Raw genomic sequence first — 219,691 nt, 5'->3', positions numbered from 1 at the left:
AAAAAAATATTATTTTCGATTAAATTTCGAAAATTGTGTGTTAAATTTTACAAAATAACTCAATTTTAAGGCCAAAAAGTTTAACAAATTTAAAGTGCATTTATTATACAAAATGCAAAAATTAAAAGTGGCAATTATGAACGTTTATTATAAATTTGTTTATCTTAAAAATGTGCTTAAACGCTCAAAAACTGCAAAGTCGCTCAACATTTGTTAAATTTTACACAATAACTCAATTTTTAAATAAAAAACGGAAATAAACGCTTAAAAAATGCTAAAATAGGGTAATTTTCGACAAAATTTGGCGATTTCTTAAAAAAAAAGTTTCAGTAAACTTTTTCAAAATTGTGGCTAACATGATCATTTGAGTGGGAGGTTCGAATCCCGGTCTTGCCAAAAAAGTTTTTGCTTTTTTTTTTCGTAAAATTTAATAACAAAACACAAATTGAAATAGAAGAATAACGTAATGAATCAAGAAGTTAATTCACCTCTGCTGTTTTGTCAATATATTAAAATTTACGCTAATTTTTGTAATTCTAGTTTAGCGGTTTTCAAAATTTGGAACAATTCTAAATTTTTTGAAGCAAATCGTAAATTTTGGTTTTATTTTGGAAAAACTTCGCAAAAATTGCTTACTTTTGCCTCACTTAATGTAATAAAATATTTCGAAAATGTTAACTTAATTTTAAAGCAAAACTTAAATAAAAGCATAGTGCATTAAAAATGTGCTTAAACACTCGAACACTGCAAAAACTGCTCAAAAAATATAAAATTTTATTAAAATAACTCAATTTTTTGAATCAAAACGCCAAAATAAGGTAATTTCCGACAAAATGCAACGATTTTTGAATAAAAAGTTTCAATGAAACGTAAAAGTGGCAATTATTTTATTATATGAATTCAAATTAGTAAATTTATTTAACTTAAAAATGTGCTTAAATGCTTAAAAACAATCTAAAAATAAACTAAAATGTTCGAAAAACACAAAATAATATTTAGCAATTTCAATTCCGAAAAAAATATGTTAGTATTTGATAAATTCTCTTCAAACTGAAAATATTTTTGTTTTTATATTAAGAAATTACTTCTATCTGAATATTTTACAGCCTTATTTGGTGAAAGCAGCAAGTCAGAATCTATACTAAACTCTAACAAATAATAAATATTGGACGTTAGTTACTTTACTTACAGTAAATATTTGCGAAAAACCTTAATTACTCTTCGAACAGTTTCCAAAATGTGAAAAACATTATCAAACTCTCTTCCATTTTCGATCTTTGCTTCGTGTAATTTTACAATGTTTTCACTGCTAATAGTAGCTATATTAACCGTAATAAATCCGAGCCGAACATCAAAACAAAATAAATACAGCAATAACCTCCGATCTAAAAATACCATCTCCACCTCCAGCCTCCCCTGGATCAAACCCCTTGATCCCAGCGTCCAAATCCATAAATCACGCGAAATAAAGCCATCAGCAAGGGCTCGTGCCCCCTCCTGAAGCCCCTGTTTCAGCTGCTGTCACAACTTGGTCCCCTACTCCTGAAAAGTTGCCTTGCTTCAGCAAGCTTCAGTCTCGTGTCGACTTAAGTCCGAGCAGTGCGCGAGTGTCAAGTGCTGAGCTTTTCGTGGTAGGTGTCAAATATTTTGATAAATCGCGTCGATTTGTAGCGAATAAACAAATAGCACGACTTAGTCACAAGCCTGAAAATAGCAACTAGCACGTGGTAAAAAATCGGCTCCGATTTCTGGAATTTGATTCATGAAATCGCTTCAATGGAGTGTCTTTTCGGGCTAAAATTAGCTTTGGCACTGGTCATTCTGGGTCGTTTTCGGCTTGTTGACAGTCGTTAGAGGCAGTTAGACGCGAGGTATAATTAGATAATGGAGGCTTTTATTTGGATATCTCTATTATCAAGTAAAAGAGCGAATTACAGTTGAGTCATTGTTGGGTTCAGCAGGATTGTCAATGGTTGTACTCTTGTTTCAGATTTACAAGCTTTAAATAAATGCGTTCCTAAAGTAGATGCAGCCACAAATGAAGTTTCCGCTCACGTCCTCGATGGTCCAACTTGAGGCACCTGAATATTAGACGATTGGATTTAGCTGGAACAATGGATCTTGGTGCGTGTGAATTAGCTATTTAAATTTTATTCCGGGATTTTATTGGGACTTTTGATGGGTACTAAGAAGCTTTGTTGGGAGTGATGTGGCAATCGGACACAAGCCAAACTGTGGCTAACCCTCGTTTAATACAAGCCACACAAAAATTACGAAAGACTTACTTTCTTATCGTCACCAGAAACATTTTTAAGATTAATTACTTAATTAGTTGAGTATGTAGATTAGGAAGTATTTCATATAAACGTTAAATTTCAATATATGTCACGTACTACATTCTTTTAATTTTTCTGTGAAGTTCAAACAATCACGAATACAAGAAGGCAAAAATTAGGTATGGTTTATTTTTTTTTGAATAATCAGTTATGTTTGAGTTAATGGTTTTTGGAAAATTTGGAAATAAATTAATAATGAATGTCTCTTTGATACGAGAAACAAGCAAATCGATTGAGCAAAATTTATGTAAATCAAAAATGCATAGTTTTCCCAAAAAATTGTTCAAGAATTAAAGTCCCAAATTTTGAGAACCTCTGAACTAGAATTATAAAAATTAGGGAAAATTTTAATATTATCGTCAAAACAGCAGAGGTAAATTAACTTCTTGGTCCATTACATTATTCTTATTAAATCTTACAAAAAAAAACATTTTTTTTCTCTGCCAAGACCGGGATTCGAACCTCCTACACAAATGAACTGCTAATAAACTACCATAAGCCACACAGTGGTTCTCAACAGCTGGGTTAATACAAATTTCAGAAGAAGGTACGCACTTTTTGGAAAAATAATATGACCTAATTATGACAAATTCATGCGAAGTATTTCTAAGCTATTTCCTAACACTCTGTAGGTATTATGAAATTTAATTAACACATAAGTGTTTTTTCTGGAAAAATCACGAAAATTTTAATTCGAAAACAAAAAATAGTAAAGAGTACATAACAAAATGTTTAAAAAAAAACAAAAATAGTTATTAAAGTTTCAAGAAGTTATTCTGGGTTCATTATTTTTTGCAATTAAGGCTGTTTTCAACAAAAATCATAAAAATTGTACGGATTCATGTAAAAATGAAGCTGTGAAAAAATATATATTTTGAGAATATCTACCAAAAAAATTATTGAAATCCAAAAAAGTGATTGACGGTTTAATATTTTTTTCTCACTAAAGCCCTTTCTATTGTTTTCTATTTGAGAAAAAATCAAAAAAATTACGTAAGCCCCAAGAAGTGTCACATTACTATATTAATTATTCTTGCAGTCCAAGTTCTTTTTTTTTACTTTACTTATAAAATATTTTGAGAACCAAAAAGTTCGAAAATAAAAAATAACTCAGCTGAAATAGAGTAAATAACAAAATGTCTAAAAAAAAACAAAAACAGTTATTAAATTTTAAGATGTTATTCTGGGTTTATTATTTTTTGCAATTAAGGCTCTTTTCAACAAAAATCATAAAAATTGTACGGATTCATGTAAAAACGAAGCAGTGACAAAACATATATTTTGAGAATATCTACCAAAAAAAGTATTGAAATCCAAAAAACTAATTGTCGGTTTAATTTTTTTTTTCTAACTAGAGCTCTTTCTATTGTTTTTTACAAAAAATAATATTTCTAAAAACGAGCAAATGACAAAATTTCTTTAGAAAAACAAAACATTTAGTAAATTCCTAAGAGGTTGAGGTTCGTAAGCACTTTCGATTAGCTTTGCTTTTTGCAAAAATCAGAAAACTTGGTCGTATAATTCGCTAAAAATACTTCGTCTAAAAACGACCTAATGATAAAATATTTAAGAAAATATTAAAAAAATTACGTAAGCCCCAAGAAGTGTCACATTACTATATTAATTATTCTTGCAGTTCAAGTTCTTTTTTCTTTCTTTACTTACAAAATATTTTGGGAACCAAAAAATGTTTGTAAGCCCTAACAAGTGTTTTTTGAAAATTTATTATTTTTACAATTGAAAACTCTTTTGATAAGCTTTTCTGCAGGAATCAGAAAAATCTGAAAGAAGATTCACCAAAAATAAGACAAAATAAAAAAATATGAGAAAACAAAAAAAATATTAATATGTCAGTTGGTGTTTTCCTATTCTTTGCAGTCGAAGGCCTTTTTGAAAAGCTTTGTTTTCTGCAAAAATCAGAAAAATCTTATTGATGATTTGCTAATATAATTATTTAAATCAGTGTCTCAGATTTATTAGTGGATTATTAAATTAAAATTAAAAATGAAATCAATTAAAAGAAGTTGCCGGCTTAAGGAAATATTAATAAAATAGAATTTTATAAATATGTAGCATTTTTATTTCTCTAGATGCTCATACTCGTATAAACGTTTTTTTTATTTATAGATTTAATAATTTAATATCTTCTTACGTTAAAAATTCTTATTTTTTAAATTAAGTAGTAGTTCAGACCAGAATAAAATATTTTCAACATTTTATGATTATCGTATTGCATTAGGTATTACCTAATTTCTTTTTACTTTAATTAGGCAGTTGTTGGTGAATTAAATTTAAATTATTTGAAAATATTCAAAAAAGTCATGACACAGTTATTAAAAGTTCATTGATAACAAAGAAAACTAGAAAAAAGGGCGAAAGTTTACTTTTAGTTTACCACAGATTTGCAAAAAGTGGTTAAAGTAGCGATACTTTTTATTTATAATTAGTGAATTTATAATATTTATAATATTATAATTTATAATTACATAAGAAGCATATTTTTGACGTGCGGAAAAAATATTTTCGATAGTTTTTGGATATCTTTTTCAGTGTTTTCAAAATTTTAACTTAAAATTTATCTTTATTTTTGTTGTTCTTTTCGTTATTTAAAGCACGTCTTGTGTCACCAGATTTGCTCGAAAGCACATTCTTCCCGATTTCCACAAAATCGGATGTTTCAGCGTCCCCCACACAAATCCCAAATTATTAAATCCCCCCACATTTCTGACATTCCACAACACGTGTAAATACATGTGCATGTGATACAGACATTTTGCGGTTTCGTACAACTGCTGACGCCACCGCAATTAAAAGAAAGCTCTATACATTATTCATAAATTATGTTAAACTCGGAAAACTAAACTTTCAAAGTAACGTAATACCTGAATAGGAAAATAACAGCAAACAGAAATTTTTGGACGAAATAATTGACCTGACCTGACCATTTTTTGAACGCCCAACATTTTAAAACCGAACTTTCCCGATAAAAATGGAAAGCGAGTGACGAGTTTATCTGATGAAAGTGCTGGAAAAGCGCCAACAGCCGCGATAAAATTTCACAAAATTGGGCCAATGAAAATTTTGTCAAAGCTTATAAATATTTGTTTCCGAGTGCATTGCCCATCCTCCCATCGAGAATCCATCCATCCATCCATCCATCCCATCGTGCCGCGTATACAAACGATCACCATCGCAGCATAAATAATTACCAAGAAACTCATCTCAAAAGTAAACACAATCGCTTAAAATGCGCCACCTCTCACATCCTGTCGGATCTTTGACTTCCTCCACCACTCGGAATTAGTATTCACGGCCGGCTTTACCTGCAGACAACCCTTCGTACTTCTCCGTGGCGGCAGAAGCGCCCAAAAGGGCCCAGAAGATGGACGACAAGAACAAGCGCTCCTTGCGCTCCTTCCTCAGATCCGTCAGCTCCAACTCGGCCGACTCCAACCAGGAGCTCCTCATCATGGGCGAGCCCAGGCTCTCAGACATCGACCCCGACCTGGCCTTCAAGCACCAAGCCTCCAGGTCCAACTCCCTGCGCACGAGGGAGCACCAGGACCTGCTCTACAACCTTTTGCCCACCTCGGAGGAGGCAGAACTCTCTGGCGATGAGGTCAGTAATAACCCAGTTAAATAAACCTAAATATACAGGGTGTCTTTGTTTAACTTTAAAAATGTATTAACTATTGTTTTAGTAGTCGAAGAGTGAAATTTTTAGCAAATAATAATTTCTATGTTATTTTTAATTTTTTTTCTTAATTGTTTTACGTTCCAAGTTGCAATGAGCTAAACATATAGTACAGTATACTCTTTACTGTGGTAAAATCTCAATTTTTCTAGGATTCTTAGTTTTTATGTAATAAATTTTAAAAAAAACTTGGTTTTGTCAAGAAAATCTCTACAGAATTGTTAGTACAAGGTTAACTCAAAATCTACGTTCAAAAATGTAATGAAATTTAGGTTGAAAAACCCTGTACTTTTAAAGTAATTTTAGGTGATGTCTCGCTGGAACACCTGTAAGTTACTGTAAAGATCTAAAAAATATTTAGTTATTAAAAATTTGTTTTAACTTTTAAGAAGGGCTTGAAAGAAAAAAATAAAGAAAAAAAATAATATAAAAAATAGAGTGTTTTTTGAAAATTATTCTAAATCGGTTAGAGCCATAAAAAATAAATATTGCATAAATGCTTAAAATTTAACAAAAATATGTAATTTCAATTTTTTTTTGTTTAATGTTGTAAGATTTGTAGTTTTCGCTAAATAAATTTAAAAAAAGTGCCAAAACTCAAAATAAAAATCTAACTATATCTTGTTAAAAAAGGATCAAAGAATTTTTTGTCTTAAGAATTTTAACTCAGTTTGATGTCTTTATCACTACAAATTTTTTTCTTAAACTTGAAATTCTACTTTAGAAAAAAAATTATGTGTTATTAGATCAAGATTGTTTATCTACTCGTAAAATAAGTTCAACTATGACTTTTGCACTTAACCTTTTAACTCGTAGAACAGTGTCTTTATCGTCTTGTATAATAAAAATATTATAAAATAATAAAACTTATATAAAACTATTAACCAATTTTCGAGAATTGACAAAAATTACTTCTATTTTACGGTGATTTATACAGGGTGCTCAAAAATCGGAGAGAAATGTCTATACACACAAAAGTAAAAATAGTAAAAAAATATGTGAAAAGTTACTGATAAAAAACCAATTTTTTTCTTTAGAATTTTTTTGTTTAATGGTGTAAGAATTGTCGTTTTCACCAAATAAATTTTAAAAAAAGTGCCAAAACTCAATAAAAATCTAACTTGGAAGTGCTAATCTTGTTAAAAAAGATCAATTTTTTGTCATAAGAGTTTTAACTCAGTTTGATATCTTTATCACTACAAAAACTTTTTTTCGTAATTTTGAATTCTTACTTTAGAAAAAAATTCTGTATTATTAGATACACCTCGATCAAGATTGTTTATCTACTCGTAAAATAAATTCACTTATGACTTCGACAATCTTGCACTTAACATTTTAACTCGTAGAACAGTGTTTTTATCGTCTTGTATAATAAAACTATTATAAAAAAATATAACTTAAAAAAACTAGTAACCACTTTTCGAGAATTGACAAAAATTACTTCTATTTTACGGTAATTTATACAGGGAGCTCAAAAATCGGAGAGAAATGCCTATACACACAAAAGTAAAAATAGTAAAAAAATATGTAATAAAGTTACTGATAAAGAACAAATTTTGAATAAAAATGAATTGTTTTTGAAACGGTTTTCTAGACAATGACACCTAGTATTGGCACATCTAGAAATTTTGAGTTTTTGCAAAATTTTAGTTTGTATTATTTTATAAAAAAAGCAGCTAGGAAATGATCATGGTGTTAGGGAACGATAAGTTAGTGTGAAACATAAAAACAATAAACAATAATGAAAACTGAAGAAGTTAACAAGATGAGTGTGTAGCAGCAGATTTTTTAAAATATGACTTTAGAAATTGTTCAGAATTTCTCCCGTAATCTACACATGATTCTGACTTTGAACGCCCTGTATAAAAATTCAAGTTTATCTTAGGCACTAAATTTTGATTCAATTTTAACTCACTAAAATTGTTAACCATTTTTTTAAACCTCGAAAAATTTGCAAAAAGAAATTAGCTCCAAATTTCTCTCAACTTGAATATTTTGCTACATAAATATGCCACCTGTAATTTTTTGTTTGTTTTTATCAAAACTTAGTCCAGAAATTTGGAGAATCTTTCAAAAAAAAAAGAAATTTCTTTTATCTAGAAGAAAGATACGACGACGTAAATGCAAAATTTGTCCAATTTTATGTTTTTGTAAATTTTTCATTGAAACGTGTTTTCCATATTGGCAATTTTACATCAAAAAAGACCTTCGTATTCGAACCCAGCAGAAAATTTTACGTAATAATCAAGTGTTTATGACGATGTTTTTTAATTGTACATTTCATCTCTACATTTTTAACTACGCTCAACTTTTTTAATTTAAATAATATAAAAAAAATCAAGAGAACAGTTTTATGTAAAATTTACAATTTACAGTTTTTTTTTCTAGCATTTGAATAATTTTTAAAAAACGTTTTATGATTAGGGGTTGAAATAAAGAATTCTTTGACTAAACCTTTGTAATAACAAAATTTCAAGTATAAAATGGAATCAAAATTGTGAAAAAAATATTTTTTTAGGTGTTTTTGGGGGAGGAAACGGCGACTTATTACAACTGCTCTCCCAGCAAACGTCGCCACTCCATCGGGACGTTCATCTCCCGTGAAAGGAGCACAAGTGTGGCGTCTTCGTCTCGAAGCTTCAAGGACGACTTTCCCCTGGCCATAGTTCACGCGACGTCCGCCGGGGACTCCCCCATTTTCGACGATCACGCACTAAGACACGCGTCTTATCCCAGGAAGCGGTGTCCTCGTTGTACGAGAGGTAAGTCGCAATTTATCAATGTAGTGTGATTTGATAATGGAGACAATGATGTCGTTGTATAATTTAAGACGACGAACTCTTGTTATAATGCTTGTTTGTGATTGTAATGGTTGGAAAAACAATGCGTTTGTTGTGGGGTGGGAGTGTAAACAGAGTCGTGTGGGGTTTGGAGTTTATAACAGACGATTGAGTTGGAGTTTATGTTTGTGGAAAATTTTAACGGCGATGGATTAAAAATAAGGAGATAACGAGATGAATGGAGCGCTTAGAGATGAGGAGGAGAAATAAAAAACACTTTGTTTCGAGTTCTTTTCACAGGAACTAAGCCATAGTTTGATTAATTTAGTACCAAAATAACCATTACAACTAAATTGACCTTTAAATATTCAAGTTCAAAATCCTATTTGCTTACTCAACTTTGCAAAGACCTGCAAAGTCGTTTGAGCGGACTTTGAAGTTGCAATATTCAAAATTGCAATCGTTCATAAGTGTTTGGTCCATTTCTGCAAAATCAAACACTATTGAGGGGTTTATAAGTTTATGAAGTTTTACCTAAAAATTGGGCAGCGCAAGAAGAATTTACTTTACTTTTCTTTTTACTTGTCCTGGTATTTTTTAGAAATGAAGTTTCAAATATCTACAGGATTTTTTTTAATTCGTAGTTCGGATCAAATCGCTTTTAATTGAACAGCGTATGACACTCAGGTTTTATCTTTTAATAAAATATTGCAAACTAGCTTTTTGAAATAGTAGTATATCTTCAATTTTGTCTTTGGTTTGTCTAATTTTTTTTACTTTTTTATTTACGGAGTATTGAAAATAAAGATACGATTTTGCGGATTGAAAAATATGGAACTGTAAAAGTTTTAATTTTTTTAGCATACTTATAATTTTTGATATTTTGCAGTATTTTTCTCTCTTACTAATGATAATTTAATGTTCTATGAGCCTGTAATTTTTTTTATCTTGTACTTACTCTTATTTAAATACAGATATTTTTTATTTTACTGCTCTAAAAACTGTACATCTTAACAGTTAAACATTACCCTTATTTAACCTCGTTTTACCTAACTAACAAATTTAACAATAAGTTAAAACTGACAACATTGGAAACAAAAAGTAACTATTAAGACGGTTGCTAAGAAAAAAATCATTAAAAATTATTAAAAATCAACTTGCTTAGGTAAAACACCGGAATTTGTTTTATTTTTTTTTGTTTTACTGAACGTCTTTTCGATAGTTGATCCGATACTTAAAAATTAAATTAAAAATATTTCGTAAACAAAATACGGAAACAAGACAACTAACTAATGGATAAAAACTGTTTACTACCAGGTGAGGCAAAAATAATGTCATAATAACACCCCTGATGAACGCGATGAACGACATTACTTTTGCCCCAGCCTGTATAAGGATGATGTCTCGATTTATAAAAGGTGTTTTAGAAATAAATTGTGCAATTTCATATCCTTTAAATTTTTTATGCATATTCACACGTTTGTTACTCAATTTTTAAACGTATTTAATTTTTCATCAGTTTTCCCTCTCTTTTAATATCGTTTGCCAGAAAAATGAATTTTTCATTGGAATATTGAAATGCGTTAGGGCATAATCTCCATATATTATTTTTACATTAATTTAATACGTACATAAATTAAATATATTAAATTTATAAATTAATAATAAACGAAATTCGGTGAATCAGGTTCTACAGGGTGTTCCGTTTAAACCTCACATTAGAAGCATTAAAAGTTCTAATAGAGATATTTATTTGAAACTTGGTACTCAGCCATAATTCGTTGAGTTCTGTTCAATGAAAATATTTTCAAGATGGTGGCATTTCCGGGTATACCGGAAGTCGCTATTAACTTTCTTATTGTAAATGGAAAGCTATGTTTTTCACATCGTTTTTGGATTAGTTGAGTTAATTTAAGGTCGTTTTTATCAGCTTTCCCTATACCTAAGTTTAACCGTTGTTGAGATATTTTGGATTTTTTGAAAATTTTTGGATTCGCACCTGTTACTTAAAAAATCGATAATTCGCTTAGTTTTAGAGACTTTGAACTCATATTTGGAGAATTAAAGAAGAAGGCCTATATCTGTTCTTCAGTGTGTTCAAAATTGAAAATTAAGTTAATAAACCCAAAAATTTTAAGGTTAAGTTTGGTCAACTTCAAGTACCCTTAACTTAATTTTTTCAAATGGGATGTCCTAATTTTTATTTTACTAGATGGAGGAGAATTTTTTTCTGCATCGATCTGTATTAGCATTCCCTATACCTATCTGTGATAATTTTTAAGTTATATTGCTTTTTTTGTCATTGTAGGAGATTTCTTACTAACCTGAGCTATTTTTGGAGTCATAAAAATATTTCTGATTAAACTTCTGATAAACTCTGTTCAAAATTGTGTTATCCAACCCCTAAAAACAAAACACATTCATTGAATGTTGGTTTAAAAAACTTTAATTTCTCACATTTTTTCATTCGTTTTTATGACAAAGTATGAGAATAAACCTGGGTTAATGAATTTCTCAATTCCAAAAAAAAGTTATTGAAAACTATTAAACACAATATAGGGAATGTTAATACAGATCGATGCAGAATTAAATTCTCTACCATTTAGTGAAATAAAACTTTCGGCATTTCATTTGAAAAAAATGAGTTATGGGTGCTTAAAGTTCTGTAAACTTAACTTTAAAAATTTGGAGTTTGTTATTCCTTTTTTGAAATTTGAAAACACCAACGAAAAGATCTAAGCTTCCTCTTTCAAATGAGCTAAAAAATATTTCTAAAATTTTAAAAATGGCAGACTTTTGAACTGGAAGGTGCAAATCCAAAAAATTAAAAACCCAAAATATTTCGTAAACGGCTAAATTTAGGTATAGGTAGAGCTTATGAAAACTACCTTAAAATAACTCTAGTAATCCAAAAACGCATTAAAAAACGTAGCTTTCTATTTAAAATAAGGAAGTTGATAGCGACTTCCGGTATAACCGGAAGTGTCACCATCTTGAAAATATTTTCATTGAGCTGGACTTAAGAGATTATGGCCGTACACACATTTTCAGATGACTATCTTTATGTGGGGTTTAGACGGAACAGCCTGTATAAATCATACATAGGTCACAATGTTTTACATGAAATCATTGAATGAAAAAAATCGCTTCAAAAAACATTTTTTTGTCAAACGTGGTCAAAATTCTATTAAAAAAATACAAACTACACTTTCGGATTCATCGAAGTTTATTTCCTTCTGCGGCGCTCCTTCGGTTCATTTACCTCATCTTCCAATTGGCATTCATCGAAAAATCAGTCTTCGCGGAAATGCAAGACTCCCTTGTTATTGTCCGCAGGAAACCGATTAATTATCCGTAAAAAGTAACGTACTCATCACTTCCGGCCAATATACTCAATTGCCTAGTCAATTACATAACCGCATATGCGCCCCGACTCCTTAAGCCCGCAAGAAGACCCAGAGGATATCCGTATTCATCAATCCTCCACTCACGTCCATCGGCCATTTTCGCCCCCACCAAATTAAACGTGGATTGATTGTCAGATTCGATTTTTGCAGTGTTGAAAAGGTGGCCACAGGTGCGCGTTTTGACTGTGATGTGCTGTTGATGTAAGTTTTCAAGGGGTTTTAACGCTTTTCGGTAATTAGGGATGAAGGGCGGCCATCTTGGATCGTGACATCCTGCGCACGTGTGTCTTATTTCCATGAAAGGATGCGACGGAAGTCCTGCATCTGCATATAAAAAGTCATATTTGGAGATAATCGCCACCAATCAATTTGCAAATCGGCTGAAATAACTTTGATAAATCGGAGCTTTAAGCTCGCAGCTTTAAGCCGGAATTTCCTCTGGCAAATGAAATCCAGTCAGTCGAGGGTCAAAAATAAGTCTCAAGGATGGATGAATTGGTGTGATTGTCTCCCTAAACGTGACTGAAATTATTTGAATGGTCCCTTATGAATTCGAATTGTGATTGTCATAAATGTCCAATCTCAGACGAGGATAATGGGGTATGTGAAGGTGACGCGATTTATGAGCTAGAGGGAAAAAAACTGTCAACCTTACCTTGATTACTAATAGAGGATTTCCAAAGAATTAAACAATGGTAGACTTCATACTAATTTTTTTTGTTGGAAAACTCTTAACAATTACCTTTGGTTTAACCTATCGATTTTTTAACATAGAAACTCTGACTTAGAAATATTTATTTTCACGATTTAAACACGATATTTAGTAAAGATAATTTTTTATTTTATTTAGTTAACTGATAAATCATTCTTTAGTAAGTTACAGTTCATTTTTTCTCTAATTTTATGTTTTAACAAATTCTCAAAATTAATTTAGTTGTGATACGATTTTAAATACTAGGATGCGATACGACGTGTCTCCGTTCTTGCTAGTTCCATTACTATCGCTAGATAGCGCTGTAGTTTTTAGTCGTATAAGTTTTAAAAAGAATAAAATTTAAAAAATCCAAATATTTAAAAAAATTGTTAAAGAAAAATTAATCGATGCTTATAAAACTTAAAAAAATTGTTTATTTGTTTTGTAAATAATGCAAATTATTAGTTTCTATTATAAATTATTACATTTCAAAGGTGATAGATAAAGCTTCACTTCAAAAAAGCAATTCTTTAATATGGTATAATAATTAACTTACACAATCAGAGTCTTTTGGTAAATCTCAAAGAAATGTTGAGTGATTTGTTCTGAAATCATGTTACTGTTTTGAAAAAAAAAACTTTATTAATATTTACCTTCGTCACTCTTGAACGTAACCTTTTCAATTCGTAAATAAACAATCTCTTTATCGTCTTGTATAATAAATAATAACTATTATAAAATTCTGTTACTATTGCTTCAGAATTTTCTATTATTTTGTTGGACAAATAGAATTTAGTATTATTTTTATCTTTTAAATTTCTACTCCTGAATTAAAGATTTTCCAAGTGGTTTTAGTTTTATTATTTTTACTTAGTTTTTATTTTTTTTATTTGAAATGCAATTCATCCTTTCCAGTGGTTCAACAAATACTTGTAATTTTTTTGGTGAATATTGTTTTGTATAGTGCAAATAATTTATCGAAAAATATTTTTGTATGTGCCTGTTATTGCAAAAAAAAAAACAAATTTTTACCAACTTAACCCATATTTTTCAAATAAGATGGCTGAGTATCTAAAAAAATTTAAATTTTCTTTATATATCTCTGTTTTCAAGTGTTTAGGTTTAACTCAATTACAGTAATAAAGGAATTAAAAAAAAATATTTCTTTAAAATGCTAAAAGATAAAGAAAAATAATGTTTCTCTATCAGAAAAGAATATTTTTACTTACAAATTGGGATTTTAAAATTTATAAAAGTTTTAGGAACAGTGCTCAATTTAAGAAAGTAATGCCATATTGTTATGAGTTATGACATATGACCGTCCCCTAAGCTTTTATAAATTTTAAATTTCTAATTTGTAAGCAAAATATTCTCTCCTGATAGAGAGATTTATTTTTTTTTTCTTTTCAGTGCATCTTTTAAATAAAAGCTTTTTCTAAAAAAACATTTTTTTATTTTTTTATTTATTGCTTTTTAGTCTTTACTTATTCTAAACGTCTTTTTCCCTGAGATTTAGTTTCGCCGTATTATTCTAGCACCATTATTTTGCTGATATGTGCAAACTTGTTTAGTGGTATGTGATAGAAAACAGCTGTTAGCATTGAAAACACATACTAACCTCTGTTCTATGTCTATACTCTATCGTCCAAAATAAATAAGTAAAAAAAATAACGACATTTGTTTGTAACGAAACGTAATGAAAATGATTAGGTGTTAATATATTTCCCAAAGACCAACGTACCGTTAATGTTGGTATAAGTTACGGTATGTACACATCGAAAACCTATTTGTGAACATAATCTAAAACTTAAAAACCCTTTAACTACATAGGATTGCATTGTCACGCTGATTACGTAAGTATGCAAAATTTCAGTTCATTGGGACAACTGGAACCCTTTCGATTTTGGCTCCAAAAATATGAAACAGACAGACAGACAACAAAGCAAGTTAAATAAAAAATAAGACGAATCTTTCTCTAACTTTAGCAGCTTTGAATCTGTTTATTGTTTGAACTGTTAAACATAAAATTATGGACGCTGGACCTCTTTGTATGAAATTTAAATATTTACAACTTTTTTTTCTTACATTTATCCTTTTATCGTAGGTATTCGCAGCCCAAATTTTGAATTTTCAGTACGTTTCTGTCATTTTTGTAATCAATCAGTAAGTTATTGAAACTGAAATTTACATTTTTGGGTGGGTACGGAAAAAAAATTATGTAAAATTGAAAAAATTAAGAATTAAAATAAATGTTTCAGAAATATTTGAAACGTTTCAAACACAAATAATAATAAATCCCGTTTTACCCAACAGTAGCAATGTTATTGACATTTCAAGTAAATCCACACAGCTTTTGAACATCTAAGAAATAACATTCGAGTGCATTCCCTTTGTTGAAACAAATGTCATTTCAACTTCACTATCAGCCTGAAAATAAAGTCAAGTTCAAGTTGACTTTCTAATAAATAAGACGTCTTTAAACTTATTTTATTCCCGTCGCTTTCAGGCCACTAAAACCAAAAATCCATAAATGCAATTTTCCCCCGATCTCGCTGATTGAAATTCAAAGTGTAATCGCATCCACTTCCCCGATTTCTAAGAACATAAAACGATCACATATCCAGGATGTTTACATTTGCAATTGCTCAAATTTCCGTAAATAGTCGTAAAAAATAGGCAAATGAATGAATAAAAAAAAACTTTCTGGCTTGGTGGTTTATTTCGGTCGGTGATCCGGCTCAAGTAGGTAATCTACGTTTTAAATTTACTTCAAGTGTCCAAAGCCTGTGTAATATCAAAAGTGGCGTCATGTCGGGCTTCGGCCCTGTTTTTGTCCCCGGCAGTACCTACATCTGGCCAGAGACTCCTAAACAACGCAGGTCAAACGGATAGTTGAACATCTGGGACGCATCTTTCCCAAATCATTATTACGATTCCTCTCGGAATTTGGTGACACAAAATCAATAAACTTTTTCATTCGTTCATCGGACCCAAAGCAGCAACCGATTCTTTTGGCGCGAAAGCGCCGCTTTTTGCCAGCTTCGCAGAAGTAACTTTACACCGAAACCGAATATTTTTAATGACGGTGGATTATTAGAAACGTGTTCGGGGCATGTCGACGAGGATGAAACAATGTTTGACAAGTTAAATTTGAGATTTTGGGCTCAAGTCTGGCAGCGGGATCCGTCCGAAAAAATTGCCATGCAGAAAGTGTCTTGGAATTTCAGCGATGAGTAATTTGTTGTTGGTAAATAATCTAGGCGCTGGATCTAATACCAACATTTTTACTCGAACACATTAGTCGATACAGGAAGCTGCTTATTTTTAGACGCGTATTTACATTTAGAAAATAAACATAAAAATTAGACCGCAGTGATTATAACTCCATCTTATTTATTTTCATCGCAGCAAATAATTGGAAATAAGCAAAATTCTGCACCCTGTCACAACAACAACCGTTATCATGACTAGCTGCAATTTTAGATGGGATATTTTATGCTGTTTATAAATTATTACCAGTGTCGGTTTTTTGCTATCACACACTTGTGCTCATGCACTTCATAATCGCATATTTTGTTTGTCGGAAATGATTCAGGGTAAACAAGTGTTTTTAATAAAACATGGAATTCCAGGATTATTGGAAATTGAATGAAAAAGCTGCTTGCAAGCGCTCTAATCTAATATGAAGCTCTAATTTTATTTTGCAGGGGAAATCTAGTTTTATATTTTTGAATTCATTAAATTACGCGTGAAAATTAATAATGTTTGTGAGTTTCTTGGCTTTAAATGTGAAGCTCTTGGTCTCAGAATAGTTCATCTCGTTTTTATTTTAGAACGCTACAGTTGGTTACCGAGGAGATACATTTTGTTATTTGATAATAAATTTCTTCAAATTTTTATTCGACTCTTCTGTACGTTTTTGTGTGTTAAAATTTAAATTTTAACAGAACAAAAAAAAGATAAAATCTTTGACTTTTTTGAAACACAGTTTTGGAAAAAATATGGTTCTGTTTTTAGTTAGCTTGCGCTTCCTTGCTTTATATTTTCTTTCTCTTTTTGACTTTGTCTTTTATTTTTTTGCTTTTTTTATTTTCTTTTCACAGATTTTGGTTCTACTTTTTATTACTACTCTTCTTTCGTTTCTTCTTGCATTTTCTGTCGTACTATTTATTCTATATTTGTTCTTCTCTCTATTTTATTTTTTTTTACTCGTCTTCTCATTTCTCCTTCTAACTTTTCCAAATTTTATATGTTTTAACTTTTTTAATTTGTTTTGTCATTTCATAGTACCATTCATTTTTTTTGTAATCGTTATTCAACTTATGAAGTAGAACTTTTGCAATTTTTTTTTGCTTTTTGATTTATCTAATTTTTTTAAGTTTTCATTAATTTCATACTTCTTTTTAAAAACGGTTGCAATATTTTTTCATGTGATTACTCTGAAATTATTTTTCCATTAGATATTTGATAACTGAATGTGCATTTATTTTTTTTTAATTTTTATTTTACATATTGTGGTTCTACTTTTTATTATTACTCTTTTTTCTTTTCTTCTTACATTTTTTGTTGCACTATTTATTTTTCTTTTCACTCGTTTTCTCATTTCTCCTTCTTACTTTTCCAAATTTTATATATTTTTACTTTTTTAATTTGTTTTGTCATTTCATAGTACCATTTATTTTTTTTGTAATCGTTATTCAACTTATGAAGTAGAACTTTTGCAATCTTGTTTGCTCTTTGGTTTATCTAATTTTTTTAAGTTTTCATTTATTTCATATTTTTGTTAACAACGATGGCAATATTTTTTTTATGGATTACTCTGAAATTATTTTTCCATTAGATATTTGATAACTGAATATGTATTTATTTTTTATGGTTAAAATTATGGACTACTCTTAATTTTGTTGTAATTTTTTTCTAGTTTCGCTGGTATTGCTTCAGGACTTTTTATTATTTTGTTGGACCACTAAATTTTTTTTGTAAATTTTGTATGAATTAATGATTTTCTAACTGGTTTTAGTTTTCTTATAACATTTTTTGCTTTGTCTATAATAATATACAGCGTGTTAGGGAATGGTTTATCAAAAATTTAAAGGTAGATAGAAAATGGCAAGACAAATCGATTAAGCATAATGCATAGTTTTCCTAAAAAATCATTTTGAAATTTAAGTCCCAGATTTTGAGAACCGCTGAACTAGAATTATAAAAATTAGCGTAAATTTTAATATTATTGACAAAACAGCAGAGGTAAATTAATTCTTGGTCCACTATTTATTCTTCTATTTTAATTTATGTTTTGTTATTAAATTTTACAAAAAAAAAACAAAAAAAATTTGCCAGGACTGAGATGTTAGTCACAATTTTGAAAAATTCTCAAAACGCCCATGCGCCACAATCATTATTTTGTTTAATGAAAAAATTAACTGCCAATAAACTACCATAAGCCACACAGTGGCTCTCAACAGGTGGATTACTAAAAATTTCTGAACAAAGTACGCAATTTCTGGAAAATGAAACGGGTTTTTAACTCTAAGCTATGCTAAGCCATTCCCTAACACCCTGTATTTGCTAAGAATGTTACTGTCCTTTTCAGTACCTACATAAAACTCTCCATATTTTCAGCCTTTATCAAAATTATTATCGTCATTTTTATCGGAAAACATTTATTGCCAAAAGCTTCACTAATTAAACTAATGAATATACTGTATTTATTTTCAAACATTAATTTTTGTGTGTGTAAATATTATTACAATTAAGCCATCCCACTGTAATTAAAAAAATAGTTGTATTTTTTATTGAAACTTTGGTGCGGAATATGTTCATATTTTCGATAATTATCAAAAAACAAAAAAATTTTTATTTTTTTCAAATTTGATTAGAGAAACTATTGTTTCTGAAAATGTCGGAAAGATTCTTTTTATTTAGGCGTTGTCCTTAGTACTGGCGTTCCACTGTAATAAAATAAACAGCCGTCATTTCCGGCGCTCCCAAGATGGTCTCAAAACCGTGTAATGTAAATGAAACGGTAATTATTTAATGACTTTCCACCTGTGGCAATGTTGGTGTTTTTCCGTCTCGGAAAATTTTCCGTCCCGTTGTGGCAGTGGTCAAATATTTGCACCCATCGCCAGTCCCAGCATTACCATCGTCTCATGTCAAGCCGGAAGCTTGCCACGTGTGCAACACTTGCCACCGACTCATTGTCCTGATCTCAGATTCACTTATCACAACCGTAGAGAAATCATTAAGTTGTCACAACGCCTTTTATCTAATCTCATCGTTAGTTTTTTTTACATCTCAGTGAATAAAGATGAAGGCAGCATCCCTTTGCTTCAAAGAGGCCGAAATTTGTTATTCAAAATAAATTACGAAACGAGGTAATTTGTGGGGATGGAGTTTTTTCGGAGGTTTTTTATCGGTCGATGTAGTTTTAGGTGATTTTCGACGGGAAGGAGAGCGTCGAGACGCCGGTTTCCGGCGTCTCGGGTTAACAAATGACTTACACTAGGCTATTATAATACGGATTTTGTTTGTTCCGAACGGAACTCGCTTTATATTTAATTAGCTGTTGTAAATTTATTTATGGGGAAAAGTTTTGGGGGAGGGACTGACATGTGAAATTGCATCGGACGCAAAGACAACTTTATGGCAACGAGAAGCTTTTCACTTGACGCTTCGTAATAAGCTTTATTTATGGCCGAATTGATTATTTTTAACTCAAGAAAACAAATCGTTGTTGATTAATTTTTATCATATTTATTGAAACGAAATTCAAATACAAAAACATTTTTTATTGTCTGATTATAAAATTTTCATGTTAAAATGTATGTGCATTAACTGCTTTGCAATATTTATTCATAAGCAATGTCGGAAATTTTTAGTTAGGTTCGTGTGAATTCACTTAATTATTAATCTTTGGAATAATAAAAAAACTCTAAACTTTTTGAGAAAATATTCGTACAATTGACTCAACGCTTTGTTGCCGAGAAGCAGAAATGTAAATTGATTTAATAAAACTTCTCTTTGAAAGCTTTGTATAGCATTTGAGGTTACAGTATATTTAAATTATGATTTTTTTTAACTTTTTTTATAAAAAATAACAAGAGGCGAGTCTGTTAAAGTATTTTTTACTTATAACCAAGCTAATAATTAATATTCAAACTAGGTTCTAGTTTCATAGTTTTTTAATTATCACTCTTTCAGTCACTTAGATCTACAAAATTTTAATATCACTTTTTTTTGGTATTTCAATTTTTAAATTTTGTAACTTTTCAGTCTCTTATTGTATCGTTTTTTTATTCAAATTATAATATAATCTAATATTTGTTGTGTGAAATTTTTACTTTTCTGGGATTCTTAGTTTTTATGTATAAATTAAAATAATAATAATATATATAAATATATAAATAAAATTTATAAATATACAAATAAATAAAAAAAATGTTTTTGTGGAAAAAATTAAATTATCTTATTAAATTATTAAACAGAATCGACTATTTTATTGGCATCTAAGGCGAAATTTTGTTCTGCGAGAAAGTCCGGCTCTAAAACCGGTTCACTGGTGTCTCATTTGTCCCAGGACTGAGTAATTGACCAATAAAAATATAAAAATCACCTACTTGTGTATCTGGTATACAAAAAATTGCAAGACGGTTGCAGAGCATGTCATTGGATATCGGGGAGGGGGGGGGTAGATTGCATGGACCAATCATAAGCAAATTAAAACTGGAAAAAAATTCAGAATACCAAATTAGGTCAATTTTTTTTATATCTTTTTAGTTACTATCTAGGGCATTTGAAATTTATGAGTTAAGTTTTTATTTAAAGAATTTAATGATCTTTGAGAAGTAAAAACCAAAAATTTGTTGTTCCATTTAACTTTTTCAAGTTATCCAACTTTTAACAAACTTCTTATTTTTTATGTCTTCAGGCTTCCAGTCCTTCAATCTCTTAGTTTTTTAGTATTTCAATCACATAGTTTTTAAGTTTATTCTTAGTATTTTAGCTTTTTAGTTTCTTAATTTCCTATATTTGTTGCACTATCTTATAATTTTAGTTTTTAAATTTCTTAATGTTTTTACTTTACAGTTCTATAGTTTTTTATTTATCACTTTTTCAGTCTCTTATAGATCTACAGAAAGTAGATAAAGTAAACTTACTGTTTTTTTTTGTATACGTTTTTAATTTTTTTAGCTTTTCAGTCTTCTAGTGTATTTGTTTTCTTATTCTGAATGTAATGTTTCATTTAAATAAATACAATAAAGTGTCAATTTTTGTAAAATGTACTTCAGGAGTTGTAGAAAAAATATTAGTGACAAACTATACAAAAAATTCTGAAAATAAAAATCTACTGAAATTAAAAATGTCAATTGAATAAAAAAATATTGATAATGCAGAGGTGATTTTAGTACTATCGTGTATTTCATGTTGAGATGAAGTTTTACGGAAAAATAAATAAATTTTACAACAGCAAATAGTATAAAAGTTGTATTAAAAATTACATTTTGGCATTGAAGACCCAACATTTGATCAGAGAGAGAAAATAACAGATTAATTGGATTGTGTTACAAAAAATGTTAATTAATTTTGCCTTGAAACTCAAAGCTCAGGACAGAAATGATTATTGTTCAGTATTCAAAAGTTCAGCGCCTGAAAAACCTGAAAATTGAAGGAAGCGTTGCTCGCTTGTGAAAACAAACAAATCTGCGGAAGCATTCGTGAAAATAATCAAATGCAGTTCTTGTTAATCCTGCCCCACCCTGTATATATTCGCGAAAGCTCCCCAGCCACGTATCGATCGATCGTTTGGCCGAGTTCTAGTTTCCGCAAACCGATCCTGTTTCCTTTCCAACCCTTTGAACGTGTTAAATGTCCTTATCACATTCCTCTTCTTCAGCCACATGCGCAATCATGTTAAAAAATCCAAAGTAAACTCCACATCCGGTATGCATCTGAAGCTTCCTTCATCCGTTTATTTGAACTTTCATTCCGGAATATTGAACCATGTGCCTTGTCATAATGTTTAATTTGTGACATTATAGTCACGTGCCACCGGCGTTGTTAACATTATAAATATGAAAAGCGAGGTTAAAAATAGAAGAGGGCAACATACGGAGCGCTGCGGATAATAAGCAGGTGCGAGATTTCTCCGGGATATCGCCGAAAAATGTTTGTACGTGAGCTTTGAGTAAACAGGAGCGCACCTGTCCGCAAATATGGGGAGTTGGGAGTTGCTTTTTTGGGGTAATTGGGAGAGTAAACAGATTTATAAGGGGAGATGAACGATACGTTTGTCTTTCAAGCGAAGAGATATATCATGAGGGGTGAAGAATGGCGCGAACTGTCGCCTGAGTTTAATTGAGTAACGAAGTGACAAATAATGCGAGGTGATGAGAAATAAGCGAGAATTGGCGGAAAAAAGCACGGGTCAAAAAATCCAGAATTATTTTCAGGCAAATGATAAATATGCAAACTTTAACAAATGTGCATGAAAAGGAAATTGTACTCTTGTTAGGTCAAATAGTATACAAGTTTTTCTATTTTGAAAAAGAATAAGCAGGAAACAAACAAACAAATACTAAGAAAATTATAAAATAAAATACGTAAAGTGAATAAAACATTATTAAGGGAATGCGTAGATCATTGCAAGGATAAAACTAAAGAAAAAAGGCAAATACCTACTTAGAACAAAAATGACAAAACGCAAAGCTAAGAAAAAAAATGGAATTTGCCGTTAAAAAAATAACATGGTGAGTTAAAAGAAAATAAATGACAGCAGTGGAACGAATAAAAAGAAAGGAAGAAGAAGAAGAAGAAACTAAAAAGGAAGAATGTAAAGTCATTTTATTGAGAAGATAATAAAAGCCAAAGACAATAAAAGTAAAAAAAAATAAATATTAAAAGCATTCAGTTTTAGTTTTTAAAATTACACCAAGGGCCGATTCAGAAAACATTTTAATTGCAATTAAATTTTAATTTAACGATTGAACGGCTATCAAAAGTAAATATAGATAAGTTTATTTAATTCGAGTTATGTTTTTAAATCTGGTAGTAATAACCGATAAGTAATCAACTGGATTTTGATCAGTATGTATTCAATTAAATTAAAAAAAAAAACTAAAAGTAATCGGTGTAATAAGTATAATATTTTACACAATATAAAATTTAAATGATAAGTAAAGCACGCACAGTATTTTATTAAATTTGTTCAGTATAAAGTGTCTATTAAACAAGTTATATATAATATATAATATATAATATATAATATATAATATATAATATATAATATATAATATATAATATATAATATATAATATATAATATATAATATATAATATATAATATATAATATATAATATATAATATATAATATACCGGGTGCTCACAAACCGGCGCCCCAACTCAATGGAGTGTGGTGGTGAATTGCCTACATATAAAGGTAAAAATAATAAAAAATTCTGTGTATTAAAGTTATTAATAAATAACGAATTTAAAAAAAATGATATGTGGCGAAGTTGTCTAAAAGTCGTGATCGCAGTAGAACTTGATCAACAATAAAAATAAATTATTTTTGAAACGTTTCCTAGGAAATAATTCCCAGTGTTGGCACATCTACAAACAGTGATTTTTTTGATGAATTTCAATTTTTTTTAAATTAAAAAAACTGCTAAAGTTTGTTAGTAAATTTAAAAATAATTATTCATCGTTTAGTTAAGGAACGATTACTTAGTGCGAAGCATAATATTCATAAAAAATAATGAAAACTGAAGAAGTTACCAAAATAAATTAGCAGCTCCAGATTTTTTTAAATATGGCTGTACACATGCTTCTCAACAACGTACCACTGAGTTGGTGCGCTAGTTTTTGAGCACCCTGTATAATGTATAATATATAATGTATAATATATAATATATAATATATAATATATAATATATAATATATAATATATAATATATAATATATAATATATAATATATAATATATAATATATAATATATAATATATAATATATAATATATAATATATAATATATGATATAATAATAATAATCGCATTTTTCAAGTACTCTACAACTCGCCCTGTATTTTGTTTGCATAGTTATGATATGGTTTCAAATTCATTTTTTATTTACTTTCAAACAACCTCTCCAAGTTAACAAATCAAATCAGGCCTACCCAAACAATCCCTTTGTACACATGATAAGATAATGGCATTTTTATTAGAAGAATTTTGTTGGAAACATGTGTATTTATACGCTCCGAGTCGAACAAGCAGCAACGATACATTTTTAATAGTCCCACCATAAACAACGGAATATTTCCGCTCCAACTCCGCTAAATATTTAGCAAATTTTTTCCGCCTTCCCAAACTGACCATTTCAGTCAAGCTATAAAAAACCGCTTTTGGTGAACGCCCCGATTGGCAAAATCCTCACATAAATATTTAATACTGGCGTAAACATCGATTTTAACGAGTTGGGACATGGTGATTGGACTTATCTAATTTTCTGATAAAAATGGGGAAGTCCCGGCCCACGAGTGCAACCGCTGCGTACCTTGAAAGTCGCTTCACTAAAAATAGCACACCCCCGATTCAAGGCACGCGTTTTTTACCCGAAAATGGCATCTATTTATGTCAGGGGGAAAACCGCATGAATTTTTATGACGCACTTCCATTGTGTGCCTCAGCCATTAACATACAGAGTTTTCAAAGTGCAGCATTTATCGTTAATACGGCTTTGACTTATCGTTATCTCTTAGGTCGGTACTTCCTTGTAACAAACTAGTCGCATTCAAGCTGCGTTGAGTATTGTGTGTCTGGCTGTAGAGGGGTTGTAGAGGGTGCTAGGAGTGGCTGAACAATGCAGCAAGAGCTAGACTCCGACTATGAGTCGGAATACTATTATTGTGTGTGAGTCAGAGCGAATTAAAACACTCGACTAAAAAGGTAAAATGTTACAGCCCCTGTCAAAAAGCCGGCTAACATGGACGACATCCTCATAGTGTCCTTCAAAGGCAGCGAAGCTGCGGATCTCTGGGCCGAGTATTTCACCAACTACTTTCAACAGTTGAGCAAAGCGAACAAAAAACCCTTCAAGTGAGTCAAAATTCCCCCAAAAAAAAATTTTTCCCTAACTAAATTTCACAGGATTCAGCATATGCTACTAGAAGACTGTATTTCCGAGCCGAAGGAAGACCCGAAAATCATCGCCGAACGCGCGACCAACGTCAAGTTACAACTAGTTATACTTTGTCCGAATTTTCTGGATTTTGTGGCCGAATATCCCGACAAGTGCTCCGAGTTAGGGAAGTTGCTCCTCGCCGATCGGACTCTAGCCCTACTCTTGGGAGTCTCCGACAGCGACTTGACCGAAGTCCACAAGAAAAGTATGTTTTTTGATCGTAAACTGTGACTATCATAATGATACTAGGTGATTCACACGGAAATCAAAATCATAATCTACATTTTTCACCGGTTTATTAAAAAAAATGAGAAGGAACTTAATAGGCATATCAAAATACCAGTACTGCATTTTTGATAGTGTCTCACAAAATAGTAAAAAAAATTTGGTCACACTGATTGGATTTTATCAATCACCCTGTACTATCACGCTCAAAAAGAATGACACTCTTAAAACCGCACCCACAAATCATTTCGATATTTTGTAAGGTAACTGAAGAGTGTGTAAACGTCCGGTTTGTTGAAATTTGGATCCAAAAAAACTCTATAGGTTTTTACTATCAGGCCCGGTTGGTAGGTGTGTCATTCTTTTTGATTGTGACTGTACCTATGTTTGCCATTGGATATTTTCCATAATTTTTCAAAGAACATTATTCATGTTTTTTTGAGCATAAAACATAAAATAAAAAAGATTTGGTAAGAAAATGTTATACAGTGGAACCTCGATTATCTGTTTCAAGTCATTCTAACATGATTTTAACAATTTCAAAAAAACTAGAAATCATCGTCGAAAATCATAGTGAAAGAAAATCTGTAACCAAATTAACTAGTTACTATAAAACTAAAAAAAACTGCTTTAAAAAAAATTTAAAAATAAAACCTTCAACTTTCGTAGCAACAAATAATTGTTATTTATGCTACAAGTGTGTTTTTGTTTCTAAATTAAATTATTCCCTCCCAGTTTATCTTATTTTAGGTATTTCTGAGCTTAGAAGGTTGAGAAAAATATTGTTTTAATATTTTATGAAAAGATTTAACGTTCAACGTCATACAAAAAAAAATAATAAAATTAGAACATAAATGAAAAAAAATTGTGTGTTCTGTTTTTTTAAAAAGGTCAGAACTGGAAATTTATCATTTTATTTACACCTAAATGATTCACAATATTTGTTAGTCATATACTTATAGGGTTATTCATTGATGACTCCCTAACCAGATAAAACACAAAAACTATTTTACAAAGCATATGTTTTTATTTTATGTTTAAAATTTAGAAAAAGTACATTAATTTGTTATACGATTTTTTCTACATAGAAAAAATAAACAGATGTAAGTAGTTTTAATTTCTGGAGAATGCCAAAAAATTTCGGCGTAGCAGTGAAGTTATGAAATGAACGTTATTCTCATTATTTGAGTGAAATTTTGACTTTTACGGTTTACGAACTGATATTTTAAAGGCAATCTAAGTTTCTTTTAAAAGCGACAAAAAAATAAGAATCCACTTAACTTTGTGAAATGTATTGCTCTTTTTACCAAGTCAGACGAGAAGTCTTAAGTTAATAACCCTGTATAAAAGTTTTCTATAAAACTGAAAAAAATTGCTTTCAAAAAAAATATATAAGAAATAAAACTTTCAACTTTCGTAGCAATAAATAATTGTTATTTATGCTACAAGTGTGTTTTTGTTTCTAAATTAAATTATTTCCTCCCAGTTTATCTTAATTTAAGTATTTCTGAGCTTCAGAAGGTTGAGAAGAATATTGTTTTAATTTTTTATGAAAACATTTAACGTTCAAGGCCATGCAAAAAAATAGTAAAATTGGGACGTCTACAGTATGTCATACGTAAATTTAAAAAAACTGTGTGTTCTGTTTCTTTAATAAAACAATAAAAAGGTCACAACTAGAAATTATCATTTTATTTATACCTAACGATACACAATATATTTAAATTCATATACATACAGGGTTATTCATTCATGACTCCCTAACCAGATAAAACGCTAAAACCATTTTACGAAGCATACGTTTTTATTTTATGTTTAAACTTAAATTTAGAAAAAGTTCAATAATTTGTTATACGGTTTTTTCTACATAGAAAAAATAAACAGATGTAAGTAGTTTTAATTTCTGGAGAATGCCGAAAAATTTCGGCGTAGCAGCAAAGTTATGAAATAAACGTTATTCTCATTATTTAAGTGAAGTTTTGACTTTTACGGTTTACAAACTGATATTTTAAAGGCAATCTAAATTTCTTTTAAAAGCGACAAAAAAATTTGAATCCATTTAGTTTTGTCATTTATCAAGTCAGACGAGGAGTCTTGAGTAAATAACCCTGTAAAAAAGTTTTCTATAAAATGAAAAAAATTGCTTTCAAAAAAAATATATAAGAAATAAAACCTTCAACTTTCGTAGCAACAAATAATTGTTATTTATGCTACAAGTGTGTTTTTGTTTCTGAATTTAATTATTCCTTCCCAGTTTATCTTATTTTAAGTATTTCTGAGCTTTAGAAGGTTGAGAAAAATATTGGTTTATTTTTTTTATGAAAACATTTAACATTCAAGGTCATGCAAAAACATAGTAAAATTGGGACGTCTACAGTACGTCATACATAGATTAAAAAAAACTATGTGTTCAGTTTTTTTAATAAAACAATAAATAGGTCAGAACTAGAAATTTATCATTTTATTTATACCTAAACGATACACAATATTTTTAAATGCATATACATACAGGGTTATTCATTCATGACTCCCTAACCAAATAGAACACAAAAACTATTTTACAAAGCATATGTTTTTATTTTATGTTTAAAATTTAGAAAAAGTACATTAATTTGTTATACGATTTCTTCTACATAGAAAAAAGAAACAGATGTAAGTAGTTTTATTTTTTGGAGAATGTCGAAAAATTTCGGCGTAGCAGCGAAGTTATGAAATGAACGTTATTCTCATTATTTGAGTGAAATTTTAACTTTTACGGTTTACAAACTGATATTTTAAAGGCAATCTAAGTTTCTTCTAAAAGCGACAAAAAAATAAGAATCCAAATAACCCTGTATAAAAGATTAACAAAAAATTAAACCTCTTTTAACGAAACAAAGCCTTTTTACCACGAGTCAGTTGTGTTCAGCTTAACAAAATCAGTATTAAAAGATGATTAAAAAAATGTAGGGTGTTTTGGCAAAATACTCATGAGTTTGCATTGCAACGATTTTCGAAACGCACTGTATACATAAAAATGTTTTGTGTAAGGCGCAGTTGGAATATTTTTTTCAAGCGATTTAAATGTAAAGTTTCTTAATAAAAAATAAAATTATTGAATTTTTTAACCTGTTACGAATTGGGCTATAAAAGTTGTAGAACTGTCCTACGAGATAATGAAGCCACTATTTTGCTTATTTATTTTTTTAAATAATTTTTTTATTGTAAAATGCGACTTTTTGCCGCAGCTTTCCCGACCTACTTCCAGTGGCAAAGACTGGGCGTGGGCCAGGACCAAGACGAGAACTTCACCAAGGAGTTCCTCGGCCACGCCATGTCCATCCTATCCCGAATCTGGAAACAGCAAACTTCGGTAACCCAGGAGAAGTCGTATTTTTCCGTCTCTCCGAAAAAAATCCGCCAAGGCCAGAACAGCGTGTTCATCCTCCTGACCTACCCCTTGCAAAAGGAGGACATTTTGAAGGTTTCCATCGAACGCAACAACGAAATCTTCGAAGTGAAGACCGTAAAACGGCGCAACCCCTACACAATCAAAATCTCCGTTCCCAACAACTTGACCGAAGTCACAGCCATAGTGAACATCCTTGTTGAAAAAAACGGCAGCATCGTGGGCAGTCGTCCAATCAAGTGCGAGAGCAGACTCAGAGAGCTTGAACAAATTTTGCGCCTCACTAATAATCCGATCGAGTTTATGTGTCAGGTAAAGCTTTGAAGTGCTTTTAAAGCTTTAAACAAAGGGAAATCAGGCAGAAGTTACAACTCCCACATTTCTAATGTTACAGACGTTGGGCTTTAACCCGTCCAGTCGCGAGCAGTTGGATAATTGGCTGCTCCAGGCCTTCCAGAGGAACCTGCCAGCGCATTTCAACCTCTTGGCCAATCACGACACGCCATTTGGCGCCTCCGTACAGCTCCACAAGCACAGTCACGAGGAGCACCCCACTCTGCTCCATTTCGCCGCCAAATTCGGATTCGAAAAACTCGCCCTGCAACTGCTGGACTGTCCGGGGGCTGATGTCGCGTTCGATATCAAAAATATACACGATATGACGCCTTCTGAGATTGCTGAGACCAATGGACACCCGGAACTTGCGGCCACACTGCGTGGGTACATGAATATGAACGAGTTCACGCACATGTACTCCAAATTGAAGGAAATGAGCTTGAATTCGGCTAAAATAGGTATGGTTTACCCTGTATATTAACATAAGGATAAATAAAAATGGAATATTTAATTAAAAATACATCAAAAAGTCAAATATTTTGATCCAAATATTAAAAAAAAACTTATTACACAAAATTTCGTCAAAAACAAGCCAAAAATTTTCAAATTAGGTCACAAATTTTGTAATTTTTGTCTTTTTCAAACCAAAAATATACCCTTTTTTCTTCTATTGGTTGAATAATAATCATTTTATACAAAAACATACTTGAAAATCAATTGAGTTGAGTGTTTTGTTGAATTTATGCTATAAATTGTAAAAATTGACGTTTTTTTTAGTAAAAATTTTATTTGTTTTGTTATTATTATCCGATATATTTTTACAAAAAAAATATATACAGTGTGGAATTTTTAACTGGAATGAAATTCATAACTTGAACATGGGCATTTTTTGTAAAAATTTCAAAAACATGTCGCCTTTTGTTTTTTCTTGGCCATCATTTGGCGGATATGGTTTTTGTTTATCTGCTGTCAAAACTGCACAGCCACCTTTAACTTTTTTTTTCAAATGTAACGGTATGTCGTTGACACCTCATGTGAAAGCCCTTTTCGCAATCATTACAACGCATTATTTGTTTTTTGAATTTTTTCAAAGCCTACGTGATAAAAAAATTAAAGCAGTGTGGAATTATTAACTAAAATAAAATTCGTAACTTGGATATAAGCAGTTTTTGTAAAAAATCCTGAAACAGGTCGATGTTTTATTTTCTTTGCGCATCATTTGGTACATGCGTTTTTTGTTTATCTGTTTTTAAAAATGCGCTACCACCTCTAACTTTTTTTTTTCAAATGTTATGGTATGTCATGTGTCACCTCATGTGAAAGAGCACTTTGCAAGGAATACAACGCACTCTTTGTTTTCTGTATATTTTCAAAGCCTACGCGATAAAAAATGAAAACCAATTTTTATAAGTCGAAATTAGGCAAATCACACTAGAAATGTTGCAAAATGTTTGAAATTCTTGCTACTGTCGTTATATTATTTCTCAAAAGAAGAACAGTGCCCATTTTGAACAACAGTTGCATTAAATAATGTTCAACTTATAAAATTGGTTTTAATTTTTCTATCCTGTAGGTTTTGGAAAAATTCAAAAAACAAATAGTGCGTTATAATGCCTACGAAAAGGGCTTTCATACGAGGTGTCACTTGACATAACATTTGAAAATTTAGAGGTGGCTGTGCATTTCTGACAACAGATAAACAAAAACCATATGCACCAAATAGTAGGCAAGGAAAAATAAAAATTGACCTGTTTCGGGAATTTTCACCAAAACCGCCTTAATCAAAGTTATGAATTTTATTCCATAAGGCGCGAAGAAATTACGAAAATAACCAAATTTTTTACAGACGAGGACAGTTATATCACCCCGAAAGAGATCGAAGAACTGTACAAAATATGCCCCGCCCCTAGACCCGTCTTCTTCGGCGACTCTTTAAACTCACCGAGCAGTGAGTGTGGCTACATGTCCATGACTCCGCCCGGTAAGCACAAGCCCCACCCTCCAACTCCAATTCATCTCTAGTTTCCAGTCAAAATAATCATCGAACACTCCGAACCAGCCAAAAGCCCCACCCCTTCAATCAAGACTGACGCCCCTTCTTCACTCCCACCCAACGAAATAACTGAAGACAAAGTCCAAAAGGAGCTCCTCGAAATCATCAACGATTTCAAAAACAACGTCCACTCAATTTCCCAAGTTGAAAAACTAGTCGAGGAGTGGAAAAACCGCAACGATGTACAAAAATCCTTCAAAGAGAAGCAAGAACAGTTGAAGGAAATGCGGTTAAAGTACGAGAAAATACAGCAAGAGATGAAAGCTTCAATGAAAAAGCCCACTCCCTTCGAAAGGGTGAGAAAGTTGTTCGGGAGAAGCAAATCAAAGGAAGAAAAACACGAAATTTCATCACCGGTGTTGGCGTCGCCCAGTATTGTGGCCATTCAGACCCAAAGACCCATCAGCAGTCTGAGTACCTCAAGTTCTGGTTCCTCGGGCCGGATGAGTACCATCAGTGGGTGCAGTTTGGGCGACAGTGGCACCCATTCCGACAACGAGGAACGAAAAGTAAGTTTTACGATTAATTTTATCTTTTTGTAATTATCATTGTTTAGAATATGCTGGGGAGTCACAATGAAGAAGATTTCCGAAATGTGTTCAATAAGGCTGCCTTAGAGTTAAATTACACGCCAGTTCCGGCCCCTAAACCGGTCAAAACCGGGATTTTCTCCAATCGGAATCAGTTATTTGAAACCATTGAGGTTAGTCACGCCCTGCTTTGTTTCTGGTGATTCTATTGGTGCGTTTTAGGAGAAGCCAATCGCAAGGCCCGACTCACTTCCGGTAGGGGAGGAGTATTACATACAGTTTCCGCGATCGGGCTTACCAGTGGCAGGTTAGTAACTTTTATTAAAAAATTCCGGATTTTAAGTTGCACAAATTTTTTTTTAATAACATATTTTGATGATTTTGATGTTTAGCGGTGTGTAGCATTAAATTCTGATAAATGTAAAGTTTTACTCTAGACGTACAGTCACGATCAAAAAGAATGTCACCCCGAACAATAAAACTGATCTTTTCGTAAATATTTCTGTTGTAAAAATTAATTTGTTTGTACACAGGAGTTGAGGAGAAAGCCGGCCAAGAGTACATGAACGTGGGGGCTGCCAAAGACGAAGAGACCCACGAATACATGAACTTCAAAGTAATGACCAAGAGATAGACTAAGACTTGATGTAATTTTTTATGTCAGTAATTTTTAGTAACATAATATTTATGTGAACCTTTTTCTCAAATATTTATTTATTCATTTTTCTGTTATATTTTATGCTCCACGATTTGTATGTTGTTAAATTTATATTTTGTACATTTTTATAATAAACGCAACGCATTTTTGGAACATTCGAACTTTATTTCCCGAAAATATTAATCACAATTTGGCTTAAATCAAGGCTATGTGCTGATGCGGGCCCCCAGAGCCCGGTTCATTTTCTCCTGTCTTTTCTGCTGCTGTTCCCACAGCCGCTTCTCCCTGTCCTGTCTCCTCTTCTCCCGTAAGGCTTGCTGAGCGTCCCAGTCTAACGTCTCGCCCTCCCAGCCTGAGTTCTCCTCCCACTCTTGCAGCTCCCCGGACACCTACAAGACAAGCAATTGAACGAAAGCCCCCTTAACTGGGAGAAAAACGTACAACAGGCACAGCATCGATTAGATTCAAGCGGGAGGGCGCCTCCGGCGCCCCCCGATCAGTATTAATGAAAACTTTCGTCTGTTTTGTGATTTTTGGGGCCATGTCTTCGAAAAAGTCAAGGCGCTCCTCTGGCGGCACTTCGGCCTGCTGTTGAGCTTCAACTTTGCGTTTTCTGTACAGTTCAATGTGGTCTTGGACCGTCTTTGGCTCGGAATAGTCAGGTTTCTCGTCCCAAGCCCAGTTCTCTTCAATGTCTTTGGGGTTCGAAACAACGTGAGTCAACGGAACGGAATCGACGCTCACGCGACGCCGCCGCCGAAAACAACACAAAGCGCGCCGAAACACACTCACAAAGAACAAAACCAAGTGTTTTATCTTATTAACTAGCAGCGAAACTACCATTTTGACACTCTCACAATAACCACATTTTTGACTTGGAATGAATTAAAAGTGGCTTGTTTCACAGCAGTCGAGTCGTAGAAACGACCCAAAGCATTTTTTAGTCACGTTTTCGATTTATTTTGGCGATAAAACACAAAAAATTGCAAGTGTCAAATGTGACAAGTGAGGTTATCTCACTCCCATTAGCCCGAAAAAGCAAAATGCCAAATAAAAAACACAGTTAAAAATTAATATAAATGTTTATTTATAACGCAATTTGTTACAAAAGCTACACTGTAGTGTTATTATTACGCCCCAAAACTTGTGGCGCGAAATTCAAACTTGGGAAATTTCCATTCAGCCTCTGACACATTTCTCTCTCTTTGTGGTCCTATCAAGCTCGCATTTTTCGCTGGGGGCGCACTTGGTGTTGCCGCAGTATGCCCCGGTCGCCCCCTCTGTGCAATAAACTCAATTTACGTTTTTAAATTCAGTTAAAACTTACTCGAATTCGAGGAGTATTTTGAGTTTGATCCCTTGTTTTTGTCTTGGTATTGGTAAATGTCGGTGCATGATTTGGTGCCACAGATGTTGGTGCAGCAGACCTGGGCCCCGTGGCAGTTACTGTTGTCTTTGCATTTGGGGCTGCAGCTATCTATACGACTAGCCGTGGGGCAGTTGCTACCTGTTGTTTTTTTTAGTTTTTTTTTTTTTTAGTAGTAAAGAATGAAACTTACTGCCCAATGACCAAGTGGATCTGATTGCTACTAAAGCAATGAAGCACAAAAGCAATAACTTGGCATCTAAAATTGTATGTAAAAATTTGTGTAATTGTAATGGTAAAATACTTACTCATTTTATCTGCCTGGAATTATTGCGACTGAGACTAAAATTTCTCTTGACCGTCTATTTATGATTGCATTTATTATCCTCGCCTCTGGCATTTTAATTCTGCATTAATTTTCCTTCACGTGGCATCATTTAATTGACTCCACACTAATTATTTTATGATTAACGAAATAAGTACTCTATTGTTTCCAATTTTACATACTGAAATTTTAAGGTGAGATAAAAAGCGTAAAACTCATTATTTTTATTCAAAGAAGTGAATAATTAAGTTTCTAGAAATTTAGTTTTTATTAATTTATGTACAAGAACGTGTTTTGCACACTTTTTTAGTAATAGCCTGAGCACTTTTATTTCGTAATCAACATAAATTCTCTGAAGAGTAATTAAAATATCATCAGAAACCAGTTTGGAAGTAGGTAAAAGTAAAACAAGTTTCGTTGCAAAAATTGTAGGTAATTCAAAATGAAAAAATACAATCAAACAGATTCAAGTTTCGCGCTTTTTTGCATTATAGTCCCATCTTTTGATTGTTTCTGTTTATTTCTCTAGTCTTTTAACTGCAGTGTGTTTGAAGACCAGGTTTTGGCAAATAAGGCAATAAATATGTTTTAAACAATTTATTTGTAATTTGGTGTTTATCAGAACGGACGTGATTAAATGTTTGTAAATTGTAGATTGTGATAACAGTGATTCATGCCTTTTTATTGTTTTGCGTATTTTAGTGTGTTATTTTAGTTGCCAATAAATTTCTTAATTATGTTGTTTTTTTTATTATAATATCTACAATTTTTATACTCGTTTCACTTTTATTAATATGCACTAGACAGACTAACGTTGGTATAAAAAGTTACAGTAAAAAAATCAAGTATGTGTTTAAGACATAACAACCTATATAAAAGTAAAAAAAAAACAAATCTGGGGGAAACAGAAATTGTCTTAATTGTTCTAAATATAAACTAAAATATGTTTTTTTTAATATTGTTTTTTATAATTATTTTGTGTATGAATAAACACACCAAAGTACCTACCTTCCATTTGTTTTTGTACCTACTTATCTTTAAACTTAAATAACTTGTGTAATAACTAATCGCAATTAATAATTATTAAGGGCCAGTTTATAGAAAGTTTATTAAATTTAAATTGGTTGTTACAAGTTAACAATGCGAATAAACCAATCAAATTCGTTCAATTTGGTCACGTGACTAGTTAATCACGCATTTAATTGCGGATTAAATTTATAAACCGGTCCTTAGAGTACGCAATGAAAATTTGGAGCGTAGATTTTAAAACACTCTGTGTAATCAAAAAGAATTAAATTTCTGTAGGTATGTACATATAATGACAACTACAACACAAATTCTAAAAATTTTTATTGAACGATTAGATCCAAAAAAATAAATACAAAATTACTGTAATTTACTCCGATTTCTGAAAAAAAAAATCGTTAACTTAACATTGCGGCAATAAACCGATTTTTACCTCATCTGGGGTTGGAATCGGCGGTTTAACGGGAAACACTGGCAAGCAAATCGCTCCGCCACAATCATTTTTACAACACTTCATTGGCCCAAAACAGCCTTCATCGGTTTCGCAAAGTTTCAACGAAGAAATGATACAAGCTGGTGGCGGCAAAGACGGAGGACAATCTCCAGGTTTTTCTGAAGAAATGACTCCAACAAAGACCGACAAAACTACCAAAAACTTGAACATTTTTGACAAGAAACTAAACCCAAGAACAGCAAAACTCCCTTTTGTATGGAATTTTCAAATGCACTTTTGCGAAATAGTCACGGAAAAGTAATAACAGTTATCAGCACAAATAATTAAGAGATTATTTAGGTCACAGTAGTGTTTTAACTAAATTAAAACAATTAAGTTAGTTTTATGCTAAGTTTTATTTGTTTTATGCTTCTTTTTTTTGAACTTATTTAAATTAATCTCAGAACTCGGAAAAATAAAGTAAAATTTTCATTTTGAGAAACGATACCATATCTTGTCATACTTATTTTTTTTTATGGAAGGGAAACTGGGCTCCACTTTTGCATTCTATCAGATATCCGTTAAATTATGAAAAATTAAATGCAGCTTAATCTCGTGTAATTTAAATATTTTAAATAACGTACCAATTATTGTGTTTATCCATTGATAAAACATTACGACCGGTTTTTCACCTAAAGTATAAATTTCTGATAGGTATGGAACGTTGCCAGTTTACATTATCTCGAATAATGAAAGTATTTTTGTTATTTTTGGTTGTTTTCGCTTTAGGGTGGGCACAAAAAGAGGGTATTTGTCCTGAACCTCTTGGTGCTGGAATTTGTATCTCGACATGTAAATCGGATTTTGACTGTGATGGCAATTTAAAATGTTGCCAAAATGGATGTGGAGGATCGAACTGTATTCACCCTGAAGGTTTCGTTTAGACAATGATTATTTAGGTAAATTTTATTGTTTGTTTTTCGTGTTTGACTTCTAACAATTTTAGAAGAAAGAAGACTTGAACAACTTGATGTATTGACTTTCGTTTTCTTAATTAAATTTTTATAGACATAAAATAGTGTTTCATTTAAGCCTGGAATTTTTAATTGGAATAAAATTCATAACTTTGATTTAGGCGACTTTGGTAAAAATTTCCGAAACAAGTCAATTTTTACATTTTCATGCCTACTATTTGGTGCATATAGTTTTTGTTTATCTGTTGTCAGAAATGCACAGCCACCTCTAACTTTTTTTTTTTCAAATGTCATGTTATGTCAGTGACACCTCGTATGAACACCTTTTTCGCAAGCATTACAACGCAGTTTTTGTTTTTTGAATTTTTTCAAAGCCTACGTTATAAAAAAATAAAAACCAATTGTTTAAGTTGAACATTATTTAATGCAACAATTGTTCAAAATGGGCACCGTTTCTCGCATGGGAAATAATATAACAATAGTAGCATGAATTTCTAACATTTTGCAACATTTCTAGTGTGATTTGTCTAATTTCAACTAACAAAAATTTGGTTTACATTTTTTTATCGCGTAGGCTTTGAAAATATTTAGAAAACAAAGAGTGCGCTGTATTCCTTGCAAAGTGCTCTTTCACATGAGGTGACACTTGACACACCGTTACCTTTGAAAAAAAAAGTCAGAGGTGGCTGGGCATTTTTGAAAACAGATAAACAAAAACCGCATGTACTAAATAATGTGCAAAAAAATTAGAAAATCGATCTGTTTCAATTTTTTTTACAAAAATCGCTTATATCCATGTTACAAATTTTATTAAAAAAAAAAAGTTGGGAGGTGGCTGTGCAGTTTTGACAGCAGATAAACAAAAACTATATCCACCAAATAATGAGCAAAACAAAAACAAAAAACAACCTGTTTCTGGAATTTTTACAGAGATTGCTTATGTCCAAGACATGAATTTCATTCCAGTTAAAAATTCCACACTGTATATATTTTTTTTGTAAAAATATATTGAATAATAATAATAATACAATACAAATTGATGATTGAAAACTGTTTTTTTTGCCCCGAATTTTGTTCTTCTTTATGGTTAAAAATTTTGAGTAGCTAGAAGAAGCAGTAAAAAAATGGTTAGGTCTAGTTTCTGGTAAAATAATAACGGAGGTTTAACTGAGGTTTAATAGTACGAGAAACGGGGCTTTAAACGCACAATTATAGTAACTGTTGTCTTTGATTTTTGATTAGCTGTTTGCAATACTAGTTTCCTTCCAAAAGTTCGAGGTTGAGTTGCTTTCTGAGTCAAGGAACGATTAAAGTGGATCAAAGAATAAAAAACAATTTTAAGAAATGGCGTTAAAAAGAAAAAGAAAAAAATATGCATTTAAATTTTTTTTATCTAAATAATATAGTAATAAAAACAATTTTTTTCGGTCGTTTTATAATTTATAATCATACCTTGCATTTTTTATACAGCGTTGGCGGAAGTATAGAACCAAGCGTTTTCAAAAATTGTTTTTTTCGAAATTTTTGTTTGTTATTGATTACGTGTATAATACACGTATTAATAAATTTTTTGAAAAATTCAAATAAGAAAAAATTTACCAATCGACCATTTTATTATATTGAGTAAGATAAAAAAATAACTAAATCAAATATAAATATAAATATAAATAAATATAAGAGATTTTTTAAATGTTTCTTTTTAAATAAAAATTGACCTGTCTCAAAAATTTTATTTTTTTTGTTTTTTTTTACTAAGATATTTAAGGTGGCTTGTTTTTAAACTAAATGTGAATTTTGTTGTTATACTTTTGGTTCAATCTGTTTACAGTCTTAAACGTGAAACTGTATAACGATTGAAATAGTGTGACTTCTCTGATAAAACTTTACTCACAGCAGACGCTTTTCTGACTGAAAACGCGATGAAACGCTCAAAAAACTAAAATTTTTGACCTAATTTTGTTTAGCAGCAGGAATTGAAGAAAAAAACAGTAGTAAATTAATACAAGTATAATAAAAATGGGTAATTTTTAATACATTTTTTCTATTTTTGTAGATTTCAACCAATTACTAAATTGCGCAAACCGCAGTGGAACCCCACATCCGCCCTAAATCCGCACACTTAATCAAAATTTCAATTTGTCGTTTTGTGGTTTCCGTTTCTTCGACTCTTGCACCTACACAACATCCAATTCCATTCATCTTAAAGCCCTACAAGTGTTAACAATGCAGGCAAAACTTTTCTTAATCCTTTCCCTTCTAACTGTTTTTGTGTACGGCCAAAGGCCTCGAACAAAATCGGGAGACTGCCCCCCGTACCCCAACGTGGGGATCTGTGAAGTGGCCTGTTTCGAAGACAACCACTGTGCCGGCCATTTCAAATGCTGCCGGACGGCTTGTGGCGGCACTTTTTGTACGGCCCCTGTAACAACGAGGCGAATTCAAAGAGGAGGTGAAATGGATACAATTTTTTTTAAAGAAAATTAATTTGTGTTTTAGAGAAACAAGGGTCTTGTCCAGTTGCACCGTCAGGCCCTTGGGTGTGCTCCAGCAGGTGTGCCCTAGACTCGGACTGCAGGGGGGCTAAAAAGTGCTGCAGGAATCGGTGCGGGGCCATGGCTTGCACCAAACCCGAATTTTAATCAGTTACAATTGTAGTATCGTTGTATGAATAAAAATTAGCAAATCGACGCATTTTGTGTTTTATTTATTTCCTTAAAATTTGAAATGGTTTGAGCAAATGTCAATTCTAGCTTATGGGAATGACGTAAAGTGACTTCAGTTTGACAGTTTTTTTTAAAGGTTATGTTATTGTAAAAAAATTGATTTTTTACGAAATGATGGATGTGGCAAAACACAGACGCAGTCGGTCCCGTTCCCCGGACCACCGGAGACACAAAACTGATAGATCGTTTAAAAATGATCGTAATAGGAGACACAGGTCCAGGTCTCATTCCAGGTCAAGAGACCGCCATTCCAGCAGACGCAGGTCTAGATCCAGAGGCACCACAACAAACGGTTTTGAACGAAACGACAAATATGAAGTCACAAAGAAAAAACACCTTGAGGACGAGTTCATGGAGTCCCGACGCCAGGAGCGTGAGATCCTCGGAATGAGGGATTACCCCAGCATTTGGGGCCAATCCCCCGAACCCGAAGACTCCGACAGTGACGTCGAAGACGTCACCAAGAACGCCCCCAAGCTAAAAAAACGGAAGAAGGAAAAGAAAAAATCCCACAAGAAGCATAAAAAGAAGAAGAAAAAGAAGAAGTCTTCAAGTGAGAGCAGTTCAGGGGAGGAAGAGTGGGTCGAGAAGACCACAACCACCAACAAACCCCAAACCAATGCGGAAGAGACCGAAGAGGTGATCGTCGGCCCCATTTTGAAGCCCCATGCCGCCCTGACTCACAAGGAAATGGGCAAGGCTTTGCTCCCTGGTGAGGGGGCTGCCATGGCTGCGTACGTCGCCGAAGGAAAACGGATACCAAGAAGAGGTGAAATTGGACTCACGTCTGAAGAAATTGAAAGTTTTGAAGCCGTGGGTTATGTCATGTCCGGCTCAAGACACAGGAGAATGGAGGCTGTGAGGATACGGAAAGAAAACCAGATTTATTCAGCTGATGAGAAGCGGGCTTTGGCCATGTTCAGCAAAGAAGAACGGCAGAAGAGGGAGAACAGGATTTTGGGACAGTTCAGGGAAATGGTCAACTCCAAACTGGCCGAAAAGAAAAATTAATTTCGTAGAATTGAGTGTTTATTACGTATAAATAAAGTTTTTTTATTACTTAATTTGTTTTACATTGTTGTACCCAACCGGTCCATCCCCCAGGGAAATGTTTGGCGCTGAAAATTGAACTTAAATTTCGGGTCAAAGTGGCCTATGATTTCGAATTAAGTTGGCAACATCTAGTTGCCAACTAAATTTAAAAATCACAGGCGACTTTAATTAAAGACGGAACAAAACGAATGTTTTACTTTACGTATCCCAGATTTTTGGCTAAATCTAGCGCAGCTCGGCTCCGCCGCCCCGACTGACAACTGAAAACTAAAGGCGTGGTGTTTGTAGGCTTTTCTCTTCGGAAAACTTGACGAAATTGTTCATCACTTGTGTTCTGCAGCGTTTCTTCTAAAGTGGCCACTTGAAATGAAGTACTTTGCAGTTAATTCATAAGTTAATTAGGGTATTTACAAGGTATATTGATGCTTCCAGGAATTGTTCCAGTTTGCGCTAATTCCGACGGGTTCCTCACATCAATTAGAAGAACCTGTCTGTTGTCTTTTAGGCTTCTAACGTAGTCAAAAGTTACTTCGTCTGACATTCTGTGGCTTATATTTAACGTTTGTGAGAATTGGGATAGAGGGCGCTCGAGTGACTGGCAATTTTTTATCGGATTGAAATGAATTCTATGCACAAGTGAATGAGCCCTTATGTGCTGTTTCAATCCAATAAAAAAGCCCAGTTGCTACAAAACGTCGTGATTGTTCAAATATGTGAGAAATTTGAAGCTGAGAATATTGATTTGAAGTCAATTTTACTTTTTACGGTTGGTAGAAGCTGTCGTTATTTTATAATTTAAATCAATGACTCACCACATTATAAATAATTCAATCGTATTGTAATAGTATTGATTGTATGGAAATAAATAAGATTAATTAATTTTTAAGAGATGATTACGGAGAACCATAAGTTAGGAGATGAAACGAGATACAAAATCGCAGGATTTCTTGAACCGAAAAATGTAAAAGTAAAAATGTTTTTTTTATTTTGCTTTTTAATAATGATTTTGAGTTAAAAATTAATTTTTAGTCACGACTTTAATGAAGGAAGAAGCCATGTAATTTTTTCAAACGTTAAGGTACATCTTTTTGTTAGACACACTTTTTTTATTAAAAATTTGCTGATTATATTATATTATATATATTATATATATTATATTCAAAGTGATGCTCGAAAAATCATCTATTTAGGTCAAAAATGACGTTATTTTTGCATTTTTTCGAATATCTAAATACATTTTTTACTTAAAAAACTCATTTTTTTGTGCCAAAATTTAGTTAAAAAAAGTTATTTTTGTTTTTATTGTTCAAGGTTTGGCCACGTTATTCAGCAATGTTTTCTGACAAAAATACTCAAATTTTTTTTTTTTTATTTTGTTCAAACTGGTAGTTTGATGGAAGAAAAACTACGTTACTTTTGCATTTTTTGAGCGGTTAAGTACAGTTCTGATTTAAAAGACTCTGTTTTTGCAAAATTTTGTTAAAACTATCTCAAAAATTTATAAGTGGACAGTGACTGTGTCAGTGAATGAGCACTGCCAACCAGTACACTTAAAAAAACTAGCTTTGACACCAGCCTAATAATTTATCACTTGCTTCTGATAAAAAAACTGAAATGATTTTAAATAAGGTAACTGGGGGCGCCCAAAGTGGCCCTCCAATGGAATGAATTTCCATAGGCGTGCGTGCTAGCCCCGTTAAATTGACGTTCCCTCTCCAGTTGTCGTACCAACCTAGCGACCAAAAAGTGTGACAAAATGTCATCAAATTGAGGAAAATCGCGGTTTTTTCGTTAAAAATCCGCCGAACCGGTTTCTGTAATCGATCAATCACGTTATTCCCTCCCAGGAATTGTGATTCCCCCGTAAAATCAGCGAACTCCAGTCAATATATCCCGAAATCTCGCGGAGAAATCCCTGATGACTCGCCACATTACGTCATCACAAAAATGAAATGGTGGTTGTATCGGTCGGGCGTTGTAAATTAAATCCAAAGGAAACGTAAAAAGTCGTTCGAAAAACTCATTAATTCCACGTAAATTAAGTGCAATTTGTCGTCTCGTGTAATTTGTACATTCATAGGTAAGTGTTGTTGGCACTTGCCACAAAAGGGGCTGTCCAAGTACGGCGAATCCGTTTATCCACTCCCATCGCCAAGAACGCGACCTAAACCTTCTTGACCTTTCATCTCGGGGGTTTTTCGATCGCGAGCCGGCGATTTGGCGCTGTGACAGTCCGTTTTTTCCAGGATTTAAGCCATGTCGGACCGCAAAGCCGAACTGGAGAGGAAGAAGGCCCGGCTCCAGGCGCTGAGGGAGGAGAAGGACCGCCGGCGCCGGGAGAAGGAACTCAAGGATGTGGAGGAGGCGGCCAACAGGGTGATTTTGGGGACGGAAGGAGACAGGAAGGAGTTGGATGAAATGCTCAGCTCGTTGGGGGTTGCCCCCGTTTCGGATATTTTGTCGAGTATTTCGAGCGCGAACTCGCTCACGCCCGACCACAGCCACAATCACACCCCGGACACGTCCCTCCTGCCCCACAGTTCACCCAACAAGTAGGTTTTACAAAAAAAAAAAAAAAAAACTTTCGAACGAAAGATACCAGAAAAAAGATAAACAAAGCAGGACCGTATAATATTTTTTTTTATTTATTAGTATTTAATCTGAGACGTGGTAAAGAACTTTCATGCGCTCAATAAATTAACTTTCTGATTAAGGTGGCCTGTGACTTTTAAATTAAGTTGGCAACTCTAAATAAAAAATTCTTGACCGAAACAATTGTTTATGATATAAGTATATGACACAAAAATATTGTAAATGCTGATTTGTTTCAGATAAGTCAATGTCTTTACCTTAAATTTGATTTCATTTCACCCAACTATTTTCATAAAAATAAAAAAATCATAAAAATTGCAGCACCAGGAAGGAATTAGAATTAGCGAGTAATAAATTTGAACGATTTTAATCAAGTGGTAAGGGAGTTTTTAATATTGAAGTTCTTTTACCAGCAAGTGTTATTCTTAGAATTTTATGCTTTTCTGACGATTTTTTTTGTGTTTTTTTTTAAATTCGTTTAGGTTTAAGTGTTCTAAAAGCGCAAGTAGGCCTGGAGACGACAAAACCAAAATTACTAACAATTTAAGCAGTTTTGAAGGAGGCATGATTTTTGGACTTCAAATAGGGGTTTTTCAATTAGAGAAATTGCTAGTCTTTTGGATAGAAATCGAAGTATCATTAAGCAGTGTTATCAGTCATAGACTGTAGAAAGCCCAGGACAGCGCAAAAGAGAAAGCAACCTTAAAAAAAACAAATGAAGTCCAAAATGGTCATGGCTATAATTTAATTACAAGACAAAATTTTGCCCAATGGGTGGGTTTAAAGGTCGTTTTTTATCACTTTGGACTGTTTACCATCGAAATGGGTCATTTGGACTGTTTCCTGTTGGATTTACTTGGTATGGGAGGAATGGGCAAAAACCTATATCTAAGCCTGACTCATGAAACTTTTATTTCGAAACACAACGCGTTTTGACCATAATGCGGTCAATGCATATAGTGTATATTTTCACCTGAGGATGACCACTTTGTGGTTGAAACACGTTGTCTTTCCAAAAAAAAGTTTTGGTGTGTCTGGTTTAAGCTGATTTTGCTCATTCCTCCCATACTTAGAAAATCCAACAAAAAGTAGTCCAAATGACCTAATTCGATGGTAAACACTCAGAAGTGAAGTACAACGACCTTCAAACTCAACCATTGGTCAGAAATTTTTCTTGTACTTGAATTATTGCCATAATCCGAAGATGACCACTTTGGACTTCATTTGTTTTTTTAAGTCTGTTTTCTCTTTTGCTTTGTCCTGAACCTTCTCTAATCAATGACTGATAACATCGCATAATGATTCTTGGATTACTCTTCAAACAAATAGCGATTTCTCTAAATAAAAAAACACCTATTCGTTTCCCAAAAATTGTGCTTTTTAAAGTTTGTCTATTTGTTGTTAATTTTTTTTTGACGAATTCTAGGCATATTTTCGTTTTCATAACACTTAAAACTAAACGAATTTAAAAAAAATCACTACAAAAATGGTCAGAAAAGCAAAAAATTGAAAGAACAACACTTGCTGGTAAAAGAGTTTAAGTCTTAAAAACTCTTTTACCACTTGATTAAAAACGTTCAAATTTTAATCATTTAATACCTGCTAATAGTCTAACATTTGTGCCAAGTTTCATCAAAAAATTCCTATTCCTTCTTGGTGTTGCAATTTTTATGATACTGACTATATATATGCGTAATTCTAAACTTTTTTTGGTGTCGTAGTGTTTCATCATTTTTAGTACAAAATTAAAATATTTCGAGTCTGAATTTAGTGTGTAATTTTTATAATTTTTTCCAGTCTTAGTCATGCAAAAAAACGCGCTCCGAATTTGAGCGTAGTCCAGGTACAGTCCACCAACATACCACCGAAAGAAACCGTACTTTACACAAAACAAACACAAACAACGGCAACAGGACACGAACGGGACGGTAAGTTGATTTTGTGTTTATCGTAATCACGAGTACGCACGTGCCACATTTTATATTTTTTTCACGGTTAAGTTTATGGAAACAGAAAAAAAAAGAATAAAATAAATGGGATCATCATTGATTTGCATGAATTTATCTAACAGCAGCAGCCTTTATTAAATGTTTTCTTCCGTTATGGGAAGGAAACTAATTTTTTTTAATCGAGTCAGTTGTCTTAATTTGGCTGCACGCCTTTTTAGTTCGAAATTAGTTACTAATCCGGCTTTGGTGCTTTGTATACTTGATTTTTCTCTCGCTGTCGGCCTGAATCAAAGTGAACGTAAAAACATTGTTGCTTCCAGATTTTTTTGGATTTTCTTCATGGAAGAAGTGTGAGTAATTAGAACGTTGTTTTGATTTTCATTTTCGTTCAGGCGTCTTTTTGTTTCCCTCCTGATAGAATTTCATTCCTTTTTATTTTATTCTGGTCGGGCAAAATTGTGTTATTTATTTTGGTTATGTATCTTCTTGGTACGGAAACCCTTTAAAGTTGTATCGGTGGTTTCCATCAACGAAGATTATTTAATTTAGACATGTGACATATTGTTATATGCGTTGCTAACAAGGATCTTCTTCATCTTCTTCCCCACTTAAAGGCTACATGGAGGACTGGTGGAGGCCACGAAAAGGTATGGTGCACGTAAATGTTGACCTCTTTAATGTACTCACGAATAACAGCACTGTACATTTATTATTGGTATGCACAAACTAAAAAAAATTGAATAAATTGTACAGGAGAAAATTGAAAAACATGTGCACCTACCCTGTCTTCACGCTTCTTTCTCCTAAGGTTGTGGAAATTTCTCATAGAATACAATGGACTAGCGTTTTAAATACAAATTAGTTGTCGAGATAGTAAATCACATGATTGTACGACGTTTCCTTCGGTTTTTAATTTATTATTATTATGCGTGTTTTTTGTAATTTCATTGTTTAGTTAAAGTCAGTTTCAATATATAATAATTTTTCTTCCTTTCCTTCCCAGCTCATGCAACCGATTACTACGGTAAGTTTATGATTTTATTTTCAATATTTGCTTATAGCGTTTCCATTATTTACGATACCCGTCCTTGTCCTTTTTGTTCATCTCGGAAGTACACAGAAGGCACTTTTTCGTTCATTTTTCTCTCGAGATTTTTTACACATGTTTTGTTCAAAGGGCACATGTTGGATTTTCTGGACTAACACCAAAGCTTGTATATTTGCACGGTGCGGGCGAAACTTTGACCATTTTTTATATCAAATTAAAAAAAACATTTTGTAATACAGGGTGGGTCATTGATATGGGCGTGCTCGATTGCTCTTACAGTGTCAAAGATATCGAAATGAATCAAATGGCACTGCAAATGGGAAGTCAAAGTGTACGTTTTAAAATTATTTTGCCCTATACAGGGTGTTTCATTTTTACAGTGCAGCCTTTAACATAGTTTTTTTAAATGGTACCCCCTGTATATTTGTACATACTTAAATTTGCACTTTTTAGGTTTTATAAATCAGTTTAGTTTTTGCAATTTACTTTAACCGTTCAGAAGTTATTTAATTTTTTCTACAATTTAGTGCGTCTGCAGGCACATTATTAAAAAATCGCAGTGGCCTTGGTTTTTGGGATATCAAGTTGGGACTTTGTCCGTAGGTAAACAAATGTCTGAGGTATCTTTTGGTGACAAAACCATACATTTGCATTGTAGCTTCATCTTGCTGTGACACATTCAATTTGGTAAACTTTGAAGGACCATAACTTGATTTTTTTAAATACTACCTCCTGTATTTTATTACTAATTATTATTCAGCGTCTCATTTTACATCTTTTTTACCTCTTTAGTTTTTTTCCAAAAGTTGATAATTAAGGAGATAATTCGGTTTTTCTGAAAAATGCACACAAAATCTCTTGGATACTAATGTAGCGTGCTATGAAAAACAATACATTTTGACATACTAATGTCAAAATGGCATTTATACTACGTCACGTTTTGATTTTATTGTGAAAATAATTTTTTGCGTAAAATGCATACCTAGACATCTTATCTAGATATAAATTTTAATAAAATTTTGACAAGAAATTATTAAATAAAAATGACAGAAATTTACAATGAAGAAATAAGGAAATAAAAAAACTTCTATAATTCTTTCTTGCATATTTTCTTTAGTAGTGCCTTCATTTTTTTTCATTTTTATTTAATGATTTCTTATCAAAATTAAAGTTTATATTTCGATGAGATTTGTATGCATTTTACATGAAAAATTTATTTTCACAACAAAATCAAAACGTCACGTACAAAAAACGCCAGTCTGATGTTGTTATGTCAGAATGTATTGTTTTACATGGCACACTACGTTGGTATCTATCTCTAAGAGATTTTATGTATTATTTAAGAAAAACAGAGTTATCTCCGAAACTATCAACTTTTGAAAAAAAAATTAAGAAGTGAAAAAGACGTAAAATAAAATTCTGAATAATACTCAGTAATAAAATACAGAGGGTGCTATTTGAAAAAATCAAGTTATAGTCCTTCAAAGTTTACCAAAATGAATGTGTCACAGCGTAGTAATGCTACAATGTAAATGAGCAGTCTTGTTACCGAAAGATACCCCCGACAGTTGTTTACACACAGACAAAATCCCAACTCAATATCTTGAAAACCAAGCACACTGTGATTTTTTAATTATGTGCCCGTAGGCACACAAAATTGTAGAAAAAATTAAATAACTTCTGAACGGTTAAAGCAAATTGCAAAAACTAAACTGATTTATAAAGCCCAAAAAGTGCACATTTAAACATGTACAAATATACAGGGAGTTCCTTTTAAGAAAACTATTTTGAAGGCTGCACTGTAAAAATGAAACACCCTGTATAGGGCAAAATAATTTTAGAACTTGCACTTTGTCTTCCCATTTGCAGTGCCATTTGACTCTTTTCTTAATTTTTTAATTCAATTTTTCGTTGAGCAAATTGTGCAATTTGGTTGGTTTTTTGCGTGGGCGTTGACGACTAATCATTTTTTAATTATTGATTAAGTAACTCGGACGTAATAAAGTTTCGCCCGTCCGTCGCCAGCTTGATTAAACTGTAATCTAGTAACAGTACTCACAACTAACTAACCGCATGTTATAACTGCCTATATTGAGTTTAATAATGTAACAGTTGAGAGGTAACCGAAAATTTAGTTTTCGGTTAATGATTGTAAAACGGTTGCAGTTAAAGTTTTGTTGTTAGTGCAGCCAAGTCATAGACAACCTTAATGTAATTCTAATAATTCTATTCCTACTGATACATGTTTCTTTCCTCTTAAGACGAATACAATCTAAATCCGGGTTTAGAATGGGAGGACGAGTTCACAGGTAGGTGGCTTTTCCGACTCCCATCAAGATTTTAATCAATATAATAGTGCACTAACGTTATTTTTATCCATCATGTTTTCATACGATTAGGATGTAGAATGCTTGGTTTATCGAGGGCGCTTTTTGGTTGCTTCGTTATCGATTCGTAGTGCTAGATACTCACCCACTAAATGATTGAGTGTAACGTAATAATCAAGCATGTCTTTTTTCGTTTATTTATTTTTCTGTATTAACCGGAGTGGAATGAAATTCTTGGATTTTTTGTTCTCGTTCCTCCTTTTTTCTTCTTCCTCACCGTCCTAGCATTGCGCCTCAGAAAAAAAATCAACATGTAATCGATTTAAGTGATCGTGGATTACATATTGATTTTGGATAAAATCGGCCGTTTAGTTAGTTTGTCGTGAATGTGGGCTTATGCGTGTGGGATGAAAGGGCGATAGAGCGTTTCCGTTATTCACCACAGTTTTGACGTATGACGATGGACAAGGTGAAGACGAAGAAGGTAGTCTTCCACATTTGGGCGGATTCGGCAGCAAACTACCACCGGGGATTCTACCACATGGGCTCCCGCAGGTCAAGGAGGTGCAGCCGGCCGTTACGGCCCTGGAGCAGGAACAGGCCAAACAGGAGGTCAAGGAAGGTAAGGATTAGAAAATAATCAAATAAATAAAAAAAATAAACAAACAAAATAAATCATCTACATCATAAAAGTTATTTAGATAAGAGATTTTTGTTGCTAAATCTTTGAAACTATTCGGATTTTTTCGTGAAAGTGAACATGTGTTGAGACGGTACTACGGACACTTTTATTGTATTAAACAAAAAATTGAGCTAAATTTGGGTTTGACGAAAAAAAAAGCCATAATCTGCGTTCATTATTATTGATATTGTCAATTCGATTAAGTTGGAAAGTTAGCCGTTCCCCATGTTTATAAAAAGAAAATTCTTTGCCTGATGAAGACACAGTAAAAGTATCGAAACGTCGCGACGAAATTAATGTTTTTTTTTCTTTCCCCTGTCCTATTTACTATCTTCGAGGAAATCAGACAAATATATTTTCAAGGACAAATAACACAAAATGAAGTATTAATACTATAAACTTTAGAACTAAAGGAATGCCGGAAAAAAATTATAATTGTTATAGTAACAATGTTGTCCAAGAGAGTTCGGCAAAATTTTGCAAAATCCTAAATAATTGCGTTTTTGAATGAATAACGTACTAATTTAACTCAAAAATGCTGAAGGCAAATAATTTTCGATCCGATTTATTGATTTTTCAACCCGATTCAGCGAAATTTTGCAAAAAAACATCGAAAAATTCAAAAATTGCTTTTGAATAATTATTATAAAATTTATCGGTTTTACACACAATTTAGGGTTTTTTTCCTTTTTTTTTTGGGCTGATTTTTGAGAAATTTTGCGAAAACGAAGCAAAATACTTAAGATGGCAAAATGTTTTGTAAAATCCCGTGAAAGTTTTTCTACCTTTTCAAGTCGAAATATATTTTCAAGGACAAATAACACAAAATGAAGTATTAATACTCTAAACTTTAGAACCAAAGGAATGCAGGAAAAAAATTATAATTGTTATAGTAACAATGTTGTGCAAGAGAGTTCGGCAAAATTTTGCTAAATCCTAAATAATTGCGTTTTTGAACGAAAATCTTATTAATTTAACTCAAAAATGCTGAAGTCAAATAATTTTCGATCCGATTTATTGATTTTTCAACCCGATTTAGTGAAATTTTGTAAAAAAACATCGAAAAATTCAAAAATTGCTTTTGAATAATTATTATAAAATTTATCGGTTTTACACACAATTTAGAGTTTTTTTCTTTTTTTTGTGGCTGATTTTTGAGAAATTTTGCGAAAACGAAGCAAAATACTTAAGATGGCAAAATGTTTTGTAAAACTCCGTAAAAATTTTTCTACCTTTTCAAGTAGAAATATATTTTTAAGGACAAATAACACAAAATGAAGTATTAATACTATAAACTTTAGAACCAAAGGAATGCAGGAAAAAAATTATAATTGTTATAGTAATAATGTTGTCCAAGATAGTTCGGCAAAATTTTGCTAAATCCTAAATAATTGAGTTTTTGAACGAAAATCTTATTAATTTAACTCAAAAATGCTGAAATCAAATAATTTTCGATCCGATTTATTGATTTTTCAACCCGATTCAGCGAAATTTTGCAAAAAACATCGAAAAATTCAAAAATTGCTTCTGAATAATTATTATAAAATTTATCGGTTTTTCATACAATTTGAGTTTTTCTTTTTTTTTGGCTGATTTTTGAGAAATTCTGCGAAAACGAAGCAAAATACTTAAGATGGCAAAATGTTTTGTAAAATCCCGTGAAAGTTTTTCTACCTATTCAAGTCGAAATATATTTTCAAGGACAAATAACACAAAATGAAGTATTAATACTATAAACTTTAGAACCAAAGGAATGCAGGAAAAAAATTATAATTGTTATAGTAATAATGTTGTCCAAGATAGTTCGGCAAAATTTTGCTAAATCCTAAATAATTGAGTTTTTGAACGAAAATCTTATTAATTCAACTCAAAAATGCTGAAATCAAATAATTTTCGATCCGATTTATTGATTTTTCAACCCGATTCAGCGAAATTTTGCAAAAAACATCGAAAAATTCAAAAATTGATTCTGAATAATTATTATAAAATTTATTGGTTTTTCATACAATTTAGAGTTTTTCTTTTTTTTTGGCTGATTTTTGAGAAATTCTGCGAAAACGAAGCAAAATACTTAAGATGGCAAAATGTTTTGTAAAATTCCGTAAAAATTTTTCTACCTTTTCAAGTAGAAATATATTTTCAAGGACAAATAACACAAAATGAAGTATTAATACTATAAACTTTAGAACTAAAGGAATGCAGGAAAAAAAATATAATTATTATAGTAATAATGTTGTGCAAGAGAGTTCGGCAAAATTTTGCTAAATCCTAAATAATTGAGTTTTTGAACGAAAATCTTATTAATTTAACTCAAAAATGCTGAAATCAAATAATTTTCGATCCGATTTATTGATTTTTCAACCCGATTCAGCGAAATTTTGCAAAAAACATCGAAAAATTCAAAAATTGCTTCTGAATAATTATTATAAAATTTATCGGTTTTTCATACAATTTAGAGTTTTTCTTTTTTTTTGGCTGATTTTTGAGAAATTCTGCGAAAACGAAGCAAAATACTTAAGATGGCAAAATGTTTTGTAAAATTCCGTAAAAATTTTTCTACCTTTTCAAGTAGAAATATATTTTCAAGGACAAATAACACAAAATGAAGTATTAATACTATAAACTTTAGAACTAAAGGAATGCAGGAAAAAAAATATAATTATTATAGTAATAATGTTGTGCAAGAGAGTTCGGCAAAATTTTGCTAAATCCTAAATAATTGCGTTTTTGAACGAAAATCTTATTAATTTAACTCAAAAATGCTGAAGTCAAATAATTTTCGATCCGATTTATTGATTTTTCAACCCGATTTAGTGAAATTTTGTAAAAAAACATCGAAAAATTCAAAAATTGCTTTTGAATAATTATTATAAAATTTATCGGTTTTACACACAATTTAGAGTTTTTTTCTTTTTTTTTTTTGGCTGATTTTTGAGAAATTTTGCGAAAACGAAGCAAAATACTTAAGATGGCAAAATGTTTTGTAAAACTCCGTAAAAATTTTTCTACCTTTTCAAGTAGAAATATATTTTTAAGGACAAATAACACAAAATGAAGTATTAATACTATAAACTTTAGAACCAAAGGAATGCAGGAAAAAAATTATAATTGTTATAGTAATAATGTTGTCCAAGATAGTTCGGCAAAATTTTGCTAAATCCTAAATAATTGAGTTTTTGAACGAAAATCTTATTAATTTAACTCAAAAATGCTGAAATCAAATAATTTTCGATCCGATTTATTGATTTTTCAACCCGATTCAGCGAAATTTTGCAAAAAACATCGAAAAATTCAAAAATTGCTTCTGAATAATTATTATAACATTTATCGGTTTTTCATACAATTTAGAGTTTTTCTTTTTTTTTGGCTGATTTTTGAGAAATTCTGCGAAAACGAAGCAAAATACTTAAGATGGCAAAATGTTTTGTAAAATCCCGTGAAAGTTTTTCTACCTATTCAAGTCGAAATATATTTTCAAGGACAAATAACACAAAATGAAGTATTAATACTATAAACTTTAGAACCAAAGGAATGCAGGAAAAAAATTATAATTGTTATAGTAATAATGTTGTCCAAGATAGTTCGGCAAAATTTTGCTAAATCCTAAATAATTGAGTTTTTGAACGAAAATCTTATTAATTCAACTCAAAAATGCTGAAATCAAATAATTTTCGATCCGATTTATTGATTTTTCAACCCGATTCAGCGAAATTTTGCAAAAAACATCGAAAAATTCAAAAATTGATTCTGAATAATTATTATAAAATTTATTGGTTTTTCATACAATTTAGAGTTTTTCTTTTTTTTTGGCTGATTTTTGAGAAATTCTGCGAAAACGAAGCAAAATACTTAAGATGGCAAAATGTTTTGTAAAATTCCGTAAAAATTTTTCTACCTTTTCAAGTAGAAATATATTTTCAAGGACAAATAACACAAAATGAAGTATTAATACTATAAACTTTAGAACCAAAGGAATGCAGGAAAAAAATTATAATTGTTATAGTAATAATGTTGTCCAAGATAGTTCGGCAAAATTTTGCTAAATCCTAAATAATTGAGTTTTTGAACGAAAATCTTATTAATTCAACTCAAAAATGCTGAAATCAAATAATTTTCGATCCGATTTATTGATTTTTCAACCCGATTCAGCGAAATTTTGCAAAAAACATCGAAAAATTCAAAAATTGCTTCTGAATAATTATTATAAAATTTATTGGTTTTTCATACAATTTAGAGTTTTTCTTTTTTTTTGGCTGATTTTTGAGAAATTCTGCGAAAACGAAGCAAAATACTTAAGATGGCAAAATGTTTTGTAAAATTCCGTAAAAATTTTTCTACCTTTTCAAGTAGAAATATATTTTCAAGGACAAATAACACAAAATGAAGTATTAATACTATAAACTTTAGAACTAAAGGAATGCAGGAAAAAAAATATAATTATTATAGTAATAATGTTGTGCAAGAGAGTTCGGCAAAATTTTGCTAAATCCTAAATAATTGCGTTTTTGAATGAAAATCGTACTAATTTAACTCAAAAATGCTGAAGTCAAATAATTTTCGATCCGATTTATTGATTTTTCAACCCGATTCAGCGAAATTTTGCAAAAAACATCGAAAAATTCAAAAATTGCTTTTGAATAATTATTATAAAATTTATCGGTTTTTCATACAATTTAGAGTTTTTCTTTTTTTTTTTTGGTTGATTTTTGAGAAATTTTACGAAAACGAAGCAAAATACTTAAGATGGCAAAATGTTTTGTAAAATTCCGTAAAAATTTTTCTACCTTTTCAAGTAGAAATATATTTTCAAGGACAAATAACACAAAATGAAGTATTAATACTATAAACTTTAGAACTAAAGGAATGCAGGAAAAAAAATATAATTATTATAGTAATAATGTTGTGCAAGAGAGTTCGGCAAAATTTTGCTAAATCCTAAATAATTGAGTTTTTGAACGAAAATCTTATTAATTTAACTCAAAAATGCTGAAATCAAATAATTTTCGATCCGATTTATTGATTTTTCAACCCGATTCAGCGAAATTTTGCAAAAAACATCGAAAAATTCAAAAATTGCTTCTGAATAATTATTATAAAATTTATCGGTTTTTCATACAATTTAGAGTTTTTCTTTTTTTTTGGCTGATTTTTGAGAAATTCTGCGAAAACGAAGCAAAATACTTAAGATGGCAAAATGTTTTGTAAAATCCCGTGAAAGTTTTTCTACCTATTCAAGTCGAAATATATTTTCAAGGACAAATAACACAAAATGAAGTATTAATACTATAAACTTGAGAACCAAAGGAATGCAGGAAAAAAATTATAATTGTTATAGTAATAATGTTGTCCAAGATAGTTCGGCAAAATTTTGCTAAATCCTAAATAATTGAGTTTTTGAACGAAAATCTTATTAATTCAACTCAAAAATGCTGAAATCAAATAATTTTCGATCCGATTTATTGATTTTTCAACCCGATTCAGCGAAATTTTGCAAAAAACATCGAAAAATTCAAAAATTGCTTTTAAATAGATATTATAAAATTTATCGGTTTTACATACAATTTAGAGTTTTTCTTTTTTTTTTGGCTGATTTTTGAGAAATTGTGCGAAAACGAAGCAAAATACTTAAGATGGCAAAATGTTTTGTAAAATTCCGTAAAAATTTTTCTACCTTTTCAAGTAGAAATATATTTTCAAGGACAAATAACACAAAATGAAGTATTAATACTATAAACTTTAGAACCAAAGGAATGCAGGAAAAAAATTAGAATTGTTATAGTAATAATGTTGTCCAAGATAGTTCGGCAAAATTTTGCTAAATCCTAAATAATTGAGTTTTTGAACGAAAATCTTATTAATTTAACTCAAAAATGCTGAAGTCAAATAATTTTCGATCCGATTTATTGATTTTTCAACCCGATTTAGTGAAATTTTGCAAAAAAACATCGAAATTCAAAAATTGCTTTTGAATAATTATTATAAAATTTATCGGTTTTTCATACAATTTAGAGTTTTTCTTTTTTTTGGGCTGATTTTTGAGAAATTTTACGAAAACGAAGCAAAATACTTAAGATGGTAAAATGTTTTGTAAAATTCCGTGAAAATTTTTCTACCTTTTCAAACAGAAAAAGTTGTATTTTTTCACACTCAAATATTGGAAACTTGAAATTTCTCACCGAATTTTGGAAAATTTTGTTTACAACTCGCCAGGAAAATTAATTTTTTCCATTCACGACGTGATTTTTATCTCGACTTCATTATTCATTCATTCATTCATTATTCTTATTTTGTTGCGCAAATTATTATTGACTTTTCAGCTTATTTTTGGCGAAATTCTTAAAAATAATCGCGTTTCTCGTTAAACAACGGTTGAAAAAGGAAAAAATATTGTAATTTTTTAACTCATACTTTAGTAACTTTTCGTTATGTTTTAACAGAATCTTGCTTAAGCGGCGTAATTTTTGTTAAATTTGGCGAAATAATTGCGTTTTTGATTTTTGGCTGAACAACAGGAAAAATAACAGAATTTTTAGTTATTTAAATTAATTATTCCTAAAAAATTTTACAAAAAAACAGCGTTTTGAGGTGTTTCAATATGAAACAATATGGATTAATAAATAATATAAATAATTTGCATTTTAATAAATTTGCATTTAAAACAGCTTAGTTTTTTTTTATCAAAGTTTTAAATCGAAATATACAACGGATACCGATGGGGAATTTTTAATTGTCCGTTGTGAAGAGGTGTCCGCTAGTGGGAGGTGGAAATTTTAATATAGGTTTTGTTACGTTTCTGTGAATGTCCGTTGTGAGGGGTGTCCGTTATTCAGAGGTGTCCATTAAGGGACATTTTACTCTAGAAAATTGAATCGAAATTTTTCAATAATTTTACAGAAAATGAGATTGATTTAATGTACGTTACAGTTTTAATTTTATCGACATTTCACTGAATATTTGTTCACAAAATATAGCTATACAACAAAGTATGATAGAAAAAAAAGTGACACAGTCGTCTGTATTAAGTAATAATAATTGTGCAGAAGTTATACAGGGTGAACAAAAAGTATGAAACGAATTTTTAAAACTGAACGGTAGATAACGCTCAGTAAGTTAAAAATTTTTGTGAACGTGTTTGAAAAATGTACTTTTATTAGTATTTTTCCCGCACATTTCTTAGTCCGGGAACTGAGCGAGGAGGAGAAGCAGATGATCATCCTCTCTGAGGACTTCCAGCACTTTGTAGATAGGGCGGGACGAGTGATGGAACGGGTCTTGTGTGAAAATGTGGATTATTACACTGATTACAGCGGAGGAGCGGGAGAAGAAGGATTGTAAGTTACTTACAATCAAACAAAAACACATTTATTTTTATTTTATTCATTAAAGAGATGAGAAATCGCATCAGCGCATCTCTCTCAATCGCTACTTCTTCGACGAGCGATGGTCGCGTAATCGCTGCGTTACGTCGATGGATTGGTCGCCACAGTTTCCCGAATTACTGTTGGCTTCCTACAACAACAACGAAGACTCGCCGAACGATCCCGATGGCGTGGTTTTGATTTGGAATACCAAATTTAAGAAGGCAACGCCTGAATATATTTTTCATTGTCAAAGTGCTGTGTTGTCGGCGAAATTTGCACGATTTCATCCGAATCTCATCTTGGGTGGTACTTATTCGGGACAGATCGTCCTGTGGGATAACCGGGTGCAGAAGCGGACGCCCATCCAGAGGACGCCCTTGTCGGCCTCGGCACACACGGTAATTATTCAATTTCCAATTTTTTGGAACTAATACCATTAATAGTCTAATGGTGCTTTTAATTTTTTTCTAATCGCAAAAATAAAAAAGTTATGAGACCTCAAAGTTCGATTCTTGAGGGGCTGTATCTGGTTAAAATTAACATGTTTCCAAAATTATTTCGCTGTTCCTCATTTTTTTCCATTTAGCTATCGTACTCCTATATCTTTTATAACTGTTTAATGAACTATTAGCCCTAAATAAAATGAATAAAATTCAGAAATCTCACTTTATAAAATCCTTTGGTATCAAATGAGAACATTACAACTTTAAAAAACAAGAAAATCGTAATTTCATATATTTAAAAACTCTAGGTTTATAATTATAAACCACATCTACTTATTCATTGAACGAATCTTCAAAAGCATTGACAAATAAAGAAATTGTATTTTTGTTTATGCAAGAGTCGATGTCTTTAATAAGAAGTCGTTTGTAGAACACTTATTTTTTTCCATATTTTTTGTTCAAAACATTTTGGAAGCATCGCTTGTTCCAGAAATCATAAAAATTTCCATTAGTTAATATTTTTAATTTTTTTAAATAAAATAATATTTTATTAATATAAATATTTCTCTTTAATTAATATTTATTAATTATAAGAAATTTTAGAACAAATCTGAAAAAATTCGAAGGCATACAGAAAGAAATAAAGCAAAAAAAAAATTGCAAACGCTGATTTTTGTGTCCTATATACTATCTTCGACGAAATCAAACAAATATATTTTGAAGGGCCAATAACACAAAATGAAGTATTAATACTAAAAACTTTAGAAATAAAGGAAATGCCGGAAAAACATTATAATTACTAAAGTAACAATGTTGTGCAAGAGAGTTCGGCAAAATTTTGCTAAATTCTCAATAATTGCGTTTTTGAACGAAAATCTTATTAATTTAACTCAAAAATGCTGAAGTCAAATAATTTTCGATCCGATTTATTGATTTTTCAACCCGATTCAGTGAAATTTTGCAAAAAAACATCGAAAAATTTAAAAATTGCTTTTGAATAATTGTTATAAAATTTATCGGTTTTACATATAATTTAGAGTTTTTCTTTTTTTTTAGGCTGATTTTTGAGAAATTTTGCGAAAACGAAGCAAAATACTTAAGATGGCAAAATGTTTTGTAAAATTCCGTGAAAATTTTTCTACCTTTTCAAGTAGAAAAAGTTGTACTTTTTCGCACTCAGATATTGGAAACTTGAAATTTCTCACCGAATTTTGAAAAATTTTGTGTTCAACTCGCCAGGAAAATCGATTTTTTCCATTCACGATGGGATTTTTGAAGAAAATCGTAATTTCATATCTTTGAAAACTCCAGGTTTATAATTATAAACCACATCTACTTATTCATTGAACGAATCTTCAAAAGCATTGACAAATAAAGAAATTGTATTTTTGTTTATGCAAGAGTCGATGTCTTTAATAAGAAGTCGTTTGTAGAACAATTATTTTTTTACATATTTTTTGTACAAAACATTTTGCAAGCATCGCTTGTTCCAGAAATCATAAAAATTTCCATTAGTTAATATTTTTAATTTTTTCAAATAAAATAATATTTTATTAATATAAATATTTCTCCTTAATTAATATTTATTAATTATAAGAAATTTTAGAACAAATCTGAAAAAAATCTAAGGCATACAGAAAGAAATAAAGCAAAAAAAAATTGCAAACGCTGATTTTTGTATCCTATATACTATCTTCGACGAAATCAAACAAATATATTTTGAAGGGCCAATAACACAAAATGAAGTATTAATACTAAAAACTTTAGAACTAAAGGAAATGCCGGAAAACATTATAATTACTAAAGTAACAATGTTGTGCAAGAGAGTTCGGCAAAATTTTGCTAAATTCTCAATAATTGCGTTTTTGAACGAAAATCTTATTAATTTAACTCAAAAATGCTGAAGTCAAATAATTTTCGCTCCGATTTATTGATTTTTCAACCCGATTCAGTGAAATTTTGCAAAAAAACATCGAAAAATTTAAAAATTGTTTTTGAATAATTATTATAAAATTTATCGGTTTTACATATGATTTAGAGTTTTTCTTTTTTTTAGCTGATTTTTGAGAAATTTTGCGAAAACGAAGCAAAATACTTAAGATGGCAAAATGTTTTGTAAAATTCCGTGAAAATTTTTCTACTTCTTCAAGTAGAAAAAGTTGTACTTTTTCGCACTCAAATATTGGAAACTTGAAATTTCTCACCGAATTTTGAAAATTTTTTGTTCAACTCGCCAGGAAAATTGATTTTTTCCATTCACGACGGGATTTTTGAAGAAAATCCTAATTTCATATCTTTGAAAACTCCAGGTTTATAATTATAAACCACATCTACTTATCCATTGAACGAATCTTCAAAAGCATTGACAAATAAAGAAATTGTATTTTTGTTTATGCAAGAGTCGATGTCTTTAATAAGAAGTCGTTTGTAGAACACTTATTTTTTTACATATTTTTTGTACAAAACATTTTGCAAGCATCGCTTGTTCCAGAAATCATAAAAATTTCCATTAGTTAATATTTTTAATTTTTTTAAATAAAATAATATTTTATTAATATAAATATTTCTCCTTAATTAATATTTATTAATTATAAGAAATTTTAGAACAAATCTGAAAAAATTGGAAGGCATACAGAAACAAATAAAGCAAAAAAAAATCGCAAAAGCTGATTTTTGTGTAATTATTAAAATGGATTATTATTCGTTATTAGTGATTTATTACAGTATCTACTTAAACAAATTACTTCAATCATCACAAATAACACTTTCATTCAATATTTATTTTTTTTAAGTTAATAGAATTATCCAGAGATCTCAATACAATGCCAATAAATCGCAGCTACCTTGTGAACAGTTTATGTCGCGTGACGTCATTAGCGGGCCCACTGTCCAACCGACAGACAAAAAGCTTATATTTTTATTATTTTTAAAGCTATCGAATTAATTTTTTTCCATTCAATTTCTTGACTTGAGTACTATTATGTTGAAAATCAATAATAACATTTTGAAAAATTGGAAACTTCCTCATTGTTTTCCAAAAATGTTATTTTTTGGCCTCGACGCGTTTACACATTTTTGCCACGAAAATTTCGAAATTAATTTTTTTGGTACAAAATGTGCAAAGTAAAAAAAAAGTTTATAAGTCATTTTGTCGCACTTACTCTATTATGGCACTCCTCGCTGCGCTCGTCGTGCTCTAAATTCGTGGGTGCGACAAAATCTTCACGCTGTAAAAATTCCCCTACCGCACGTAATAAATAATAAGTAATAAATAAATAAAAAATAAATAAATAATGAATAAATAAAAAAAATAATAAATAAGTAATAAATTATTTTTGGTATTTGCCAGCACCCTGTCTACTGCTTGAGCGTGGTGGGCACCCAGAACGCACACAACCTGATAAGTATCTCGACTGACGGTCGTCTCTGCTCCTGGTCGTTGGACATGTTAGGCCAGCCTCAAGAGACCCTTGACTTGCACCGAATGCAATCGAAACCCGTGGCTGTGACATGTTTAGATTTTCCACATTCCGACGTTAATAACTTTGTGGTAGGCAGCGAAGAGGGGGCTGCATATTCGGCGTGTCGTCACGGCGCCAAGGCCGGAATTACCGACACTTACGACGGCCACCAGGGCCCCATCACTGGCATTAGCGTGAATTCGGTCCAAGGTGGGATTGATTTCTCACACATGTTCTTGACGTCGTCCATCGATTGGACCATCAAGTTGTGGAGTTTGAAGGTAAAAAAACAAAGTACAAATACCAATAGCAAGTTTTTTTCCGCTATAACTATGAATAAACTAAAATAAAATAAATGTTAAAAAAACACCTTTTATCTAATTTACTATTTTTGGATTTGGTTTAGCAAAATCTCGATAAAAATATTTGTTTCAACTCAGAAATTGTTTTGTTCGAGAAATTTTGTGAAATAATTGAGAAAAAAATGTGTTAAAATATTCGAAAAAAGGCAAATTAATTAATTCGACGTTCGTTTTCGAATAAGTCTAGTGATTTTTCGGCTCAGCTTAACAAAATCTTGCTAGAAAACCGAGTTTTAAGCTCAAAAACGTACCTACGTAAGCAATCGAATAATGCAAAAGTTTCTAAATTTTGGTTCTAGTTTTAGTATATTTGGCCACATTTATGTCAAAATAGAAATAGTAATTGTGTTTCGGCTTAAAAGCGGTCCTAAAACTCTCGGAAAAGACAAAAACTTATGTCATTGTCGAATTATCGACTAACTTAGTGGTAAGTATAAGTTTTTACCTCAAAAAAATGCAAAAATAATGCATTTTTTTAAACTAATTTTGTGACTTAACGGCTTAGTTATGTCCAATTTTTGCAAGATAATTTTTGACTTAAAAATGCACATTAGGAAAAAATCGTTGTTTGACTTTGGATCAGTTTACAGAAAGCGAAATTAAAATGTATTTCAGAATTAAGTTGCCAAGTTAAACGTGAATTAAAATTTTATTATTTAAGTCTGATAGGAAATTAAAAAATAATTATTTATAGTTTAGTTATGGAACGATTACTTAGTGCGAAACAGAAAAACATTAAAAAATAATGAAAACTGAAGAAGTTAACAAAATAAGTTTGAAGCTCCAAATTTTTTAAAATATGATTTTGGGCATTTTTTCCAAGATTTTTCTCGCAACGTACTGCCGAGTTGGTGCGCCTTTTTTTGAGCACCCTGTAGACTAAATTTTAAAAATATTTAATTATCTCGTTTTTTGTCAGTTGCTTAAAAAGAATAGTTTCTGAACCTTCCACAATATGTGTGTTAAAATAAAATGACAGTCAATATTTTTTTACTGTTTTTGATACCTACTTACATTCCACTGTCTTTCTGGTAATTATAGAAAATAAGATAACAAAAATATCGATAAATACACATAAAGAACTATATCTTTCTATTCTTGCTTTATTTCATAAGGAATTATTTTTTTAATAACTAACATGACATTTATATCGGTTTGACTTTGAAAGGTTATTTCTTTGATACAATCTTTTAGTCACTCGGTGTTAACAGAACTAACTGCAGAAGTTGTTGAAAACGATTAAAACTAACGTCATAATTATTGGCAAAATGTAGCCTTCACAAGAAAATCCGTAATACATGAATTTTGTGCGTTATTTTAAACTCGCCCGTATTTTTTTAAAGATTAAGTCATAAGTTCTTTAAATATTCAGAAAAACTCACTTTTTAGGGAAGTTTTGTTAGACCCAACCAAATAATTACTAAATTAGGTCGGATTGTTTTTTAACCAGAAACAATTATTACACGAAATTTCTCAATAAAAATCATTACGATTAAGGCCCTTTGGCACTAACTTTGGCCAAATTTAGTCAAAAACTATCGTTAATTTGATTTAAAATTATTATAAACTACGAACGTATCACTGGCCTTTCAGATCATTTTAAAAATAATTTGACTTGATAAAAAGGAATTTGTAATTAATTCGAATAAGAGCAAGGATAAGCACCTTTGTCGGCAACAGTTAATTTTATCAATAAAAATAATTATAGTTTTTCAAAAATATTGCACTACAGTACATGATGGACTCGCTCCTTAGTTCGCGATAATTTTGTAATTTTTTGGTTTTCAATTCAAAAAACGCAAGTAACCTACAGCCCCCTTTATTACACTTTGTCCAGGACTCGAAACCGATCTACTCATTCGAGGACAACGGCGACTACGTTTTGGACGTGAAGTGGTCTCCGGCCCATCCGGCCCTTTTCGCGGCCGTGGACGGGAGCGGGCGGCTAGATTTGTGGAACCTGAACCAGGACACGGAAGTCCCTGCTGCCAGCGTGACGGTCGAGGGAAACCCGGCCCTGAACCGGATCTCCTGGACTCCGTCGGGCCTCCACGTGACTGTCGGCGACAACCAGGGGAAGATTTGGGTGTACGATGTGGCGGAAAACTTCGCACATCCGAGACACGACGAATGGAACAAGTTCTTGTATACGACGCAAGAGTTGCGCAACAATCAAGTCGATGAAGAATTAGAAAAATTAAATTATTCAGTCTCCAATACTCCTTTGTCTAGTATGGGCTCCATTACAACCACTCCTCTGCGATAAATAGCCAATTTAATCGACTAGCTCTAATTTATTATCAAGTGTTATAAACGGTTTTGATTTTTGCAGATGCGGTCTGGGAATCGGAAGAGTATTGGTAACGAAACGTACTAAAAAACAGAACGGCGGATTTATTTTTTTGGCCATTGTATCATTGCTTGGATCAGTGTAATTCAGCTGTAGTTAAGTACCATTATTCTGAATACTTACTTAAATAATTTCGCTTGTAAATAGCTAACTTATTTTGTTTTTTTTTTATATTAACAAGTAACTTTTTTACATTGTTATTTTGTACCATACGTGCCGTTGTAAACATATTTATTTGATTAAATTGCATTTATCATTGGTATTTTGAAATTCGTCAAACGAGACTTTAAACCGAGGTGTAATAAATTGTTTACTGCAACTTGCTTTTATTTTACCCATCGCCAAACAGCGACGTGACGTAATACTCAACATACATCTGTCTCTCGTCCGAATTTATCACAAGCTGCAGTCCTAGAAGTCCAGTCTCCCCGGAAAAAACCGCCACTTTGTTCGCATAATTCATCACTTTTAAAATCTGGCGAATGTGGTGGAAGGCGTATTTCCAGGAGGATTTTTTCTGGCATTGGAAAATTGTAATGGAATCGGACTGGCGCGGAATGTTGACTTTGGATTCGCCCTACAAGCCCGGATTACCGGATTTCCCCGGAAATAAACAACTTACGGCAATTCCGGTTGTGCTTAAGGTAAAGTGGGGCGGGTCGGGGTTTAGGGAAATGGTGATGTCGTCAGCCCCATTATCCAGCCTTTGCAACACTTCGGTAAGCATGTTTGCGTTAAAAACTACTTTGTTCAAGTTGCATTCTTCAGCAAGGCTGAAGTCGGGCGAGTCGTCGGCGTTTAATGTCTTAATTTCGCAATCAACAGTTATGTTCTCTTCACTATGTTTGACGCTAAAACGGTATTTTTTGTAAAACTACGGAGGTCTATGAATTAGGAGACGAAACGAAATACAACTTTCTGTACCCAAAAAAATGTAGTACGGTCTATTTTTAATAGGCTGACAAAAACAGACGACTTAAATTTTCACGAGAAACGTAAGAAAAAAATTATCTGAGTTTCGTCCCATATTTTTCAAAACGCTATGAATACGGTTAAAATGTTAGGAAGAAAGTAGAGAATGACATATTCTTTAAGTTTATTCGTTTAGACCCCAAAAACACCAAGCGATGGATTTGTTTATTTTTATCAGTAATTAATTAATTATACAGGGTGAGTCATTGATACGGGCGTTCTCGATTGCTCCTGCACTGTCAAAGATATCGAAACAAATTAAATGGCACTGCAAATGGGAAGTTAAAGTGTACGTCCTAAAATTATTTTGCCCTATACAGGGTGTTTCATTTTTACAGTGCAGCCTTTAACATAGTTTTTTTAAACGGCACCCCTTGTATATTTATACATATTTAAATCTGCACTTTTTAGGCTTTATAAATCAGTTTAGTTTTTACAATTTACTTTAACCGTTCAGAAGTTATTTAATTTTTTCTACAATTTTGTGCGTCTGCAGGCACATTATTAAAAAATCGCAGTGGCCTTGGTTTTTGGGATATCAAGTTGGGACTTTGTCCGTAGGTCTGAGGCATTTTTTGGTAACAAGACCATATATTTGCATTGTAGCATCACCTTGCTGTGACACATTCATTTTGGTAAATTTTGGAGCACCATATCTTGATTTTTTTAAATAGCACCCTATGATTTTTATTACTAATTATTATTTGGCGTCTTAGTGAAGAAGTGCCGTCGTTTTTTCACTTTTATTTAATGATTTTTTATCAAAATTATATATTAATATTATATTTTGATATTTTTTGATATAAGTATATCGAAAAATTAATTTATACTTAAACCTTTTAAGATAGAAGTATGGTCACGCTGACTTTTTCTAGGAAATTTAATTGTTTACATACAACTTTGTTCTTTACACTTTTATCTTCAACAGTATTCGCAGCATTTTGATAAGTTAATATGTTAATTGCTAATTTTTTTGTATATTATTTTCGATAAAGTGATTATAGACTATTTTTATTTCGGAGTATGTATTAAATTTTTAATTTAAAAATTTTACGTTCAAGTTCTTATAGATTATCAATGTGAAAATTTAAAGATTATTTATGGGTCTGTATTTTTTTGTTTACCTTATCCTCACAGTTACAATTTTTATGTCGTTTCGTATCCTAATCTATAGTAACCCGTCGATAAAATCAAACTTTGGTAATAATTACATCAGACACAAGGGCGCCCCTTCGTTTTTGTACGACAACTTTATGCTGGGATTCCCCTCGTCTCCAAAAATATTCAAACACTCAGTGAACACTTTCATACTGATTTTAAAGGAGACGTCCGCATTGTCGGCTATTCTGTAGTAACTAAACATATTACGCGGCACGTATGCCGAAATTTCCACACTTTTCATCTCTTCTAGCGTGAATTTGAGCCCCTCTTCAGTGGGACGCAAAATTGCGTACTGGCAATAAAATCATTGAATTGGCACAAAAATCGGGCAGAAACTTACGTCTTTGAACGAAATGGCACGCAGGACGTTGTGCACCGTCCGAAAATCACTTATTTCAGCTGAGAATAACATTTCAACAAATTTAAATTATTGAGGTTAGGTTTAGGAGTGACAGGACCGTCACAAACCAAAACTGGAAAAACCCTAAATAATTTTAAAATAATTAAAACAGTAATTTTTGATATTAAATTTATTGGAAAAGTTAATCAAATAATAAAATTATTTAACACTGCACCCCACAGCCTCCGAAACGTTTTTAAACCCATCATCGGCCAACAACTCCACTAGCTCCCGTTTAATTTTGGCAACAACCGGGGGCCCCTCATACACCAGACTTGTGTACAATTGTACAACACTAGCCCCAGCTTTGATTTTTTCGTAGGCGTCTCGGCCGGTAAAAACACCGCCAACACCTATAATTTATTTAATGTAAAAATTTAAATTAATAAAAACACCAAACCTATAATCGGTATTTCCCCCCGTGTCAGTTTGTACATTTCTGCGATTAACTTAGTGGAGGCCTCTCTCAAAGGCTTGCCACTCAGCCCCCCTGTCTCCCCTTTCCTGTCATTATGCAGAAATTGTGGCCTTTCAACTGTCGTATTGCAAATTATAAGCCCATCAATTTTCGTGTCTTTTTGCCTCACCACATTTGCAATGTCTTTGAGCTCACTGTAGGACAAGTCGGGCGCTAGTTTAAGTAATAGTGGGGGTCTGGCCCCCTCAGGGAGGCTATCACGTGCCTCTTTGGCACTTTTTAATAGATTTTTTAGTACGTTTTTGTCTTGCATTGTCCTTAAGCCGGGCGTGTTAGGACTGCTAACATTGATAACAAGGTAGTCAGCAACTGGCCCTAATTTTTTAATACCAATGACGTAGTCATTGATAGCGTCGTCTGAAGTCTTGTTTTTTCCTAAATTGACCCCTAGTATAGTATCACATTTTTTGGTTTGTCTCAAATTAATAAGTCGGTGTAAAACGGTCTCGTGGCCGTCGCTGTTGAACCCGTATCTGTTTATAACAGCAAGGTCTTCAGACAGGCGGAAAACTCGCGGTTTGTTATTGCCTGGCTGAGGCTGGGGTGTCACTGAACCTATTTCAATGAAACCAAAACCAATGTCTTTCAAACCCATTACCGCTTCGGCGTGTTTGTCAAAACCGGCAGCGATGCCAATTGGGTTTGGGAAAACTTTATTGAAAAGAGTAATTTTCTGTAATTGAGGGCCTAGTGACGACTTACAGTTAAAAAATGACTTACCAAAGACTCGGGGTCTTTGTAATTAGTTGAGGGGACAAGGCGGTATTTACTGACTATAACCCCGAGCCGGTGGGCTTGCTCAGGCTCCAGCAAATGTACTAAAGGCATTACAACGTTTCTGTAAAACTTTTCATTGTTTTTATACAGACTTATAGCCACATATGCCCCTAATCCGCTCGCAGTAACAATATACAATGATCGTAGTTTCCTCTGCAAAATTCTAATAACTAACCCATTCGAGAACGTAACTATTACCTTTAAACTCAAATTCCTCATTTTATTACAAAAATCAGGCGAATTTTCAAAAATAAACAAACCCTAACCTCACTTTAGAAACGTCAAGTTGACAACGTCAAATTGAAGTGGCGGGTTTCCAGAATGGAGCCCCAAAAATCGTGTGGTGACAAAGCCATGAATAATCTCATGGAAAAACTGAGACAACTGCAAAAGAGGGCATCTCCGACTGAACCAAAGAAGGCCGCTTCGACTCGTAAACGAAAGCCAGCCTGCGACAAAAGCCCCAAAATTACTTCGTGGTTGAATAAGGAGAATAAAGGTGAGTCGAAACGGGCGCAGAAGAAGCAGCCAGAACAGCTTGATGTTACCGTGAAGAAGAAGAAGAGTTTGCAAAGGAGTTTTTCGTTTGAAAAGTACGGCGTGTCAGTTCCCTCGTTTGAGAAAATCGTAACAGATCAGAAGAACTTTGATCAATATAGACGCAGTGTTGAACAGCTTGATGTTTTCGATGAAGATATTCTCCAGAAAAATCTGGGCATTGATAGTCTAAAAGAAGATAACTTCATGGAGGAGCTTCTTGATTGTAAACACCTGACTTCCAAGGACTTGAAGAAAGCGTTTGAGAGACACAAAGACACTTTGGACGCAATTATGGAAGGACGCAAATATTCAGATCGCCATCGGGCGTTTCACCAAAGTGGCAACAACATTTCTTCAGCCAAGAGCTTGTTTTGTAGCAACAGTGTTATCGTGTTTAGTGAACAACAGAAGGAAGTACTCCTTGATTTAATGAAATCTGAGTTTGACCAAGAGGATAAAATGGACAGTTACTTCTTCAAAGTGTTGCTGCCGGAATTATGTTTAATAATATTCATGGAAGAACACAAAATGTCCAAAAGAAGCGCAAATGAATATTTAAACAAAAGGCCCTTGGATATTTAGAAGTGCTGTTAATTGTGAATTGTGACTGTTACCTAACCTACGTATTTAATTAAATTTGTTACTTTTGTATTAAAACGTATTTTCTTGAATTGCGCGCCTTTCCTTGTGTCACGTGACACCATTAATCCAGTTCAGACGATGCGCTTTTGCGTAATTTGAAGCGCGCCCGGTTCCCATGAGGAGTTTTTGCGGAAAAGGAAGGGGATAATAACAAGCAATCAGCCTTAATGATTTATTGTCTACAAAAATTTACAACCGTAAAAGTGGCCACATAAGAAAAAATTGGCTTAAAAAATGCAATGTACACTTGATCCAATTAAAACTAGACTATTATTTACAACAGTTTGTACAAGTAAAAATTATAAACTTACCCTTTGATTAATTCAGCCGGACGAGAAATAAATAAATAAATTATAATAACTGTACGTTGGCAATACAGACGACGCTTCAATTTCAAACAAAGGAACATTACTCGAGATTTTACTTAACCTTCAGTAGTTTTTTCGTCATTTCGACTACGTCTTTAGGCACCGGAAGCGCGGCCATTTCTAGACTTTTGGTATATGGCATGGGCGTGTCAACGCCTGTCAGTCTGATCGCTGGTTGGTCTAAGTGGAAAAAGGCCTCGCTTTCCATAATTCTGGCCAAAATCTCGGCCCCGATCCCTGCCGAAGGCCACCCTTGCTCCACCGTAATCAAGTGATTCGTTTTAGCAACGGACGCAGTTATCGTATTGATGTCCAGAGGGCGCAACGATCGCAAATTGATCACTTCTGCTTCAATTCCTTTCGAGGAAAGTTCATTCGCTGCTTGAAGTGACGTTTCAACCGCCCGGGAGTGCGCCACAATCGTTATGTGTTTTCCTAAAAAAAAAAAAATATCGTGAAAACTTAAAATGTTAATGCTATGGCATGAAATTACAAATGGGCGTTACTTTTGGTTCAGTCTGTATAATGTCATTACACCAGATGTCAGTTAAAATTAACTAGACGCCCTCTGGTGACGACATACTGTACTTGCCGAAAACAGTAACGAAATTACTGTTAATTTCTTAAGATTCTGAGAGGGACAGTTTAATACACATTACTTTTAAATTTAATCAATTATTTAATTTTAAATCGAATTGGGGGAAAAAACCTGGGGGCTCTAAGATTTTACCTGGTCGCTCGATTTTCGCTTTGCCTATCGGTAGGACAAAATCGTTGGAAAGGGCCTGATCTGACATGGGGTACTGCACCCCGTACAAAATTTCGTTTTCGAGGAAAACCACGGGGTCAGGGTCCCGAATGGCGGCCTTGAGGAGCCCCTTGCAGTCTTCGGAATTGTAGGGGGAGATGACCTTGAGGCCTGGACAGTGTGCGTACCACGCGCCGTAGCACTGGGAATGTTGGGCGCCAACGCCGGCGGCAGCCCCATTGGGCCCCCGGAAGACAATGGGGACGTTGACGCGGCCCGCGGACATGTAGAAGGTCTTTCCCGCCGAGTTGATGATCTGGTCGATGGCTTGCATGGCGAAGTTGAACGTCATGTACTCGCAGACGGGGCGCAGGCCGGCCATGGCAGCCCCCACGGCGATTCCTGGGGGGCCAAAAATTAGTCCTTTAAACGAATCACTTTTAAGCAACAACCTGTGAACCCCATTTCTGTGATTGGCGTGTCGATGACTCGCTTATCGCCGTATTTCTTCCACAGCCCCCTTGTGACCTTGTAGGCGCCGTCGTACTGCGCCACCTCTTCGCCGATGATGAAAACCCGCTCATCGCGGGTCATTTCCTCGTCTAGGGCTGAATTTAGGGCGTCTCTGACTGTCATTTGTTTGGCAGATGCGATTTTTGACACTGAGAATTGTCTCCGGTGGAGGGCTTTTCCGGCCAAGTTCAAAAGACTAGTGGCTTTGATCGGTGCCATTTTTCTAAGGGTTGATTTTCTTAGTTGAGGGTGAAAATTTCTGATTATTTGACTTACCTGATTTGACAGTCAAGGTGATTAAGGTCGTGAAGGAGAATGAGAGGACCGAATAAACGTCGGTGTTGATTGTTAGGTTATTATCTCTTGAGCATTCGTTATACGTAATCGCACATGTGACGCTATCTTGGAGACATGCTCCTAGCGAGAGATCAAATCTGAGATTTTTGATAAAATTCGGATTTTTGAAGGTTAAGTTTGACAGGTTTCTCAATTTTTTGTAATTGAGGTTGTGGGCACTAGGGAGCAGAACATAACGTTGCAGGCAAACAATTATACACCGGAGGACAGTAAAAATAACCGTACTTTGTATGGCGCCAACATAAAATATTTTTTAAAGAATCTATTCATTCATATTCAATTTATTTTTGAATAAAATTCAAATTTTTCCATTTTTTTAAACAAAAATTAATTAAAAACACACATAATAATAATAATAATAATAATAATAATAATAATAATAATAATTTTTGTAGAAGCTTGAAAAATAATATCATATGTGTTTTCTATGAAGCTTTATATTTTAGTTTAGAGTTGTACCAGAAGCTAATATTTCTAACTTTTTTCAAGCAGTTTATTTTTTGACTCAATATTTTAATATTAAAATACTATTAGTATCCAGTTTGGCATGTTTATAACTATTATTAATAATAATTATTAAAGTAATAAATTACATTGGATAATTACTCCTAGGTCCTAAAAGTTTACAATGGTCTTCACTAATTCTGATTTGATTTTACAGGGTGTTTTACACAATTTTACAAAGTTTGCGTAAAATGACACCAAAAATATTATCCGTTCAGGATTGTTTTAAATTCTCAGAAGGCGTAGATATGTTTTTGTTAGGTTGGCTTCAGGTCCTGTCCTGTACTGTCTTTATGACGTTGTCTTGTCAAAAATTCGCTGTGTTGTCAGTTCTACTGCTTATTAATTTAAAATGTCGCTAATAATTTCTGTTGATAAGAAAGTATGTATCAAAGGATGCTTTGAAGGATGCAAGAAAGACAAACCCGACTTTTTTAACTAATGATAATGAGTAGAATAACAATAAAAACGTATTCAATTATTTATTTAAAAATAAATAAATATTTGTATCTAGTGTTTTGTGACTTGTATATTTGGTTACGTCCATTAAGCGCAGGCCTTGTAAAGTTACGTGAGACACCCTGTATATTAATCAGAGCCAAAAATTAAGTCTTTTGTTTGTCACTGAGCTACAAAAAAAATGTTTATAGATGGTAATTTTTAAAGTTTTTGAATCTGAAGCGATTTTTTAATTGAGTAATTTTTAGTAAAGGAAAAGAGAGCAGGATTTGCTATATTAATACTATAATTCATAATAAAATTTTAGCAAAACTGTGCTAAGACAACGTACAAAACAATCCAATAGTTTTATTTGTTGCATCTTAGGAAACTTCAAAATTATTATTATTATTATTATTATTATTATTATTATTATGATTATTATTATCATTATTATTATTATTATTATTATTATTGAGTTATTCTAAAAAAATATTTTTACTGCGACGATGTTAAATTATTTGTTGAAAAAATTAGGTGGATGGAAATTTTGCAAATTTTTTGAAAATTATTTTTTATTTATTACATTTTTTCAAACTTGCTGTGTACTCCAGTAATTACTCTTTAAAATTTAACTTCGGTATTGCCAACAAAAAGTTATTCTGGCACACTTTTTACTTGGTAATTTCGGTTTAATAAAATCCAAAGCGTCTTCGTTAGTTAAGTATTTTTTTAATTCTTACATTGTTATTAAAAATCGAAGTTATTAATTTTACTGACTAGTTTTAATTTTCGCATTGAATAAAAATTTTGAATGAATCCAAAAAATTAAAAACGACTGGTTCCTCACAATTATTATAATGGCCGACTTTTATGCAATCATATAGAAAAGTATAATTTTTGAATAAATCAAAATGTCTCAAGTGATTGTTTTTTCCCGTAATTATAATGACCGACCACCAACGGCCCAATCAAATTGCTTACAATTATTACAACAAATCATACGTGCTTTACGACAATTCATAAACGTTGAGTGTGTTCTTGTCACTTTGGTCACTTAGTTTTCATTGAACGGCAAAATTGGGACAATTAGAGGAAATAAATAAGGAATATTAAAATAAAGAACTTTTATTATAATTGAAAACGAATGTTCGAAATAAAAAAATTAAAAAATTTTTTTTTTTTGAAAAAACTTTTATTTAAAAGATGCACTAAAAAATAAAAATAATGCTTTTTTCGCTTGGAAATGAAGTAAGTATGCAAAATTTTAATTCATTGGGACAACGGGAACCCTTTCAGATTTGGCTCAAAAAATTTGAAACAGACATACAGACAACAAAGCAAGTTAAATAACAAATAATAATAATAAGTAGGTAAGTTTTTAAAAAATCTAAAATCTTGTACGATTGGAAAAAGGGGCGAAAACCGCTCGCTTCTGCCTATTGTCAAAAACATTATTTTTGATTCGACAAAATGAATTTGCATTTAAATCTGTTTATGTAATTACGACCGTTCACGTAAACAACTACAATGTCACATCGCTCTAAAATCCTCCGACATTGTTTTCGTTGTAAATCGCCAAAATCAATTAAGTATCAACTTTCACACATCATTTCGGAATATTATGCAAATGTAGCGCGACATTGACACGCTTGCGATACTCAAGTATCAATAACCCATTTGCGGGATGGATCTGTAATGGATTGGCACCCTTTTTGCGCGTTTTTCGACGACGCGCGATAACCATAAACTCCCCCACACAAACACACCCTGGTTCTAGAGCGTTTATTTAAAATTATATCCTTACATTTCATAGAAATCTAAACCTCCGTAAAACATGTTGGGGCTAACCGATGTACTTTCATTTCTGCCATCGTTGCGCGAGCTAAAACACCAAAAATTCCGAACAGAATGTCCAAAGAACCTAAACTAAACACGACCATGCATGTGACAGTGAATTAGTCTAAACACGAATAGCAAGTCAGGTCACCTACTGGACACTTTACAGGACAATATCAAAATATGCCGGCTCTGTCAATATAAACGATATTATATTATCACTGATATCACAATGCTCCCTTGACTTTACTAGAGTACGGTTCTGGAGCCAGCGACGAGGCAAGGTATTGCAAAATCTTGTCACTTTGGCAAAGTTATTGTCCGTTTAGACGATTGATTGTCCCGGCGCTGGCTCCTTGCAACATTAAGTCTAAGATATTACATTTTTAAAATCTGTTAAAATCATTGTGAACATCGACAAATTTCTGGAAACGTCAACATGATCCTTACATTTAACATTAAAATATCTTTGACTATTGTACTTAGGTATAAACTGATATTGTTCTAACGGGGCAGTTTAGATCTATACAGTATTAATAAGCGTTTCTTGGGTCAACTCTACACAAATGCTGTGTGTTTAGCGTCGTTATAGTCGGCAGCAGTGACACCCTATTTACACGATTATTTGTCAAACAATGAGCCTAATCTAAACACCAAACCAACGAAACCTCGCCTACAGTTTTGGAAAAATAGATCGTGTGTCTCTAGGTAAGCGTACGAAATCGAACGAAATAAGACACGCTGTAGGTGATGCTTACAATTAGATAAACCAAGTGTTTCCTAATCAGGTGCCTCCAAATCTATCAATTAAAGCTCATAGTTACCATAAGCTGTTTGAATAATTTCTGCCTTATTGTTCCACGAGTTACAAAATATTGATAAAATACGAATTTCTGTCGTGATCCTTCTATTCTTAATATTAACACCAAATTCGTCACAATTACAAGACTCAGTCCTTAAAAATTCTCAATTTGGTTGAGACAAAGACTTTCGTCGATTGAAACTTGAACCAGACCACCAGGTGGTGTCCATTTCCAGGACTTAAACACCTGTATTGTTGTAAATGTAGGAAACTGCGTTATCCTGCAGGGGTAATTTCCTAGTCGAGGAGTTGTTGTTGTAGAAATGCGACGATTTCCTCATGCTTGTTGAAGACGACATCATGGCCACCGTCTCGTAGTATCTGTTAAAGAAAAAAGGACATTTTTAGTTTTTTTTTAAACTTGAAATAAATTTGTTTTGCTAAAAATGGAAATATTTGACACTCTTTCTTAAATGAGTTTTAAACATCCTACAGTTGTGCTTAACCTTCCTAATTTAAGGTTGGACTATACTGAGAACGCAAAATTTGTAGTTGGATTTTTAAAACAACAATTGGATGTTGTTTCTAAACTAAGTCGTTACCTGAAAGGTCAGTTTGTACCTTATTTTAAGTATTTGTGACCGAGGTTAAACGAGTTTGTAAAATCGATTTAATTTATTTTTCTATTAAAAAAATTACGTCAAAATTGCATAAAAAAATAATAATATGGTAACTTTCTAAGGATTTTAGCAACAACATACATCAATAAAAAAAGTTAGTTTTACTTAATTAAAAATGAAATAAAAAAAACTAATTTTTTAGTCATTTTATTTTTTATTAAAATATGGTAGCTATTTTTTTATGGGCTATGTATATGACTTACTTGTAATACCGTATTTTTTCATACCATTTGAACTTCAAGTTTTCCACAAAAATTTAAATATCTAAATACAGATAAGAACTTGTCTGTAAGTTAATAAGTTTACTTAGGAACGACATACAATTGTAAAAAAAACATTTTGGTTATTATTTTTCTTGAAAATTGAGTTTCAATTTCCGCGTGAACGGTGAGCCCATCAGTATAGCTCCACTTTGAAATGAGATTTTTTTCAATTTTTTTATTAGTATTTAGTTTAAAATTATTAGGAACATGAAAATTTTCAATTTCTTAGTTATTTTATTTTATATATCTAGAGATTTTTTTTCTAAGGCTTCTGCTAATTAGTTACTTAATTTTCCCACAGTATTTCATATTATTCATTTTCTCAATTTTTTAGTTTTACTATTTTTTAATTTGTTTGTATTTCAGTTTTTAAGTTCTTTAGCTTTTCAGTTTCTTGTTTTTTTTATTTAGAATCTAATGTTGTAAGTGTTTTTTTCTGGTTCTATATTTTTTTCAGTTTCTCAGTTTTTCAGTAATTTTTAGTTTTTTGTGTTTTTATTTTGTCAGCGTTATAGTTTCTTTGTCGGTGTATGAACTGTTATTTTTGAAAATATGTATGAATACTTTAATTCTATATTCAATTATTTTTTAATTTTAAACAATTTTTGTATCATAAACTTTTTGTATCACCCTTGATTTTGGAATATTTATCTTTGGAATAAAAAAAATATTTTCGTAGAAGTGTCAAAGTTGCCGTGTTCGCAATTATTGTTAATTTTGATTTAAAAAATTTATTTATTCTAATGATTATAATTGTAATTAGTAATTTTTCCAAACCGATCCTTAGGTTTAGTGTAATAAGTTAAAAAAATGGTTTTCGTAAAAAATGACGTTCTGTGAGAAAGATGGGCTTTATAGCCAGTGTATTGGTGTTTCATTTGTTTTAGGAATGAGTAATTGACCAATAAAAATACGAAAATTATTTCGTACTTGTTTATCTGGCGCGCAAAAAATTTCAAGACGATTGAAGCGTTTGTCATTGGATATCGGGTGGGAGATTGCACTCCCAACTGTAAAACAGACCAATCACAAGGCGTTCACAACTGAGCAAAAAACTGTTGTTTGATTATTTTGCAAATGTCGGCCAAACCATCTGGAAATTCGGTGTTTTCTACGAAAATTACAAGTATTCTATTACACGTGGGTTCAAAAATCAATCGTGAATAAATTGTAGATCGATTTGTTTTTGATAAAGATTGATTCTCACAATTATTTCGTGTTTAACCTCAAACACTTTGCAAATTTTTCAGCAAAAACTCAATTGTTTCGCAAGATTCTCTCACAAAACCCAAAAATTTTCCAAATTAGGTCAATTGTTTTTATATTTTTTTAGTTATCAACTAAAATTTGCAATTTATGAGTAACTTTTTTGTTTAGGCAATTTAATGATTTTTGAGCAACAAAAACAAAAAATTGTGTGTTCCATTTAACTTTTTCAAGTTATTTAAGAAACTTTTTATTTTTTTATGTTTTTATTTGCGTTTTTGACAGTTTTAAAATTAAAACCGTTTAGTTTAAAATACTGTGATGTTTGTGCCGATATCGACTGCATCTTTTTACATTTTACTGTTTTAAAACTGGACCGGTACATTAAAATGAGTGGGCTTTCAAATTCTAGTAATACCAAAGTAATACCACAACTTCACAAGCATACAATTTGTACTATTAAATGATTATCTATAACAACTGTATACCAAATTTTAGAAAAATTGATTTAGTTTTAAAGATAAAAAATATAATCTGAATTTTTGAGGTATATACCTAACCTTTGGAGGCCAATAATTCTATAATTAAACGATTTTAGAAAAAAATAAAAAAAACATGGGTCAATTTATTTTAATCTTTTCTACATAGATAAACTGTTTGGCCACGGGAAAAACATTTCGAGGTTTCCAGATTTATTTTTGTACTGGTCGTCTTTAAGGCGGCCCTCGAGAACTGTCAAAATCAAACTGTCGTATCAAAAAAACATGTGTTAATATACTTTTTTATACTTTTATACATATCTTAAAATCAACAACAATTTTTAACCGGAAATCATTGTGGCGGCTCCAACTAGCAATAATTTCAAAAAAAATCTGGTGTTTAAAGAAAATTTTCTAAAGGTTATTTTTTCCTTGCTATTGCTAGTATCAGGTTCAATTTTCGCATGCATATTTACAATGATGTTGTTCATAAATGGTGTATTTTTTTCCGATCTGTGCAGTATCTTGCGTTTAGAATCCAAGTCTCAGATCAGCAGACCAAGAAAACGGATTCAATACTAAATAAAAAATGTGTAGTTTTGTGGGGAACTGATTTCTAATCATTTAATGTTTATTTTAAAAATTTATTGATTTTAATTACATATTATAATTGTAATTATTATTTTTATTATTTTTTATTTAATTGTGTGAAAGTCTTACTTTTGTAGGATTCTTAGTTTTTGTGTAATAAATAACAAAAAAACTGTGTTTTCATCAGAAGAAATCAAACTATTTACAAAAATTAAGCAGAATCCACTATTTTATTTGCACCTAAGACGAAATCCTGTTTTGTAAAAAAGACCGGTCCTTAAACCAGTTTGCTAGTGTTTTATTTGTTCCTAGAGTGAATAAAAATAAAAAAATTACTTCTTACTTATTTAACACACAAAAAACTGCGTTTGTCATTGGATATCGGAGGAATACTGCACTCCCAACTGTAAAAAGACCAATAATAACGCGTTCAATACTGAACAAAAATTTTGAATTTCGTTGTTTTTCAAGAAAATTAATGATTACTTATAACAATGACTGTGTGAAAATATTTTGTTATAATTTGTATATTTAGGGTAACTTTGGGAGGCCAGTACCCGTAATTCCATAATAAAACGTTTTTATATACAGGGTGCTCAAAAACTGGAGCACTAACTCAGTGGTACGTTATTAAGAAGCAAGTGCAGATTACGGGAAAAATGTTGAAAAAATTCCTAAACTCATATGTAAAAAAATCTGGAGCTACAAACTTATTGTGTTAACTTCTTTAGTTTTCATTATTTTTTTATGTTTTTATATTTCATACCAGGTAATCGTCCCGTAACAAAACGATGAATAATTATTTATAAATCTACTATCAGATTTTAGCAGTTTTTTTAATTTAAAAAAATTAAAATTCATCCACAAAATCACAATGTGTAGATGTGCCAACACTGGGAATTATTTCCTAGGAAACCGTTTCAAAAATAAATTATTTTTATTCGGAAATAAAATTAACTAGACGCCCTCTGGTAATGACTTTTGAACTATGTCGAAAACAGTAAAAAAATTTTCGTAATGCCACATTTAACTGACATTTAATGAATTGTTCAACAATTTTGCGTGTATAGTGCTAATTACTTACAATAGAAAGAATTACTTTAAAAGTACGTGGTGGTAAATACTAGCGTTGACTTTGGTTCTGTAGTTTTTCGTGGTATAAAGTGTTTATTGTTGGAACTTGAAAGTGGATAAAAAGTGAAAAATATTTAAATTTTAATTACAGTCTTATCAAACAGTTGCCTAATTAAAGATTATAAGTAATGGATCACAGCGAACACAAAGTTTGGCTCAAGAAACCAATAAATTAGTGAAGTGTTATGAATTTTAGGTTAGAATTTTCCACTGAAAAAATCATGAAATGCTGCGGTAAATCTACAAAACTACAATAAAGATTAACAACTGCTGATATATTAAAACGTAAATTATGCCAAAAGGTAGGCTTTTCAATGTCTTTGTGATAATTTTCCAATAAAGAAAGTGAACCAAACAGTCATTCGTTATTCGTGTTTTTCTCGTCATCTCTCATTTGTCAACATAAGTTTCTTGCATCAAAGATGCAATAATCATTCCGCATAGGCAATGTAATAATTGTGAAGCACCAAAATTCGCACAACGCTCAAAATATCCGAATAAACATTTTCCCGCCATTTATGGTTACTGTTTTCGACCTAGCTCAGTGGCGCCCCCAACGGTAATTTTACTTCCGAATTGTCGCTCAAATTCTATTGCGATCATGACTGTTAGACAACGTTGCCACATATTATTTATCTAAAATACGTTATTTATCAATAACTTTAATACAAATGATTTTTTTACTATTTTTACCTTTATATGTAACCAGTTCTCTACCACACACCATTGAGTTGGTGCGCCAGTTTTTGAGCACACTGTATATAAAAAAAATTAAAAATATGAGTCAATTTATTTTTTTAATGTTTAATCTGTGGTTAGGACACTCTGTATAGATTAATTGTTGGGTAACCGACATGTCTTGAAAAACACTATAATTCGTATTTTTTAATTTTTGCTTAAGTTTGTTCAAACAATAATAAATTATTATTATCACCGACTTCTATCTTTGTTTTTAACCCGTATACCCACCTCAACCTGCCGCAGCACCTCCTGCTCTTGATGATGGCAACAAAGCCCCTTCTGAACTTCTTGTTGAAGAAGGCGTACAAGATGGGGTTAATGCACGAGTTGGAGGCCCCCAGCCACTGCGCGATGGGGGTGGCGATGGGGAGGATCTCCTCCTCCCAGGCCTCGATGTGCCCCCCGAACTTGATCCTGGCGAAAATGACGTACAAGGGCAGCCAGGACAAGATGAAGAGGATGACGACGGCGACGAGCATTTTGACCACTTTCACTTTGGATTTCTGCTGCATGCGCTCCATCTGCGCGTCCTTGGTGTCGGTGGGAATGTGGCGGCGCCAGACCTTGATCCAGATGAGGACGTAGCACATGGTGATGAGGATCATGGGCAGGATGTAGCAGAAGACCATGTTGGCGATGAGGAAGTAGAGGGCGCCGTCCATGTTCGCAGGCCACACTTCGATGCACAGTTGGACGTCGGGGGCGTCGTTGAAGACGGCCACCAAGTCGAAGAAGATTGCCCAAGGGATGGTCGTTGTCAGAGCGATGAACCAGATGATGACGATCATGAGGCGGGCACGCTTTTTCGTTATTTGGCATTTGAGAGGCCACCAGATTGCCAGAAATCTGCAACAAATCAATTGCGGGAATTAATATTTGTTACAAAACCAAATATGTTCCTAATCAAGCTAATAAAGTAGCGGTGTGTTATGTTTATAATTAAAACAATGCAATTTCGAATTTGCATAGGTATTTGCACTAACGAGGCTTGGATGGAATTTCTAAATTCTGAATTATTTGTGCGATGTTTTTACTAGAGAATTTTTAATTTACATACCATGCAAAATAATCCGGGGAATCGATTGGCATTAAGAAAATTACCAAATTCTCAACAGTTTTTAAGTTATGAATTTTTTATAATTTTACCAATTTTTGCTTTTATTTGCAGTTTGCTCGAAACCTATTAGTCGGAGAACAATAATCTTTTTTGAAAAAAATAGATTATGAAAAGAGCTTTCTAACGATAATACACTTCATGGGGTTATTTCTAATAGTTTCGGAGTTATTGCTTGATACCCAGAATCAACCAAAATTGCGACAAAAATTGCAAAAATTAAAACTCTAAAAATCGAAGCCATTAATTTTTTTTACTTTTAACAACTCTAGGGGGTTGTTAAGGCATATATTAGTCCAAAAAACTATGATAGAACGAGTTTAAAAAAAATAATTTTTTCACTTTCTTGAAGGTAAGTGTATTACTTAGGAAATTTTAGCAAAAAAAATCAAATATTTAAATTCCGTGAAAAGTTGGTATAATACTGAAAATGAGCCGCTGAATTCAATGGAACAAACCGCATTGCTCTATGACTTCTAGTTTTTGAGTTATGAATTTTTTTGTTGAATAAAACTTTTCACCATAAATAATGGCTACGCTAAATTTTGGACAAAAAATTTTAAATTTTTTATTTTTGTGAAAAATTGGTATAATATGTAAAATGAGCCGTAGAATTTAATAGAACAAACCGCATTGCTCTACGACTTTTAGTTTTTGAATTATAAATTTTTTTAGTGAAAAACTTTGATCGCCTCTGTAGCCGGAACCGTTGCCCGGAGCGGCTCCGGGTTTGGTCGAAAAAATAGATAAAAATAAGCGCTATGAGATGGATTTTTGTTTGTTGCTCTAAGTTTTACAGTTTCCGAGAAAAACGCAAAAAAAGGTTTCCATTTTCACTTTTTTTCAATTTTCAACCACCAATTACGGCGAAACTATTAGAGTTATCGAGAAACGGAAAAATGGAGGACAACCGGAATAAAAAACTCTACAAAATAGCATAGGACTCAAGGCGATATCTCGCAAAAAAATTTCAAATTTTAAACGCCCATTACGGCCAAACTAAAAGAGCTAGGAGAAAACGCTTTTTTCTATCGGAAAGAGCACATCAAAATCTATAAAATAGAATCGGTTTTATTTGATTTTGAGACACTTTAAAAATTGACCGATTTCTAACGGGGGGGTGTCAACTTTTTTTTAATTATTTTTATTTTCTCATTTACGGCTAAACTATTTTAAAAAGTGGAACTATTTTGATCTATACCTATGCAAAATGATCCGGGGAATCGATTGGAATCAAGAAAAGCGCCAAATTCCCAATAGTTTTTTAGTTATGAATTTTTGAGTATATGATCTAATTTTTGCTTTTATTTGCATTTTCTCGAAAACTATAAGTCGGACAACAATATTTTTTTTGCAAATGATAGATCATTAAAAGGGCTTTCCAACGATAATACACTTTATGGGGTTATCTCTAATAGTTCCGGAGCTATTGCTCGAGAAATGTTCCGGGTACCCAAAATCGACAAAAACTGCGATAAAAATTGAAAAAATCAAACATCAGAAAATCAAATATATAGACTTTTTGTAGACTTTTAACAACTTTTGTGGGTTGTTAAGACATGTAGAAGTCCATAAAAATTTACTGGAGTGAGTTTAAAAAAAATATTTTTTTTCACATCTTTGAAGGTAAGTGTATTTATTATTCGGGAAATTTTAGCAAAAAAATTAAAAATTTTAAATCTCGTGAAAAGTTGGTATAGTACAGAAAATGAGCCGCTGCATTCATTGGAACAAACCGCATTGCTCTACGACTTTTAGTTTTTGAGTTATGAATTGTTTTGTTGAATAAAATTGTCCACCATAATCTCTCTCTCTGAGCAATTACAATTTAATTTTCTTAAATTTAAAATTATACCCAAGTAAATGTAGAATGTTTTTGCTGTTGCATTTTTATTCTTGTAAATCTGATATTACGTTAATCAGTTGGTATTACATTTCTATGTAAAATAACTTTTAAAAATTTTATAATCGGGCACAGTTGCAATAATTTTGATTCTTTTGATTTATTAACTACGAAATTTTCTGGGTGATCTTGAAATGTCAGGAATTTTTTGTCTCAGAACAACTAGATTTTATTTATATTTTTGTAGGGAGATTTATATTTTAATCAGCTTTCGGTTCAATGTTCCAGTTAAAAATTACCCGGAACATCGATTAGTTCACATTGTTTTAGTATCTGACAAAACAATAAATGTCAGCAACTGGTTTAGAGTTACAAGAGATCAAATTAAAAACGAATTTTATTTACACGAGTTTACAAAAATGCAGTGACAATGGACAGAAACAATGAAATAATTTAATCGTTAATACAATTTTTTTCTGATTTTTATAAAATTATAAAACTTCTGCCTATTTGGAGTTGTAGATTAAATTAATTAATTAATTAAATAAACACCAATCGGTCCATTTTTCGAAAGTTTTTTCTTCCGGACTGCCGCTCCGGTGACACATTGACCGTGGCGGAGCCTCCGAACCGCAATTAATGCTGATCGAGTTTCCATAACCGGCGCTTAAAAAGAGATTTGTTAAAATCGAAGACAGATGGAATCTCTCCTGATCGAGTGTTCCGTCCGAGGAACTAAATTCAATTTGGCAAACCGTTTTGCGATAAAAATCGCTCCGGTTGTAAATTAAGTTTACATCCTCTTATTGTGGAGGATCTTGGAAGGCTGTCAAGTGCGTAGGCGTTGTGAATTAACTGTTGTTTAGTTTTAACCTATTTTAGTAGATTAGGCCGGGATTCGAGCGATTTTACTAATCTTAAAGGGAATAATTCCGGTCGCCATGTGCACGTAATGCCAGCCCGGCAGATTCCTGAAAGGATTAATTCGTTAAGGTTTATCCTGATTGGATCGAAATTGAACTTGAACTTAACTGACCTCTGCGAATTTTTACTGTAGGTTCGGGAATAATCCCTTGATTGTTGTACATGTTCCCGAATCCCGCACACGCTCTATTAGAAAATTAATGCAAATTTATTCCAACCGGAGAATCAATCCGTCATTAGCATTAAAATATTTAAATCTCCGGGAATAATTTATAAACTGATAATTGGACGAAGCGATCAATTCCTGAGGACAAGGACGAGTAGTGATAGTAACCTTCCGGTTATTTTTCCCGCCCGCCAAAATTCCGGGCCCTTTCCGGGCAAATCCCCAATCGCACTTAAGACGAGACTGGACCTAATTTCGCTGACCTTGGCTATTCAGACTGACCGTGAAAATCTCTCTTCATTCGCTTCATTTCCGACAATCTTTTAATCCCTTTTGCTCGGCCGACTTTGTTGTTTATGCTAACCCTTCGTACGGTTTTCTTTCACTCCAATAATCGTAAATAATTTCGACTTAGGCACGTCGGAGACGAAATTTGTGACGTGATATTGTTGAAGGGGTACGTGGTCGTTAAGAGGAAAAAAAAACGAAAAACTTTTTTTCAACTTTTGGGCGATATCTCGCAAAAATTTTTGAATTTTCAAACGCCGATTACGGACAAACTAAAAGAGCTAGGAGAAAGCGCTTTTTTCCATCGGAAAGAACACATCAAAATCTATAAGATAGAATCGGTTTTATTTGATTTTGAAACACTTTAAAAATTGGCCGATTTTAAGGGGGGGGGTGTTAACTTTTTTGAATTTTTTTTATTTTCTTATTTACGGGTAAACTATTCTAAAAAGTGGAACTATTTTGATTCATACCTATGCAAAATGATCGAGGAAATTGATTGGCATCAAGAAAATTGCCAAATTCCCAATAGTTTTTTAGTTATGAATTTTTTAAAATTTTACAAAATTTTGCACTTATCTGCAATTTGCTCAAAAACTATTAGTCGGAGAACAATAATTTTTTTTGAAAAAAATAGATAATTAAAAGAGCTTTCCAACGATAATACACTTTATGGGGTTATCTCTAATAGTTCCGGAGCTATTGCTTGAGAAATGTTCAGGGTACCCAAAATCGACAAAAATTGAAAAAATCAAACATTAAAAAATCGAACATATGGACTTTTTGTGGGCTTTTAACAAATTTTGTGGGTTTTTAAGACATGTAGAAGTCCATAAAAATTTACTGGAGTGAAAATCTCTCCTCATTCGCTTCATTTCCGACAATCTTTTAATCCCTTTTGCTCGGCCGACTTTGTTGTTTATGCTAACCCTTCGTACGTTTTTGTTTCACTCTAATAATCGTAAATAATTTCGACTTAGGCACGTCGGAGACGAAATTTGTGACGTGATATTGTTGAAGGAGTACGTGGTCGTTAAGCGGAAAAAAAAAACGAAAAAAGGAAAGTGTCAAATAATGAAATAATAAATTGGCGGTGCTGAAAAGGGGCTCCGAAATTGAATCCGAGATGGTGGAAGGTTTTAAATAAAAGGGATAGAGGCAGTGTTTCGGGCTAAGCAAAGTTATGTGTTTTGGGTTGTGAGCGAAATGGACAGGTGATGGCGTGAATTACTAAGCAGTTTATTTTAATAAAATAAATGTCAAAGATTTTTTATACTTCTAGCAATCTATTTTTTTAAAGTTAAAATACAGAAATCTGGTGTCAATACGTTTAACTATTTATGTTTTCCCTTAATTACTTCTAAACTCCGTACGTACATAATCTGTTATTGTCCTCACGGGACTGTTTAAATCTACCTACTTGTACATGAGTGTATGAAATATGAATAAATGTCTCTGGGGTCAGTTCTAAAACACAAATGTTATCTGTTTGTGCTTCTCATTACATTATAAATATAGTTTGGCAGAAATGACCTTTCCTTCATACCTTTTATCTATTTGTAGCACAAACGGTTTCAGTGAAGTTTAATAAGGTTAAGCAGTATTTATCTTCTTCAAACTTAGAAGTTTGAATAAAAAAGAAAGTATTTTTAAAGTCTTGTTTAAGGTAAAGACTACATTTACTTTTTATAGCTATAAAAGCCATTTCCGTGTTTATTTTAAATTTATTTTGAAATTAAAACCATGGGTATATATATATACCATATATATATATATATATATATATATATATATATATATATATATATATATATATATATATATATATATATATATATATATCTCATAAAGAATCTTTTGCTAAAAAATTTAAAAAAATGGTTATTTTTTTCTATACATTTGCTTGTGGTTTGGCTTTATATCAAAACAACGGCGATTTTTCTTTTTAATCTGGAATTTAAATTAAGAAGCAAAGAATCGCTTCAACTGATTTGTTGTATTTCTTTTTTTTGTTAATTCATTGCGCGCTAATATTTTTTTGTTCTGTCACTATTTTATTATATTTTTGAGTTTTAATTTTCAGATTTTTTTTACAAAATTTGACTTGTTTACAGAAATTTTTTACAAACTGGCTTAAAACGATCTGAAAAAGGACCATTTATTTAATTTAAGGTTACATTTGCCTTACAAATAAGTTTTTTATTTTATTTTTTGAACTTTTTTATACCTAGATACTAAAAAGATTAAGGAGAGTAGATTGCTTTTAAAATAATTAAAATTGGCGTCATATTTTAAAAAACAGTTACGTTATAAATTTTGAAATATATTTCAAAGTGTAGTATTTATGAAAATAAAATCGGTCAATTCGAAAATTTTTTAAGTATTGACAGTGGTAAATTTTATGCATTATATTAAACTCACTCTGTACAAAAAACGTTAAAGCAAAAGTAAGTTTTAACGATCTTGTAAATAAAACATTATTTTTTAAGCCAAGGAAAACATTCCACCTTGCTTTGAGTGCAAAAGTGTACCAATTATGGTGAAAAAAATTACTCGTGTATGATTGCAGACAAATGGTAATTATAAATAAATATAAAAAAAAATAAAAAAATAAAACAATAAGTATAAAATAACAAATTTTGAGAAAAATTTTACATGAACACTCTAGATACGAGGTGACCCACGTAAGTATTTTTATTTTTAACATTTATTTTATGCATAAATGCGAAAAACAGTATACATGGTGTTCCGTCTAAACCCTACATTAGAAGTATTAAAAGTTTTAATAAAGATATTTATCTGAAAGTAGGTACTCAGTCAAGTTCTGCTCAATGAAAATATTTTCAAGATGGCATATTTTCTGGTTATACTGGAAGTCGCTTTTAACTTTTTTATTTTAAATGGAAAGCTATTTTTTTACTGCGTTTTTGGATTAGTTGAATTATTTTAGGAGAGTTTTTATCAGCTTTTCCTATACCTAAGTTTAACCGTTTTTGAGATAATTAGGTTTTTTTGAAAATTTTTGGATGTGCACCTGTCACTTAAAAAATCGGTAACTCGCTTAGTTTTAAAGATTTCGAAATCATATTTAGAGAATTAAAAAAGAAGGCTTATATCTGTTCTTCAGTGTGTTCAAAATTGAAAATTAAGTTAATAAACCCAAAAATTTTAAGGTTAAGTTTGGACAACTTCAAGTACCCATAACTTGATTTTTTTAAATAGGATGTCCCAATTTTTATTTTACTAGATGGGGAGAATTTTTTTCTGCATCGATCTGTATTAGTATTCCCTATATCTATCTTTAATTATTATCAAATTTTGTTGTTTTTTTGTCATTGTAGGAAATTTCTTACTAACCTTAGCTATTTTTGCATAGTTTGTCATAAAAATATTTCTGATTAAACTTAACCGATAAACTCTGTTTAAAATTTTGTTATCTAACCCCTAAAAACAAAATAAATTTATTGTATGTTGGTTTAAAACACTTTAAATTTTTCACATTTTTTTATTCGTTTTTATAGCAAAGTATGAGAATAGACCTATGGCTAATAAATTTCTCAATCCTAACAAAAAGTTATTGTAACTTGAAAACTATTAAACATAAGTATAGATGTTAACACAGATCGATGCAGAATTAAATTCTCTATCATTTAGTGAAATAAAAGTTGTAACATTTTATTTGAAAAAAAATGAGTTATGAGTGCTTAAAGTTCCGCAAACTTAACTTAAAAAAATTTGAATTTGTTATACTTTTTTGAAATTTGAAAACACCAAAGGAAAGAACTAGGCTTCCTCTTTCAAATAAGCTGAAAAATATTTCCAAATTTTTAAAAATGGTTAAGTTATCGATTTTTGAACTGGAAGATGCAAAACCAAAAAAAAAATTAAAAACCATAAATACTTCGTAAACGGCTATAAAAACTACCTTAGAATAACTCAACTAATCCAAAAACGCAGTGAAAAACATAACTTTTTGTTTAAAATAAGGAAGTTGATAGCGACTTCCGGTATAACCGGAAGTGTCACCATCTTGAAAATATTTTCGTTGAGCAAGCCCTCAAAAATTATGGTTGTACACAAATTTTCAGGCTATCATTATTAAAACTTCCAAAACTTCTAATGTGGTGTTTAGGCGGCACACCCTGTATACTGTGAAACTTTGGTTTTAAACAACCGTTTCAGCCCCATTTGCAAGGACTCGCCGCAAAACACACTTTGAAACAGTTATTTGTCACTGCCAACTCTGTTCAAAACCGATTAGGAATTATGACCACATGATAACCTACATATAAATTCACTCTTTAGATGAATGTCTGACGTATCAATAAATCAGGTAAACGATAATCTATCTGGCGGCTTTATACTCCCATAACGCTCTAAATAGCCGATAAATTTAAAAATACCAGCGGTGTAAAGTTGCATTCAAATCCCATAAATTATTTCATCAAAAAGGGTCGGACGCAGTGAATAAAATTATCCGGGAAAATAATTCCAAATGCGGTCGTGCACTTGAAGAGGGGATTCCCTGAAGGTTAAATTTCACAAATTTCTGCTCGAGACAATTGGGTCACCAAATCGCAATTAATTTAAAATTATAATTTTCTAAGTTATGTAACGCGCCCGCCCTAGCAAGATTTTTCGAAAATTTCTAGCCGCGTCCTTGAGCGCAAAGCAGGTCAGATAAACACATTTTTATACCGAGTGTTCGCAATTAAACGCTCCACGCCTTCGAGTGGCTACAATAAAATATTAATCATCTCGTCCCATCAAGTTCAGATTGTGGGTCAGTGGTATTGTGTTGGGCACAATGCTGTGGCATTGAGTCTCTTCAACTAAGGCCAAGTGTCAAACTATTTCTAATAAACGATCTTTGTTGTGGGTAATTGAAAGGTTCGAAGTGATTTATCCGAGATAATTGCATTATCAAGTACAAAAATGCAAATCGATCCTTTCTCGTTCCAGGATCAGGCTTCAAATGCCAGTTTTTCGTTTTGCTTCAATGATTATCAAGCAGTTTTTGGCAGGTTCCGACTGTTTCTCAAGGAAATTTAAATGTCAGTGATGGAAAAATGAAAAATTTTGTTTTAATTATGGGCTCGGGGTTTGTCCTCAGGCTAAGATAAATTAAACTGTTTACAAATTTTTCAACACTTCCTCCTCGTATAAAAAATATTACTTAAATTTTTTCTTTAAATCATTTGTCTTGATGATGAAAACATGATCTGACGCTTGTTTTAACTATAACCTTTCAAATTGTTAGGTTTCTTAATCTCTGGATGGCCAAATATAGACGAAAATTATATTGTACAAATGTCAATGACTTGAACTTGTCGAATATTAAGCAATTGTGTGTAGAAAACTGTGGGTGTTTATAAATTATAGGTACAAATTACCTGTTAACAGTTTATTATGTTGTTTATTTGCTATAAAAATAAATCATAATTTGCAAGAGAAGGAAATGAGTATTTAATGTATTTGATTGTACACGTAATGGTAAAAATTAATTGTTTTATTTTAAACAATTTTTTTTCAATAAAATAATTATAATAATTATAATAATATTATAATTATTATATTATTTATGTCGTAGTCAAACATAATTCGAAAAAAATAAAAAAATTAGAAGTCTACAAGGTGAGTCTGCTTAAACTATTTTCCATTGTATTCAAGAAATAATATTATAGAAATTGCAATTAAAATTTACTGCGTTCTTAAAATATAATCTGCCATCAGTTCGCGAATGAAGGCATTTTATTGATTTAATTTGGTCACATGATCAGATCATCAAGCAATTTATTGTGGATTAAAATAGTGATGGCTCTATAATTTTTTTAAATATTTTTTAAATAATAATTAACTAAAATAGTAAATGATTTATTGTCTTATTCTAAAACAAAAGATGCATATAAATTATATTTTGTACTAAAAATATGTAAAAAATTTTCGCTACGTTTTTTTTGTTTGTTTAAGTATGACATGAAAACTATTAATTTGTGGATCGACTTAACAGGTACTAAATTAAAAATTAAAAAAATTGAAAAAAATTACTTGTTAGAAAAAATATAATGACCCAATTAATAAAAATCGCTAATTTCTATCAGTTTTTGAAATATAGCGACTACATTTTTAAAGTATATACTTTATTACTCATCGATATACAGCGTGTTAGAGAATGGCAAGTCAAATTGATTAAGCAAAATTTATGTAAACAAAAAATGCATAGTTTTTCTAAAAAAATCGAAAAACTTTTGGGAACCGCTGAACTATAGTTATAAAAATTTAATTTTAATATTATTGACAAAACAGCAAAAGTAAATTAACTTCATGATCCACTACGTTATTCTTCTATTTCAATTTGTGATTTATTATTAAATTTTTCGAAAAAAAAACAAAATTTTTTTTGCCAGGTCTGGGATTTGAACCTCTCACACAAATGCACATGTTAACTACAATTTGGAAAAATTTTTAAAACACCTATGCACCACTACCTCCATTTTGTTTAATAAAAGAACTAACTTCTAATAAATCACTAAAAGCCACACAGTGGCTCTCAACAGGTCGGTTAATAAAAATTTTTGAAGAAAGTAGGCACTTTTCGGAAAAATAATATTACAGTTTTTAATTTGTTTGATAATGACAAATTCACATACGAAATATTGGTAAACCATTTCCTAACACTCTGTATTTTTTCAGAAAGTGAATAGTTTAAGCAAAAAATGATTGGTTACTTGCTTTTTACTCACCTGTACTGTAATTGTATTAAAAGGCATTTTGTAAATAGTTTTATTCTATCTAAATTTTTAAAAGCTATGAGTACAAAAAGTAAAAAAAAATCCTCATGAAAACGTAGTAATTATAATGGTATAAAGTATATGCACTTTAGTATATATAATTTTTGGCGACTTTTTATTATGGATTATTATTGCTTTAGTATGATTTATTTATTATAGTTGGTTGATATTATGTTATTATATGTTATATTATATATTATATATTATATATTATATATTATATATTATATATTATATATTATATATTATATATATGTCAATAATTCAAAAACAATACAAATAAATAATAAAACAGAAAAAACAGTATAATGCATTTATTTCAGAAGGTCCTTCAGCCAGTAGAATAGCGAGATAAAAACTACTGCAGAATATTTACTTGTCTAATATTATTCTCACTCAAATCAAATCAATATAAGACAAGGCATAATTTAATTGTATACTCTTTATTTACAATTTCGATTTTTACTTCCCGAAGGCAGAAGACTTTGATTTCTATAAAGAGGATAAAATAAATAAATTTCAATTTATTAAAAAATCCTAACAATTTAGTGGCTTTGGCATGAACTTGATTTTATTTACATTTGAACCGAACATTATTAGGATGTGAAACCTTAACACGTCCGATCAATAATTAATTACTTTAATACCATCCTTCAATTTTTCACATTTTTACCGAAATTTGTAATTTTACCTCAAGAAATTAGAGGTAAACCAGATTTTTGTAATAAAAGAAACCCTTCAAATTTGCTTATATAAACCCCAAGTCCTAAAATAATTATTATCAGTCATCTTAAAGATGTACAAATTGGTGAGTTAAATCAAAAATAAAAAAAAATGTAAGTGTAAGAATTTTTTTTAGTTGTGCTTTGCCGCCCTTTTGGCTTGTGCCTCTGCCGGTTTTATCGGGGCTCCGCTTGTGGCCCACTTGCCCTTAGTGCGCGCCGCCCCCGTCGTCCACACCCACGTGGTGCATGCCGCCCCCTTGGTCTACGCTCTCCACCACCACCACCATGGCTTTTACTTCCGTCGTTGATTTAGTTTTGACCAAATTTGCAATAAAAATATTGTAGTTGATTCGTTGGCTTTTATTTGTTTGCAAGAACTCGCGATTTTTCTAATTGGTTTTTTGAGCACTTCCCGAATCTAATTAAATATGAAAGCCCTCGAGTCGCGAATTTCAAAGCAATTGAACTTTCAGCAAGTTCGTGGGGAAGCGATGAACCTGAACAAATTCCAAATAATTTCAATAACTCCCGATATTTAATGAAGGAAACTCCGGAAGTTTTCACTTTGGGGATAAGTTATTTCCTGTTTGTTTCTTCCGGACGTTGTCCTCAGATTTTCCGAGAATTGTTTGCGTGAGTGTGTCTGTGATTATTTTATTCGGTTAACGTAAATAGATTGATGAAGCGTGAAGCTTGAACGGATTTCCGGGCTTTTGGCATCCTTGACATTGGATTTGTTTTTGTACAAATTGGAAATTAAATGCGTTTTTATTTCTCTATTAGAAGATTGCCAGTTTCGTGCCAAACGACTTTTGAGACAATTAAGATAAAAGCAAAAGTGAATTTTTATTACAATTTGTTATTGGAAAAGGAGATTTTTGCGCTGTAAATCATACGCCAGCGCCATTTAAATGTCCTCAGGGGTGGAATAAGAAGTGAAATACTGGCTAAGAGCAGGAGATTTCCAGTTTAGCTTTTTTTAAGTGTGCAAAAAATATTGCGTTTTTAATTAAATTTTAAGTCACTGTCTCTTGCTTTAACACAATTTCAACGATTTGCTGCAATTTTTCTAGTCTAAGGTTAAAACTTTCCCTTCGGCTCGTTTTTCACAACCGAAAACTATTTTAATGGAAGTTTATACAATTTGAATTAATTATCCTGAAGAGGTTAGAGATTTGCTACAAGGCTACCGAAAAAAGTGGGGAATCACCGAATCCGATCAATATAAATTCGACCAAATTTCCATCACAACACAAGCTTCAGCACCACTAAAGCACAAACAACCCATCAAAATGTACAAACTGGTAAGAGAAAGCAAATTTTGCTCGTAAATGTTTTAACACTTGTTGTTCGTTCAATAAGGTCGCCTTCTTCGCCCTTTTGGCTTGCGCTTACGCCGCCCCCGGGTTCGTAGCCACCCCCGTTGTTGCCCATTCCGTCTCCAGCCACCACGCCGTTGTCGCCCACCCAGCCCCGGTGGTGGCAGTTAAGGCCGCCGTCCCCGTTGTGCACGCCGCCCCCGTTGTCCACGCCGCTCCCATCGTGCACGCCGCCCCCATTGTCAAACACGTGCCAGTTGTTCACGCCGCCCCTGTTGTTCACTCCGTCCACGCCGTCCATGGAGTCCATTACCATTAGGGATTACCGCAAATGGCTGTGATTCGCACGTTGTAAAAATATTTATTTATGTCTAAGGCCTTTAAATACAAATTTATAAAACATCACAAGTTTTGTTTTATTTCCAATATCTTAAGAGTTTTCTCGCTAAAAAAATCAAAACTAACATAAGAATTATGAATATTTTTTTTCAAAAATGTCAATTGAACTGTCGAAAAAAACAAAAAAACACTAGCTTCAATCTTCTGGAGTAATTTTGCAAAATAATTGGGTGCCTGGTTGAGAAATGAGAAATTTTTTAGCTCAAAAACGTTCATAATATTACTTCAAAATCCAAAAATAAATACATTTTTTTTTTGGTTTTTAAAATTATTTCAGCAAAGTTTTGCAAACTAATTGTGTTTCTCCTGTCTCTTTAAACAACATGCTGAAACTACAAATTAATTACATTTTCGGGTCAAGTTCGTGAATTATCGTCTCAACTTTTGAGTTTTTACCACAAAAAATGCCTAATTGATCGTTAAAGTAGCAAAAATTTTGTTGTTTTCTGTTTGATTTATGAAACTTTTAGCAATTCCTATTAAATTCTCAGGCAAAGATAGTTTTTAAAACAAAAAAGTTTTTAAATTTTTAAAAAGTTAAGAATAACACTGTTGCGAATTTTTGGTTTTTTGTTTTTAGCAAAATTATGCAAAATAATTGTTAATAACAAAAAAGACAGCTTACTACATATTTCTGTAAAAGAAACAAATCAAAGCTACACACCATTAATCTAGCAATAGGCAAAATCGATAATACAGAAAATATACATAGATGACAATAAGAAGAAGAAATAAAAAAAATATTTTTTTGTACAAAATTATATTAGCATAATATTTATTTCTAACAGATTTTTGGTGTTTTTTTCGGTATATTTTTTCACAAAAATTTGCTAAACATTTTGCAACTGTCACATAAGAACAAAAGTACAATAATTTTCGAAAAAGACAAAACCAAAATCTCAAGAGATTTTTTAGGTCGAAAACATGCTTATATTTTCAAATAGACAAAAAAAAGTCGTTTTTTGCGAGTTTTGGTAGATTGCTTTTTTCTGTAGATTGCTAAGAAATTTTCTAGAGTAGTTATTGCTTTTTTGGTTAAGAAATAAATGGTTAACTTACTGATGTTTGTCCGTTTAGTAAAAATTTGTGAAAAAAATTTGTTTTTTGATAATGCAAAAACATGCTTTGATTCTCAAAGCAGCGTGTTTAAACGTAGTTTTTGATAAAAAAATTTGTGAAAAAATTTATTGTTTGGTTGAAGAATTGGCTGAAACACTTGAAAGAAATTAAAATATTGTATACAGGGTGTTAGGAAATGGCATAGCAATAATTCGTATGTGAATTTTTTATGATAAAACGAATTAAAAACCGTTATATCATTTTTCCAAAAAGTTTCTACTTTTTTCAAAAATTTTAATTAACCTATTTGTTGAGAACCACTGTGAGGCTTATGGTAATTAATTAGCAGTTAATTTTTTCATTAAACAAATTAGAGATGGTGGCGCGTGAGCGTTTTGAAAATTTTTTAAAATTATGGCTAACTTATTTTTGTGTGGGAGGTTCAAAAAAATTTTTGTTTTTTTTTTCAAAAATTTAGTAACAAAAGACAAATTGAAATAGAAGAATAACGTAGTGGAAAAAAGTTAATTTATCTCTGCTGTCTTGTTAATAATATTAAAATTTACGCTAATTTTTATAATTCTAGTTCAGCGGTTCTTAAAATTTGGGGGCTTTAATTTCAGTACGATTTTTTGAAAAAACTATAAATTTTTGACTTACATAAGTTTTACATAATAGATTTGTCGTACCATTCTCTACCTTTAAACTTTTGCTAAACCATTTCTTAACACGTTGTATATTATTTTAGACTCAGTTGTAGTATAAGAATATTTGCATAATCGTTAAAAAAGTGTGAAATATATGCTATTTTTGACCTGTTTATTATTTATTTAATTTGCTGAATGATTTGTTTGTGGCTGTAAATAAATGAAAAACATTTAAAAATTTAGTCATTTTTGGCCTAATTTATTCTGTCTGTGGCACAGTTTTCGCATAACAAACAAACAAATTTGGCAAATTTTTGGTTTATGTTTATCAAAATTTTACAAAACAATTATTGTTTTTGGTTGAAATACGTAAAAAATAATCAAAAAATGCTAAAAAAATTATTATTTTTTAATTAATAGTAATTAAGAGTATTGCTAAAACGTTTTGCAGAAACTTGCTAAAGCGACTGAATTAGTCTAGACATAAATGATTTAGTAAAATCTTGCAAAAAAACTTTCTTTTTTTACTTCAAAAATTTGCTAAAATCCCCAAAAATTTAATCCATCAAAGAACACACAAAGAAAACACCACTTTCACCAGAAGTGTCAGTTTTATTGCCTAAATTTTGTAAAATAATTGTGCTTCTGGTTGAAAAATGTGCAAAAACTCTAGACAATATAATGTAATATTTTCGAACAAATTTTGTGATTTTTTGGCTTAATTAAAAGTTTTGTAAAGTAAAGAGTTTGGGAAAATGCTATCTGTAGGGGTTTTGTTCTTTATACGACTATGTGTATTTCTTTTGGAAAAAAAGTTTTTTGTCAGCCAAATTTCTCTACCTTCCCCTAGCTCTTGTTATTCCAACCCGCGCATCAAAATCTGATGAATCATTCCGGTGTGCAATTCCAGCTCAAAAGCCATTCAAAAGTTCTAAGTAGTGCGAAACCTGGCAAAGCAGACAATATTTAAAACCTGATAACAAGTTCGAAAGAACTAAAAGTAACTTCTATAAGTCTCGAGGTGATTTATATAAATTACTGCTGACAGCTACATTGCGTTGTAAATTCTTTCTCTGCTTCTCTTCACGGTTAATTGGAATTGTAGCAAAGTAAGCCGATTACATGTTATACATTTTAATACCCTCTCTCTCACAGAAGTAAAAATAATTAAGGCAAAAGTCTGTTTTGTTCATACAGCGGTACTGTTCCCACTAATTAGCATATTTGTAACGACGCCAATAATTAATCAAATTTTTTCCGCTCGGATTTTATTAATGGTGCTGATTTGATTGCAAGTGCCAGTTTTATTGCACAATTTTTCACGCTAATGAACAGGTAAAGTGGCAATAAATCGAACTGATTTTGCCCGAGGTTGTGCAATTATTATCATCGTAGACCCGAGTTCCCCTACTTGGTAAAATCCCAAATCGCATCAAATTCACGCTTAAATTTGTTATTGTCGCCGCAAACAACAATCGTCAAGGTGACAATTTGCCGGTGAGAATCGTCTTTTGTGTCGTAGTGTATAAAAGAAACTACCGGATTTGAATTTTACAGAGTGCAGAATGGTCCATTTGGTGAGTTAAGTCGACCATCCTCTCAATAATTCAGTCGAATTGGTGTGTTTCAGTTCATATTTGTTGCTTTAGTGGTGGCGGGTGGAACGGCACCTGCTGCCCGACATTACACGGCTATTTTAGCCCATGAAGCTCCAGTAATTCCGGTGGTTAAAGCTGTTCCGGTTGTGTATGCCACACCTGTGCTGTACGCTGCTCCGGTCGTTCATGCTCCGATGGCACACTCTGTATATGACGAGTATCGATGAAAACTGAGATTATTAGAGAACTGTGGTGGACAGTAATGGCGAAAATTTAATATTAAGGTAGTTCTCACAATGCTTTTAAGGAACTGAAATTGTACAAGATATTTTTCATCATTTTTGTAATAAATGCTTTGTCAAAAAATTATTTGTATTATTACCGGCTTATTAAAAGCGATAAAAGTACTTAAATTTCAATTTATTTTAATCGTATAAAAGTTTCGAAAAATTATTGAATTATACAATGTGTTCCAAAATGATCGTTCAAGTCATCTATGAAATATGAACGTAATGTGCCGCTTAATTTAAATAGTGAATGCCATCAAAGTTACAGATCTGTCAAAATAAAGCAGAAAAACTGCGAAACCAAAAACGAAGAATACACAACTACAAAAAACATATAAAATAAATAAAATATTAAATACAAATCAATACAAACTCTACCCTTGAAAAAACTTTGCCAAAAAATGCAAAAAATGAGTATAAAGCTAGTTTGACAAAGCAACTACAATAGTGATTTGGACGAAGCGGCACATTGAATTTAAATTCTATTGTCAACTTGATGAACAACCATTTTTAAACACATTGTATCTTAAAAATAGTTAAAAGTCTCTACCTTAAAACGCTTGCGTTAAGCACATCTTTCAAATAAAGAAAATAGTTTTTTTGGTATTTTTTAAACTAGATCAAGAAATTTATAAATTTGGCCGGAAATACGATTATTTTGTGGTTTTAAATATTTGCGTATTTTAGCAATGTTCGCTTAGTGTTTCTCGAAAAAGTTGAAAAATTATAATTTACGTCAAATTGTAGCAAATTTTTGACTTTTACAAGTGTTGTTGAAAAAAAAAACAGTAAAAATATTTGTTTTCTGTTTTCAAACGTTTAAGAGTTTTTTGCAAAATATTGATAAATAATGTCAAAAAATTTCAAAAATCACTTGGAGTTTACATTATTTTCTCGTTTTCGGGTATATCTACATTTTTTCTTTAGTGGCGAAAGCAAAAATTTTTCAAAAATAAGCCGAAAGTCACTAATTTATGTAAAGCAAGCGATTATTTTAGATTATTTATTTCTACATATTTTTTTTTAATATTTTAAATTTATTTTCACACTTTTGTAATATTAATTAGGTACGTAGTAAGATGTTAGTGAAAAAATTATTAAGACAAAACGCCACCTATTATTTTGTAAAATTTTATCAAAAAGTTGCTTAGATATTTCAAAAATGGTATAGTTTTTACAGTTTCTAGAATTTGAAACACTTTCGTATGTTTCTAAGGTAAAAATTCTCAGTTTTTTAAATGAAAATTTTGCAAAACTAGACTGAAAAAATTACTCTCATAGATTGGGCTTAAAATAAAATTATATTTGTCTGACCGTCTTAACAGCAAAAGCAATTATTTTGTGAAATTGTAGCGAAAATATGATAAGAAAACTTAAAATTACCTTCAAAAAAGTAAAAAATATATGTTTTTGAAAACTCGTTCTAGCATAGTTTTTTGGACTTTTATATGCTTTTACAACCCTCTCGAGTTGTTAAAAGTCCAAAAAAGTTTATTTGTTCGATTTTTTATGTTTGATTTTCCCAGTTTTTGTCGCGATTTTGGTCGATTCCGGGTACCCGGAACATTTATCGAGCAATAACTCCGGAATTATTAGAGATAACTCTGTGAAGTTTACTATCGTTGAAAAGCTCTTTTAATTATCTATCATTTGCGAAAAAGATTATTGTTATCCGTGTTATAGTTTTCGAGAAAATTGCAATTAAATGCACAAATTTATACCTTTTTTTGTATTTTTTAAAGCGATGTAGCTCGTATTTCATGATAATAACTTTTCTTTTGTAAAAATTTGGAACAAAACTTACTAAAACAAATCGGAAACAACATTGTTTTGCCGTTTTCGTAAGGTTTAGCACAATTTTGTTTCAGTATAACTTAAACAAATTTTTTGCAAAATTTTTCCAATAATCAAAAAGTTACTAAATTGTGACAAAAGAGACTCAAATAATGATTTGGAAAAATGTAGCCAAAACAATCCACGACTTAACTCGAGTTTTTCGAGTGCTTAATTAATCAGGTTTTTGAACTAAAAATCCCAGTTAGTTTTCAAAATTTCCATAAATCACAACAAAAATTACTTAATTGTATTAAAATTGCTGTTACTTAGAAACTTTGCTAAACCAGGTTAAAAGATTACTAAACTAATTGGGTCATTTTCAAGATTTTAGACTTTTATCATGTGCTTCAATCATTAATTCGCAAAATTTTGTCAAAAATAATCTGAAAACTGGTTCAAATTTAGCTAAACCATGATGAAAAATTACTAAGTGAAAAAAAATTACATTATCGTTTTTTTTTTCAGCGTTTTCTTCAATTTTTTAATTATGAAAGGTAATGGTAAATTTTTTTTTCAACAAATTTGCTTAGTTTTAAAAATAATTTGATAGTACCTACAAATTTTCAAAAATACAAGCTACTTGAAACAGTTTTTTTGTTGTATTTTTTTTATAAATAATTTTTTTACCAAATTTTTAGAATTAACAGTTAAAACTCCCTGTGTTGTTAAATAAAAATCTCGCATGTTTCTACATCCAATAAAAATGGAGTAAGAAGTGAACATTCTTGTAAACTTTTTCAATTTGTGTGCATCTCTTTGACTTCCTACTCGTCTCAATTGAATAAAAAACTTACGATTATTACGATTGTAACACTCATCCATGTAAAATTTGGAATATCTCGCACCGAATGCTGCAGTGTCGAAACAAAGAATCGATAATGGCACTCCTCCAAGAATGTGTCTGAATTTTCGGTTTATGAACGAAACTGTACCGATTATTCTCACAGAATTTAATAAAAATTCTATTAATACACTTGAGCATTTCTCAATTAAGTGTCAAAGGGTCCGGATCGTTCCGAATCAATTAGATTCCAAAGCTAATTAGTGCTTGAGAACCATTTACTCGTATCTGCTCGAGCGCACAAGACCGGTGGCCAATAGATTCTATTCTTAGATCAACATGCAACTAATTGAAATTGATTTGAATGAAACTTATCTGGTTTTTCCCCGATCGCAAATTTCGGAACGAATTGCACCATTGTTTACCTCCAGAATTGCCAATATTTGGATTGGAATTTGTATTTGTCAATATTTTGAGTTGGAACCGTTCCAAGTCTGCCTTTTTAGTGTTTGGCGACATTACACTCTTAATAACTGCAGCATTTTGACAAATATCCGTGCTTTATTCCACATTCGATGATTTTTAAACCCAAAAGCAATCAAAAACACGACTCGAGTATTGTTATTTATTATGCGAGCTGTTTGTTTAACCGAGTATCAGTTTATTTTTTAATTTTTAGAATTTTTTTAAATTCGAAAACTTATAAACTTTTGAATGCTAATCTGTAAGCAACAATATTCTTCTATAATAGAAATACATAATTTTTTACTTTTGTGCATCTTTTAAATAAAACTTTTTTGTGTGATTTTTTGGTTTTTTATTTTTTGCTTACTTGTATGTAATTTTCTTCATTGTTTTTTATTTATTTGGTTTTTTGTTTTATTTACTATATTATGTAAAGGTAAAGATATATATTTGTGCCGATAAATAATTTATGTAGATAGGCTGTGCCGATTCAGATTCACTTCGTCTGCGCATGCGCCATTTCAAAAAATTCCTTGTCTAAAATGTGGGAATTACCTGATTATTATTATTATTATTATTAATTATTATTATTACTATTATTATTATTATTATTATTATTATTATTATTATTATTATTATTATTATTATTATTATCATTATTATTATTATTATTATTATTATTATTATTATTATTATTATTATTATTACTATTATTATTATTGGAAAATGGTTTATCTTGGACAAGACACTTTTTAACAAGTGGCTGGAAACGAATTACTTTAGTCGGAATCATCGATCTAAAGAGTAAACGATTTTTCTTTAGAAACCAGAAAATTCTCATACAACAAATGGGAAAATTTTTATTCTAGCTCAAAAGAACGATTTATGCACCGGTTTAGAAAAAATTTAGAGAATTTTTGGCTTAAAAACAAAAATTTTTTTTGAGAAGTATGCAAAAACGGCTAACATCTGAAATGTGAAAATATTATTATTGTTATAGTTACTATTATTATTATTATTATTATTATTATTATTATTATTATAATTATTATTATTATTATTGTTATTATTATTATAATTATTATTATTATTATTATCATTATTATTATTGTTATTATTAATACTTTATTTAACCTTCTTAGGAGGTAATTAACTAAATAGAATTGCATTGTCAGGTATATTACGTGAGTACGTAAAATTCCAGTTCATTCGGACAACTGAAACTGTCTGAAATTTGATACGGAAAATATGAAACAGACAGACAGACAACAAAGCAAGTTAAACAAAAGCTTTTGAAAATAAACAATTTTTTGTGTGAAAAAATTATTTATGATGCTTTTTTTGTTACGCAACACATTACTTTAAGGTAATTTTGGGTAATAGGGTTTAAATTTATAACTTCAATAGGTTGTTTAGACACAAAAGACAAAATCGAATAAAAAAATTTATTAGCAAAAAATAAATAGAGCAGACTTAAAAATCAGTGGTGGACAACCACAGCGGGGGCGGCGTGCACGACGGCGGCGGTTTTGACCACGGGTACAGTTTTGACGACCGGTACAACGGGGGCGTGGTGGACGGCGACGACGGGGGCGGCTTTGACCACGGGCACCACGGGGGCGGCTTTGACTACCGGCACCACGGGGGCGGCGTGTACGGCGACCACGGGGGCGGGGTGGGCCTGCACAGTGCTGTGATGGGACACACTGTGGGCCACCACGGGGGCGGCGACCAGGCCGGGGGCGGCGGCGGCGTAAGCGAAGACAGCGGCGAGTACCAACTGGGAAAATCGTAGAGGAAAAGAGACCGGTTTTACCAACTTACCAATTTGAACATTTTGTCGGGGTTTGAATGAATGAATGGTCGGATGGGTGCTGGGCTTTTATAGCGTTTTAAAGCGAACCCAGCTGGTTTGCCTCAACCTTGGCAGCCTTGGAACCAATGTTAAGTCCAACTGGGTTGTGGGATTGTCTTAAGGTGAAGCGATAAATCGTGTGGGAATCACTGACCCATTTTCGAGAGCAATTTAATGAACTAATTAACATTCCGGGGATTGACGGACGATTTGGGGCGTTTAGAGTTGGTTTCAATCTAGCGGGGGCGATTTTGCAGCGACGATTTTACGTTTCTTTCCAGTGAAAATTAACCCTTGTTTTACATCACCGTTTAGACTCGTGCATTGTAATTTTCACTTTACGACTGGGAGATATTGTTCAAATTTGCAACTGTAAAGACCCACACAAAGATCAATACTGCACCTATCAATGTCAAGGTCCCAAAAGAGATTTGGAGCTTGTTCTTGAAACATTTTGCAATGAAGCAATAGAGTAGCCACGAAATTGATTAATGATGTTGCGATTACGAGACATATTTGGCATTTTGCTTTTTATTAGAATATAGACGCGGATTTAATTAATCGCTTGGTTATGGTTTTTAATCAAGATTTTATATTTTTTTTATAGAACACATCGAAGTTTATGATGTGCGCTTGAGTGCATAATCCAATTTATCACATTTCTGGGAAAATGCAGTAGGGTAATAATTCACATTCGTAACTAACACTCATTTGTCTGCATTTTCCCCGCTTGACCGTTTTTAATGTAAACATACGCTGAAATTTTGTTCTTTTGTGATTTTGTAACGCTAAAATTATTAAAAAACGCCGGTTACCAAAACGACTGACAAAACAAGTATACATGGTGTTCGCATTGTCATTTGTAAATTTTCATTACTTAAAAAAACAAATTTGGTTTTACTAATCACAAAAAAAAATTCTAATTTATAAGCAAAAATAAATTCTTTTGAAAGAGAAACATTCTTTTTACTGTTTGGTGCATCTTTTAAATAAAAGCTTTTTTCTAAAAAAACCTATTTTTTTATTTTTTTATTTATTGCTTTTTAGTATTTACTCATTTTAAACGTTTTTTGTTTTTTATTATTGTAACACCATTATTTTGCTAATTTATGCATACTTGATTAGTGGTATGTGGTAGAAAACAGCTGTTAGCATTAAAAAAACATCCTAACCTCTGTTCTGTGTGCATACTTTATTGTTCAAGATAAATAAATTAAAAAAAATTGCGACATTTGTTCGCAATAAACGTAATGAAAATCATTTGGTATTAATATATTTCCCAATGACCAACATACCGTTAATGTTGGTATAAGTTATGGTATGTACACATTTTAACTATACAGACTTGCATTTTCATGCAGATTACGTAAGTATGCAAAATTTCAATTCATTGGGACAACGGAGACCCTTCCAAACTTGGTTCCAAAAATATAAAACAGACAGACAGACAACAAAGCAAGTTAAATATTTTTTTTAAATAAGAGAAATACGGATTGGTCTATGTATGATACACAAAATTTTATCTAAAAAACCGAAAAACATGCCTAATTTAACAATTCGTGTGTTGCAAAAAAGTAAAAAAATTAGAATTTTAGTTTACTATTTGCTAAATAAAATTTGTTTTTTATTAATTTTTTTAGTACTATTAATACTATTATTACTAAAATTAAAAAAATGTATAAGCTACAAGTTACTGCCATTAATAATTTTTGTTTTGTAAAATAAAGAATGGTTCAAAAATGTTAGATACAGCTTTAAATGACCAATATATGTCAAATTTTCTTCTGTTACCAGTGAGAATTTTTACTTTTTGTTTTTAAAATAAGTAATAGAAAGAAAAACAGATAGACAAAGTGACAAGCAAAAAAAAATGAACAAAGCAAAATAAAACTAAAAAGTGGAAAAAAGATACTGTTTATGCAAAATCTTTTGTTTTGTTTGACGATAATAAAAAAAGCGGTGTATCGTAGATTAATATTCTAAAATTAACTTTGTTTTTGTCTTTAGGTAATAAACTATAAAATCAAACTATTTTTATTCAATTCTATTCAATTAAATTTCAATTTGTATTTATATTTTTACAACTCTCTAATAAATGTTGTAATATTGTTTTAATTTGTAAACAGAAATAGTTGTTACTAAAGCTCTAAGTGTTAATTGTATTGTCTTCTAGCAAAGATTATTATTAAGTAACACGTAAGAAAATAATAAAAACTAATTTCTATTTTGAAAATTTCGATTTGTTTTATTTTTTTTTGTTTTTGTTTTGGGTTAATACTCCAATCATATTAAATTTACGCATTTTTAATTTTTAACAAAAATTTATAGTTTCGCGTATGTAAAAGTATGTCAGAATATGAAAGATATTACGCTAAATATAAAAAAAGATATTAATAAACCCAATTTAATAATTTTTGTCTTACAGGTGCAGTTTATTAGGTACAATATACCATTTTTTCGGTGAGAGAAATCAAATTTCTCTCACGTGAGAGATAAAGCTAAATCTGACAATAAATTAGACAGCTTTATCTCTTTTGTGAGAGAAGTTTGATTTCTCTCACTGAAAAAAATAGTATATGTATGTACAATGGTATAAGATAAACTAAGATAAGATAAAATAAAATGTCGTAAATCACTCGTGATCGAAACGCCATTATAAAGCTCGTGAGAAGTCTCTCACTCGTGCGCAAGCGCACTCGTGGATCAAAATTCTCACTGGCATATAATGATGCATTTCTATCACTTATAATATAATATACGATTAATAATGATAGATACAATACTTCTTTGTACTTTTTAATTTGCATTTAAATCATTCCAACGTTGCACTTAGAATTATTATAATAAACTGCTCAAAATAAATATTGTAATTGTTTTATTGTGATTTAGTCAATAATTACATTAATAAATAAATGCAATTTGCAACATTTTTAACGCTTTATTATTCAGAAGAAAAAGTGGTAAAGCACATTACCAACAAATACCAACTCCAAAATTTTAGCAATTTTTTTCTAGTTATAAACGCCCAGTATAAGTCAGTGTGTCACGCAACTACAAATTAAGTTGTCTTGCAAAAAGGACAAGGCCATATAATAACACATCCTTGTAGGATGTACAAAAATTTTCCACAGTTGTTTTCAATGGAATAACTCTTTTAAAGAATTACTCCATAGAAAAAAAATATTTAAAAACTTTAAATTTCGATTTGTTTACATATAATTCTTATATTTTATACTATATTATTTTATAATATTTTATATATAATATAAAAAACCGTCTAAAAACACAAGACTGCTCATAACATTTTTTAAAATTTTATCAGAATAACAAAAAAAACTTATTAAAAATTTCATTGAGAACAGATGCTCCAAGCAAGTCATTAAATAATTTTGCATTGAAATATTGAATTTCTTTGTGCTTCCGAAACAGCCATTATACAGTACATAGTGTTGGAAGTTTCTATTAAAAGCTAGTCTGATCTATGGCTTGTAATACCCACGTCTTGAATCTCCAGCTCCGTCACTGTGTAAATTACGACGTCATTTCGTCGCAATTTGTTTTCGCCAATCGAAAAGTTGAAAAAATAATCATTATCTTAAACACCCACAAAAACTCGGAACTAGGCCACATCTCACAGTCCACTTCCATTAACCCATTTCTTGCGAAAACACAAGAAGTGGCATCGCTGTCAATAAACATTATTAATTGGGACTCGTACATTGTGTGTTTAAAATTTTATAGGTTTTAAAGTGGAGGAAGCGGAGACTGCATTTTTCGGAAGACCTAGTTGGGCCGTCAAGCTTGGCTTCAATAACAGAGAAAAATCTTATCGAGTGAAAGCTTCAAGTGTCAGTATTGACGGAAATGTATCGGCAAACGAAAAAATTCGCCCAGAAATTGTGATTTCATTTAGAACAATGGACGAGTACTTTGTGCAAAGAGTTTGGATTTATTGAAGTCAGGAGTGAGCACTGGTTCCAACTTGCTGGCAAACTTTCTGCTCGGGATACATGTAATTAGGGTTACAATGTCTAAAGACAAACTGCTGCACTAGACAGAAGTTAAAATTATTAGAGAAACATTTGAGGCGGGTCGCACTGAGATAAGGCCCCATTGTGTTATTGAAAATGCATTTTGATGAATTTATTGTTGACTGGAGTTATGTTTTAATTAAATATCAATTAGTTCTAATGTAGCTAATCGGGGATCATAAATCAGCCCATAAAAGAAAATAATCTGATAAGAAAATAAAAGCAGCCGCGTATAAATCATAACCGTTTTAATAAAATAAATAAAATTCGATAGTGCAGCGCTGACAGTGACAAATTTATTATTTCTCGTCACCGAGATTTTAATTTAATGGCTAGAGGAGGTTGATATTTTATCGCATATTAACAGGCATATTGCGTTGTAGAAAATTAACTAATCTGTCGCCGACTTGATACGTTTACGTTTCAATTAGAAAATTAAGATTTTTTGTTGTTTTGTTTATAATCTACATATTCTACAATTAGCAATTTTAAACCCAAATACAAAATGATTTTTCTTTTTTTCTTATGTGTTTTTTTTCTCTCTATGATTTTGTTAAATAGAATTTGATATTTTTTTATTATTATATTTTTTATTTTTTTTCAATCACATTGTTTATTTTAATTTTTTGTTATTTCTCAATTATTTTTTTTGTTGTAACTAATTATAGTGTAACTGTTTTACTGCCACAAATAAATTATTATTATTATTATCATTATTATTGTTATTATTAATACCCTATTTAACCCTCTTAAGGGGTAATTAACTAAACAGAATTGCATTGTCAGGTATATTACGTGAGTACGTAAAATTCCAGTTCATTCGAACAACTGAAACTCTCTGAAATTTGACACGGAAAGTATGAAACAGACAGACAGACAACAAAGCAAGTTAAACAAAAGCTTTTAAAAATAAACAATTTTTTGTGTGAAAAAATTATTTATGATGTTTTTTTTGTTACGCAACGCATCACTTAAAGGTAATTTTGGGTAATAGGGTTTAAATTTATAACTTCAATAGGTTGTTTAGACACAAAAGGCAATATCAAATAAAAAAATTTATTAGCAAAAAATATATAGTGCAGACTTAAAAAGCAGTGGTGCTTTTTGGTTCAACTGTAACTGTAACTGTAACTGTTTTACTGCTAATTATTATTATTATTATTATTATTGTTATTATTATTATTATTATTATTATTATTATTATTATTATTATTATTATTATTATTATTATTATTATTATTATTATTATTATTATTATTATTATTATTATTATTATTATTTTATCGTTGTTATTATTATCATTATTATTGCTATTATTAATACTCTATTTAACTATCTTAGGGGGTAATTAACTAAATAGAATTGCATTGTCAGGTATATTACGTGAGTACGTAAAATTCCAGTTCATTCGGACAACTAAAATTCTCTGAAATTTGATACGAAAAATATGAAACAGACAGACAGACAACAAAGCAAGTTAAACAAAAGCTTTTAAAAATAAACAATTTTTTGTGTGAAAAAATTATTTATGATGTTTTTTTTGTTACGCAACGCATCACTTAAGGGTAATTTTGGGTAATAGGGTTTAAATTTATAACTTCAATAGGTTGTTTAAACACAAAACGCAAAATCAAATAAAAAAAATTATTAGCAAAAAATAAATAGAGCAGATTTAAAAATCAGTTATTATTATTATTATTATTATTATTATTATTATTATTATTATTATTATTATTATTATTATTATTATTATTATTATTATTATTATTATTATTATTATTATTATTATTATTATTATTATTATTATTATTATTATTATTATTATTATTATTATTATTATTATTATTATTATTACTATTATCATTACTTACCTATCTAAGGAGACTGCGATGAGGCTGTAGACCGACGCAGCCACCGAAACACCCTGTATATACGGCACAGTCTTGCACATCCACCAGCCCAGGACCCATGCTGGAAAAATAACAAAATATTAATAACACGCAAATTTCATTTGTGCTTTGCCAGAAATTCCCAGAAACGGCGAATTTATTGCCACTCAATTTCATCTTGATTTTAAGCGTAAAATAATCGCCGTTTTCATAAAATATCGACATAATATATTCGGTTTATGGCCGACGTTGCGGAAGGTCATAGCCGTGTCATATGCAAGGCATAGTTTTGATGGATGGTTGAGGAAATTTGCATCGGACGGGTCATCAGAAGTGGGCTAGTTGGGGGAGAATTGTTGCAGGAGTGATAAATTTGTAGGTGTTTTCCGAAAAAAAAAAATTAAGTAGGGAAATTGATCGGTCTAGGGGAAGTTGAGCACCTTTTAACCTTTGTGGCTTCTCTCTATTCTGATTAAAGGAGAATGTAATTTGGTGCTATACTCGAGAATTTAAACATGCAGGGTAAAGTTGAGGCATAGTTGACGTGGAATTTTGGATATAAAAATTTATGATTAAAACAGAAATTGCAGAGCTTTTGTCTTTAATTCCGACGATTTTCTGATGATGTATTGAGAGATAAGTTATTTTGCACAATACAAGTCTCTTGTGTTCACTTTGTATACGGTTCCGGTGCGGAAATGCAGTGGTGCAACTGATTACCACTAAAATAACAGATATGTTCAAATGTGAATATTAATAATATTGTAAAATTTTTACAATTAAAGTTGTGTTCTCCTATTTTTTACTCTTAATACTGTGGTTTTTTGAAAGTACTGCTGACTTATAGTTTCACTAAACTCAGTTAAGTACAGTCACGATAAAAAAAATGACACCTTAAAACCGCTGCCGATAGCCAACTAGCTGAACAGTTTCTAGATTAATTTCTTTGTGAAAATTTATAATCTAAAAGTTTTTAGTAGAATTTTTTATATCCGGCCCGGTTGGTAGGAGTGTCATTCTTTTTGAATGTGACTGTACGTAGTAGTCTAAAGTTGTCAAAACTTTTGCTATTTATTTTTTCAGGAGGTAGTTCTAAGCTCTAAATTTGTTTAAAACCTGTGGATGTATATAAGACCTTTGAAAATAAATAGATAAAACATACAGATAGAGTATAAATAGGTTTTTGGAATAAATTATAGAATAGACATAAAAGAAAAAAATCAATTGTTTATTTTTGTTTGATTAGTTTTAAGCTAATAATTAATAATAATAATTTGATAAAGAATGTAGATAATATACATTTAATTAATTTTTTTGATACCATAAATTATGATAAAAATAATCTCTTGATACAAAAAAAATCAGTTTCTATATATTGATTGAAATTCATTAAAGAATAAGCTTATCTCAAATATAAATGTAATGAACTGATGTTTGTGCTATAATAACATTTTGAAAATGTTTACATCTTTGAAAATTTTTTGTTTGTTTGAAATTATTTGTAAGTACACAAGATTTAACATATTTTAATGTTTTAATATTATCTTGTTTAGTAGCAAAACAGTGTAGTCTTCAACAAAGTGACACAAATGATGTTTATTCGTTTCATTATTACGACACCAACGGCAACAGTTTTCCCACATTAGGAATTCCCATGCCTGGCTTTCCATATGGGTACAGTTTCTCTCAAATATACGACCAGCAAACTATATCTCTTCGGGGTTTATCTTGCAACAAAGGCAAGGGAAAAGTAATCAGAATCGGATCTGCCAGTCAGAGGGATGCTAGCATTGAAGTGTGTTTTAACGACAAGGAATTCATCACTTACTGGACCATTCACTACATGAAGAAATATCCAAAAATAAAAACAAAAAATACATTTAACAAAAATCATTTTGGTGGTGTTAACCCGGATGGTTTATATCAAAATTCTGGTTGGAGCAAAGGTCAATTGACACCAACGGAAGATTTTGATACAGCCATTGAAAAAAAAACGACTTATTATTACATAAACACTGTTCCACAAGCACCTGATTTTTATCAACAAAAGTGGTCAATTCTTGAAGATGTTTTACGGAAGAAAGTCAACCATTTAACCACAAAACTGTTTACTGGAAGTTTCGAAACGTCTGATAAGTACATGGGCAAGATACCAGTCCCAAAATATATTTTTAAAGTTGTTATCAGTGATAATATGATTGGGGAAAAACCAAAAGCAGTTGCTTTCATTGGATTTAATAGAAAAACACCAACAGGCAATAAAGATGATGATAAAGAAGAGTGTGATGATGAAGATAATAATAATGACAACGAAAATGAAGGCGAAGATAGCAAAGAGGAAAATGAAATTGAAGAAAATGACGAAGATAGCAATATAGATAATGATGAAAATGATCAAACGGAAGAAAGAAAAGAAGAAGAAAGTGAAGAAGAAGATGAGAACAAACATGAAACTGATAATGACATAAGCAACGATGATGACCATGATGAAGATGAAAAAAATGAAACCGATGAAGAAAATCAAAACAATCAAGAAGAAGGCGAAGATGATGACAATAAAGAAGACGAGAAAAACGAAGAAGATAAGAACAACGATAATCAGAATGAAGAAGAGCAAGAAAATAATCAAGAAGAGAAAGATCAGGAAAAAAATGACGCTGATGACGACGTAAACAAAGATGATGACAATGAAGAAAACGAGAAGGATAAAAACGATAAGGATAGTGAAAATCAGAAAGAAGAAGAACAAGAAAATGATACTGATAGTGACAGAATTGACGATAATGACAATAAAGAAGACGAGAAGGACAGAGCTGATGAAGAAAGCGATGATCAGAATGAAGAAGAGCAAGAAAATACTCAAGAAGAAGGAAATCAGGAAAAAAATGACGTTGATGACGAAGTAAATAAAGATGATGATAGTGAAGAAGACGAGAGGGATATAAACGATAAAGATAGTGATAATCAGAAAAGAGAAGAACAAGAAAATGATCAAGAAAAAGACGAGGATGAAAATGATACTGATAGTGACAGAATTGAGGATAATAACAATAAAGAAGACGAGAACAACGGAGCTGATGAAGAAAGCGATGATCAAAATGAAGAAGAGAAAGAAAATAATCAAGAAGAGGAAAATCAGGAAAAAAATGACGCTGATGACGGCGTAAACAAGGATGATGATAATGAAGAAGACGAGAGGGATATAAGCGATAAGAATAGTGATAATCAGAAAGGAGAAGAACAAGAAAATGATCAAGAAAAAGACGAGAATAAAAATGATACTGAAAGTGACAGAATTAAAGATAATGACAATAAAGAAGATAAGATGAACAAAGATGATAAAGAAAGCGATAATCAGAATGAAGAAGAGAAAGAAAATAATCAAGAAGAGGAAAATCAGAACAGCAATGATACTGATGGCGACATAAACAAAGGTGATGACGATGAGAAGGATGAAAACCAAAAGAAAAATGCCAATCAAAAAGAAGAAAAACAAAAAAACAATAAAGAATTAGAAAAAAATGAAGATAAAAATGATACTGCCAATGACACAAACAAAAATGAGGAATATAAAAAAAAAGAAATTGAAGAAAACGGTAAAGAAAATGATAATCAGAAAGGAGAAGAACAAGAAAATAATCAAGGAGAAAGAAAAGAGAATAACCAAGAAGAGAGAAGAAATAATAAAGAAAGGAGAATCAAACTCAGCGAGAAAAAAGAAACTGATAACCTAGACAATAAAAAATTAAAAAGTGTGAACAAAAATTTTAAGCAAAAGAAACAACAAGTAATACCGAAAAAATCAACGTTTTCCATAAAATTTGAAGAAAATGCGAAAAACGAAGATGAGGAATTGGCAATATTTCTAAATTTGTGCGAAAATCAATGTCAATATTTAAACTTATTCAACCAAGAGCAATTAGCAAGTATAGGGGATTCCATTATTTGCTGTAAATTTGACGAATTTTTAGAAATCGCCACAACAAAACAAATTTACTTGCCAATAATTAATAAAAATTATGACTTGTTGACGTTTCCATATGAATAAATTGTAATAAAATGCTGTTCCACTTTTTTCCATTTTATTGAATTAACATCGCGCTTTCGAAAGCTTGAATACAATTTGCCGTATCTGCTTGATAAAAAAGTAAAAAGGTACGAAATCGGCAAAGGAGCAAATTTGCTCCACTGAATAATAACCTTCATATCGCATTTTAATATCTCGAGAGCGTACACACGTAGAATCCGAGTGAACACAAAGAGGCTTAAAACTTTTATATCCTGCATCCAGAGAATGCATCCAAGATCAATTCAACCGATAGTGAATCAGTGTGGACATAAAATTCTTTATGCTTTTATGAAATCGTTCCACCAGAGCTGCAATAATTGTACGAGTTCCCGAATAAAATTTTCATTTAAGCAATCAAAAATTTGAATCGATAGCGGCGCCGAGACGCTCCGTGAAAAATTCAAAACGCTGCAAAGCGATCGAAAGCCAGCTGGAAGACGCTTTTTTTGTCATTCTAGCTTTTTAATTACTGGCCGGCGGAACGACTTCAAATATTTACAGCACGACCGGTGCAAACTTCATTCCAGAACCAGGTCATCGAAATGAGATTCCATCATTTTTATTAGGGAACATCGAGCCTAATCTGGCCTAGATTCCGATTTTAGGCAAACAAGAATATGCGTTGATGACCGCTGAGTAAACGCGCTGTTGACACTGGAAAGCTGCGGTTAAGTTTACTACTGTCATTTCTTCTTGCCGAGAGTACGAGAATCACGTTCAAATTTCAGACTTGCTTTCATTGAATTTAAAAGACGAGAAAGCGGAAGTTGGAACACAAATGGATCAGCTACCGGCCTACAAACGCAAATTAAATCTCAAAAAATTATTAGAATTTTAAAAAATATTTCATGTTTTTCAATGAATCACAGAAAAAAATTGCCTGCTTTTTTAGTTTTATAAATTAATATTTATCGAAAAAGAAACACGCAAAACAATAAGGACAAATTTAAATTAAAAAAAAATTAAGAAAAAAAAGATAAAAAACACAAAAACAAAAAGATGAAACAATGTAGTTACAAAAATTAAAATATACAAAAATTGTAATAATTTAACTTAATAATACAAAAAAATGAATATAAGAAGATAAATAAATTGACTACTGAGCTTCAAATACAAATTAAGTATTAGAAAGTCACCAATTTTTTAATTATTATACGTTTGTAAAGTTCTACAGTGTAAGAATAAAGACTGCCTTATTTTGTGTTACCAGTTAGCTTAATTCTTTTGTGACTTTATGGCTATAACATATTTTTTTTGATAAATATTTGCATTTCAAAAACAAAACTCATAAAGAAAAGACAAATTGAAAATCATTATTTAAGATACTCCTGAATAAGGTAAAAAACTAAAAAATAAAACTGTAATGAAAAGACGAATAACAAAAAAATTAAAATATAAAAAAAGTAATCAACTCAAAAAAACAGAAACAGAAAAAAGTGCTAAACTGAAATAAAGAAAATATTAAAATAAAGAGAAATATGGTGACATTAATGAATGACATAACTAGACAAATACAAAATAAGATGATGAAAAAGAAGAAATTTATTGAAATTTAAATAATTAACATCTTAACTCAGAAAAATTAATATCAAGCGTTAATGTAATGTAATAATAATTAAAGATAAGAAAGTGGAAAAAACCACAAACTCAACAAAATTAAAAAAAATATTTTACGTCTGGAGGGATTTACAGTTCTAAAATTCAAAAAACTGCCCTTTTTTAAAACAAAGTTATTTTTTTATAAGTCGTCATTTTTCGTCTGACTTTGTGGCCACAATATTATTTTTTCTAAATAAACATTTATTTAGAAAAAAAATAACAAAATAGAGCAAAAGATAATAATGAAGACTAAAAACGAAAAACAAAACGATAAAAAAATAAAATAAATATATTTTTTTTAAAATAACAAAAAAATAAAGAACATACGTAGTTAAATAATAATAATATAATAACAAAATACGAAAAACGTGATCAAATCAAAAAAGATAAAAAATGAGAAAAAACCTGCGATAAAACTATATAAGGAAAGATAATGTTAAAGAAAAGAAAAAATAAGTCACAATAATGAGTGACAAGAAAAAAATAGAAAAGATGAGAAAATGATAAAAGCAAGTAAGATAAAGTAAAAAGAATTAATCAATATCTCATACCAAAAAATAGTTGATGCAATTGAAAAGTTAAGCACATACTTGGTAACAATTTCGGACAAATCCATACACTATGAATTATAATATAGAAATATATAAAAAAATAAAACGTTTAATATTAACTTTCTTAAACATTAGCTCATAGAAATAAGTAATGGTAAAAAAAACAAATTAATTCTAATAAAAAAAAATTAGGTTTAAATAAAAAAAAATGACAAAATAATGAAAAAAAAACATATGTAGTTAAATAAAAATTAATAATAAAATACAAAAAACGTGACTAAATCAATGAAAATAAACAAAATGAAAAAGAGTCGGAATAAATCTATACAAAGAAAGATAATATTAAAGGAAAGAAAAAAAAATTACTATAATAAATGACAAGTAAAAAATAGAAGAAATGATAAAATGAGAAAACAAGTAAGATAAAGTAAAAGAAATTAACCAAAATCTTATACCAAACAAAAATGTTGATGTAAATGAATTATAATACGAAGGACTTAAATAAGATAAAAATGTAATATTAAATTTTTTAAATAACAGCTCATAGAAATAAATAATGGTAAAAAAAACAAATTAATTCTAATAAAAAAAAATTTAGGTTTAAATAAAAAAAATGACAAAATAATGAAAAAAAACGAATGTAGTTAAATAAAAATTAATAATAAAATACAAGAAACGTCACTAAATCAATAAAGATAAACAAAAGGAAAAAGAGCCGGAATAAATCTATACAAAAAAAATAATATTTAAGGAAAGGAAAAAATGTCACAATAATAAATGACAAGTAAAAAATAGAAGAAATAATAAAATGAAAAAACAAGTAAGATAAAGTAAAAGAAATTAACCAAAATCTTATACCAAAAAAAGTTGATGCAAATGAATTATAATACGAAGATCTTAAATAAGATAAAAAATGTAATATTAAATTTTTTAAATAACAGCTCATAGAAATAAATAATAGTAAAAAGAACAAATTGATTATAATGACAAAAAAGAAAAAAATTTAAGTCGAAATAAAAAAAACAGTTGTAAAAAAATAAGAAAAATGACGGAGAGGATTTGAGTTATGAGGACATCAACGGAATGTATTGTGTTGAAAGCAATGGAATAAGTTAAACTTTTAAATATTTTTGTTGTTGTTACTAACTTTAACAGTAATAAGAAATTCAAACAATTTGTTATGTTTATCTCGTGGACCCTAGTGATAATTTTCTTTCCTTCTTAATTACCCTCCATTTCTTGAATTTACACATTTTTTTGCAAATATCATTGTATTGTTCCTGGAATTAATTTTATTATCACTGCAAGGAAAACTCGTCGGGTGGACGCAGATTCGGGCATAAAAAAGTTAATTAATCGCTTGCTGGAAGAGGTAAAGGTCACGTTTGTATTTTTCGGGTAATTGCGTTTGTGGAAGGTGGATTTTAATATCTTGGTTGTTTGCTTTAGTCGAACGTTATTAACATAAAAAACAGCCAAATTTTAGAGTAATTTTATGGCCGTTTTCGGCATAAATCAATTAAATTGTTTCGCTACACCTTTGTAGGGACGGAGGGTGTTTTCTCGTGGGAGGATTTGTGTTAACAATTGGCAATTTCTCGACGAATGGGGAGGATACAGGACTTCAAGTTTGAAGTAATTGAAAATAAACTACTAAACGACTCAACACTTCCATGCTCGGAGTTGAGCAAACTGGGGTACAATGCAAGAGAACAAATATAAAAAGGGATTGAGCACGAGCCAATTTTTACTCGACTTAATTTAAATTTGATTTAGATGGTCACGTTTGCAATTAAAGTTTTAATTAAAGTTGTAGCTAGTTGGATTCGGAATAAGTTCACGTATGTACTTTTCGCTCGGGATAAAAGTGGACAAAGCTGCGGATTAACTATAAACTCGTTTTTTTTGCGTAACGACCGAGTCCAGGTTTGTTATTCCGATTTGTTAGAGAACATTGTCATAATTTTTGGGCCATAAAAGTAAAATTCTAAACAAGACTTTCTATACGTAATTAGAGATTTAATTTTAAGTCAAAAGGTTACACTTCTTATCACAAGCAGATAGAATACACTATAAAAAACTATAGTTTAATTCGTTTCTAAAAATAATTGTTGATATTTTATGGTGTATTAGCTCGGCACACCCACCAATTTTATCTTTAAGTAATTGATTTTTTTTTCAAATTGTTTACTTTTTAATAAAGTTGATTATTACGTTATATCTCGTATCTATTTTAAACGTTAGAACTTTTTTAACTTTATAAGAACGACGTTCGCTTAAAACAAACCATCGGTCAAAACGAACAATTTCTGAGGTTGTTTGAGTGCTCGTTATACCGAGTTTTACTGTAACTGGTTTTGAAAAATAATTTCATAAGTGTATTATCCCGTCGCAACCACCAATTTTACAATTGTTTTATTATTTTTTTAATAAAATAAATCTTCTTATTGCAAGCTTTAATGGAAGTGGTTTTAGTGTTTTTATTTTTATTTAAGTAATTTTTTTCTCAAAGTAAGAACGACGTTTGCTTAGAACGGACGATTGGTTATAACGAACAAATTCTGAGGTCTTTTGAGTAGTTGTTATAACTAAGTTTTACCGTAACTGGTTTTGAAAAATAATTTTTTAAGTGTATTATCCCGGCGCATCCACCAGTTTTTGCAATTGTTTTTACTTTTTAAAATGAAATAAATCTTTTTACTGCAAGCTTAAAAAAAAGTGGTTTTCGTGTTTTTATTTTTAATTAAGTAATCTTTTTTCTCAAATTGTATTGAATATTTGAACAGTAATTTTTTTTTACAAAATGATTCTTATGTGGCGAATGATACGAAACAACAAATAAACTTTTTTATATTACTTGTTTTCTGCGCTTTTAAATTTGATTTAAAAAAATTTACCGACACAAATATTCATAGCTCGACATACCTACCAATTTTTTCAATTTTATTTTTAAGTAATCAATTTTTTTTTATCTCAGATCTATTTTAAACTTTAGAACTCATTTAAGTATAAAATAACTTTATAAGAACGACGTTTGCTGAGAACGGACGATAGGTTATAACGGACACATTTTGAGGTCTTTTGAGTACTTGTTATAACCAAATTCTACAGTATCTAGATTTAAAAAATATTTTTTTAATTTTATTATCCCGGCGCATCCACCAATTTTCACAACCGTTACTTTTGTTAAATAAAATAAATCTTTTTGTTGAAAGCTTTAATAAATTGGTTTTAGTGTTTACATTTTTAATTAAGTAATCTTTTTCTCAAATTGTATTTTGAATATTTGAACAGTAAACGTTTCTCACAAAATGATTCTTATGATGCGAATGATGCGAAACAACAGATAAACAGTTTTTTTTTTAAATTTCACTCAGTTTTTTATAAACTAATTAACTAACTTTAAAAAATAATTAAATCTTCTAATACTACGAATATTAGCCTGGCGCATTTACCAAAAACACGTGTTTTGTAAATCTGTTTTCAAGTTTTTTGAAACAAAAATAATGTTGATAAAAGTGTATTTTTAATTATTAATTAATTAAAATAAACCACATTTGAATATTTAAGCACTTAGTTCTTGTACAAAAAAGATTTATCTGATGCGAGTTTGGTGTCGTTACAACATATACAATTCTATATTTTTTTAAATTCTAATTATGCAGATGATGTGTATATAAACTGTATTTAAATCTAAGGACTAGCATAAATATATGCTTTACTTATAAACTAAATAAATTGTTTTGAAAAATTATCAAACTATTATAATGTATTATCCCGGCGCATCCACCATTTTTTACTTTATTTTATTTTATTATGACAAATTTTTTCTTTGCAAGTCTTGATAAAAGTGTTTTTTAAGGGTTTTCTTGTTGAAAATGTTTTTTTAATCTCTAATAATAATTATTGTAAACTGTGTTTTAAAAAACAATAAGCTTTTTTCAAAAAATAGACGTAGTACACCTTTATTCTACAAGTGGGTTCTATAGTACATTATTTGATTTAGTTATTTTTTATCTTACTAATAAAATAAAGTGGCCATTTGGCGATTGTTTTATTCTATTTGGTATTTTTTTTCAATCGGTAAAAAAATTTAACAGAAATTTATCAATGTACCTATAAGAGAAAAAGTTGTATCATACACGTAAAAAAAGTTGTCATTGTCTGCTCGTAATTCCTTTCATACATCACTTGCAGATAATAAACAACTTTTCTTTACTTGTATAATAAACTATTATTTTATAATATATCTAGCCCGGCGCATCCACCAATTTTCTCCTTTTTTTTTTAAATGAATCTTTGAACTGTTATTTTGTAACTTGTGAATTTTATATTATCCAACAAATAAAATTCAAGCCTTTAGAATAAAAAGCCACTGTCTGGTGTGCTTTAAAGTTAGATTTATTTCTCGCCGTTCCGTTCCGCACCGGTGACGTGTCTGGAGCGCTCCGTTCCGTTGTGCGAGTGTTGCGTATCGACCGGCAGGCACTCTGTCTCCGCAAAACAAGATTTGATTAAAACATTACGTCCATCACAAGAATAACAGTCGCTTTTGATGGTGGCGTTTTGCGCGCCCACAAAATTTCAATAATTCATAAAGCAAACGAAACAAACTTGAAAAATAACACAGCGCTCGTCTGTTATTACACGTTTCAGGATAATAAAGCCCGACTGTTTGCACAGGAAGATGCCAACACCACGAACATAAACGCAACCGAACGCACACTCGTGGCTAGAATTGGGTCGAAAGATGCATTCAGCGCGAATTAGGTCAATATTAAGGATTTTGGTGAATTGAGCCAGTGGCCGGATGTTGAGGTAAGTGCTTAAGTGCCTCATAATAATTTTTAACGGTTGTTTTTTTAAATTTATGGCCGGTGTTTACACGGACGGAAGCTGAGAAGCGCATCCTTCACGGAACGTGCTCGGAAAATGCAGAAAGGATAAATCTATAAATTTCAGCCAGATTTATGGAGTGTAATATAACTAAATCTGCCTTCTGCGATAACTGGAACGTGCCTTTGATGCACTTAATTGAGGATTTCTGGAATGGAACTGTGTCAACAAATATGCATTCTTTAAACTTATCGATTGAGACAATTGGCTATTCCGAGGCCATAAAACAAAAAAGCCCTTTTATTGGTCTGTTCCTCGTAAACTCCTTTTACTCCGAACCGAAATAATAAACCAGCAGCCCATCAGCTAATTGCGTCTCCTGTCCAATTCCAAACTTTCAATTTCGGAGCAACTCTTGATTTTTTGGCAGATTTCGATTGTTGTTTTAATGGCCAGTTTCTGGTCCATTAGCGCGCTCGATTGAAGAGCAAAGTGATAAGTGTTATCCTTGAACCAGTTGACATATCAGGTGAAGTGTCCCCGACCCGATTGTTGCGAAAAACGATCATTTTCCAGTCTTAAGACACGTTGAGCTGAGTGCATAGATATACGAGCTAATGATCCAAGTTGGAAATTGCACGATATTAATTTACGGCAGAGGCGAGCTCTCGATTTGGGTTAATGCCGAGATTTCGAGCTTTTTCCTATCGGGGTTATCGGAGTATTGTTTTTAGTTCGAGCACGATTACCTTGCCTAAGAGGCTTAATTATTCCGGTTGTGTTCGGGCATTTGCACAATTGGAGCGCTCAAACAAATCGGGATTTTTCTAGCGAATTAGTTTATGGAAAAATGACAATTCCCAATTGTGGAGTTCTTCATTATGCGCACAATGTCGAGGACATGTAGGTTGGAGAGGCAGCTTCAAAATATTGTATGTTAACAAGCTTTTCAGAGGGTTGTCACGGCTAGACACCCCTTTTGTTAACAGTGACTTTTACATGAAATAAAGTAGAAAGTCGACTCTGATATCAGATAACGTTCCTTAAATATGACAGGTATACCTACTCAGACAGCGAAAATATTTGCACCTAGAACTTTCCTCTCGCTAACAATTTGAAACTTACTGGCATCTAAATCCAATTATTTTATATTTGTCTGCAGTGTCTCATTAGAGAATTTACTTCTTGCGTCTTCGGTTACTCGCCTACAGTGAAATCCAGAAACAAATCCATAAACTTTTAATTATTTTATAGAGATCATAATTTATGTAAAATTTTGTCATTAAACAGAAGCTTTTAAGCCTGACGAGAAAGTCCTGTAAAAATGTTATCAAAACATTTATTAATAGTAACATTAAATATTTAAAGAGTTAAAAACTTGTAAATTCTGCAACAATTAAGTTTTGAATTTTTAAAAATTTTTCAACTACATTACTTTTTCCTATGCACACATATATATTATTAAATGTTTAATACAAACGATTGATTTGTATAAATATAATCCTTATTAATTTTATAGTGTAATTTATGTAAAAAACTGCAAATTGAAAAGGCAAAATATAAAACAAACCTAGTATTGTAATTTTTCTAACCCAATATTAATAAAAATAATTTTGCCCGGCGCATCCACCAAAATTAATATTTATATTTTTTAAAACTTCCTTTAGTTACAAATACATATTCGACCACTGTGTAATTTTTTTATTTAACGTAAAAATTTTACAGTATAGTTTACGTAAAAAATTGCAAAGGTTGAATATAAAACGAACTTATATTTGTTAATTTTAATTTTTTGAAACAATATTTATTTACAATGCTGTTTATGATTTCTATTAAAGTATAATATTAAGTTTGTAAATACTAGTTAACAAACAAGTAACAAAATGGTCAAAGTGTTAAACATTGTTGATCGTCATAATTATAATAGTAAATATAAATTTGCCTGGCGCATCCACCAAAATTATCATTTATATTTTTTTAAAAACTTGCTTCAGTTACAAATACATGTGACTACTGTGTAAATTTCTTTATTTAAAGTAATATTTTTAGAGTGTAATTTACGTAAAAAATTGCAAATTGCAAAAGGTTGAATATAAAACAAACTAATTTTTGCAATATGTTTTTTAAACCCAATATTTATTTACGTTGCTATTTATGATTTATATTAAAGTATAATTCTAGATTTTTAAATACTATCTTAGAACAAGTAAGAAAATATTTAAAGCGTTAAATATTGTTTATTGTCATAATTATAATAGTAAATATAAATTTACCTGGCGCATCCACCAAAATTAATATATATTTTTTTAAACGTACTTCAGTTACAAATACATATGCGACCACTGTATATTTTTTTATTTAAAATGTTTTTTTATTTAATAACAAAATAGTACAAATCAAATTTGTAAACAATATGGCTCTTCTATCTAAATACAAAAATTAGTATAACTATCATTTTGTTAGAAGTGTGAGTAAAGGTTTATTTGCTGAGCCTTATTAGTCATATACAGCGCTTGTAGCTATCAGTTACAAGTTACATTCAACGTGTAAAATTATAACAATAAAACAACAAAATTAAATAGACTTTTAAAGGAATATCTAGTTTTTATTGCTTAATTGCCTGACCATATAAATAAATCTTCTAGCAGTCATGTTTTTTACTTTCGTGTTTTTTTGAGTATTTTAAGTCGTTATTTCGATAATACTTTGATATATGTGATTATTTGTTTATTCACTGCTTGAATGTATCAGAACTAGTTTTCATATGATTTAGTATCAGGTAGAAAAAGTAAGTTAGACATTATAGACATACTAGCTTAGTAATTTGAATACATTTGTCATTTATTTTGTAACAAAAATGACTAATTAATCTATAAATAACAATTGTATGGCGCATCCACCAAAATTAAAACACTTTCTAGTTTTTATTTTATATGGAAAATAAATACTTATTAACTGAAATCTTTGTCTTAAGTTTTTTTCTCTTAAAAATTGTGGCTCTTATAATATTTTTTAAATTTTTTCTCCATTTTAAAATTTGTTCGTATTGATTGCTTCATTGCTTGAAAATTGATAGAATTTGTTTTATGTTAAAATAAATATACTTGCTTAGTAATTTGGAAACATTTATTGTTTCTTTTGTAACAAAAATGATTAATTAATCTATTAATAACAATTTGCCCGGCGCATCCACCAAAATTGAAAAACCTAATAAATTTAATTCTATATAGAAAATGAACACTTATTAATTAAAATCTTTGTTCTAATATCTTTCCTATTTAAAATTGTAGGCTTTATAACATTTTGAATTTATTTATATTTTTTCTCTTTTTTTTTAAATTGGTTCGTATCGATTGTACGCCTTTTTATGTCATAACAAGCATAATGTTTATGTGTGGAAAAGTGTTTTGGAAATGATAAACTATCTTCTGCGGTACTTTTATCATTGAAACGTTTCCAAATCGCTGAAAAACCCGCAAACACCAGCCACCTTGATCTTGACACTAATCAAACTTCCCAAAGCTCCAGTTTTTCCTTATGAGTGAGCTGAAATGTTTTGACGCAACATTGCTGCCCAAAAAACCTTCGCTGTCGCCGCCCTCTTTGTTTATAGGCGTCGTGACGACGACATCTTTGCCAAAAGATGCTTTTGTGATTATCTGGAATTAATCAAGAATTTCGGCAAAATAATTCTTGTTTTTGTTTATCGCTGGTGATTGATGGACAGCGTTTACTTCTGACTGATTTTTGATTGAGCCAAAGTTAGAAATATTTAACAAGGTGGTTTGATTATTTGGCCCAAAAATCGGACGTCAACCTGAAGTAATGACTGGGTTATCGATTCGGAAACTGAAAGTGTAACGAATTATTTTGATATTAAAAAGAGATTTGGGTGGTTGTGACTTTAATTAATTTCCGCTAAATCGGCTATAAATCAATTGGAAGTTCAGTCATTAATTTTCTTTTGAGCTAAAAGGTATTTAGAATTAACTTCATTTATTAAAAATCTCAGGACTACTCCAATATTTCTAGTTCGAAATTCATGCTTCTTTTATTTTTATTCAAAAAACTAAAGGATTTGTCATTATTGAAGCGTAAAAATTTACGAGTTTGGGAAACTGTTTGAATTGTGTTTTCTTACTCGTCTCCGACGTTCGTTAAAATTTTCGCATGGAAAAAATAAAAACCCAAACAAATCGATCCACTTACACGTGCTTAGAAATTCACTCACGACTCTCACCGACCCACTTTTCACGCACATTTATCCCTTCGCAATTTCTTTTTATTTCAATTCGATCCTTTACATTCACCTACTAACTTAGCAAAACCCCCAAAACAGCTCCACTAACTCGCCGTTTCTGCATATTTCCAACCTTGAATTTACGATTCAATTTTCCGGGATGTGATGTCACCCGGAGATGACCGATACCAAAAATTGCATTCGTAATCTCAAGGGCCAGGAGTCGTCGACCCTTAAGCTCGTGCAGCTTTGGAGCCACATTGTCTCGAGGCGAGTCTTCAACTTGCGATACACTTCCAGGCCTATCAGTGATAAACTTGGGAAACGGCTAAAGTGCACCGAATAGCGGATGATAATTTATGGACCTGGAAGTTGCGAGTTTTAATAATTGAAAGCTCAAGGGAGGTTGCTATTGATTTTGGCGCATATTGAGACGTTTGCCTGTTTTTAACAGGTGGCTTTTGCTCCTGAGAGCTTTTGCGATCGACTGCAAATGTTGGGACCGAATGGAAGAGACATGTGGTGGCCGACGAAAACACTGACAATAGGGACGGCGAGACATAAAATTGCAAAACAGGAGAAAAGGGATTTTTACCACTTTTTTTCTATTTGAACGTTTATTCTATTCTGAGTATAGTGCAAAAACAGCAAATAATCAATAAGTTCAATAATTGCAATCAAAAGATAAATACTTGCCCGGCGCATCCACCAAAGTTACATGCTTAGATTTCACTACTTTTTTCTATTTGTGCGTTTATTCTATCCTGAAAATATTGTGAAAAAAAAACAAATAGTCAATAAGTTTAATAATTGTAATCAAAATATATAAACTTGCCCGGCGCATCCACCAAAATTACATGCTTAGATTTTTTACACATTTTATTACAAGTGTACCATTTGTTTGTTCATTACAATTTTTTTATTTTGAAGACAAAATTTACAATAAAAACCACTTTTTTTCTATTCGTGCGTTTATTCTATTCTGAGTATAATAAAAAAACAGCAAATAATCAATAAGTTTAATAATTGTAATCAAAATATAAAAACTTGCCCGGCGCATCCACCAAAATTACATGCTTAGAATTTTTACACATTTTATTACAAGTGTACCATTTGTTTGTTCATTACAATTTTTTTATTTTGATGAAAAAATTTACAATAAAGATCAAACCTAAACCAATTTTACATTTTTTTATCAACTTTGGCAGCTATAATGTAAAATGTTCGGTACAAAATTACACTGGTCTCATGTATATTTTATGGAAATTCTAAAAATCTTTTCAAAAGTTGGCTATCATGTCAAGACCTCAAAAAAATTATTAAATATTTGTATAAAACTACTATATTTCATTTTACTATACAGGGTGGTTCAGCCAAGCTACCGTCTTCTGTAGCTCAGTTATTATTTAAGTTGAAGTTTTGATATTTTGTAGAAATTTCTTTTACTCTAAGACACATTTTAGGAAAATATTTTTGATTATACAAGGTGTCTCAAAAAAGTATGACGTCATAATAATAATTGTTTAATGGCATGCTATTATTTTCTGGTGCCTATTAAAATGTCTCATGCATTTTATATGTTTTTAATTTTTTCTTTAAATTTGTTCAAGAATTACAGTTAAAAAACTAAAAACAAATAAAATATTTTACACTTTAAAAAATAATAAAAAATAAAAACGGTGTTTTTTTATAACATTATTAGTACGTGTGTCTTAAACAAGGTCTAATAGCTTATTAATTAAGTTTGAGTGATCTGAATTATTACAGAGTGTTTATTCTCAAACTTTTTAAAATTTAAAGCCTTTTAGATTGCTTATTTCAAATGACAGACCTTGTTTATTTTTACATCATTCGATGCAAGATTTAAAAAAAAACATTTTGTTATAATAACCTTAACGTAAATTCTAATACATTCAGAGATAAAATAAAAGTCGAACATGACTCTAACCCTGTGTATTTTTACATAATTTGATAGAGAATTTAAAAAGCATTTTTGTTATCACCATTATTCTAGAAATCCTAACACATTTGAAGTTATTTACCAAAAACATTGTCACTGAAGAATAAGTTTTTAGCCAATAACTCAGAATGTGTTAGAATTTTGCAACAAGATTGTGACAACAACAAATTTTGTTTTTTTATTCATTATGAAATGGTATAAAAATAATTAAAAGTTGCTTTTAGAAATAAGCAAAACCAAAAATAAAAAATTTTTGGAAGTAAATTGTAAACATCCTGTAGTAATTTAGATTAATTCAACTTAATAGTTTTGCTAGACCTTGTTCAACATATATAGAGTAATAATATCATCAAAAAAGCATTGTTTTTAATCTTAAATAATATTTAAAACTAAAAAAAAATGTTTTTTTGGTTATATTTTTTTCTATTGTAATTCCTGAACCGATTTGAAAACAAAACGACATGTAAAAAACTAAAAGTTTGCCATTAAAAAAAATATTATGACAATATCATACTTTTTTAAGACTCTGTACAAACAAAAATATTTTCTTAAAATACGTCCAAGTGTATAAATCACTTCTACAAAACATCAATGGTTTAATTTTACTAAAAATTGAGCTACAAAAGACGAAAACTGAGCTGGACCACCCTGTAGATTAAGTTATTTTAATAGGTAACAATAATTGTGTTCAAAAATATTATCTTGCCCGGCGCATTCACCAAAATTGAATATTTTTGTATTACATTTTTTACAAATAGTACATTTTTTATTGTATTTGTCGCTACTTTTTTATTTAAATTTAAACCAATTTCATCTTTTTCACCTTCGGCTGACATGATAATTAAATTGTTAATTAAAAAGTACAGTTTTTTTTAATTAATTGTAAACTGTAGATGATTTAAAAATGATTAAGCGTAATATGTAGGCATAGTTTTTAAGATACGGTGGTATTTTCTAAAAATTGTGTCGTCAGTCGTACTTTCAGAACTAATCGAACTTGAAAAAAAATCTGAAGCGAGTAATTGTTTAAAAAATTTGGAACTACATTTGAAAACAGTTTTTAAATTTAATCAAATTTAACAACAAAACACCAAATTTAATATTATGGTAACGTCGTTGAACACCAAAAATTAACCTCGTCTCAGCTCACCCCAGTTTTAACAAAACAGAAATAAAATATTTAAGATTGTACTTCACTCCGGCTCTTTGGGAAATAGTTATCGACTGCGTCAAGTTTGTTGGACGAGTTCAGGACGTGATGTCTCGAAAATACCTTTTAAGTTTCTTTTAACGGTGATGTTTGCGATGGAAGGTAAAAAATTTACAAAATTAGCGAAATTTCTATTAAAATTGATGGGTTGAACGTTCGAGAAACTGACATTTGCATCGTCAGCAATCACTTTATATCAATTTTCTTCCTCCTTTACGCCCCATCTAAAGACTTTTCGTCATAAAACTTAATTAATAATAATAAATAGAGGGTTCGACGCTCCCGGATTTATCACACAGGGTGAGTCAAAGTGGTTTAAACACTTACCTGTATTAAAGTAAAACAAAACTCAGCCGAGCATAATTACCCTTATAATCTCGTAAATCCCGGCGTGCGACTATTAAAAGCCTTTATTGCTCTCCATTGCTCTGCAAACCGATCACATTCTCCCTCCCGGCATTTCCAAACTAATTATCTCGTTTTGCTCGTTTTTTCCGATGAACTGAATGATGCAGAAAACACGTCTGAAGCCCGATATGGGTTATAATCGCATTGAGGCATTCAGCTGAGGAAATCAATCACACATATCCGAAATGCACAATTTATAATCTTGGCACGCGAAATTCCACATTGATCGCTGGGTACATGGCTAGAATCCTCGCAAATTTCGCCACTCAACGAATAAGTTTGTTGCTGATTTAGACGTTGCTGGATTGTCTCGACTCGTATTTATCTCGAGCATCGATCTGGTTATTATATTGCGAAAGCGAGAGCAATTTCCTTTAGCACAATGGCATATAAGACATTACTTTGGGTTATATGCAAGAATGTCGGTCGGAAGGTCGATATTATGCATGATAAGAAAAATGGATTAGGGCGGGCTTGACGTGAGAATATTTCAATCAATTGCCGTAATTTGTACACCTTCACGCCGGGAATGGCGAAGGGCGCGCGGAAACTTAATAAATTTTTTCCCAGTGAAGTTCACAACATCATAACTTAGTGCCAAATTTATTTATTAATTTTAATAAACTGATAAGTTATCTACAATTTGGAATATTATTTGCATTGTTTGTATTTATTTAATATCTATCTGTTTACATGTTTACTTACATTTGTTGTGAGACACTACCAGTATTCACGTATTCACGTATTGTCAATAATGTTAGTAATTATTGACATTAGATATTCCGTTTGATACTTACTTGTGTGTTACAACAACTGCAATACGTGGATCATAAATCAATAAACTTCTACAGTGAAGATTTTATTTTGCTGAACACTGGGTTTTCTATAACTGTTTCCAGTGAGCTGAACTACGGAGAACTATAAGTTAGGAGACGAAACGTGATCAAAAAAATAGCAGGATTTTGTAAATTTAAAAAAATATCAGAGTTACAATGCTTGCAAGTGCTAAAATCATTCAAAGACGCTGAAGTGGCGGATTCGTTTACTTAATACTTAAATTGTAGAAGCTAATATTAAATTTTATCTAATAAAGAATGAACGAATATTTATAAACGGCCTTAATAGATTTTTTTGAAACCGTAAGTAATTTTGTAATTCGGAGTTTTAAACAATGCTTTACAATTTTTTACCGATATATATATATATATATATATATATATATATATATATATATATATATATATATATATATATACAGAGTGTTCCTGCCATTTGAAAAGCCTATTATTGATCTTTAAATGCTAGAAAATCAAACTTTTTTTACATAGAGAATGGGAAGACAAATCGATTAAGCAAAATTTATGTAAATTAAAAACGCATAGTTTTCTCAAAAAATTGATCTCAAATTAAAGATCCAAATTTTGAGAACCGCTGAACTATAATTATAAAAATTAGCGTAAATTTCTGCAAAACAGCAGAGGTAAATTAACTTCTTGGTCCACTACGTTATTCTTCTATTCCAATTTGTGATTTATTATTAAATTTTACGAAAAAAAAAACAAAATTTTTTTTACAAGACTGGGATTCAAACATCCCACATAAATGAACATGTTAACCGCATTTTTGAAAAATTCTCAAAATGCCCATGCGCAATATGTTTAGTAAAAAAATTAACTGATAATAAAATATCATAAGTCACACAGTGGCTCTCAACAAGTGGGTTAGTAATTTTTTTTTAAAAGTACGTACTTTTTAGAAAAATAATATAAGGGTTTTTAACTCGTCTGATTATGACAAATTCCCATACGAAATACTGTTAAGCCATTCTTTAACGCCCTGTATTCAAGTATATAAGCTGTTATAAAACAATAAAAATTTAAATTATTTTGTTTATTTTTTATTTGCTACAATATGTAAATTCTAACTTTTTTTGCAGTTTTACAATATTCAGTTTTGTCTTGTAACTAATGATTTCGTTGGACTTTATATGTAACGTGCTTAAAATTTGTAAATTCTTTGATAACCATTTCAGACACATTTTATGGTCCATAAAAAAATTAAAATTTACTCATAATAGTTTTTAGAAAATGGTTTAGATGCAGCTGTAGGAAAGATAGTAGAAGTAAATAAAATTTAAATTTTTCCTAGTAAAACAGTTACTACAAATTTTTTTAAGTTATGTTGATTTTGAACTTTTTTCTTCCGATCCCAGTTGCTTTAAAATGTACAGGGTAAATTAATTATGGATTATGTCAGATTTTTTTTAGATACAATCAATAATACTACAATAATAGTAGTGATTACTTTTTAAAGAATTTTTTTTAATTAAAAATTAATCCACGATTGTATTTTTTGACAATAATTTTATTATATTATTATATATCTATGTTGAGTCAATTAATTTTAGAAATACATCATTCTTTATTTAGTCAATATTAAAAGTTATTGAAACTAAGAACCCAATGGTATACTTACTAATCAGTGAAGCAGTCGGTGACCAATACTACAGGGTTATAATACTGCAGGGTGAGTCAATAGTGGGTTACTTCTGACAAGTTTTAAGATGCAACCAAAAATACTAATTGCACTTTCCAATTGGATAATTCGTTTAATTTTTAAAAACATTAATTGAATCAACATTAATTTTTTATTTTTTAAATAATATAGTTTGCAGTAAAATTTTAGCAAAATGTCAGGACAGACTTGTAGTCGTGGATTAATTTTGAAATTATTTAAAGATTACCGATCTGGTCCATTGGAATCACTATTATTGGTTGCATATTTAAAAAAAATCAGAAATTATCCACTATTGACTCACCCTGTATATAATATTATTATTCTTACACTCTGAAAAAAAACCAAAAAAAAAAACAAAAAACTATAAAAATCGAAAGTTGACTTAAAATAAAAAAAAATATTTTTTTAATAACTGTAACGATAACTTATTTTTTTTAAACAGCAAGTCTAATAACTTTTTTCACTGCTTTTTTTATTTTCAATCTTTCTTAAACATTGTTGTTTTGCATCAATAAATTTTCTCAACTCTTAGTATTCTGTCGAAAAAGCAGTTGAGAGTAATAGTTCTATTTTAGTTGTTTTTTGTTTCGACTGTTTTGGTAAGACATTTCAATTAATATTTTAATTTTTAAAAGACTGTAACGCAAAACACAAGAAAAACATTTTAAGCTTTGCATATTAATAACGAGAAGTACATAATTTATGAAAATATATTGCATTGTTTTAAATTAGAGTAATTCTTTTCCTTGGTTGTGTTAGTCATGTTCCAACATATTTAAACTGATATTTCATGTTTAATGGCAATGCAGTCTCTAATTTATTGAGCAAATTGCACAAATTATTCTATGACCTGACCCAGTCTGAACTCACCTGACCTGACCTAATTTTTTCGCCCTACAAATTTCCCAAAGCCGCCCGTATTATTTCCGATATAGTGCTTGTTTATTTGTATGGCATTTTTGTCGGCACGTGTCCATTCCCAGCCGTCTTGTCAAAAGTGCTAATTTCCGCGTCCACATTCCTTATCGACCAAAGTTCTCACTTCGTTCGAGTGCAAATCCGTTTTTATTTCGTAAACGGGCCGCATTCTGCCATTTGTAATTCAAATAATTCATTATTTGGCTGGGAGTCGACTTCAATTATTCAATTAGGGGATGGAGAAGCGGCGCTCGATTTACATAATTCCCTTTGCACTCTCGTTCACCTGGCACAGGGCGGACTTTATGGAAACAACTGGTTCAATAACCTGACCTAAGTCTTCGCTGACCTGGTTTCCGATGACCCGTGCCTGCGCCTGCCACCGAATTTGCAGCCATCAGCTGATTTACAATAAAAAGTGTTTAAAGGGTCGATTGATCGGCCGCGGGGTCAACACACGCTAATTAGATCAGCCACCCTCGAAATATTAGAGCCGTAAATATGTCCGAAGTTCCGGTGAAATCCCGGAACGAATCCCAGCGAATATAACTTCCATCACGCGGCCTAGAGCAGCTATCAAAGCTCTCAACTCGTGAGATTTAAAAGTGATTTTTCGAGATTTCCGGCCGCCGCCAACAAATTAAAGAGATAACAGCGGAAACTAGAAGAACCACGATTAATCATCGAAACTACAGCTATTTCAATAAGTCCGGTTGAAAGCAAAATGTAAAAATTTGACGAGTCATCAATCTTGAGCTCTTCATGGGCCTTGGATTAGGATCAAGGTCTAAATGCTTTCGGACGATTTTAATTAGCGGTGACAAATTGGACCAGATTTTTAGGTGAAGGTAAGCGTCTTATCTTAAGCATTATGCACTCGACTTGAGTGTTACTTCTGCTAGAAGTTGGGACATTAATCTCTCAAAGACGCAAGGTTGCGGATAATTTTGGACGCTCTTAACCTTCTTTAGGAAGAGGGGACTTTTTACACTTTGCGGAAAGTGGAACAACCTCTAAAGGGAAAAATTATTAAGAGCGATTCCAGTCAGTGCTGGTAAATTTAATAGCTAATGCTTAGCAATATTTCGTATGTAAATTTGTCATGACCAGACGAGTTAAAAACCCTTAAATCATTATTCAAATAGTGCGTACTTTTTTCTGAAATTTTTATTAACCCACTTGTTGAGATTCACTGTGTGACTTATGGTAATTTGTTAGTAGTTAATTTTTTCATTAAACAAAATGGAAGTGATGGCGCATGGGCGTTTTAAAAATTTTTCAAAATTGTGACCAACATGTTCAGTTGTGTGGGAAGTCCGAACTCCGGTCTTGGCAAAAAACATTTTGTTTTTTTTTTTGTAAAATTTAATATCAAGACATAAATTCAAATAGAAGAATAACGTAGTAGACCAAGAACTTAATGTTTTGCCAATAATATTAAAATTTACGCTAATTTATATAATTCTAGTTCAGAGGTTCTCAAAATTTGGGACTTTTTTGGAAAAACTATGCATTTTTGATTTACATAAATTGTGCTTAATCTATTTGTTTTCCCTATTTGCCTTTAAATTTTTACTAAATCATTCCCTAACACGCTGTACAAATAAATATTATAAAACAGATACAAGGTGAGACCGCTAAAAATAAAAAAAATATTGGCAATTAAACATAATGGGTTTTACTTTTTGTTCTTGAGTTATTTTATAAGCAGCAATTGTTTTTCATAATTTTTTGGTATAATTATCATGAAAGCACTTAATACTCTTAATAACTTCTATACCTTTTTACATAACTCTTTCTTTTTTGACTTTTTTATTTATTTTTTATGTCACCAGAAAGACAAAAATATGTACTATTAAAAACAATATTCAAAAATGCCAGTTGTCATTTTAAAAAAAGCATAAATGACTCAACCTAAACATGAATTTTGTGTTGATTCAATCTGTATTTCTGGTAATACAAAAAAGTAAAATAAAAATGAAACAAGTAAAAAAATAAATTAAACATTAATCGCCGGTCTATCTTAAGATACAGTAAAAAATACTTTTAGCAAACGCATCTTGAATATTTTTTAAGCAAATACGAGACACTTCGTATAAAACTTACACACAAAAAAGTAAATAAAAAATAAACATACTTTATAAAACAAAAACACTATATGTATTAAAAGCAAGTGTTATAACAACAGTGTTGAAGCACGAATTCATGTTTAATAAACAAGGAGCGTAATTTACGAGTTATTTAAAAAAAATTGTAATAGGTTTTACTTTTTGATATTAAGTTATTTTATAAGCAGCAATTTTTTTTTATTTTTTTGTATAATTAATACTCTCAATAATTTTCATATCTTTTTTCTTTTTTTTTTTGTTTTATTTTTTTATTTTTTGTCTATCAGAAAGACAAAGATGTGTATTATTAAAAACATTAATCAAAAATGCCTGTTGTCATTTTAAAAAAATCATAAATGACTCAACAAAAACATGAATTTTTTGTTGATTTAATCTGTATTCATGGTAAAAAAAAATTAATTAAAAATAAAACAAGTAAAAAAATAAATCAAACATTAAACGCCGGTCTATCTTAAGATACAGTAAAAAATACTTTTAGCAAACGCATCTTGCATATTTTTAAGCAAATAGCACGAGACACTTAGTATGAAACTTACACACAAAAAAGTAAGTAAAAAATAAACATAATTTATAAAATAAAAATACTATACTTATGTAATAAAAGCAAGATTTATACCAACAGTGTTAAAGCACGAACTCAAGTTTAATAAACGAGGGGCGTTATCTACGAGTTATTTTAAAAAGATTGTGCTTCAAGACGAGTTTTTATGCTATTTTTTGTAATGTGCTTATAGTTTGCCGTTTATGACAAAAATTTTTACTTTAGTTGTTTTAAGGATTTTTGTAACGATTGGTAATGTTTTAATTTTAAAAGTAAAAAAAAGGGAAAAAATTTGAAACAATTTTAAGTCTCTTTGACTCTAATTTGCAGAATAAAATGGTTTTCTTCAGCCTCATTATCCTTCGCAGTTTAAAAATCCACTCATAAAATATATGTGTTAAATTCTCAATAAGTTTTCTACGCGTAACTTTTTTCATATCATTTTTTTACATTATTTTTTAATTAATTATTCAAGAACTTGTTCGAGGATATGATAGATATTAATTTTTTGAGTTATTTTTGGTTCAGTTTGCGTACGCGTGAGCGCAATAATTTTAATAAGAGTTGAAGTTTTAAAACTTTATTGCGTAGTTATAACACCAGCGACGCGTTTTCTGATCAGTGATTATTAAAAACCATCTCAACTTTATCTAATATTGTTTGCATTAGTGTATTAGTTCCATTCTCATTCTACTTAGCACCCGAGTATCTCGCTCTAATAAAATCAAACCACCTTCCTCCTAATATCGTAAGCACATCCTCCGAGTATTTCCTCCGCATTCCTCCACTAAAGAGCTTATTCCATCAGATCGCATTTTTGCTAGAAGCCAACATTCTAATATCATAACCCTAGTTAGTAAACAGATTATAACCAACGGAGCGCATCGTAGCTGATGCGAAATTCATGAGATTTAATTAAAGCAATTTATAGTTCTCGAACAAAAACTACTCCGACACAAATTAATTTAGCGAAAATCGCTCCGAAAATGCAATTTTACGCGGAGCGATTATTGAGAATTTCAAGGATACACACACCACTTGATAGAAGCGCCAACCTTGCCTGTCCGATCCAACATCCGGCCATAAAACAATCATTCTTCAAGACGTGAGTGAGGCATTCTTTAGCCAGAAACACCATATTATGCTAAAGAAACAAATCCAAACATCCATCAATCTGTATTGCCGAATATTCGCCCAAAGAGATAATTCATCATGACTGTATTGTGGCCCGTGTTTTAATAATTTCAGTTTCCTTCAGCGTTTTTTAATAGGAAACAAAGGAGGTCGTTGCTCCCCGAATTCCGAGCGTTGGGCGTAACTTGATGAGTTTTATTTCTTGCAGAAAAATGCTAAATTGCGTGTTTGGATTATCTCCATTTCACGTTTTTTCATTATTCTGCAAATTTCAACAATTACTGAAACGCTTTTCAGACGCTACGACTTTTTCCAGGTGTTGATATTTCAGTGAAAAAAAAAACTGATTTAATAGCAACTTGTTAGGCTGATTCTTTGCGCATAAAGAGTCCTCCTTATCTTTAGGGATGAAATTTTGATCTACTCTCCCTCCAGGAAACTCCTAACGACGCTGATCCAATTTACGCTATAGCTAAGAAAGCCGGCAAAAACACTTTGATGACTTTAACATCAACGTTATTATTTACGCAAGAATTTGGGGATTGGGTGAAACGGCGGGCGCTTTTTATCGCGGAAAATTCATGAGTAGGTGTTTTATTTTTCTGCAGTTTGAACTCATCTTAACGGGGACAATAGCAAACCTATGCAAATTTTTTCGGCGGAATTTGCATAACAACACGGCACTCGGCCGCATTTAACAATTAAAATATTTCAAAAGGCATAGTTGTGCAAACTTACAATTCAATTAAAGCGGGAATAAATTGGAAATGCGGGCCAAGGCTGCAAAAATTGCGCTCTAAATTATCAGACAAAAGGGCCGAATTGTATAAATCGCACTTACAAGTGACACCTAACCGGGTTTAATTGAAACTGTTTGGCCCAGTTTGAGATGATGGATGGCTTTGAGATAATGCGGGATTGAAAGGGTTTAAAAAGGGTTTGTTCTGGGATAAGAACGACAGTAAAGAGAGTTCAAGGTTGAGTTTTACGGGGGCTATGTATCTTTACAATCATCGGAGTCGTAAAATGAGAGATAAACGCTGAAGAATTTACATCCTCTGGAGATGGAAACAGTTGGAGGCTGGAGAGACAAATAGGGAGTTATGGCACTTGACGGTTTTGGTAAAAGGATACAAATAGCCAGGTGAAAAATTAGGCACTTCTTTTATACTAAAGTGTAGCAAAAACATTGGTGTTTCCTTGATTTTTTGTAAAAAAAAACAGAAAAAGCTTTAGGTTAACTGAAATTGTATTTTCAAATGATTTCAAAATTAAACAAACCATCATGTGTTTAACTACTGAAGAAAAAATTGATATAAATTACTAATGGCAACACTGTAGTAATTAATCTTAAATATTTTAAAATCGTAATTGGGAATATAAAGAAGAAAGTTAAGATTCTTTCATTTGCTTTTCCAAATAAAAAAAAATCCCAAATTTTTTTCTAATTAAATGCTTGAATGTCTCCTTTCATTCTTTACAACGCTGTATTCTAAAAAGATAAGTGTTGGGCATTTCTCATTAAAGTTTACAAGTTATTTCTTTACTGAGCATTTTCTAAAGTAACTTGAAAACTACTAACTATTTTTAGAATTTTTTTTAGGTTTTCAGTTATTTTGATTATTTTACAAAACCTATACTTACTGTTTTTGACTCGTTTTAGTATATATATATAAAAATGTGTTTTTTTTTAGTTATAGGTTACAAAAAAGTAAATGTAAATAATGCTTCACACAAAAAATAAAACAACAGTTGTAGAAGAGAACACACCCAGTTTTCAAAATTTGGGTTCTTAATAAAATGGTGTTAATAAAACTACTAAATTTTTATAAACTAAAACAAGAGAAATTGGTCCCAATACGCAGAAGCTTCGAAAAAGTACTTAGACGTTTGCTATCAATCGGCAAAACTACCAATATTCTTTGTATTTTCTTTTCTTTTCTTTGCTTTTGATTAACTTTTTTAAACCACTTTTGCCTTTTGGTTATTTTTGCTGTTTTCTTTTGTTTAAATATCCGCTCTTTATTCGTAACGTATCTATGGTCAGTAGTAATAATTTTGCAATTTTTTTTCTTATTGTTGCCACAACTTATGCAAAAATCTCTATGGTTAATAAATTTTTAAATATATTATTTATTTACGTAATAAAATATGAAAAGACTGAAATTTCAGTTTGTTCTAGTTTTTAAGTTTTTTTTAGATTGAATCGTTTGTTTCATTGAATTTTTTAATATTTTTTTATTAAATATAATATTTGGTTTTCGACAAAAATTTTATTACGTAATTTGTAACATTGTAAGTGACAGTACATAACGTCAAAATTAGACTTAAATCTGACATTTTCTGGTAAATAAATAAAAAATAAAAAATATAAAGCTGAAATGTCACAAAAACTAATAAATATTAGAATAAAGAAATATTCTCTTCCATTTAGTGACAAAAAATAAAGCTTTAATTTTTTTTTCCAAATATCTACATTCTTTTCGAAAAGACTTAAAAACGAAAAAGTTGAAAATTTATAAATGAAAATGGAATTTTTTTAAATGTAAATACTGATAGTTCGAAAACGCCTTAGGCTAATCTTGGATGTAGAAAAAGTTGCTAAAATCATCATTAAAATATAAATACAACTAGACTAATGGAAAAATTAAGAATAAACATAGTTTCCTTTCTATACCGATTTAGGTAGGTATTTGTATTGAACGAAGCTTAACGAATTGAAGCTGTGTTTGAAATAAATATTTTTCTCCGTGTTATTAAAAGTTTAATTTTGTCGTTAAAATCGTAGCGGTTAGATCATGTGCAAGTAACGTTTCAAAAATTTCTAAGTGGTTTTTTAACTACGCCTGACGGTAATTTTACATTTAAAACTTCAAACCTTCAAAATTGTCAAATAATTTGGTCTAATTTTCGATGTTTTCGATTTTTGTTGAAATTTTAGTTTATTTTTTAATTATTACAAATTCAATCAATTTTTTAAATTTTGTTTAAAGCTATTTCGGCGTATTATCAGCGAGTTAATTTTTGAATGAATAAGCATCTGAAAAAGTATTTGAGTATACAGTATAACGTATAAGTGCTCTTGTTTTTCGAATTACAAGAGCATGGTCGGAATGCTGTATGAAACTCAAAAATTAAAAAACCATCAAAATTTGCTTTCAATAAGCCTGCATTATTACATTAATATTTGATGGTTCAACAGCGTTTTCATTTTAGTGGCGTGCGAGAAGAGCGGAAATTTTTGTGTAAATATTTTCCATACTTTATGCACGTTGGAAATAATTACAACCATGCATATCCCATCCTCGGCAGGCTTTCATCTCAAATTCTAATTATCCCTCTGTAAATTGTGAGCATGTCTCAATACTTCCTCGAAGGCTGCAGCCAGCTTTGAAGTGCATCGAGTGCATCTCTCGTCCAAGCATTTGTCAGCTGCATTCGTGAATATTAAAACGCGAAATGGATTTCTGCAACAACCTCATTTTCGCAAATGTCCAAACACGACAATAACAACGTTTGAACAACAAAGAATCCGTGACATTTTGACGGTTTCATTAACCTTGTGGAGAGCTCTCCTCCGCAAAAGTTTGCTTTAGCGTGTCAATCTTTTTCAGTCTGAAATGGCTTTCAGGATTCGAATGTCAACAGACTGAAACAATGCAATTGTAAACATGAAATCCTATTAGACAAAGCGAAATTAATTACTTGTCAAATGAGTGAACGGTAGATAATGACCGAGTTGTAAAGACTTGAGGTAAACAATTCTTCTGTAGTTTATGACCGTTTGATGCACTGCCGTCTAGACACACGGCCGAAAAAATCACCGAGTTTAAATTCGACTGTTGCGTGATTTAGCTTTGTTTAAATCGCACGAAGATTTGGAAGCAATTGGGTTAATGCGTTTGTAACTGCCGTCGTATTTTATAATAATTGACTCAATGCACAAATGTTTAGAAGTGACTTGGGAACAAAATCAGTGAAAGTGGAGACAATAATTGAGTTGATAACGTACAAATAAGTGCCACAACCTGTACTCTCTGGGGCATCTTGACACTAAACTTCGATTCAATTCAATTTGCCACCCTTGCTTTCCATTAGGGACTCTTGGCATATTTCAGCTTGGTTTTTATCACCATGTCGGAAATAATCTTCGGAATATCTTCCGATTCCGGCGCTCCATCCGAATAGACAGCACTTTACCCAGCACAGAATTAAAAACTTTGTTTATTTTCAAAATGAGTTTTACGCGCAGTTAGACGACAATAACTTGTCATAACAATTACATCTTCAAGAAAAAAAAGAATTTTTTGATAAAACTAGGCACAAATGTTAGACTGTTAGCAGGTATTAAATGATTAAAATTTGAACGTTTTTAATCAAGTGGTCAAAGAGTTTATAACACTTAAACTCGTCGTTTTACCAATTTTTTTCGTTTCTGACAATTTTTGAAATATTTTTTTTAATTCGTTATAAAAACGAAAATATGCCTAGAGTACGACAAAAAAAATACCAACAATTAAACAAACTTTAAAGAAGCACAATTTTTGGGAAACGAATAGGTTTTTTTTTATTTAGAGAAAATGCTATTGGTTTGAAGAGTAATCCAAGTACCATTATGCGATGTTATCAGTCATTGATTAGAGAAGGTTCAAGACAAAGCAAAAAAGAAAGCTGACTTAAAAAAAACAAATAAAGTCCAAAATGGTCATCTTCGGATTATGGCAATAATTCAAGTACAAGAAAAATTTCTGACCAATTGTTGAGTTCGAAGGTCGTTGTACTTCACTTCTGACTGTTTACCATCGAATTAGGTCATTTGGACTGCTTTTTGTTGGACTTCTTAAGTATGGGAGGAATGAGCAAAAACACAGCTTAAACCTGACCCATCAAAAGTTTTTTTTGGAAAGACAACGTGTTTCAACCACAAAGTGGTCATCTTCAGGTAAGAATATACACTGTATACATTGACCACATTATGGTCGAAACGCGTTGTATTTCGAAATAAAGGTTTGATGGTTCAGGTTTAGATATACGTTTTTGCCCATGTCTCCCATACCAAGTAAATCCAAAAGAAAACAGTCCAAATGACCAGTTTCGATAGTAAGCAGTCCAAAGTGATGAAAAACGACCTTTAAACCCACCCATTGGGCAAAAATTTGTCTTGTAACTAAATTATAGCCAGACTCCGAAGACGACCATTTTGGACTTCATTTTTTTTTTGTATGCTTTCTTTTTCGCGCTGATCTGGATCTTCTCCAGTCTATAACTGATAACATTGCTTAATGGTACTTCGATTTCGATTCAAACGACTAGCAATTTCTCTAAATAAAAAACCTCTATTTGAAGTCCAAAAATCATGTCACTTTCAAAATTGCTTAAACTGTTAGTAATTTTGGTTTTGTCGTCTCCAGGCTTACTTGCGCTTTTAGAACGCTTAAACCTAAACGAATTAAAATAACAACATAAAAAGATAATCTGAAGAGCAAAAAAGTGGAGGAATAACACTTTCTTGATTAAAATCGTCCAAATTTTAATCATTTATTGCTCGCTAATCGTCGACCATTTGTGCCAAGTTTCGTCAAAAAACTCTCCTTCTTGGTGTTGCAATTTTTATGACGTGGGGTATACATTCAGTGTTTTTCGCTTTTTTCAGAAGCAATTAAACTCACAGACAAGAACCACGTTACAAAATCGAAAATTATCGGTGAAAGTTCTTGCAAAATTCTTTTATGACTTTTCGACAGACGCATAAAAACTCTATTTCTATTCACATTCATACATTCGGTTATCGCGTCCTTTCCTCAAGTTTATGCGATGCAATACTGATGGAAACAATCGTAAATTAAATATTTCGTGCTCATACGTTCGGTTATATTAAATCACTTGGTGAGTAAGCCATGTCGCTGAAATGGCAAGTGATTTCAAGCCATGCTGTAAAAGTGCACGCTGCTTATCCTACCGGAAAATTTTTACCCGATTCGAGATTGTAAATTTTCCAGACTTGACTTTCACTTTTACTTTTTTGCAAAAAAGAGAAATGCGTTTCCATGCACAAAATGCTGAATTATTTATAGACGCTGCTTTGGCGGGCTTTGTACTAATAAATTGCGCACGAGGAGAGTTTCAGCGACTTATTAGCTAATAACTTATCGATATTATATACAAAGTCAGTCTACTAAATAATCACAAAAAAATGATCGTTTACTATTATGGCTGTTTATAAAATGCAATTTAGGTGGCTGTTTAGGTATCTACGTAGTTTTGCCAATGTTTTATTGTTCCATAATTTGCCTAGTTCTGCCGACTTTAAAACGTTAAAAGGTTGTTTAAAACGTTGAAGCGCAGAAAGAATTTTTATGAGTAATTTATGAACGAGTGCTCTGACGGTTAATTAAGACAGAAATCCATTAAACTAGATGAACGAATTTACTTATTATGCATCTTAAAATTACGAGTATACGCGTACTCTTTTTAATTATTAAAGTACATAAAACACGACATTTTAGTAAATGTTGCTTCGTAATTAATCTTTGCAAACATTAAATTTGTGTATAAGCGTTTTACAATTGGTTTTATAAAAAGATATGTAATTGAAATTTGTTCCAAAACCTTTAAAATGTAAAAATTCTGTTAGACAAAATCTCAACATTATTAAAATATTTTTCGGAAATAATTTTTATGTATTGTGTCGAGAGAAATTAAATATGATTTTAATTTAGTTGTCTTAATCACTAACTAATTAAAAGATAAACACACAAATAATTAATATTTTAAAGTAAGTAATATTTTTATTATTTACTGTAGAAAAATCTGTTCAAAATCACACTCACAGAAAAATAAATACAAATTTCTTAATAAGTCCTAGGTTTCAAGATACAGTAAAAATTTAAGTCGAAAGCTTGACTAAAAGGCCTTTAGAACTTTGCTACTTATTTTGAATGTGGATTCAGTAAATACGAAAAATAAAATAAATCTTTCATTAGGCCAAAGTTAGGTCTAATATTCATATAAATTAGTCAGTTTAGTCAAAATTAAGTTTTTTTACATGTGAATTTTTTTTATTTTTAGAAAATGAAAAAAAATCGAATTTTATGCGATATTTTAAACTCACTCTGTATAGTAAATAACTACCATAGAAATAAACACTCTTGTATATATCTATCTATTTATAAAGTAAAGTATTATCATAAAGTATAAGACCTGATATTTTTTTAATTAGAAAAAGTAAGCCCTTTTATATTATTATTGACTGTTAGAAAAAATAACGTGTTTCCAAATATTTATATAATTGAATTTAATTAAAATAACTTTAAAAATAAAAGAAAATTATTTGAAGTAGTATTTTTGATGTTGTTAATTAAATAATTTTTTTATTGGTGACATTTTAGAATTTTTAAGATTTTTTTTAATATCTAAATTCTCGATTATAAACACTATTTTAAAATACGCTTTCAATTGCACTATTTTAAACATTTCAAAAAGCTTCGTATTAGCAAAAGAAATGAATTTTCAACAAAGTAGGCCGCTGCAATATTTAAATTTTGAATAATTAGTTCATACGTTGTTTCAAGTTACTAATTTAAGATCATTATACAAAAATAGCACAAAAGCTATTATCTATTAAATTAAAATATAGATTGCAAATTTGGTGGATGCGCCGGGCAATTTATTTAATAAATAAAATAGAACGGTTTCATGATAAGTAAAAAAAAGTTTTTCTAAAAATTTGCATATTTTAAATTAGAATAAAAACAATATTTTTAAAACGTTGCTTGTTGATGTTGGTTACAATTTTTTTATTTTCTATATTTTAGCGTTTTATTTTTTCGTTACAATACTGTTTTACGTTATTATTTAAAGTTACAAATAACGTTGTTTCCGTAGAAACTTTTGCGTTTATTTTACGATTAAAGTAATGTTTTTATAAGTTAATATTTTTTTCTTTATGTTATTTTCACCATAGTGTGCTTACTGGCAAATGTTTTAACTCATTGTCATCATATTACTGTTTTTTTTTAATTAACAATTTATGTTTCATTTTTAGAACATGAAAAAAGTATTTTTTGTTATTTTTTTGTCGATTTTCTACCACTTCTTAAATATTCTGCACAACGGATGTAATCACTTTGTATGATATCTGGATAAGTGTTTTTGTTAGCTTTTATAACCTATACAACTGAAATATGCATTTTTAAATTTTTGAGAAGATAAGCATTACAAAGTATTTTTCGATACATGTTAATAAAAAACTTGTGTCCTTAAATCAAATATTCTATCATCTGTTTAAATTTGCAACAATAAAAACGGAACAGCCTGTGTGTACTGTCTATGTAAAAACATACAACAGAAATTATAATACAGTCACAAATTTTTGGAAAACAATTATATTATCTAAGTTGATTAGATACTTGTATATATTATAGAACGTCATTTTTATCTTTATATGTACGATCATATGTGTTATGATTTTACGTTTTAATTTGAATGGTGACCCAAATCCTCATTTACTAAGCTTATAATTACAATTTTTTTACTTTAACAATGGCTTTTTTGCGACTTAGAACCCGAACTCTGCTATAATTAAAATTGAAGTGTTTGTAATTGTTGTGGAAACCCTCCGTTCTTTTCGGTGCATCGAAACAGTGATAAATCAATGCACCTGAGTCAGCCCTTAGCCGGCTGCAGCAGTATCCAGGTCAGTACCCTGCGAGGTCACAGCGCAAGCGGGCTAAGGCGGCCCTGGTCATGCTCTACTCTAGGGAAAGTACACACGTTGCCTCTTACTATACTACTTACAACCACGACATCTGCAAAAAACCGGTGTACAACCTCACTCAACTCTACGATTTTTTTCTCTTCTCTAACTGAAATAAATTTCTAGCAGATGTTGAGTAACTCAGAGATGGGCCTCTGTAAGATAATCATTCTCTTTGTGCCAAATCTTCGGCACGAGTTGAGAATTTTGATACCTAGCGAGATACGTTTAACTCAATTGAGGAGAACAAGGGAGTTGTTTGAATCGTGTCAGGCGATTAAAGTTTGGATTAAAAAAATATGGGTTAGGGAGTGCAGCATTAGAAGTTACCTCGAGGGGCTTTTTAGCTAAATGGAAGCAAAAGGGTGTGAAATCAGCATGATGATGTCTACGAATTTGTGACAAGGTTTTCATACTCATTGAGGTTACATAAAATTTTCAATAATTGCACATAATAACATATCATTGCCTGTGCATTTGAAAGCCATTTCAAAGAGCTTCGTATTAATAAATGAAATGGGTTTTCAACAAAGTAGGCCGCTGCATTATTTAAATTTTGAGTATTTAGGTCATTCGTTGTTTCAAGTTACTAATTTTAGCTCATTATACAAAAATAACACAAAGATAAAATTTGCAAATTTGGTGGATGCGCCGGGCAACTATATGTTAAAAATTTATCACTTATTACTTGTTATTACAAACAACTTGAAATGTGTAAGTTTTTGTATTAGACTTGTTTAATTTGAAGAAAAATAAAATTATACCATTAAAACGTCATTAAAGAATCTCTCAATATAGACTCATTTTATTTAAAACTTTTTTCATATATAAGTATGGTCTAAGAAAAAAAAATAATTATAAAAAGTAGGCTTTTTTATAATATCGATAATTTAAATATTAATATAATAAAATAACTTTAAGAATAAAAGAAAGTTATCTGAAACAGCATTTTGAATGATGTTAATTAAATAAATTTTTTTGTTGGTAACATTTTAGAATTCTTAACATTTTTTTTAATATGGGAATTCTAGATTATAAACACTATTTTAAAATACGTCTCCGATTGCAACGTGTTTTCACTATTTTAAACATTTCAAAGATCTTCGTATTAATAAAGGAAATGGGTTTTTAACAAAGTAGGCCGCTGCATTATTTTAAATTTTGAATATTTAAGTTATACGTTGTTTCAAGTTACTAATTTAAGCTTATTATACAAAAATAACACAAAAGCTATCATCTATTAACATTAAAATAAAGTTTGGAAATTTGGTGGATGCGCCGGGCAAGTTTATGATAAAAAATTATAATTTGTTACCCATTATTGTAAACTACTTGAAGTGTGTAAGTCTTTGTATTAGACTTAGACAAAAGAAATGATGCCATTAAATCGTCATTAAAAACTCTCTTAATATAGACTCATTTTATTTAAAACTTTTTTCATGTATAAGTATGGTCTAAGAAATAAATTTAATTATAAAAAGTAAGTTTTTTTATAATATCGACATTTAAATAATGAATATAATAAAATAACTTTAAGAATAAAAGTAATTTTTCTGAAATAGCATTTTGGTTGTTGTTAATTAAATAAATTTTCTTGTTGGTAACATTTTAGAATATTTTAAATTTTTTTTAATATGTGAATTCTAGATTAAAAACACTATTTTAAAATACGTTTCCGATTCCAACGTGTTTTCACTATTTTAAACATTTCAAAAAGCTTCGTATTAATAAAGAAAATGGGTTTTTGACAAAGTAGGCCGCTGCATTATTTAAATTTTGAATATTGAGGTTATATGTTGTTTTGAGTTACTAATTTGAGCTCATTATACAAAAATAACACAAAAGCTATCATCCATTAACATTGAAATAAAGTTTGAAAATTTGGTGAATGCGCCGGGCAAGTTTATTTTAAAAATTTATCATTTGTTACTTATTATTGCAAACTACTGGAAGTGTATAAGTTTTAGTATTAGACTTGTTTAACTTAAAAAAAAATTAAATTATACCATTAAAACGTCATTAAAGTATATTTCAATATAGACTCTTTTTATTTAAAACTTTTTTCATGTATAAATATGGTCTAAGAAAGTAAACTTTTTATAATATCGACATTTAAAATATTAATATAATAAATTAACTTTAAGAATAAAAGTAAGTTATTTGAAATAGCATTTTAGATGTTGTTAATTAAATAATTTTGTTGTTGGTGACATTTTAGAATCTTTAACATTTCGTTTAATATCTGAATTCTAGATTATCAAAACTATTTTAAAATACGTTTTCGATTGCAACTTGTTTTCACTATTTTAAACATTTCAAAGAGCTTTGTATTCATAAAGGAAATGGGTTTTCAACAAAGTAGGCCGCTGCATTCTTTAAATTTTGAATATTTAGATTATACATTGTTTCAAGGTACTAATTTAAGCTTATTATACAAAAATAACACAAAAGCTATTATCTATAAAAATTAAAATATAGTTTTCAAATTTGGTGGATGCGCCGGGCAAGTGTATGTTAAGAATGTAATATTTGTTACTTGTTATTGCAAACTTAAAAAGTCAAATTTGCGGTTTAAAGTTGTTTTAGATCAGATACAAAAGGCGTAAAACCTCCCACTAGCTGACTCACCAAATTCTTTCTTTTATAACAAACTACCGCAATAAAAACATTTACTACTCCCTGAAAGAAAATTAATTCAATTGTGAAGGTAGCAGCTGCATTTATGATCTCTATTATTAAATGTTCATATAACACTAGAATTTTTCTCAATTAGATTTAAACATTTAAAGACTAGCCAACAATCTGGGCCACGCTGTATATGTATATGAGTGATTATCTCCTGGCCTAAACCAGCGTGAAGTTTTTTCCGTGGTAGAAACCCGTGCTCCTTTATCGATTTCCGTTTACCGGAAATAAATTCCACGATGTAAGCGTGCCTCACCTGGCTATAATGACATATATTCGAAGAGGTCAGCGGCCTGTCTCAGTGACCCACTTCCTGGGGCATTAAATATTAATATGTAGTGCGCCAACAGTGGAAAGATTCACAAATAATAGCTCACCTGCTGATCGATAAATGCCTCAAGTCGAATACGAAAACCCAATTTAAATACCTTCCGCAATAATCTAGGCCAAAAATTCCATCTAACCGGGACGTGACCCATTTCGGAGATTTATGACCGGGATAAGGAACAGGTGCGAAATAATTCGGTTTTCTAATTGAAAGCGACTTTTCGATTCGGTTTGTGAATTATGAACGCGACAGGGTTTTTAGAAAAGTTGAGGTTTGGCGAGATTACTGTTCTCTAATATTGAAATTATACTTTATTTGACTTTAACAATTTTAATAGTTATTTTTGAGTAAATGTTTAATTAGTTTGTTGTTTAACATAAATATTATTTTTTGTTTCTAGAAAATAAACACCACAAATTTTTCCTACAATTTTTTTCTCTGTTCATATGTGGCAAAATTTGATGGATGCGCCGGGTCACTATAGTAATTTTTTTTTAAAATTCATTTAATTGTAATTTTATTATCTTTAAAATAGTTGACATTTTAAATGTGCAATTCTAAAATATTCACAATAAACTTGTTAATATATTAAAACATTAAATTTTTACAACCGTTTAGGTGCGATTTAGAACAATCAGAATTTGATTTCAATTTTATAAATTATAAAACAATTTAGTGATTTAATTAATTTAGTTTAAAATTTGCATGTTTTAAAATCCGACAAAAGGGTATTAGATTACTAGTATACTGGGTGTTTGGTTTCTACCGCAAACATAAAGATTTAAGTGATTATTTAGAACCATTTTTCAAAGAACAAATTTCGATAAATGTGAGTGGTAAAAAGTATATTCAGTGTATACTTGTACATAATAACGTGATTAATACATGTTTTGTCACTGCATCATCTTCAACCCCTAACTACATAACAAAGATTATAACAAAGATATCGCACAAAAGGTTTTTTTTATAAATACATTTTGCTTAAAATTATAATTGGAAAGTAAAACTATAGTGTCGTGATCTAAGCTGCTAACAGTGTTTTTCAAAATAGCGAAATAGGAATATTTTTTCAAAAACAGTTAAAAATTGACAGCTGTTGACTTTTTCAAAAATACATACTAAACTAAAAGTTACGCTTTCATGTGTTTGTTAAGAGTTACTGTTTTAAAGAACGTCATTTTTGTTTTTTTTTAATAACAACTGACATTTTTTATTTTATTTTTATTTTTTTGATAATTATAAAAAAACAAAAAAAAAGCAAAAAAAATAAAAAAATTAAATTTTTACTGGCTGTTTTGTCTAAACCCTACATTAGAAGTATTGGGAGTTTTAATACTGATGATCATTTAAAAATTTGTGTACAACCAAATTTTTTTAGGTCGGAACAAAATTCTTCTCCATCCAGTAAAATAAAAATTAAAACATCTCTCGCCAAAATAAAACTGTAAAGATCAAACTACTAGAATATTTTTTTTTGTAATTTATGTTTTGAATATTGATTGTCTCAATTTTTGTCATTTTTGTTATTTTTTAGTATTTCTTTATATATATATATATATATATATATATATATATATATATATATATATATATATATATATATATATATATATAATATATATATATATATATATATATATATATATTCGTAAGGACTACTCGTTCATTTATTATATGGTCCACTTATTATTATTATTATTATTATTTTTTTGAAAAAACTAAATTTATTTTTACTTTTGAACACAATGAAGAACAAATATAGACCTTCTTTTTTAATTTTTTAATTATGGTGTTGAAATCTCTCAACTAAGTGAGTTACCAATTTTTTTAAGTGACAGGTGCAAATCCAAAAATTTTCAAAAAACCCAAAATATCTTAAAAACGGTTAAACTTAGGTATAGGAAAAGCTGATAAAAACTGCCTTAAAATAACTTATCTAATCTAAAAACGGAGTGAAAAACAGCTTTCCACTTAAAATAAGAAAGTTAATAGCGTTAAGTGCTGCCATATTGAAAATATTTTCATACGTACAAAAAGTTAGTACCAGCTCAGGTATTTTTAATAACACAAATATCGGTCTATTTCACATATAAGACAATAAAATTCAGAATTTTTTTCGAGTTTTTCTGCACTGGAAAAGCTGCAAGAAAGAATTAAAAAATTTTTGGCTATCCTGCGCATTATAAATTTTTTTCATGTCACAGTTTGTAAAAGATGATAAAGTATTATGAATGTAATATTATGAATTGACATAATAATAATTAATTGACCGACATGAATACAAAACATTGATTTAAAATCATTTGTCAAACTAACAAAAAACTGAGCTTGTTTTCTCTCAACTTTTCTAATTAGAAGAAATATTGCTTATTCCTGCTATTTAAGTTCCAGCCAGTAATAATAATGTAATTGAAAATTTGCTTATACCGTCGTCACTAATTAAGCTAAGATTGCAATTTTGGCGGAGGCGCCTGTTTACCGTAAAATACCTACTTACATCATTACCACCCGCCAACGTAATTTCCAAATTACTTAAACACAAACTTAGGATCTCTCCAGCCACCTCCTGCTTTGACGTGGTCAGTGCTAGCGACTTTGAACTCCACATTAAACAAATTACATCGATTAGCAAATTAGATAAACAATCACAACCGTCCAATAATAAATCACATTAGCGTAATTGATTAAATTCCAATAATTCCGCTCAGAGATGAGGTGGTTTATGATAATCGCGCGCTCGCTTCAAATTCATCTGATTTCTTGCAATTGTGTCCGGGATTTAATGACGCCGTGATAAGGCGTAGATTTAGGTCATTAACGTCCTTCCTGCGGGATTTCAGTATCTATGAGGTCGCAAGGACAGCAGCTGCATGCATTATGTAACTTTACAAACATTGCGAAAAAATAACTATAGCAAATCCAATTTCCGCTTGATAAAATCCAATTAGATTGCATTCGCTGCGACCTGCAATTTGGGGCTAAAATTTCATTAAACTGGACAATAGTTTGTATTGAATTAAACAAACATGATCGGGCCACCACACATTGACAGTGTGTCAGAAGTCAATTTTGACGTCACTTTTGCACGTGGTTGGTTCATTTCGGAAGTAAAATTACCGTTGGGGGCGCCACTGAGCTAGGTCGAAAACAGTAACCATAAATGGCGGGAAAATGTTTATTCGGATATTTTGAGCGTTGTACGAATTTTGAGGCTTCACAATTATTACATTGCCTATGCGGAATGATTATTGCATCTTTGATGCAAGAAAATTATGTTGACAAATGAGAGATGACGATGAAAACACGAATAACGAATGACTGTTTGGTTCACTTTCTTTATTGGAAAATTATTACAAAGACATTGCAAAGCCTACCTTTTGGCATAATTTATGCTTAAATGTATCAGCAGTTGTTAATCTTTATTGTAGTTTTGTAGATTTACCGCAGCATTTCATGATTTTTTCAGTGGAAAATTCTAACCTAAAATTCATAACACTTCACTAATTTATTGGTTTCTTGAGCCAAACTTTGTGTTCGCTGTGATCCATTACTTATAATCTTTAATTAGACAACTGTTTGATAACACTTTGTAATCAAAATTTAAATATTTTTCACTTTTTATTAACTTTCAAGTTCCAACAATAAACACTTTATACCACGAAAAACTACAGAACCAAAGTCAACGCTAGTATTTACCACCACGTAATTTTAAAGTAATTCTTTCTATTGTAAGTAATTAACACTATACACGCAAAATTGTTGAACAATTCATTAAATGTCAGTTAAATGTGGCATTACGAAAATTTCTTTACTGTTTTCGACATAGTTCAAAAGTCATCACCAGAGGGCGTCTAGTTAATTTTATTTCCGATTATTAAGCTTGCAGGACAGTGAACTCGTCCCTTGTCAAATAAAGCCTTTGATCCCCCAATAAATAAAAGTGTATTGATCCTGGAAGCCCTAATTATTCTCTTCACACATATGCTCTAATTGTTTTTGCGCGAATTTTCTAAGATTACTTCCGCAGTGTTTGTTAACAGTTTGCATAATGGAGGAAGCGTACTGTTTGCGTTTCAGAGCAGTTGGAATAACATGTGTGGTTATGAAAGATGTATGAGGGTTAATTAATTTAGTAGTGCTTAGTTTTGGGTTAGGGCTTTTAGGAAGCAAGGTCTGGTTAAAAATTTACAGGCGTTTTGGGGTCGACAAACTGTTTAATGTTTTTCTTAAAATTTTTTGCTCCATATCCTCTCAATCACTTGCAGTGTACGAGACACCGAAAGTCAATATCGCCGTCGTCCATCTAGGAATTTCCTGTTTGCATCGCCTCGATATCAGATATTGATACTGTCATAAAACGTCTAGCTCTCAATTCGCAAACTTGGCTCTGATTTAAATCGCAGTTAATTGAAAAACGGAGTAGTTTAATGGTTGCAATGAATAATAGTTATATTGTGGGTGGAGCTGGTATTATGACTGAGTTTAGTCGGAAGAAAGAGGACGATGACCTGGTTGCTACTTAATCTTAGACGGATTTTGCGGAAAGAAAATGTCATTAATCTTTTTGGCGCACCTTTTTCGGGCATTATTGAGGATGTGTTTAACAGATTCTTTTTTATAAATGAGAGGACACAATGGAAAGTGGTGGAAATTGAATGCGTAAAATATGATTCGCATTTTTTTAAGTAGGTTGTTTGAGGAAAAAAGTGGAATATTGGAACTTTTGCAGTAAATTACGCGGCGGCTGCTTTTAGTTGCCAAAAGGGCTTAAAGTTGGTTCGGACAAAAAGTTAAAAATTATACTTAGACAAGAGAGTAATAAACAAGTAAAAATAATAAAAAAAAATGTAAAAGAATTTATTGTAAACTAAAGCAAAACAATAAATAAATTTATTTGCTCGGCGCATCCACCAATTTTGTAAAATATGTTTTTAAGCATGAAACAAAATCTTTTCAGAATCTGTACTCACATTTCTATGAAAATTAGTAAAATATTTTTAAAAAAAAATTAAAAAATGCTATTAACTGTTAAATAATGAGATTCTTAAAATATTGCTATGTTAATGATTTGTTTTTTATAAATTAATAGTTGCTGGCAATAGTATAGTCGTTTTGAAATCAAATTTAATTGTTTGTTTTACAACCTAATGTAAAGTGTGCAATTATTTTCTAGTTGCACAGTTTTACTGAATTATCTTTTGGTTATATAACGATATATAACAGTTATGTAACCATGGTTACATTACGGTTAGATAACCGTTATGTTTCTTAAGCAATATAGTCTAAGCTAAGTTCAGCGTATATATCAGTTATATAATCATGGTTATGTCTAGCGTATACAGTAAAGGTTATGTGACGGTTATATAACTGCTATGTATGTGATGCAATATAGCGTATACTAGATTCAGTTTATATATCGGTGATCTAAACATGGTTATGTTACAGTAATATTTAGTATTTGCCGGCATTTTATAATAAAATTACAAAGTAAAATAAGTGATCTAAAAAGTTTTTGGTTATATAGTTGAAAATTATCTAGTTTGCTGGTGGTAAAGTGCATTCAACAATGATTTTTGCTTTTTCTTTACTTTTTCGTGTTAAAACACGTGCATAATCATTCATATTTATTGTTTATGATGTAAGTAGAAAACAGTTTTATAAAAGTTATACAAAAAATATTAGAATGTTTATATAAGCGCAACATAAAGCTTATATCACAAAACATAACGAAAATATAACCATGCGTAGTTAAAGGTTAGATAACGACACGTATAGTTAGATAACCGCGCGTAGATAACGGTTAGACAAAGTGGTTAACTAACAGATAGCTTATAAAAGCGTCACATTTGAGAGCTGGCGGTTATATTGAAAGATCACTTCTCGGTTATCATGTAAGTTATTATGTAAGTAAAGTACAGTTTTATAATTCTTATACAAATAGTATAAGAATGGTTATATAAGCGCAATATAAAGATTACATCACGAAACATAACGGAAATATAACTACGCGTAATTAATGGTTAGATAACGACACATATCCGCAATATAACCGCGCGTAGATAACAGTTAAACAAGGTGGTTAACTAACAGTTAGCTTATAAAAGCGTGACATTTGGAAGCTGGCGGTTATATTGAAAGGTCACCTGCCGGTTACACAAGTCTGCTACTAACGCATAAATTATTATTATTATTATTATTATTATTATTATTATTATTATTATTATAATTGGTGTACTAACGATTTAACACATTTTACAACATATTTTCGTTGTACGTTATTATTTTTTTATTCCAAAGATCTGTTTTTTTTAAACAATTATTGTGTCTTATAAAATTTTTGTATCAGATTTGGTTTTGGAGTAAAAAAATCATTAAATCGACAGCGACGTGTACGTGTCTATTTATTAACATTGGTTTTTAGATTAATTTTAATTTTTAATTTTGACTATTTTTTTTTATGCACGGTAAAGTAATATAATATATTTAAACCAAACAATATATATTTTTGCAAAATTTTGAATTTCCTAAAAACTTTGATGTTCTACTCAACATAACTAATTAAAATCTGCCGTCTTGAAAAAAATTATAATTACAATTATAATAATTAAATTCAAAAAAATCGTTAAATAATGTTTTAACAACACTGGTACTTAAAAAAAATCGTTGTAAAGCCGTTAAAAGCACGATAATAGAATCGAATAAAATAAATTACTTAAAACCGCTCATAATAACAACCTGAAAAGCTTTGTTTTATAAACCACTTTTATTCTTTTATGTACAGGGACAGTATTAACCAGTTAAACGGATAAAATCTTTATGTTTAGTATATCTGTTCCTGTTATTGCTGTATAAATTATTATTTCTTTGTAAGAAATTTGTTCCACGTTATTTAACAACGTTTTAAAAGCTTAGCAGTGTATGATATTGCAAAGCGCTTTACCCTATACTTAAAAATCAATATTTTAGATTCAAATCCGACTTGTATTTTTTACACATACATTTAAACCGTTCTTATAATTGAATTTAGTTTTCCCGGCGCATCCACCATAATTTCCTCGTCGTCCTAATAGTGGAGATAAAAAGTAGCAGTAGGTGGTAATATTTTATGCACAAGTAATTAGGTAAATGTGTCAAAAAATTAATTACCATCTTTCTGGTTCTCCAAGAGAATAGAAGTTTTTCAGTAACAATATTTCACTCATAATTGCCCCAACTTTGTTATACTCTCGTGAAGCATTAAAATGTAACAACTCTGGGTGTTGTTCATATAACCGCAAAGTACTGTTATGACAATAAAAGCGTTACTTACGCACAAAGATGTTGGACATGAGCGTCGCCGGCAAGCAGAAGACGATCACCAAAATATCAGCCACGGCCAAATTAACAATAAAGAAGTTCGTCACCGTGCGCATCCTCGGGCTCCTGAAAACCACCGCGATCACGAAGAAGTTGCCCACGATCCCGACCGCGAAAACCAGCAGATAGGCCACACAGTACACCGCCGTCATCGCCATCGAGTGCCGGTAGAAGAGCTCGGGCACGAAGGCCGTCTCGGTGGCGTTGAGCGTCGCGTTCGCCCACTTGGTGCTCTCGGTGTGCGCCACCACGTCGAAGAGGTTCCCCAGGTACTCGGCCGTCAGCATGGTCTCGTTGGGCTCCGGCATGGGGACGGCGGCTAGGAGGTGGGCCCGTCGGCGGCGCTCATCGTAGAACTCCTCTTCGTCGTCGATGCGCAGCGCGGCTAAGTCCAGGACACCCATCTAGAGCATAGCTTGTCGGAGTGGCGCGCCGATGGCGAGGGCGACCGGCGCGGAGCAACGGCGGAGAAAGAGTGCCCGAATGCGGGCCTGGAAGCGGCTGCGCTGGGGATGCTGCCGCCGGGATTGGCAGATTGAATCCTTGCATGTTTTCATAAATTGGGAAAGAGGTTGATGACTCCGGAGGTGGGTGCTGCTGATGACTGATTAGGTGACGGTTTGTCCGTCCTGACAACGATTAAATGGCCAAACAAGACTTTCACAATTCGATTGAATTTCAACTTTCAAGTTTGAACAGTGAAAGTTTAATTATTATTTACATACGGCGGCAAACACCAACTTGGAACTTGGAAGTAATCCAATTGTTGTTTAATTCAATTATTTGGTTTTGTACAAGACGACTTCGTTATGATAACTTGAGAAATTCTCGGCTTTTTGGGTCTTTTCATTTCTGTTTTAATTTTTAGAGAAATTAAATTTTAGATGTTAATCTACCGTCTTGTAATGTAAAATTGAATATGAACTGCATTAGAACAAGCATATGTAAAAAATAAACATAATAATAATAATAATAATAATAATAATAATAATAATAATAATAATAATAATAATAATATAACCGAGATGTAACCTTCCAATATAACCGCCAGCTCCCAAATGTGACGCTTTTATAAGCTAACTGTTATCTAACCGTTATCTACGCGCGGTTGTGTTGCGGTTATATAACTTCTCTTATATCTCGGTTATATTGCGATTATGTGTTGTTATCGAACTTTATCGAACTTTTAAAATATAATATAATATAATTAAAATATAACGCGTGGTTATACTTTGGTTCTGTTTTATGATCTAATCTTTAAATTGCGCTTATATAACTTTTATAAAACTGTTCTCTACTTACATGATAAACAATAAATATAGATAACTATTTACGTGCTTCAACACGAAGAAATAAAAAAAGCAAAAATTACTGTTGAATGCACTTTACCACCAACGAACTTGATAACTTTCAACTATGTAACCATAAACTTTTAAATCACCTATTTTGCTTTGTAATTATTATTATAAAATGCCGGCGGATATTAAATATAACTGTAATATAACTATGCTTAGATCACCGATGTATAAACTAAATTTATCAAACGTTATATAGCATCACATACATAGCAGTTACATAACCGTTACATAACCTTTGCTGTATACACTAGATATAACCATGGTTAGATACCTGATATATACTCTGAATCTAGTTTGAGCCACATTGGTTAAGAAATATAACAGTTATCTAACTGTAATATAAACATAGTTATTTACGCTAAACATAACCATGGTTAGATAACTGTTATATAAGCTGAGTCTAATATAACCAATAGTTGTATTTATGTATTGCGGTTATATAACGTTATATAACCGAAAGATAACTCAGTAAAGCTGTGCTATTAGAAAATAATTGCACACCTTACATAAAGTTATAAAATAGATAATTAGATTTGATTTCAAAAAGACTATATTATTGCCAGTAATTATTAAATAATAAAAAACAAGTTATTAACCCGGCAAAATTTTAAGAATCTTAGTATTTAAAAGTTAACAGCACTTTCTCCTAATTTTTTCTAGAAAAACAGTTAGCTTTATGCTCAGAAACATATTTTAGAAAATTGGTGGATGCGCCAGGCAAATAATAGAAAAATAAATAAGTAGAATTCCGGGCAGATTGCAGAAAGAACGAAAAAAAGGTCGTTTTGTTTATAGAACAACAAAAAAATGTTAAAGAAGTAGAAATTGTAGAAAAAATATAGAAAAACTGTTTAAGTATAAAATTATTTTGAGTTAAGTCTAAAAAACATTTTTTTAAAAAGCCGTAAAATAGAAGAGCCCAAAATAATGCTAAAAAATAATCTAGAAAAATTCTCAATGAAACTAGACAAACAACACTGTAAGTTTTTATATTTTTTTGATTTCTTGGTAGAATGGAATACAGTAAAACCTCTCAGCAACGGACACCAAAGAGAAATTTCTAATTGTTTGTTGTGGAGAAATGTCCTCTAATGGGAGGTGAAAATCTTAATACAGGTTTTGTTACGTTTCTACAAAAATGTTTATTGTAAAGAGGTGTCCGTTAAAAAACGTTTTACTGTAACAATCTTATTTTATCCAATATCTTTAAAATTAAGAATCGAAAAACACAGACTGATTTGAAATTGCTAAATAATAATAATTGCAACTATTAGGGAGTGCCTTTAAGTTTTTTTTAATAGAGTCAGAGTGTTATAAGTAAGCAACTTTTTTTTTCCAAAAATTCTCAAAAATTATTTTTACAATTTCAAATTTGAAACACATTTTTGTTTAGTAAATCCACATTTTTCGCACAATCTTGTCAGTTAGGAGCAGTCTAAAATTAAAAATGCATCGTTTTCCTAAAAAGTCGTTCTGAAATTTAAGTTTCAATTTTTGAAAACTGCTGAACTAAAATTATAAAAATTAGCGTAAATTTTAATATTATTGCCAAAACAGAAGAGGTAAATTAACTTTTTGGTCTACTAAGTTAGTCTTCTATTTCAATTGATGTTTTGTTATTAATATATTTAAGGAAAAAAAAACAAAAATTTTTTTTGACAGGATCGTGATTCGAACCTTCCACACAAAAGAACATGTTAGCCACAGTTTTAAAAAATTTTAAAAACGTCCAGACGCCACTATCTTTATTTTACTTAATGAAAAAATTAGCTACTAATAAACTTCCATAAGCCACACAGTGGCTCCCAACAGGTGCGTTAATAAAAATTTTGAAGAAAGTACGCTCTTTTTGAAAAAATGATAAGGATTTTTAACTCGTCTGATTATGACAAATTCACGTACGAAATATTGCGAAGCCATTAGCAAATCAGTTTAATTAATAAAGTAATTCTAGGTGTGCTTATAATTTTATTGATGTAAAATGTTTGTTCGCTCAGATGCACAAAAACGCCTCTTTCACTCAACTACCCGCATCCACTTTTATCAAATAAAACAACATCCAACCTGTTTAGACAATAAATCAAGTTTTTCCAGCCCCCACCCACCAAATTTCCTCTTCATTACTCCGTTTGATCAATACTTGTTTTTTGCATTTTTCATGTTTCTATGATTGATTCGACTGACTTTTATGCCTGGAACCGGCTTTAAGCCCAACGAAATTGAGTGTAAAATCGGACCGTTTACATAAGGTTAACTCGAAATGATGTGCGATGGGTCAACTCGAAATTACTTATTCACGAATTCGGCCATTCAGGAAATCTGGGTCAGAACCTGTAGGGTTTTAGTGTGAGAATCGATCAATCATTTCGGGCCACATATTTAATCCCCGATGTTAGGAATCGATCGCATGGAAAATAAAACAGTGCTGGACACATATCGCGTTTTGTAAATTCAATTATCACGAATTCTGCTTTATCCCAGTGTTTTAACTTAGCATTCGCAAAATATGTCATTTCGTGTGGCGATATTAAGCCCATCGGCTGAAAAATGGCAAATTTTACCGCTAATTAAAACTCCCGAAAACAACTTCATTCCAATAAAACGTCGGAAAGGAGTTTTTTTTTGGTTTTTTGGTGGAAGTTAAACGGTTTAAGCATTGATCCGTTTATGTAGCCTTGACCATAAGTGCAACGAGAAAACAAGCTGATGAATAGAGCGATCTGCCAAGTGAATGGGTTTCTTGTATTTAGTGAGGTTTGTTGCCAAGTTCATGGCGGCGGAACTTTATTCATATATATGTCATCGGGTGGGAGATACAATAAAGAAAAGTTTTGTAAACTGCGCGAATTTTCCTGATTAACTTTTCAAACTGGAGGTAGACACATATGTTATAGGGGAAAGGTTACCAACGTAAATATCCGACTTGTGGGCGATCTGAAACACCAAATGAAAGCGGAATTGCGGAAAATCGCTCGATCGGTAATAATTATCGCTGCAATTTTTATATCGAGTTACTTGGAAGACACGCAAACAAATTGGAGGCGAACACAATACGCTGAATCATTATTCATTAGTGTTTGCTGGCTTGTGGATTCATTTCAACGCTTTAATTATTATTATTTGGCAATTTTATTTGTGTTTTCCGATTCTTAAATTTTAAATATGATTGTTTTTTCAGTCTGTTCAAAAATTAAAAAAACAAAAAACATAGAAAGCTTTGTTAAAATTTAATTCGTTTTTAAAAGTTAACAGCACGGACCAACCAATTTGCTCCAGTTTGGTCACGTGATCAGTTAATCACGCATTTAATCTCAGATTAAATTAATGACGCTACTACAAGCTGTCTCACATCAGAAATATTGGAAGTTCTAATAATAAATTTTTAAGTGCATTATCCCGGCGCATCCACCAATTTTTACAATTGTTTTAGTTTTTCTTATTTTTAAATATTTTTTTCTTAAATTGCATCGTATTTTTAAAATTAAATTAAAGTGGAAACACTACATTAGAAGAATTAAAAGTTCTAATAAACATATTTATCTGGAAGTTGGTACTCAGTTATAATCGGTTGAGTTCTGCACAATAAAAGTATTTTTAAGATGGCAGCACTTTCGGTTATACCGGAAGTCGCTATTAACTTTCTTATTTTAAATGGAAAGCTATGTTTTTCGCAGCGTTTTTTGATTAGTTGAGTTATTTTACGAAAGTTCAGCTTTTTCTACCTAAGTTTAACCTTTTTTGCTGATAGTTAAAATGTTTTAAAAATTTTTTGCACCTGTCACTTAAAAAATCGGTAACTCGCTTAGTTTTAAAAATTTCGAAATCATATTTAGAGAATTAAAGAAGAAGGCCTAAATCTGTTCCCCAATTTGTTTCAAATTAAAAATGCAGTTAACAAACCCAAAAATTTTAAGGTTAAGTTTGGACAATTTCAAGTACCCATAACTTATTTTTTCAAATAGATTGTCCAAATTTTTATTATACTTAATAGAGAAAAAAGAAAATTTCTTACTAACCACAGCTATTTTGGCATAGTTTGTCATAAAAAAAAATTGACAAAACTTAAACGAAAAACTCTGTTGAAAATTGTGTTATCCATCCTATAAAAACAAAATAAATTCATTGAATGATGGTTTAAAAAATTTTAGTTTCTCACATTTTTTCGTTCGTTTTTATGGCAAAGTATAAAAATAGACCCATGGCTAATGAATTTCTCAATCCCAACAGAAAGTTATTGTAACTTGAAAACTATTAAACATAAGTATAGGGAATGTTAATACAGATCGATACAGAATTAAATTCTCTACCATTTAGTGAAAGAAAACTTTTGGCATTTGATTTAAAAATATTGAGTTATGGGCGTTTTAAGTTCTGCAAACTTAACTTTAAAAATTTGGAGTTTGTTATGCTTTTTTTAGAAATTTGAAAACATCAAAGGAAAGATCTAGGCTTCCTGTTTCAAATGAGGAGAAAAATATTTTCAAATTTTAAAAAATGGCAGTTATCGATTTTTGAACTAAAAGGTGCAAAACCAAAAAAAAATTTAAACCATAAATATTTCGTAAACGGCTAAATTTAGGTATAGGGAAATCTTATAAAAACTACCTTAGAATAACTCTAGTAATTCAAAAACGCATTAAAAAATATAGCTTTCTATTCAAAATAAGGAAGTTGATAGCGAGTTCCGGTATAACCGAAAAAAATCTAATCTAAATTGTGCATTTTTTTAAATAAAACAATTTGGTGAAAATTTCTGTTACCTATCTACACATATAAAAATCATCATAAACCCAGTAACTGAAAATCTAGCTAACAAAATTACCTATTTGACGCAAAATTCACTGAAGTTTTAAGTATGTTTGTTTTTTTGTCGTATAATTTATAGTTTTAGAAATATTGAACGATATAAGACCGATCCCATTTTTTACAGTTTTTCAAAAATAAAAAAAATAGTCTTAAAATACGAAAACTGGTTTAAATGGACAAAACCGTTTACACTAAATTTGCTGATCTATTGAGTATTTACGTCCACAGTCCCAGATGTTCGTGTTTTATTGCTGCGGAATTATTTAGGAGCACTGTGACAGTTGATTGGTTTCATCAAAGTGTAAAAGCTCCACCCTGCCGAGGATAATATCCCTATCCGTAATTTATCCGAAGCGGCAAAGCTTATTTAAAATTGTTTAAGATTAATTAATCATTTAAAATTAATTAGATTTCTTACAATACAGAAAGTGGAAAAATTCCTGTTCCTTGAAAGCCCTCCTCAAAAACTTCCATAATTACAGACCGGCCTTCAATAACGACCCTCTTATCCCAACTCCTTGCTTGCCTAATTCACACTAACGTCTCTTGCAAAACTTTAACTCTTCAATCAACACGTCCCGGAAAAAATCATTTACATTCTCGATTCTCCAGCGCGGTATCTCCGAAAAATTCCTAATTAAATTTGCCCGACTTTTTAAGTTTGGCGATTTTATTAGCGCTTTTTGCCAGACCACGTTTCAAGGACATAATCAGGCACAATTGAAAAGTATGTCCTGGGAGCATAAAGCAGCCACCTGTTATTATGGTGGAACAAAAGCGCAGACCCTACTCTCTGGCAATTGTTACCGAGGTGTTATTATTAAGCGTAGTTTCTTAACAATGTTGATTCAGTGGGATTTTATTGTTTGCAGAACGATTAATGCACTGCCAAGTGCCCTAAACCGGCTTTATTGCGGCTTAAAATAAATTGACTTTTGATTCAGTGTCAAGGTAGACGAACCTCTTCAAAATTCCCCGCAAACAACTCCAATACGTTATCAGTGAAAAAATTTGGCGAGATTCCGATCGCGAACAGTAAACAAAGAGGGCGGCGGTTTCAGGCTCAATGTCAAAACTGAAATAAATCTAAATTTATGTCAGCCTCTCGCATCTCGAAGAAGTCGAGGTGGCCGCTGGCAAAACATTATGCTGAATTTTTAGGCATACAATATTGTCCTGGACTTTTATATTGCTATTCGGAGGACGCAGTTTTATGAAAAACTTTGCAAATTTCGCATGAAATGTAACAAGTTCGCACGCAACACAGATTTGTTTCTTGCATCCTTTCAAATTAAAAAACGTAATAAAGCGGCTGATGTATAAGCATTTTTATGGCACTATAAAATAGCAAGCACTTGACAAAGGGTTCCCGACAAGAATGATGTGTAAGCAAATCATTTCCTTTAACAATTTTCGGGGAAATATGGCTGATAGAAAAATTGCGAACTAAACGGGAAGCTCGCTTTCAATTTTTCTCTTAAGCGGAAAAGCCAATGAAAATGTTTATTTTATACCATGTAATAAACTACTTGAAAAATTTTGGAGCGCTCTAATTGATCCAATTTTTCGATGAATTCAAAAGTAATGTGTATAAAGTTCAAATCAAAGTAATTTTTGCCAACAATTGCTTTATTTGTACAACAACATTTCGCTAAAAGTGAAGACTTAAGTCAAATACAAGCAAATACAGTGTGTTCAAAAATGGTTGTTCATCAAGTCGACTATGGAGTTCAAATTTATTGTGCCGCTTCGTTCAAATTGTATTCTAAGTATTGTCATCTTTGTCAAATCTTTGAATTAACTTTTTTGCATTTTTTTTATTTTCTTATTTTTTATTTGTGTCTTATATTTTTGTGATTTTTAGTGTTGTGTCTTTTTTAGTTTTTAGATTTGAAGTCTTTTTGTCTTATTTTGACGAATCTGTCACTTTGACGGCATTCACAATTAAATTAAGCTGCACATTACGTTCAAATTTCATAGATGACTAAAACAACCATTTTTAAACACATTGTACAATGTGTTTTTGGTCGTCTTTAAAACTCTATTAACACTCAAAATGTTATTTTTATGAATAGTTTTTGAAAAAGATCTTTACTGGTAAAATTTAGAGTACCGTTTTCATGTTATCAAATTAAAGGCAAATTGTGAAAAAAAGTTGTAGCAGACGCCGTAATTATTAGTTTCAATTCTCGTAAAAAAATTTTTTCAAAACTAGAAAAAATAATTTGAAAAGAAAGACGCAGCTTTGTTACAAATGGAATTAAACAACAATTTTTTATTTATTTGTACATTAGAAAATAAAGTTTCTCATTAAACCATTAACCATAAAATTACGCAAATCCATAACTATTAAGCTTTCGATTATTTACGAGTCGAAGAGAGTTATATACCAGGTGATCAGGTTTAATCCCGATTTCCGAACACTTATAGAAAATATTTCAACAGTTTCTAAGGTGATGTTAAAATATTTTTTTGCCATAAGCAAATTAAGAATAAAACTAAAATTTATAATATACGAAGATAAGCAAATATACAAAGTGTTTTTAAATGATTCTCATCTAGTCGTTTTTATGTAAAATCACAAAATGCCGCTTCATAGAACTAATGATAGGCATTAAGACATTGAATATTACCATTCTTCATTTATTATAAAAGTGTTGTCAAAAAAAATTGAATTTTACAACTGACAGATTTGACAATCATTGACAGATAATTTAGTTGAGTTGAGCGGCACATTTTTTTTACATGTTAATTAATTTTAAAGTTAACTAGAAGAGAATCATTTAAAAACACATTGTAGATATAAAATGGGTACGTGTTTGAGTTTGAAAATGATTACTCGATAAATATAACAAGTATAATACAGATCGTTCAGAAATCTTGTGCTATTTCTTCAGGCTTGAAATACTTTGTATAAAAATTGTTCTTTCAATACCATTGTTTAATGGAACAAAAAACCTATTATTTGCTTTTTGCAGTAGACCATTGAAAGTTCAATTATTAAATAAAATTTATTGATTTTGTAATAAGAGTTGGTATGAACTTTGCCAATAAATAATACCTCTGTTTTTCAATCTTGAAGGACACAAAACTAAAACTGGTGATTTGCTTCAAGAAACAAAATTATAGAATATGGCCAAAAATTAAAAATATTAGGTGTTAACATTTTAAATTAATTTCTATTAAGTATTGGAATACACAAGTAACTTTTTAAGTATAATAATGAATTATAAATTTTCTTATGGTAAAATCAATTAGATTGTGTGTATTTCATTTTGTTAACAAATCATTAAGAAATTGTCGACTGTAGATAATATTGTTTGGCATAACATTACTTTTCAATCAGTTTAAAAGCAAGTGCTTAACAAGGTACATAGTTTAAAAATTTCACAATTCCAATCACAAGAGCACAATATTTTCAAAATGTTTCTGTGGAAATTTAAAAAAAACTCAAAATTGGTCACTTAAGTATCTCAGTTACGTTAATAAATGTTACAAACTCTATCACAAACTGAACTCAAAAAATTTTTTTTGTTAAATCAGAAGATTAAAACAATTAAAAAATAAATATAATACAAATTTTCCACTACTTGCTTGTATTTAAAAATCAATTAGATTGTTTGTATTTTAGTTTCTTAACAAATCATTATGAAGTTGTCGATAGTGATATTGTTTCGCATCAAACTACTTTTCAATTAGTCTAAAACCAAGTGCTGAACAAGTTGGACGAATTTATACATAGTTTGAAAATTTCACAATGTCAATGACAAGATCAAAATATTTTCAAGACTCAGATGATCCTTTCAGTTTTATCCGAAAAATTTTCATAGATTATGGCTATTCCAAAAAAATTAATTATTATAATAGAGTTACTTTCACTTTTAATACTTGCAGTATCTTGCTTGAAAGTTACTACATGATTACAAACTTTAGCTTAGATCTTTTCGTTCGATATGGAGGTGCGCTGTCTTTAATGTTATATGTAAGAGTTCTTTATTTTCCAAAAACTTATCACATTGGAATTTTTCAGCACGTTGTTACCCAGTTTCTTGTCATTGCGAAACAAAAATCGCTTGAACAGTTACTGGAAGAAAGTAAATCGTATTTTTGGAAAGCTGATATTTTCAACTCCAGTGTAAAAAATCAAATTCTAAAAAGTTGTAATCATATGCAGAGAAAATTCTGCTTGTTGTGGACGCCGTTTGTGGCTTGTGGAATTGTGTTGCTACCAGTGTGGGGTGACTTCACCGAATCACACATATTCCCACAAGTTTATAAGGCTTATTTCGGGCACTGGTCGCCGATTTTTTATTATTTCTGTATTTCTTCTTACCCATTTGCAGTCTATACATCCATTCGGTTACCTGCCATTGCTTTATATTTATTCCTGCAAGCACATTTCCAAATCGTGTTACTTAATCAAAAAATTCTGCAAATTTCGAAAAACAATGATTTAGATGAAACCACAATTTTTGAAAATATGGAATATCAGAAAACAATATACAGAAACTTGCGCTCGTGTATATCTCAACATGTGGCCCTACAGAAGTAGTCTTCTAATTAACTAGTATATCTCTAGTCATAACTATTTTTAGGTATATTACCAGAATTCTAGTATCTATACAAAAAGCGATTCCTGTTTATTTCTGCTTGGCTGTACTTTGCCTCATCGCTGTCATCTTTTTTGTTCTCAATGTAAGAAAGTCTCGATTTGGAACAAATTTAAGCAATATTTTCCCACAGAATTTAAATATGAGTGCAAGTAATCATTTCAAAGCACGCATTTTTGTTTCGGGAGTCTGTGGTAGTCTCATATTGTACACATTTACAGAAGCTGGGCAACTCCTTGCCGACACTGTACGAAAAAAATAGTACAATTTATAAATTAATATCTATTTTTTTTTAGACTGGTGATATTTTTAATACTCTGATGCAATGTCCTTGGTACTACTGGAATATTAAGAATAGAACAGTTTTTATGATATTTATGCTACACTCCCTAAATCCCTTGAAGATCGACTGGGGTGGCTTCACATTAGGTTACAGTTTTGGAGGGGCTGTAAGTAAATTAGAAAAATATTGACACTGATCTAGAAATTTTAGGTAATTAGAACTTGTTGTTCTTACGCTGTGGGGTTATATAATCTGAGGGAAAGTAAATACTAGTATTTAAGATGGAAATTGTTTTACAATTTACAACGAAAAATGTAAATTCGAGTTGCACCACAATCTGTAAACCACTCCGTTGTGTTAATAAATGTTACAAAACCCATCACAAACTGAAATAAAAGTATCGCTCAAAAGGATTAGAATAGAATAGAATAGAATAGAATAGAATAGAATAGAATAGGATAGAATAGAATAGAATAGAATAGAATAGGATAGGATAGGAAAGAATAGAATAGAATAGAATAGAATAGAATAGAATAGAATAGAATAGGATAGAATAGAATAGAATAGAATAAAATAGAATAGGATAGGATAGGATAGGAAAGAATAGAATAGAATAGGATAGGAAAGAATAGAATAGAATAGGATAGGATAGGATAGAATAGAATAGAATAGAATAGAATAGAATAGAATAGAATAGAATAGAATAGAATAGAATAGAATAGAATAGAATAGAATAGAATAGAATAGAATAGAATAGAATAGAATAGAATAGAATAGAATAGAATAGAATAGAATAGAATAGAATAGAATAGAATAGAATAGAATAGAATAGAATAGAATAGAATAGAATAGAATAGAATAGAATAGAATAGAATAGAATAGAATAGAATAGAATAGAATAGAATAGAATAGAATAGAATAGAATAGAATAGAATAGAATAGAATAGAATAGAATAGAATAGAATAGAATAGAATAGAATAGAATAGAATAGAATAGAATAGAATAGAATAGAATAGAATAGAATAGAATAGAATAGAATAGAATAGAATAGAATAGAATAGAATAGAATAGAATAGAATAGAATAGAATAGAATAGAATAGAATAGAATAGAATAGAATAGAATAGAATAGAATAGAATAGAATAGAATAGAATAGAATAGAATAGAATAGAATAGAATAGAATAGAATAGAATAGAATAGAATAGAATAGAATAGAATAGAATAGAATAGAATAGAATAGAATAGAATAGAATAGAATAGAATAGAATAGAATAGAATAGAATAGAATAGAATAGAATAGAATAGAATAGAATAGAATAGAATAGAATAGAATAGAATAGAATAGAATAGAATAGAATAGAATAGAATAGAATAGAATAGAATAGAATAGAATAGAATAGAATAGAATAGAATAGAATAGAATAGAATAGAATAGAATAGAATAGAATAGAATAGAATAGAATAGAATAGAATAGAATAGAATAGAATAGAATAGAATAGAATAGAATAGAATAGAATAGAATAGAATAGAATAGAATAGAATAGAATAGAATAATATAAAAAATTCTATATCTAGAAATTTCGATAATTTTTTATAGAGATTTCGCTGTATTAACACTATTAATGTTAACAAACGGTCACAAAAAACATACTATTTAAACTTAAGAGGATTTCCTAAAACGCTAATTTTCTCCTCAACCAATTCTGCATTCAAGCCCAGCCTTAACACTTGAACAATTATCCATAAAAACCGTCCCCGTCGTGCACCTCTCACACTTGAGAGCGAAATTTACGTCGTGAAAACCGGCGAAGAAACGGTCTGTTAATCCAGACATTGTTTTCCTAGCTTCGAACTTCTCGCCTAATTGTTGTGAAATTGTCTTTAATGGCAGAAATAAAAACCTTTTCACAGGTTCTTCACCTTGCTGTAGTCGGGATAGGTCAGTAGATTATTACATCGATCGAAAAAACGATACCTCGTTAAATTTTTATCCAATTACGTTGGCAACACGAAACAAAAACATTCCTCATATGTGTGTACTAAATTCAGCAACTCAAACAAAGCTGGTGATAGATTACCAACAGTGTTAGACAAATTCATATCGCGGAGATAATTTATCATTTCAACATCTGAGCAGTTTTTAATGGTGGTAGACCTGCACCCACAGCCTGACTAGACGCGTTTTTACACGCATTCGTTTTAATTAACCAGCGGAACATTTTTGAAGATAAAAATGACCAGATTTGTAAACAATTCTTCGGTTCGAAGTAATTAAAACGACTCAATTTCAACTAACACAGTTATCACTGAAATATAACGGAAGCAACCACAGGACGGAGCGGTTTTGAGGCCAAGGGCACTCGCTGATATATCCCTTTGGAGGGGGCGTGGTAGGAAGACAAACGTATCTCGTATCTCTTTGTATTCAAAAATTCAAACTTCTCTAAAATCGCTATTTATTCAAATTTTAACTAAATAATACAAGCCAGTTGTTATAATAGTAATATATACAGTAATTATATATTAGTTACAAGATTAATATATACAAAAATATTTATTGCACATTAGGCCATTTCTTCGTCAAAATAAATACAACTTAAATTTTACAGTAATATTTACACAATAGTTTCTACGTATGGTAACTAGTCATAAAAATAAGAAATATTGATTTATCCTACTATTAACCTGTCGGAGGACCTGCGGAGGGTCGAAGGCCCCGAAAAAGCCATAGGTGGGGGCGCAGGGATGTGCCCCAAAGACCGCATCCTGTGCAGCCCCCCACTTTGGACAATGTCCTCACTTATAGACCTATTCCTTGACCTCCTCTGTTGCGTATTTCTGGCGGAATTGAGCTCAACTTGTCGAACTGAAGCTGATCTAGTCCGCTTCTGAGGCACCGATTGCAAGGAGTCTTCGTAACTAGAAGCCACAATCAGAACACGAAAACCCAAAAATTTGACTAACCTACTTGCTGCTCTCTTCCGACGACTGAGAACACGATTGCCTACATTGACAATGTCCAGCGTCCACAATGCCTGAGTCTTGCCCACTGGAATGAAGAGACGTTATCGACTTTTCTATACAACCAGAACTTCGAGACCTCTCTCTGAAAGTCCTTCTAGTGCTGGACATGCGTTGGCAAGAGCGGTCATGGTGGTGGTGCACCATGTCGTGACCGCCGTCGGCGTAGTGGAGGTCACCGAAACTTGCCGGGAAGAGACTAGGTTTGCCCAAAGTGCCGATAGTGTAGCCCAAAGGCTGGGCGAAGCTTTTCTGAAGCAACCTAAACCAAAGAGTTAGAATCAGTTGCCCAAGAGCTAGAAATTTTTTTTTGGTACTAATAATAATTGAACAAATTCTACACATTATTTTTAATGGCAAAATTATCCTCCTATTTCTGACAGAAACAAAGATATTAAACATTAAAAAACAGTTTCTGTCATACCAATGAGCTGAAATTTTGAATGCACTCGTAATTTCCGTGACATATTAATAATAATAATAATAATAATAATAATAATAATAATAATAATAAGCCTTTATTAAAAAATAAATATAAAGTATACATGTAGAAAAAAATGTTGGGATCCTAAATAATTAGGATATCTAAAAAGTAATTCATTCGAAAAAATATTATTTTGAACAATGAACAAATAAGTATTTCCAGAAACAACGTTGAAAGATTTTGTAAAGTGATTCTTTAAATCATAGATAATAAGGTTAAAATAAGAAAAAAAATTCTATGGTTTTATGTCCGAAATTGTTTTTTAATTTTCTTTGAGAGAACAGAACAGAAACAATGAGAAAGTGTAAAAACAAAAAGACAATAGTATCTAAATAAAAAAAATAAAAAGAATGACTGAAGTAAGAAAAAAAAATAAAAGAAGAATAAAAAAAGAAAGAAGAGAAAAAAAGAGACAAAATAGGAGATAGATGTTGAAGGAAACAAAGGATAGAGAATATTGGAACTCTTTAGATACTCGTAGGTAACGAATAAAGAAATACTTGCTAATATGCAATTTCGGATAGAAAATAGAGCACAGAATAACAAATAATAAATAAAAAATTAAATTAATTTTATAATATAATATAAGGTTAGCAATATTCTTTATGACAGCTGAAATTTTAAATGCACACGTAATTTTCGTAACATAATAATAATAATAATAAATAATAATAATAATAATAATAATGATAATAATAATAATAAAGATAAAAAATTAAGAAACATCCACATAAGAAGCAAATAGAGTTTAAAACATAAATTTTACTATTCTGAAAACTTATTTGATTTTACAAGTCAGGTTGTTTAATTTACTCTTGAAGTTACAGTAAGGCGACCATTCGTACTGTTTTATCCAAGACAGTACTCTTATTTGTAGATGCTGTCATGGTCAAAAAACGGCAATAAAAAAATATAAAGTAAGAGTAGTGTTTCTTGAAATTTGTCAAGTTTTTTGTTGAATACCAATCTAAGGTATACATGTAGAAAAATTTTTTAGTATCCTAAAAAATGAAGATATCTAAAAAGTAATTCATTCTTCGAAAAAATATTATTTTGAACAATGAACAAATAAAGATTTCCTGAAACAACGTTGAAAAATTTAGTAAAATGATTCTTTAACTCACAGATACTGAAGTTAAAATAAAAAAAAAATTTCTATAGTTCAATAGCCAGACATATTTCTTGATTTTTTCTGAGAGAACAGGACAGAAACGATGAGAAAGTGCAAAAACAAAAGGACAATAGTACCTAAATAAAGAAAACGAAAAGAATTACTGAAATTAAAAGAAAAATATAAGAAGAATAAAAAATAAAGAAGAGGAAAAAAAACACAAAATAAAAAATAGATGTTAAAGAAGACAAAGGATAGAGAATATTAAAACCCTTTAGATACTCGTAGGTAACGAATAAAAAAATACTTGCTAAGATGCAATTTCGGATAGAAAATAGAGCACAGAATAAAAAACAAAAAAAATAATATTAATATTAGAATACAAGGTTAGTAATTTTCTTTATGACAGCTGAAATTTTAAATGCACACGTAATTTCCGTAACATAATAATAATAATAATAATAATAATAATAATAATAATAATAATAATATTAATAATATTAATAATAATAATAATAATAATAATAATAATAATAATAAATAAAAACGAAAACAAAAACGTAAATTATTCTGTTCTGAAACCTTATTTGATTTTACAAGTCAGGTTGTTTAAATTACTATTGAAGTTACAGTAAGCTGACCATCCAGGAAAGTACTCTTATTTGTAGATGCTGTCATGGTCAAAAAACAGCAATAAAAAAATATAAAGTAGTAGAGTAGTGTTTTTTGAAATTTGTCAAGTTTTTTGTTAAATACCAATCTAAGGTATACATGTAGAAAAATTTTTTGGAATCCTAAAAAATTAAGATATATAAAAAGCAATTCATTCTTCGAAAAAATATTATTTTGAACAATGAACAAATAAAGATCTCCAGAAACAACGTTAAAAGATTTTGTAAAGTGATTTTTTAACTCACAGATACTGAAATTAAAGTAAGAAAAAAAATTTCTATAGTTCTATGTCCGGAACTGTTTTTTGATTTTCTCTGAGAGAACAGGACAGAAACGATAAAAAGATGCAAAAACAAAAAGACAATAGTACCTAAATACAGAAAACAAAAAGAATGACTGAAATAGAAAGAACAATATAAAAAATAAAAAAAGAAAAAAGAGGAAAGAAGACACAAAATACAAGATAGATGTTGAAGAAGACAATTTCGGATGGAAAATAGAGCACAGAATAGAAAATAATAAATAAAAAAAAATAATATTAGAATTTTTCCAGAAAATTCAACTGGATTAAGTTGGGCAAAAATTTTGACCTACCTTCGCTTGCGTCTGCGGGCACACATGACGCAAATAGCCGTGGCTAGGGCCCCTATGAAGACGACGCACCCTAAAACCACCACCCCCACTTCAAGGGATGACAGGATAACGCGTTGGTTGCGAGAATGACCACGTTCGGACACACCACTAGCCACAGCAAGAACTTTAGGGCCTTGGAGTTGGTGTTCAATGTCAGACTGTCTCAATTGGAGAACTCTGAAAGCATTTGTGTTAATTTTTTGTAAGTTTTTAAGTTTTTGGTGTTACTTTTGGAGCTGTTCCATGTCGACCACAACGTTGAGAAGAGGATCAACTGCATACAGGTACATATCGGTACTAAAAAAAAGAATTGAGCAAAATTTTTGACGGAATTTTTGGTACTTACGCGCTGTTGTCTATCTGATTGCGTTCAGAGTGTGGTTCTAATTTACGAATTCGGATGTCGTATCCGGTGGTGTTGTGCAAAATCCTGCAAAAACAAAAATTTTGGGTTTAAAAATTCGATTCCAATAGCAATAACTTCATCTAACTTTAGACAAAGCGGAGCGAAATGATTTATTTCATATTATAGGTGCACCAATACAGTTTTCGAAGAAATGACACTCATGTGCTCAACCAAAGTGTTTTAAAAAAACGAATAAGTAGTAAGACATTAATATCAGTTAATTCTGCAAAACATTAGTTTAGACAATTAGTTTAGAAAGCATAATTAGTCTGGATCATAACGTTACATTCTACTAAAACTGACTTCAGTTTCAGTTAGAGCTGATTTAATAAGTGTTTATTATAATATAATTTAAATAACAAAATTACAAAGTGGGGCGAAAGCTTTCAAAGTTCCTACTCACACATTTTTAAATTATTATTAGTTAGTAAACTGCAGAAGACGTCGCAGAGTGTAGAGTATTGTAGGTGAGTTGCAAAGTTCCTACTTAGGATAAATTGAAAGTTTTACTTTCCTCAAACTAGGTTGTTCAAAATATTATGTATAGTTTTGTTTAGAGTCAAGCATTCCGCTAAAAACATTATCCTGTTTGAACTAAAATTATGGTTTAAAAAAATTGATACCACTCCCCGAAGAATAATAATTTTGGGAAGTTATTATCTGGACATAACACATTATAATTTAAAAAGTTCTGTTTTTATAGTAAAAAAATTGATTATCTGACGCATTGGGAAGTAACATCTGCAAAATGACCAAAGATCCTACGCTCAAATAAATTTATTCGTCCAGATTTCCTTAGAATTAAAGCTCAAAACTTTGTTTTTAAGCAACAAAAGGCAAACAGTTTGATTTGTAGTGAGTTAGGGACAAAAATTATTTATAAAAACAAAGACAATTAAGAAAAAAAATAATTTGAACCAAAATTTTTTCATTAATGTTTCGCTAAAAAATTATGTTTTTTTTATTATTTAAATACTCACATCGTAATATTCTCAATGTGCCTCTCAACATCTGTCGGCTTCAACCCCATGACCATGACAAGTTGCTTCTGGTCATCCAAAACATAAACCTACAACCCCTATTAAAACAACCCCTTGATCTCTCACCAACTTACAAAAACATTCGCAATTGACGATTTCCCATCATCCGCTCCTCTCCGATCCGTGGCTTTAACATCAAATCCGTACACTTTCCCGGCATCTCTCGCAAAGTTAGCAATCGCCCGAACCTGCCCTGTAATCGGATCGATGGTAAACCTCCTGGCCGCTTCGTCAGCGCGCCCTAGAATCTGGTAGCGAACTTCTCCATTCAAGCCCAGATCCGGGTCTTTCGCCTGAAAGAAAATTCCAGGAACGGTCCAGATTCACACTGTGCTCACCTGGAGTCGGACGATGTGGTGGCCATAGCTGGCAGTGGTGGGGATTGCGGCGATTATGGGACGTCCTGTGATCGTGAATTTGGGGATATTGTCGTTAACGTCGGTTATCCTGATAATGACCTTGACTTCGTTCAAGCCCAGATTGCCCAGTCTCTCGTTGGTGACTGGATAGACCATCACGGTCATGTCACGCCCGACTTTGTACTGCTCCAAGCGAATGATTAGCTCGTAAAGAGCTTTTTTCTCTCGATCTGGACTTTCGATAATGTACAACGTTCCGTTCCGAGGGTCAATTCGGAAGGTTTTACGCACGTCACTGGTTTTATCAGCCACGATGCTGTATTTGAGTTTGTGTGACCTGTAAGATTCTGTGACGTTCAAAGTCAGGACTTTGAGAGGCACTGGAACGTTTTCCTCGACTTCCACTTCGTAGTAGCGGTGAGCAAACACCGGATGTTCCATTGACTGCAAATCCTCTGGAACATCAATCACTGTTACGACAAGAAGAGCAGTAGAACTAAGACTTGGTGATCCCAAATCAGACGCTACAATCGTAATATTGTGCATGTTTTGGTTCTCAAAGTCCAGTTTCCCGATTGTCGTGACAATGCCTTCTTTCGAATCAATTGTAAATAAGTTCTGTCGGTTCTTCTTGTACGGAATGTCGAAAAGGAGCAACCCGTTCCCGTTTCCGGTAAAATCGGAGTCGTTGGCGAATATCCGGGTGACCGGAGTACCAATTGGGCTGTTCTCCGCCACCGTGGCGTAATAAACCGGGATATCTTCCTGGTAGTTGTGGTTGCTATAAGTGTTGGATTCAGGGTTTGGGAGCAAATCGTCATAACCGTAGAAGCTGGGAGGGTTATCATTGACATCCAAGACATTAACCTCCACATTGACGAAACTACTCAGACTTTCGCCTTTTGTGGGATTATCCTTCGCCACCACGACGAAGTTGTACTTGTCTTTGGTCTCGCGGTCCAGGACCCCATCGATGGTCAAAACCCCCCCTTGCGGGGTGATGGCGAAGGGTAATTTCGGGTCCTTCTCCTGGATTTTGTACGTGATGTTGGCATTGGGTCCGAAATCGCCGTCAATAGCTTCGACCCTTCCGATGATGTTGCGTGAGTAGGAAGCTTCCTCTGCGTCGAAGTTGTACCAGGATTTGGAGAAGACTGGCGGATGGTCGTTGACGTCTTCGATGGTCAAACGCACGGAGATGTGGTCCTTGAGACCGCCTTTGTCACTGGCGGAGATATTGAGCCGGAACTCGGATTCCGGCGGAAGTGTCCTTGAAACGGATATCTCGCCATTGGTCGCATGTACCATGAAGTACTGCGTCAAATGGAACGGCTCGGCCGAGTACTCGTTCGGAATGTACGTCTCGGAAACCATTTCGTACTTAACAACAGCGTTATCGCCAAAATCGCGGTCTTCCGCCACTAGCTTAATAACAGGAGTACCAACACCGACGTCCTCCTTCAAAACCACCAGTGGGGACATTTTGCTTTTGGCCTTCTTGGCACGTGTGTAAGCCGGCGTGAGCACGTAAGTGCCCTTCGTAGAATTCTCAAGTTGTTCGAAATGACCAATTCGGTTACCCAACTTGTCGTACTCCTCAACTTCAGCCCCAATGTCCTCATAGACGATAAACTGGACGAAAGTCGGAGCATTGTCATTTTCGTCCTCGACCATAATTATCAAAATAGCCTCATCGTAAAGCCCGCCCTGGTCTTTCGCTACTAACCGCAAGTTAAAAATGCCAGTTTCCTCCCGGTCTAGCGGACTATCAGCGCTTGTGAAAAAAATCTTGCCGGTGTTTCGGTCCAGTCTGAATTTTTCGCTCCCGTTTCCGAATATTGTCACTCCAAACTGGCCGTTATCACCTGTGTCTTTATCACTGACGTGGATGAGGTAGTTTAAGTCAACCTCCGTCCCCGAAATGCAATTTTCCGTCACTTTGCCTTCGTATTTTGAGTGTTCGAAGGTTGGTTTGTTGTCGTTTTCGTCATCCACGTGAATTGTTACTTGGTAGATGCCTGTTCCCGTAATGGCGCCTTTACTGTACTCTGCCAGGACTGTCAGGCGGTAAACATCGCGAGTTTCACGGTCTAGAGGCTTGACTGTGTATAAACTACCGTCGGAAGTTATGGAAATGTGCTCAGTTACGTCCTTCTGATTGGCGATTGAGAAGACCAGACCGCTTGAGTTGGCGTTTTTGAAACCTAAGCGCCCGATTAAGAGATTACCGGCGTTTTCTTTCACGTGGAACTCAATTGGGGCGGTACCGGCCCTACAACCACAAAAAAATATTATTTTGTAAGTTTGCTATATAAAAAAAACGTGGAACCTACTTCATGAGGATTGTTTTTTCGTCTTTGGGGTCCACTACATGAATTGTTACGTTCGTAACCAGGGTCATTTCCTTTTCGTTTGTTACTACAGCCTCGAATTCGTAATTTTGGCGGTTGTAGTTTTCCAAATTATCTACAACTGTGATAGTACCTGATCGTTCTTCCACAGCAAATGGGACTAAAACCAAAGTAAAGGGTAGTACTAGACTCAATTGTGAAGTGGGGGTTTTACCTCCTTCATGATAGCTGTGTAACAAATCGTAAATTATGGTTCTACGATCTGGGACATCAGCGACGCGAATTTGGCCCACACTGGTACCAACACCCACGTTACCGCCAACCCAGAATTCGTAAGGGGCTCCGATAAAGTCGGGCAAGCCTTTAACAGTACCTGGAATTTAAGTAGCAGGTGTCGAAAAGCAATAGTTACTCATTTAACAAATAGATTTTTGATTTCTTACATTTTTTTTGGATTTTTTGGAATAAAAGTAAATTCTCGCTTTACGAAAAAATAATAGATATTTTTATTTGTTTGTATAATAGTTTCATACGTAAAGAATTGCAATTTTGAATGCAATTTTGTGAATTTCTATAATCTAAAAATAGAGAATTTCAAAAGTTAATAAAAATTGGTTGAAAGTTTTTGAAGCACTGGTAAAGTTTTGGCCCCCTTTGTGTAGCGGGTCCATTTTTTTATTAAAAATATTTTGGAGACCAAATTAGTTCTGATATAAAAAAATAAAGCGACTCAAATCATTTTCTCTTGGAGTTTATAAAACCTTGCTGAAATGTTTCGAAGCACAGTTTGGTAAACTTTAAGTCCCCTCTATGTAGCGGGACTATTTTTTATTAGAAATATTTTAGAGACGAAACTAGGTCTGATATAAAAAAATAAAGCGACTCAAATCATTTTCTCTTGAAGTTTATAAAAACTTGTTAAAATCTTTTGAAGCACAGTTTGGTAAACTTTTGGTCCCTTCTGTGTAGCGGAGTAATTATTTTATTTAAAACATTTTGGAGACTAAACTAGGTCTGGCATAAAAAAATAAAGCGACTCAAATCATTCTCTTTTGGAGTTTATAAAAACTTGTTGAAAACTTTCGAAGCACAGTTTGGTAAACTTTTGGCCCCCTCTGTGTAGCGAGACAATTTTTTTATTAAAAACATTTTGGAGACCAAAGTAGGTCTGATATAAAAAAATAAAGCGACTTAAATCATTTTCTCTTGGAGTTTATAAAAACTTGAAATTTTTCGAAGCACAGTTTGGTAAACTTTTAGTTTCCTCTGTGTAGCGGGGCCAATTTTTATTAAAAATATTTTGAAAAATCAAGTAAGTTTGATATAAAAAAATAAAGCGACTCATCATTTTCTCTTGGAGTTTATAAAAACTTGTTTAAATCTTTCGAAACACAGTTTGGTAAACTTTTGGCCTCCTCTGTGTAGCGGGGCCATTTTTTATTAAAAATATTTTGGGGACCAAAGTAGGTCTGATATAAAAAAATAAAGCGACTCAAATCATTTTCTCTTGGAGTTTATAAAAACTTGAAATCTTTCGAAGCACAGTTTGGTAAACTTTTGGTTTCCTCTGTGTAGCGGGGCCATTTTTTATTAAAAATATTTTGATAAATAAAGTAAGTTTGATATAAAAAAATAAAGGGGCTCATCATTTTCTCTTGGAGTTTATAAAAACTTGTTGAAATCTTTCGAAGCACAGTTTGGTAAACTTTTGGTTTCCTCTGTGTAGCGGGGCCAATTTTTATTAAAAATATTTTGATAAATAAAGTAAGTTTGATATAAAAAATAAAGCGACTCATCATTTTCTCTTGGAGTTTATAAAAACTTGTTGAAATCTTTCGAAGCACAGTTTGGTAAACTTTTGGCCCCCTCTGTGTAGCGAGACCATTTTTTTATTAAAAACATTTTGGAGACCAAAGTAGGTCTGATATAAAAAAATAAAGCGAATCAAATCATTTTCTCTTGGAGTTTATAAAAACTTGAAATCTTTCGAAGCACAGTTTGGTAAACTTTTAGTCCTCTCTGTGTAGCGGGGCCAATTATTTTTCAAAAAAATTTTGGAGACCAAACTAGGTCTGATATAAAAAAAATAAAGCGACTCAAATCATTTTTTCTTAGAGTTTATAAAAACTTGATGAAATTTTTTGAAGCACAGTTTGGTAAACTTTTGGTCCCCTCTGTGTAGCGGGTCCATTTTTTTATTAAAAACATTTTAAAAAACAAAGTAGGTCTGATATAAAAAAAATAAATCGACTTAAATCAATTTCTCATAGAGGATTTATAAGAAATAATTTTAATAAATTTATTAAAAAATCGTCGTTTTTGTATCGAGTAGGCTCTTTTTTAATCCAGGAATTCTTGAAAACATACTTTAAAAAAACCCACCAAGAACATTGTCATTTTCCATTAAAACAAGACAGTCAAAAACGACTTAGTTCTAGTTTTAAGTTAGAAAACGTTGGAAATGAAGCGTTTTCAAAAAAGAAACTCTTGAATAGGTCGTGGTTTTTGACAAAAATAAGACGATTTAAACATTTTTATAGCGGTTTTTTAACCGTGGAATTGAAAAAAAAGAACCAGTTTCAACGAAGTTATACGTAGGTCGTCACTTTCAACAAAATTACGTGATTTGAGTTATTTTAAAGTGATTTGGTTCTTCTTTAGGCAAGGAATAGTTAAAAATCGAGGTTTTTCAAAATGCTGGCCAGTCGTTATTTTCGGCCATCTCAAAAATGTTCATGAAATAATCAAAATAAAAAAAAATAAAATACAACTTTGCTAAGGTAAAAAAATTCTACCTTTGCCAGTTTGCTGTTGCACTTCGATTGTGACCACAGCCAGAGACGACCGCCGTTCGCTCGGATTTAAGGGCTGGTCTGAGGCTTCCACAAACAAAAGATGACGTCCCGGAGTTACCACCTTCTGATTAACACTAATTTTGCCCGATTTTGGGTCAACTTTGAATGGTACCGTATTATTTGGAGCTTTTTGTATCGAATAAGTGACAATTCCATTTCGTCCCAAATCTGGATCAATTGCATGGATTTGACCAACGACATCACCGATCTTAAGATCGCTATTTGTGATGAAATTGTAGAGATTATTAGGGATGAAGGTCGGGTTATTGTCATTTGCGTCCAAGAGAGTAACTTCGATGTTGACAGCAGAGGCACCAAGTTTGCTGCTGACAACACTAGGAACTTTTTCTTTGGCATAGACTTGCATTCGGAGAGTTGACCGTTTCTCGCGGTCCAAGACACTCTGGTCTCTTACCTGAATCAGAATTTTTACAATTTTGGTAAATTTGGCAAGGGAGGGTTACCGTGAGCCACCCTGTCCTCGAATCGAGTGTGAAAGCCCCAGTGTTGTCCTCCAACTGGTAGGAGAACTCAGCATTGTCGCCTTGGTCCTGGTCAACTGCAATGATTTGCAAGACACTGAAACCGTTCGGTAGATTCTCGACAATGCTGATATTGTAAAAGTCCACTTCAAATTCGGGCAAATTATCGTTCAAGTCCATTATCTCGACTTCCACTCTTGCCACACCAGTTTTGGCCGGATTGTCGACTTGTGATGCTTGGATTTGCAGGACAAAGGTGTTTCCAGGGAGAGATCGCTCCGAATCGATGTCGATCTCGCGCTCGATGAAGAGTGAACCGTTGACGTGGTCCAAGGAAAAAATGTGGCGCTCATTTCCTACTTATAATTACTTTTCATGGAAATTCCTCGAGGAGATTTTTACAACTTGCCTGCGATGATGTCGTACCGGATGGGCGCATCAATGGCGATGTCCTGGTCGAAGGCGTGGATGGCGGGGTCAAAGGTGAGGAGCTTGTGAATCCGCTCGCCCTGGGAAATAAAGAGGACATTGTTGCGGTTTAGATTCGACGATAAAAAGGTTAAGTGCGATTTCAGGTTTTTTGAAACAGTTGTGCATAGCGTTCGCCCATATGGGACGATTTATGGGGCTTGTAGATTAGCTGTTAATAAGCAATCAGCGCTCCACTTTTCTCAGAGCGATTGTTTCAAAGTGTCTCTGGTGTATTATGCAGACAATTTTGTAGAGGAAACAAGAAATAATTAATAGACCTGATTTTCCGAATACCAAGAGCTACTAACGGAACCAAAATTTTAAAAAATTTCAAACATGAATAAAGTACCCGAATGAAAAATTAAGCTAAATAAAAAAATAAAATCAAGAAAGGTTACTTTAAATATAACCACTTATTACAAAAAGCATCAAAAATTATTAGAATAACAGTTTTTCATGCCATAATACGCACTTACACAAAACGTATCTGTGTACTCGAATAAACAACAAATTAACTTCAGAAAAATACTACGAGGAACATTAAATAAAAGTTTACAAAATTGAAAAAATTTAAAAAATTTATTTATTGGTTGTTCTCGTTTGATTTTTTCACAATCGGAGGCCGTTTTAAAGGGCTTGTTTTTTTAAATAAACAAAAGTGCTGATTAGGAAGAAAGTAAAATCAAATCATGGTTTTTCCATTCTTATATAACCGAGATGTAACCTTCCAATATAACCGCCAGATCCCAAATGTGACGCTTTTATAAGCTAACTGTTAGTTAACCACCTTATCTAACCGTTATCCACGCGCGGTTATGTGCGGTTATATAACTCCTCATATATCTCGGTTATATTGCGGATATGTGTCGTTATCTAACCTTTATCTACGTGGTTATATTTCGTTTATATAATTTCATTTACATCTTGCTTATATTTTGGTTATGTTTCGTGATACATATGAAGATATATTGCGCTTATATATTATATGTTATATATTATATATATTCTTATATTTTTTGTATAATTTTTATATAACCATATAACCAAAAACACTTATATAACCCTCATATAACCTTTGCTGTATACGCTAGACATAACCATGGTTAGATAACTAATATATACCTTAATCTAGCTTGGGCCATATTGCTTAAGAAACATAACGGTTACCTAACCGTTAACCATCGTTACATTCGCTAAACATAACCATGGTTAGATAACCGTTATATAAGCTGAGTCTAACATAACCAACAGTTATTGTGTATTGCGGTTATCTAACGTTATATAACCGAAAGATAATTCCGTAACTAGAGTAACTTAATCTAACGTGTCAAGTTTAAACTAAAAATGTAATGCCAGCATTTCTAGATTTTAATGATATTTTAGTTAAAAAAATAAATTGATCACTATTTGTTAACCACCTTATCTAACCGTTATCCACGCGCGGTTATGTTGCGGTCATATAACTCCTCATATATCTCGGTTATATTGCGGATATGTGTCGTTATTGAACCTTTATCTACGTGGTTATATTTCGTTTATATAATTTCATTTACATCTCGCTTATATTTCGGTTATGTTACGTGATATAACCTTTATATTGCGCCTATATATATTATTATATATTCTTATATTTTTTGTATAACTTTTATATAACCACATAAACAAAAACAGTTATATAACCGTCATATAACTTTGCTGTATACGCTAGACATAACCAAAGTTAGATACTGATATATATCTTGAATCTAGCTTGGGTCATATTGCTTAAGAAACATAACGGTTACCTAACCGTAATTTAACCATCGTTATATTCGCTAAACATAACCATGATTATTAGGTAATCGTTATATAATCTGAGTCTAAGATAACCAACGGTTAGATTTGTGTATCGCGGTTATTTAACGTTATATAACCGAAAGATAACTCCGTAACTTGCGTAACTTAATTGTATGTGTCAAGTTTAAACGAAAAATGTAATATCAGCATTTTTTAATTTTAATGATATTTTAGTTAAAAAAATAAATAGATCACATAATTGAGATGATTTTTGCTTAAAAATGTGTACTTGTGTACAGTCACAATAAAAAAAAATGACACACTTATCAATTGGACTGGATATCAAATTTTTTAGTTTATAAATTTCAACTTCAAACAGGATAGTTTACAAACTATCCAGTCATGAATTTTGTGTATTACTTTTGATTCAGTCTCTACAATCAAAAATAATAATACGATTGTGTGAAAATAAATGATGAATTATTGGTTAAAATTAATTCCGACTCCCTCCAATTTCCGCCTTGGGTGTGTATTGAACAAGTGCGAAAAATGTCGGTAATTGTAGCACTCAAAAGGAAAAGCTTCCGCTGCTACAATTGGCCGCTTTTAAAAATTTATAATTAGAGTGATGTCAGGTTGAAGGTCGATCAGCTCAAGCAACTTTGTGCAATTTTCATTCCATCACAAAGTGAGAAATAATTAAGAGGGAAATTGATAGTTCTACACGGAACTCGCGCCGCCAACAACTCCAGATCTGGCACCTATCGAACTTTATTAATCAATTCCAAACACCTCTCTCTTGAAATGCATTTCACCTTCGTTCCAAAAAAGCCCGAAATTATGAAAATTAATTCCAGTCCAACACAAACATCGGATTTATTTGCGACTGGAGGTAGTGAAAGTGTGCATTTATTGGCCAATTTGAATGCCATTACATCGTCACATAAAGAGACCGGAAAGTCATTCTCTGCATTTAATTTGCACCGAAAAAGTGATGTCCTAGCAGCGTGTGAAACTGAAAATCGGCGTGGTTTATGGTCGAGCTGATTTAATCCATTTCCAGTTTTCTTAAGCGGAAATAAACGAGATTTTAAAACGCAATCAGCGGAATAAATTAGCAATCTCTAATGGAAATTGTAAATAAATATTAATCGGAGTTTAAAACACGCACAAAAATTTTAACGACGTATCAATATTTATCTAACTCGTAAATAATAATCATCCATAATTAAGCATTGGTTTTGATCCTCCCAGCGCAGGAATGTACAGTTAGGCTGTTTGTTTATTAATAAATGTTTGTGGAAAGTTGGCCAAATGTGTGTTATAATTTTTTTACAATTAAGTTCCGCTGAATATTGTTAAAAGGCGGCATGCGTGAAATTCAATCTCACTTTTAATAAAGGATTATAATTTTATGATGTGACGTTTCCGCTCAAAATTGCAATTTTGTTGGAATTTTTGCATATAACTGCAACTTATTCAAATGAATTGGCTGAGAAGAAATGTAATTAAGTTTGATTTACGAAAATAACCGTACGCATCTGATAAGGAATTAAAAAAATATGGGAACTTGTAACTTCACACATAATAATAATTAAAAGGCTTTTGAGATTTGCAATTCCGTAATAATGGAGGCACTATTAGAATAAAATTGTTCGTTGGAATCTTAGTTGGCTTTATGTGAAACTTACTGTGATTGGGTAGAATTCGTTGATTCGTGTCCGGTAGACCCCTTTGGTGAATTTGGGGCTAAGATCGTCATTGTCGTTGACGGTGATCCGAATCGTTGTGTTGGTACTCCTGGGGGGAATCCCCCGGTCCTGGAACACCAAAATCAGGAAGCTTTCTCTAACGTCTTACTCAATAGCGCCATAAATGGTTGTATTATTAATTTAGTAATTATTTAATAGCCCTCATTAAATTTTTCCATTTTCTTTTATTACTTTCGACGTCTTGTTGCATCACTTGCTTTTGTGCAATTAAAAATATAGTTTTTTCCTTGGTGGTACTTTCTCGACGTTCCGGAAGAAGAATTCGTCTGTGAGAACCCTTTTTGCATGAAGTGCAATCTAGCGAATAGTTTGTGTTTGGTGTCAAATTGTGCGATTTGAATGATGATAAGGCTTGTCCGCGGGTCAAGTTAGCCGCGGTACGACCACCATAATTGGGTAAATCATGCATGATCGATCATGGGCACGATCTGACATACCGATGCTGCAATGGTTAGAAGAAATTCGCGATCGCCCGTATCGTAGTCGAGCGGTCGCTTGAGAATGAGGAAGGCTTGTTGGCTGCTGTCCAGGGCGAATTTGCCACGTTCGTTTCCGGAGATGATGGCGTATTGGACGTCCGAGTTGGGAGTGTTGGGCTTGTCGCGGTCCGAGGCGCGGATTCCGCGGAAGATCGTTAGACCTGAAACAATTTTCAGAATTTTTAAGTTTAAATTCTAAACTTCTCTTGGAGTTTGTGCTTCACTTACCTCAATTTTGACCTCATCCTGAGTGAATATAAGTATTTTCAAAATTTTGAGAATTTTTCCAAACCGATGTACAATGTCCTTAAGTAAAGAACTCTCATATTTTGAAATAAAAAAAACGGTTAATGTTATAATGTTTTATTGAAGTTTGTTAATATGTATTTCTTGAAAAAATTGAAAATATATTATTTAAAAGTGCAATGTAAATGAGGAAAAAATCGAAATTTCCATCGAAACCTTCCAGTTCAAAACTCTTCAAAAAATATTTATGGTTTTTGATTTTTTTTTGGATTTGTATCTTCCAGTTCAAAAATTGATAACTCTGCCAATTTTAAAAATTTGGAACTATTTTTCAGCACATTTGAAAGAGGAAGCTTAGATCTTTCTTTATTTGGTACTTCAGATTTCTAAAAACGAATAACAAACTCCAATTTTTTTAAGTTTGCAGAACTTTCAGCACCCATCTCATTTTTTTTTCAAATAAAATGCCAAAGTTTTATTTCACTAAGTGGTAGAGAATTAGAGAAACATTTTCCATACTTATGTTTAATGGTTTTCAAGTTACAATAACTTTTTGTTGGGGTTGAGAAATTTATCAGCTATGGGTCTATTCTCATACTTTGCTAAGGAAACGGATGAAAAAATGTGAGAAATTCAATTTTTTTAAACCAACATTCAATAAATTTATTTTATTTTTGAGGATGGATAACACAATTTTGAACAAAGTTTATCGTTTAAGTTTAATCAAAAATATTTTTGTAACAAAATATGCAAAAATAGCAGTAGTTAGTAAGAAATTTCCTACAATGACAAAAAAAACAACGTAACTTGAAATATTAATACCTATCGATGCAGAAAAAAATTCTCCTCCATCTAGTAAAATGAAAATTGGGACATTCCATTTGAAAAAATTAAGCTATGGGTACTTGAAATTGTCCAAATTTAACCTTAAAATTTTTGGCTTTATTAACTTTATTTTTAATTTTAAACACACTGAAGAACAGATATAGGCCATTTTTTTTATTTTTCAAATATGATTTAAAAATCTCTAAAACCAAGCGAGTTACCGACTTTTTAAGTGACTGGTGCAAATCCAAAAATTTTCAAAAAACCTTAATATCTCAAAAACGGTTAAACTTAGGTATAGAAAAAACTGATCAAAATTGTCTTAAAATGATTCAACTAATCTAAAAACGCAGTGAAAAACACTGCTTTCCATTTAAAATAAGAAAGTTAATGGCGACTTCCGGTATAATCGTGCTGCCATCTTCAAAATATTTTCATTGAGCAGAACTCAACGGATTATGACCGAGTAGCAACTTTAAAAATATTTTTATTAGAACTGTCATCACTTCTAATGTGGGGTTTAGACTGAACACTTGTATATACCCATAACTCTTAAATGTTTTACAAAAAATCATCGATCTTTAGATCCATCGGTTTAAAGACACATTATATCCATATATTTCGGCAAATATTCTCAAGTGTTTTTTTTGTTTTTTAACTTTTTACCTGTTTTTGAGGAGTGGTCGTAGTTTATGTTCATACTTTATAATTTTTCGTAGATATTTTCTTTAAATAAAAGATTTTTTTGACATTTTTTCATTCAATACTTTGTTGTCAGCTCTTTACCATTTTTTAGTACTTTTATGCTATTGTCTATTGTGTTTTACGAAGAAAATAGGTATTATTATTTGGTGGTAGTGATCAGGTTACAACAAAAAAATAAGTTTTTTGAGTTTAATTTTGGAATTTATTTTATTCCTTTATTGGGCTTACAAAGTGTTATTGTCACAAATGTTCGAATGTTTGATTGACTGTTCAGCTTCAAAAAACTAAATGTTTTGTCAATAATATTCTACAGTCTTTTAATTAAAAAATGTAACGAGTAAAACGTGATAAAAGCTTGTTTAAAACTAACAAAAAATTGAGATGGTCGACATGTCTTCAAAAAAACTTTTATTATTACTCTGACATCGGCGTGGAATGTTTTACCGAGGCAAAAATTTTGACTTTTTTTAATAGTTTTGATAAATTTGATTTATTAAATTTGAAAACACTTTAGCTTTTGAAAATTTTTTTAAATAATAATTTTTGAAATAAACATATTGTATCAGATATTTCTAGATCATAATACTAACTTTATCACATATTTAAACTTTGAACAAAATACGTTTCTAAAATGCCGCGAAAACTTGGTTTTTACCATTTTTAAAAATACAGTTAAACTAAAGAATCTTTGCTTAAAACCGTACATTCACTAAAAAAATTATCTTACAGAATATTTAATTTTCAAGCCATTTTTTCGGATTATAATAGTTAAGTTATAGTTTCGAAAAAACAATACTTAGTTTTATAAACTGGCGCAGTCGGTAGGGTTCGCTGAATTCATTCGTGGCCTCGGCCTTCCTTCATTTCCTTCATTATCGATACTTATGTCGCTGAAGGGCGCAATAAATCTCGCTCGTACTTAAAATACCAGACGCGCTACCGGCACGACCACGATTAAAATAGCAAAACCATTGCTTCAAATTAATACCGCCACATAATTAGAGCAAGCCGAGCTTTTTCAAGCTGGCGGAATTGTCAACATTTCTCGCCAATTCCAGTGAATTTAATGCGGAAATCGTTATTAGCCAGGCACTTACCAACAGGTGTGAGTTCGTCGACGGCGAGCTGATAAGGTGCACCGACGAAAACGGGCGCATGGTCGTTCACATCCTCCACATACACCGTCACCGACAAAGAGGATGTAATCTGCATACAAAAGAAACATTAATCCGCATCCTGTAATCATCTTATAAACGAAGCAAAACTCGAGGCTACATGAGCTTCGTACGCGTGATGCTGTCGACGAGCAGAGATAGAGTCGTAAATGAGGGAAAAATTTTATTTATTTAGTGGAAGGCCATTAAAGGGGCATTAAAGAAGTATGCAGGGAAGATAAATTGACGCATGGGAGGATTAATGCCCACTTTCAATGTAGCTAAATTGTTTTTGATTTATTGGCCGGGAGGGACATTGGCAAGAATTTTTACACAGACTTTTTCTGGTTAAACCGAGACATACACCCACATGATGAGTCTGCTAAAAGTATTTTTACTAAGTATATCTCAAAAAGAGTCGCACAGAAATCAGCGTTTGCTATTAAATACTTAAGTTTTTTCTCCATGTGAATTTTTTTCATAAATTTCAAATGCCCAAGTTTATAACTAAAAATATTTTGGCCTAATTTGGCAATTTTTGAGATTTTGTGAGAGAATCTTGTGAAACAAATGGGTTTTTGCTAAAAAACTTGCGTTTGAACTCGAAATAATTGCGAGAATTAATCTATCAAAAACAAATCAAACCATAATTTATCCACAATTTTTGTACTCAAGTGTAATGATTTTCTTAAAAAATGGCGAAATTCCAGATGGTTAGGTCGATATTTACAAAATAATTAAACAAGTTCTCGTATAAGCAGTAAAAATTAATACAATTTAAGTAGACTTGCCGTGTATATAATATGTAGGGTAAGGTGGGGTAAGTTTGAGCATAGGGGCCTATTTCAATTTGTTACCTCAAATTTTATACTATTCTAAAACATTGTTTAAACTTTTGGAACGATTTCCAAAAAAATAAACTTAGAAAGCTATTTTGACAGAAAGTAAATCTAGGTTTACACAGGTATATACAGTGTGTAAAATTTTTAACGGGAATAAAATTCATAACTTAAATATAGGCAGTTTTTGTTGAAATCTAGAATCAGGTCGCTTTTTCTTTTTTTTTTGCTCATTATTTGGAAGATATAGTTTTTGTTTATTTGCTGACAAAACTGCACAGCCACCTCGAACTTTTTTTTTAAATGTAACGATATATCGTGTGACACCTCATGTAAAAGAGCACTTCAAAAGCAGTTCAACGCACTATTTTTTCTAAATATTGTCAATGCCCAAGTAATAAAAAAATTAAAGCAGTGTGGAATTATTGACTAAAATAAAATTTGCAACTTGGATATAAGCGATTTTTGTAAAAAAATTCTGAAACAGGTTTTTGATTTTCTTTGCACATCATTTGGTGCATGCGGTTTTTGTTTATCTGTTTTCAAAAATGCCCAGCCACCTCTGACTTTTTTTTCCAATGTTACGGTATGTCAAGTGTCACCTCATGTGAAAGATTACTTTGCAAGGAATACCACGCACTCTTTGTATTCAGAATATTTTCAAAGCCTACACGATAAAAAAATTAAAACCAATTTTTATGAGTTGAAATTAGGCAAATCACACAAATCACACTAAAAATGTTTCAAAATGTTGGAAATTCATGCGACTATCGTTATATTATTTTCCAGTTGAACAATTGTTGCATTAAATAATGTTCAACTTATAAAATTAATTTTAATTTTTTTAGCACGTAGGCTTTGAAAAAATTCAAAAAACAGATTTTATTTGAGAAAAAGTTAGAGGTGGCTGTGCATTTCTGAAAACAGATAAACAAAAAACATATGCACCAAATAGTAGGCAAGGAAAAATAAAAATTGACCTGTTTCGGAAATTTTCGTCAAAATTGCCTAAATTCAAGTTATGAATTTTATTTTAGTTAAAAATTCTACGCTGTATAACGTTATGGTAAATGGAGAATGTTCAAATTATAAAATTGGTTTTTATTTTTTATCACGTATTAAAATAAAAAAATTAAGATAACCAAATTTTTTATGAATTTTTTAAAATGCAATTAAAAAAATGGGTTTTTTTTGTGTGTTTTTCTTAAGTGAGGCACATTAGGAAGAACTTAGTGAGATAGATTGAAATTGCTAATAATAATAATAATATTTTCTATTGATACTACAGTTTTGTTATAAAAGAAAACTACGCCAATCTCAATAGTATTCCTTACTTTTTTCAATCAGTTTATATTGATATTAAAATATAAACTGACCCTTCTCTTAGTGTACCTTACTGCCCCACTCTCCCCTAGCGAGGTACTGACTCTAAGTTTGAACCCTAAAGTAAGGTGACAACCTTTAAAAAACCCAAAATCAAAATTTTTTTGTCAAAATTTTAATTTTTAGAACAAAGACATTGAAAATTGTTTGTATCAAAGCTCGGATAAATCAGGACATAAATGTAAAACAAAGCAAAAAATTTTTCTACAACGCGAAAAAAAATATTTGAGAGTAAGACCTCCGACCATGTTGGTGTAACTGGCTATTAAAAAAATAATAGCTCTTATTAGGTAAAATCATTAGTTTGTAATAAATCTTTGCACCATATTCCAGTTGCAATTAATTGTAATTGAATTTACAGAGCGCGTTCGGAGCGAACTTCTTCCTTTTGTTACAAAATCAATTTTAAAATATGTAGTAATTTATACAACCTACTCCAATTACAAATATCCTCCCATTAGATATGACTTTAATTCCCGCTGTTGCGATTTCTCAGTTGTTAATTACGAGCGAAGTGTACCTATAATCCGTTTCTTCGATTTAATTAAAGTACCTTTTATAGCCAAGATAAAGTATTTACAGCTTGTGGCAATCGACATATCCTGTCTTTTACAAACTTGTTAAAAAATATATCTCATATTTATTATCCTTTTAAAATAAACAATATATCATTCATATTATTAACTCTGCTAGTATTTATGGGAAGTGAACGTTGTAATTATACAAATATAATGTTATTAACACTACCATTATCTTCCACTTAGCTATTGAGAGCGGCCAGTAATGAAAGTTCTTGCATGTCCATCACGATAAAATGAGAAACTAACTTATTTCAATTAATGTATTTTTTCCGGATTTTAATTTTTTGCAATCACTGCGGGAGATTACAAGATACATACAAAAGATTCCATTAGCTCTTTATTATTGTAACGTTTAGACGTCTAACGCAAACCTTATTTTCAATAAAATTGATTGATTATATCCACTTCATATATTGAGATGTAGTCTCGCCTTCACATCGAGAAAAAACAGCAATTCCAGAGTGTAATTAGCGAAATAGATTTTCAATTAAAAAAGTGGCAGTACCGATACTCCTATTACAATTAATTCCTAGTTGCTTTTGTTTACAGTTATTAATTTATTCTTATTCAAATTCGACAGAAACACGTGTGAAAATCTAGCTAATTAATCCAAGTACGATGTAGTACCTCTACAAAGATGCCACTCTTAGATTTATGATCCGGTACTACTTTAGCTCTTTACAGTTACAATGTGGGTGCTATAAATTACCGTGTTCGAAAAAATCCATTACCTAACCTCCTCTTGCAAAAATCCCTGTGGATAATTTTGAATAAGATTTGTTGTTCTCGGTCTAATACGCTTGCAAATTTAATCCGCTCAACACTTACGATATCTTCGCCGTCGTCGTAGTCGCAAGAGACTTTGAATTTGAGAACGTTTCGTGGGTTATCTGAATCTACAAGGTCCTCGAGTGATCTCGCAAGAAGAAGTGAAACTGTGGTCCGATTAAAATCTCTGTAGGTGAAGTAATGGACGTCTTCATCCTGAATGGAATGCAAAACAAATCGTTAGATTGGATTTTTGTGGAACGGTGCGGGTACTACATGCAAATTATGGTGTAGGAGAGATTAAAATTGAGATAAAGACGAGAAAAATTGCTCAAACTGCATGGGTTTGTAGGATAGGTGAATAGCAGTACCGCGGTACTACCTCAATAATTTTGCTGTTAAGTGTTGAAAAATCATGAACAATGAATAGCCGACTATCGAATCCTATCTACTTTGTTTAACATATTTGACAGTTAAGCAACTGTAATAAAATAAATAAAGGTTGGTACTACGAAGCTCCAGAAGAGAAATTCCTATTATTCCATATTTGGCAACGCTGAAACATCAAAGTGGTGCCTCAATGAGTAGCATACAAATTTTTCTTTGATTTAACCCAAGATTAATATAAAAATGTAGTACTTAAGTTCCGGTTCTACATCTCGTGATGTTCGCTCACTAAATTTGTATGCATTAAATGCTGCCTTAACCATTTCGTTTTACATATTTGGTCGTAAAATAGCGCTGCAATAAAATATATTGGGCTTTGAAGTAGTACTAAAAGGTACTATCTGGAAGAGAAACTTATATTGCAACATATTTACCGTTTAAACAAAATTTTATTAAATGTTGAAAGTGGGTCCAGATTTTAAATAATGTCGGTACTTCTGAATTTAAGTACTTTTTTCGTTGACCAAAAGTGTCGTCCAAAATTTTGAACGTTATTACGAGTTATCTTGTAAAATCTTCAAATAGGTCAGTTTTTTATTTTGTAAATAAAAAACGTTATTGATTTTTTTTATATTTTAAATAATTAATATGTAAACACTTACGAGTAACATCAAATTTAAAAAAAATATTATATAAAATTATCACTTCTTATTAAAAAAAACAACGGAATAAAAAAATTCTTTTTGAAAAATTGTCAACAACACTGAAGTTATCAAAAATTTTTCATTCTTTTTTTAATGTTTTATATTTTTATATTTTCTATATTTTTAAATTTATGAACTGTCGGCAGAAGCTAAAACTTGATTATCTACCATAAAAAGTTTGTAATTTCTTCTGTACAATATATTATTGTCCTTTTTTTCTGTCATACGAATATATATATATATATATATAGTTAATGTTTTCGAGTTTTTCGATATTTACGAGAAACTTAAATTTGAAAAGTTAAAATAATGATATCGCTCAAAAGAATTGTTGCCATAATGTCAAATGGTTTGAGGATTTTTTTTAAAAAAAAAACATGAATTATACATAAATATTAACAATTAGAATTTTTTCGGAATTTTATCTAAAAAAATATAAAGATTTTTGACCTAATTTGGTTCATTTTTGAGTTTTGTAAAAGAATCTAGTAAAAAAACTGAGCTTTTGCTAAAAAACTTGCGAAATATTTGAGTTTGAACACGAACTTATTACGAGAATCAACTTTTATTAAAAACAAATTGATCTACAATTTATTCACGATTTTTGAGCTCAAATGTAACAGAAAATTGTGGAATTCCAGATGGTTTGGCCGACATTTACAAAATAATCAAGCGACAGTTTTTTGTTCAGTTGTAATCGCCTTAGGATTGGTCTGTTTTACAGTTGGGAGTGCAATATCCCTCCCATATCCAATGATAAACACTTCAATCGTCTTGAAATTTTTTGTGCAAAAGATAAACAAGTAGGAGGTGACTTTTATATTTTTATTGGTCAATTACTCATTTCTGAGACAAATGAGACACCAGTGAAACGACTTGACCGGTCCTTTTCACAGAACGGAATTTCGCCTTAGTTGCGAATAAAATGGTCGATTCTACTTAGTTTTTGAAATATTTTCTTTTCACATTTTATTTTTAATTTATTACACAAATAATAATCTTAGAAAAGTAGGACTTTCACACAACTAATAAAATCTACACTGACAGATTGGAAAAGCTAAAATAAATAAATTTTTAAACTAAAAATTAACAATTGGCGAATTCTGCAATTTTGACACTTCTACGTAAATATTTTTTTTATTCCATAATCAAGACTGATACAAAGTTGTTTAAAATTAAAAAATAGTTTAATATAGAATTAGAGTACACATATTTTAAAAAATTAAAAGTTCAAAAACTGACAAAAGAACTTTTACGCTTAGAAACTAAAAAACCAAAATAATTAAATAACTATAGAACTGGAAATGAGAAACTAATAAATTCAAAGATTAGATTCTGATTAAAAAAGCAGTACACTATTATAATTAACCCATTTCTACAGTGCGTCTTCATTTTACGAGTAACGAAATAAAAAATGGTCTTATTTAAATAAAAGTGAAGACAAAAAAACTGCATGTAATACACTGCACAGAACATTGAAATTTAGTATTAGAAATTTTATTGAAAACAATACCAGCAAATAAAATTTTAAACAATTTGCTTTGTTCTCTAAGTTTCTAAACCTTTGTGTACAATTTTATAGAAAAATAAATTAGAACTATATTTTATGCTCTCCATACGGGTGTGCGTTTTTTTTTTTTTGGTTAAACTGTTGTTCAACTAAACACACTAGACTTAGTAAAAGAGGTATTTAGTCAAAAATTAGTTTAAATAAAAAAGAAAATGTATAATTTTAACATTATTTCAAAATACAAATTTGACAAAACCGTATTTTTGGCTTTAAAATATATCATAACTTCGAAGCTTAAAAGTAAGAATTAGAAAAAAGGCAAAAAGTACGCAACTTAAGAATTATGTAATTGAGAAAAGATGTTACATGATGTTAATTCAATTTTTTTAGGATTGAGTTTTTAATAAAATCAGGTACTGATGTCAAAAAAACACTATTTTACGAGAAAAGTTTGTTGCAATACGGTTTCCGCAAGAAATATTTTGCAATTTCTTTCTTTCATTTCCATTCAAATATAATTTACTACACGAAAGTGAATTGTTTGATTAATAATCGAAATTAATAGTCATTCAGTGAACACTTACAATTACTGTAACATTACGTCAATTTTAATGATAAAATGAGTACTAGAAAGTCGGTAGTACCTTTGCAATACCCAATAAATTTCTACGACAAGTATTAATTAATATGTAATGTTATAATTCATAAATCATACTTGTACTACTATTTTTGTAAACTCGAGAGTACTGGATTGGAACCTCTGCTGCAAGTACCTAAATGTCATAGCAGCTGTAATATTACAATTTCACACTGCAAATAATCCAATTACTGTTACTAACAACTAATAATTTACTGAAAACTAAAAATGTAACTCTGTTTACTGTCGAGTAAAGAAAGGTACGACTTTTTCTAAATTGTAAATAAGCAATAAAGACTGACACTTCACTTAGTACCATAGGTGTAAAATTTACGAGTTATCTCAGAGAAAAGAATGCAATAAAAATAATATTCTGGAAGGTATTTATAAGAGTATTGCCTTGTGTGTTATCTTTAATTATGGTACTACTGAGCTAAATATTGAAAATTCTTTGAGTACCACTAGTTCCCTAGAGAAATTTACCGTAAACATTAAAAGTACCACTTTATTTCAGTTTATGTATTTCAGCGTAATCTATTGTGCGTCTAATTAATTAAACAAAGACGGTACTACCTCAGTACTAACGGTGTTGTAGTAAAGACCCCAAATCTAATTAGTATTAAATTTGCAAAGTACCCATGTAGAACAAATCAAGATCCTCCTACACCACATATCACTGAAATTAGACGAGTGGTACCGCTCCAAGTAGGCCGCAGAACCGCTCATTATCCATTTTTATTATACCTTATCCACTGGTTTTAGACTCAAATTATTCCTGGGATAAACCTCGATTCTCAGCACCTCCTCCCCAACCCTGAGATTTTCCGGTACTCTCACGAACCTGAGGTACTCCCCTGGCGGATAGAACTGGCATCCTGGAAACAATGAAAAATTAATTAGACTCAAATGATAGCATCGCTTTGCGTGCGCGCAATTAAGATCAAACGCCGTCGTTCCAGATTCTTAGATGCATTTTCTCTTTCCGTTTCACAAAAAGAACGAAAGCGCTTTGACGGATTGATTGTGTTGAGCACGTTTGGTACTTGACCTTGCAAGTAGTGATGCTGGTCGCAGTCCAATTAGCTTATTTGTTTTTGCTTAGCGAGATGGTACCACTGCATTTTGTTGTTGGTTTTAGTGCTTTTTGTGAATTTGTCACGGTTATGTTTCATAATTACGTGACCTTTCTTTGTCGCTCAAGCAGTACCTTGGTTTCACTCTCCTCGTTCCCACAATGACTTTCAAATCTTACCCTTAATTAATAAAACTTAGGCTGGGTTTATAATTTAACTCAATTTTTTTTTATTTACTGTTCGGGCAAGAAATTAGAAGCCAAAGCCACTAACTCAGTTTAATTAATTTTAAGATTATGCTAATGCTCAATTTATTTTCTTTTGCTTTTCCAGCGATTAACTGTTGAGGTGTTAATCATCGAACGACAGCTAACTCCTCCCCAAAAGTTGTCGAAAATTTTTTATTAACTCAGCTTTTGCCAAGTCATTCCGCTAGAAAAATTTTCTTCATTCAGTACTAATGTGCGTGCCCCAATTACACAGCCAAATAAATGACCATCTGTCTTAAAATAATTACAAGCCGCATAAATTTTTCTAACGGTCAGCAAAGAACCTTCTTACCCATATTCTTCCGATAGTTAATAATGATGGTCAACAACCTGGTTTAAAAAATCTTACGTAATCGGAAATGTGGTGACATTTGAGGTTTTGAGGCAAAATTGGTGATGGATGAGGAAGCAAATTGAGACGTTTGATAAGCGAGGAATGCTGAACGAGTTTTTGGTCGTTTCGTTAAAAAGCTGCGAAACTTGTCGGTTCTATTTCATTTCAATTATTTATGCATTTTTAGAACTAGTTTTTGAACGGAAAAAGGACGAAGCTTCTGCAAGAAAAGCTCATGGACTGAAACAATGGGTGTGTTTTGTTGGCTTTACATAACAAAGCAAACCAGGAGTTCAAACAGTCATTTTTATTTGTCCATTTCCTTGTATGTTGGAGGTGACAGATTTATTGGTGTTGAAGTACCACAGCTGAATTTTAATTTTTGACAAATATACTTAAATCGGTAGATTGGTTTCGTTTTAAACTGAAGAATATTGAAATTTCATACAACTTTTCGCATATTTGAGCAGTTTTATAATCGGTTTTAAATATGGGTTTAGACTTAGAAATTAATATTCAGTTTATTACAGTCTGAATTCGTGATTACTTTGATGCATTAAAAATGAAAAAAAATATATGTTTTTCTATCAGTAGAGGGTAATTAACTATATAGAACTGATTACGTAAGTATGCAAAATTTCAATTCATTCGGATAGCAGTAACTTTTTGAATTCTGAGATTGAAGTTGAGTTAAATTTTTTGAAATTTTGATTATCATGACATTGTTTTTACTGTTTTTACTCAATTAATTGATTTTTTTCTCATTTGTCTGTATTTTTAGTTTTCTTTTCTTTTTACAGAAATGTCATCTTAATTATTAAGAAATGTGTAATGTTCTGAATAACAAAAATAAATAAACAAAGTAAATTAATTCCATAGTATCAATCGAAAACAAACGATGCTTAAATGATGCTTTATGCAAAAAAAAAAATTTAAAAAATTTAAAACTTTTATTTAAAAGATGCATTAAAAATGAAAAAAAAAATTTTTTATCAGAGTATCTTTGCTTACAAGTTAGGATTATACCAATCTATGAAAAGGGTAATTAACTATATAGAATTGCATTGCCACGCCGATTACGTAAGTATGCAAAATTTCAATTCATTCGGATATCACAAACTCTTAGAATTCTGGAATTAAAGTTGAGTCAAATTTTTTGAAACTTTTATTACAATGACACTGTTTAGTTGAAAAACTGAATTTTTATATTGTTAATTTAAAGCTGTAGTTATGAGATTAAGAAATATATATATTGTTAAAAATATATATTATATTAATTTCTTATTCTAAAGTTTTTCATTCATAAAAACCAATCTCAACTCTGCTTGAAATTAAAATGGAACTAAAGCAGAGTTGAAATTTGTTCTAATGGATTCAAGTTTTTAATTTTTAACTGAGTTATAGGTACTATATGGCCCAAATTTTAGACTTCTAGGTACATAATACTCAATTAATTTTTTTTCTTGTTTTTCTGTATTTTTGTTTTTCTTTTTTTTACTGAAATGTTATCTTAGTTAATAATATTCTGAATAACAAAAATAAGGAAATAAAGTAAATTAATCTCATAGTGTCAATCGAAAACAATCGATACTTAATTAATGCTTTATTCCAAAAAAATATTTAACAAAATATTAAAAACAAAAAAACTTTTATTTAAAAATGAAAAAAATTATGATTTTCTATAAGTGGAGAAAATTTTTGCTTAGATGTTAAAATTCTAACAATCTATAAAAGAAGGTTATTAACTATATAGAATTGCATTGTCACGCAGATTACGTAAGTATGCAAAATTTCAATTCATTCGGATAGCAGAAACTTTTAGAATTCTGAGTTTGAAATTGAGTCAATTTTTTTTGAAATTTTAATCACAGTGACACTGTTTTTAGTTAAAAACTGAATTTTTATATTGATATTTGAAGGTATGGCCAAAATTTTAAACTTACACACTCAATTAATTAATTTTTTTCTCATTTTTTTGTATTTTTATTTCTCTTTTCTTTTTACTAAAATGCCATCATAAACGTGTAATATTCTGAATAACAAAAATAAGGAAATAAAATGAAATTAATTCCATAAAACTATAAAAAGTAAAAGTACACATTTGAAACATAAATCAGACAGAATAAAATCCAAATTTGCGGAACATTAATATTAAAGAACTAGAAATTTTGTTAAGAAATTTTTATATAATTTGTTATGAGTTATGATATCTGCCATTTAAAAAATATGTTTGTCCATTTCGTTGCAAAACTTGGACCTAATGAACGCTAAACAAACTCTCTGAACCAAAATAATTAATTTAATACATTGTTAAGCAAGTAGTACATGTTAAGTCGAAGGAAAGTCTAATTCCTAACATTTGACTTTACAAAATTTGTGCAACATCCTCTCCGCCAAAAATTGGAAAAAATTTGCATTTTACGCAACAGGTGGATCGCATTCTCGGTCACAATCACCCAAAAAACAATAAACTTCCTTTGGGAGTCAGGAAATTGTGGCACAACATTTTCCTGCTTTAATATCTGTATCAAAACAGATGAGAGTAAAAGTCGATCGGAGATATTCATCAACCAAATCAATATTTATTGACTTTCAGTTGCAATTACCTTCGGATTCCGGAACTAATGCTAGGCTTTTTTCGCGTAATGAAATTATTGTTTCCTTCCAGAATCATAATAACGTGTAAATACAGGTTAGTTATATAAATATAACGACCGTTAGATTATTTTTCTTGCCTTGCCGTCGGCGATGACGGTAATTTTACATTTCAACTCTCTCAATGAACAATTGTTGCAAGTTTTTGCGAAAAATTTCAATTTATTGCCGTTATAAATAGTGACATGAGTGTAATTAAGTTAAGAATAAAATTATTTAAATGAGCTGGGGTTTCATTGAACGGGGAATGATAAATCAGATTACTATCTAATTTATCTATCAGGTGGAAAGAATACGCTCATTAGCCTAGATTTAATGCGAGAAAAATTACATCGGTAGCTGTAAAGCAATAATATGGAGAAAATGGATGGTGACATTCGGTTTCAACGGCGTTTTATTGCACTGATAAATGGGAATGCTAAAGTATCTAATTTCAACATTTCGAATTCCGTGCTGCAACTAGTATTTCAGCTAAAATTTATCTTTTTTTAATTATCCAAGTTATTTGACTTTCTCGCGTGTGCGTTTGTAGGAACAAAATTCCACAATAAAACACACTTTATTTCACTGTTATGCGTGTGATAAAGATCTTATTACGCCACGCATGCAACAAAATATATTATTACGTCTTGGGGAGAGTAGGATAAGTGTGATTTCTTCCACGGTCGTGGATAGAATTGTTTTATACAGTGCGTCCAAAAAATCTTTAGATCAACTCTTGCTGTGAAAATTTAGATTGACAGATTTTTATTGAGAACATACGTTTAAAATTTCACAGCAAGAGTTGATCTCAAGACTTTTTGAACGCACTGTACAATTGTTGCGGTTTGGAGTAACCACCGTTTAATTAAATGCACCTTAAACACCGCCGAAGAGAAATTATAATTTGAAATTGCTTCTCGCCGTAAATCGTGTGTAACCTGTCAAAAGTTCGATTCAAATTCAAATTTCGTGAAACCGTTCGATTCAAATTTATGTGACAAACTTTAATAACCTCAATACGTTACGATCTCAGTTTTTTAACTTTACGTAAAGTCATAACAGGAAACCTTAATAACAACCTTAACGCAAAATACATCCGGCAACGGCAGCAATTTAACTTTCGCTGCATTTTCCTCCAATACCCGATATAAATAATAATTATTGCAAAATTAATTTTACTCAATCTTGTGCAGTGTTATTTCACAGCGAAAGCTTTCAGCGATAGAATCTTCGAATTGTGAAAACGAAACTGTTCTAATTCGATGTTCTGGTCCATTTAGTTCAGATGGTGATTTTTTCGACCGGATAAATTAGCATACTTTCGTCTGATTGATTGTTTTAACATTGCGATTTGTTGGATTTGACCTTAATACATAAGTGATACAATTCAGATGATGTTATTTGCAGGTGAAAATGAGGATTGATTTGACGCGCAGTAGGACATAAAGTAATTATTTTTAGTCCAGGTTTGTTTGTAGTCATTTGCAATGGAGCGTGGACGAGTAATGAAAATAATGATAAGTTTGAAGACGAGAAAATTATTTTAAAGTTAGGTTTTTGCATGTTTTGCTAATCACTTAACCGAATGGCGCCTTAAGCACGGATTTATAAGACGACCTCTAATTTATTACTGCAATTTTGTATCATACCTATAGATTAAATATAGCTATTAGTTGTTCCAAAACTATAAAAACGCCATTGTCGCATTTTACCGAATTATATATTTTTTTTAAACAAAATTGATAAAATTGTAAACAGCTTTTGAGAGCTATTTTGAGAGAAAATGCAACGTTGGCGTTTTTATAGTTCTGAAACAGCTAATAACTCAAAAAAAAACATATTTTTTTATTTTTTTGATATACAAAATTTTTAAATTTTGAAATTTCTGAATTATTGCTATGACGTTTTTACTATGCGATAGATCGACTTAAAGTCCAAAAATTAAAAATATTTCTATTGTGCACAGGGTGTTGTATACAGCGTGGTGAACCAAAGTTAATTTTTTTTTAAATGGAACACCCTATATATTTTTGCATAATTTGATTTTACGCAAACAATAATGTAACTTTATATAAACCTTTATAGATCTATTTCTCTTAGTTTTGGAATTGTTTAATTTTTCTTAATAAAAAAGAGCAATTTTGGAAAAATCACTGCAAAGTGGGCTATGAATATTTTCCGAAAAATTTGATACAGAAACAGTCAGAATACCCTGTATTTTTAGCAATTGTCGATTTTTACTTAAAACACGCAGATAGTGTACAGGGTGTGTCAAAACGCAAAAAGTTTAATCACTCATTTTTTTAATGGAACACCATGAATTTTTTTACACGTATTGATAGCAATTTTCATAAGCTTTCTAATAATATGCGGTTTGTAGTGCAAATTTAAAATAATTCATAAAATGTTCAACTTTTTTTTTCTTTTTTTATTATTTTATTATTAATTTTTAATGAGCAAAATTTATTTATGTATCAAATAATAATTAGATTACTAATGTAACTAATCACATTAGTACATATCAAAAAATAAATTATTTGACTTATCAGATTCTATAGGATAACAAATTTTCTAGTAATAAATTCATTTTTTTGAAAGATTAAAAAAAATATTTTAAATTTGTGATGCAAACCCCATACCGTTAAAAAACTTATCAAAAATACACGAAAAAAATACAGGGTGGTACATTTGAAAAAAATTATTCAACTTTGAGTGTGCCAAAGTTATTCAACTTTGGCACACTCTGTATATTATTTGCGTGCTTTAACTGAAAGTCGTCTATTTGCTAAAACTACAAGAAATTCTAAATTTTTCTGTTGCAAATTTGCCGGATAACGTTCATAGGCGACTTGGTAATGATTTTTCAAAAATTGGTCTTTTTTATAACGAAAAACTGAATACTTTCAAAACGAAAAAAGATAGGTCTATAATAGTGTAAATAAACTTGCATTATTTTTTTGCGTAGATTCCAAATATGCAAAAATATGTAATTAAAAAAAAATATAACTTTGGTTCACCACCCTGTATACAACACCCTGTGCATAATAAAAATATATTTAGTTTGTCGACTTTAGGTCGATCTATCAGATAAGATAATAAAAACAGCGTAGCAATTTTTCAATTCCCAAAAAAATTATAGACCGATTATACATCTCTGAGTCACCCTGTATGTAAACACTTAAAAAAGAAAAAAATCTTCTGATTTAATAATTTACGATAAACGAAAATTTTGGAAACGTGTTTTAGTAGATATGTTTTTTTAAATTTCTTTGATAAAAACTGACTTAGAAATCTTCAGCTTCCTACGCAGTAACATAGTTATAAATTAGCACTGATTTTTTTTAATCCATAAATGGTAATTCAACACCTGTTACTTTTTTCAGGCTATTCTACATAAACTTTGTATAATAGAATTAGCTTATATCTTATCTATTTGTCAAATTTCACTAATTTTCAGGAAATTAATTGCCTGGAATTTAAAAAAAGTAAAAAAACGTACAAATCTTTAGCTGTAAATTATTCGATAACGACCCGACGTGAGGCGTAAATTTTTCCGAATTTTGAATTTCAAAAAAACGACAAAATATAAACTAAACATGGGATCTGTAGGGAAATAAGGTAAGTAAGGTAAGAAATAATAAAGTTTAATCGTTTTCTTGAATTTCAAAAAAACCACAAAATATAAACTAAACATGGGATCTGTAGGGACATAAGGTAAGTAAGGTAAGGAATAATAAAGTTTAATCGTTTTTTTTTTCAAAAATGACTCGTTTTCACTTTATTCAAATTTTTGTGACTTCGTGGCACAAGACAGAGGTAATTTTTTGTGATGAAACGCATGTAACCAATCTTCACTCAGAATAGCAGAATCTTGAACAGTTACTCGATTACAGCATTCTTGAGATTAGTAATAAATTAGTATGCCTTGCCAGTACCACAGTAACCAACATTATAATAATGTCTCTTTCAAACGTGCCGATACCAATTTTCGAATCGTAGGTGCAAATCCAAAGCACTGTAATCGGAGATTTTTCCATCCGTGAGCAAACGTCAGCTCTCACGACAGTATTGTTTCTAAACGTCGCCACTTTTCTCCTATTTCCTGTTATTGTTACGCGGAAAACTTATAAACTCGCGTCTCTTCCCCACAATTGTTTTGCAAAACTTATGCATCTTTGATTTGATATTCAAATTGTGTGAGCCACAGAGCGCCGTCTCCGGACCCTTCTTGTCCTGTGATTAATCACCGGAGTGGGTTAATGAACGTACTTGGTTTGTTTGAGAAGTGAACGTTTCAAAATTTTTCTCCACCGACTCGTTTCTGGACAAAAAAACCTTCAATTATGTGCATACATAATTGCAACGTATAGAAACCATAAAAACTAGCAAATAATTATAATTAATCGCGTGAAAGCATAAATCGCCGTTCCTACTTCACCGTAATTTATCCTCGATTTTTCCAGCGCGCTACCAAATGTTATTTTTGTGGCTTGACCTCCGAAGAGTGGTCATTGATAAATCGCGATTTATTGGTCATAAGGTGCTTAATAACTAACCGTATAGAAAGTTTGAGAAATTCGGATATTGATCGTGAGATAAGAGCCGAAATTAGAAAGGTTAAGGTCATGAGAAAGCAAATCTGCTACAGATTTGGCGTCCCGCAAGATGCACTTCGAGGGCCACTGTTGTTCCAGTCGCTGAACCCTGGCCTTCACCGCGCACTAGATTTTGACTCACCTTTGACCGAATGCAGAAGAGCAATCACCAGGAGTGTGATGCTTCGCAACATCATTTTCGACGCTTCATTTGAACCGGATTTTCGTCAAAAACCTGAAAAAAATCAAAATATGGTCATTTCCGGGTTCTGGTGTAGAAAGCAAAAAATTTTTTTTTCCTGTGTTTCCACACGTTTTCTCCAGACATGCAACGATATTGACCTTGCGGTTGCTGGAGGCGATGTTTTTTTCACGTTTTTAAATATCCTACAATGGTAAAAGTGTTACGAGCTTTACTGGACACATAGAGAAAATGAAAAGGTGTATGTTTTTTGAGAAAAAATGACATGTGTGCTACTTGAGAGTTAATTTGTTTTCGATAAAAAAATTTCTAATAAATAATTTGTTTGTGTACGAGGTGTCACTACGACGGAGCTTAATTCATAAAATTGGGTGTGAAAATTGATATATTATACAAATTTGCATTAATCGATTTATTCTCGGGGGCATAGAAAGTACGAAATTTAATATAAGAACGTCAAAATAAAAAAAACTTTTCGAATTTATCTAAACTTTTAATTTATTACTTATAACATTTATGGTAATCGAGAATGTAAAAAATATAACACATAAAAATATAATTTGTAAATTAAAGTAAAAAAAATTGTTAAAATAGTTTTAAAAATTTTGGGATTAAAATCATTCTTGAAAATCATTTGAATTTTTGTACTAAAAAAAAGCTTTTCAACACTGTTCAGTTGGGATTTATCTGCAAAATCACTGCCGCCAATTAACAAAAATCACCAAATTTATGCTGAAAAAATACTTTCACTACCACCATGTCATAAAATTTGATTTAAAATTTTCCAACAGTGTTAGATGGTTTAAAATGTAAAATTATGTACTTAACAGCTTGAAAAAAGCAAAGATATCACAATTCTATCAAAATTTGGTGATTCTTACGTCTTACTTTAAACAAAATTGTTCGATATGTGTTTCTGAAAAAGCTCTGAAAAAGCGATTTTCAACTTTGTTTAACAAAATGTAGTAAAAATTTGGTTTAAAAAATGACTTAAAGTATGGGCTTACAGTAGAATAGACAGAAACATCGTCAATTAATACCTAATTTAGTAATTTTTGATTAATTTTTCGACTTGTTTTTATTGAAATTTTACAATTAGCGTTTCTGATTGGAAAATGTTTTAAAAAACTCAAAAAAACAAACTCAATGTAATTATCGAATAATTTTTGTGACTACTTAATTAAATTTGACAGAGATTAAAAAAACAAATAAAAAATAAGTGAAAAAATATTATAAAAAATTAAAAAATAACAATGTTTTTTGCAAAATGTTGTTTCTAAAAGAGCTAAAAAAAAATAAATTAACCAAAGTAAGATAAGACAGTATCAGTTTCGTTATTTTTTTTAACATGCGAAAAAATTACGTTAATTGTTGCCGATTTTTCAGCTTATTGTTAAAAAAGTTTTTACACAAAAACTACTTAAAAAGATCTTAAACCGAAAGAAACATTCAAATTAACCAAAACACCAGTAATTTATGTTTTTTTTTGATAAGATTTTTTAAAATTATTGAAATTTAGTTTCCAAAATAAGTTAAATTAAACAGGACATGTCAAAATATAAATTTTTATCTGTCTTAGTACAATTCAGCCACTTGTAGCCAAATTTTTTAAATAAAATTTTCGAGACTTTTTGAAAAAACGTAACATATTGTTATTTTTAAAATAGCAAAAATAATCGTTTCAGGTCTAACGTTTTCGATTTTTTAAGTGCTTTTAAGTACACTTTGCGATTTAATTGCATTTTTACTTCAAAACACTTCAAGAAAAAAACACTTATTTTCCACAAAATTTTAAGACTGCTTTTTTTTGAAAGTCTGATCAAAATTGACCTCAATCAAGAAAAACAACTAAAGAACCAAAATAAAATAAATTTTTAAATTAACTTTGTTTTAACAAATTTTTTCTATAACTTAGTTCTTACAAAAAATCGTCAAAAAAACGACGTATTTTAATAATTTGATGGATTTTTAGTGTGTTTTTAAGAAACATTTAAAGTTTTTGACAAAAACGTGTTAAATAGTCAAAATTTATTAATAATTGCTAATTATTATGGTAACAATACGTAATAAATTTTGTTTATCATTATATTTTTGGATTCGTGTTTTCATCTAGCATTGATGTCTCCATAAAATTTGTGAATTAAATGACAAATTAAATTCTTGCGAAAAAGTAGGTACACTTGTTATCACTTTATTTCATAAAATACAAAATTAAAACGTAATATTTACAATTGAATCTGTTGTTTTAATGCCTGATGTTTAAGTTCGGGTCTTAATCTAGCATTGACATCTCCAATCGAATACTGTTAAGAAAAGAAATGCTTTGTTTCTAACTCAATTTTTGGGTTTGTGTCTTCATTTTACATTAGTATTACCATAAAATTGAATAATTTATTTTGTTATTATTGTTATTGTTATTACTTTCTTAAATTGAATTCCGTTTTAATATTTTATTTCGTGTTTTAATCTGTCGTTGAAATCACCAAATTTTTGTGTTAATTTACTATTTGTCGATTTCTAACTCTAAAATTTAGCTTTTTTGTAACTGAAAATGAAGCGTTATAACAAAAAATTAAAAAATTGGCGTTATTTAATAATTGAGATGATTCACTTTGGGTACCTTCCTGCAGTTTTGCCAATTAAAACAATCGCATCGGAACAATCCACTCGACTTGGAAAATTTTTAAAAGCACACAAAATGACTTGCGAAATGTGTAGTACTTGTAGCAATTTACCCCATAGAAAAATTACCCGGAACATTCTATCTTACTGACCCGGAGCATTCATTCAACTGTACTTAAAATTATTACATAATGGTTCAATACCTAGCCATTGCCATTGCATAATTAATCAAAATTAGAATAATACATGGCGCGAATATTCGCAATAATAATTCTGGAATAGTTGGCGTGGGTTGGATTTTTGCGAAAAGCCAGTTTTACACCGGAACAAAAGCGCATTGTCCGAGTACGGTGTGCAATGAAATGCATATTCATTCTGATTGGTTTTTGATGCGAGTATAACGAAAGTGGATTTTATTTAAAAGACGTTTTCTTTGTTCATCAAAGTGGAAGAAGGGAAAATTTATGTATTAATTATTGTTAAATAAGAAAGGAAAGTGAGTCACGCTACAATTAAATAATGCTTTGTGTGCATTACACTGAAATTTTAGTTCAGGTATGATGATGAAAAAATATAATAGTGTCGATGGAAGTGCCGGCAATTGTTTGTAATTGTTGCAAAGTAAAAGTTGAAAATTAGGAAGAATTTGTAAAATATGACAAATTCCGACTAGCCTTTCACTCGAGATAGACATTTGCATTATGTCGAGAATTATAAATTTTAATTATTTATTTTTATAAATTGGTTCAGTGTCTCGTTTATTCTTACGTAAAGCGAGCGCAGAACAGTGAACTTTTTGTGTGGCTAATTAAAGCAATCACTATGCAATTATTTTACATAGATCAAAATATCGCTATAAATATTTCAGTACAGACCAAAAAAGCAGTCTGATTTGCATTCCTAGCCGTTTTAAACCAATTAATCTTCCACTTCTGGTAACACACCTCCAGAAGCAAACTTTTTTCAAAATTCTCGACCATAATTATAACACCTCGTGTAGAATTTCTGCCTTTAAGGCCTCTACCTACTGCCAACAACTGTTACCAATTTACAACCATACTGAAATATTAGATTATAATAAGCGTTATCACGCTGAAACGGTGTTTCAGAATTATTATATTAAACACACATTTTATTTGTTTAAAGGTTCAAAAATTTGTTATACCAGTACTTTCTATGTAGTCCAACTTTATTTGTTTATTTACTGTGCAGACAAAAAAAGAAGAACTAACGGCACAAATAATTTTTTTAACGACAAAATTGAACAAATAACAAGAAAAATCAAAAAATTACAACATAATTAAACAAAAAATGCACAAAAAAATTAAATACTACAGTGGAGCATTTTAACAACAGAACATAACGAAATGACGCCAGTATTATAACTTTGAGCAAAATTAATAAAACAACATGTAATGTAAATGCCGCAGTTATTAAAGAATACTAAAAATTATTTTGAATAAAACTTTTACATGCTAGTTAATGTATATTTTAACTATATCTATTTATATATTGTTGTCTTACTATGTCGTACATTATATTTTATCCTGCTTTACATTTTTTTTGACAAATACGTTGAATTGTTTTGGTTTATCTGAATATCAAAAAATAAAATTAAAGCAATTTTTTCTAAATTAAACTAAATTGCCACTTTTTTATACACCTATTAGTCTGTCACTCAAATATACAAACAGTTTATAAAGTAACGCATAAAATTCTTATTTTTGTTCTAGTTCATTATTCAAAAAATGCTCCAACAGGACGATTTTATTTTATTTAATGCTTTTATTTAAATAATTTATGTTGTCATTTTGTCGTTATTTCAGAATTTATTACGTCAATTTTTTAAATATTTTTAATATATATTATTCTTTTTTTTTGTTAAATACATAAAATTATTAAAAACTCTAATCAATAAAGTTACAATAAAAAAACCTCTCGATAATACAAAGTGCTAATCTTTCTGTTCTTGCCTTATTTTTCAAAAAGCCATGTTTTTTTTTTGTATTAAAATATCATGCTCACGTTTTAATCGCTAATCAATAAGAGTAGTTATATAGAATGATTTCTTACAAAAATAAAATTGAAAATTGTGTTTTTTAGTTTATTCTATTTATAATTTTTGATATCCCAAAATTAAAAAAAAAATTAAAATAGATTTTTTTTAATTTGTTGGAGATTTTTTTCAATATTTCAATACTGTACATTTTTTTAACAAAAATAAAATTTTTAATGTCAACATTTAGAAATCTTGAAACAACCAAACAAAAATTTTATGATTCAAATAACCAGAAGACCAAAATGTATTAGAAAAACGAAAAACTGTACTTAAATATCAACTTGAAATTTTTTAGTAACTACTACAAAACAAAAAATTAAAGAACCATTTTTCAAATTTACAATGTCAGTACCTAATCAGTAATCACTATAAGCTTTTCAAAAATTAAGCTACAAAAGCTTCAGAAATATTAAATTAAAAATATTTCTTAGACTAGCACCAATACAAAAAAAATTTGACAAACAATTCTTAATTAAAAAACTTTGACGCTTGACAAATCTATAGTATAAATAAGGAGATCAAAATAAAATATAATATTTTTTCTGCTATTAACACTTGTGTTAATTTTAATTTAAAATTAAATTTAATTAAAATTTTAATTGTATTTTTTGCCATTAATGATGAAAACCAATTACAGGATGACAAAACAGTCTAGTAAAAATTTTATTACTGCACTATTTAAAAAATGTCAGTATAATATTTTATAATTTAGTTACATTTTAAATACGAAAGCACACTGAAAAAATCACTCAATATACATATTGCTTATGAGTCTTATGACAATTTATAGCAAATATTTTTTTACGATTCGCTGTTTAAATTTTTTTTGGTTCTTATCTCTTTTTTGTGATTTTTCTAATTGTTTTCTGATTCGATTTTGTTTTTATTCTGCGTTTTTGTTTTTTGTTTCTTCATAATTCTTTCATCATAATTTTGAATTTAGGACCGTCTATTAAAGGATTCCCATGTTTCCAATAATTACGATTCGCTGTTTAAAATTAAATTTTTCTTTGGTTTTTATCTTTTCTTTGTGGTTTTTCTAATTTTTTTCGTGATTCGTTTTGTTTTTGTTCTGCGTTATTGTTTTTTGTTTCTTTATAATTTTTTCATCGCAGTTTTGAATTTTGAATTTAAAACAGTTTTGAAATAATTGTTTTGTTTGTCAATAATTACCATTCGCTGTTTAAAATAGAATTTTTCTTTGTTTTTTTATATTTTTTTTGTTATTTTTCTGATTTTTTTGTGATTCTTTTTGTTTATTTGTTCTGCGTTATGGTTTTTTGTGTCTTCATAATTTTGAATATTTAAGACCTATTACCTATTAAATGATTGTTTTTTTCAATAATTACATTTAGATACATATAATTAAACTTTTCAAAAGCAAAAATATCTAAAAAAAGGTGAAAATTTGTATTTCAATAAGAACAAATATTTGATTTGCTGATTTCCTCATAAGCTCTCCAATTTGTTTTAAACTACTTTCCTTTATAGATACTTTTCAAAATAATCGAAAAAAATAGTTATATTTCTTTTTTTTAAACTTGATAATAACTAGATAACTCATCTGGACAGCAGCTTGAAACTGACAACACCTGTCATCCTGACAGTAAATTTTGTCACTGTCAATGGATTTCAAAGTAAGCGACTACACCTTCCTCACAACTTACCGCAAACACTATGTGAAAAAACCGTTCATACCATCAATCCAACACCGAGTGAGACAAGAATTTGCAGACCCCATTGCAGCAGGTCAAAAACACTACTTATACCTTCAAAAAACCGACTTGACCCCACCGGACGAAGACGGAGAAATCTACTTCGACAGATTCAAACAGAAACACCAACATCTCAAAGAATTACTTTCGAAACCTCTAGACACTAAACTCATCTTCGACCAAGAAATTCTCAACGAAAAATCATCGGAATATCAAGCGGAATTTTGTGATAGAGAAAAGAAAGTCCTACTTTATGCAAAAAGCAAAGCTGATCAATTTAGATTGTCGGACAACTCGGAAATACCACTGACAACTCAAAATGCAAGCTTTAAAAATCCCTTATCTTACACTCCAAGAGCTTTGGATCCTCCAATCAGAATCATACATCCTGATAATTTGGGAGATAATGAACGGAGGAATGAACTGCTTCAAGTCAAAACTGGAGTCAGTGAATATATGGGAGAGTATAACACTTTTGGCGAGTTTATTTTGGAACAGTCGCTGAAAAATCACTTAGCCAAAAAGTGAAAATATTTTTTTATTTAAGTCTATTTTTGTGTAATTTTATTTTTATGTATTGTTTATTTTTATTTCGAGTTTTATTTTAACCAATCTTATGTAAGTAATTTGTAACCAGGCGATAATTTTTAATTAAGTCTAATTAACCAACACACATTTTTTGAATAACTAGACATTTCTCAACTGAGTTCAGTGAAATATGTAAGACAGTAAGTCAAATAATTTCCTGTTGCTTGCTTAAGAATTATTACCTTATCAGACTTTTTCAAACCAAAACCGGAGATATCTTGCATAAAATAACCATATTTTAGGATTTTTTTACAAATTTAGATCAGCTTTTAATGACTAGAGAAGGGAAATTGAACAGTTATTTTTTTCATTTATTTTTGAAAAAATAATTTTATTCCGACCTCTAATCTTATAATGTATCAGTATGCTAACTAAACACAGCTCGAAACAATAGCAAAAAGGAGGAAGGTTGAATTTCACAATTATTTAAAATCACCCAACATCACAAAAATTAATTAGGTATTACCGTTGTTTGTCTTACTTTCCGAAAAAAATCGTAACAGTAGCAGTCAGCAGAACTAAAGTAATTGTTCGATTAATTGTAGTATGAAACTTTATTTTATTTTATTTTTAATGATAATCAGGGTCAGCCTCCACGCTTTAATTAATTCAATAACAGTTTCTCTAAACCCTGAGCGGTTTTTGTCATTTTCAGAAAAATTCAAAATAAATGTGGGTCGTTGAAAATATTTGCAAAATTTGCCTTTCAAGTGCGACCCCATAATCCTGTGAGAAAAATTTCATTGAAAAGAAAAAAAACTTGTGATTAATTGCTTCTTTGTATTTAAATGTGCAAAGTTCGCGTCAATTAATTTTCCAAAAATAATTACCTTGCAAACGTCCCCTTTTTCAGTCGCACTAGCCACACTGCACAAAATCAAAATTGAGGAAAAAAAATTGAAAAATGTTCTTCCGTTGCGCGCTGGACGCACGGTATAGTTCAATGCACCAACTACTACGATGCCATAAACCGGCAAAACACCTGAAACACGTGGTATTCAAGAAACAAGTGAATGCGTTCGCTGTCTAGATCTATCTGCAAGGTGATGCGTTCGGTGAGAGTTAGAAAGAGTGTGGCTACAAGACATTCCGGACTCCGGGGATTTTTTCACGCAGATGCGAAATGGGTTTGTTTTAATGAAGGGGTTTGATAGTAAAAGTTGGTGTGCATTGAATGAATATGGATTTCATAATTGGGTTACATCGATGTAAATTGCGTCAGTGTTACCACCCTTTGGGCAGGAGCGTGACTAATGAGGAATTGTGCCAATTGGAGGAATGTTTGGCTGCTCGACTATGAATTGTGGCAAGTGGTTTGAATATTTCAGCCACTGAATCTTACTGTTCTAACGATTTTTGCGACATTTATCAAGACAAAAGCAAGAACATAATAAAAATAGATGGAAAACATAAATAAGTAAAAATTTCTTACTCGTATTCTGTTAATAGTTTTTGTAATTGTAGTTTTTTTAAGAAAGCGAATTAAAGTACATTTGCTGAATGAATATACCAAACACCAGGTATAAAAATATACTATAAGTACTTATACCATTTCTATTTCTGTTTTTATTTCTATTTCAATTTCTATTTTTATTTCTATTTTCGTTTCCACTTCTATTTCTATTTCTATTTTTGTTTCTATTCTACTTTTACTTCTACTTCTACTTCTACTTCTACTTCTACTTCTACTTTTACTTCTACTACTACTTCCACTTCTACCACTACTTCTACTTCTACTTCTACTTCTATTTCTACTTCTACTTCTATTTCTATTTCTATTTCTATTTCTATTTCTATTTCTATTTCTATTTCTATTTCTATTTCTATTTCTATTTTTATTTTTATTTCTATTTCTATTTCTATTTCTATTTCTATTTCTATTTCTATTTCTATTTCTATTTCTATTTCTATTTCTATTTCTATTTCTATTTCTATTTCTATTTCTATTTCTATTTCTATTTCTATTTCTATTTCTATTTCTATTTCTATTTCTATTTCTATTTCTATTTCTATTTCTATTTCTATTTCTATTTCTATTTCTATTTCTATTTCTATTTCTATTTCTATTTCTATTTCTATTTTTATTTTTATTTCTACTTCTACTTCTACTTCTACTTCTACTTCTACTTTTACTTTTACTTTTACTTCTACTTCTACTTCTACTTCTACTTTTACTTTTACTTTTACTTTTACTTTTACTTTTACTTTTACTTTTACTTCTACTTCTACTTCTACTTCTACTTCTATTTCTACTTCTACTTCTACTTCTACTTCTACTTCTACTTCTACTTCTACTTCTACTTCAACTTCAACTTCTACTTCTACTTTTACTTTTAATTTTACTTTTACTTTTACTTTTACTTTTACTATTACTTCTACTTCTACTTCTACTTCTACATCAATTTCTATTTCTACCTTTATTTCAACAGCCTGTTTCAGAAAAAGGTTTTCATTTAGTTTTACGTTATTTGCAAATGGTTAAAGTTTCTCTAGATGATATTGGTAAATCCACCACACAGTATTTAAATGTGAAAAAAAAACTGTATAGATGAGATTTTCATTTCTGAACTAGAACAAGATCCTCCAATTGTGAATTAGCTAAATTAACTAGAAAATATTTATAATTTTTGTTGTAAATTATAAGTAGAATATAAATCAATTAGTATTTAAAATAACTTCAGTCAATTTCGACAAAAGAAGTTAAATTTAGTAGTAGAATAAATCTGCATAAATGATTGTTACAATCATAGTAACGATTGTTTTTAACCACAATTGGTGCAACTAGTCTTTAAGTAATCTTTTTTAACTACTTATTTATATATTTTATTACCAGTTTAGAAAAAAATGGTTAATAATCTTTGACAGTTTCTTGCCTAAAAAACAAAAAAGTCTTATTCTGGTCAAAAACTTTAATTTGCAGACGATCCATTGTTTAGAAATTAGAAAACACTCATGGAACACACCAAAAAAGCTTTATTTTATCTTAGAATAACGATTTGAGCTATCTTTTAAAACTTAATGATTTATTTTAGGCAAAAGTTTGCTCTACAAACGAGCAAATTTCTTGAGAAATGTCTAAAAATTAGACGAACTTCTGCTTAGAAACGAGAAAACACTCGTAGACTACACATAAAAAGCTTTATTTTAGCTCAGAAGAACGATTTAAGCTCTGGCTTCGAAGGAAATTATTTACTTTAGATGTAATTTTATTATTATTAAAATTATTATTATTATTATTATTATTATTACTATTATTATTATTATTATTATTATTATTTCAATAACGTTACAATGACTTAATTGTATATTACAATGATTACAAAAACTGACTTGACCTGACCTGACCTGACCTAATTGCATATTACACTGATTACAAAAACTAGATTTGTACCATCTAAAAATCTTAAAGCGCAAAATGTTTGCTAAACTTTGCTAAATTGTTAGCTGAACTTTTTGCATTATTTATTGGCAATATTATTCACACTCATTTTTTTTATATTTATTATTATGTTGTTTCCAGAATAGTTTATCTCGTATGCAAAAAATTACTCATTTTTGAGAAACATTACGAATGACTGAAACTTTTTGCTTCGGTTTACAGAAAACAAAAAATTACTATTAAAGGATGAGAGCATAAACTCTTATTATAATAAGTAATTACTGTATAGAAAATTTTTGAAAAAAGCTATATGCTCAAGAAACTCTTTGATAGACTCAATTTAAAAAAAAAGCTAAAAATCGTATTATTTTAATTCGAGATGGTCCTAAATTATCAAATTAGTCATAACTTGACGGGTTTTAGGAGTTTCAAAAAAAGTTAGGAATTAAATTTTTGAAAAAAGTGGCTAAAAATTTTCAAAATTTTTCACAATTTTGAACCGGAAAACCTGACACCACTCGGTAATATTGCAATAGGTAGTAAGTAGACAAGTGAGAGCAAATATCAGCATAAATCTTTTGTAAGGAAGTAATGAAATATAGTCCTGAAATATTTAGAGCAAACGTAACTAATCGCAATCGGAAAACAAAACAAAAAGTACGAATATTACAAGTCTTGGGCTATAATTTACTTTTGGTACGATTTTTTCAAAATCATTAGAAAGTATACCTATCTAACAATTTGCCGTAAAATTAGGATTAACTGGTTCATCACTCATAACAAAACGCAATTCGGTAATTTTGATTCAATACCCAACAATCGTCCTTTCTAAACCTACAAAAAACGTTCAATTTCGGCTTAATAAAGCATCGCATCTGAGCGAAAGTAAAATTAAATTCTCGCATAAGAATCATGGATTAAATATAACAAACATCTGATTTAAAGATCTTCATTGTCAATGCCAAACTTTCACATCACAGTCTGTTAAATGTCAAAGAATGATCGACTTATTATTTTTCAGCAAAATGCGAAAGCGCTCACGAACTTGCTCGAAATAATTTTAGACAATAAATCTAAAACTTATAAGCATAATAAATCACAATTAGATTATTATAACACGGTGAACAGTTAAATATTCAGATTTTTGATATGCTAATAAAAAGCATGAAAGCCCATAATTAATAGATTTCACTAGAATTACTTAACGGTATGCGAGACAATTTAGTGCAAGAAAAAATGAAAACTTCGTGGAAGTTTTCAATCGAGCGCGCAGAATAATAAACTTTTTTGCATTTTTTGAAAGTTTGCATGCAAGTGCAAGAGCAATGACACGTTTTTTGGATAAAACTAATCACCAACACCTGTAACCCACATCGCCATTTTTCGCCACACAACAGATGTGATTCAAAAAATGATTGTTATTGAATTTGGAAAAGTTCAAGTTGCTGGACTCGTTTAATCAATCAATCATTGGTGTTATTTTTCGTCTCAGCTTAATAACAAGCTGCAGCGACATGAAATTACTTAATTAAATTTCTTCCACCCACAAAAACGCCAAGTGCCTGAAAAAGGCCTGGTTTTTGCGTTAATGAGGCACTGTATATCCGTCTAATAACGCATTTCCTTGCAAGAAATGTAAATCTGCGTGTTGTTCTGGATTTTTCCTGCGGAGGCTTTCTACTAGCTACGCAGTTCTTGAGTTAATTGGTTATTAAATGGTAGCTGAAACAAAGTACTTTCCCGACGTGTTAAAACAATTAAGAAGATTGTTTCTTGTGTCAAAACTCTAGTAGCACTTGAGTTTTTTGCGAAAACAGTTACACAAGAGCAGATGATCTGCCACAATAGCTAATACAGCTGTAAGCCTCATTCAAACTGGTTTACCATTATACACTTGACATACGGCAATTCTTTGCCATTTTTCTTCTATTAATTACATAACAGTTGTAGTTGTACCCATCAGGTTGGTATTTACAAAAATCTTGCCGGATTTTTCAGTGTCAACTATCACGATTTAACTTTTTCCCATTAGGAATTATCGACACATCTATAATCTTAGCCAATCAATGGACAAGAATTTTCCGAAAATTTCTACTTTCCTAGAAACACACAATCTCCATCTTAGGAGCACGCTTTATCTATTCTTTCTCAAGTAAATTGTACAATTTCTCTAGTCCTCAATGGGCGATTTATTGGACACAAGCCGACAGGAAAATAAATTTTGACACGAAAAATAACTGAGAAAATCAATTCAAGACTGATAAGAAGAGTAAGAGTGTAACCCAAATTTGGCGTTTCCTAACAGCTGTCTCCAAGTTATTAATTTTCTTTTTAATTAGTGTAATTACAAATATTATTACTTTCTACACTGACAAAAAATTGTTGCTACATTTCTTCTACTTGTTGGCGCTAATTATTCTTCATTAATTACGACTTCCTACAACACACATATCTTTCAATATGAATTCCTGTAGTTTTATTACGTTGGAACAATGACAATAAAAATTATTCTGACAGTTTTAAATGATTTATTGCCGGTTTATACGCGACAGAGTGGATTTTTATTTTTTTGGTAAAGGTTTGTGTAAGAAAAAATTTGCTACAATTTCCTGAGACGTTGTTGAAGAGAGCAAGGAAATTCGTTCGAGAGAAGTTAAAGCTGACGGTTTAAGGCCGACCCTAGATATTCGACTTTTTACCAGGAGAACATCTTCGAGAGGCGATTGTAGAGTTTGGAGACCACTGTTTTGCAAATTATAGTAGGTGCCGCCACCTAGAGAGCGACAGAATCGTTGAGCTGTTAGAGAAAGAGATAACTTTGTCGTGTTGCGTGTGGCTTCAGTTTCTAACTCTAGATGGCACCCAATGCAACATTTTATTTCAATACAGGGTTATTCATAAATATGCAATAAGAAAATTAACAAAAAAAGTCATTAATCGGTCCATTCGCTAGGTTTATCACATCAAATTCCGAAAAAAATCATTAAGATTTTTTAAAGTGTATCACTGCTACATGGGTGCATCCAGTCTCTTTTATAGGTTTTTTTTGGAGTTCATTATTTTATTGCTACATATTTATGAATAACTCTATATATAAACAATACTGGTCGATAAAATGTTTTGTTTGAATAAATTAATTAAAACACGTAATTTATTCTACTTTAAATTTTAGTAATAGTTGTTATTACTAATCAATTTTTGGTTAATGCGAAAAAATTGAATTTTGTAGTTTTCAAATTTTTTTAACAAAGAGAGCAAACTGCAAGAAAAAATACTCGTAATTTGCTTATATTGAAAATTTCTTGAGTTAAACTAACAGAAAGTTGGCAGAAGATTTGCGGATTTCTCGTTGCCAGTCGACTTCCTGGAACATTTTACATAGTTATATGAAATTAAAAAAAAAATTTGACAAGTGATTTTGTCCCAATTGACAAAAGACAAAAAAAGGCGAGCTGATTGCTAATGAACTGGCATTTTTCTCCTATCGTAGTTTTACCCTAACGGCGTTTAAAAATTAATATTTTAATGCAATATATCGTCTTAAAACTTATACCATTTTGCGTTTGAAATCAGGAAAAATATGAAAATTGTTATATATTTATTGGCATTTTTTCCAAAACTATAAATCATAGGGCAAAATAAGAATGTGTTAGATAGCTTTTTAAATTATCTATTCTTTGGTCGTAACTCAGTGTCGGTACAGTCACGATCAAAAAGAATGAGACACTGTTTAGTTTACAAACTGTCCAGCTAGTACAAAATATCTAGCTGGGTTATAAATTAGTTAAACATACACATGAACCGTACCATATCGAAAAGATTAGTGGCTGCGGTTTTAAGGCTGACATTTTTTCTGATCGTGACTGTACCTAACGATTTCGGTTACAGACGCATATTTTACGAAATTTTATTTTTACACAATTGTAAATAGATCGACTATGAAATAGGACCTTTTATCCTCTTTTAATTTTGCCGTAATCGGTATTTGAAAATTGACATTTTTTACAAGATATCATTCCATTTTATATTTTTTTACGGCAATTTTGACAATATGACTAGATTTTGTGCTCTAGGTACAATAGTTTCGCCGTAATCGGCGTTCGAAAGGTAGAAAAATGTGAAAATGCTAACACATTTTGGGCGTATTTTTTCGGAAACTACCCACATAGAACAAAAATAACACAATTGTCGTTTTAAATTATCTAAAAAAATTGTCAAATCTTTATGTCGCTCCAGCGAACGGATCCGATTACAGAGGTATTTTTGCTTTTTTACTTTAATATTAAAATTTTTGACAAAACGGTTTGTTCAAACAAATTTTTGCGAATTTTGAAAATTTCACAAACTCGATTTTCTTTCAGTTAATTCACGAGAGTTTTATGCACTTTTCTTTGTCTCTGGAACTCTAAAAAAACGTTAATTACTTCAAATTGGAAATGGTTGATTTTTTCATATCATAATATATTTTAGCTTCTCAGTAATCGGCGTTTGAAAATTAATTTTTACAAGATATTGCTTTGAAACTAAATCATTTTACAGATCTTTTATTCCATTCTCAAAAACACAATGCTTTAGAGCTTGGTAAAAATTTCTGGACCATTTTTTTTTACTTTTCAAACGCCGATTACAGAAAAACTGTTAATAATTTTTCCATGATACTGTGATTGGCATTTGAAAAATGAAAAAAAGACGAAATTAGAACAAATTTTTTGCCTTTATATCGAAAACTATCATATGACCTAAGGCAATAGTCCGATAATTATCTAATCGGCTTCAAATTATCTTTCAAACGATCAAAACTTGATCTCACTTCCAAAATACAAAAGCATTTTTAATTTTTTACTAAAAAAAAATAATAACTTTAGAATTATAAAGTAAAACAGTTTCAGTGTGATTTTAAATTTGGTATACGAAATCAAACGTTTTTTTCAAAAATTCAATAAAACCGATTTTTTTCAGACTCTATCTCTGAACTTGTTATGTCATTTCAACCTACAAAATTTTTTTTTTAATTTATTAATTTTTCAGTTTTTTGATCAGATTTTGGTATATTTTTGAATTGTTTTTTAATTTTAGTTGCAACTTCATTCTATCCAGAATCGTTGGAAAGCACTTTTAACTTGCATCATTGTTAAAAGCCTTATTTTTAAGTGCGTAATTTAACCCAAAAAATCTGCAGAAACAAACATTTTTGCTTAATTCTTAAAATAAGTACAGTATTAAGTTCGTTAAAATTATTTTAATCGCAGTTTCCAAAGTTAAGACCATCCCTCTTAGTGACAAAAAGTAGTTGAGTAAATCATAGAACATGGCAAGCACTTCAATCTCGTTTTCCTTTCTCTCTACACCAATAAAACAATAGGAACAAATTTCACAAACTAAACCAACACAGTTTTCCACTTAAACCTCGCGATAACTTCTGATTATATAAAAACAACAAGAGCAATTTTATGCAAATTTAACAAAGTCCTCGAGTTGGAAGGGCTTTTCTTATAAAGCTGCACCAGCGTTAAAAAATTCATTAGACTCGGGCAGCAATGTAGTGCGCAACAAAATAATGATTCCGGTGAGTTCAACTCCTATGTCTTTATTTCTAGTTTATTATTATTATTATTATTATTATTATTATTATTATTATTAATTATTATTATTATTATTATTATTATTATTATTATTATTATTATTATTATTATTATATTATTATTATTATTATTATTATTATTATTATTATTATTATTATTATTATTATTATTATTATTATTATTATTTTTATTATTATTATTATTCAGCTTGAGCTATGGTGTTTGGTGGCGCTTTTGGCCGCATCATCGGGTGAAAAACCCGGTCCATCACTGTCTTATTTCACCCCCAACCCCAATTGCTACACTAGCGGTAAATATGACGGAAACCGGCTGACAAATTCAGTCATTTGTGCTTTAGGTTACGTAAACCCTCCACATTTCTGCGGTGTGCCAGCCGTGCAGCAACCGAATTTTCACACACTGGTGGAGGCGAATCCTCTCTTGGCTGCGCTTTTCCTCAGCTCGACGCTGCATCTGCATCCGAAAATTCCGGGATATAATCATCTCGAACATTTGCCGCTGAATCCGTATCTGGCGCTGCTTTTGTCGCATTATGGCAAATATCAACCGGTTTTTGGCAAAGGGGGAGGCTTGTATGGATACAACGCGGCCAACAATTATCATAACAACAAACCCTTTGGGGCCTACAAGATTTACGAAGACAATGATGGCTGATTTTCTATAGTTTTGTTCGATAAAGAACTGTTTGGGCGAGTTTTGGGGTTGGATAACTTGTATAGAGTCTCTCCCCAGCTATTTTTGACACGTGCTACTCATTTTTTTATTGTACATATGATCAAAAAATAAAAAAGTAAAATTAAGTGGTAAAATTAAAAATGATTTTTTCCGTGTAGTCCACTATCTGTACCAAGCAAATAATGTAAAACGTATCCTTATTTATTTATTTCGTATAAAAGGGGAACTGATATAAATATCTAACTAAAAGGCAATAAGTCTGTTGTCATTGGTCATCGTTTACAAAAATATTCGAAATAGTATTGTCAAAGACAGTGATTGTTTTTTTATACACATCTTTAATTTTAATAATAATATGAAACACCATTACATAAAAGTAAGTCAAGTAAGTCAACAACTACGATTAAATAACAATAATCATTATAATAACAATTAAATAAATTAAATTAAATTAATACAAATTGCACTTTACTAAAGCTAAATGAAAAACATAAAGAAAAATAATAGAAAGAAAAAATAACAAGAAACAAAAACGATTTTGGAAAAAATCTAGATATACAAAAATTGCACTTTACTAAAAGTAAATTAAAAATATGAAAAAAATAATAGAAAATAAAGCAAGAAAAAAATAACAAAAAACAAAAAGAATTCTGAAGAAAACCTAAAAATTTCCAAAAATTGCACATTACTAAAACTAAATGAAACTCATGAAAAAAATCATAGAAAATAAAGCAAGAAAAAAATAACAAAAAACAAAATGAGTTTTGGAAAAAACCTAGAGATTAAAAAAATATACTTATATTTTATTACGAAAACTGTTAACCGAAAAAATTTCATTTTCCTTTATAAAATACTAATTTTTAGAATCAGACAAGTGAAATAATAAAAAAATTAAAAAACAAAATAGCGACATTTATTTGTAATGAAACGTAATGAGAACGATTTGGAATTAATATATTTCCTAATGACCAACATAATTTAATGTTGGTATAAGTTACGGTATGAAGAGTCATTTGTAAACCTAAAACTTCAAAACTTTATATAACTTTTTTAGGAAGTATTTAACCACATAGGATTGCGTTGTCACGCAGATTACGTAAGTATGCAAAATTTCAATTCATTGGGAGAACGGAAACTTTTCCGAATTTGGCTCCAAAAATATGAAACTGACAGACAGACAACAAAGCAAGTTAAACAAAAAAATATTTATTTTATGGTATAAAAAGACGTGCTAGGAACTATGCTGATACTTGGAAAGGTCTATTCAAATATAACAAAGTGTTAACAGTTTATACAGGGTTATTCACATAAGGCCCTGCAGCTTACTAAGTAAAAATGTAATACAAAATACATGTACAAAGCATACCTTCCGACTTTGTATTTAAAAATTAAATAACAAATTCAGGTGGTTATAGATATTGATTTTCAGAGAATGCTAAAAATTTGAAAACTATTCTTAACCAAAAAGTAATAAAACAGTTAAAATATTAAGAGAAATTTTTATATCTACTTGAGTCAAGTGTGAATATTTTTATTATTTCTTTTTGATTCATTTAATTAATTTATGAACTACAGTAGATAATGTTCTCTTCAATTTTTTTATACTTATTGACCCAAAAGTAATAAATTGTAACGCACAAACTTTGTACGTTTTATATGGGACATTTTTTGAAAAAAATTTTTAAAAAGGTCGATTTTTTTTGAAATTTTTGAACACCATTGATGTTCTTATGGCTCTTAAATAATGACATTTTTATTTTTTTGAACGAGAATTTATTTGATTACTGCCTCGGTTAATGCACTTTTTTTAACTTTTTAATGACAATATAAAGAATTAAAAAAAACAATATAAACAATTTTGAAAACGTACATACACAAAACTATTTTTTCAATAATTAACACTTTTAATATTATGAAAGTTGAACACAGAGATAAAAAATATTTACCTGACTTTCAATTTTTTAACTTTATTTTCTTTATTTTTATATTATTACTAGAATTATCGAGTCCCTAGTAAAAGTAAAATCAAAAACAGTAAAGAAAAATGTCGATTGTTAAAAAATAGAAAAGGCGTCATTACTTAAAAACCAATTGCGTCATAAATATTTCTAAGAGGACTAAATGTAGCATTTATAAAAATAGTTCGAGGATTTTTTGAAAAATTGATTTTTGGTTGAGTTTATGGTTATGAGAACAAATCTGTATTTAGTTATTGGGTTTATTTGTATTTTTTCTTGACAATAAAGACTATTAAGAGAGAAACTACAAAAAATTCCGCCATAATGTGAGTCATTAAGACTAATGATTTTTTTCATTTTAATAATTGTTGCTAAATTAATGCCGTAGCAAAATGCAATTTTAATTACAAGTGACACTGCACCCATCTAGTCATAAACACCGTTCAAGTCTATTTTACCTAGAGACTATCCGTACGTGAGGAAATTGCAAATTGCCTCGCTAAAAGTTATTTATAATGGCCTCAAGTTTAAATTAGTTCGGAGCTCCTAATAACAATAACTTCACGTTTAATAAAACCGTCCCGTCTATAATTTAATCAAAAAATTTGAAAAAATTCGCCAAAAGCCTCATTACCATTACAAATGAGTTCGGCATCATGAAGCAAATAATTGGAAAAGTCTCAGTTTGTATTCCAGGTGAAGCTTGAATGTTTTAAAAACGCATTAGTGTCGCGTTATGAAAGTTCTATTTTGTTGGGATCAAGTCTAATGCGCCTCATCTTTAAGTGGCAAAACGTGCCCGGTTTAACGATGGACACCCGGTTTGCGAATAATTCAGCCAAAAGTTGTCCACGAAACCGGTAAATTTTCGAGAAAAGTCAATAATGACGCTCACAAAAGCGTGAAAATAAATCCGAGTCTAGATAAAAATAAAGCTGTACTGTGGTAATCCGGAGAATTAGTTTTGACTTGAGGCATGCCACAGCCCTCTTGTTTTCCGAGCGCTTGCTATCAAACAGATGCCGACTGGTGATAAACTAGTCGGAAAAAGCGTTCTTAGAGACATCCGAAAGATTATAAAATTCTCGTATGGTCGAATATGAGCCGTTTTTGCCCCCGGAGTGGCGGCGAATTTCAAACACTCCAGCGCTCCAAAGTTGCGTTCAGGGGATTCCCACGGGCTGGCAGGTGGTCCAATCAATTGACGAAAAACACTACGAATCGAAGGAATCGACGCTTGTCGGAGATAAAGCCGCATTAAGATAAATTATTTCCTGTGTAAGTTGCATTCAAATTCTTTCTATTTTTATTTACAAAAATCTGAAAGATATACTTGAAAGAAGTTAATTCTTAATGCTGGTGACATCTGTCCTCTTGTAGTTTTTTCCCTCCAAATCCTCTTATCCCAAATAAGGTGACACAGGATTTGTGGAATATCTTTGTCATTTGGGTCGATTTATGGCACCGAATGTAACAAAGTGTTAATTGCGCTCCCAGACAAGACTATCAAGCAAAGATTGAGTTAGAAGAAGGAGGAAAAAGTAAGGTCAAAGGGCAAACAACGACGCATCGAATAGTGCGTTCATTACTTTTGTTAAAGGACAATGGCACTGATATATAAGTATTCT

At 31.0% G+C, this 219,691-nt stretch overlaps 17 protein-coding genes and 2 long non-coding RNA genes across 47 annotated transcripts; 10 read left to right on the top strand and 9 right to left on the bottom strand.

The window, feature by feature from the left end:
- Nucleotides 1-1,520: 1,520 nt before the first annotated feature.
- On the top strand, nucleotides 1,521-32,435 carry stumps. 2 transcript variants are annotated; one of them, XM_064357880.1, is made up of 13 exons: nucleotides 1,521-1,631; nucleotides 1,991-2,124; nucleotides 5,666-5,955; nucleotides 8,549-8,792; nucleotides 24,872-25,007; nucleotides 25,059-25,297; nucleotides 28,545-29,017; nucleotides 29,100-29,499; nucleotides 30,888-31,022; nucleotides 31,071-31,603; nucleotides 31,651-31,797; nucleotides 31,847-31,931; nucleotides 32,158-32,435. In XM_064357880.1, the coding sequence occupies exons 2-13, from the start codon at nucleotides 2,115-2,117 to the stop codon at nucleotides 32,256-32,258; spliced, it is 2,793 nt and encodes a 930-aa protein (XP_064213950.1). In that variant the 5' UTR covers nucleotides 1,521-1,631; nucleotides 1,991-2,114; the 3' UTR covers nucleotides 32,259-32,435. The 2 variants fall into 2 exon arrangements, with proteins under 2 accessions (XP_064213950.1, XP_969604.2); XM_964511.5 differs by lacking the exons at nucleotides 1,521-1,631; nucleotides 1,991-2,124; nucleotides 5,666-5,955; nucleotides 8,549-8,792 and adding an exon at nucleotides 24,677-24,817.
- On the bottom strand, nucleotides 32,427-33,125 carry LOC658181 (uncharacterized protein). The gene is made up of 2 exons (XM_964590.4): nucleotides 32,724-33,125; nucleotides 32,427-32,671 (listed from the first exon to the last, which is right to left on the bottom strand). The coding sequence occupies exons 1-2, from the start codon at nucleotides 33,123-33,125 to the stop codon at nucleotides 32,489-32,491; spliced, it is 585 nt and encodes a 194-aa protein (XP_969683.1). The 3' UTR covers nucleotides 32,427-32,488.
- A 220-nt stretch (nucleotides 33,126-33,345) lies between these two features.
- Nucleotides 33,346-34,124, bottom strand: LOC658262 (uncharacterized protein). The gene is made up of 4 exons (XM_964663.5): nucleotides 33,957-34,124; nucleotides 33,842-33,907; nucleotides 33,610-33,789; nucleotides 33,346-33,562 (listed from the first exon to the last, which is right to left on the bottom strand). Exons 1-4 carry the CDS (start codon nucleotides 33,958-33,960, stop codon nucleotides 33,462-33,464), a joined length of 351 nt encoding a protein of 116 aa, XP_969756.1. The 5' UTR covers nucleotides 33,961-34,124; the 3' UTR covers nucleotides 33,346-33,461.
- A 4,410-nt stretch (nucleotides 34,125-38,534) lies between these two features.
- LOC658333 (WAP four-disulfide core domain-like protein) lies at nucleotides 38,535-39,093 on the top strand. Its single transcript, XM_964731.3, has 2 exons — nucleotides 38,535-38,855; nucleotides 38,903-39,093. Exons 1-2 carry the CDS (start codon nucleotides 38,630-38,632, stop codon nucleotides 39,043-39,045), a joined length of 369 nt encoding a protein of 122 aa, XP_969824.1. The 5' UTR covers nucleotides 38,535-38,629; the 3' UTR covers nucleotides 39,046-39,093.
- Nucleotides 39,094-39,148: 55 nt separating this feature from the next.
- Nucleotides 39,149-40,193, top strand: LOC658406 (uncharacterized protein). The gene has a single exon (XM_964795.4). It carries the CDS (start codon nucleotides 39,241-39,243, stop codon nucleotides 40,138-40,140), a length of 900 nt encoding a protein of 299 aa, XP_969888.1. The 5' UTR covers nucleotides 39,149-39,240; the 3' UTR covers nucleotides 40,141-40,193.
- Nucleotides 40,194-41,895: 1,702 nt separating this feature from the next.
- sw (short wing) lies at nucleotides 41,896-63,076 on the top strand. 24 transcript variants are annotated; one of them, XM_015983967.2, is made up of 12 exons: nucleotides 41,896-42,262; nucleotides 42,429-42,734; nucleotides 44,572-44,702; nucleotides 45,044-45,073; nucleotides 45,338-45,370; nucleotides 45,727-45,747; nucleotides 48,033-48,080; nucleotides 48,544-48,720; nucleotides 55,958-56,111; nucleotides 56,167-56,539; nucleotides 59,934-60,326; nucleotides 62,245-63,076. In XM_015983967.2, exons 2-12 carry the CDS (start codon nucleotides 42,439-42,441, stop codon nucleotides 62,671-62,673), a joined length of 2,085 nt encoding a protein of 694 aa, XP_015839453.1. In that variant the 5' UTR covers nucleotides 41,896-42,262; nucleotides 42,429-42,438; the 3' UTR covers nucleotides 62,674-63,076. The 24 variants fall into 24 exon arrangements, with proteins under 24 accessions (XP_015839453.1, XP_064213954.1, XP_008198660.1 ...); XM_064357884.1 differs by having other exon boundaries at nucleotides 41,897-42,262; nucleotides 48,568-48,720; XM_008200438.3 differs by lacking the exon at nucleotides 45,044-45,073 and having other exon boundaries at nucleotides 41,897-42,262; nucleotides 48,568-48,720.
- On the bottom strand, nucleotides 45,185-45,612 carry LOC135266715 (uncharacterized). The gene is made up of 2 exons (XR_010334863.1): nucleotides 45,505-45,612; nucleotides 45,185-45,449 (listed from the first exon to the last, which is right to left on the bottom strand). It is a non-coding gene; the product is annotated as an uncharacterized LOC135266715 (long non-coding RNA).
- On the bottom strand, nucleotides 63,060-65,361 carry Rad1 (Radiation insensitive 1). The gene is made up of 4 exons (XM_964867.4): nucleotides 65,231-65,361; nucleotides 64,941-65,182; nucleotides 63,380-63,608; nucleotides 63,060-63,334 (listed from the first exon to the last, which is right to left on the bottom strand). The coding sequence occupies exons 1-4, from the start codon at nucleotides 65,300-65,302 to the stop codon at nucleotides 63,089-63,091; spliced, it is 789 nt and encodes a 262-aa protein (XP_969960.1). The 5' UTR covers nucleotides 65,303-65,361; the 3' UTR covers nucleotides 63,060-63,088.
- Nucleotides 65,362-65,405: 44 nt separating this feature from the next.
- On the bottom strand, nucleotides 65,406-66,868 carry Dhod (Dihydroorotate dehydrogenase). The gene is made up of 4 exons (XM_964938.4): nucleotides 66,744-66,868; nucleotides 66,489-66,698; nucleotides 65,691-66,441; nucleotides 65,406-65,643 (listed from the first exon to the last, which is right to left on the bottom strand). The coding sequence occupies exons 1-4, from the start codon at nucleotides 66,762-66,764 to the stop codon at nucleotides 65,450-65,452; spliced, it is 1,176 nt and encodes a 391-aa protein (XP_970031.1). The 5' UTR covers nucleotides 66,765-66,868; the 3' UTR covers nucleotides 65,406-65,449.
- A 1,017-nt stretch (nucleotides 66,869-67,885) lies between these two features.
- Pdhb (Pyruvate dehydrogenase E1 beta subunit) lies at nucleotides 67,886-69,875 on the bottom strand. Its single transcript, XM_965070.4, has 4 exons — nucleotides 69,633-69,875; nucleotides 69,296-69,579; nucleotides 68,826-69,245; nucleotides 67,886-68,530 (listed from the first exon to the last, which is right to left on the bottom strand). Exons 2-4 carry the CDS (start codon nucleotides 69,573-69,575, stop codon nucleotides 68,148-68,150), a joined length of 1,083 nt encoding a protein of 360 aa, XP_970163.1. The 5' UTR covers nucleotides 69,576-69,579; nucleotides 69,633-69,875; the 3' UTR covers nucleotides 67,886-68,147.
- A 2,551-nt stretch (nucleotides 69,876-72,426) lies between these two features.
- Nucleotides 72,427-152,167, bottom strand: LOC658772 (SIFamide receptor). The gene is made up of 4 exons (XM_965132.4): nucleotides 151,597-152,167; nucleotides 106,390-106,489; nucleotides 78,619-79,236; nucleotides 72,427-73,677 (listed from the first exon to the last, which is right to left on the bottom strand). Exons 1-4 carry the CDS (start codon nucleotides 152,045-152,047, stop codon nucleotides 73,536-73,538), a joined length of 1,311 nt encoding a protein of 436 aa, XP_970225.1. The 5' UTR covers nucleotides 152,048-152,167; the 3' UTR covers nucleotides 72,427-73,535.
- On the top strand, nucleotides 90,304-90,589 carry MFK10-1 (larval/pupal cuticle protein H1C-like). The gene is made up of 2 exons (NM_001416365.1): nucleotides 90,304-90,324; nucleotides 90,376-90,589. Exons 1-2 carry the CDS (start codon nucleotides 90,313-90,315, stop codon nucleotides 90,547-90,549), a joined length of 186 nt encoding a protein of 61 aa, NP_001403294.1. The 5' UTR covers nucleotides 90,304-90,312; the 3' UTR covers nucleotides 90,550-90,589.
- Nucleotides 91,494-91,968, top strand: LOC128385380 (uncharacterized). Its single transcript, NM_001416366.1, has 2 exons — nucleotides 91,494-91,545; nucleotides 91,604-91,968. Exons 1-2 carry the CDS (start codon nucleotides 91,534-91,536, stop codon nucleotides 91,877-91,879), a joined length of 288 nt encoding a protein of 95 aa, NP_001403295.1. The 5' UTR covers nucleotides 91,494-91,533; the 3' UTR covers nucleotides 91,880-91,968.
- On the top strand, nucleotides 95,123-95,629 carry MFK10-2 (uncharacterized LOC103314412). Its single transcript, NM_001416367.1, has 2 exons — nucleotides 95,123-95,242; nucleotides 95,296-95,629. The coding sequence occupies exons 1-2, from the start codon at nucleotides 95,231-95,233 to the stop codon at nucleotides 95,488-95,490; spliced, it is 207 nt and encodes a 68-aa protein (NP_001403296.1). The 5' UTR covers nucleotides 95,123-95,230; the 3' UTR covers nucleotides 95,491-95,629.
- MFK10-3 (larval cuticle protein F1-like) lies at nucleotides 100,064-100,488 on the bottom strand. The gene is made up of 2 exons (NM_001416368.1): nucleotides 100,457-100,488; nucleotides 100,064-100,412 (listed from the first exon to the last, which is right to left on the bottom strand). Exons 1-2 carry the CDS (start codon nucleotides 100,466-100,468, stop codon nucleotides 100,113-100,115), a joined length of 312 nt encoding a protein of 103 aa, NP_001403297.1. The 5' UTR covers nucleotides 100,469-100,488; the 3' UTR covers nucleotides 100,064-100,112.
- LOC107398755 (uncharacterized protein DDB_G0290685) lies at nucleotides 107,797-110,471 on the top strand. 2 transcript variants are annotated; one of them, XM_015983964.2, is made up of 2 exons: nucleotides 107,797-107,908; nucleotides 107,964-110,471. In XM_015983964.2, the coding sequence occupies exons 1-2, from the start codon at nucleotides 107,866-107,868 to the stop codon at nucleotides 110,453-110,455; spliced, it is 2,535 nt and encodes an 844-aa protein (XP_015839450.1). In that variant the 5' UTR covers nucleotides 107,797-107,865; the 3' UTR covers nucleotides 110,456-110,471. The 2 variants fall into 2 exon arrangements, with proteins under 2 accessions (XP_015839450.1, XP_015839449.1); XM_015983963.2 differs by having other exon boundaries at nucleotides 107,961-110,471.
- Nucleotides 152,168-162,415: 10,248 nt separating the features above from the next.
- On the top strand, nucleotides 162,416-163,025 carry LOC135266733 (uncharacterized). Its single transcript, XR_010334902.1, has 3 exons — nucleotides 162,416-162,664; nucleotides 162,714-162,866; nucleotides 162,911-163,025. It is a non-coding gene; the product is annotated as an uncharacterized LOC135266733 (long non-coding RNA).
- Nucleotides 163,026-165,142: 2,117 nt separating this feature from the next.
- Nucleotides 165,143-207,488, bottom strand: Cad89D (Cadherin 89D). 4 transcript variants are annotated; one of them, XM_015984047.2, is made up of 21 exons: nucleotides 207,279-207,488; nucleotides 199,405-199,497; nucleotides 191,099-191,229; nucleotides 187,177-187,332; nucleotides 183,489-183,597; nucleotides 180,574-180,776; nucleotides 180,056-180,184; nucleotides 176,527-176,626; nucleotides 176,100-176,473; nucleotides 175,576-176,050; nucleotides 172,995-173,153; nucleotides 172,763-172,940; nucleotides 170,409-172,701; nucleotides 170,145-170,363; nucleotides 170,011-170,099; nucleotides 168,971-169,054; nucleotides 168,853-168,921; nucleotides 168,586-168,801; nucleotides 165,804-165,986; nucleotides 165,672-165,752; nucleotides 165,143-165,622 (listed from the first exon to the last, which is right to left on the bottom strand). In XM_015984047.2, the coding sequence occupies exons 2-21, from the start codon at nucleotides 199,457-199,459 to the stop codon at nucleotides 165,373-165,375; spliced, it is 5,553 nt and encodes a 1,850-aa protein (XP_015839533.1). In that variant the 5' UTR covers nucleotides 199,460-199,497; nucleotides 207,279-207,488; the 3' UTR covers nucleotides 165,143-165,372. The 4 variants fall into 4 exon arrangements, with proteins under 4 accessions (XP_015839533.1, XP_015839534.1, XP_015839532.1 ...); XM_064357859.1 differs by having other exon boundaries at nucleotides 165,484-165,622; nucleotides 165,668-165,752; XM_015984048.2 differs by having other exon boundaries at nucleotides 165,668-165,986.
- Nucleotides 207,489-215,287: 7,799 nt separating this feature from the next.
- Nucleotides 215,288-216,245, top strand: LOC103314414 (uncharacterized). Its single transcript, XM_008200451.3, has 3 exons — nucleotides 215,288-215,393; nucleotides 215,617-215,719; nucleotides 215,768-216,245. Exons 1-3 carry the CDS (start codon nucleotides 215,385-215,387, stop codon nucleotides 216,082-216,084), a joined length of 429 nt encoding a protein of 142 aa, XP_008198673.1. The 5' UTR covers nucleotides 215,288-215,384; the 3' UTR covers nucleotides 216,085-216,245.
- Nucleotides 216,246-219,691: the final 3,446 nt, after the last annotated feature.

This window comes from Tribolium castaneum, chromosome 7 (genome assembly GCF_031307605.1).
Source record: "Tribolium castaneum strain GA2 chromosome 7, icTriCast1.1, whole genome shotgun sequence".
In the NCBI taxonomy this organism is placed as follows: Eukaryota; Metazoa; Arthropoda; class Insecta; order Coleoptera; family Tenebrionidae; genus Tribolium; species Tribolium castaneum.
Note: the sequence above shows the minus strand (reverse complement) of the source record. Positions and strands in the feature narration are given on the sequence as shown.

Coding starts and splice junctions, on each gene's coding strand:
- stumps (XM_064357880.1), top strand. Junction 25,008..25,058: donor GCGAACAAAAAACCCTTCAA/GTGAGTCAAAAT, acceptor TAAATTTCACAG/GATTCAGCATATGCTACTAG. Junction 31,932..32,157: donor ATCGGGCTTACCAGTGGCAG/GTTAGTAACTTT, acceptor GTTTGTACACAG/GAGTTGAGGAGAAAGCCGGC.
- LOC658181 (XM_964590.4), bottom strand. CDS start 33,125: ATGGTAGTTTCGCTGCTAGTTAATAAGATAAAACACTTGGTTTTGTTC. Junction 32,672..32,723: donor TAATCGATGCTGTGCCTGTT/GTACGTTTTTCT, acceptor CTTGTCTTGTAG/GTGTCCGGGGAGCTGCAAGA.
- LOC658406 (XM_964795.4), top strand. CDS start 39,241: ATGATGGATGTGGCAAAACACAGACGCAGTCGGTCCCGTTCCCCGGAC.
- LOC103314414 (XM_008200451.3), top strand. Junction 215,720..215,767: donor CCCCAATTGCTACACTAGCG/GTAAATATGACG, acceptor TTTGTGCTTTAG/GTTACGTAAACCCTCCACAT.
- Cad89D (XM_015984046.2), bottom strand. CDS start 199,459: ATGATGTTGCGAAGCATCACACTCCTGGTGATTGCTCTTCTGCATTCG. Junction 172,941..172,994: donor ACACAGCTATCATGAAGGAG/GTAAAACCCCCA, acceptor CTTTGGTTTTAG/TCCCATTTGCTGTGGAAGAA. Junction 170,364..170,408: donor ACCACATCGTCCGACTCCAG/GTGAGCACAGTG, acceptor ATTTTCTTTCAG/GCGAAAGACCCGGATCTGGG.
- Dhod (XM_964938.4), bottom strand. CDS start 66,764: ATGAGGAATTTGAGTTTAAAG. Junction 66,442..66,488: donor ACAAAGACCCCGAGTCTTTG/GTAAGTCATTTT, acceptor CCTCAATTACAG/AAAATTACTCTTTTCAATAA. Junction 65,644..65,690: donor GGGGGAAATACCGATTATAG/GTTTGGTGTTTT, acceptor AATAAATTATAG/GTGTTGGCGGTGTTTTTACC.
- Pdhb (XM_965070.4), bottom strand. CDS start 69,575: ATGGCACCGATCAAAGCCACTAGTCTTTTGAACTTGGCCGGAAAAGCC. Junction 69,246..69,295: donor CACAGAAATGGGGTTCACAG/GTTGTTGCTTAA, acceptor TTGGCCCCCCAG/GAATCGCCGTGGGGGCTGCC. Junction 68,531..68,825: donor AGCGAAAATCGAGCGACCAG/GTAAAATCTTAG, acceptor TTTTTTTTTTAG/GAAAACACATAACGATTGTG.
- LOC107398755 (XM_015983963.2), top strand. CDS start 107,866: ATGTTTACATCTTTGAAAATTTTTTGTTTGTTTGAAATTATTT. Junction 107,909..107,960: donor TTGTTTGTTTGAAATTATTT/GTAAGTACACAA, acceptor TATCTTGTTTAG/TAGCAAAACAGTGTAGTCTT.
- Rad1 (XM_964867.4), bottom strand. CDS start 65,302: ATGTTATTCTCAGCTGAAATAAGTGATTTTCGGACGGTGCACAACGTC. Junction 65,183..65,230: donor GTGCCATTTCGTTCAAAGAC/GTAAGTTTCTGC, acceptor TTTTATTGCCAG/TACGCAATTTTGCGTCCCAC. Junction 63,335..63,379: donor TAAGCACAACCGGAATTGCC/GTAAGTTGTTTA, acceptor CCGGGCTTGTAG/GGCGAATCCAAAGTCAACAT.
- LOC658772 (XM_965132.4), bottom strand. CDS start 152,047: ATGGGTGTCCTGGACTTAGCCGCGCTGCGCATCGACGACGAAGAGGAG. Junction 79,237..106,389: donor ATCGCAGTCTCCTTAGATAG/GTAAGTAATGAT, acceptor GATTTGTTGCAG/ATTTCTGGCAATCTGGTGGC. Junction 73,678..78,618: donor AGGTGCTGCGGCAGGTTGAG/GTGGGTATACGG, acceptor TTTCTTTAACAG/ATACTACGAGACGGTGGCCA.
- sw (XM_015983967.2), top strand. CDS start 42,439: ATGTCGGACCGCAAAGCCGAACTGGAGAGGAAGAAGGCCCGGCTCCAG. Junction 45,371..45,726: donor CTGGTGGAGGCCACGAAAAG/GTATGGTGCACG, acceptor TTTCCTTCCCAG/CTCATGCAACCGATTACTAC. Junction 60,327..62,244: donor TCAAGTTGTGGAGTTTGAAG/GTAAAAAAACAA, acceptor CACTTTGTCCAG/GACTCGAAACCGATCTACTC.
- LOC658333 (XM_964731.3), top strand. CDS start 38,630: ATGCAGGCAAAACTTTTCTTAATCCTTTCCCTTCTAACTGTTTTTGTG. Junction 38,856..38,902: donor GAGGCGAATTCAAAGAGGAG/GTGAAATGGATA, acceptor TTTGTGTTTTAG/AGAAACAAGGGTCTTGTCCA.
- LOC658262 (XM_964663.5), bottom strand. Junction 33,790..33,841: donor ATCCACTTGGTCATTGGGCA/GTAAGTTTCATT, acceptor AAAAAACAACAG/GTAGCAACTGCCCCACGGCT. Junction 33,563..33,609: donor AAAATACTCCTCGAATTCGA/GTAAGTTTTAAC, acceptor TTTATTGCACAG/AGGGGGCGACCGGGGCATAC.